Source organism: Gopherus flavomarginatus, chromosome 2 (assembly GCF_025201925.1).
Source record: "Gopherus flavomarginatus isolate rGopFla2 chromosome 2, rGopFla2.mat.asm, whole genome shotgun sequence".
Classification (NCBI taxonomy): domain Eukaryota; kingdom Metazoa; phylum Chordata; order Testudines; family Testudinidae; genus Gopherus; species Gopherus flavomarginatus.
Genome location: NC_066618.1, coordinates 222,640,614 through 222,897,119, shown reverse-complemented (window position 1 = coordinate 222,897,119; position 256,506 = coordinate 222,640,614). Strand labels below are relative to the sequence as shown.

At 42.3% G+C, this 256,506-nt stretch overlaps 2 protein-coding genes across 6 annotated transcripts; both read left to right on the top strand.

Moving 5' to 3' along the window:
• Window positions 1–46,924: 46,924 nt before the first annotated feature.
• Window positions 46,925–100,912, top strand: LOC127045678 (ras-related protein Rab-10-like). Of its 3 annotated transcripts, XR_007772792.1 has the most exons (7): window positions 46,925–47,166; window positions 58,363–58,423; window positions 59,838–59,976; window positions 74,266–74,355; window positions 83,872–83,973; window positions 98,574–98,864; window positions 100,680–100,912. XR_007772792.1 is itself a non-coding variant. In XM_050942071.1 (6 exons), the coding sequence occupies exons 1-6, from the start codon at window positions 47,010–47,012 to the stop codon at window positions 94,739–94,741; spliced, it is 627 nt and encodes a 208-aa protein (XP_050798028.1). In that variant the 5' UTR covers window positions 46,925–47,009; the 3' UTR covers window positions 94,742–95,808. The 3 variants fall into 3 exon arrangements, 2 of the variants coding, with proteins under 2 accessions (XP_050798028.1, XP_050798029.1); XM_050942071.1 differs by lacking the exons at window positions 98,574–98,864; window positions 100,680–100,912 and adding an exon at window positions 94,664–95,808; XM_050942072.1 differs by lacking the exons at window positions 98,574–98,864; window positions 100,680–100,912 and adding an exon at window positions 87,838–88,216.
• A 5,923-nt stretch (window positions 100,913–106,835) lies between these two features.
• GAREM1 (GRB2 associated regulator of MAPK1 subtype 1) lies at window positions 106,836–237,251 on the top strand. Of its 3 annotated transcripts, none has more exons than XM_050941951.1 (6): window positions 106,836–107,230; window positions 132,468–132,608; window positions 198,958–199,088; window positions 213,359–214,540; window positions 225,770–225,936; window positions 235,728–237,251. In XM_050941951.1, the coding sequence occupies exons 1-6, from the start codon at window positions 107,110–107,112 to the stop codon at window positions 236,635–236,637; spliced, it is 2,652 nt and encodes an 883-aa protein (XP_050797908.1). In that variant the 5' UTR covers window positions 106,836–107,109; the 3' UTR covers window positions 236,638–237,251. The 3 variants fall into 3 exon arrangements, with proteins under 3 accessions (XP_050797908.1, XP_050797907.1, XP_050797909.1); XM_050941950.1 differs by having other exon boundaries at window positions 235,725–237,251; XM_050941952.1 differs by lacking the exons at window positions 106,836–107,230; window positions 132,468–132,608; window positions 198,958–199,088 and adding an exon at window positions 201,543–201,629 and having other exon boundaries at window positions 235,725–237,251.
• The last annotated feature ends 19,255 nt before the right edge of the window (window positions 237,252–256,506 follow it).

Below are 256,506 nucleotides of genomic sequence, written 5' to 3'. Positions count from 1 at the left end.
AAATACATGTTGACGTTTCTTAAGGCAATTACAGCAGTAATTATCTGTAGTCCCCATAAGTAAAGCAAAAACCTGGAAAACCAGAAACTCCTTGATTCAAGAGGTAGTTGTTATTAAGCACTGTCAATGTATTCAGGATTGTGCAAATCTAGAGGTACTTTCACCAAGAAATTTCCCATGTAATCCATATCATCATTACAATTTACATAGAACAGTCTACATCAGATTGGTAATGGACAATGGAGCCTTTTGCTTCTAGGACACTGGTTCAAATTTCAGCCCAGCTGGTGGTGGTTATTGCAGTAGCACCTTAGGTCCCCAAACATAGGTTCTCGAACTATAGATGCTGGGGGCTGCAGCAGCACCCTCGGCTTGAAGTGGTTTCCATGTTATACAGGGTTTGCAGTTTTGTTCAATGGCTTTCAGCATCCCCACTGTACAAATTGTTCCAACACCCCTATCCCCAAACAGATTGGCAGTAGCAATGTTCTTATCTAGTAGCTGTTCGGTAGACAATGGACATTAAGTTTAGTGTTCTCCATTCAGTTTCCATGGGAGAGGTAGCCACCTCACAGACACCACCATCATTGCTAGTACTAATAATCAACCATCACAGCCAAGGTTTGAATGGGCATAGAGATGGATCACTCCCTTCTCCTCTAGAAGTGATTTCTTCTAAACAGTGCTGAGGAACACTGGTGATGCAGCATAGGGCAGCTCCAGCTGCCCATGTGTGCATATTCAGTGGACAACACAACTTCTCCTTCAGGGTGTCAATCCATTTCATTAGCACTAAATTCACAGCAAAAAAAAAACAAATATAATCTAGAATAAAAATACTGGAAGAATTGCACTCATGGCTCTCTTGCTTTGCATCTCATTCCTGTGTGTTTTATGCAGTGTCAGGGTTCCTTCCCCACTCTGAAGTTTAGGGTACAGATGTGGGGACCCATATGAAAGCCCCCCCTAAGCTTATTTACCAGCTTAGGTTAACAGTAAGCTGTCACCACCAAGCGTGTTCCAAATCTTAGGGGAGAGCCACTTGGAATGCTGCCTTCCCCCAAATGTTTCCCAAGTCCCTAACCCCTCCATTCCTGGGCAGATTTGAGACTAATATCCCAACCAATGGGTTACAAAGTGATCAAAGACCCAAAGCCCTGGATCTTTGGACAATGGAAAAATCAATCCGATTTTTTAAAAAATTCTATTAAAAGAAAAAGTAAAGTTCATCTCTGTAAAATCAGGATGGAAATAACTTTACAGAGTAATCAGATTCAAAGAGCCAAGAGGAACCCTCTCTAGCCTTAGGTTCAAAGTTACAGCAAACAGAGGTAAACCCTCTAGCAAAGGAACAATTACAAGTTGATAAAACTAACACGCCTTGCCTGGCTGTTACTTACAAGATGTGGAGAACATGGCTTGATCTCCAGTCCCTTTTAGTCCCAAGAGCAAACATGCACCAAAACAAAAAGCACAAACAAAAGCCTCCCCCCTCTTCAAGATTTGAAAGTATCTTGTCCCCTTGTTGGTCCTTTGGGTCAGGTGTCAGCCAGGATACCTGAGCTTCTTAACCCTTTACAGGTAAAAGGATTTTGGTGCCTCTGGCCAGGAGGGATTTTATAATATTGTGTACAGGAGGGTTGTTATCCTTCCCTTTATAGTTATAACATGCAGTTCTTCGAGTGCTTGCTCATATCCATTCCAATTAGGTGTGCGCGCGCCGCGTGCACGTTCTTCGGAAGATTTTTACCCTAGCAACACCCGGTAAGTCGGCGGGGTGCCCCCTGACCTGGCATCGCTATGGCACCGGATATATACCCCTGCCAACCCGTCCGCTCCTCAGTTCCTTCTTACCGCCCGTGTCGGTCATTGGACAATGGAGCGCGGCTTAGCTGATCTCCACTTCCCTAGCTATTCACCATTCTAGTACTTATTGTATATATAGTTGTATAGTTATAGTTGTAGTTTATACTTTATTAACCTTTATTAACGTAGTTAGTGTATATACTTAGAGGGTTGGGGATTAGCCCCTTCCCCTCTCCCGGTGCCCACGCCCATGCCTGGTTCACCGGGCTTCAAACCATGCTCGGCCTGCCGCTGGCCGATGCCAACGGGAGACCCCCACGACTCCTGCCTAAAGTGCCTGGGGGAATCCCATCTCACAGATAAGTGCAGGATTTGCAAATCATTTAAGCCGCAGACAAAAAAGGAGCGAGACTTTCGCCTTAAGCAGCTCCTAATGGAGGCGGCGCTCACTCCTCCAGCCTCAGCACCAAGTGCTGCACAGTCCGCGCCGGGGAGAAGTGCCTCGTCGGCACCGGAGAGCGCCGGCACCGCCAAGACACCCTGGCACCAGCCGGCACCGGCACAGAAGACAGCCCAGCACCGCTCCCTCTCCCCGCGTGCCAAGAAGGCCAAGGCTCCTGCGGCTCCAATACCCGTGCCGCAGTCAGAGCATCAGCCAAGACCAAGTCGCTCGGCACCAACAACTGCCACGGCATTGGCGATCTTGGCACCGTTGATTCCGGCCATGCAAGAGCCATCGAATCCGGTGCGTGACAGCTCGCCGGCACATGCCTCGGTAGAGCTTCTCGTTCCCACCACGCCAGACACCTTTTCAACAGCGAGGGAACTCATTGCTCTAACAGAGCCCACCCTCCCTCAACCCCCAGCACCGCCGGTGTGGGTTGTTGCATCAGCGGAGAAGCCGGCCCTGGTCAGGCCACCTTCCATCAATGCCGCAGGCAGGCACCACTCGAGGTCGAGGTCTTGCCAGCGTTCCCGATCTCGCCTCCGGTCCCGGTCCCGGTCCAGGTGCCACTCACAGTCCCAGTCCCAGGTCTGTCGTCCTCCTCATCACCAGACGAGGCAGTGGCTGGTACCACCTCATCGGGCCCGCCCCCGATTGACCTTCAAGCCCACCAGGACCTTCTAAGGCGAGTCACCTTAAATATCAACCTCCAGATGGAGGAGGCCCCGGAGGTGGAAGACCCGGTCATAGACATATTGTCGGCAGATGCGCCAACTCGCGTGGCTTTGCCATTCATCCGGTCTATCCAAGCCAAAGCAGACACCGTTTGGCAATCTCTGGCATCTATCCCTCCTACGGCCAGAGGCGTGGAAAGGAAGTACATGGTACCCTCTAAAGGGTACGAATATTTATATACCCATCCTCCGCCATGCTCTCCGGTCGTTCAGTCTGTGAATGAGAGAGAGCGCCATGGCCAGCAAGCTCCTGCCCCAAAATCACGGGAAGCTAGAAGGATGGATCTATTGGGGCGTAAAGTCTACTCCGCCGGAGGTCTCCAACTGCAAGTGGCCAACCAACAGGCCCTACTCAGCAGATACAGTTATAACACCTGGCAGTCGGTGGGTAAATTCGCTGAACTAGTCCCACAGGACTCCTGCCCAGAATTCCAAGCCCTTCTGGAGGAAGGGAAGAAAGTGGCACGGACTTCCCTGCAGGCCTCGCTCAATGCTGCTGATTCGGCGGCCAGAACAGTGGCCTCCGGCATTACAATGAGGAGAATATCGTGGTTGCAGGTCTCGGGTCTACCTCCCGAACTGCAACACACTATTCAGGACCTTCCGTTTGAGGGACAGGGCCTTTTCTCTCAGAAAACAGACCCTAGACTCCAGAGTCTCAAAGACAATCGAGTCATAATGCGTTCCCTCGGGATGCATACTCCGCAAACCCAAAGATGGTCCTTCCGTACCCAGCCTTAGTGCCCTTATCTCCTGCCCAGGCCACGACAAGACTTTAGCAGGAGGCGTGGTCGCGGGAACCGCAGGGGACAATCGGGTTCCCAAGGGGGCCAGAATAACGCTCCCACCAAACCATCAGCGGGACCAAAATCGAACTTTTGAAGGTGCGCCCGAGAGCAGAGCACCAGTTTTTTCCCAGGATCCTCTTCAGTTCTCCAACCGCCTTTCCTCCTTCCTCCCTGCGTGGGCCCAATTAACCTCAGACTGTTGGGTCCTACGCACGGTGGAATTTGGATACCATCTTCAATTTGTTTCGCCCCCTCCTTCCCACCTGCCCTCCCCATCCCTCTTCAGGGACCCCTCTCACGAGCAATTCCTCTGGCAGGAGATTCGCACGCTCCTCTCAATCGGAGCTGTAGAGTAGGTGCCGGAGGAGTTCAGGGGTAAGGGATTTTACTCCCAATATTTCCTAATTCCAAAAGCAAAAGGAGGTCTCCGTCCCATCCTAGACCTGCGCAGTCTCAACGCCTTTCTGAAGAAGTTGAAGTTCCGCATGGTGTCATTGGGGACCATCATCCCATCCTTGGATCCCGGAGACTGGTACGCTGCTCTCGACATGAAGGATGCATACTTTCACATCTCAATTTACCCTCTGCACAGACGGTACCTACGGTTTATGGTGCACCACCAGCATTTTCAATTTGCAGTCCTTCCGTTTGGCCTCCCCACCGCCCCTCGCGTGTTTACAAAGTGCATGTCGGTAGTGGCCGCCTTTCTCCGTCGTCGGCGCAAAAGCATCTTTCCTTACCCAGACGACTGGCTGGTCTGTGGGACATCCGAGGCCCAAGTCACCAGGGATATGGCCGCCATCACGAGCCTATTCGAGCAGTTGGGCCTGATGATCAATCTAGAGAAGTCTACTCTAGTGCCCACTCAAAGAATAGAATTCATTGGGGCCATTCTAGACTCCAAGCTCGCAACAGCCTTCCTTCCATTACCCCGGTTTTGGACGCTAGTCTCGGCCATAGAAAGCCTTCAAACTTTCCCGACGACCTCGGCCCGTACCTGCCTCAGCCTTCTCGGTCACATGGCTGTGTGCACTTTTGTAACCAAGCACGCCAAACTACGCCTGTGTCCCCTTCAAACCTGGCTCACCTCCGTTTACCGCCCAGGCAGGGACTCCATAGACATGGTCATCACCGTTTCTCAAGCCATCTTAGGCTCCCTCAACTGGTGGCTAACGCCTTTCCTGGTGTGCACAGGGATGCCGTTCCAACCGAGACAACCCTCAGTGTCCCTAACAATGGACACCTCGTCTCTTGGGTGGGGGGCACACCTAGGCCATCGCCGCACGCAAGGCCTCTTGTCAGCTCAAGAGCTGTCCTTGCACATAAACGTCCGGGAGCTGAAAGCAGTCCGCCTCAGCTGCCAGACGTTCCAACATCATCTACAGGGCCGTTGTGTTCTAGTGCTTACGGACAACACAACAGCAATGCACTACATCAACAAGCAGGGCGGAACTCGATCCTCCCCTCTTTGTCAGGAGGCAATCCAACTGTGGGAATTTTGTATAGCCCACTCTAAAGACCTTGTAGCGTCCTTCCTCCCAGGAGTCCGGAATACCCTGGCAGACCATCTCAGCAGATCCTTTCTCACCCACGAGTGGTCGCTTTGCCTGGACATTGTTCACTCCATCTTCCAGAAGTGGGGCTTTCCCCACATAGACCTGTTTGCTTCCCGCAACAACCGGAAGTGTCAGAGGTTCTGCTCCTTCCAGGGTCTCACCCCGGGCTCAATATCGGATGCCTTCCTAATCTCTTGGGTGAACAACCTGCTTTACGCCTTTCCACCCTTCCCGATGGTGCACAGGGTTCTCGTAAAGCTTCACAGGGACAGGGCTCGACTGATTTTGATAACCCCTGCGTGGCCCCGGCAACACTGGTACACCACGTTACTGGACCACTCGATAGCTGACCCAATCCCCCTGCCCCTCCATCAGGACCTGATAACGCAGGACCATGGCAGGCTTCTCCACCCAGACCTGCAATCCCTCCACTTGTCGGCGTGGCTCCTGCATGGTTAACCTGATCGGAATTACGCTGCTCTGCCCCAGTACAAGAGATACTCCTGGGTAGCAGGAAACCTTTTACTTGGTCTACTTACTTAGCCACGTGGAAACGGTTCTCTTGCTGGTGTCACACGCGGGATGTTGCACCTACAGAGGTTTCCATCCTCACTATCTTGGATTGTCTCTGGCATCTCAAACAACAGGGCCTCGCGATCTCATCCTTGCGAGTACACTTAGCAGCTATCTCTACTTTCCACCCTGGCGAAGGCGTTTACTCCATCTTCTCCCACCCTATGGTTTCAAGGTTCCTCAAAGGCCTGGAGCGTCTATTTCCTCTTGTGTAATGCCTGCCCCTTCCTGGGACCTCAATTTAGTTCTAACGAAACTTACGTCCCCCCCGTTCGAGCCATTGGCATTCTGCTTGCTCTTATATTTGTCATGGAAGACTGCCTTCCTGGTAGCCATTCATCGGCTAGGAGAGTCTCTGAACTTCGGGCTCTGATGGTGGACCCACCATACACGGTGTTCCACAAGGACAAGGTGCAGTTACGCCCACATCCGGCATTCCTCCCTAAAGTAGTCTCGGTCTTTCATCTCAACCAGGACATATTTCTCCCGGTCTTCTTCCCCAAACTGCATGCATCATGTACGGAGCAGAAGTTACATTCACTTGACGTCCGTAGGGCGCTCGCCTTCTATATTGACCGTACGAGGCCCTTCCGCAAAACGCCCCAATTCTTTGTTGCAGTGGCAGACCGGATGAAAGGCCAGGCCGTCTCTACCCAGAGGATTTCGTCCGGGGTAACAGCGTGCATCCAGGTGTGCTACGATCCAGCTCACGCCTCTCCGGGTCGTGTTACCGCACATTCAACCAGGGCTCAGGCCTCGTCGGCCACCTTCTTAGCTCAAGTGCCTATTCAGGAGATATGCCGAGCAACTACATGGTCTTCGGTACACACCTTTACCTTCCATTATGCCCTGGTCCAACAATCCAGAGACGATGCAGCCTTCGGCTTAGCAGTCTTGGATTCTGCAGTTTTTCACTCTGACCCCACCGCCTAGGTAAGGCTTGGGATTCACCTAACTGGAATGGATATGAGCAAGCACTCGAAGAAGAAAAGACAGTTACTCACCTTTGTAACTGTTGTTCTTCGAGATGTGTTGCTCATATCCATTCCAAAACCCACCCTCCTTCCCCACTGTCGGAGTAGCCAGCAAGAAAGAACCAAGGAGCGGACGAGTCGGCAGGGGTATATATCCGGTGCCATAGCAGCGCTACGCCAGGGGGCGCCCCGCTGACCTGCTGGGTGTTGCTAGGGTAAAAATCTTCCAATGAACATGCATGCGGCGTGCGCACACCTAATTGGAATGGATATGAGCAACACATCTCGAAGAACAACAGTTACAAAGGTGAGTAACCGTCTTTTTCTAGCGGTTTGCCATTTGCTTCAGTTTTCGTTGATATTTGTGCAAAGTAATTCCACAGAGTGCTTTTTCCAAAAAAACCTTTGTCCGATTAAGGATACTTCACATTAACTAAATAAATGTATACCAAACTTGTTCAGATTGTGAACATTGACTCCTTAGACTGCTGAGCTGTATCACTTGGCTCAAGGAACAAATTTTCTTGTTGCTTGTGATGTAATTATGTGTATCCAAATTTTCTATGTGTGTGTGCTTTCGTGCTATCCTACTATGGTTGCATACATCCCAAATAGAGACCTATTGGTGTATGAATAACCAAATGAAAATGCATAGAGCTTTATTTTGTATATATAAGGTTTGTAAGGTCACTGTTCCCACTTTTTTTCAATACTGTAAACTTATGGGTAATAGTGAAGCTCTTTGAAACTCTTTAAAAGAAATCACACCTCTAGCTTCTGAAGATCCTATTAGTCACAGCTGGGAGCATAACCACAAGGAGGCTGTATATAACCATAGTAGGAGAGCACATTACACTGCAGGTCGAAATCATGATAGAATGATTAGCTTAAGGGAAGAAGTAAATCCTCAGACTCAAGAGATTTAAAGTTCTTTATTTCCATCATATTTAGGTCTTCATATAACTTGCCCAGTCTAGAGCTGATTGGGACAGATATTTCAGCATTTTTCAATAAGTGATATATTCACTTCTTAATAGTCATGTCAGATTTCCCATCAAAGGTGAGGAATAAAGCTAAAATCCAGATATTCAGTATTCTCAAACCCGCAAACTTTACTTACGTCAATAGTGTTTACTTACACGAATAAGGATCAGGTCTGTTGTCAGAGAGTGACCGTTTTTTCAGTGGATGGGCATTTAGAAAAGACATCTTTCGTTTAAGCTCTTTTGCTTCTCTTACTAGGGTAAGATGAAGCACATTTGTGAATAGTTATGTCTGTCACAGTATTACCATCTCTGAAATGTGCCTGGGCATTCGCTTTTGCTTTGCCATCACATATTCCAGTGATTTCAAGAGCTACTGGATTGTGCCAATACCTGAAATGATAGGACAAATAAATGTCATGATTTTTGTCTTTTCATTTCAGGCATTGGCGCTATCCAGTATTATCTCTTGAATCTAATGCAGCTATTCCTGGTAGGAAGCACTATCCCTGGTAGTAAAGGTTTGCAGGCTGGGGCCCTCTGTATTATCAAGAGCTTGCAACATTCCAAAATAAATATTGAAAGAGGTCACATGTTGATTCTCCACCCATAGAAAAGCATTTTTAGAAAAGTTTGAAGAAGTCTGTCTTGCAGTTTGTGAAGTAGCCAAATGCAAAAAAAAAAAAAAAAAAAAAAAGTGGTTTGTACCTGTTAAAAAAAGACGTTCAAAGTTTTCAAAAATGTTTGTACTCCAATGACACTGAAATGTTTCATTTTAAAGGTTCTGGACCTGGCATATGAGCAGCTCAGCTCCCAGTGAGGAAATTCATGTTTTTTTACAGTATCAAAAAATTGGCTGGGAAATAATAATATATGTATTTGAAAACCATGTGCCCTCTTGCTTTTAACCATAGACCAAAATGTGGCTGTCCGGCTATAAACCATATTCCATGTATATAGATGAAGGGCCTGTTACACTAGTGGAAAAGATAATGGCACAAGGCATCCACAACCTTCCTTCTACATTAGTGCTAGCCTACCAGGGACCAGCACAGCCTACGAAGTGGAAAATGTTAGCCAGGAAGGATGCGTAGCCAGGAGATGTGCTGATTCTGCAGCCTTCCCTGGCACACCTCCCTATACAGCCCCCAGCAAAACCTTACACTGACCTCCAGGAGCACTGCTTGCCTCTCTAGGAGTGGAGCCGCTCAGGATATAGTGGGTCTCTGGCTCAGGGGTAAATCTGATCTATTATGTTAATATAGAGCATGATTCTGCACCATTGCTGTCAGAGGGAGTTTGCCCATTGACTTCAATGGGAGCTGGATCAGGCTCATACAGCTGTGTTATAGTTTCAGGGGGAATTAAAACTGAATTTCCTGTCTCTCAACCATAATGTATCAGTTTTTTCCATTTTCTACGTCGTGTTCTCATCATGTGGGGAATACCTTTGTTTGTGTTTCTCTTCCTTTGCAAAAACTGTGGGAGGTGGGCTTCATGCCCAGAAAAGGGAGGGATGAGAACCATTGGTTAATTACCACAGGTTTAATGAAGCTAGAGGCTGTGCAAGCTTTCTACACATCAGTGCCTCTGCAGCCCAGCATTCAATCGCAAAATTCTGCTATTGCAGCCTTTACCCTCTCTTGAGCAAAGAATGCCTGAAGTGTTGGCTGGGCATTTGGAAGTGGAGCTAAGGTGAACCTATGAGCTCCTTTTCTCTTGCAACCCAAAAGATTATGGTCCAGAAGTGTAAGGCTAATATGGTCCTAGGGTTCAAGGCCTGAAAGGGGGCTATGCAAAAATAAGTCATATATCACATTAACACAAAGCCTAGCCCCAAAGTGGTGAAGAATGACGTCTCAAACTAACATAGGTTCTCATCAACATAAACTGATAGTTCAGCTAATCCATTGAGGATGAGGGAATTCACAAGTGTTTTCTCTCATACCTTTCCAGAATTTTATTTATGATCAGTTTATGTTGTCAGTTCATTCCTGAATTCCACCTTGCATTTCGGAGCCTGGGTTTCAGATTTCACCGATGACAGTTTCATCATTTACTGCTGGCGGAGAGCTAAAGAATTTCAGCTTGACATCTGGAACTCATACTGAAAAAGAATCCTAATTTGGTCACCTTACTTGTTTGGGTCTAATTAGAGAATGAACTGTCCTCTGCTTTTCCCAGATAAGATTAATTTCTAATTGATTTATAAGGTGATTGGAGATTACCATAGTGATCAGTATTGTAACTGTCATTTTGAAGAAAGAAGACAAGCACTGATTAGGTGCAATCCGGGGCAGCCTGCAATCTTTGTCATGAGACCTATCAACAGGATACTTAATTTCACTTGCAGTGAGAGCTGTAACAGTGGGTAGAAACACACTGGGCCAAATTAATTACTGATGTAATTGTAAGGGAGTCACACTGCCCACAAAAAGGAAGGCCAGGCTATAGTCCTTCAGAAAATACAGAGTCATATATGGTAGGCCTTATTTTATCCTATGAATTTTGGGAGGGGGGGAAGGGGAGGGTGATCTCAACTCCACCTGGCCAAAGGCATGTGTGATGGGGTGTATAAATAGCCACTAAGGGATTGTGGGACAAAATAGCTGCCTCCCCAGCTACAGCTAATTGGTTGACCAGCAAGAGTTGGGATAAGAAGCTGCAGCCCAGGTAAGAAGGGGAGGCTGCCAGAGAGGTCCAGTAACACCCTGTATCAGCAGCAAGCTGCGCAAGGAGCAGGACTGAAAATTGACTAAGGTGAGATTGCTGGTGGGGGGAGAATCCTAAACAGGTTTCCCTTCTGCTCTCCATGAGCTAGAGCAAGACTGGACTCCATAGGATCCTTCTACCAAGCCTGTGAGGAATCTGACATAAGGTTTTGAGAACAGCAAGAGCTGAGGGAAAGGCTAAAAGAAGAAGTTCTTAAATGGCCAGTGTACTTCCAAGGGGCCTGACGCCAGGTGAAAGTGTTGAGATCCTCTCTCATGTGATACCAGAAACGAGAGTCTGCTTGGCTGTAGCACAGACCCATTGGCCTGAGAGGAGCTGGTGAGGACCCAAACATGGAGGAGTTTTTGTGACAACTAACCCAACAAGAGGCCACATCCTTAAAGCTACAGGCACCTGTTAGGGAACAGCAACAATGAATGCAAGACTTTTACCTGACAGCTGCTCCAGGCTCAGCAATGCCAGAGCCCCCTCACACTCTGGGTTTAAAAATGAGGTTCTAACATATTCTGTGTTTCTCCTGAGCATGGCCCTAGAGGTCAAGGCCTGAAAGAGGGCCATGCAAAAACAAGTCCTATATCACATACCTTTATTTCCTTACTGCATTTGAAGTGACCTCTTAAGTTGGATACTGTCTAGTCCAAGTGCATAAGTAAGGCAGGTACCAGTATGAGTAACTAGTGAAATTAAGCAATAAATCCTAACTTGCACATATCCTGGTCTGACTCTGCAGTCCTATTGCAAGAAATGGAAGTTTCCTTTGAGTAAGGACTGTAGGTCCTGATTGTTCATTAGGTGACCATAGAAAATGCAAATTCCATTATTACAATGCATGGTTTTTTTGTTCTTCTAATTATAGTGCATGTATATGTTACCAAACTGAATTCTGGTTTCCTCTTGCTCCAGTTAGTCTCCAACTTCAACATGACCTCTCAGTGAACTGGTGCCATTCCATGCAGGTTCAGGAACTGATTCAGGCTGTTAGGTTCCTTTTGGTTTAAGTTCCATCCATCCAAAGCTGACTGCTTTCACATGCAACTAAGCTGCACCCATTCCTGTTCTCTACAGGGCACCTTCCTGAAAGTTCACCAAGGGCTTGATCTTGCTCTGACTGAAATCTGTGAAAAAACTGTTGACTTTGATGGGCCCATTTTGAGACAAACTTCCTCACAAGTATCAGAGAGGTAGCCGTGTTAGTCTGGATCTGTAAAAAGCAACAAGTCCTGTGGCACAAGCTTTTGTGGGTGAATACCCACTTTGTCAGATGCACAAATAAATTCTCCATTCTGTAAGACGTGAAATGAGTATTTCTGATACATTCTGATACATAGCTGATAAATAACTGAACTGATAATGGGTGCAGATTGGCATTCCACATGCACTCAAAACTCCTGTTGACTGAAGTTGAGGGACTGGTGTGAGAGTGCAAACCAGTTTCTATCTGGCTCTTTTTTTTCTGCTTTATGAATCAGTGAAGGAATTTAGAAGGGGGATTAGATAGGCTGTGTATGAACTTGAAGGTGTTTGGGACAGACTTTGCTCTTTCCATAACTAATTCTAAAATATTTTTACTTTTGTTGTTGGTTGTTTGAGTATGGCTTCAGACTTTTTGGGAGTCTGTATGGTTAGAGGATGTATAAATATAAGGTAAGTACATTCAGGCAACAACTTCTCCAGTTCAAAATAGCACCTGAACAAAGGGAAGTACAGCTGATGGGTGAGCTAGGACCTGATGGTTATGGTTTCTTCACCTGTGTTTTCTTGCTGCTGTATAGCATGGCTTGTGTACCGTAGCATGGGGCCAGTTAGGTAGTAGTTCCTTTACAAGAATAAAAACAGAAATATAGTTTGCAAATAATAATGTACTCTTTAATATTCCAGAAAAATGCTTAGGGCCAGTTGCTTCCCTCTATTACCTGCCACCGCAGGAAGAAATTTACTATAGACAGCTACCACAATCCCTCTGAAGATGTGGCTCAGAAACCCCTGAGTGGCATACTCCTGTTGCTAAATATGAAATACGAGGCAGATATCACATCTAGTGCAGCCATGAGGTCCTGGACAGGGTGGAATTACCCCATATGAGACATGTTCCTCATGGAACTGCACAAGTTGAGGCTAGACTTTGAGTGCAAGTTAATGGTGATCAAATCAACATTCACTAGCACTGATCAGCCTGATCACCTGGAATCCTACAGGTCAAATCAATTCCAGAATCTTTTGTTCGGGATACACATATACCATGCTCTGCTGTCATCTATGTGACCAGATAATCTAGGACAGCAAGAGGCTTGGCAATTTGAGTGCATTTACTAGTTGAACACAAACCTCCTCTCTCCCCTCCCCACCCTGATGCATATTTTCCCAGATGGTGGTGGAATCTCCTTCCTTAGAGGTTTTTAAGGCCCATCTTGAAAAAGCCTTTGATGGGATAATTTAGTTTGGGAGTGGTCCTCCTTTCAGCAGGGTGTTGGATTAGATGACCTCCTGAGGTCCCTTCCAACCCTGATATTCTATGATAATACTCTGCACAGCGGGTCCTTCGATTAGTGGGTCTTTTGGCCATGCCTACTTCTCCCTCTGACAACTTATGAAGTGTGACTTTTCATAGGCAGGATGCAACACAATTTTTGTTTCTGAACCCTCGAGTCTATTTTGACATACCTCTTTCCCTTCACGCTGATTTATACAGACAGGTACAGTATAATGTCCAAGACTTCTTTTAACCAAATTAATTTTTAAAATATACAACTGTTGTACATTCAAAACAAATTTTTAACTACCACTTCTTGTTCCATTCTGTAAGTGTCTCCCCCCCCAAAAAAAAAAACTATTTTAGGGGAATGGCTAAAGGAGAATTGGAGGGAAGAAAGAACATGGTGACTTCAGGGAAAGAGTGAGTGATTCAGTGCAAAAAGGGTAAATTTCATCTTCACATTCTTAACTGTGAGGACATTCTGCACATCTCAGGAGTGCACTAAGTGGTGCGGTAAACCAGTAAATTAGAAGAATGTAAATTCTTTAGTAGGAATTGCATGCAAGGGGAAAATGCTTCCTTATGCTCATATTTGTTTTCATGAAAATAATGTACACTCTTCCTAAAATCATACTGGTACAAAGCTAAGTAAGACATCAAACCCTGTAATGGATATTACACTGGCCTGAGAAATGGCAGTGACACAACTGTTTTCTATGTATATGAAAATTCTTGTGATGACCATGAAAAATACCATATTCACAGCCTGGCTCTGTGTGTGTAGCTCTCTGTCTTATTTATCTCTCATTAAACTAAATTGCATTCTGATTGGCTGAGTGACCTCTGATATTTGATTAATAGAGTGCCTTTTGCAAGCTTCAAAGCACTTTACAGAATGAAAATATAGATATAGATATAGATATATATGATCACTTCACCCACTGCCTACAAGCAGTCAGTTCTGGGTTGGACATGGTGGCCATAAAATGCCACTGAAAACTCTCTTTAGGGTCAGAAAGTGATGAAGAATATTGTATCCAGTGTCTTCTAACAATCCTGCTAGCCAGGAGCTGTTCCATAACTGCCTTGAAATCAGACTGGAAGTATATAAACCATGTTTTTTAAAATGACTGAGTACAAATGTTGACTAAATTGAATGTAACCAAAAATAAACCACGTAAAAGAATATTTTGTGAATTCAATATACAAGACAGCTGTGAGTAAAGCTAAATTCTCTTCTTGGCCTTCTGATGTAAACCTCTTAAGCTTCACTCTTATCAAGATATCTGCATGTGTGTATATTGGCGGTTGGCAATCTATGGCACATGTGCCAAAGATGGCACGTGAGCCAATTTTTAATGGCACCCTGCTGCCTATTGGGGTTCAGACTGCTGGCCCCAAACAGCCCACTGCCGAACCCAGGCTGGCAGCGGGCTGGGCGGGGCCAGCAGCCAGGACCCTGACAGGCAGAAGCGTGCCATTAAAAATCTTGCTCTTCTCTGGCCCCCTGCCCACCACTTTCTCCTGCAGGGCTAGGGGACAGAAGCTTGGTCCTGCCGGTGCTGCTGCAGGGCAGTCTCCACCAGCAGCCAAGCTCCCTCCTCCCCCACCTCTTCCCCCAGCATGCTTGGTTCCTGTCCCTCCTCCTCTCCCTTCCGGTGGCCAAACAGCTGATGGCCCTGGAGAGGGAGGGGGAGAAGTGGAGCTGGAAGCGGAGCTGCAGTGTGCTCATTGCTCTGGAGAAGAGGCAGGGAAGGGGCCTTGGGGAAGAAGGGTGGAATCAGGGCATATCCCTTCCAGCCCTCTGCCATGAGCCACTCAGGGCAGGGGGCTGGGAACATCCCCACAACTCCAGCCCACACCCCCAGCCCTGACTCCGGCACCCCCCACACATACTCAGCTCCCCCACACCCCATGCCCTGACTCTTACATCCACATCCCCACCCTGAGCACCAAACAGAAGCTCCTGCACCTCCCACATTCCCACCTGCACCCCTCACACCAAATGGGAGCTGCCCAGGTAAGTGCTCCACACCCAAACCTCCTGCCCCAACCCTGAGCCCCCTCCCTCATTCTAGCTCCTGGCTAGACCCTAAACCCCAACCCTCAGCCTGCTTCTTCACCCCCAGCCCTGTGCTTAGTGCACTCCCACCCTCAGCTCAGTGCAGAGAGAGAGGAAGAGAATGGGCTAAAACCAGGGAGAAGGTAGGTACCCACTCTCTGTGGGCAGGGCCAGGACCCCGACCGGCAGCGGGCTGAGCGGGGCCAGCAGCCAGGACCCAGGCTGGCAGGAGCTGGCGGATGGAACCCCAGACCCACAGCGGGCTGAGCTGAAGCAGGCTGAGCCACTCAGCCCACTGCTGGTCTGGGGTCCTGGCTGCCAGCCCCGCTCAGCCTGCTGCCAGCCTAGGTGAATGGAACCCCAGACCAGCAGCGGGCTGAGTGGGCTGCCAGTGTAAGATCAGCATTTTAATTTAATTGAAGCTTCTTAAACATTTTGAAAACCTTGTTTACTTTACATACGACAATAGTTTAGTTATATAATATATAGACTTATAGAGAGACCTTCTAAAAAATGTTAAAATGTATTACTGGCACACGAAACATTAAATTAAAGTGACTAAATGAAGACTTGGCACACCACTTCTGAAAGGTTGCCGACCCCTGGTGTATAGCATTATCTCTAACATTTGAGTCATTGTCTAACTGTCTGGATACACAGGCATATTTTTAATCATGAAAGGTTTTTACCTGCAACATAGGTGCTGGAACTAAGGGTACTAGGGGTGCTGCCACACCCCCTGGCTTGAAGTGGTTTCCATCACCCACAAGGTTTACAGTTTGGTTCAATGGCTTGCTGCACTGTCACTATACAAATTGTTCTAGCACCCCAGACCTGTGTGCCCATGGCTATGTATGCACAGGTACACACAGGTACTGGCACAGGTAAATATTATTTGTGTATGTGACTACTGGATGTGTAGTGGTTTTTTGTGGCCGCTTTGGTCCCAAACCACAAGACACAAGGCAAGTGAGGTAATATCTTTTGTTCAATAAAAGATTCTCATCCACCTTGTCTCTACTTAATGTGTATTAAGACAAGTATTTGTGCGTCTGTAGATTTTGCAGGTGCAAATCAGCCTTGGGTTCTTGGGGAGCTGGCCCCTATGCTATATATTTCATACTGTGGCTCTGATTGTGCAGCCTGCCTAAGCTGTATTTGGCACAGGACCCTAGTGGGAGGAAAGGGAGTGCAAAGGCTGCTACCATCACACCTGCATTTCCCTAGTCCTTGGGGACTGCCAGGGACAAATTCAGTGCCCAGTGAAAGTCTGAGAATCTTTGGGCTTGTTAGGCCAGTCAGGAATAGTAAGAATGTCAGTGCTCCAACCACAACCCCTCTCCCAGGCACTTCCCCAACATGCTCCCTTGTCAAGGTTTTTTCCCCACTTTGAACTTTAGAGTACAAAAAGGGGGGACCTGCATGAACACTTCTAAGCTTAATTACTAGCTTAGATCTGGTACACTGCCACCAGCCAGAATTTAGTGTCTGGCACACTTTCTGTTCCCCCAAAACCTTCCCTGGGGAACACAGATCCAAACCCCTTGGATCTTAAAACAAGGAGAAATTAACCATCCCCTCTCTTTTCCCCCCACCAATCCCTGGTGAGTTCAGACCCAATCCCTTGGATCTTAAAACAAGGAAAAATCAATCAGGTTCTTAAAAAGAAAGCACTTAATTAAAGAAAGAAAAGGTAAAAATTATCTCTGTAAAATCAGGATGGAAAATGCTTTACAGGGTACTCAGATTCATATAGAGCAGAGGGACACCCCCCCACCTTAGCCTTAGATTCAAAGTTACAGCAAACAGAGGTAAAAATCCTTCCAGCAAAAGAAACATTTACAAGTTGAGAAAACAAACATAAGAATAATCCACCTTGCCTGGCTATTACTTACAATTTGGAAACATGAAAGACTGATTCAGAAAGATTTGGAGAGCCTGGAATGATGTCCTGTCCCTCTCAGTCCTGAGAGCAAACAACGAACAAAACAAAAAGCACAAACAAAGACTTCCCTCCACCAAGATTTGAAAGTATCTTGTCCCCCTATTGGTCCTCTGGTCAGATGTCAGCCAGGTTTACTGAGCTTCTTAACCCTTTACAGTAAAAGAGACATTAACCCTTAACCATCTGTTTACGACATCCCTATACCAGTGTTGTGCAGAACCAGCCACACCATCCAGGAATTCCTCAACACCAGGAAAATCCTCATGCGCTCAGTTCGGCGGCCTGTATGACTTCTTTGCACTACTCTGGTGGTGCAAAGGAACCACTGCATGGCTCATGATTAAGCTTCATTTTTCTTTTTTACCTTTACCTAAGAAAATTGTTTCTACTGTACAAATTTGGGAGAGTACATAAGACAAATAAGAGTCCTCACTAATAAAGGATATTGTGTAATGTACAATATTGCCTAACTCCTGAGGGGAAAGAGGTTTAAAATAGATTAAAATATACAAAGTAGGCAGCCATCAATGAACTTAAAAAAAATTGAGAAGCTTTGCTCCCCAAAACAGCTCGCATAGTCTCACCTGGCATGTGGCAGTTCAGCTGCCATGGCACAATGGGAGTCCTTCTTATATGATCCTTGTTCATATTATTTATAGAACATGAGACTAATTTAATATGACAACTTCAGAATTTGCAGTAAACATTTGTAATCTTTTTACACCAAATATAGATGAGATGTTCCATAATTTTCAGCATATTATACCTTGGTCTTCCTTTGAAACATTTGAATGCCTCTAATTTAAAAAAAAAGTCTTTCCTAAGGTACAAACATAGCAAAGAGTACCAGAAATATCTCTGCAAGATTAGATCATTAAAACTGCTTAGATTTGAGTGAAACATTGTCTATCTGGGATGGTTTTGAACCCTTCTCCATTAAAATGATCCTTGGATATGAAAATATGTACCCTTCTTCCAAAAAGAAAAATTAATTTCACTGGCTACATTAACAAGCAGGTCTGCACTCCTTTTATCTTTCAAGAATTCTATGCCTGATTGCATTTATGTTCTCATTTAGTATCTCAAAATGGGCACTTTCTTTCAAGAAGGGTTACTGCATGACTCACCCGCTTAATCTGACTAATTAGCATACTGTTGCCCATTAACAGCATTATAACAACTGTAGCTCTCACTACCTCACTATCTTGAAAACAGACCTTTTCGGATTTGCAAGGGCATGTGTTGCACCCTATCTTTTGTTAACTCTAAAGATATTTATCACACCAGCAGGATTTGCAGATAGCTGTGGAACAAATGGTATAATTCTTAATATCCTGCAAAAACCCTTAGTCCATAATCTTTTCAAGTGACTTAGTTTTAAAATAAATTTCTAATAAGTCCTTAAGTCTGCAAGAAACCTCCCTGGAATCCAGGCAGCTCTCATGCCTCTCCAAATTCTGTTGAAAGGCACCGAGAGTGGGGAATTACAGACGAGTTTTGTGTGTATATGCTAATTCATAAGAGGTAGATCAATATGAATATCATTGGTAGTTGAATTAACATTCATAACTTGACCCTATTGCCCACTAATATTTTGGTGCATATTGCTATTCACAGAGACGTACAGTCTAGAATTAATATAAGATTTGTGGATTCTTGGAAGTATAAATCTATCATGTAGGCATGAATTGCAAACTAGGAATATTCTTATTCATGAAGGTGATTCTGGGAACCACAGGTGCATAAAAGATTAGAATAGAAGGGCCAGCTAGTGCCTTTCAGAGCTATTTGGAATAATTGTGGAGAGGGGTGAGGCTTTAAGTGTTAAAACTTAGGTGCTTAAAATTAGGTACTTAAATCTACATTTTTGGCACCTTTAAAAAGGGTCTAATGTTCAAAGAACTACCATCTTCCCAGAGGGAAGACTGGCTTTCCTCCCACTGGGAACAACAGGAAATTGTGGTCATGTTGAAAAAGAGCACTTTAAGGCAGCATGTAGCTCCTTTCCACTGAGAACAATAGGAGATGGCAGCCATTTTGAAAGAGACAGTTCTTCATGGAATTCTCTGAAGAATATTAAGCCCTCCTCAGGAAAAATGAAAATGAGCAAATAAAGAAATCTACTGTGTCTTTAAAGATAAGTTTAATTTAATTTGGAACTAGATTGTGCATTATGTGCTAATCATAATTGTACACAGATATTTCACAGCATCAATACCAGTCAGAGTTAAGGTTGTTTGAGTGCCCTAACTGGGTATTTCCATATCTTATCTTGTTTGGATTTATTTTAAATTTAACCTTTTAAACTCTGAATTTTCTGGGTTTATAATGCTTATTTGGGGGATAATTACAACCTTCCTGTATTTTTACTCTTAAATTATTGATATGCACTCAACCATAACTCCACATTTGGTTTTTTTTTTTTAATCTGCGAATATATGCTCAGAATTTGGGGATACATATATTTTGTAAACTGAACTCAGATGTACAAGACCTCACCAGACAGATCCAAACAGCCAATCAGAACAAGTCTCTAGACAATCCACATTCAAAGCCATATTATGACATATGTTGTCTTGTTGAGCCTATACTCAGACTAAAAAAACAATAGGAGCAAGATAAGTGTGACTTTTCAATATGTATCTCAAAGTGCTGTTAGCTGGGAAGCCTAATTATGATCACTTAAATGCCAACATACTTAATCATTTCACTACTGACCACTGTACCAGAAACATCCATCTAATGTGCTGCTTCAGTGTCACCTGTATGTAAGTGAAACACTCTGGTGTCACACATTCACATGGGCACGCCAAAGGAATAAATCTGCAAAATCTGAATAGACAGATCATTAGACATGATATAGAAAAACATTATTTAGATAATCACAATCTTTGTGTTTTGTTCTTAGAAATCAGGGAAAACATTTTATTTGGATTGCTGGAACTAAAACTCTTAGACTTCAATGGTAGGTGAAATTCTGTGGAATACTGTTCATATCATGTTTACACTATGAAATTGTGCTGCTGCTGACAATGATATTCAGAATGGTTCCTCCTGCAACTGATCCTGAAAATTGTTAACCTCTAATGCAGATGGGGAGGGGGAAACCTACATAAAGTGTGAATGAGAATTGCTTCCATCAAGTCTGTAATGGTGTTGATAACATCATCTTATATACATTAATAGATAAACAATTTTCAATACCAGATGGAGGCAACCCATTGCATCAACAAACATCAATATTGGTTCAGTTTCCTACAATAAATAGGGCCTAAATGCTGGCAGAGGTGTGGAGGTAACCAGCTACAGAAGGCCTCATTTTGCTTAACCGCAACTCTTGACCTTGCCATTAGTATGTCTGTGATATGTGACCCCACTGGAGGGAAACTGCAGATCGGCAAATCTGAGTTTACTGCAGATTTTTGACAATTCTGGATGGAGTGTGCTGCTGATTGAGGCTCTGCTCCTCAATCCTTGATACGTGAATATTTTCTCAATAGCTAATGCGCCATGCTGATATATTCTAGAGGATAGTAAATTGACTATGTGGAAGACAGGAAATTTTGTTCCTCCTGCTGCACAGCAAGGATGGGAATATAGCAATTTTGATTGCAGTGAGGTCCCCAAATCAGCAAATCATTTTAAGCATGTGCTTAATTGTAAGTACCTGAATAAACCCATCCCTATTCAGCAAAGCACTAAAGCATATACTTCAGTGCTTTGCTGAATCTTGACTTAAATGTCTAATGTTACTAAATATCACCCTACAAAACCATGGGTAGCAGTAATTATAACACTGAAGAATGGCTACTACAGGTTACTTGGATGAAATAGCTCATTCAACATTATCATGCATGGTAAAGGATGAATCCCAGTCCAATTTGGCTTGCATAGGGAGCACAATTTGGGGGCATACAGTATGTCAGTTTCTGCGACACAGATTTTCCAAAATATGCAACAATGCATGACATATTGGATGGCAAAAATCAAGCCCCCAAAATGCATTTGGTTGTGTTTCAGTTTTGACTCTTCTGATTCCATTAATCATCTGCTTATTTTAGCAGGAGCCCATCTGAAAATACAGCTTTGAAAATTGTCATTTGATAGATAGATATAACCCCACACACACACACCCAGAAACTATGAAATTATTTTATTTTCACAAAATTAGGAAAGGCAAAAAATGAAAGAGGATTCTACTGACATATATATCCTGTAAAAAGTGTGTTTCAACTTAAAGCAGACACAGATTATGCAATTAAGTGGCATGAGGTGAAAGAAAATTCTGTTCTGGATTAGGCAATAGCTAAAAGACAGAGAACAAACAGGAATAATTCTCCTGCGGCCAATTCTCCACAGGACAAAAGATTAACAGTTGAGTCCTCTGAGGTTCTCTAGTTTAGAACCATGTCATGGACGTGGCAGTAGTAACTCCATAGTTAAGTTTGTTTGAAATTTACACTTGAAGCAGGACTAAAATCCCTGCTTTTCACACTTTAATGACTGAATTTAGTTTTACAGATTAGGTCTTCCTAGGACAAGTGAATTCTCTTTTTTCCAGTAACTGATTAACTTTGGCTGAAGAAACATCTAAAATGCTCCCTTTTTAAAAGTTTGGTTTGGGGAATCTCTTTTTTTAGCTAAATAACTGAACTCTAGGCTTCAAATAGTCTGATAATCTCTCTCAAGTAGGCCACTTTTCAAATTCTGATATAATTTAACAGAAATTATTTCCTTCATTTGGCATAAATTTATTCTAATATGCCAAGAGTAAGTGACAGCACTGTTGAGTTTCACAGGCTACTTCCATTTTCTAATACCACCTGACTGATCAACTGTGTGCTGCGTGTATTGTTGAAACAGAGCTGTGCCATTGGGAGGAAAGGAATGGGGCTGTGTTGAGGATTCAGAGGGAGATCCTGATTATTTGGATTTGAACATCTGTAGAGGTTCTGTGATAGAAGTGAAAGATCTGTTGTGGAGTTATAATGTCTGTGTGAGAGAGAGAGAGAGAGAGAGAGAGAGAGAAAGGGGAACAAATGAATCTTGCAGATTCTTGCATGCATGCTTGTCCCCAAATAGTCCTCGTTCCAAAAATATATTTGTGCAAATATTGATCTAGAAATCAATCTTTTCCACCATTTTTTGTTGTGGCTCTGGATGACATTTTGATTTGTTCTTAACTGTAATTCAAAGAAAATGTTCTTGATTTTAAAACTGAGCTTTGACTTGGGGAAGACAGGTCATCAAGATAATTAAATCCAGTTAGAACAGAACATTGATCATTTCTTACCTTCATTAGATGAATGTGTAACCCACTAAACTTTGATTACACAAGTACCCCCTACAATTCCATTTTACTGCAGGAATAGTGAGTGGGTTCAGTTTGTTTTGACAGCAGAACTCTCACCTCTGGATAACATAAGGTAAATATGCAAATTTGGACAGTCATGGATGCCCATTCTCTAAGTTGCTCCCATTTGGAATACAGACATCATAGTGTAGAAAAGCTGCTCAAACTAAAAAATATTTGAGAACAATTTGAGGGTTACCTAAGACTCCTCATAAGTCAATCTTATCACTACATCAGTACAGCAAATACTGTGGAAACAAACAAAACAAACATACAGATCTCTTCATATCAAAAGGCCACAGATCCTATGCATTTAAAACATGCACTGCCAATTTGACATTAATGTCACCACACCATCCTGGACTGAACAAACAGCAAATGCCCAGTTCTTTGAATAGGCTCGTATCTTTCTCCTTGTGGTTAGCTTCTTGTTGAAATTAGTAAAAGCAGACCTGTGGGCACCAGCTTTCAGGGCAGAGATCTTCATGTCCCTTCCCATAAAGCTGTCTCTCTCTGGGCCTGGCTGAACTAGCTGAAGAGTTTGGTGTCTTTTTTTCTATATTTTTGGGAAAAGAATTGGCCTCCTCGCTTGGAGATGCCAAGGCTCCAAGGGTTTTCCTTTGTTTCCCTGCTAGTCCCAGACTAGTTTGAGTCAGTGGACAGCTACTCCACTCTTCTGGCAAAAAAATAAAACACAACTGACTGTGATAGTTTAAAAGGAACCACAACAGAAGCATAGGTTAACAAATGCATTCCCTTGTTACTCCTCTGTTAAAATGGTACTAAACATCCCTTGTTAACAAAGATTTTATTATGTTTAGATAAAGGGTATGGACTTTTTAATCACATCTTGCCTTCAGAAACTAACATTATTTTGAGATGCGTGGAAGGGAAACACAATAGCTAATCCCAAAACCAAAACTATTCTGTACAGAAGTATTGTATTCATATAAAAATGCCACAAGTAATAAAAACAGGATAAGCCTTTAAAAATTCTTCAATGTTCAGCCATAAGTAAGTCCCATCATTCAGACACTTTTTTTTAATCCAGATTCTTAAGAAAGGAAAAATTTACAAATTCCCAGAGGGATTTAACCAGTCAACCAAATTCCCACATCCATCCAGCTCAAAGGCCCCAATCTCTTCCAGCCAATTGAAGGGAAAAAACCCTCTTGCTTCAGCCTCTGTGATGAACTCTCTGAGGAACAGCTCCGTGCTGAGCTCCCAAGGGAATAGATTCTGCCACCCATAAACTGAATAAAAACTTTGTTCCACAAAGAGTCCCACTAGACCAATGCACTCTGACTGCTTTGCCTTGCTCTGACAATGCCAACACAACCCCATCCCAGTCCTGGCTTTCTATGGGTTGCTCTGCAGCCCACAACAGCTGAAAAGCCTTATAACTGCATATGATACAGAGATTCCCTTCCTGTGCATGACGTTTCCCCTCCTGGTCCTGCCCCCTAGCATTCCCACTACTCCAGAGATTGTGATGAGGGCCTATGTAGAGCACTATATGACTGTCCCATGCAGTGTCTGCACCAAGGGACTCTATCACCATTTATCTGTTATTCCACACTTACTAGGGCTACTTCCCTTATACCAAGTGGACCTAGCTTCTCCCTCCATTTTCTGACTCAGAGGTAGCTATTGTAAATTGTTTCTCTAGTCTACATCTAAAAGCTTCTAGCTGTGTCAGAGAAAGTGCTGGCAGCTGAACTCTAGCCCAAATGAAAAGTTGTTGGTGTACTTGTGCACACACTGGATTCCTTTCTATCTTCTATCCAAGCCAGAATTGTGTACAGTATCTTTCCCCATTCAGGTACTTACCACCCCACAGCTTCCAGGCTGTGATTCCAATTGCGTGGAACCTAATTGACATCTTCACTGGTGCTCCAAGTGTGGCAACATTTTACCCAGGTACTATCAATTGCAGGATCAGAACCTAAAATCATGGTTGAGATGCCAAATACAGATTAATCATACATGATTACTATAACAGTTTGTAGCCACACCTGATATGATGGGTTGGGCACATTATTGCTGTAAGCCTCCATGCTGAAAGTCTACTTTAAAAAATGCAAACACTTGGCAAATTTAAGTAATTTCTGGAATAAATAAATTTACATACTGTGATGGGGTGCGAATCACAACTGTGGCACTGCCTGCTGGCTCTCCTGGAGATGAGCACTGTTCACCAGTGCACCCTCTTCTGGTGATGTCTTGCCACCATCATTTCTGCTCCTGGACCCAGGTCACTCTCAGGACTGCAGTGTCCTCTTCATGACATATCCCTCTGGCTGTGTCATACTCTGTGCTTCCCCCATTCTGGGGAAAAGGCAGCCCTCTGTCGAGCCACTTCCTCGGTGATGAGTGGGGGCAAAGGGGACCCGATCCCACCCACTACTCTGGGTTCCAGCCCAGGGACCCTGTAGATGGCAGCCATGTGCTGTGTCCCCTCCAACCCCTCAGTCTACTTCCCTGGGCCACTTCCCCACAGCCTCAGCACCTTCTCCACCCTTGTCTCAGGGCCTCAGCCTGTCAGCAGTCGTCTGGGAGCTCGCTCTCAATCCCCTGCCCCTGCCCAGCAGTGCTCTTTCCAAGGTACTAGCTTTCTTCCTCCTGCAAGGCAGCTAATTCTCCCTCCTTGAGCTCCAGGGAGCAACTGAAGTTGCTCTACTCCACAGCCCCTCTTTTATGGGCAAGCCCGGCCCAGATTAGCTGCCTCCTGCACAGCCTCCCTAGGGCTCTATTAATCCCTAACGGGCCAGTGTGGGGCAGATGCCCCATTACACATATCTATATTACAGCGGTGCTCCAACTTGGTTTGGGACCCCAGAGTGGATCGTGACCCTGTTTTAATGGGGTTGCCAGGGCTGGTGTTAGACTTGCTGGGGCTCGGGGTTGAAGCCAAAATCTGAGCCCCACCACCCAGGGCTGAAGCCCTCAAGCTTCGGTGCCCCTGGCAGAGCTTGGGCTTTGGCTCCCCCAACCTGGGTGGTGGGGCTTGGGCTTTGGTCCTCCAGCCTGGATGGTGGGGCTCAGGCTTCAGTCCCCCTTCCCAGCATTGTGTAGTAATTTTTGTGGTCAGGAGGGGATCACGATGAATGAAGTTTGAGAAACCCTGCTATATTAAATTACACACAAACTTGACAAAGATTAATAACTATTAACCCATTTAAATTTGCAATTCCAAAAAATTAGTTTAATATACATCTTGCGGAGAAATTGTCTGCAAACTTATTTGCAGTGTTTGCATAAATAAGAATGCTACAAGAATGATACCACAAATGCCTTCCTGCCAAACGTGTACAACACAAAGCTGCTCGTTATCACATACCATATGAATAGATCTTGCACGTCCATACTAACAAGATAGGATCACAGAAATTTTGTTGACCCAACTGGTACAGGCAGTAGTAACAGTTATCAGAAGTGGACGTAGTGGTGTGGAAACAGTGAGGGTAGTGTTTCCACAGGTCAGACCAGGTGGAAGGGGAGAAGGTATGTGGGGAATGGACAGGAGATTCCAAGGACAGGGAGTAAGACAGAGAGAGAGATTGGGGGGGTGGAGAGAGAGAGAGAACAGCAAAGGGAAAAAAGAGGGGAGTGGCAATAGGAACATACAATTTGTCCAACATTATGGCTTACATCTCAAGGATTGGTGTCTTGTGTTTTAAGAATCTATGTCCCACATTGCAGGTAGAATGGCTGTGAGGTCTAACTTGGTGGTCCAGCAGAAGAGTTAATACTGTCTTTCTGGCAAAATGTGATATTAATCTTAACAAAACTGTCAGATTCCTGAAATTCTCCTGTCTTAACAAAATATTTTTTTTCTGTTTTAGCTGAATCATGCAGCACAACTCCAATATGTCTTCTTGCTGTGGCTGCTTTTCGCAGCTTGTGTTATTTATGGGCCTTAGATTATGTTCTGGTGATTCATAGTACTTCAGCCACTGAAGAGCACTTTTTCAATTGGAAAATTCACTCAAAGTGAATGCATCATCAGCATGATTGTCCATGCATGAAAGAACTACAATCAAAACAATGAGTACCATTTTTTAAAACCTACGCTTAAGCCAAGAATAACAGTTATCATGAACTATTAAAAAACCTTATATTTCAGTTTCCAAGAAACTGTTATGGAGAACATGGGTTATCCTTGTCTCTGAGCCTCTTATTCTGAGAATCCTGAATTGCAAATGGAAAAAATTTAATGTACGTATTGTTTTAGAGTCATTAGCATGATACACTCGGCATAATGTAATTTATTTACAACAGATGTATCTACTACTGATTTCTGTGGCAATTTTTTCTAGGAAGAGACTTATAAGATTTAAGTATTGCATATTCCTTTATTTTCTTTTGTGCTTTCAGAATGCTTAAAAAAGGAAACTGCCTGTAAAATCTTTTAATGATAAATAAAATATCATTTTGTGAATGATAATCACATTAAAGATATCAGGGGCAAAGTCAGATAGTTGAATCAAAATGGGTGTCTGTATTTTTGGCAGTTAGTTAAAGAAAAACAAATGTTGGTGGATTTTTTTTTAGGTTTACTCATACTTTGTTCATGGCACTTTCCATACAGTTTAATCCATAATAGCACCAAACCCATCCTTCAGTTTTGCCCCATTGTATTGATTTATTAATTCACTTATTTAGATTTATATGATACATAAAAAAGGTCTATCTGGAGCTCTAAGTACCTGTGACATGAAGGAAAAATGCAGTCTCACTGGTGCAAACCAATGTGAAGCCAGCAACCTCCCTAAAACCACAAAAGAGCCAAAAATAAAATAAAAACCAGCTCTGCCCCCCTACAATAATTTATAGTACTTAACATAAACTCCTCATGAGCCTTTCAGTGCATGGAAGCCTAGAGCACCAAAGCATACCCAGAAATCCCAGCCCTCATCTCTTCCCTGCCTCCCTCCCAAGTAGCCTGTGATAACAGAGGGATTTTGCAAATTCAGGCTATTTCAGACTAGAGCAAGGAGGGGTACTTTCCCAAATTGGTGGCCTCTTAAGGAGAGCTGCCTGCCAGCATTGCAGATTACTAATGAGGTAGTATGGTATGGAAATAGAGGTGGTCTCTAGCAGGCAGTTCCCCAGCCTCTGATGTTGAGCATCATAGAAATGCCTACAGATACTTACATAAATCAGATTAATTCTGTAATACAGAATACCGCACTGTAAATGATTTTGATCATTTACCTTGATTGACACTTCTGTTAGTCACCCTATTTACTTAACATCTATCGTGATATGACTCACAAATGTCTTGGATCTAAGTACAGGAAAATATTTATATAATTTAGCTGCTTAGTAGAGGAAGAGCAAAAATTCAGTCACTACATGGGCACCTACACAAACAAAATCCAGATCTCTTTGAAGGGTTTGGTATCACTAAGCCAGGGAAGGGCAAACCATGGCCTGCAGGCTGGTTCCAGCCCATCAGGGGCAGCTCCAGGCACCAGCGCACCAAGTGTGTGTCTGAGGTGGCAAGCCACGGGGGGTAGCTGCCTTTGGCAGCACGCCTGCTGGAGGTCCACCAGTCCTGCAGCTTCGGTGGCAATTTCTCGGTGGGTCCGCCGAAGGTGCAGGACCGGTGGACCTCCCACAAGCGTGCTGCCAAAGGCTGCCTAACTGCTGTGCTTGGGGTGGCAAAATACATAGAGCTGCTCCTGCAGCTCGTCAGGGCTTTCAATCCGGCCCGTGACATTGCCAGCCCTGTGGCACAGTGGGGCTAAGGCAGGCTCCCTGCCTGCCCTGGACCTGCGCTGTACCACGTCCCTGTGGCCCAGGGTGGGGGGCAGAGGGCTCCGTGTGCTGTTCTCACCTGCAGGCACTGCCCCCTGCAGCTCCCATTGGCTGGAAATGGGGAACCGTGGTGAATGGGAGCTTTGGGGGTGGTACCCACCAGTTTTATGCCTGTGTAATCAATTACACTATTGTAATTGATGCAGCATAATGGAGAATCAGGCCAAAAATATTCCCTTAAATGGTCAACTGAATTCTTAATCCCTTTTTCATCAATTATAGTAGTAATGTTAAATCTGTTGATTCTCAGTATATTTTACTCCAAACTACAAGAAAAATTGTTTGCTTTTTACTTGAATTTAGTAACAGTTTAATTAGCAAGGGAATAACCTTTGAGGTGAGCATATAATCCTGGAAACTCATTTTTAAAAGTGCACTAAATGGCCATTTTAGCAATTCTCACTGGAAACACTATTTTCTCTTATGAAGCTGATTCATAGTGAATCTTTTAGGGATAAAATTAAAATCATTTAACTGTTCCTAACTGGATCCTAACTGGATCCTAGTCTCATCACCATATGGTTCCAGTTTTGTACTGAAGAGTCATAGAGTGCTCACTAGGCTATCCTTCACAAAATGCTTGAATTCTATCGGACATACAGAAGAGATTCCAAGACAAGTAAGGAACTGTCTAACCACCTGTTTCCGGGGAGCTCAGAGGCAACACAAGCTGACTTCTGAATAATAAAACACATACAAGTTTGAAAATTGTTATAACTATTGCATTATCCTTATTTCCAAGCACTTCTACGCAATAAGATTTCAAATTAACATGGAAATAAAATTTGGAGGCCAAGGTGGGTTTTCAAAAATTGGCTCCTGAAGCCATATTTAGGCATCCAAATAAATGATCATATTTTCAAAACTCTTGAGCATCTAACAGTCCCTTTTCAGCACTTTTGAAAAGCAGATCACTTATTTAGGTGCCTAAGTATGTATTTAGGAGCTTAATTTTAGATGCTTATTTTGAAAATCTTTGCCAGAGATAATTAGCTCATTAGCTGCAGAAGTAAAGTATTGTGCAATGTATGTATTGCTCCAAAAAAGGAGTTAAAGGAATTTGGGTGAATGCAGGATTATATATTATGATATTTGGGGCTCATTCCATTTGGAGTCTTCAGTGAGCAAGGATGTGGCTGATAGAAGTAGAATCGTAGAACTCATTAAGAACGCAGAATTGGTCAAGAGATATTGGTTTAAATCTATTGTGCGGTGATATTTTACATTATAGATTAAGCGGGCTCTAAGACAAGGACAAAAAATAAAAGTTGGGCTACGATGGTTCTCAGGGGACCCAGGACCATAAGTCAGCGTGTTACCACCTCACTTCCAATGAGAGGAAGTCTTTTGTGTGTGTGTGGTAGCAGGGTGTGAGCTTCCTGAGACTGCCAACTCTCTAGTACAACCTCTCAAGCACTCTCCTCTGGACTTATGCTGCCCTTTCTTCACAAAGCAGCTTAGCAATAGATGCACCCCAATCCCCAACTCTTCGTATCATTCTCATGTATTATCCAGCCCTTAACACTGGCTATTCACAGAATTTCCAGATTCTTTGCCTTAAACCACCACTTCTGTAAACGACACAGCAGTTGTGAGCACCTATAATAAAATGTTTATTTAAGAAAGAATAAAGAGTTAACTACAAACAAGAGAGACTGATGGAAACAAGTGGTTACAATACAAAACAAAATCATAAAACACAAACCTGTGTCAACAGTTACCATTCCTATCTAATAAAGTAGATTTCTCCCAAAGTTCAGTCTGTTGCAGAACTGACTGGTTTCTCAAGAACCAGGAACCAAATGTTCCTGAAGGGGCACCTGTCAAGGTTTTTTCCCCCACTTTGAACTTTAGGGTACAAATGTGGGGACCTGCATGCACACTTCTAAGCCTAATTACTAGCTTAGATCTGATAACACTGCCACCACCCAAAATTTTAGTGTCTGGGGCACTTTCTGTCCCCCAAAACTTTCCCCTCCCTGGGTTGCCTTGAGGGACTTCACCAATTCCTTGGTGAACACAGATCCAAACCCCTTGGATCTTAAAACAAGGAAAAATCAATCAGGTTCTTAAAAAGAAAGCGCTTAATTAAAGAAAGAAAAGGTAAAAATTATCTCTGTAAAATCAAGATGGATAATGCTTTACAGGTACTCAGATTCCTATAGACCAGAGGGTCTCCTTCCCCCACCCCCAGGCTTAAGTTCAAAGTTACAGCAAACAGAGGTAAAATCCTTCCAGCAAAAAGAAACATTTACAAGTTGAGAAAACAAACATAAGATTAACACACCTTGCCTGGCTAATTACTTACAAGTTTGAAACATGAGAGACTGATTCAGAAAGATTTGGAGAGCCTGGATTGATGTCCCATCCCTCTCAGTCCTGAGAGCAAACAATGAAGAAAACAAAAAGCACAAACAAAGACTTCCCTCCTCCAAGATTTGAAAGTATCTTGTCCCCCTATTGGTCCTCTGCTCAGGTGTCAACCAGGTTTACTGAGCTTCTTAACCCTTTACAGGTAAAAGAGACATTAACCCTTAATTATCTGTTTATGACATGCCCCCCAAATCTCAGACAGTGTGGAACCACACTGGTGGTGGCTTCTTCCTAGAACTTTAGAATAAACAGATTAATAAAACACATGCACCTTTACATATAATACTAATTATGTAAAACTACAAAACTTTTCACATTTCAAGGACAATTTTTAACCAGTTGATTCTGGGAAACTCTCACGGGAGAGCGCATCAGCTACTTTGTTAGAAGCTCCTGAAATGTGTTGAATTTCAAAATCAAAATCTTGGAGAGCTAATCTCCATCAAAGCAGTTTTCTGTTTCCCTTGGCAGTATGAAACCACTTTAGCGCAGCATGGTCGGTTTGTAGCTGGAAACGCCGTCCCCAAACGTATGGGCGTAGCTTTTCCAGGACATACACAATAGCGTAGCATTCTTTTTCACTGATTGACCAGTGGCTTTCCCTCTCAGACAGTTTCTTGCTGAGAAACATGACAGGATGGAAGTTTTGATCCGGTCCTTCCTGCATTAAAACTGCTCCTACACCACGCTCAGATGCATCTGTGGTTACTAAGAATAGTTTGTCAAAGTCTGGGGCCTTTAGCACAGGGTCAGACATGAGTGTTGCCTTAAGCTGGGTAAAGGCCTTCTGACACTCATGAGTCCACTTAACTGCATTCGGCTGGGTCTTTTTGGTCAGGTCTGTTAGTGGGGCAGCGATTTGGCTGTAGTGTGATACAAATCGCCTGTAGTACCCGGCCAAGCCTAAGAAAGATTGGACCTGTTTCTTTGACTTTGGGACAGGCCACTTTTGGATAGCATCCATCTTGGCCTGTAGGGGGTTTATGGTTCCTCGACCCACCTGGTGTCCCAGGTAAGTCACTCTGTTTTGGCCTATTTGACACTTTTTAGCCTTACCAGTTAGTCCTGCCTGCCTGATGTGCTCAAAGACTTTTTCCAGGTGTTCCAGGTGTTCTGCCCATGAATTAGAAAAAATGGCCACATCATCGAGGTAGGCAACTGCAGATTCTCCCAATCCTGCTAGGAGACCATCTACAGGTCTTTGGAAGGTGGCGGGTGCATTTCGCAGCCCGAAAGGAAGCATATTAAATTCATACACCCCTGCATGGGTGATGAAGGCTGACCTTTCTTTGGCGGGTTCATCTAGCAGTACTTTCCAGTACTCCTTGGTTAAGTCTATTGTAGAGATGAACTGGGCACGTCCTAATTTCTCCAATAGCTCATCAGTGTGTGGCATTGGATAGTTGTTGGGATGAGTTACAGCATTTAGCTTACAGTAGTCCACGCAAAAGCTTATTTCCCCATCTGGTTTGGGTACTAGAACCACTGGAGATGCCCATGCACTGTTAGAGGGGCGGATTATACCCATCTGTAGCATGCTTTGGATCTCCCGTTCTATAGCAGCTTGGGCATGAGGAGACACCCGGTAGGGTGGGGTTCTAATTAGGTGAGCATTACCTGTGTCAATGGAGTGGTGGCTGAGAACATTGGGGCAAAGCTAGCACACAGCTCCTTGATCTGTTGCCAATGCAGACGTTCCAGGGTTGTGGAGAGGTTCACCTCTTCCACGCCACCATCACTTTTTCCTTCGTAGTAGACACCTTCAGGCCACTCAGCGTCATCTCCTCCCTGGGCTGTAAACTGACAAACCTTTAAGTCTCTGGAATAAAAGGGCTTGAGAGAATTAACATGGTACACTTTAGGCTTTAGGGTTGACTTGGGGAAAACTATGAGATAGTTAACAGCTCCTAGGCGCTCTTGGACCGCGAATGGCCCTTCCCATGATGCTTCCATTTTATGGGCCTGTGGCGCCTTCAAGGTCCCCTACTTTGAAGGAACGCTCTCTGGTATGTTTATCATACCAGGCCTTTTACTCTTCCTGAGCATCCTTTAGGTTATCTTTAGCAAGGGCTAAAGAGTGTCGGAGGGTGCTTTGTAGGTTGCTTACAAAGTCTAGAATGTTAATTCTGGGAGAAGGCGTAAACCCCTCCCATTGCTGCTTCACCAACTGTAACGGCTCCTTAACCTCGTGGCCATACACAAGTTCGAATGGTGAAAACCCTAAACTGGGATGTGGTACAGCCCTGTAGGCAAAAAGCAACTGCTGCAACACTAGGTCCCAATCATTGGAGTGTTCATTTACGAATTTACATATCATGGCCCCCAAAGTTCCATTAAACCTCTCCACCAGGCCATTGGTTTGATGGTGGTAAGGGGTGGCAACCAACTGATTCACCCCATGAGCTTCCCACAGATTTTTCATGGTCCATGCCAGGAAATTAGTTCCCGAATCTGTAAGGATGTCAGAGGGCCAACCTACCCCGGCAAAAATGTCTGCTAAGGCCTGACACAAAGTCTTAGCCCTGGTGTTGCTTAGAGCTACTGCTTCTGGCCATCGGGTAGCAAAGTCCATGAAAGTAAGTATGTACTGCTTTCCTCTGGGGGTCTTTTTTGGGAAAGGACCCAGAATACCCACAGCTACTCGCTGAAATGGGACCTCAGTTATGGGGAGTGGCTGGAGAGGGGCTTTGACCTGGTCTTGGGGCTTTCCCACTCGTTGGCACACCTCACAAGACTGGACATAATTAGCAACGTCCTTGCCCATTCCCTCCAGTGGAAAGACTTCCCCAAATGGTCTTTGGTTCTATTCACCCCAGAATGACCACTGGGATGATTATGAGCTAAGCTCAAGAGCTTTACCCGGTATTTAGTTGGAACTACCAACTGTCTTTGAGGACGCCAGTCTTCCTGGTGTCCACCAGAAAGAGTCTCCTTGTATAAAAGTCTTTGTTCTACAACAAACCGGGATCGGTTAGAGGAGCTGAGAGGTGGTAGGGTGCTCCGTGCCACCGCCCAAGCTTTCTGAAGGCTGTCATCTGCTTCCTGCTCAGCCTGGAACTGTTCTCTTGAGGCTGAAGACACCAGTTCCTCCTTAGACTGTGGACTTGGGCTTGGTCCCTCCGGAAGCAAAGTAGGTGATGGGGTTGTTTTAGTTGATTGTGAACTGCTTTCCGCTGGTGCACTATGTGATATTTCAGACTCTGGCTGAGCCTCTGGGGTAGGGTTGTCTGCTGCTTCTGCCAGTCCAGGCCCGCTGGTGCCCTCTGGCATTGGAGTTGTAGATGGGTTTGCAAGCACTGGCGTCAGTGCTGGCAACGGTTCTGGTGCTGGTTGCTTTTCCAGTTCCGGTTCTGGGACTGGATGCACTATGGCTGTTGCAGTCGTTGGCAGGGGATCCGGTTCCACCACCTCTGTCTGAGTCTCTGGTAACACAGACAGGGCCCTGGTGGAAGGCTCAGGAACAGGGATGGGTGTGGAAGCTTGCTTGGCCTGGCTGCGTGTAACCATTCCCACCCTCTGGGCCAGCTTCACATGGTTGGCCAAGTCTTTCCCCAGTAGCATGGGGATGGGATAATTTTCATAGACGGCAAAAGTCCACATTCCTGAGCAGCCCTTGTACTGGACAGGCAATTCAGCTGTAGGCAAGTTTACAGATTTTGACATGAACGGATGAATTGTCACTTGGGCCTCTGGGTTGATGAATTTGGGGTTTACTAAGGATTGGTGGATAGCTGACACTTGTGCCCCGATGTCGCTCCAGGCGATAATCTTCTTTCTGCCCACTCTCAAGGTTTCTCTTCACTCCAGGGTATTTGAGAGGCATCTGGGCCTGGGGATCTGTGGGGTGATGGTGGTGTAATGAACTGTACTCGGTTGGGGTTCTTGGGGCAGTTGGCCTTTATATGTCCCGGTCATTACATTTAAAACATCGCCCAGCTGACTGGTCACTGGGTCGAGGTGGGTTGCTGGAGACTGGTGAGGTGGGACAATAGGGTGTCTGGGGCTTTCCTTGGGTTGTAGGTGGGGTCTTGGGTTGACCCCGGTGATAGGGTTTATTTTCAGTTTGCCCCCTCTGATATTCGCTCCCCTTGCTAGTAGTTTTTTTCTTTTCTGCCACTTCCACCCATCTGGCTCCAATCTCCCCCGCCTCGGTTACAGTTTTGGGTTTCCCATCTAGGAGGTACCTTTCTATTTCCTCAGGAACACCCTCTAAGAACTGCTCCATTTGCATTAGGAAGGACAGCTCTTCCAGAGATTTAACATTTGCTCCTGATATCTAGGCATCCCAATTCTTTCCAATGTGGTAGGCATGTCGGGTAAATGACACATTTGGTTTCCACCTTAGGGCTCTGAACCGCCGGCGGGCATGCTCACGTGTTAGCCCCATTCTGATTCTGGCCTTGGTTTGAAAAAGATCATAATCGTTCATGTGTTCCTTAGACATTTCAGCTGCCACCTCTGCTAAGGGTCCACTGAGCTGTGGCCTCACTTCTATCATGTACTGGTCTGCAGAGATGTTGTACCCAAGGCAGGCCCTTTCAAAAATTTCTAAGAAGGCCTCAGTATCATCACCTGCCTTGTAGGTGGGAAATTTTCTGGGATGGGAAACAGTACCTGGAGAAGGGTTGTTAGGGTTGGCTGGTACATCTGGCTTAGTCTTTGCTAAGTCCAGTTCATGCATTTTCTCTCTTTCCCTCTCTTCCATCTCTTTTTGCTTTATCTCCATAGCTCTCCTGTGGTCAGCCTCTTTGGCTTTATCTTCTGTGTCCAGCCTAGCCAGTTCCTGTTTAACTGCTTCCTTGGTATTCATTTTCCTGCTTTCTTGTGCTGGCCACACCCCCCTGCAGCTCACTGAAACTTGGGATGCACTCAGCAGGGCTGCTTGGTTAACAGAGACTTCCTAACTAGCTATACCAGAGAGGTAGAAAGAAAGAAAACAATTCAGCTTGTAAATTTCCTTTTGCTGGCTGCTTGCTCACAGCTTGAAGCCTCCTCTTAACAAAGACCCTTGTTAAAAAAACTTAACACCTCTGCCCTCAGCTTTCCAAGCAGCTAGAAAGGAGAAAAAAAATCCTACTGGCTTTTGGTTCCTAAAAATCCCACACGGCTGCTCACCATGTCAAGGTTTTTTCCCCCACTTTGAACTTTAGGGTACAAATATGGGGACCTGCATGGACACTTCTAAGCCTAATTACTAGCTTAGATCTGGTAACACTGCCACCACCCAGAATTTTAGTGTCTGGGGCACTTTCTGTCCCCCCAAAACTTTCCCCTCCCTGGGTTGCCTTGAGGAACTTCATCAATTCCTTGGTGAACCTAGATCCAAACCCCTTGGATCTTAAAACAAGGAGAAATTAACCATCCCCCTCCTTTCCCCCCACCAATCCCTGGTGAGTCCAGATCCAATCCCCTTGGAACTTAAAACAAGGAAAAATCAATCAGGTTCTTAATTTTTACCTTTTCTTTCTTTAATTAAAAGCTTTCTTTTTATCTCTGTAAAATCAGGTTGGAAAATGCTTTTCAGGGTACTCAGATTCCTATAGATCAAAGGGTCCCCCCACCTAGCCTTAGGTTCAAAGTTATAGCAAACAGAGGTAAAATCCTTTCAGCAAAAAGAAACATTTACAAGTTGAGAAAACAAACATAAGACTAACACACTTTGCCTGGCTAATTACTTACAAGTTTGAAATATGAGAGACTGATTCAAAAAGATTTGGAGAGCCTGGATTGATGTCCCATCCATCTCAGTCCTGAGAGCGAACAACAAACAAATTAAAAAACACAAACAAAGACTTCCCTCCACCAAGATTTGAAAGTATCTTATCGCCCTATTGGTCCTCTGGTCAGGTGTCAGCCAGGTTTACTGTGGGTATGGCTACACTTACAGTTGTACAGCGCTGGGAGTTACAGCTGTCTTCGTACAGCTGTGTAGGGAAAGCGCTGCAGTGTGGCCACACTGACAGCTACCAGCGCTGCAGTGTGGCCACATTTGCAGCATTTGCAGCGCTGTTGGGAGTGGTGCATTATGGGCAGCTATCCCAGCATTCAAGTGGCTGCAACGTGCTTTTCAAAAGAGGGGGGTGGGGTGGAGTGTGACAGGGAGGGTGGGGGAGACAGAGACAGTGGATTTTTGGAGGTGACACTGTGTCAGCTCCCTGCCTTGCAAGTTCTAAGTACTGGAAGATACACAGCACCAACCTGCAACCAATTTAAAAATTTCGAGCCCTTCCCCCACCCCTCTCTTATTCACTAAATGCAAATTATGCACTCCTAAATAGCCTTCAGAGCACATAAGCAGCTGCTAAACACGGATTCCCCCCTCCCCCTCTGCCGTGTGACTTCTCTCTTCAAGCAAACAGCTGTGAACCTTCCAAAGCAATTCCCCTGCCTGCCTCCGCTCGCTCCAGCAAACAGGAGCTGTTTGTTTTTTAGATAAGCAGCTCGAGGGAGCTCGGAGTTCAGCCATTCTTCCGGTTTGTTGTGAGCAGGCATTCTGGGATACCTCCTAATACCCTGGAGGCCAATAACAGCGCTTTTGGTGGCCACACTTGATGAGCAGCGCTGCATCACCAGCGCTGCAATCATTACACCCCAAGCAGACCAAGTGTACAGCCAGCGCTGCAGCCAGGGAGTTGCAGCGCTGGATGTGCCTTGCAGGTGTGAACAGTTACTAAGTTGCAGCACTGTAAACCCACTACCAGCGCTGCAACTCCCCTGAAAACAATCTTTTGCTTCTAGTCACAGACAGGACAAACTTACGTTTTGTGGTAGAGTTTCTTTTCTAGCTTTAAGTAGTTTTGATTGTTTTTGTCCTTGTTTCTGATGGTTTTCTATTGATTATTCTGGGAATATGGCAAGGGTAGACGAGTGCAATTACCTCACCATCTGACTATGGAGGGTGATGGCTCCTTCTTGCCTAAATGGATCATCATCGAGACTAATTTGTACTCCAAATCCATATAGCATAGTTTCAATATAAATACATTGTTCCTTGACTATTATCCGTACATACATCTCACAATGATTGAATCTTGACAAGTTATGAGCTATCTGTAGATACCTTATATGTTACTCTTTATGGATGAACAGCCTGTAAAATGTGTTTGATGTAGTGAATTTGTCAGGTCTGAGGTGAGATCTGTTTGCAAAGAACAGGAAACCTTTTGCCAAGGGATCTCAGTGTCACATGGGCCTCTGCCATAAAAGTTAATTTATTTGAGTGAACTTGAAGTACAAGTGAGAATTTTATTAAGTGCACAAAGGTCCGTTATTACATCCTTTTTAAATAACTGTTCCTTTTAATATCCTGGACCTAGAGAAACTGACAGATTCTAAGATGAGTTCTGGAAGACAGGATCATTTCTCAAATTGGAACAAATATCCTGTTTTTAAACAGAATCATGTTATTGGAATGATTCAAGCAAAGAAAGGAAAGAAACAATAGCAGTCTTCTGCTTTCATAGTGATGGTGTAATGGGATTACACTGGGGCCACTAATGTATGTTATATGCCTTTGTTTTATGATTTACATAGAATGTGTTGTGGAGGCTTACAAGCTCTTCTAATAACTCAGATCCATGACCTTAATAAAGCTGACTTTCAATTTCATTCTGAGAATTAAACAACTTTATTTCAATTTACAGGGATGTAGAATACGTTTACAGGGTGGGAGATATAAGCACAATCCAGTATGAACAAATAGGAGCACTTAAGTTACTGGGACTTGAAGCCTAATTTTTAAAACAAACTGAATTGGATAGAACTGTGTTTTCAGCATTTCATTACGTTGCATTTATCCACTGCTAATTTTTAAAGGAGTTGACCTTAAAACTATGTTGTAGCTGGTAATAACAGATGGAAAGACTGTCCTCTTGTGGATAGGAATGTGAGTAGAGTGGTGTGGGGAAAGAGGAAAGTGATATTGTAGCTTTAGCAATGGTGACACTGGCCACTTTAGGGTTTCACTGCAGAGTTCATTTGAGTTACAACTCAAGTGTTGCCCTTAACTTAAGTTCTGTCTAAACACAAAACCCATTAACCTGAGCACGGTAGTGCTTTTAACTGGAGTTGGTGGGCATGGCAGGAGGATAGTTTACAGCTCAATTAGGATAACTCATCAGTTGCTAAAACAATCACTGCAGAAACTTTTGTGCAGCTTGAGCATTCTTTCGCAGTGTAGCTGCTCTCATTCAGGCTAGGCTAACTTGAGACCAGCGAACTTGAGTGTAGATGACTTAACCCTTCAGTGATGACATAGCCTTAGTTAGACCAGAACTCTGTTGGAATGTGAGCTGATAACATATCACAGCAGAGAAAAGTAAATTATCAGAATCCATTTTCTGTGCCTTATATAATGCCAGGAAGTTGATATAAAATAAACTGTAAATGACTGGTTCCTATGCTCCTCCCAGGTTTGTAGTATGGGCACTGTTGAAGCTCTGTCTCCTCATCTGTGATGAAACAAAGTAAAAAGAGGGGGAGAAGGTCCTTGCAGATTTCTCTAATCCTAAAATGGAGAGAGAGTTGACATGCAGCCTCTGGCTCAAGTCCAAATGTGATCCCACCCAGAACCAAGCTCAACACTGCAGTAGGCATTTTTACACATACAGCTAAATTCAAGACATAGCCACCAAGTGAGTTCGGGACAAGAAGTAGAAGGGTGGACAAGCACAATCAATATGATGCATGCGTAACACAGACAGAGTAGCAGCAGAAGCTCTGAGACGGTTATAGGCCAGAGTTTCAGTTGTCAATGACTTCATTGCTCCATGCCAAACAATTTGCCTACTGTTTTTAAGTAATTATAGAAATTATATCCTCTAGTACATAACCATCCCAGTAATTTCTACAGTACATTTTGTGTAGTCTAGTGATGGCTCTTGGAATCTGGCATAAAATAAGTGACCCTATGTAATTTTAAGCCAAATTGCAAAAAGATACAGATTCGTTATTATTTGAAACTATTTTTAAAAGCCCACCTCAAGATTCCAACACTGTAATTCTTCTGAAAAAGAACACCACATAAAATACATTGAGTCAAGACCAATTTGAATTATAAATCACTGCCTCTTACTAATCAGAACCCAGTATTTCCCAGTGGCCTGAATTACACTGACTGTTCCATATTTCAGAATGGTGAGGATTATCAACTGGCTAGTGAGGATGCTAGTCTTTATCCCAGTGGGATGTCCAGCTATAATAGGCCTGTTATCTCTAAAAATATATCCATACAGTATATTATCCTCATTTCACAGGAGGAGAAACTGATTCAGAAGTTAAGTGATTTGGCCAAGGGCAGATTAAAAAATCAGTAACAGAAGCAGGACTGGAGCTCTTGAGCTCCTGGATTTTCTGATATAGTTGGTGTTCAGAACGCTAAGCTGTACTTCACACATGAGACATCTAAGGTGCTTAATTACTTTCATTCTTCAGGGTTATATACTTTGTTTGTTTCACTATATTTGAGTTAAGTGTAAGTGGGGGAATGGTCCCGCTATTGTGGGGAACTTTCCTGGCTTCTGCACTACCCCGGTGAAGTGGGCTAGTGAAAGGATCTGAGTCCTCACTCCCACTTCCTTTACCCAGAGGCCTCCCTGCCCTTGAGGACTCTTTTTCCACTCTCCTGTCTGGCAGAGTCCTCGTAACCTCAACAAGGCTGGGACCAGGATTCCTGGGGGGATCAACCCCCAACCCTGCTGTGGTCACCCAGGACAGGGGCTAGGGTCTCCCCACTCCAGGGTACTCTCTTTGCACTGCACATCTCCCTGACCCACTGATCACATCATACAATTTAAAGCAAATGCAAGTTATTTAATTAACAATTAATTTTAAAAAAGAATAAGGAAAAATGGGAAAGGTTAAAGGAAAACACATCACCCCGCTCTGTGGCAGGGACTATCACAAACAGTGTCTCTGGACATCAGGGCACTTCACAGTCTGTTCCTTGTAGGTCCCAGGCCTCCTTCTCAGGCCCTGGCTGTGCTGCAGAGATGCTGCAGGTCAGACAGTTGCTCTGGCAGTGGCCACACACTCTCAGGCTCTGGGTGGCAGGGACCCTTCTCCCCAGTGTCACCCCTGCTCTGTCAGGGTTATGATCCCCCCCCAACTCTGGCCTGCAAAGACTCTTGGCTGAGGCATCTCCCTGTGCTGGTCCCACTGCCCAGGGTCCCCCTTGCTCTCCCCAGCTGCTCACCGCACCCAGCTCCGGACTGCTCCAGCCCCAGCTCCACACTGCCCCAGCATGGCGGCTGCTGCTGCTGCTGCTCTGCCTTCAGCTCTCTGGGCTGCTTCTCTGGCCTCCCTGGCTCCAGTTGCTACAGCTCTGCTCCCAGGGCAGGTCTGCTCTGCAGGCTGCTTCTGTGACGCTCTCTCAGCTCTCACCTGCTTCCTAGGCTGCCTGTCTGGCCCCTCCAGCTCTGGTTGCTGCAGCTCTCCTCCCAGGGCAGGTCTCTCTCTCTCTGGGCTGTGCTCTGGCTTTTTGGGCTGCAGCTCTGCTCCCAGCAGCTTACCTGGGGCCTCTACTCTCGCCTTAGCTCGGCCCACTCTGTCTGACCCAGGCAATTCCAGCTCACACGGAAGACGGGGCCCACCCTGGCCTTCTGCCTCTTTGATTAGCCTGCCCGCCCTGTCAATCAGGCTGACCTGGAGCATTGGCCTCTTGCCATTGTTCCTGGGGACTGTCAGTCTCAGGGTCCTGATTTGCCATCCATCCCTCCCCTTTTATGCTGGGAGCTCACCTGGTTGGCCAAGCCTTCCCCCAGTAGCATGGGGATAGGATAATTGTCATAGACTGCAAAAATCCACATTCCTGACCAGCCTTTGTACTGGACAGGCAGTTCAGCTGTAGGAAAGTCTACAGCTTGTGACATGAAGGGGTAAATTGTGACTTGGGCCTTTGGGTTGATGAATTTGGGGTCTACGAAGGATTGGTGGATAGCTGACACTTGTGCCCCCGTGTCTTTCCACGCACTAATCTTCTTTCCGCCCACTCTTAAATTTTTCCTTCGCTTCAAGGGTATTTGAGAGGCATTTGGGCCTGGGGATTTTTTGGGTGATGGTGGTGTAATGAACTGCACTCGGTTGGCGGTCTTTGGGCAGTTGGCTTTTATATGTCCCAGGTCATTACACTTAAAGCATATTTCATATGATGGGTCACTAGGTCGAGGTGAGTTACTGGAGACTGGTGAGGTGGAAGAATAGGGCGTCTGTGGCTTTACTTGGGTTGTATGTGGGGTCTTTGGCTGTCCTCGGTTGTAGGGTTTATGGTCGGTGTGCTCCCTGGGGTATTCATTCCCCTTGACAGTAGCTTTCTTGCTTTCTGCTACTTCCATCCATCTGGCTCCAATTTTCCCCGCCTCGGTGAGATTTTTGGGTTTTCCATCTTGTACGTACCGTGTTATGTCCTCAGGAACACCACCCAAGAACTGCTCCATTTGTATGAGTAGGTGCAGTTCTTCCAAGGATTTAACATTGTGTCCTGATATTCAGGCCTCATAATTTTTCCCAACGTAGTAGGCGTGTTTGGGAAATGACACATCTGGTTTCCACTTTTGGGTTCTGAAACGCCGACGAGCATGATCCGGGGTTATTCCCATTCTGTATCTGGCCTTGATTTGAAAAAGTTTATAGTCGTTTATGTTCTCCTTAGGCATTTCAGCTGCCACCTCTGCTAAAGGTCCACTGAGCTGTGGCCTCAATTCTACCATGTACTAGTCTTCAGGGATGCTGTACCCAAGACAGGCTCTTTCAAAAATTTTTAAGAAGGCCTTAGTGTCATCACCTGCCTTGTAGGTGGGAAATTTCCTGTGCTGTGGAACAAGTACTGGCGAAGGGTTGTTAGGATTGGCTGGGTGTTGTTGCTTAGCCTTTTCTAATTCCATGGCCTGTCGGTGGGCTTCCCTTTGGAGTTCCCACTCTTTCTCTTTTAATTCCAGCTGTTTTTGGTGGTCTGCATCTTTGGCTGCTTGCTCTCCTTTGTAGGCTGCCTCTCTGTCTTCTTGTTCTCTTCTGTGGGCCGCCTCTCTTTCTCTTTCTCTTAGTTCCATCTCTTTTTGTTTTATTTCTAGTTCCTGTATTTTTTTCCCATCTCTCGCCTGTGCTTGTTGTCTTTGATTTGTTCTTTGGCCTCCATTTTTGTCTTGTTAGGCATGGTTCCTCTTTGCTTGTGTTGGGGTGCCCTCCGGTGTTTATCTTCTGAACTGCAGGTTCTCTGTTGCCTCCTGGGGTTTGCCTAGCAACAGTGCCTTTTTCCCTTTCTTCCTCTAGCTAATTTTTTAAATGTAAAGTAAACCAGAAAAACCACTTTATTTGCATGTGTATAGTGCTGGTATTTGACTCCTAATGGGAGTGCTATTGTGTGACAAAAGACCCGTAATAGTTCCTTAATGGTTCCTTGCTTAATATGCAAGCCAGAAACTGCAAGAGAGAGCAGAGAAAAAAAAATCTCTCTGGTTCCTTTTAAAACCAAACTGTTTCTCTCTGCTTAAAAGCCCTAGCAGAGAAAAAGAAAATAATATTTCTACTGGCTTCTGGATTCTATCTATCCCACCACTGCCACCATGTCATAACCTATTCCCAGATTTGGACCTTAGCGTCCAAAATATGGGGGTTAGCATGAAAACCTCCAAGCTTAGTTACCAGCTTGGACCTGGTAAAGCTGCCACCACCCAAAAAATTAGAGTGTTTTGGGGCACTCTGGTGCCCCCAAAAACCTTCCCTGGGGACCCCAAGACCCAAATTCCTTGAGTCTCACAACAAAGGGAAATAAACCATTTCCCTTCCCTTCTCCCTTCCAGGTGTTCCCTCCCTGGGTTCCTGGAGAGATACGTGAATCTAAACAGAGGGACGCCACCCTCCCTGTTTCCAGTCCTGGAAACACAAGTACTTCCCTCTTCACCCAGAGGGAATGCAAAGTCAGGCTAGTAAATCTAACACACACAGATTTTCCCCTGACTTCTTCCTCCCACCAATTCCCTGGTGAGCTACAGACTCAATTCCCTGGAGTTCCCCACCAAAGAAAAACTCCAATAGGTCTTAAAAGAAAGCTTTATGTAAAAAGAAAGAAAAATACATAAAAATGGTCTCTCTGTATTAAGGTGACAAATACAGGGTCAATTGCTTAAAAGAAATATGAATAAACAGCCTTATTCAAAAGAATACAATTTAACACATTCCAGCAAGTACACACATGTAAATACAAAATAAAAACCCTATAAAGCACTATTTTATCTTTTGTACTTACAACTGGGAAACAGAAGATTAGAAAAGCAGGCGGCAGAAAAAAATCCTCTCATAGCCGAGAGAGTACAGGCAGAAGACAAGAACAAAGGACTCACACACAAACTTCCCTCCACCCAGATTTGAAAAAGTCTTGTTTCCTGATTGGTCCTCTGGTCAGGTGTTTCAGGTTACTCCTTTCCAGGTAAAAGAACATTAACCCTTAGCTATCTGTTTATGACAGCTCTGCTCCCAGCAGCTTACCTGGGGCCCCTACTCTCACCTTTAGCTCGGCCCACTCTGTCTGACCCAGGCAATTCCAGCTCACATGGAAGACGGGGCCCACCCTGGCCTTCTGTCTCTTTGATTAGCCTGCCCGCCCTGTCAATCAGGCTGACCTGGAGCATTGGCCTCTTGCCATTGTTCCTGGGGACTGTCAGTCTCAGGGTCCTGATTTGCCATCCATCCTTCCCCTTTTAGTGCTGGGAGCTACCAACCAAAACACCCCCACTGAATGTTAGTAAGGGGATAACAGTCACTGTACATAAGCAGCAAAAGGGGAAGATCAGCAGATCATCTTGCTCTGACGCTGTTTATAAGGAGCAAAGAATCCTGTGGCACCTTATAGACTAACAGACATTTTGGAGCATGAGCTTTCGTGGGTGAATACCCACTTCGTCAGATGTATGTAGTGGAAATTTCCAGGGGCAAGTATATATATATGCAGGCAAGCTAGAGATAATGAGGTAGTTCAATCAGGGAGGATCCTCCCTGATTGAACTACCTCATTATCTCTCTCTATATATATACATGCCCCTGGAAATTTCCACTACATGCATCTGACGAAGTGGGTATTCACCCGCGAAAGCTTATGCTCCAAAACGTCTGTTAGTCTATAAGGTGCCACAGGATTCTTTGCTGCTTTTACAGATCCAGACTAACACGGCTACCCCTCTGATGCTGTTTATAAGGATAGATATGTCAGAAGGGAATGCACCGTGGATGAGGTTTGGCTAGTGTATACAGGATGTTCTTGTATATACAGGATGTTCTTTTACTCCCCTTAATGTTGTTTTTGTTTTGCTGCTGTAGTAAGCAGTACCGGAAAAGACAAAATTGAATCTATAGCAGTGGTTCTCAAACTTTTGTACTAGTGACCCCTTTAATGTAGCAAGCCTCTGAGTGCGACACCCCCCCCAATAAATTAAAAACACTTTATATATATATATATATTTAACACCATTATAAATGCTGGAGGCAAAGCACGGTTTGGGGTGGAGGCTGACAGTTCACGACACCCCAGGTAATAGCCTTGTGAACCCCTGAGGGGTCCTGACCCACAATTTGAGAACCCCTGCTCTATAGCATATGAACTCTGCATTAAAATGTATTGTGCCCTGTTGAGAAAGAAGAAATGAGCTGAGCGGGTGTCTTAATCGACTTTCTGAGCCAAGTTCCTGTTAGGCTTTCACCACAGAACCTTCATCTCTTGAAACTGCCCTCAGATGATCAACCCTTTACTTCCCCTCTAGAAATAAGCATTACAAATTACTCTCCAAACAATTAACCCTTTGTTTGGCCCAATTACTTTTCCATCTGACCTTTACACAAAAGCCAGCTGGATTTGTGTGACATACTGACATTATATACTAGGCACTTGAAGGGTGGTGCAGGCTTCATACTGCTCATTTCTGAGCGTGAGGATGGAAACACTTCTGCGCTTATTGTGTAGAACCTCCTAGTGCAGGGACTGGGGCTCAGCACCAGAATTTGCCAAGGAGAAGAAAAGTCAGATAGGGGCTAATGGAGGAGGCACAGACAGAGCCCCACGGGAGCTAAGACAGAGCCCTCCTGCCCCCAGAGCTCGCTTGGAGGCAGGCAGCCAGGCACAGGCCCACCTCCAGATGCTCACACAGACAGATACAGCCCCACCACCCACAGATGGTCACACAGACAGACAGAGCCCCACCACCCTCAGACATGCTCAGAGACAGACACACACAGCCCCACCACCCCAGACGCTCACACACACGCAGGCAGACACACACAGCCCCATCACCCCCAGACACTCACACACAGAGGCAGACACACAGAGCCCCACCATCCCCAGACGCTCACACACACAGGCAGACACACAGACACAGCCCCACCACCCCCAGACGCTCATACACACAGGCAGACACACAGACACAGCCCCACCACCCCCAGACGCTCACACAGACACAGCCCCACCAACCCCAGACGCTCACACACACAGGCAGACAGACACACAGTCCCACTACCCACAGACGCTCACACAGACACAGTCCCACCACCCCCAGACGCTCACACGCACAGGCAGACACACACACAGCTCCACCACCCCCAGACGCTCACACACACAGGCAGACAGACACAAACAGCCCCACCATCCCCAGCCCACACAGACACAGCCCCACCACCCTTAGATGCTCACACACACACAGGCAGACACACAGACACAGCCCCACCACCCCCAGACGCTCACATGCACAGGCAGACAGACACACACAGCCCCACCACCCCCAGACGCTCACACAGACACAGCCCCACCACCCCCAGACGCTCACACGCACAGGCAGACAGACACACACAGCCCCACCACCCCCAGACGCTCACACGCACAGGCAGACAGACACACACAGCCCCACCACCCCCAGACGCTCACACGCACAGGCAGACAGACACACACAGTCCCACCACCCCCAGACGCTCACACAGACACAGCCCCACCACCCCCAGACGCTCACACGCACAGGCAGACAGACACACACAGCCCCACCACCCCCAGACGCTCACACAGACACAGCCCCACCACCCCCAGACGCTCACACGCACAGGCAGACAGACACACACAGCCCCACCACCCCCAGACGCTCACACAGACACGCACAGATAGACACACGCAGCCGGGCGGGGGGAAGCGGCTGGCGCGGGGGAGCGCCAGCAGCTGTTTTGCAAGGCCGGAGAGTCCCGGGGCAGCTGGAGCCACAAGCGGCGAGGGCGGGTCCCTCCGGCCAGTCCTTGAGGCTCGAAGACCCGCCCCCTTCTCCGCGCGGTAGCCCTGGGCCCGGCCGGTTTCGGTTCTGCGCAGGCCGGGTGTTCTCGCCGCTCGCCCCTTTCTGGGACCACAGGACGTGGCTCCCGGACGGGACATGGCTGGGCCGGGGCACTGCTCCGCGGGGAAGCCGCTGCTGGTGAAAATAGTGATGGCCGGGGAGTCCTGCGTGGGGAAAACCTCCATCGTGAGGAGGTACACGGAGCCCAGCCCGGCCGGGCCGCCCCGCGCCGCCTCCTACATCGCCACCGTCGGTGAGTGACACGGAGCCAGCGCCCGGGCCCCGGCAATCTACACTGATATCCCCCCCCCACACACACACACACACGCATTCACACCCTCACAGGATAACACTCCCACGTTCACACATTGACATACACCCCCACATTCAAACCCTCACAAACTGACACACACCCGCATTCACACCTGACACACACATTCACACATTGATATTCCCCCCACACACACACATTCACACCCTCACAGGCTGACACACACCCAGGGCTGGCGCTACCATTTAGGCAGCCTAGGCAATCGCCTAGGGCGCCAGAAGAATTGGTGGGCGCTGTTTTGCCGGAGGGGACGGCAGGCAGCTCCGGTGGAGCTGCCGCGGTGGTGCCTGCAGAGGGTCCGCTGGTCCATGGCTCCGGTGGACCCTCCGCAGGCATGACTGCGGCAGCTCCACCGGAGCCGTGGGACCAGCGCACGGGGCGGCGAAATTGCCATGCGTCTAAGGCGCTCAAACCCTTAGCGCCGGTCCTGCACAAACCCGCATTCACACCCTTACAGACTGACACACCCACATTCACACACTGACATACACCCCCACATTCAAACCCTCACAAACTGACACACACCCGCATTCACACCTCGACACTCATTCACACACTGACATTCCCCCCGCATTCACACCCTCACAGACTGACACACACCCACATGCACACCTCGACACACACATTCACACACTGATATACACCCTACATTCACACCCTCACAGACTGACACTCCTACATTCACACACTGACATACCCCCCCGCATTGACAGTATGACAGACTGACACACACCTGCATCCACACCCTGACATGCACACATTCACACCTTGGCATACGCTCACTTTCACACTAAACAAATATTTATTTATATCTTCAAGACCTACTTTTATTCTGAAACACATTTCCAGTCTTTGCTATATTAGACATTTAAACACTGATGGTGAGGACCTAAATAGGGAGAAATGCATGGTCCTGTCTTTCCATCTTCAAATCTTCCTCTTACCAGCTGTCATGTGTTGGCATTAATTAATATTATATCTGTGACAGCCTCCTGTTGGTCTTAAAATTATTATTTATTTAAAAAATGTATTGCAGTAGTGCCTAGAGAATTTAACTAAGAACTTGTCTATACTTACCAGGGTATCCATGAGCTGTGATCGGTGCAATGGCAGTCAATTTAGCAGATCTAGTAAAGACCTGCAAAATCAACTGCAGATCGCTGTCTCATCAACTCTGTACTCTACCAGCTCGAAAAGAGTAGAGGGAGTCCGCGGGAGAGACATAAGTAGATCTAAGCTATTCATGTAACTCAAATTATGTAGCTTAGATCGAATTTCCCCTGTAGTATAGACAAGGCCTAAGTCAAGGCCCCATTGTGCTAGGTACTGTACACACACACACACAGAAAATTATACTGCCTGCTCCAAAGAATTTACAATCTAAATTAAAATGCCTAATTCCTTCATCTTCAATGATAGGTACAAAGTTAAAATCCTTTCCATCTATTTTACTGACCTTCGTAGATAATGATTTGTCAGACATAGTATCTCCAAGCGAATCTCTTCTTCTTCCATATATGTGGATGGCTGCGTTTGTAATTGCCTTGTTTCATGTGCTGTTTAGTGGAAGCTTATAGAAAAATTGTGCAGAGAAACCTGCATGTTCCAGCAGTTTTGCATATGCCCTAGACCAGGGGTCAGCAACCTCTGGCACGTGGCTTGCCAGGGTAAGCACCCTAGCGGGCCGGGCCAGTTTATTTACCTGCTGTGTTGGCAGGTACGGCCGATAGCGGCCCCCACTGGCCGGGTTCACCGTCCCAGGTCAATGGGGGCTGCGAGAAGTGGCGCAGGTGGGGGATGTGCTTCCCACCACCCCCATTGGCCTGGGATGGCGAACTGCGGCCAGTGGGAGTCGCGATCGGCCGAACCTACCGACACGGCAGGTAAACAAACTGGCCCGGCCCACCGGGGTGCTTACCCTGACAAGCTGCGTCCCAGAGGTTGCCAGCCTCTGCCCTAGACCAGCAGTTCTCAAACTTTAGCAACTCAAGGACCCCTATTTTCATTTAAAAATTTTCAGGGACCTCCAAGCCCCCCCGGCTCAGCCCTATGCCCCGTCACCACTCCATCCCTTTCTCTGAGGCTACACCCCCACCTCTTTCTGCCCCCAATCCACCTCTGCCCCTCCTCTTCCCCCCCACCCAAGCGTGCTTTGTCCCCGCTCCTCTCCCTCCCTCCCAGCGCCTCCTGCACACCCCTGAACAGCTGTTCCCCAGCATGCAGGAGGCACTGGGAGGGAGGGGGAGGAGTTGATCAGCAAGGCCGGAAGCCTCAAACATGATTCCACCCCCTTCCCTGAGCACCTCCTCCCCCTACCTTCTAGCACCTCCTGCATGCTGCTGAACAGGTGTTCCCCGGCATGCAGGAGGCACTGGGAGGGAGGGGAAGGAGTTGAGGGAGGGAGGGGGAGGAGGTGATCAGTAGGGCCAGTGGACCCCCTGGGGTATCCTTGGTCTGTGGACCTCAGTTTGAGAAATGCTGCCCTAGACTATCCCTGACCAGTGTTCTTATTGAAAACCTCATACAATTTATTACTCTTATCGTTAGAAATGTTGACTAATGCCTTTCTCCTCAATTGATATTGATTTAAATATGAATACTTAAGGTAAGTGAGGATGTCAGAATCTGGCCCTATGAGAACTGGATGAATTTGGCCCAGTTTTTAACTCCCTTACTTAAGTTGAGTAGTATTCTACTCTGCAAGTCATTCCATTGAAACCTATATGAATAAGGATATCAGAGCCTATCAGAAAGGGAGGTGTTGGTTAGTGAAATTGATCTTCGAAACCTGTAATAATGTACCTCATCCCTGTGGAATACCTGTGAGAGTGAATGTCTGCTTTCATGATGATACCTAATATTGGAAGTGAACTCATGCTCCTGAGACTTTTTTCTCAAACAGATAGAATTTCTGATACTCTACCTCTGTTCACTCAAGAATCAGAAGCTCCTGTGTATTACAAAACTGGTCATATTAGGAGTGAATTTTCAAAAGGCAAGTCTTAATGTGGTTTTCAGAAACTTCTAAGAAAGTTTTTGTCCCATCCATGCTGTAAGCAAATTATCCAAATCTGACTAACGATTATTTGCATCTGGTTTCAAAATCCCAAACAGGTCAATTTTGTAGTATACATTGGCCGTAGATTTTTAAAATAAATGGGTTGTGCTGGTGATAAGTGCCAGACTAACAGTACTGACAGTAGGAAGCCTCCTGTCCAGAAAAGTACAATGCAGGAAGCAACAGTTTAAATTTCTGCAGAAGCTTCCCAATGGGCCTCAGCTGTATCCTGGAGGGACAGTTTCCAATGATGATAGAACAGTTCAGACTTTATGTCCATCTAATCTTCTGTTTCTTTACTAAGTCTACCAGCAAGAGTAGCAGTTTTGATTTGGACATGTGTCTGATACAATCTTGACTGAGAGCTTTTCTTTCTTGCAGCCCATTGCACACTCATCTGAAGGTTATGAATGACTATTAATCATTACCTATCCGGCTGGAATTTCAACTGGAAATGAAGTAAAAGGCCTTTACCGGTACTCTGAGATATTTAGTTCCCTAGGAATCTGAGTTTTTGGTGGGGTGGTGTGTCATCAACTTACCTTTATTCAGAGATAAAGATAGCAGTCATAGAAGAAAAAAGATTGGAGGGGAACTGTTGAGGATCTCTTTTTGTGTCATGGCAACTAGGCATTCCATGTTGCTACAAGCCTGGTAAGACTACAACAAATAATGTCTTGGAGCTGTTAATAGACTCTACTTGCTGAAATTTTCTAAAATTATATATTTTAGAAAATGAAAACGTGCATTCACAGTAAATTTTCATTGAAAGCATTTTATGCAGCACTTAAGCTCTCAGGGATGGTTGCCCTTCCTCCTCTTCAATTATACAGTTTGGGTGAATTATAAGCAGTTTTCTAATTAAACTTACATGGATCATAAGGCAGATGAATCATATTGAGAATAGCAGACTATAAAGAATAACTTTTTATTTAAACAATGGCACAGGATAGAAAGCCATAGAGAGAGCCTGTGAACAAAAAAATCTTGTGTACAAGTGAACATGAAGCTTCTGCACAGTACTTTATTTGTTTTATTTATTATAGGTATGAAATAAGTTGTTATCCTATTGTCTTCTTGACAGTGCCATGTGCTTCTATGTGGGGAAAATATTTGTGGAGATCTTGGTTCTAAAAGGTGAAGCTTTCATTTAATTGGGGAAGGGAAAGAACAGAAGGGAAGGAACAGAGAAATGTATTTTGAATTTCTGTTGAAAGGGATGCATTCAAGTTCCACTTTTTTGTGGGAAGGGAAGTAGCAGACCATTGACTACATCCCTTTGAAAAGAAATTCAATACACAAGTTCCACTTGTATTTTGAATTTCTGTTCAAAGAGACACATTCATGAGTGTGGGTGTATGTAACATTTTTTGTCTTTGGTTTGTTATAGGTAAATTACAGAAACCTAAAACTGAAATCGCCTTTCAGACAAAGGTTTCTTTTTCTCTAGATTTGCAAATTGATCTGTACCATATTGTAGGTAAATGAACTAATTCTAGACGTCTGCATGGACTCCCTGACATTAATTTTATAAAAGAAGAGTGTAGGCTTGAATCGTTGATACATATGGTACTGTATGTAAGTATGGGCTATAAAATCTAATGGACTGTATGTACTGAGAATGCTAATAGTAATCTACATGTTTCCTGTTTTTTTGAACAGCGCCAGATTCTGTTGCTCTTATTTATATTGAGGAGTACTTTTCTCCACAAGTAGTCTAATTTGCAATCTGTTATTTAACAATACATGCGATTACTCACAGAGTGAGGTACTACTTGATATGAGTGAGAAGGACAGCATGTTAAATATGTAGCATAAGTGTATAACCACACTCTCATTCTGTTTAAGAGCTATTTGGGCCCAAATTAAATTGGCCTCCATCCCTACTATGTTCTGGCCCACTTGCCAGGAAGCTATCTAGAATCAATTACCCTGACCAGTTTCCCCTACACAGACCAATCCCCATGAGGATAGGTTTATCTCTATATATTGTATTTCTGTAGCCCTCGTTCCCTTAGTATCTAAATGGCTCACTGTTTCCCCTGCCTCTCTAAGGTATGGAAGTACTATAACCCCCATTTTACAGAAAGCACAGAAAGGCCAAGTGGCTAGCCCAAGATCTGATAGAGCAGGGACTTGAACCCAGGTCTTAAAGTTCTAAGCTAGTTTCTTAGCCATTGGATCATTCTGCTTCCTGAGGCTTAGGATGCTCTCCTTTTTTCCTCTCTGCCCTCATTAGAAGCAGTAGTGGAAGATTTCAGGAAGTAGATTTTTCAAGTCCTGCTGTACGCTTTTGAAGGGTAGGTTTCCTCTCCCTATAGTAGCTGATACATTTAAGACTTCCCTACAAATGGATTTGTTGCTAATTAACTCCATGGAAACTTATTCAGAAAGACAAGAGCCTTATCCGTGTTTAGGTTAATTCTAAATCTGTAAAATCTCAGGTCACAGATTTGTTTTGGGTGGTTAAACCACTGTCTTGGCTTGATAGCTGATCTGATTCCCTCCCATTGTGAAGAGATTGCTTGTTATTGGGATCGCAGTAGGGATGAGCCGTCTGCTTCTGTGGTGGCAGTGCAAGGTCTTGAGGGAACAAGAGCCTCATCTTTTCTGCTGGAGTTTCAGTCAGTGATGCATTCTGAGGTACTCAGTGTATTAAGAGAACTTCATCCCAGAACCTGTGCTTTGGATCCATGTCCTTCCTGGCTGTTGAAGGCCACTGGTGAAGTACTGACTCCCTTGCTTGTGGAGATCAACACCTCTCTTAGAGAGTGCAAGCTGTCTATTGGTTTGAAGGAAGCAATAATGCAACCTTTGCTCAAGAAGATGTTGCTTGATGCTAATGCTCTTGCTAATTGTCGATCAATAACACATTTTTCACTTTTTGGGTAAGACTGTGGAGAAGATTGTAGTGGGACAACTCTCATTATCTAGATGCCACTAACCTCCATGACCTATGTCAATCTGGGTATATAGACCTGACTTTGTCACAGAGTCAGTGATCTCCTCCTGGCAGTAGATGATGATGAGGTGTCCATGCTGGTATTATTAGATCTATCAGCTGCCTTCAATACCATTGATCATGGTATGTTGGTGACTCATCTGCATAATCTGACAGGAGTGGATAGGGCTGCTCCTCAGGGGCTTTGCTCTTTTCTTTCAGAGAGATCTTAGCAGATAATTATGGGCTATTGCTTCTCCTCTCAAAGAGCTCTCAAATGTGAGGTCTCGCAGGATGCCATTCTGTCATCTCTCCTTTTCATATCTGGGTCAGTTAGGAGGGTCAGTAAGTAGGCAGGGGGTGCAGTGTCGTCAGTATGGTTTAGATTAACTGTAGGTCTGTCTAGTCTGATCTGGACAGTACAGTTCAGTGCCTTAACCAATGTCTAGTTGAGATGAAGGCACGAGTGAGAGCAAGCTAGCTGAAGCTCACCCAGGTGAGAGAGATGATGGGCTGGGAAAAGCCTCTGGAAGAGATGGCAGAGGTAATATCACCACCCTTTGATTAAAGGAATACATCTGCCATTAGTTATTAGTGTTGCAACTTAGGGGTGACTTTAGAGTCCCAGCTGTTGTTTCACAATCATATTACAGCAGTGACCCAGTAAACTTTTTGGCCAGGAAGTTACCTTTTCTTTCAAATGCAGAGTCACCACTGTTATCCGTGCTTTTGTTACCTGAGGATTAGCGTATTGCAATGTGATGCTTGAGACTACACCTTAAATTTAAAACCATTTGAAGACTAAGGCTTGTGCAGAATGCCTCTGATTGCTTATTGGGTGGCACACTGCTTGCCCATTGGTCTCTAGCTACGGCCTATGAAGCCCTTAATAGCCTTGGACCTGGCTACCTAAGGGATTGCCTCTCCGCATGCCATACTGCCACAGCCATGGCCAGTAGAGGTGTTCAGGCTGGATCCCCCTCTTAATAAGAGAGCAAGATAGTTGGCAGGGCATTCTCTGTGAAGATTCTAAGATTCTGGAACTTGCTTCCTGTCTTGACCTGAAATAACCTGAATTTGGTGACTTTCTGGGCATGCTGTAAAAGGCACCTAATTGAGAGGGGTTTTGGAAAGGACTGAGAGTATGCTTCCTAGATGCTGAGGGGGGTGCATGGTGGTTGGCTGGCTGAGTTTCTGTGGAACTGATTATTGTAAAGCTGATGAATTTTAATTTAGTTGTATTTATTGTTACATACTTAATTATGTTAGTTCTCCTGGAACCTTGAATAGGCATTTTTATTATTTAAATATAAAGAGAGAATGAATCATAAATATCCTGTGGCTGTAATAGTTTAGAAATCACACTTAGAAGTTGGTCTGGTTTATATCACATTCTGGTTTTATGTGAAGAATCCAAAGAAGAAAATACAAGCTCCTGTATTCAAATAACTTTTATCTCTGGGATGATGATCAATGTTAGTTTTGTTATGTTGATCATATTATATAACACATTGGCCTCAAACCATCTGAAATCTGTGAGCTGTCTTTGGCACTATATTTTTCATTTTTCTTTCTTGTCTTTTCAATTTGCTAAGTTTGATTGAAACTTCATATAAAGACATGAACAATTCATGCATGCAGTACATATTGACTTCTGTTTTTCACTAACATTCATTGACCTTTTTAGGTCAATGCATTTAAGTTAACTTAAGTCAATATGCCTTATTTTAATTTAGATTACATTTTGGTCTGATTCAGCAGTCTCTAGTTCCTTTTTTATACAGAAAAAAGTCATGTCAATTTATTATTAAAATTTATGTCAAATAAGAACTCTTTTCCTGTAGGGCTGGAATTGCCTCGCTGGGTTATAATTTTTTTAAGTATTCCCAACTCAGCCATTTGAAAGTGACCTTCCAAACCTCCACCACATATCATGTTCCTATCGAGTGCTGTAACATCTGCTGTAGAAAGCTGAACAAACAGTTAAACCAAATTCTATAAGTGGTTCTTCGAAATGCAAGAAGGAATATTTTTCTTCAAATTTGTAGGTTGCCTGATATGAGCATATAAACATGTTTTGGTAAAACTATATTTCCAGCCACCTTTACTAATTTCTTCAAGAAAGTTTAACATAATATTTATTACAGCTGCCAATTGCATTATTTCATTTTTCCCTTCCATTAAAGTTTCAGTGAGAATTTTCAGCAGCTAAAGGGCACGATCCATATAATAATTTAAACCTCTCCATCCAAACAGCACCCCCACACCAACTTTTAATACTAAGTAGAATCTTGCACCTGAAGGCTGATCCCCCAAAGTCTACTATAAGATGCATTTGGAAGTTAAAAGAAGGGAGATTTTCTGGTATTTTGCCATTTTATTGCACTCTTCTGAATACTTGCCTTTGACAGAGGAGTTAGGCAGCGAGGTTCAAGTAGGAATCAAAATGATGATTCTAACATCAAATTGTTCATTTTCTGAGAACTTGCATTGGAACATTTAGATTTAATGTAAAGCACAGAAGCAGAAGAATGATGGTTCTTTATCTCTACACAGGCAAATATGGTTTTAACCAAATAACATAAGAAAAAAACCAAAAGCTCCCTAACATTGTTAATCTTTCTAAACTATAAAATGAAAGTTCCTTTCTGATATATCATCCCTTTGTTAGAGTGGGTTATTTTTTTATCCTCTTGCTGCACAGTAAACTTGATAACAGAATCATCAAACATTAATCTGAAAGGAAGGGCTTTTGAAAAAAAAAGTCTTTGTGTTTGTCAGGCAATAATTGAAATTCAGCAATCTTTCCATTGCTAGGGATGTGGCTAGCATTCTCTTATAAATCTCCTCTCTACAGGGGACCAGATTGCGGAAGCAGGGGGGAATGTGATGGTACTCTTCCATGCTCTGCCCATAAAATAAGCTCCACATACATAACATGCTGCTCACAATAGAGTGTGCAGATGTTCAAATATAACCATGGAGTGGAGTCTGATTGCTCCCATGGGCTCTGCTGGGCTCGGCTTCCCCTCAATGGAGCTCTTGTGTCCTGCTGAGCTTGATATTGGCTCTGCCTGGGGCAGGCTCATGTAGCAGGGAGCTCTGCAGTGTTTCTTTAGCTTGGCTTCTTGATTTGGGGAGGGAGGTTGGGTAGTAGTGTCTCCCAATCCCACTTACAGGTGGTGTCAAACTGAGCCGTCACTCATAGTAGATAGTGTATATCTTAAGAATGTGATCTTTTCTCACCTTTCTTTTATGGTTTAGTGAGCAGTGAGTTAACAGCATTGACTTAAAGTATTGTCATTGATATCTGTGTTAGTACCCATTGAGATGAATGGTACGGAACACATCTCTCGGAGCTATGGTTGCAGGTTCTGCAAATGTGGGTAGATGTCACTGCATCATTTACACTTGGGTCATATTTTTGAAGTTACCTTAGCAACCATAACAGCTAGAGGCTTATTTATGTTTTTAAATGAAAGCTTAAAGCTTGTCTACGTGAACATTCAGTATATGAGCAGTCGCATACACTAAGGAACTGTTAATGCGCAGCAGCAAGATCCACATGGACAGTTAGTGCACCACAGGCTAGTCCAGGGTAGATTCACACTCAAGCTTGCCATGTACTAAATATGCGCATAAAGAAGCTCTTAGATTATAGAAAACAAAAAGCAACCTGAAGGAGGTGCAGGTACCATTGTTTGTGTGCTGAATCTAAGCTCTGCCCCTCTGTCTAAAACACAGACTTCACCAGAACTGAAACCACAAACCTGATGTTTTTCATGTTCCTTTTCTATCAGAGGAGAGTTATTTTAGGAGCATTACAAAGGACAGTTTTGTTCTATTTTGGAATCGTTGAAGTTAAGAGAGATTTCTAGAATTATGGCTATTAGCCCACAGCTAAGGGATAAGAAGAAATTTACAAATTGAAGACTATAGAAGATAGACTATTAGGGCTATTCTTCTGAGACAGTCTAAAGATGCTGCTGATTTTACTTCTGAAAAATAAGCAGCTGTGGTACAACAGTTCAAGAATATAGTAGGTATAGACCTCTGAGTACTGTAGGTTCTGATAGCTTGAGGCTTGACTCATGAGCATTACTTAAGAAAACTTGCAGTTGAAGGTGTCCTCTAGGGTTTGAAATGTAGTATCTCTCTTCATAAGCTTATCCTTTTGTGGTGTAAGGTATTTATTTATCTGTAACATGGTAGCATCAAAACCAGAATTGCACTCTGGTTTCCAACTTCAGTGATGTCCATTACAACATCTCTTTATTACACTTTAACACAATATAGACTTTTCTTGACATGCAAAAAGGGTGTACTTTTTCAGTTGTGTTAGCCCAGTCAAATTAGTTTAAACACTGCTTTACCCGGACACTGCTTTACCGCATTATATCCGAATCTGTGTTATATCGGGTCACGTTGTATCGAGGTAGAGGTGTAGTAGGTCCAGAATAAGTTTCAGTACCAAAACATTTTGGAGTTTGAGGCATAAACATATAAATGGAAGGGTAGTATAGAGGTATGGTCTTTACTTGAACACGTGGCCACTTATTTTTGTATCTAATTAATTCAGTTAATTCATCTAGTCCTGTTGATGTAATCCTGGACACTTCTTTTCAGTAATGTTGCAGTAAAGGCTAAAGAATGGCATAGGGTGAGCAAATGCCATGTTAGCATTTGTCACTAAACCTCCATGCAGAACTACAGCACTGTTATTATGGGACTGATTCCCTTAGCAGAAATTGCCAATATTGTGACAGTTTTGTGCATGGGCCATCAAACAGCTGTCATGTCACTTGCCAGCTAATGCTGGTTTGTAGCTATAGTTTCCGAGTTGACCATGCACAATGAGTGACTGAGTATAGAACTTTGACCAGTCTGCTAGTTAATTTCAGTAAATTACTGATGTATATCAAAAATAACTCTTATAGTTCTTTTTTCCCTATCTCAGTTTTGTATATATACAATTAGTGGTTTATTATGATTTTTGGTTGATGTTGGTTGGTGTGCTTCCATTTCTCTACATCCCCAAAATAACTTTTATTTACAAACAGTCTCCATAAGAAATAAATGTTATTTCAAGACATGTAACATATTTTCTTGTTTCTTTTAGGCATTGATTTTAAAGTAAAAACAATAACCTTTAATGATACAACAGTGAAACTTCAAATATGGTGAGTTATAATTTGTTCCACAGATGAAAGCCAGCTAAATTATAGAACTGTACACTGTGCAAAATTTTGTCTAGCTTTGATTATTTGTCCTCCTACAGTGTAGTGATCATATTAAAGCTTGCAGTAGTGTGAGGACACCATGTTTAGAACAACTAGTACATGTTTTTTAAAAAACAGTTATCTTAGAAACATTTAACATTGAGTTATTGTAACATATGGATAAAATGTAAACCTATATTCCGTACCAAATATAAGCAACTTTATTAAAATGATCAACTTAAAAGAAAAAGCTAGGAGATTTGGATTTAAATATTTCATTAGCCTACAAACATATGTTCATAGGATCAGGTTTAGGATCTTGGATGAAGACTAGCAAGGTGATTCTTTGGGCACCATAATCTTATTTTTAAATAAAAGGGGGTGTTTTGGGGCTGCAGCTTGGTGGGTTCTGTATATATTTGCCAATTTTTGAGTTTCCAGCCACTAGATCTCCAGTGGCTAGAGGGTTTGGATGCATTCTGGTGAGTTTTTTTTAGTCCTTGTCTACATTTAGGGTAAGATTCTTTGCTTATCTAAATTGCAAGCACAGAACTCACAGCCCAATAGGAGGAGGGGCTTTGGTGGCTTTTGAGCTACTTACGCATTTACTTGATCCTGGGCTGTCTTGTAATCTCTAACATAATCTAGACAGCTCTGGAAGCCTGTCTAAATTACAGCCACCTCCCCAGGATGCTATAAGGGCCATAGTGCTGCCTGGAATCTCTGCAGCCTGCATATCACTCCAGCCTGCCCCCAACATTCTCCCTTTGCCAGGTCTTACAAAGGGATGCTTAGAAAACTACATTACACCTGTGCTGGGGAAATCATCCCCTAGCCTGATCCAATCATTTTAGAGCAGCTTTACACCACTTTACCCAGTGCAAAGAGGCAAGAGCAAGAGTGAAAACCTCACCTGTAGGGTTTTAGCTATTGGTGTAGCTATCCTAATCTAGCCATACTAATGCTGAAATGCTGCTCTTCTGCAGCTTACCCCAAAGTATGCTTCTGTAGTAGAAGTCATAGTTTATTCCAGTGCAAACATTCTGTACTAAGGGTTGTGCAAATGCAGTTACATAAGTTCAATTACACTGTGGTTAAAAATTTAATGTAGACAAAACCTATTTTTGTCTTTCTTTCAATTATTCAAGTATAGGCTCTAGAATAGTCAACAATATTAACATAAATGCCCAAAATAGTTTGCCAGCTCTTTCCCTGCAGAATGGCATGTATTCTACCACCTCTACCGTAGTTTCCCCACCTCTCTCAGAAAACAGCTCAAAATTGGGGCTGTATTCTTTAAGTTGCACTGAAAAAACCATATCCATACTCTTTCAATGTATGCAGTACCAAGTGACTCCTTTCTGCTGTATTTCAGGGATACTGCTGGTCAGGAACAATTCCATACAATTAGTACTAGTTATTTTCGTGGAGCACGTGGCTTTGTTCTGGTCTATGACATAACAAACTCAGACAGTTTTCAGGGTATAACAAGCTGGATGAAAGATATACATGAGGTAAGAACCTAATTGCAGTTGATATTTTGCTCATTAAACATCTTTATTTCCTGAGTTACTGTACTTAATATGTGTTAATAAATACACGAAAATTGTTGTTACAGCTCCAGTTAAATACCTCTTGCCTGAGCTTATTCCATTCTGGCCTTGCTTGCAGTATACCATTGTTGTAATAGATTCATAATACTTAGAGATGAAAAAACCAACTAGGACATCCAGACCATCTGTTTATTAATGCCAAATTGTTTTCTGCAGTTATTTCCCTCCATCTTTTGTCAAGTCTAGTTTTAAATATTTCAAGTTATGGGGCTTCCATCACTAAAGGGAAGTCACCGTGATCTAATTAGCTTTGTATCAGGAAGACCACCCCATTGTTCCTAGTTACCTCATCCCAGGTATCAAACTAAACAGTTCCTCTCCATTTTTGTGATAATGTCTTTGTGTGTGTGTGTGTGTGTGTGTGTGTGTGTGTGTGTGTGTGCGTGTGTGTGTGTGCTGTTGTGTTCCCTTTGGATGCTTATTCAGACAATTCATATTTATCTTGTTTAATCTTTCCTCATAAAGTTCTAGCTCCTTACATTAGATTGATAGTGAAAAACAAAAATATTCTTTTAAAATATTTTCTAGGAATATGAACAGGGTAATCGTTGTTGCAGATCAGCCTAGAAACAACCAATTAGTGAGTCTTATAATTGAAGAACAGGAATAATAAACACTTAATCGAACTCTAGTATGCTATCAATTTATGGAGTGTCTTGGGTAAAATATATTGGGTCATTCATTGTAAAATATGTGTTTTTAAGCAATAACTGTTAAAACACAGGGCATTTTGTGAGAATTAATTACTGACTGGGAGAAGAGGTCCCTCCTGTGCCAGGGCTGTAGCCCAAATGAGTCATTAATCCCCAGTAAATGCTTAGTGCCAAGGTGGTTGTTGCTACTGTAAGTTAAAAATGTGCAGGAGTGTGCAGGTAAAACCAAAGTGCAGATTTCATTAAATGTGTAATGCAATTTCACTTGGTAAGTACAGGGCATTGGCCTGCTAAACCCCAGGTTGTGAGTTCAGTCCTTGAGGGGGCCACTTAGAAATCTGGGGCAAAAATCAGTACTTGGTCCTACTAGTGAAGGCAGGGGGCTGGACTCAATGACCTTTCGGGGTCCCTTCCAGTTCTGTGAGATAGGATAGGTATTGTTAGAGAACTCCTGTGTTGCATGTTAGTCAGTCAAATCAGAGTGTTGAGACAATTAAAACATCCATCTTACAATTTTATTTATTTATTTTCTTTATATTCACATAATACAGATTCTAAAAGCACCTATTCATTGCTGTATGCCCTTTTTACAAATATTAAAAATCACAATCCATGTAAATTACCATATTCAGTAACTTGGCCTCAATCAAAACTAACTAATCAGTATATTAATATATCACACTGTAAGTGATTTTGTGTTTGTACTCCACTTATACTAACAGCGTACTAAGTAGGTATTGTCTTTAGTACCGAATTTATTATTACTGTTCAAGTGAGTTCACGATGTACAAGAACTTTAATATTTAGACTATTTTAACATTCAGATCTAAAGGTAACGTAATACTCTGACAGTACATGCAAAGCTGAATAGAGAGATTCTCAAGGAAGACTACCAAAAGTTTAATTTACAAAGTCACTGCATATTCAGTACAGATGGGGCTACACCAGAACTGTAGAGCACCTATTAACAGCATATTTATTGCAGGAAAATGACTTCAAAAACTGAAATCTTTTTTTAGAAGTTGCATAGAATTGCAGACAAAAGTGAATTTAGTACAATATTCCTTTCTTCTGTTGATTTGGAAGATAATTTACAGGCTTCAGAGATTGTGTGTAGCTCTTCAGAAAGACTGAGAATTCCCTATACCTATATATATTATATGAAAAGTAATAACTATGCCCAAAATCCACTTGAGGAAACTTACCCACTACCTTTACCTACCTAAATGCCTTGAACAGGATTCACAGTGGATACCCCAAATGGAATCTGAACCAGCATAACCTCTGTACATGGACACAGTGGCCCAGAGACTCACCTGTGTTAGGATTGCTTTGTATCAGGCTAGTGTCAGAAAGTGGCTCTGAAAACAGCATAACCAACCATGAAAGATGATCTCAGTTTAGGGGGATTCTGTGGTGGCATAAGAGTTGTCATAATGGCTCCTATGACATCCACCTTCTCTGCAGTCATTGTAAAGAAAATGACTTGGAGAAAAGGCTGTGGTCAGAGCTTCCCCAAGCCGTAGTGATCTTAGATTTTTGCAGTAGTCCCTTGGGGTCGTTAGCAGGGGTCCCAAATTACATCAGCATTTAGGCTACACTAATTTACACCAGAAGCATGACCCTGCACCTAGCAGAATATGGAACGTAATAGGTACAACTAATGGGAGAGAGAGGCTCCTACGAATGGGATCCACAAAAGCCAGAATGATAAAGGCAGGGACCCGCCTAATCTAGTCAATAGAAGATGCCACCTTTCTCATGGAGTTTGGCACCTAAGGGCAGGTCTACACTACCGCATAAGTCAATCTAATTTAAGTCTCTCAGGGGTGTGAAAAAGCTCCCCCCCCACCAAGCATTGCAAGTTTCGCACTCTCCACATTGCTTTGTCAGTGGGTGATGCTCTTCCGCCAGCATGACCTCCACTTCTTGTTGAGGTATAGTAATTATGCCGATGGAAGAGCGCTGTCCCCTCCGCATAGCGTGTCTTCACCAGATGCACTGTAGCAGTGCCGCTGCATCAGTGTGCTGATGTAGTGCTGTAGTGTAGACTTGTCCAGAGTCTATGCTGCAGGGAGGTGCTTGTTTCTCTTTGCAATCCACAACCAGGAACCCCCTCTTCTGGAACCAGGTGGTTTAGGTGCCGACTCATACTTGCAAGAATGAATTAGGCACCTGCCTAACTCCACACAAAGTGGCTGCCGAGAGGAAAAGAAAGAGAAGCAGGACCTCTCACACAGCATTTTTCCAAATGGTAAGGGTACTCACCTGGATTGCGCGAGTCCTCCAGTTTGAGTACTTCACACTCTGATGGGGTGAAGGGATTTGAAGAGGGATCTGCTGCCTCTCGGTGGAGTGTCCTAACCACTGTCCTCTTAAGTGATTGTCACTCTTTTTCTCGCCTGATTATGATTTAATTTTTCAATGTTTAATTATAGTGGCCTGAGATTTTGAAGGCTCAGTGAGGTGATTCTTTGAAACATCCAGGCTTAACTGATTGATTTTATATAAGAAAAGGAGATGTTTGTGTCCTGCTGCTGATGAGATGGAGCTCATGCAGACACGGGCAAACTACGGCCCGTGGGACCATCCTGCCCAGCCCCTGAGCTCCCAGCTGGGGAGCCTAGTCCCTGGCCCCTCCCCCACAGCCATGCCGCCGCGTGGGCTGTGCTCTGGCTCACCGCTCCCACTGGTAAGGAGGTGAGGAGCAGGAGGGTTGGGTAAGGGAGTGGGGGGTCCTTGGGGGCAGTCAAGGAGGAGGGAGTGGTTGGATGGGGAGGAGGTTCTGGGGGGGCAGTCAGGAGAAGGGAGTGGGAGTCCCAGGGGGCCTGTCGGGGGGTGAGGATGTGGATAGGAGTCGGGAGGGCAATCGGGACAGGGAGCAGGGGGGGTTGAATAAGGGGGTGGAATCCCGGGGGGCAGTTAGGGCGGGGGGGTCCTGGGCAGAGGTGGTCCGGGGACAAGAAGCAGGTGTGGTTGGATAGGGGTGAGAGTCCCGGGGGGGCTGTCAGGGAGCAGGGGTGTAGCTAGGAGTTGGGGCAGTTGGGACAGGGAGCAGGGGGGTTAGATAGGGGGCAGGGGTCCCGGGAGGGGGTGGTCAGGGGACAAGGAGCAGGGAGGGTTGGATAGGTTGGAGGTTCTGAGGCGGACAGTCAGGGGGCAGGTAGTGAGAGGGGGTGGATAGAGGAAGGGGGCCAGGCTGTTTGGGGAGGCACAGCCTTCCCTACCCAGCCCTCCATACAGTTGTGCAACATCGATGTGGTCCTTGGGCCAAAAAGTTTGCCCACCCCTGTACATACCATTTAAAAAAAAGTCAGGGGAAGTTCTTGAAATAACTTGGAAGTAATGCAGCTATTCGACCCTGCTCCACTAAAAGGTTGCGTGCATTAGTTAGTTAGTTTTAGCATGTGTACAGCTCTTATAAACAGTAATTAAGGCTACATCTATCCTGTGAGCTAGGGGTATGCTTCCCCTGCTCGTGCACACATACTTGTGCTAGTTCTCATAGAGCTTGCCCACGTATAAACAGCTGTGTAGCTGTGGTAACGCAGGCACCAGCAGTAGAGGCATGGCTGAGCCATGCCAAGCACATGCCCCTGGTTTCAGGCAAGTTTGTATTTGGCACAGCTCAGCCATGCCTCCGCTGCCGTTACTGGTGGCGTCATGGCTAGTCTGCTACCTATACTTGTGCTAACGCAATGAGAGCTAATGCGAGTATGTGTACGCGAGCAGGGCAATCACACTACTAGCTTATATTGTAAACATAGCCTAATTGTCCCAACACCCCTGTGATGTAATGTCTCTGTAAAATGCTTACTTTGGTGCATAGTCTTATCTCCTAGACCTCCCTGATTTGTGTTACCGAGCTGCTCTCCTTTATGGTTATATTGTAATGACTGCGGAACTGATGAGCTGGCTCCTAAGGAAATTGTGCGTAGAGTTGTTTGGGGATTTTTCAACAAACCTTTTCTTGCCAAAAAATGCCCATTTGTTGAAACTGAAACTGTTCTCAAACCAAGGTTGGTTTCAGTGAATCTCCTGACTTGAATTATGCTTGGATAAAAGAAAGTTCTGAAATTGTTGTGACATTTTTAACAGAAAGTTTTACTTCCTAGAGTCAAAACAACTTTGATTTTGAATTTTTAGTTAATTTAGATTAAAGAAAAGTTTTTAAAAGGTTTTAAAAAAGAAAAAAAGTTCAAAATCTAAATGAAGTGTTCTTCAAGTAGTGTGCATACAGGTGCTGCTCCACTCTAGGTGTATGAATGCCTCTCTGTGCCTTTGATTGGAGATTTCTCATAGCTGTGTCTGTTTAGCCTGCACATGCATGTTAGTCAGTTCTACAGCATTATGTGGGCAAACCGCCATCAGTTCCTTCTCAATTGCCTCAGCCTGAGATGGAGCTCTGACAGTAGTCCTTGAAAGAATGTGCCCGTGACTTGCCAGATAGAGAACCTCTCTCTAAAACATTGAGGTCATTGGTATCTTGAGCTTCACCAGCTCTTCAGTCAGGTACTTCTGAGGCTGCTGGTTCCTCAGGTGCCAGGGGCACAGCTAGATCTCAAGGCGGCAAAGCCATGGGCCTGGAGAGACCATCAGTACTGTTACCAGACTGGGGTGGCAAGAAGAGCTCTTCCTCTGTACCAAAAAAGCCCACTCGGGTACTGACCGTGCTTCCCTTGGAGCACACAAGAGCTTTGGTACCGTCAGTGACTGTGCTTGCCTCCGAGTGCCCAAAGCCTACATACTGATAACCCACATGGTACCGCAGGAGTTCCAGTTTCCCAAGGACATGGCTATATTTGAGACACTCAATTCTCCGCTACTCAGCTCTGAGATGCTGTCAGTACCGAGAACATCCAGATCGCCTGAACTTCGCCTGGTACCAGGCACTCCACCATTCCTGAGTGAACTTGAGGAAGAAGATTCTCATGAAGACCTCGCCTCGGTCTCTTACGTGTCAGTTCAGGGTTCTCCTCTTCACTCCTACGGCAGTCCCTTCCCAGAAGCCTCTGTTGGAGTTGCAACTGTTTGCACCCATGATTACCACCAACGCCTCACTCATATGAACGTCCTTGGGTGCTGCCTCCTATGCCTTATGTACCTCCTTCCATGCCATGTTGGAACCCCTGGGCAGCTTATCACCAATAGTTTTCCAGAGTGTCAAGTGTCACCCGCCATAGAGAGAAGCAACCTTTATCACCTACAGGAGGCTAGAGTTGTTGAAGGGATGTCTCCTATGACTAATATCTCCTCTTCCCCTCAGGTTGAAGCAGTCATGCCTCCTTCTCTATCCCTGGGGGATGATTTTAAATATTTCCAGGACCTGGTCTAGAGACTCTCAGACTCCCTACAGATTCCCCTCAAAGAGGTGACAGAGCCTTATCTTAAGCTGTTCAGCATCTTCCACTCAGTGTCATCAGCCCCCATAGCTTTGCCTGTTGATGAAGCTCTGCTGGACCCAGTGAAGATCATCTGGCACACTGCAACATCTATTCTGTCCGTATGCGAAAGAGTGGATAAGAAGCATTACACCCTTGCAAAGATCTCAGAATTTTTATTTTCCCATCCCTCACCTAACTTCTTGGTAGTTGACACAGTGAATGAACATGGTAGGCAGCACCATGCTAAAACCATGCCTCATGAGAGAGACCACAAGGGTCTGGATCTACTGGGGAGGAAGTCTTATTCCTCAGCCTCCCTACAGTTTAGAATTGCCGATTATCAGGCATTGATGGCAAAGTACAACTGGATGAATTATATCAAGCTAAAGTCTTTCATGAAACTTTTGCCGACAGAACACAGGGAACCATTCCAGGCAATTATTGTAGAGGGTCAACTATTTGCCAGGACAACCCAAAAGCCTCCCTTGACACTGCTGCTACCGCCTCCTGTTCAATCGCTATGTTGGTGGTAATTAGAAGAGTTTCCTGGCTCCAACTCTCTAAATTCCCAAAAGAGGTTCAGAGTACAGTAGAGAACTTTGGTTTTGATGGGTCTAAGTTGTTCACAGATAGCACGGACGAGTCTCTGTGAACAATGAAGGCCTCTAGCGCTACCTTGCGTTCTCTTGGTATTTATATTATGTGACATGATCAGGCTAGATGTCTACAGGAGAGTGTTAGAAGGCAGATGTATTAGTCCCAGATAAAGTAGATCCCTTTTTCCCTGGGTAAAGTAACAAGGGCAGTTCCAGAACAAGCAGGAACTTGCTGGAACCAATTAAGGCAGGCAGGCTAATTAGGACACCTGGAGCCAATTAAGAAGAAACTGCTAGAATCAACTAGGACAGACTGGCTAATCAAGGCACCTGAATTTAAAAAGGACCTCACTTCAGTTTGTGGTGTGCATGCAAGGAGCTGGGAGCAAGAGGCACTGGGAGCTGAGAGTGAGAAGGTGTACTGCTGGAGGACTGAGGAGTACAAGCATTATCGGACACCAGGAGAAAGGTCCTATGGTGAGGATAAAGAAGGTGTTGGGAGGAGGCCATGGGGAAGTAGCCCAGGGAGTTGTAGCTGTCACGCAGCTGTTCCAGGAAGCATTCTAGACAACTGCAGTCCACAGGAGGAGTTGACCTGAACCGTGGGTTCCACTAGAGGGGAAGGTCTCTGGGCTGTTCCCCGACCCACATGTTGGATCAGCAGAGACTGTGGGGATTGTTCTCCTTCCTTTTCCCCACGCTAGCCGGTGATGAGGTTATCTGAGTAAAACAGCAGATTTGACCCATGAAAGTGGCCAAACTGAGGGCTTCCATGAATCTCTTAGGCAAGTGAATCTGCCAATAAGCACAGAACCCACCAAGGTAGAGGAGGAACTTTGTCACAACACCCACCTAGAAGAGAAAACTCAGCAGGTCTCAGAGAGCCTGCCATGTCCAGTTCCTTTACCTCCCAGAGAGCCTGAGTCAAACCAAAAGAGGCAGAGATCTCAGAGAAGGAAACCGTCCTCTTCTCAGCCTCCTTCCTCGCACTCGTCCACCTCCAAGCAGCCATTTTGACAGGTTGGTTAAGGGCCTGAATTACCATCCTCGTCCTCTTCAGTTGCCCCTATTCACCAGCCTTCCTCTCTTCGGCGGCTGCTTTCACCACTTTAGGTGAGCCTGGGAATCGATCACTACAGACAAATGGGCTTTGGAGATCATCTTCACAAACTACATGATCCACTTTACTTTACTCCCACCAACGAACCCCCCCTTGTCCATCCCTTTTCAGGGTCCCTTCTCACAAGAGCATGCTTTGTCAAGAAATAGACGCTCTTACATTTAGGAGCTATAGAACCGGTCCCCATGCAGCACAGAGGAAAGGGGTTTTATTCAAGATACTTCCTGGTACCAGTGAAGAGTGGAGGTTAGAGACCCACCCTAGACCTGAAACTACTCCACACCTGTGTGAAGGCACAGACATTCAAAATGGTGACACTTGCAGCGATAATTCCATCACTAGAACAAGGGAACTGGTTCTCAGCCCTCGACCTTCAGGATGCATAGCTCCACGTCACTGTCCACCCATCCCACAAACAATTCCTGTTTCATGGTTGGCCATGACTATTTTCAATACCAAATGCTCCCCTTTGGCCTGTCATATGCCCTAATGGTCTTCTTGAAGGTCAAATTGGTAATAGCTGCACAGCTCCGCAGGAAAGGTATCTTAGTATTCCCTTGCCTGGATGACTGGTTGCTGAAAGGCCACTTCTTGGAACTGGTGTCTCGGGAAACTTCTGAAGCCATAGATTTCTTCTTCGAATTGGGCCTGCAATTAAACATACAAAAATCCACCTTGATCCCTGTGCAAAACTTAGAATTCATAAGAACACATTTTGATTCAGTAACAGCAAGCACCTAACTTCCTCTCCACAGATTTGTGGCTCTTTCCAATATAGCATACAATTCAGCTCAGCCCCCAAATCACAGTCAAGAACTGTGTTCAGTTACTACGACACATGGCAGCCACCACCTTCATTACAGAATATGCCAGACTTCGAATATGCTACCTTAAAGGGTGGCTCAGAATTGTCTGTTCACCAACCAGACACAATTTAAATCTGCTTCTTTCCGTACCTACCTCTGTAAAACAATCCCTCAACTGGTGGAAAGACCATCACAATGTATGCACAAGAGTCCTATTTCCCCCAATGATGGTCATAACAATGGACACCTCTCTGCTAGGGTGAGAAGCTCATCTAGACACTTACACAATCCAAGGCAAGTGGACGTCAAGCTCCTGGATGCTAGACATCAAGCTCTTGGAACTCAGAGTGGTCAGATATGCCTGTCTCCAATTCCCACTGCTAATCAGGGGCAAACACCTAAAGATGATGACAGACAATATGTCATTCATGTTGTACATCAATCGCCAAAGGGGCACAGGATCCCCCTCCCTTTGCAGCAAGGCTGTCAGGCTTTGTAATTGGTACATATGCAACCAGTTCGCCCACACAGCAGTCTGTCTCCCAGGGGTTCAGAGCATGACTGCAGGTGCACTCAGCAGACTCTTCTCCCAAGACCACAATTGGGAAAGTAGACCTTCACATATTTTGTTAATGAGGCACCCCTCAAGTAGACTTGTTCACCACAGAGTCAAACAAGAAATGTAACCACCCTCCTTGAGGGGTGGATTGGATCACCAGTCCATAGGGCATGCTTTTCACCTTCAGTGGTCATCAGCCCTACTGTAAGCATTCCCAGCGTCTCCTCTGATAGCCAAAGTTATGCTCAAAATAAAGGAAGACAGAGCCAGAGTCATCCTAATAGTTCTGGACCTGGCCCAAACAAACATGTCTTTCTTACCAGTTACAGCTGGCTGTTTGCTGTCCGATAACTCTTCACACAGCTCTCCATCTTCTCTCCCAGGAGGGTGGGAAGATTTTTTCATCCCAAACTCACGGTTCTTCATCTCAAAGTGTGGTTGGTTGATGGCTCTCAGGATTAGAGACAGCCTGCTCAGGAGATGTAAAAAGAGAACTATTACACAACAAACAAGAAACAGTCTATTTGGTACACATAGTCTCAAAAATGGACACAGTTTGCCAGCTGGCGTGGCTGCAGACAGTTTCCGCCAATGACCACATCACTTTTGGATATACTGAAATACACACTAACTCTGAAAACCTCTGGTCTATCGATGAGTTCCATAGGGGTCCACCTGGCAGCCGTCACAGGTCTCTGGGTTATTCCATCTTTGCCCACCTGACCACAATGAGATTTCTCAGAGGGCTAGGAAACCTCTATTCACCAGTCCAACCTACTTCAGAATGGGACCTCAACCTGGTCCTTAAATGCCTCACAAGATAGCCAGAGGTTTGAAGGGCGATCTGCTCACTGCTATATTTGTCAATGAAGATGGGATTCCTGATAGCATCTCATCAGCACGACGGGTTGGAGAAATAGGAGCCCTGATGGCATACTCCCCCTTCACTGGTGTTCTTTAAAGACAAAGTCATACTGTGGCCACACCCCAAATTCTTACCTAAGATTTCTTCTGAGTTCCATCTCAATCAGCCCATTCACCTGCCTATCTTCCACCCCAAACTGGATCCATATTGCTAGGAAGCACTTCTGCACACCCGGGATGTTAGGAGAGCCCTGGCCTTCTATCTAGTAGACAGAACAAAGCCCTTCAGAAAGATCTACAAGTTATTTGTCTCACTATCAGATAGGTCAAAAGGATCAGCTGTCTCTAGACATAGGCTTTCTAAGTGGTTATCAGGCTGCATTAACTCTTGTCACCAGTCTTGCAATATTCAGCCACTTTCGGATATATGCACTGATTCTACAAGATCCATCACGTCTTTTACTGCCTTCCTCAAGAACATTTTGATTATCGAAATCTTATAAAGCCACTTCTTGGACATCTGTACATTCATTCACCGAACACTATGTGACAATACATGATTCCGCCTCTACTACTGTGTTTGGCTCAGCTGTACTTTCCTCCGTACAGGACTCGACTCTGAAGCCCGCTCTACCTTAGAAGGTACTGTTTGGTAGTCACCTAGAGTGGGGCCCCACAGAGACACTACTTGATGAAGAAGAAACGGTTACTCACCCTGTGCAGAAACTGTGGTTCTTCGAGATGTGTGTCCCTATGGGTGCTTCACTATCTGAGCTCCTTACCCTCTGCTTTGGAGTTCTTTGCCATAGAGCTTCGTAGTAGAGAAAGAACTCTACCACAGTTTGCCCACACTGTGCTATATAACAACGACGTGGGGCAAGAGACTGACTAAAACTCATGCATGGGTGAAACAGACACTGCCATAAGAAATCTGCATTCATAGTCACAGGAGAATTCTAGCTCACCTGGAGTGGAGCACTTGTAGGGACACACATCTTGAAGAACCGCCGTTACCGCACAGGGTAAATAACTTCTTTCGATTGACCCAAACTGAATTTTTTGGTTGGTTGGTTCATTAACATTTTCATGGTCCTGATTTGGGGTGGGAAACATTTTCAAAAAAATTTTTAAAAAAAATTCAGAATGCACAAACTACTTTCTGCCCAGCCTTACTTGTGGCTGCAGTAGCTTCATCGGTGGCCACTTCGGAAGTAGCACAGTCACAGCTGCTAATTAGTTAGGGGTCCATTTCCCTCACTCTCTTTTCCCCTCCCCACCTCATCTCCCAAAAGGTAGGGACTTCTGGCTATGGGTTTTTCAGTCCAAAGAGATATTCCTGGGTAACTGTTGGAAAGCCCATGAATATCCTGCATTTTAGGAAAAATCCAAGGGCCATAGTCTGTGCAGGAGTAAATCAGCATAGCACTACTGATGCTGATTTTCACTAGCTAAGGATCTGGCTACAGAGTCAGATTTCAGCCTTAGAAATTCGTTAGTTTTGGAAATGAAAATCACTATCATCTATATAACTAACTTAAAAAAAAAAAAAAAGGTAGAAATTCAGCTTAACATTTAGTTTCCGAAAATGAAGGTATGGCCAGTGACTATCATCAGCTTTTTCAAACTTAAAAAAACAGCTATAATATTTGCAAAACACTTTGAGAGCATTGGTAGAAAGATGCTATAAAAATGTAAACTTATTAAATTAGCATACAAATAATAGATTTCTGAAAGAGCCATTGTCTTAAGCCTTTTTAGTTGTTACTTACGATTTGAATCTGTTTTGAAAGAACATTCCTATGGCAAGAATATTTATACTTTTTGTATGTACAGAAATTAATTCATTTAAATCATGACTACCATATTTTACACAGTAAGTATTAATATTTCCTTTTGACCTTTTACTTCAAAGTAAAGTCAAATGTCATTAAAAATTTTAGATACATAAAATCTCTCAAATAAAATAATCAACTTATGTGATATGTTTAAATTGTCTATTTATTATATCCTATTTTAGGGACTGATGTATGTAATTTTGTGTAGAAGAACCATTGACCTTAATGAGTAAAGCTTCAGTGCATTCTGAAACAGCCAGCATTTTGGTCTATTAATCCAGATTAGATTGATTCATTATTTTAGATCTGTACTTTGTACTCTTATGATGAGCTTACTTCATTTTAATACGTCATCTGCAGTTATGAAATGAGATGAGCTGACTCTAAAATGAGAGTGGATTAAAAAAATGAAATAGTGTACCCTCGTAATAAATAATTGTGCCTCATGCCATACTTTTCAAATGAAGCAACTTTGTTGTAAAAAGTGCAAGTAGACTAAAAATAATGATTCTATGATCTTTTAATGAATAAACATTCTTTTTTGCATTTCTCTGAAAGGTGTGTGTGTGTGTGTTTGTGTGTGTGTGAGAGAGAGAGGAAGGGGTTGGATTTATATTCCTTTTGGGAATTGTACACACTAGCACTCACTTCGATATAACTTAAGTCGCACAAAGGTGTGAGAAAGCCACCCCTCTGAGCAATGTAAGTTACACCACCCTAAGCACCATTGTGGACAGTGCTGTGTCGGCAGGAGAGATCTGGGAGATGGTGTAATTACGCTGATGGCAGAGCTCTCTCCCATCAGCATAGAGTGTCTGCACTAGCAGCGCTACAGCGGCACAGCTACATCGGTCCAGCTGTGCTGCTGTAGCGATTCTAGTGTAGACTAGTCCTTAGATTTGTCGAAGGTCTCAGGAGTGATGGGTCTACAATAGACTGAAGTTTCTGTTTATCTATATATGTTAATCGTATTGGCTGCAGCAAAGCAAACTTCCCTAATTTTGACCTACTTGGGCCACCTCTGGAGATGGAAGGGCAACTCATTCTCCATGCCCATTCATTCCCTGGCCTCTTTTGATACTGACAAGCATTATACTCAGTTGCAGTTATGATGGTGGTGTTTTGTAATCTGGATGCTGGTGAACTAGGAGCTGGACTGAAGCCATCAATTCTCTTCATTCAAGCCACAAAAAGTGGTTTAAAATGTCTATAAATATTACTTATTTCAGAACATGTGACAGTTGGCAAGTTCCAGGTTCTGTCACTGAACTTCTCACTTCCCTTTTTACTGTTTCAGACATGCACAGTTATGATGGCCTGGCCTAAAATAATATATAAGGTAACAAAGTATGTAACTTTGCTGGATTAGCTGGAAAACTGATGTAGACAAAGGATAGTAGACTTGATCTTGCTCCTTTTGTGGTTGATGAGGTTTTGCTATTTACATCAGTAAGAGTAGGATGAGATTATAGTTTCTTTTCGTAGAAGGTTTTGGAATAATCTAACTTTTATCATGGTGAGGTTGGACATTCTGGGCACAGTGCTACCATCTGATGTTGAAGAATAGAAGGTAGAGAGGGTACCAGGTGCCTCTTGTCTCACCCTGTGCACTCAGGCAGTATGACAGCTCTTTCCATAGTACACAAGAGTGCTAAAAGGTAGACCTAAATAATGTGCCAGCCCATGCATCACATTCCTCTAAGGAAGCATTTCTCAAACTTGGGATGCCACTTGTTTAGGGAAAGCCCCTGGCTGACCAGGCCAGTTTGTTTACCTTCTGCATCCACAAGTTTGCCTGATCGTGGCTTCCACTGGCTGCAGTTCGCTGCTCCAGGCCAATGAGGGACATACTGGCTGCCACTTTCAGCAGCTCCCATTGGCCTGGAGCAGCGAACCACGGCCAATGGGAGCCGCGATCGGCTGGACTTGTGGACATGGCAGGTAAACAGACTGGCCCAGCTCGCCAGGGACTTTCCCTAAACAAACGGTGTCCCAAGTTTGGGAAACACTGCTCAAAGGGGACTTGATCTGGGAGTTGGGGGCATTTCCTGCCTCCCAAATCATCAGCATCAAGCATTCATCAGAAGTTGGAGGCTATATACCTTGTATCTTTTCAAAGGATAAGCAAATTGTACTCTACTCCATCACATTCTGCCACTCTGCATTACTCTACATTAAGATGTCCTGTCCCAGTCAGTGGGATCCTTGTAGCTCTCTAGGTAGCATCTCTATCCTTGAAAAGATCAGGGAAAAGATTAACACTTTATTTCAGAGAAATAAAATGCTGAAGGTTAGAATGAAAAAAAGGGTGTGTATTTTGTTTTTTAAACTTCATGATAAATGTTAATATTTTTTCTCTTCTTTTGTCATTAGAAAGCAGATGACGAGGTGGATATAGTACTGTTGGGTAACAAGTGTGATAAGGAGACAGAACGTGTAATTCCAAAGCATAGAGGAGAAAAGGTAGGCATAGATCACTATTGTTTTTTCTCCTAGCCTTGCAGAGTATTTTGGTATTTGAATGTGAACTCTGACCTTAAAAACTAAAATGTTCCTGAGTCCAAATATTTTGTTATGAATTGCTGCAAAAGAATACTTCTTTAATATGTGAGCAGAATATGGCAAATAACTTTACTAGTTGCTATCTTTGGAACACTAATTACTATAAAAGTTTAACTTTAAAGCACTTTTATTGTATACTTTCTAGCATAACACCTGAAACTCTTTTATTTCAGAGTTAGACTTCAAAAATATTTTGGAGTCTGCATTTTCAGATTTTGTTTTTAGGTGGGATGTTAAAATACAGTATTTATTTCATTCCACAGCATTTTTCTAAAACATTATATATCAGTAATCTTCATCAACAGTATCTATGACTCTTGCATTGCTGTCTTTAAGGCATGATTTTCATTGTCTTGTTCACAAGACCACAAGCAACAGAAAGTCTGGAGTTGCATTACTCTATTGTACCCCTTTGAGTCTATGAAATAAAAATATCACTTCCTTAACAATATCGCTTACTATCAATCAGTGAGAGGAAAAATAGGCCCAGCGACTGCAAATTTGGGTACGCAGAGGTCTTTTAGAGGGTACATCAACTCATCCACATATAAGCCCATTTTTACAACAGGCTGCATAAAAAGCACTAGCGAAGTCAGTACAAAATAAAATTTCATATAGATAATGACTTGTATATACTGCTCTATATACTATACACTGAAATGTAAGTACAATATTTGTATTCCAATTGATTTATTTTATAATGATATGGTAAAAATGAGAAAGTAAGCAAACTTTTTCAGTAACAGTGTGCTCGTGACACTTACTATATTTTTCTGTTTGATTTTGTAAACAAGTAGATTTGAAGTGAGATGAAACTTGGGGGTATGCAAGACAAATCATACTCCTGAAAAGGGCACAGTAATCTGAAAAGGTTGAAAGCCACTGCTATATGTAGGGCCCTACCAAATTCATGGCCATGAAAAATGCATCACGGATTGTGAAATCTGGTCTCCCACCATGAAATCTGGTCTTTTGTGTGCTTTTACCCTATACTATCCAGATTTCATGGGGGAGACCAGCATTTCTCAGACTGGGGGTCCTGACCTAAAAGGAGTTGGGGGGGGGGTTGCAAGGTTATTTTAGGGGGGCCACAGTATTCCCACCCTTACTTCTGGTTGCCTACAGAGCTGGGTGGCTGGAGAGTGGTGGCTGGGCACCCTGCTCTGATGGCGGTGCCTCACCAGCAGCAGTGCAGAAGTAAGAGTGGCAATACCATACCATGCCACCCTTACTTCTGCACTGCTGCCTTCAGAGCTGGGAAGCTAGAGAGTGGCAGTGCTGGCTGAGGGTCATGTCATTCTTACTTTTGTGCTGCTGCTGGTGGTGGCTCTGCCTGCAGAGCTGGTCTTCAGGACAGCAGCCTCCGCTCTCCAGTTGCCCAGCTCTGAGGGCAGCACGGCCGCCAGCAGCAGCGCAGAAGAAGGGTTGCAGTACTGCAACTCCCCATAAAATAACCTTGCAACCCTCCCACACACAGCTCCTTTATGGGTCAGGAACCCTACAATTACAGCACTGTGAAATTTCAGATATAAATAGCTGAAATCATGAAATTTACAGTTTTAAAAATCCCATGACCATGAAATTGACCAAAATGGACCATGAATTTGGTAGGGCCCTTGCAATAGACCAAGGAATCTCTCTGGCACCCCTGCTGCTGTTTCCATATGTCAGAGGCAGCCACTTAACATGCTACTCTCTCTCATTGAGTATGCAGTGCTGCCTACATAAGAGGTCGAGTTTGAAGAGAGCAAGATGCAGGGTCTTTTCCATTGAGGGCTCCTGCTGTTGCATCTCTCTTCCTCCATTTGTTCACTGTAGCTTATCTTTGGTATCCTTCACAGTGGGACTGAATTCTCTTTTTATTGTTGTGGTTTTATCTTATATTTGGGGTTCCATTGTTCTTTGCACTTTTGGGAGTTGGACTGAGGAAGGTTCTAATTTGTAAATAAATAGCACTCCAGCTATAATCAGCAGTATGTTTATTCTGTGGCCATGGAATTTGCTGCATGTTGAATTTTGTTTCCAAATCTAAGTTTTTTTTTTCTGTACTTTTTAAAGTTATTTCTAGTCTTAATCTTTTTGTGAAAATGTGAATGGAAATGTTGTCTTCCTAACTGTGCAGACAGCCTGCAGCAATAACCCTAAGACATGTACTAGCTGTTCCATTCATATCAATTGATTTTAACAATGAATTATAAATAGGGTGACCAGATGTCCTGTTTTTATAGGGACAGTCCTGTTTTTTGGGACTTTTTCTTATATAGGCGCCTATTACCTCCCACCCCGTCCCATTTTTTCACAGTTGCTATCTGGTCACCCTAATTGTAAAGAAAATGTGCCAGATCCTCAGGTAGTGTAACAGGACAAAGTTCCACTGAAGTCCATGGACCTACGCAGATTTGTGTTAACTGAGGATATGGCCGGAGAGTTTTAAATTTCAGCATTGTTAACCCTTTTGCTGCCAAACATATTCTCAGACATATCCAGGTAAAGTACTTATCCCACATTACCCAGATCACCTTCCGTGCCTTCTTATGTAGAGCTGATACACAAAAATATGGCCTTTTGACCAAAAGGAGAATTTCCATGGAAAATTTTTGTTTTGTTGAATTTCTGGGCCTTTTTTAAATGAAGAAACAGAACATTTGGGGTTTTCAAAAAGTGAGACTGGAGGGTGGTTTTATTTTTCTCATCTTTTTCTTCCATTTTTTATTTTCATCTTATGTTTCTAGTACAGATTCTGAGAAATTTCAAACATGAACGTTTTGATGGTTTTTTAGAAAATGTTCATGAAATATAAATAGCATTTTTTTGACTGGCGTTGTTCTCAGATGCCCAAAGCCCCAGCTGCCAATACCTGCAGCTTCTCCCTAACCATTTCTGCAATGTGCCAACATACAAATCTGGAAGCATGTGGAAAACTGAAAATGTGAGAACTATGTAAAATGTATTGAAAATCAAATTGAATATCGCAGTCAGTACAGTAGTCCCTGTATTAATTTTTTTATTTGCTTTCACACTTAAATTAAAAAACACGTTTTGTTTATCTAAGTGGAGCTGCCTCAAAATGTCCATATTGATGTACTACTGTACCTCAAATCAAAGGGCTATGCTTCAAAGTACACAAGTCCTTGGGTGTAGTTAAGATTGCATAATCATTTATCTTATAACCTCTGGGTGCAACTTGTTAGAAAGGGAGTAAGAATAGTGGAGCTCTGTGGGGGGGCACATAGGGAGAAGTATACTGTACCTTTTAAAGAGCCGTAGCAAATTACTCTCTCAGAACCCACTGGGAGATCAGGGAGGCACATTCTGATATTGTGGCTATAACTCTCAGCATACACTGGCTTTTGCTGCTGAAAATTATATGCATGCATAAGGTTTGTAATCAGCCTTTATCTCATTCATAAGGTGGACACTCCATCAGGCAGGGTGAGCACCTTATATGAGACAGGGTGTTTTGTTAGCATTTAACCAATTTTTTTCAGATTATGAAATTCTAAAGTAATAATAGTAATAAATAATAATGTCACCCTGTGAACAGTATTGCAAGCTGTATCTTTTAAAGTGCACAGTTCCCTTATTCATTATATACCTTGAATTTGAGGATTTTCATGGACTTTGTCTAGCCTGCACAGAGTAGTACAAGATGTGCTGTGTGTGTTTACATACCATTTTAAACAAAGTGATCATGTAACTGGAGTTTATTATAATGCATATACACAAGGGGGCAGTGTTAAGGTTTCACAGACTGTTAAATATGGTATTTTCTGACTTCTGAATGCTTAACCCTGCAACCATATATTTCTTTTAACACTTTATTTTTTAACAAATCATTACCTCTTCACCAGCCAGTCTGCTCCCTAGATTTCTCCTGTGTTTTGAAGCCCTCTTTAGTTATACTAACTGTTGCTTTTTCTAATATGATTTCAAAGCTCTAGAGAATCCTGAATGAGTCAGTTGGTGAAAGGTTCCATAAGCAAGGAAATAGCTGACACTGTCCACTCACTCCACTGTCACTGTCCACTTCTTTTAAAAAGAAATTAAAAGAAAATCTTAGAATACCAACTCTGCCAATGAGTGATTCAAATTCATCTATTTTATACTACACTCAGAACTGCAAGCCACAAGAATTATTCCTTTGCAGAATCCCGCAGGGAGGATTTATGAATCCTGCAAGATTCTCCTGTATGTTGGCTCTTCCTGAAGTACCTCAAAATTCTGGACACATTATCCCATTTTGTAGTAGAAAAACCCAATTTCATTGAGAGAATTTCTTATGAAACCATTTGATTTTGTAATTCTCTCACTTCTGCCACTCGGAAGATGACATTATGTCGGACAATTTAATCTTGACAGTATGAAGTAGTTTATATTACAAGTAAGTTTCTTTTTTTGTGGTCATTCATTTTGACAGAAATTTTACCTTTTTAAGAAGCAAAACTAGTAACATTATTTCTCTTTCTCAAGAGTAAATAAATTCTTTCCCCTGAATCAGTGATTCTCAACCAGGGGACTATACAGGTTTCCAGGAGGAACAACAGCTCATCTAAATATTTGCCTAGTTTTACAACAGGCTCTAGAGCCCTGCAGCGGGACGGGGCTCCTGCAGGTCCTGCAGAACCCACTGCCATAATAACAGGAGCAGAATAAAATTTCAACAAACAATGTGGGAGCGAGTGCGAGTGGGTATTGCAGGACGGGAGCAGGATTAAAAAAATAGTCCTCCAGCACCATAAACAATATGAACTCCCCAGCCAGCAGCCACCACTCTTTGGGAGCTCTGAAGATGAAAGCGCCAGCAGCAGCACAGAGTATAGGTGGCAATACTATACCATTCCATCCTTACTTCTGTGTGGGTGCTGGTGGAGGTGTTGACTTCAGAGCTGGGTGGCTGGCCAGCAGCCGCTGAATGACAAGGTTCACAAGTGAAAAACAGGCTCAAGTATCACACTGAAATGTAAGTACAGTATTTACATTCCAGTCAATTTATTTTATAATTATATGGTAAAAATGAAAAGTAAGCAATTTTTCAGAAACAGTGTGCTTTGACACTTCTGGATTTTTATGTCTGATTTTGTAAGCAAGTCATTTTTAAGTGAGATGAAACTTGGGATACGCAAGACAGATCAGACTCTTGAAAGACGTAGAATAGTCTGGAAAGGTTGAGAACCACTGCTCTAAATTGTTGTTTTTTTATTGTCTTCAATATCCTTATAACTCATTGACCATAACTTTTTACACCAGTCCAAGCACAACATACAGCCTAATGCCTTCTGGCATTTTCAAGTGTGACTTTTGAATTTTGAGGGAAGATGAGCAGATTAGCATTGTTGCTTCCTGCACCCCAAAACATAATTTATTTTGTTTATTTTTAAAAGGAATGTAATCTGAGTTGTAACTAGAACTGGTTGAAAAGCATACATAATTGCCAACAGTTGACATTTTTTTTCCAATGGAGAATCTTCCAAATGAGCTTGAGGTCTGGGAGCTACTAAAGGTATGGCTACACTGCAATTAGACACCTGTGGCTGACCCGTGCCAGCTGATTTGGGCTAAGGGACTCGGGCTAAGCGGTTGCTTAATTGTGATGTAGACGTTCAGGCTCAGGCTGCAGCCCAAGCTCTGGGACCCTCCCACTTTGCAGGATCCTAGAGCCCAGTGTCCAGTTTGAGCCCGAACATCTACACCACAGTAAACAGCCCCTTAGCCTGAGCCCCAGGAGCCCAAGTCAGCTGGCACGGATCAGCCACAGGTTTTTAATTGCAGTGTAGTCATACCCTGAGCCTCACAGGATTTTGTGTACACTGTAAACTTCATTGTTCTCTGTGAGTGGGATCCTGTCCCTCAGTTCCATGCATAGAAGGGAAGTCTGCACATGGACCTCTCTTTACTGCATGGAAGGGAATGGGAATAGACTTTTTTTGACTGCACTGTTCTTGCAGAGATTCCACTCCAATCCCTCATTGGCTTCCTCCAGTGGGAGCAAATGATCCAGCCCTTTGTTATCTTCTCCAAATTTCCAACTGTATAAACTAGCATAACCAGCAAGCCGAGGTCCTCAAGATAGCTGTGAACTCCGTCTTTTCCTCACACTAACAGCGATAGAAGACATGTGTCAGGGAAACACACTGGAACAAAGGAGCATAAATAAGTTAAATCAAATTCATTAACCTAAAAACTACACTGTCTTTTCCTTCTTTCATTTTTTTAACCATTTATTTTTCTTTTCTCACATCTCCAACTCATTCCATCTATCTCCATACTACTTTTTCCACATAAATGTTTGCTATGTAGTCTCATATTATCTGTTCCTTTTCTTTCCATGGAAAGGAGCATCTCCTTTCCTCTTATTTTGTCTTATCTCATTACTACTTGTCCCATTCTCTATTACTCACTGCCGCAAGGTGACTGGCCTCTTGAAGAGGAGTGGAGCCAGCCCCACCCTAGCATAATTAATTAGCTACTTCCCAGCCTGAGAGGGTGGAACTAGGGGGTTAGGTAATAGTTTAACAGACACCAAGGCCTCATAAGAAGACTGAGAGAGATTTGTGGAGCGTGGAGCCATGGGGAGTGTGCAAATTCCTGTGGAAGTCCCTGAGCCAGGGTCTGCAGGAGGCTGGGTATTCCAGGGAAACAAAGTGCTCTGTACCAGAGCAAGGAAGGATGCAAGAAATAGAGCCCAGCATGGGCTAAGAATATTACTCCAAGGGAGCCAGCCTGGAGACTGTGTGCTCTATACCAGAGCCAGAAAGCCCAGGGGCTGGGAACAGCGCTCACAGGAAGGGCTGAGGAGAAGCCCCGGAAGAGCAGAATGACATTTTTGTTTATTGGGACTTTTTAGTTTTTGTTTTGTTTTCCTGGAAGGGTTTAAGGTTGTTTGTGACTTGACTGGAGGGCTGAGCCACATCACAGCACTGACTGGTGTGCAGAGAGCTGAGAAGACTCATCTCTGGGTTAGGAAACTGAGACTGGGAGTGCCTGTAGTACTATGCTTGGACAGCAGGGACTGCTACACTCTGACACTCACCATCTTTCTCTCTCTAGTGTTAAAATGTCTGTGTCCCTTTACGCCCCTTCTTGTGTCTTTTTGTATTCTGTTGTCCCACCATGGTTCTTCGCATCTTTTTCTCATCCCTCTGAAATTCTTCCCCATAATGGTTCCTTTCCCCCTCTCCCTTTCGTGGTTTCATCCTTTTCCTACCTCCAAGTGGGGCTTTTGCTTCTAGTTTGAGGACTTACAACCCTTTCCTCTTTATTACTTTTTATTTCTTCTCTCCCTAAAGGACTTCCTGCTGTTGAGGTGGAAGTTAGATTCTCTCTTCTTCTGCCCTCCATGGACCAACTGTCTACAGGTCGTCTTCTATGAACTACACCTCCCTCTGGGGAGAGGCTACCCTGGCAACTTGAAGTAGGCACTGGCTTTGCTGCAGGTGATGGGAATGGATGGGAGCCTGCAGGGACCATAGCATTTGTAGTCTAAAACTTAGGAGCATGGTTATAGAAGAGGACTGTAAATAGTTGATGATTTTAAAGAAAAACTATGGTTCTGTAACTGGTTTATATGTTGAAGGGTTGCTCCCTGATGGAAAATGCTAAAAACTTGTGTTTTAAATTAAGAAAACTGTAATCACTTGAAAAACTCCAGCTTCCTGAGTCAAGTGGAGGTGTTGGGCTCCCAGACCCACAAAATTAATATTATATTTTTATCACATCACAGATCTCAAATTGATTGTAGCATGCCAAGACCCATATACCCAGCACAACCCTTAAAAAACCACCACTGGCAGCGCATATTACGCTCTTAAACATGCTCCTCTGGATTTCAGGCCATGCCTGATACAACAAAAGATTCTATTCAGAATGTTTTGGGAATCACAGAAGTTGTGCAAGTTGTGGAGGCCTTGTCCTTTGTTTGTTGGTGCTGTAATAAAGAAGGAGGAAACCTGATGCATGTTCTATGGGACTGTCCATCAGTCAGGCAGCTATGGAAAAAGGTATGCACATGAGTGAGATTAGGGCTTGGCCTCAGCAATCAAACCTAAACTGAAAATGATTTCCTAGGTTATGTACCTCCTGCGCTGGATTTAACTCCACCACAAAGACTTTGGTTCTTGAGGGCCACAATAATTACCAAGTGCATGAATTTTTAAAAATGGAGGAGTAGGGTTATGGCCAGAATAAAACAGTAATATTCAGACCTGTCTGAGTTAGCAGCAAAAGAAAGGATAGGTTTTTGATGTAGAGAGCAGTTAAATGAATTTGAAGAAATTTGGACCCCATTTCTTGATACATTTGGATAAAGAATGTTGAGATAGCTCAAATAATTCCAGACTTCCATTCCACTTGACCTCTCCACTTTTACCCTCTCAATGGCTGCCACTTCCCCCATACCCAGCTTCCCTTTTTCCTATTTGTATCTTTTTTATTATTATTGTTACCTCCATCCTAACATGTTATGCCTGTGTAATATTGTCTGATTGTGTTTTTGTCTGGTTTTGTAGCTTTGACAAGTTGTAAAGTTGCATAATTGTAAAATTGTATTGAATAGCCTGTGAATTGTGCTGTATTTGTTAACATAAAAGTGTAAGTCGTTTACCTTTTTGTATTTTTATTGATTTTTTTATGAAAATTAATTTAAAAATGAATCTTAAAAATGGGAGAAAACTGAGATTATGCAATACACTAAATGGCTCTCCAAAATTAGGGATATACGAAGTTCAGGTGCTTCATATAACCCAGCTCTGTTCAATTTATGCTCCGTGTGTCTGATCCGGTGGGATTTAGCTCAGGGTCCATATCCCTATGCTGCAAATACAGACAAAAATAATTTTTAAAAAATTCCACAAGACATAAACATATTATCCATTAACCTCAATGTTATTCTTTTTGGAATTGTATTACCATTTAGACTGTAGTGTCTATCTTTTTATATTGAATCATTTATTTCTGTAATCTAGAACTGGGCTCATTTTTACATCCTCATTTTCATATCTATAGATTTTTGCCAGATTTGAAACTGTACATTTTGCAGTCCAAATCTTCCTTCTCTATATTTTAAAAAGTTTCATTCAAACACAGTTGTATATAATCCATTCTCCATATCAATGAACAATTAGAGGCCCATTACCCTTTTATCTTTTAATTTGTGTATGAAGACAAATGTCAGAAAAAGCATCACTGCCCGTGCAAAATGTATTAGTATGTTTTAAGAATTCCTGAGATTAGTAAATTGAGGATGCATATGAAATTCTATGAAATCGCATTCACTAAAGTTATGAATGCATGCTTTATTATTTATTATTAATTCAGTCTGTTTACTTGTATTGAAAAGTTGCTTTATCAAATATTTTGTTTTTATAAATAGTATTGTACATATGGATATAAGTCATTCCTTTACCTTTATTTGTTTTTCAGCTTGCATGGGAATATGGTATACCTTTTTTTGAAACCAGTGCTACAGATAACATAAATATTGAAGATGCCTTTTCAGTATTGGTCAAAGAAATATTGGACAAGGTAGGTTCCTTTTTGGGGGGAGGAGGCAATGCAATAAAACTTTTTTGGGACAAATCCTGTGGACAGAGTAAGTGCTGCGGAAGACCTTTAACACAGCAGAACCAGTTTGGTGAGCCTCTCTACAGGGGAATATATACCAGCTGTGTATCATGGAGCTGTGCTCTGTGGATGTGCCTTGTACTGTAGCACACAAAAAATTTGGGTTTGGGGAAGAGGTGGGGCTGGTGGATGTGCAGCTTTGCGGATTCACCAGCCACAGGCGCTTCTCCCGTGACTTGGGCTGGGAGTATAGCAGCTGTGGAAGAAGTTAGCCGTTTATTTTCAATTAGCGAATGTATAATCCACAATTTATAACACACGTGTGCAAATTATTTACATTGGTATTGCTAAATAAAGAGGAAAATAAATTCCTCTTTTGAAATTGCTAGGACTTAAAGGATTTCTGAGTTAATTAGCAATGGATTGCTGCTGTCAGAATCAGTCTCTCAGCCTGAAGGGTGTGGCAGTGTAAAGGTACTTACTACTGCATGATGGAGTCTGAGTGTCTAGAGCAATATTACAAAACACTGAATTATTAATTAGCTAAGACAATATTTTCCATCAAGGGATTTATTTTTAGATTGCAGAATATTGCTTTAGATATTAATGGATATTCTTCTTAAATATATTATCATTCATCACCAACATTAGTTATACAAAATTAACCTTCAGTTCAGAATAGTGTTGAAGTCATAATGAAGATAAATGAACAAAATTACTGACAAAGTTGAAAATTCCAGTGTTTCGATTTAAATGGCCATACAGGGTGGTGTTTTATTAATTCAGCTGGACTATATGGGCCCAAAGGTTCAAAGTTGTTAACATAACCCAAGTCAGTGTCCAACATTACACAATTTCAGAAAGTTTGAGGCTTGATATACAGAGACCTCAGCCTGCTTAGTACCATGGTGTAAACAGCATTAAAAATCCTTTCAACTGTTTATTAAAAATACAAAAAAGAGGGAAAAACAACATCCCTTGTTCCCTTTCCCTTTAGCTGGAAATAATAGTTGGACAGTCTCTTGGGTGATATTAAAGATGGTAATAATTATCCTTTGGGGAAAAGAAAAGAAGTTAGTAGAGATGGGCTGGAGCTGCTGCTGCTGCTTCCTTTAAAGTCTCATTTCTAGAAGACAAAACAGGACAAACACACACAAAAGGAGAGAGAAAAGAACAGCAAAGATAAAAAATGACAGTTCTGTCTCTGGTATTGACTTTCACTTGCAACCGTACTGCTGGAAATACATAGTGTACCAGAGTATGCAGTCTTGGCTGGCTAAGCCAGACTCTTATTAAACAGAAGGCAAAAGGAGAGAACTTGGAAAGAGAAGAAATCAGGTGGGGAAGGAAAGGAACACATGTTGTGGGGGTGGGGGAAGAGAGAGAGAAAATCTCACATCCCAGGTGGTGCGTGGGATTCAGCTGCAGCTGGTAGAGATGGAAAAATCATCTGGGTTCCTTTCTCTGGCCCAGTCTGGACAGAACATTTCTTGGGATCAGGGGAACCAAGGCTGGGGGTCCCAGGAGATGGTGGTGGTGGCAGTCACGATGGTGAAGTTTGCTGCAGTAGCCAGAGTTCCTCCCAAAGTCTCTTTTTCTTTTTTTCTTTTTTTTAAGGATCCGGAAAGGGAGTGATAGATGGAATAGCTCATCTGTTCATAATTTTGTCTACCAATTAGGTCTAATTTCTGAAACACCAATTTTAGTTCATTTATTTCCATTCTCCTTCTGTTTACCAGTCACAATCTTAATACAGTCCTTGAATTATCAGTAGGACTTTTTGTTTGTACTAACTCAATCTTTCTGTCTTACTTTTGCACCTTTAGTCAGCATTTGTTGTTGTAGATTATGACATTCCATGAACTTTCACTCACTTTTTACAGTTGCGCTCACAAGTAGGGTAATTCATAGACCTAATTATCACAGTAGTGGTGAAACTGATCAGCGCAGAGTGAAACTGCTTCTAAATCAAGGACCAGTACTATCATACAACAGTACTAAGCTTATTACTGTCAAAAAAATCATTCACATCAGAAGAACTAACAGTAGGCCTCTTAAGATTTGGTAGAGTGTCTCAAATAGGTTTACTTTTATTTCTTTTGTAACCAAGGAATTTACTGCATGTACTTGAAACACAAAAGGATATTGGTTTAATGCTGTGGTTCCCAAACTTTAACAACCTGTGAACCCCTTTCACGAAAATGTCAAGTCTCGTGAACCCCCTCTTAAAAATGAATATTTCCAGGGATTTTCTCCTTTACCTGAGTATAAATTATAAAAACAGTAATCTTGGAAATATTGAATTTATTTTTGTGACATGTTTATTACACACTATGTATTCATTATTATTTATCAGTACAGTATTTTATTGCATTATGAAAATGGCAACACTCTTCCAAGATCTCACTTTCGTAGCTTGTATCACTTTGAATAAGCCTGTTATAAGACCAGGCTCCTGTGTTTCATCAAGGAGTATCAGATGTGAAACAGCATGAAGGTATTTAAGAAGCCAATTCAAAGAGTTCCTCCTACACAACAATTCAGGTCTTGAGCACTCCAGGCAAACAACGCACATGACAACAAAGCTTAAACTTGTTCTTCATAATAATTTTAAAAACAATACTAGCTGCCCATTTAATTTTAAAAACAACAAAAAATATCCACTTCCCTTTCCTTGTAAGGAGTCTTGAAGGTTAAGTCTCCTCAGTGTCCCATCCTGCTCACCTGCTCAGGGTCCTAGGGACAGCTCTGTCCGCCATTAGGGAATTTTTCCCCGAGAATCCCATGTAATATTTCGTGAACCCAACCTCTGTTTGGGAAATGCTGTTTTAATGTAATAGACATGTTTGCTGTTGCTGAGACATCTGAAGTTCAAATTACAGGTAAGCAATAACAGTTGTGAAGATTCACTAGCAAATTTATATATCAATATTAAACATTGAGGATTAAGGGGAACAGTTTTTTAATTCTAAAAACATTTATTCAAATGCATCTTTGGTTATAAATGAAATGATTTTGATTGTCTCAGTCAGATTAATCGAGGACTCTTGTCTTTGCTGCAAAAGAAACACATACATTAGCTAAATTAGTCATTAGCTTTAAAAGAAGCACAAATCCAGCATGGAAAAGGGTAGGGAAACTGAGGTGAATTTGCGGAGTTGTTAGAAGAAGATGGCTCATCTTCTGTTCATAGTTTACCTATCATCATGCTACTTTACTTTCATTAGCACTTAAATATATTCCAACATTATTAATTTTGTGTGTAATTAAATCAAACAATGATGGTAATTTCAAGCCCAGGAGATAAAAAGATTTGGATATTGATACAGTGGGCCAATGCCTTTGTTATTTATGTTACAAAGGCATGATACTGGCTAGTCTCCCCCATGTTCTCCAGCATGAGGTGTACAGCTTTTGTACTTTGCTTTCAACTGTGCAGCATACAGAAAAAGCCTTGTGTATTTTCTTTGTTGGCAAGGGGAGAGACCTTTAGGCTTTACTCAAGCACCCAAATGACTTTAAGAGCATGAAAGCATGATCATATTATGTGAACATGCTATAGTGTCACTGACAGAAGGGGGATGAAACATAAAGATCCTGTTTGAGTAGTCAGTATCTTTTATGAATAAAGAATAATAAGGTATGTTAGAATAACAGTGTCTCTGGAATTTTCTTTAAAGTAAGCAGAAAAACTACAAAATAATTAATAACTATTAATACAACTAGCTGCAAAGACAAATATATATTAAGCTCATATTTCTAAGGTGACCAGATGTCCCAATTTTATAGGGACAGTCCTGATTCTGGGGGCTTTTTCTTATACAGGCTCTTATACCGCCCACCCCGTTCCTGATTTTTCACACTTGCTGTCTAGTCACCCTGCGTATTTCTACATAATGTGTATTGTGTAGGACCTGAGAGACTTGGCTGCAGTCTATAAGGTGCCACAGGATTCTTTGCTGCTTTTACAGATCCAGACTAACACGGCTACCCCTCTGATACTTGGCTGCAATGTGTGACATTCAACTGTAAGGTTACTTGCATTCATGTTATTCTAAGTATGAGTTTAATATATTCACTTATCTTAGAAGATGCTCATTTTCTATAGTATAGACATGCTGACAGAGGTCTTAGCATGTTGAGAAAGCTATATGTCAACCATCTGTTTGACTAGAAGTGTGTAAACTTATTAATTTCCACTTGGTGTGTGTATGTTTGTGCAAAATGTTTTAATGAGAATTTGCAAATTTGCCAGTAGTAAAATTTCTTCTTTTCTGGAGATTTCTGAAATCCCTGATGGGTTAGCAGGTGCTTCTGTAACATTATTTTGGTCAGTGGTTTACCATCTTCCAGTGAAATTTGTTTTGTTGATTCAAATGAGGTTCTTCCTCACCTCAGTTTTATTTAGTTTTCCCATTTGACTGGTAAGGCAGAGTTTACAATAAAAACCTGCCTTCTGGTTTTACCAAAATTTTCAGGTACAACAAAATAATTTGCTTGTTCACAAAACAGTGAAACCTGGATGTACTGCTTGAATTGTAACCTCCCTAACTCTATGCTGGAGAAGTGAATGTAGTCAGCAATGTGACCAGTAACTGTGTAAAATGGTGCCATGCTGTAATCGACACATCAGGGACAGTAGTACATCTGTTTTATAATAATAAAACATTTATTTACCCATCATAAAATAAGGTAAAGCCCCACACAATGTTCTGGTCCAAAATCGTTTCTCGAGGCACAGGTCTCTGAGTTCCCTTCCCTTTGGCCAATTGTCTCTATGGCATTGATCCTCCTATCCCAGGATACCCACAGGAGAAGGGGGTGAAGACTAGATGCACCCCTGCTGGATATAGATAGGCCAGGGAAAGCATATTATCTCACACTAATTCCACAAAGGAAATCCCTTTTAAGAAGTTCCCTGGGGAAGCCATTAGGGCCAGGTTGCCAGGAAGCAGGTGAGTTATGTGAAGAGCTGATGTTAAAAGCTGCAGAGACAAATATATTTGCAGGTTCACAGCAACAACTTTTATTGGTCCTACAAAACCCAGGATTTCTGCTAAATATTCTTGAGCTCCATCTGCTGGCACTTTAGTAACTGACTATATAGTCTCTTCCTGCAACCGGAATGCTGCTATAATTTGTGCCAGATTCAGGGCTTTCTGGAGCTCTAAAATTAGAGCAGTTTGTGGTTTGAAGGACTCTCAAGTTGGAGGAAACATTGAAATGTGTTAAAACACATAGAACATTTGGGCCTCATACCATGGCAGCAAGTTACCTTATGTCAAAGTCTGCTACATCTTCCCTTGTGTTGTATTTTTATAGTGGGCTTGAGGCATATATTTTGTGCTCACTGGTATCAGATACTTGAAACAACATTATATAGACTTTTAAGTTGTGCGCCAGTTGTGAAAATCATTTTACAGTAAGGTCTCAGTCTTGCAGCTCTCACATAAATTGTCTCAAAGTTAACTGATCACCTGAACTCATTACAACTACTCACCTGAGTAACAGAGGCAGGCCATAATTTTGAGAGTGGCTAATACATGGTTTTTTGTTCAATCCAAACAGCTATTATTAAATGACTTTATATTATTGAAAAAATCTTTAGTGTGAATTAATGTTTCTGACATTATTATTTGGGCTTATCAGGTATTCTGAAAGTTTGCAGAGGCATGTTTACAAATAACAGTATTTTATTTATTCAGAATTCTTAAGAGTCTGGATTCAGATTTGCCTAAACCTGCTCATTAGACAATGACAGCTGTTTAATATCACTGCTCATGGTTACCAAGTGACCCATCTTGCAATCATGAGTTACGCTTTAAACAAAAACAGAAAAAAATACAGTTAGCATTTAGATTTATGCATACTGTCATATGTTGCTGAGTTTAATGGCTGAAGATCAGTCGTCATCCCAAATAGCTTTTGACAAGAAAATTATAGTCTCTGTACTTAAGTCTGGTCTTTGTGGATTCTTGGTTATGACATCATATTAACTGGGGGGGAGGAGGAAAGAAGCTATGTTTAAGCTCCCCTTCCCCCCCAAATCAGCAAAATAAATACCAGAAGCAATTGCCATTCTCTGAAGAATACAACAAAACTGTAAACAATGTTCTTCACTCCCCAAAAATACAATTAACCATCAAAACAAGTTTCTGTATTTAATAAACATGTATTTACTGAGCAAAAGAACTATCCAAACCGAGCACAATGCTTCTATCCCGTGTTTTCCTCTATTGAAGGTGAGAGTAACATATAAAGCTAATGATTGGATACTATTTGGATGAAAAGGTATCACTGTATGAACAGTACCTGCTGCAACCGTTTCATAATGGTTCTTTTATATTGATTAGGGATGTTTTAGATAATGAAACCTGAAAGATTATCTATTCAATTAATTTAATCTGTACTATATTTAATTAAATGCCCAAAGATATGTTAAAACAATGCATTATGATACAGTTTTTAGTTACATGACCACATAGTATTTCCTTATTCTGTGAACAGGACAGACTATACTCTGGGAGTGAATCAGGGTTGAGTAGTGAATGAAGCTGTTGTCTGTGTGGCCCATGCCTCAATTGTTGCACAAGAATAGCATGTGGTAAATGAGGAAGGGAACTGAAGAGAAAGGAGAGTCTTGTTGTTAAGGCAGTTGCATGCCATTCTGGAGAACTGGATTCTATCTCTGGCTCTGTCACAGAGTTCCTGTGCGGTGCTGGGCAAGTCACATAAAAATTTTTACAGTTGAGCAGTGTGTGTTCCTCACTGGGTTCCTCTGGGTACACAGCTTGAGCCACCTGGTCTGATTGTAGATATGCAGTGTGTGCTCACAACTGCAGATGTGGTCATTGGGAGCTCTGCTGTGAACATACGTAGAGTGCTATTAAATGCCATGTACTCTGAAAAAGCAGACCCTGGGCTTCTCAAATTTTCAAACACTCTGTTGCAAATTTGATCATTTTTGCTTTAATCGTTGTACATCAGTTCCCTATGTGTCAAATGGGGATAATAATATCCCCTCAAAGTGGTATTGTGAGGATTAATGAATTTGTGTTTGTAAAGATCTCAGATACTACAATGACAGCATCTAGAAAAGCCCATGAAGAAATTAATAATTCTGCCTCCAGTACAGGATTTGAATGGTGTATGAAATACCTAATTCATGGGTCTACATATTACGTGATTGATTATAAAAAGAAAAGTCAACTGGTGCTCATTCAGTGAGTGCTGCCCTGTACACTGGATGTGGCCAAAGGTCTGATGGAAAAACTAGTATGTGATCCTAGAAATCTGTTGGCCACGGAAAAATGCAGAATTTGCATTTTTACAGAGAATCCTTAGTTTTTACATTTTGTGGGAAAAAAAACCCAACAATAATAGAACCCTGTTTATCCAAGCCCCCATTATCTGGGTCTCCACGATAACAAAAAAAGGGCTGAACTCCACCGCTCAACATAAAAGTATTGGGCATATGTAAGAAATACAAATTGCAGTTCTATTAATTATATTTTATTATAATGATTGATGGCACTGGTGGGCTTCAAACTTGCTTAAAAAGTGTAGATATATCAAAACATTGTGTTCAACAATCCCTATATAGTGGCTAGGGAAACTAAAATTGCATTTTAAACATGAAAGAACACCAATTTTTATGGGGGGTTTTAATCAGAGAATTTTGGGCCTTTTATCATGGAAAACTAGGATCCCTGGTGATCATGTAGCTAAAGACCATCATAATGCATGCATACATACAGGGGAGCAGAATAAAGGTTGCAAAGACAGCCTTCATTCTGGTATTTCCTAATTATTGAGTTCTTGACTTTGCAATCTTAACATTCTTTTAATGTTGGGAGTTTTATGTAATTTCCTATGTTTTTAAAGAAAAACTTAAACATTGAAAAAACAAAATTTCCATCATGTGAATCCATATTGACCTTGCATATTGGTCTTCAGCAGAGTTGGGGTGCTTACATACGACAGAGTCCTACCAGCTGTCCCTTGAGTTAACTGAGTAACTGGTAGCAGTAGAAGGCTGTTATCTTCTATGAGGACCTGCCCCAGAAAGAGATAAAGACACACTTTGTGGGTTTTACAGCTGTTTATGGTGAATAGAATGTTGAGACTCAGAAATAATGGATTCAGTTCCAGGTTCTGTAGCGGAATGTTTTCTAGTAGTTATAAACACTTGTTCCCCCTTTCCCTATCCATTTCTACTCCTAACCCATTCCCCTGCTGCCATATTCAGCTCCTGCTGATTCCAACTCCAGTCCCACCCTGCTGAACCATTTTAGCTGAAACTTTAAAAAACTCCAAACCATAAGGCAAATATCCAACACTTAATTTCTTATGTCCTTTGAAATCTAAGTTCATAATCTGTATAGTCTCCCAGACATGCCTATCAGTTGTTCTGCATTTTGCAGGACGTTTTTCAGTCATTTTCTGGCCCAGGTCCATGCTTTGAGTTCCATGATGCTTATTCCCTCAAAGAGGTAAAGAGAGATCCCTTTCAACAACTGGCCTCTGTAGCAAGAAACATGTAAGTATTGCTGCTGGCAGTGGTTCTCAACTAGCGGTACGTAGAGGTCTTCCAGAGGTACATCAACTCATCTAGATATTTGTCTAGTTTTACAGCAAGCTACATAAAAAGTACTAGCGAAGTCAGTACAAAGTAAAATTTCATGTGGACAATGACTTGTTTATACTGTTCTATATACTACACACTGAAAAGTAAATACAGTATTTATATTCCAATTGATTTATTTTATAATTATATGGTAAAAATGAGAAAGCAAGCAATTTTTCAGTAGTAGTGTGTTGTGACACTTTTTTTATTTTTGTTTGATTTTGTAAGCAAGTAGTTTTTAAGTGAGGTGAAACTTGGGGTACATAAGACACATCAGACTCCTGAAAGGGGAACAGTAGTCTGGAAAGGTTGAGAGCCACTGGCTGCTGGATTCAAAGAGAAAGTGGGGGACTCCTCTTGGATGCATGCATGTCTCTGTGTATCATTGCTTTCTTGGTAAACAAGCGAAGCAGAAAAGGAAAGAATAGTAAGTAAAGAAATTGGAAACCATTTTTTCTTTATCTGCATAACAAAAGGTCCCATGTTTTTATCCCCTCATTCTGGGATTCAGTGTCCCACCTCTCAGGGACTTAAGATGTTTGCTACAAGTACACTGCATAACTGGTTTTGATTGTTTTTCTTGTCAGTATTAATTGCCCAATTTAATATATCTCATCACTTACAGGAAGGGCCTTAGGCCAAAACCTTGCGCTGGGATTATTATCTTCTCTTAATGTTAGTAAATAAATGTTTTACTATTGTACAATGCTGTTTTGATGGTTTTACTTCTATTAAGCCTGAGTTAATTAAATGCTGGGAGTTGCTTGGATTAAAAAAACAATTGGCTAGCAAAACTACTGAACTATAATGTATATGCCAAGATAAGTTAACTTCCTTCATAACAATAAAGGGTCTGATTCATTTTTTTTTAAAGGATGCTGAACACCTGCAACTCCCATTGACTTCAACTGGATTTGTTGGTGCTCAGCTCTCTGCAAAGCAGGCCCTAAACAAGTCCATTTCATTTACTGAAATATGAGTTTAGGACCTTTGATCTCCTGGGCTCAAGTCACCACAGCTGGACAGAAAGGAGCAATTGTTAATCCTGGCTCCAGAAAGGCCCTTGTTTCTCCAGGAGAGTTATCATTGAGGAAGGGTGGGCATGTTTCACATTACTTGTCTCTTGTGGGGTTCTGCTAGTTTAAGTTATTGTTTGAATTCCTGAGCAGCTGAGGATGCATTGAATTGGCACATCCCTGCCTGGAACTGCAGAGCCCCCCTCCATCCCAGTAGGAGTTGTGTGTGTGCCTTGTGCTGCTGGATCCCTTCCTTTGAGCTGACTTTCCACCAATGAGAGGGATGAGATGAAACAAATCCAATTTCTCAGAGCTGAGGGAGTTTATAATGCTTCCTATTACTGTACAGTAAATTAGGAAAAAATTGGCAAAATAGGTCAATTCATCAGTAGCACTGTACAGGATCTCTGAAGATTGGGGTTTTAGAGCATAAAATCCATTTCTACTTTTAAATTAAATGTGAAAATGAGTACCGATATTTGTGCACATCACAAAACTACCATACCGTTTGTCATAGCAAAATCTGATGCTTATTTAAAGTCCTAGATGACACTAGGGCTAAATTGCTCACGAGGGAAAGCTCTAACTTATACATGCAGTCAGTAGCACTACCTACATGAGCAAGTACCACTCCATGAGTAGAGATTTACAGGATAAGCTCATGACTTGTGATATCTTCTCAGAAGACCATACATGCCCACCTCTAGGATCTTTCAGGACTCAGAAAAGAGGCTAGAGTCAAGTATAGTATGAGAATGTCCTATCAGCCTGTCACTTCCATGGGCACTAGACTCATCCAATTTATTAGAAAACTCCCTAAAATATCCAGCCTTTCATTTGACTCTTCAGAGCTAGAAATATATTTAGTAACACACTAAAATGTTTTATAAAGCTAAAATATGTGATGGGCTGCCATGAGTCCACTCATGGAGAAGAATATTCAAGCATCTGTTAATGTAGTGCAGCTGCATTCATCTTAATGCTATGTTCATTTTAATTTGTTTTGCAGAATTCCTGCATATTGTGTGACTTAGATGTGGTTGATCTAAATGAAAGTAAGAAAAAGAGAACTTGCTGCCAATTGTGAAATGTCACCTGCACTTCTGTCTTACTTCAGGAAGTGTTAACGATTTCATAGGAATACACAAAGGTGTTAAAATGAATTTGATTATTTAGGCAATTTGTGTATGTTACAGAAATCTTGCTGCTGTAAGTATTGACATTTACAATGCTACAGTACTGTATATACATGAATGTTCTATTTCCTAGTTTTTAAAAGTGAAGTTAAATCAATTATTTGCATTTAGGACCTTTATGACCAGCACAGTGGGACTATTCATAAATGCCAGTGTTTTCAGGAATGGGACCTAAATGTACAATCCTTCTCTTGTTGAAGTTAATAACTGCCTTAATTTTTTTTCTTTGTCTGTCTCTTCACATAGTGAACCCTACAACAAAGGGCCCCTCAGACATGCAACCCTCAGATCTAAATGACCAATTTAAAATATTCCCAAAGTTTCCAATACAGTCTGAATTAAGTTTAAATTAGAGACATTATCAATTAAATTAGAGACCATAACTGAGATTCTGCCGTGTCCTTGGGTGGTCGCTTAACATACATTTCTGGATAGTTTTGGGGTGGGTTTTTTTTTGAGGTGGCAGGGGGTGGGAATTGGTTGTTTGGTTTTTGTTTGTTTTTTTTCCAGTGTAAAGAGTTTGTATTGTTTTGTAATACCAGTGCAAAACAAGGTGTAACAGGACCAAAAGAGAAAAGAAAAACTTATCTAATGTACATACATTATACAGACAGACTTTAGAATGAAGAAAAAAACAGAAGTTGATAAATACATGTATTTACACTAATGTAATGTTACACACTGTGTGTAGAACACCAAATCAATTATTATTATTTATTGGGATTCTCAATGCTAAGAAAGACTTCATCATGTTACACATGGATGTATGCATCCTCTTAATTTGTACATCAGAACAATGGAATGTTTCCAGTGGTCAATAGATTGCTGATAAGAAGTTTATAGCCTTGTAAAATAATAGTAGTGGAATATTTTCAGGATGTTAAAGTTTTCTAATGTTATCAATTTGTTCCTTTATACTAGATGATCTGAGTATTAATAAAAGTATATTCAGTGGTAATTAAGTTTTTGTGGCCTTTTAATCTATACACTATCACTTTCTCCCAGTATAAATACATTGAAAATCTGATTCCTGCTCTAAGTAGAACCCATTTTTGTACTGATATTATAGCACTGACTTCAGTGGAGTAACTCCTGATGTATACAAGTATAAGAAGAACAGAATCAGATCCTGTGTGTTCTTTTTTTATTAAGAACAACCACTTCACACACACACAAATCAAATAAAGAATATTAAGCTGAGGGAGTGCTGTTGATTTGTTTTGATTTGGTTAATTATAATTTTTGGCATGGGAGTTATGTATCCCCAGTTGATTGTTAATGTAGTTGGTTCTAGCATGTCTTTATGAATGAATGTTTTGCCAAATTCTGCTGTCAGTTACAGCAGTAAAAATCCAGAGTGATTCAGTTGATTTGTTGTTCTGGGTTATCACTGGTCTAAGTTGTCATAACTTAGTCCCAGATTTGGACCTTAGCGTCCAAAATATGGGGGTTAGCATGAAAACCTCCAAGCTTAGTTACCAGCTTGGACCTGGTACTGCTGCCACCACCCAAAAAATTAGAGTGTTTTGGGGCACTCTGGTCCCCCCGAAAACCTTCCCTGGGGACCCCAAGACCCAAACCCTTGAGTCTCACAACAAAGGGGAATAAACCTTTTCCCTCCCCCCCCTCCAGGTGCTCCTGGAGAGATACACAGAAGCAACCTCCGTGAATCTAAGCAGAGGGAGTCCACCCTCCCCGTTTCCAGCCTGGAGAACAGAATTACTTCCCTCTTCACCCAGAGGGAATGCAAAGTCAGACTAGTAAATCTAACACACCCAGATCTCCCTCTGACTTCTTCCTCCCACCAATTCCCTGGTGAGATGCAGACCCAATTCCCTGGAGTTTCTCACTAAAGAAAAACTCCAACAGGTCTTAAAAGAAAGCTTTATATAAAAAGAAAGAACAATTCATACAAATGGTCTCTCTGTATTAAGGTGACAAATACAGGGTCAATTGCTTAAAAGAAATATTGAATAAACAGCCTTATTCAAAAAGAATACAATTTAAAGCACTCCAGCAACTATAGACATGTAAATACAAAAGAACATAAAAATCCCCTATCTGATCTTTGGTACTTACAACTGGGAAACAGAAGATTAGAAAGCAGGAAATAGAAAAATCCTCCTCATAGCTGAGAGAGATTCAGGCAAACAGAAGACAAAGAACTCAGACACCAACTTCCCTCCACCCAGAGTTGAAAAAATCCGGTTTCCTGATTGGTCCTCTGGTCAGGTGCTTCAGGTGAAAGAGACATTAACCCTTAGCTATCTGTTTATGACATAAGTGAGAACAGAATTGGACAAGAAATTGTAAACAAAGAAATGGGGCCAAAATCTGCTCTGGTTACACCAATGACAGTGGATCTGCACAGATGTAACTGAGGGCCAAATTTGGTCCATACCAAATGCAGGTAACATTTCTATATCTTAATCAAGATTTAGAACATGGGTACTTTCTTTTACTGGTTACACCAGATCATTTTATCCTCTGTTATAAGAGGGTGGCAGTCACTGTCCACATTAGGGAGAAACAGTTCTTTCCTTAGTTCCCCAGTACACAGTAGGAATCTGCCCACTGCTCCATCCTTTTTAGATAGTGCAGTCTCCTCCACCTGGGTTACTGGCCAGCTCAACACTATGGTATGGAAGGGGTGTGCATTCTTTCTGCTTCTTCGGGATGATTTTTTTCATCTGCTGATAGGATGGAGCAATCCGTCCTCTTAGGTAAGTACTGTTGCAGCCCTGATAAAGCTCCCCCTGCTGGACACTCACTTGGCTGCTCTGCTTGGGTCCCACCATGATGGACCCTTGTGTTTTTATGCTTCGCTTGGTCTGAGAAGGATGCAACATGGTTTCTTTGACCTCTGTTAGAAAAGGAACTTTGAGGTTCAGCTGTCCTAGGTGCCCAGGACCAGTGCTGTTCCCCACAAGACACCCCTGTAGCTTAAGCACATTTGTTCCCAGAGCTCCAATCTGTAAATACTTTGGTTTACAGTTTACCTCTCCAGGCACATGATAGTTGGAGCACATAACACATAGACTTTGGAAAGATTTCTAACACAACAGCTCTTTATTTTAGATAGCACAAGAGAAAAGAAGTTTGTCTGATCAAAACAATAAAACAGATGTATGCGTTTTTCTACCACAGTTTCCTCACCACCGTTGAACATTCTTTGGGATTTGGAGAGAGTTCTCTGGGATGTCCAGGATCATCCTTCCTGTACATGGCTTCTTGCTCATGGAGTCAGTCATTCTCACTCACTATGCTATCTCTTCTCACCTCCTCTAGCCAGCCCAGCTTCTTTTGGAAGGAAAAGGTCCCCTCTGCTACAAAACTGGACCCCTTTGTTCCTTTCTTTTGTCTCAAGCCTCATTAGTCTTTTTAAAGTCCTGCTCTGTCACTTTTTTCTCCTGCTTGGGGATTTTACATTCTCCACTCCCCTCCCAGATAAACTTGACTGAACAGGTTTTCCAGCTCAGACACCCTCCTTAGCATATCCATTGTTCAGCCAGAATCCAGATGTTAAGACTAATGATTTCTTTTGTTCTATTGCTTCTTGATAGGATGGGTGAAACATGTTAGGGACCCTGTCAGCCCATAGTTGCCTCACTACACATTGAAGCATTCATTCAATGATATAGCAATTACAAATTCTGGTTAATTTTATGAAAGTTGTACCTGAACTGATTCCCCGGATTATCACAGACACTATGATTGTTTCAGGACCATGTACAAAGAAATGATGCACCAAGGGAAGAAGGCTCCCATACTCAAGTCTTCCAACTCCAATACCATCCAAAGACCAGGGGCAATTCAAACCTCTTCATTGGACACACTTTATTCTTTGCACTGTTATTAGATATAACAAGACAAAAAGGAAGACATGGTCCTGCTGGGATTGTCATCTAAACAGAAATCATAGAACTGGCACAAGAATTACTCAGTGACTCAAAGGACGATATTTTGGAGTATATCTTTATTTGCTTTTAAATTATGTTTTCCTTCAGAGGTTGGGTGAGTGACAGTATCATTGATGCAAATTAGCATTGGTGGGGTTTGTGGAATAAATTAGATTTAAGGAGGGATTTGAATGGAGAAGGGGGTGTCAGACACTGTCTTAGGTTGTTCAAAGCATAAAGGACAACATGGAAGAAGGCCAGGTGTGCCCACATTATTCCCACAGAGCCCTCTATGGCAGTGTGTCAAGGTTTTCCCCAGTTTGAACTTTAGAGTACAAAAAGTGGGGACCTGCATGAACACTTCTAAGCTTAATTACTAGCTTAGATCTGGTACACTGCCACCAGCCAGAATTTAGTGTCTGGCACACTTTCTGTTCCCCCAAAACCTTCCCTGGGGAACACAGATCCAAACCCCTTGGATCTTAAAACAAGGAGGAATTAACCATCCCCCCTCCTTTCCCCCCCACCAATCCCTGGTCAGTTCAGACCCAATCCCTTGGATCTTAAAACAAGGAAAAATCAATCAGGTTCTTAAAAAGAAAGTTTTTAATTAAAGAAAGAAAAAAGTAAAAATTAGCTCTGTAAAATCAGGATGGAAAATGTTTTACAGGGTACTCAGATTCATATAGACCAGAGGGGGACCCCCCCCCCAGCCTTAGATTCAAAGTTACAGCAAAGAGAGGTAAAAATCCTTCCAGCAAAAAGAAACATTTACAAGTTGAGAAAACAAAAACAAGACTAATCCGCCTTGCCTGGCTATTACTTACAATTTTGAAACATGAAAAACTGATTCAGAAAGATTTGGAGAGCCTGGGTGTATGTCTGGTCCCTCTTAGTCCCAAGAGCGAACAACGAACAAAACAAAAAGCACAAACAAAGACTTCCCTACACCAAGATTTGAAAGTATCTTGTCCCCCTATTGGTCCTCTGGTCAGGTATCAGCCAGGTTTACTGAGCTTCTTAACCCTTTACAGGTAAAAGAGACATTAACCCTTAACCATCTGTTTATGACACAGTGGTTCTCAACTTTTATAGGCTCAGGATTCATTTGTAAATGTTTATTGTTGCAACCCAGGAAACAGTCTTGGGGCAGAGACCCTGTCATGATTTTGATTGCATCTTGCTTGGCACTCACCCCACAGTGGTGGCTCCTGTAGCTCCTCTGCTGTTGGGCTGACTGGGCTTGGCTCTCTGCTGCAAGAATTGCAACCTCCAGGATTGCAGTGCCACTCAGGTTTGGTCCCGCCCTCCTGACTGGACCAAATTTGTGGTAGTGGAGTTGTGACCCAACTCATGGGGTTGCAGTGCCACTCACTCAAATTTGGCCTACTCGGACTCCTGTCATCAAGATGACTGGACCAAACCTGAGTGGCACTGGGACCCTAGAAGTTGCAGTGCCTGGAGCAGGAAAGTAAGCCCAACCAGCCCCATGGGACAGGAGCTGCCATGCGACCCTTTGAAACATTCTGTCAAATTGATTTTGGGTCCTGATCTATAGATTGAGAAATCCTGCTCTATGGCACCTTGTATGAGCAAAGGTTACAATCCTGAGGTGGAGCCAGGCTATCATTCAGATTAATTTTACTAAGAAGATAAGAAAAGTATTCTCTTTCAAAGCACCAGAACTACCAGATATCACATAGACCCAGAACTTTAATGTACAATTTCAGGCCCATTTCATTTGTGTATGGCCCCACAGACAAGTTTTAGCCACAAAAGGATCAAGCACTTCATTAAAATCCCCAGAAATTACAATAGAGATATTAGGTTCTCCATGTAATTTAGTAAAGCCTATGAAGGTTTCGAGATCGAATGTTAGGTCCATACATATTACAATGATTAGTTCAGATACATTTGTGTTTACTTTCAGGATTAAAAATCTGCCCTGATTATCTGAAATTGACTCAGAGAATGTTACTGCCAGTGCTTTATAGAAGATTATGGCTACCCCTCTAGATGTGAATGACAAGCAGCAAGACACTGTTTCTTCTACCCAGTCATGTTCTACATTAACAGTCCTATCTGTGGTCAACTGTGTCTCCAGCAAAAGCACTACATCTGCCTTTGTTCTCTTTAGTGATGAGTACACTTGTTTTATTTTAATTGGAGTGTTGAGTCTCTTTACATTCCAAGAAATAAAATTGAAATTCATGACCAACATTTTTCTCATATGTGATCTTACAAATGAGGGGAATTGAATATTTGTGTCATTTGCTGTATTGCATCCCATCCTGCTCCGTTCACGCAATCCCATGAGAGCAGGGATACAGATTTTGGATTACCTTGCCAGATGCTCGGCACTTATCAGATTGCTACCAAATAAGGTAGGTGCAGGAGACTTGGGGGAAGGCATCAACATTAGATGCAGCCACCTAGTGAGGCTTGCTGTAAATCAGTCATGTCATTTTTCTGACTATGAAGATCAGGAAAAAGGAAAGGGGAAGAAAGATGGGTTGGGCAAGATAATGGGAACAGGACACACAAGAACTAAATAGAATATAACAAAAAGGAAAAAATAAAATAATTTACAGGAATGTATGAACATTCATGTACTTGGCAACGCATGTTGAAAGAACATCTCTAACTATGCATAGCTAAACTCTTTTCATACTCCAGGGGGAAAGGTGTAGGTAGCCTTTCACTACTCTTAGGGGTCCAAAAATTGTTATAAATAACAACCCCACATGGGAAATATCCCCAACAAAGGGGATGTATGGGGAATATTTGAAGTCCATAAAGTAGCAAGTTTCCCAAAGGTGGTTATAGCCATCTCTGAGATTGTGTAGGACGCATAGGCTCAGAAGGTTTTTGGATAAGGGACTCTGTGTTTAATTACAAGCAGCAGATTCTTGTAGTCAGAGTTCCCTTGTGGTGGTAATTTTCTGCTGGAGTTGCCATTCCCTATATTTCAAACCATTTACAACCACTAAACAATCAAACAACTGTTACCCCAACCTTAAGTGCAAGCAGCTAAACCAGTGTCCCCAGACACACAGTCTTGCAGCAATATAAGGAAGTAAGCTAGCATGATTGTAGGTAGCTTCCCTTACTAGAGTCTCTAGGTCCATGCTGCAGGTATCCACCAGCAATGGCATGGCACGGTCCAAATCAGAGGAGACCACCTTCTGTTCTCAGGGTTCTCAACAATGTGCAAATACCCTGACTCACTCCTGCCTGCCTACCTCAAGAGAGGCTGGCCTTCCCTGCATCCAGGGCCAGCTCCAGGCACCAGTGCAGCAAGCAGGTGCTTGGGGTGGCCAATGGGAAGGGGCGGCATGTCCAGGTCTTCGGTGGCAATTTGAAGCGAGTCCCTGAGGAAGTGCTGCTGATCATGGCTGTTTCCCCCCCACACCCTCTCCCGCTTGGGGCAGCAAAATCCTTGGAGCCAGCCCTGCCTGCATCGAGCCACCTGATGCTTGCTAAGAAAGGGTTCAGAATGAATTTGTTGTAGTTCACCAATGTGGGGTTGGGGAGTGAGGGGGCCATGTTTTATGTTTCTACTGCCTCAGCATCAGACAGCTCATTAAAGCAATCACAGACACAATTCACAGTTAGCAGGGTGTTACATTACATATTCATACATAGCATTACATATTCATCAGTAGGACAGTCCATGCATGTCCGTGCCATATTGTCATAATTCAAAACGCCCTGTAGAAAACACACAACCTATATATGGGTCCCACTTCACCACATCCAGCTATGAGCAAAGGTGGTGAGTTGTCAGTATAATGGGAGTAAGTTAGGCCTGCAAGAATGCCAAGGCAAACAAAACACCAGCAGTTGGTGTAACCAGGAACAAAACACACCAAAAGTCATTTCTAAGTTATTTATGAAGCTCTCTGGCTCCTGAGGTTTTCGGAATGAACGGGTCACATTTCCAGCTATTACATGAAACAATGCAGGAAACCTCATATAGGCCTTTTTGTTTTACCAGTGCCCTTGACCTGACAAAAGCTGCCCTCTGCTCCACAACTTCCCTTGCAAAATTCTGAAAAATGGTAATTTTAGATGGGGGATTGTCCCAGCCAAGCTTTCTTTTTCTGTTACCATGCCTAGGACAGATTCTTTGGTTGTGAACCTGAGAAATCTGATTATCAGGGCTCTGAGGTTAGCCTCAGGGGCAGGCCAGAGACCTGTGGGCTCTTTCAATATACAGTAGAATATCAGAGTTATGAACACCTGAGGAATGCAGGTTGTTTGTAACTCTGAAATGTTCATAATTCTGAACAAAACATTATGGTTGTTCTTTCAAAAATTTACAACTGAACATTGACTAAATACAGCTTTGATACTGTACTATGCAGAAGAAAAATGCTGCTTTCCCTTTATTTTTTTAGCCGTTTACCTTTAACACAATACTGTACTGTATTTGTTTTTTTGTTTGTCTCTGCTGCTGCCTGATTGCATACTTCCAGTTCCAAATAAGGTGTGTGGTTGTATGATCAGTTTGTAACTCTGAGGTACTATTGTAAAGTATAAAGTCTGCAGGCAGATTGAGAATTTCTGTTTCAAGTCTGGGGATAAATTCCAGAGGTTTCCCTCATTCTCCCTAAGGGACTCCTGTGATTATAAGATTGTTTCTGTATAATCTGCCTTCCAGCTCAGTCAATTTAGCTTTAATTAATTTTATATCCCTGAAGTATATCTCAATTTGGGCAGCCCTTCTACTGGTGACTGTAGCTTTAATTGCCAAAGTGTCTGCAGTCACTTTTTGAGTCAGCACATTCTCACTGTCCTTAGTGGTGGACATCTGGGATGGGATGGGATGGGGTGGGGGGGTGTCTCACTTCTTTGGGATTTGCAGATCGAAGAGGAGCTTGCCATTGCTACTTGAGCTGATCTCATGGGTACCAGCACAGGTTCAGGTATACAGTTTTTGGTTTCTGGAGGGGAAAAGGATGGCGTCCAGCAGTAGACGGGGGTGGATGCTGGTAGATAGCCTCAGCACACTCGGGAGTTCACTCTGCCATGTTCCATGACCCCCTTGAAGTGCAACATAGAGATTTTTAAAACTGACTGAATTTTTGAATCCAGGATGTCTATTTGCCCAGCACTAGGTAAACCAATTTTAGTCAGTATGTAGGTATTGCCTTCTAAAAAATCAAACGTACATCCTGTGAAAATTGAGCAATAACAATAGATTAGGATTTCAGGAGGTAGAAGATAGGCAAATCCACTAGTGGGAGAGAAAATGGAATTTGGAAATGTCTGACATTAAAAAATTGTTTGAAGCACACCTATGTAAATAAAGAGGATCTGAATACAGCTTTCTGCTTTGTGTTTGCTCAAAATCTTCAGAGAAATTAGCAATAACTATCTCCAGGTGAGGCAGAAAGACACATTTCTCCCAGTACAGCAACACATGACTTGCATGAGGTTTGAGGGAGGCAAGCTTTAAACCATATTCTGAGGCAAATCTACACTGGAATTCAAACATGTTAGCCAGCGCCAAGTTTAAAAACAGTTTTTGCTAGAAAGGTGCTTCGGGGTCCAGTGAACAGAGTGTCTTAACCATGGTCTTGTGAATTATTTTAGAATAATTTATATTTTATAGGCTACATTCACTGAGTTTGTTACACCAGTGGCAAGTTCAAACCATTCTTTTGCTTTCCAAGTTAGAATAATGTTTTTAGCTAATCTAACATCACTTTCCATTTCAACAGTTCTTTTCACAAGGATTTCCAAGCACTTTTCAAACATTAATTTATTAAGGGGACACAAATTAAAAATCACACTTGTGTCTGAATATATTTTAATGCTTACTATTGTTACAAGTAACACCTGAAAGTACCATAATTGAGAACAAAGAAAGAAGGTTTTCCACCATCAGAGCTCTGAAGAAACTGAGTCAGATCGAACAATTGAGGCACAGGCTCAAACCGCACTGTCCTATGGGAAGCAAACAATCTAACCTACGTTTGTCTGTTGCACAGTAGGTCTCAAAACTGCTGCTTTTAGGATTGTGCAGTTTGTACTTCCTTCTGCAGCTGACACATCTTGCTGTTCAGAGCAAGTGGAGGGGGTAAATCTATGGATGGTCCTTCCTCCTCCCCACCCATGTGAGTTTGCTTGCTGTCCAGGGAGCACTAGCAGAGATTGCAAATCTGGCCCCTTTGTGGGATGTTTGAAGGGCTACAAGGAGGGAGAAGGCTCCTTGCCATATTACCTTTTTTGTGCACTAGCAGAAGGATCAGCCACAGTCTGGGTCAATTGTAATGCAATCCACCCAACCTAATTAATAAAATCAGAGTTCTGACAACAAAGTGAACACAGTAAACTCATCACAATACAATATAATGGCTTAGAGTTAGTTCCTCCATTAATTTATTTATGGATTTAAAACAGTTCTCCATTGCCTAGCAATCTGTGCATCCTACACTCATTGTAAAGAATCACAATGTTACATAAAATACGGGTTCTCCAAAATAAAGACTTCATAACAAAATCCCTTCTGAAAAGAAGTCTGATGGTTGGTTTAAAAACATAATTGAACAGATATTTCATGCCATGATAACCAAACATATGTTTACTATTCCCATATGTAATAATCATAAATCAAAATTCCTGATTTAATCATCTTCAAGCCCTAAATATGCAAACATTATCACAAGTGAAAACTGAAAAACTGATCTATGGCTTAATTGGATGTCTTTCCTAATGTGATGTGAATTGGCAAAATCTCCAACACTGAATTAAATGGTGAAGAGATTTAATGCAAACTCCTATAAATCCAAATTGCTGTGATAAGAGGAGTAAGATTGCTGAATATTTGTCTACCTGTGTTTGTACAGCATGTAGCACAAGGGGGTCCTGGTCCCTGACTAGGGTTCTTAGTCACTACAGTAATACAAATAATAATAAAAAATAATACTTAGTTTAAACACAAAAGTATATTCAAAGGGATCTGTTCTCTTCCCTCCATGCACAGGGAAATAACACATGGAAACCTCATATCTGTGAAAAGAAGAGAGCCCAGAGAGTTGTTTTGCTTAAAATACACACAATTTATGTTAAAGGAAATTACATATTGTATATACTTTACTTGTGTCATTCTGTGTTCTTTTTCCTGCTTAAAAGGTTTTGCTAACAAAAATTCTGGGAACTCACTGCCGGATAGCATTCTGAACAATTTTTAAAGCTCAAACACTTTGTAAAATTAGAAGCATTATCCTTCCAGATGTGGAATTTGCTTTTGAAATTATGCAAACCTATTTGCACATTTTACTGGTATAAAAGAAGACAAAGTGTCCTTTAAGACTTCACTGTTCTACAGGAGAATCATAAGTTTGGAGGGTTTTTGTAGCGTGTCTTTTTTGAAGTTTATGGTTTAACATTTTATAAAGTACCATCTCTAGAGATTAGATATAGATGTTTGCACATGGCTGATGAAATACAGGTTATGCAAACAAACCTCAAAGCCTGGAGCAGACTCAGAGGCGGAGTTTAGGTGCTCAAGCAGTGATCAATAAGGCAAACCACTTTATCCCACTGGGAAAAAGAACTATGTAACTGCGTGGGACAGCAACCCTTTATTTGGCAGTTTAGGGCCACAACGGCTCCTGCTGCTGTGTAAACAGTAGGTATGACTCCTGACCCAGGGCTCTCTAAGAGCTTTACAGCGGTTATCCCATTTCACAGCTGGGAACGGGAGATGCAGAGCGCGTCAAAGCAAGTCAGTGGCCTAGCGGGGCATTGACCCCTGGGCAGTACTGTAGGGCAAATGTACGCCCTGCTCTATTCATGTCTCTCAGGAGCTGCGCCCGCCGAGCCCTGGCCCTCCCGCAGCCCGGGGGCTGCCTGCTAGGGGCTCTGCGCAGCGGCTGCAGGTTGCCGGAGCGATCAGAGGGGGGAGCGAGCGGGACAGACTTTGCACGGAGCTGCAGTGCCAGAGCCTCCCCCGTTCAGGGAAAACAGAAGGGAGCCAGCCAGCCAGCCCGGCACTTTCCTTTTGGGAGCGGGGAGGAGCAGCAGCTGCGCAGGCGTCTCTCGCACCCTGTTGATTAGTCAGTGCTGGGATGGCGCTTCCTGGGCCAGTCGCAGCTGCGAGCCGAGCGGGGAGCAGCCCCGGGGGGCTGGAGGAGCAGCCGCAGCCGCTGGGCGGGTGTCACCTTGCGCTTCGCCAAGCCTAGCATGTCCTGGGGAAGCGGAGGTGGAGGCGGCGGCAGCAGCAGCAGCTGCAGCAGTCGCCGCTGAGCAAGGCGAGCTCCGTCCTGTTGGCTGCAGCACCCCGGCGCGCAGGAGCCGCAGCTGCCTGCCAGCCTGACTCCCCCTCCCCGGGCCCGGAGGCGGAAGGAAAGATGGACCCGGGCCCCTCGCTGGGATCCTGTCTCAAGGATGTGAAGTGGAGCGCGGTGTCCGTCCCATTGGACCAGCTGGTTAGCACCTACCGGCTGCCCCAGCTCGTGCGGCTGGACAGCGGTGAGTAAAGCCCCGGGCCGGGGGGGCAGGGCTGGGAACAGCAGCCGCCTATTAACTTCTGCAGACTCTTCGGCCGGGAATGGTTTCTCCTGCGCATCCCGCGTCTGCAAGGCAGGGGGAGACTCCCCGGAGCGCGCGGCGCGGCCCCCTGCACAGCCAGGGGGCTGCCCGACTTGGGGCACAGGCGCGAAGTCACTTGCCCGGGGACCCCCAGCTTGCCACGGGCAGAGCTGCGGACAGAACCTACTCGTAGCCCGCTGCCCTTTGGACCAGCGCTTCTCCAGCTGTTCCATCTTCGCAAGTCCAGGGGTCCTCTTAGGACTTGGGTCCCAGCACGTTTCCTTGCGGCCTGCTCTCATCTCTGGGGCCACAAACCTCTGCCAGGGCTGGATTGTGACAGGGGTGTGTGAAATCCCTCTGTTTCAGTTAGCCTTGATTTGCAAAAAAAAAATCTTGAATGCTTTCTGGCAGGAACTGCATGTGGGTCTGGGTCTGCTTCATTTATTGGGGTGCAAGTAATCTATCGTGAACTGTGGAAAATACAGAAGTCAGGAGATGTTTATAAGGTTAAGGATTAGCTCCAAGTGTTTCTAGCTTGGAAAAATGTTACCCCCATAAAATTAAGATTCTGAGGGTCCGAAGAACTGCAGAACGCTGCAACATACTAAAACTGCATTCGTTTTGCACTCTTAAACCAGACATCTCTGCTTATTAGATGTTACAGTAAAGTTTTTGCTTTTTCACTATTTTCTTTCTGTAGTCTACTGATTTAAACAAATTGGATCGTGCTCCTTTGTGTGCATGAGTTTGGGGAAGCTCAGTGAGTCCAATGTCAGTTGGGAGTCTTTGAGAGTAAAAAAATACATGATTAAAATACAGGAAGACATTTGCAACACCTAAGGCTCAATCCTGTGATTACATGTTGTAGAACCTACATCAAAGCTGAAGTAAAAGGAATATTAAATAAACCAGGTAGTCTAAGCCATAAATGTTCATCATGTTAATGTTGATTGAAAGGGCAACAGACTCTTTTTTTGTTTGTTTTTTTAAAAACACAACATGAGAAGTCTGTGAATCTCAAAGAAAAGGAACTTTTTATTACTATTTACTTGTATGCTAACCTACAGTCTCTAGGTCAGCATATTATTTTCTATTAAAATCTGGAAATTAGAGGTTATGCCCCTGACAGAATGGCTAGTAGAGCAACATTCTGCTACATGAGATGAGAAGTTGGGAATGATATTTGGTATTGCTTTTCCTTGAAGGTTTGGAGTGTCATGGAAATAATCATAGATTTTCAGAGACCAGCAACTGGTGGTCTTAAAAGTATTATTATGCCAGTCACAGACAGAGAGTTCAGGAAGTAGAACTTGGGTGAGAGGGATCAGTCCAGAGAGAGCAGTTCAGGAGGTACAAAAGCAGTGGCTTCTTCTTGGCCCAATACAAATGTAGGAGTGATTGGTTTTCCCTTGATGTATAGGAAGACAGCTCATGTTTGGGTGCCTGTTGCAGCAGTTATGGTACTTTCAACCTGTCATCTATGAAGTGACATGGAGGGTTGTATGACTTGGTAAAATAATTTGTGTACCAAGTTTTTTGCATTTGACTTAAAAGTTGTCCTTTTTATGGCTTTTAGACTGGGCCAACATGCTTAAGTAATATCTCATCTTACTTCATCTGCTCATCCACACTGCAATCAGCCTATTGCTTACCTGTCCTTATTACAATCCTTAGGTGATAGGAGCCAGAGCTTTTTGTAACTCTGCCCCTTGATTATGCAGTGTCTTTCCTATATTGCTTTGTAGTGCTTATGTCCTGATGGTCAGAAGTAGGGTGAAGAAAAGATTTTCCACCTTAACTGCTGATTAGTTTTATAGTGTTGCATCACAGGGCGCTGCAATATTTACGTGAAAGCTGCTATGTTAATGTAACTTGTATTGTAGTCACCTTCTGTGACTTGAAGCAGCTAAGATGGCCTCCGACAGTTGTGCTTAAGACTATCAGGTTGCTGGAAGCAATTCCAGATGTAGTATGTCTGTTGATAAATCTTAGAATTCTCTCCCAGGCTTATGTGGTGTATGCTGCTTCTTCATCTTTGTTGACTTGCCATCATTGTTGATGTGACCTTTTTTGACTACCAAATTCACAGTCCATTTTGGTCAATTTCACAGTCATAGGATTAACAAAAAGTGTAGATTTCAGCTATTTAAATTTGAAATTTCACTGTGTTGTAATTGTAGGGGTCCTGACTAAAAAAGGAGTTGGGAGGGGGGTTGCGGTACTGCTGCCCTTACTGGGCTGATCTAAAGACAGTGCTGAGTATCCACAAATCCCATTGTAGTCAATGGGGAGCTGCATGTGCTCTGCCCCCTTTGGAATTCAAGCCAGTTTTAGTTAGGTGCCTATATTCAGGTGCCCTAGGTTTAAAATGTTGGCTATTTGAATCTCCTCAACCAGCTGCTTTTCCCTTTGTTAAATTTTGTTGAAAGTAAACTCTCTTTGGAGGGGAGGTAGGAGGCGGAGTAGGAAGAGGGATTGAGGAGCTGGAGATTTTTTTTCATACATCAGTGTTCGTAAGACTTCATTTTTCTTGTCTTTGAACAGTTGCTTTCTTGACGCTTTCTAGCGATGTGTAGATTATTGTAATGTTGTCTTCTCATCTCTTTTGTGATTTAGGTCTTAGGAAAAATGAAATTATTAAATTGTTTGAGTCCAAGAACTTCACTACTCCGTTGTCAGGGGCTGTCTACGCTGTGAGGAGAACCAGGGTGATGCGAATTGCAGAGTGCACCAAAGTGTTGTGGTCTAACACCCCCCACCCCTGGGTACAGCTGGAATGAGCTAAAAGCATCCTCTTTGAGACAAGACACTGTCAATGCAAGCTAAGTACATTTTTAGTTTGCACCAACAGCATCCACACAGGGCATTGAAAGTACAACACTTAGGTGCGCTCTGCAGTTTATGCCCCTGTAGTCTGTGCTGTGGCGCAGTATAGACATAGCTTTAGTATCATCATGTCTGATGACTTCAAACTGTGAATAAAATGAAAATGAATGAATGAAGTCACATTTCTTGTGCCAGAATCAGCTATAACTTAGAATGCAGATATGAACATCCTGGGAGAATGTCCTCTCCAAATAGTTCTGCTTGCTCTGTAAGCACAGTTACATACACAGGAAATGATAAAAATACAGCTGATATGAAACAGAAACATTTATTGTCCAGAATCAAGATCTGAAATATTTACCTAAACTAAAGCTACTTTTGGGTTAGGGAGAGTGGGTTTTTGGGGTTTCCTTGGGGAGGGGAGGAGTGAGGGGAAAAAGAAATCTGCCTAGTTATATATAAACTGCACATGTTAGTAGTTAGGCTGTGACATCTCACCTCAAACTGAAATTAAAAGATATATATTCATAGCTTCTGATGAAAACTGGGATAGTTCAAGGTGATAGGAATATTTAGTTCCAATTTCTAAATAGCTTGCACTTGCTAATTCATCATAATGCCGCTAAAGTTGTTAGTCCTCTGAAATACAGAATGGTCCTTAGAGTATTTACCATCTTTATTTCAGATGCTGTTGGTTTTGTGTTTTTATTAAATGCCTATTGCCATAGCAATTGCCAGTATTTTTTTTTTAAAAAGCTCCATTGTCACCTTCACAAGTGACAGTACTTGGACTGCTATTACCATGCATGTTGCCAGTATGTCTTAACAGGCTAAATATTAATAGAAAACCCAAGGTAACCAAATGCAAACACAACTAACAGACATTATACCCAATGAATAAGCATTACATCCTGTCTTAGGGCTCACTAAATTGGCTCTGTCAGACCAAGGAGAACAAGTTTCAAAGACAGTGAGAACTGGATGACAGAGTCCTGCCCCCACCCCCTGAATTATGCTCCAGGAGATGGAATCCTGGCCTCACTGAAGTCAGTGGGAGTTTTGCCATTAACTTCCAAGGGGAAAGGATTGCACCCCAGGATCCAACAGCAAAAATACCTTTATATGACCTTTACTCACACTGCAGGGTATTAGGCGAGAGCAGGTCTCTGAGGTAATGGTGTCTCAGCCCATTCAGGGATTATAAATAGACAACAAAATACTTAACTTTAGACCTTTCTGGTGAGTTATAATACTACCTTCTTTATCTGCTAAATGAGTCAAAGCTCCATGTAGAGCTTATCCTTATTTTCTCAAGTTTTTGACATTTCTGGTGGCACTGGTGTAGTCTAAGGATAATCTCAGAAGCTGGAAGAAAAATGCTATTAAGACTAAGAAGTGGAAAATTATGCTTTGGTTAAAGAGTTAAACTGCATGGCTTTTTGGCAGCAAATGGTGAACTCCGTGTCTGGCATTCAAATCCAGCTTTTGTTTTTAAATAGGAAAATTCAATGTCCTACTGTTGTCTTATTTATTAGGACCCCTGTCATCCTAGCACTATTGTTAATTTTTGACAGTTTACTATTGTTTGTTTTTTATCCCCAAGGAGGGACCTGGGACCACATTCCCTCTCAATTCCAGAAACTGGTCTCTCTAGCGATGAGATCACTATCACTGCAGTCTGCATGCACTCATCCTCTGGATAAAAATATTTCCCAGTGTCGTCAGTTATTTAACAATCATCACTTCAGAAAAAATATTTAAAACGAATGATACTAGTGTTTTTAAAATCAAACATCCTGGCACTAGTCTGGCTGGGTAGATAGCCCAGCTTAAGGCACCACTGTTTAGAAGTCCTTTTTTGGCTGTTTGCTGAGCCTAACTGAGAACACCCCTCTGAATTCTTCTGGAGATATAGTGACCTATCAACACTAAGTTATTAAGACTCAGAGGGAAATAATTTCTTTTGACCCAAAGCATAAATGCAATATTTGTGGTTGCTTTAAGGCAGACTGACTGAATTATGAAGTTGATTTCAAGGAGGGAAAGCCTATGAAAAGTAGGGGTTGTGTAAAATGTCTTATGAACCCTGATTAAACTGTCTCTTAAATAACTGTACTGGGAGATACTTTACTCGATGCCTGATCTGGCTGAGCTTGAGGTTGCCATGTTGCTTCTTGGGAGGAACAGGCTTTATTTATTACATTGTAAATCCTGTCCTCAATGAGGTACCACACCAGAGGTAACCTATTTTTAAAAAGATGTTTAGAATCATAATAAGCAATTAGAAATGGAAAAGACCTCTATCTACTCCATTCCCCTGTTAATGCAAGATTGTTCCCTACAGCATGTGAAGTGTTTAGTCTAGTTCTAAATGATAAGATAGTGTTGTTTGGTTTCGAGAGAGAACATCACACTAAATAGAACAGTTTGACTATGTACATAGTGAACAATTCACATTGCATCCTTTTACAAACTCAGGGATATCCTTGAAATTGAACAATGGTTTTATACTAAGAATTTCACTCCTCCTGAGGTTTGAGTGTGGTATTGTTTATTGTGGATAGTCTTCTTTCAAGAAACTATTGCAAAGTGCTTCAGTGGACTGTAGTATTTGGAGGAGGTGGTAAGAACCAGTTTGGAAAAAGTAAAGTAGATCAAAAAGACGTGAGCCCCTTGGAATATACTTGATCCAAACACCCATGCTGTGTGAGGCAAGCTATTGTACAGTGTGCAGGTAGGTGATGGTTCAGTGGGTAGGTAAAGCCTCCAGTTAGGAGAAGGCTAAAAAACAGGATGTACTTTGGAACTAGTGAAAGCTTACCTGTGGCCTGACTTTTTCCCATAAGCTTTGAGCAGCTCTTAAAAATCAGACCATTAATGTTTGAATTGCACGTACGTCAATGCTCACAATTAATATAATCTTCCACCCTCTGCCCCACATACATACTTTCCCTCGTGGTCTGCTGATTCCATCATGACAATTGAGTGAAAAAGCAGATGGCTGCCTGCCCCTAACCAGTGCTTGCTGTATTTTCCTTTCCAACAGGCAGAAACATGTTCCAGAAACACTTTAGTGAAAAAGCTTTTAAATTGTTTTAAGTCCACTCTACCTTAGGGCATCTATGAAAATGATAGTGCCCTCCTGGAGTTGGAGTCCAAGTAACTTGGCAACGCCTATTCTCAAGTGTAGAACAATCTTCCAGATGAGGTGGACATGAGTTGACTAATGTATCTCTGAATTTTAAAGCTAAAAACCCTTGTTGTTTGAGCCTCTTATTCAGTAACAACTTCAGATACAATAGTGTGTACTGTATGTTCTTGAATCAATATGCTACTTCTGTTATTGTGGGCTCTTGATAATGCTCTGCTATGGTAGTCAAGGATTCAAAACAGTTTGTTCTGAACTGCTATTTTCATGTGCTCATAAGTGCTCAGATATCACAGGGAATGGTACCTAGATAAAGGCACAAAATAGATCTTCTGGGCTGAAATTTCGCACTCTTGACCTGTACACAAAGATTACCTTTTTAAAATAAAATATTTAAGGAACATCTCTCCAGCAAATTCTTTAGTTCAAGAGTAAAAGAAAAAATACTTTTTTTTTTAAATGATGGCTCCTTTTTAAAATTATTTTTATTAAAAGAAATTTGACCAAGTCTTCTGGGAGATTTAGTGCATTGGCTTGGTTTAATCTTTTAAAATATCACTTAGGGCTGTGGTTCTCACCTTTTTTCATTTGCAAACCCCTTTGGAAATTTCGAATGTGGACCCCTTTGGAAATCTATTGCATGTGTGTATATAGTTGAATTGTGTTCAATTAGTTTTCAGTCCTTTAGAGCAGGGATTCTCAAACTTCATTTCACCGTGACTCTCAACAACAAAAATTAATACATGACCCAGGAGTTGGGACCGTAACCTGAGCCCACCTAAGCCCCATTGCTTGGGGGAGGAGGGGAAAACCCGAGTGGGGGTAGGTCAAAGCCAAAGCGCTTCAGCCTCAGGCAGGGGGCCTGTAACCTGAGCCCCACTGCCCAGGGCTGAAGCCCTCAAGTTTTGGCTTCTGCCCTGCCTTGTGGGGCTCTGGAGTTGCTAGTTGTCCGATTTTTTGACTGGAACACCCCATCAAAAAGGGATGCTGGTGGCTCAGGTCAGCACTGCTGACCAGGCCATTAATGGTCTGGCCAGTGATGCAGTGGGTCTAAGGCAAGCTCCCTGTCTGCCATGGCTCTGTGAGGCTCCTGGAAGCAGCGGCATGTTCCTGCCCCCCCCTCCCCGCCACCTCTTAGCTCCTATGCATAGGGGCAGTCAGGGGGCTCTGTGCTGCCCCCGCCTCAGGCGCTAGCTCCGTAGTTCCCATTGGCTGAATTGCAGCCAATGGGAGCTGCGGTGGCTGTGCCTGTGGATGGGGCAGCGCTCAGAGCTGCCTGGCCATGCCTCTGCATAGGAGCCGGGAGGGGGGAGGGAATGTGCTGTTGCTTCCAGGAGCTGCTTTAGGTAATCTCCAGTCTGCATCTCTGACCCCCTCCTTTTGCCCCAACCCACTACTACAGTCCTGATGCCCCTTCCACCTTCTGAACCCCTCAATCCCAGCCTGGAGCCCCCTTTTGCACCCCAGACCCTTCATTCCCAGCTGGAGCCTGCACCCCAACCCCCTGGCCCAGCCCTAATGCCCCTCCCACCCTTTAAACCCTTCAGCCTCAGCCTGGAGCACCCTCCTACACCCCTAGCTGGAGCCTTCACCCCCCCCACGCACACACTTCAACCCTCTGCCCCAGTCTGGAGCCCCTCCTCCCCACACTCGGAATCCCTCAGCCCTAGCCCATAGCCACCTTCTGTACCTCAAATTCCTCATCCCTGGGCCTGCACCCCCCAGCTGGAGCCCTCATCCAGCCTACACCCCAACCACCTGCCCCAGCCTGCAGCCCCCTACTGCACCCTGAACCTCTCATTTCTGGTCCCACCTCAGAACCTGCACCCTGAGCCCCCTCCCACACTCCGAAACCCAGACCAGAGCCCCCTCCTACACTCCAGAGCCTTAACCCCCAGCTGGAGCCCTCACCCCCTCCTGCACCCCGACTCCCTGAGCCAGCGTGATGAAAATGAGTGAGTGAGGGTGGGGAGAGTGAGCGAGAAGGTGGGGAGATGGAATGAGAGAGGGGTGGGGCCTCGGAGATGGGGCAGGGCAAGAGCGTTCGGTTTTGTGCAAGTAAAAAGTTGGCAACACTATGGGGCTCAGGCTTCAGCCTCCGTCTGGCCCCAGCAAGTCTAAGCCAGCCCCGGTGACCCCCTTAAATGGGCTCATGACCCACTTTGAAGTCCTGACCCGCAGTTTGAGAACTGCTGCGTTAGACATAGTCCAGGGACCCCAGGATCTGCGGACCACAAGTTGAGAACCACTGACTTAAGGACACAAATTTAGGGTAAACTCAATCAGAAACTAAGATAGGATGCCCAAGTAAGTAGGATAGTTCTTAAGAAACTAAAAAAAATGTTGTGCAATGGTTCATGTATTGTTGTTTCAAATTGTTGTAATAAAGCATGACACAAGGGGCTAGCGTTAAAACTGACATAGGAAAGAAGTTAATATATTTAATACCTTTATGGGTATTCATCACTCTTGAACTAGTCCAGTGAACTTAAGGGAACATGCTGAAAAGAAATGCTACAGAATATGGGACAACATGGTATAGCAGTTAATTTCAGTAACAGGGGCTATGTTTCAGGAATTCCACCTGTGGTTTGACTGCAGCACGAATATTGGTATTTTGGCATAGTGAATAACTAGCTGTCAAGATCTGAGAATCTTACAGGAAAATACTCATCATATTAATAACACACATATTGCATATGACTCAAAAAACAAACTTCATAAAACACTGTGTGCCAGATTCCTTAAATCTCTTGCATTTTATATTTATGGTGCTTTCTGTTAGTTTAACTATGCTATTTACATGTTGTTCTTACTTGTACAGCCTGCATTTTCCATACTATATATAGCTCTGTAGCTAGTCATGGTACTTTTTATAAGCAAATGTACAATAAAGACAGTGTTTCTGCTCTGAGAGCTTTGTACTGTAATTTAGACTTAAAATACAACACAATGATGAACGACCATGGTGTGTGAGAAGGTAGGGAAGTATGTTCACGTTGAGCGGATCAAATGTTCCCTAGACTGTTTTGGAAAACTAGCAAATCAACTGCATGTTTTGTAGGGAAAAATCATCCACTCCCATTCATGGAGTGGTGTGAATAACTGGAAGTCACAGAGCTCCAGTAACTCCTCACTTAATGTTGTAGTTATGTTCCTGAAAAATGCGACTTTAAGCGAAATGATGTTAAGCTAATCCAATTTCCCCATAAGAATTAATGTAAATGAGGGGATTAGGTTCCAGGGAATCTTTTTTCACCAGACAAAAGACTTATACACACACTCAATATAAGTTTTAAACAAACAGTTTAATACTGGTATACAGTAGTGATGATTGTGAAGATTGGTGGAGGTGGAGGAGTCCGAGAGTGGGATATTTCCCAGGGAATGCTTTACTGCTAAATGAACTAGCAATTGACTGAGCCCTCAAGGATTAATTCTCACAACACTCTACAAGGCAGCAAGAACGGACGGAGGGCAGACAGAGAGACACACACTGTGTGTGAGAGAAAAAATGTGCATTTTCCCTTAAAGTAGCTGACTCCAGGCTTAAGGACACTACCTTGTTAACTAAATCAGCTTGCTGAGACCCACAGCTATTGCCTAGACACCCCCTCTGTTGGTTGTGTGTCCTGCCTGCTCTGTGGAAGATGGGGTAAGCTGGGTGCAGGAGCAGGGGGAGGAGGAGACACCCTGACATTAGCTCCCCTCTTCCACCATCCCCCTGTACAGCAAGCAGGAGTCTCTGGGAGCAGCTCCAAGGCAGAGGGCAGGAGCAGCACATGGCAGTAGGGGGAGGGAGAGCTGCTGTGCAGGGAACTTAGGGGGGCTGTTGGTCCACCTTGGTTCCAACCACTCACCAGCTAGCTGCAATGGGCTGCTCTTCCTGCAAGCAGTGCACAAAACAGGCAGCTGCCAAACGACTGTTTGACGGGAGCATTTCACAACTTTAAACGAGCATGTTCCCTAATTGATCAGCAACTTAACATCAAAACAGTGTTAACCAGGACAACTTTAAGTGAGGAGTTTCTGTAATTACATTTAAATTGATTTACAGCCTTACGTCTTTGTTCTGGAAGAACACTTTCAGAAGTCATAAATTACTCTTGAGTATCAGTATAAAATTATTGAAAATGCAAACTTCTATTTGCTGAAAAGACCCAAATCTCTCTCTTCCCATCCCCCCGCTGAAGGTTATAGCCACATCACACATTTTACATCTGATCATAAAACATTCACTTTTGAAACTGTGCCCATGTAACTGTATTATGGTCATACTTGTCTGTTCTCAAATTTGAAACTTGTTCATATTTGTTCTGGGAAAAAATGTCAAGCCTCTGTGGATGGTGAGTAGGAAAGATGAGGCTCATTGAGAACGTACCTCCCTCAGATCATAATATAAGATGACTAGCTATGTATGTGTATGGTACCACACAGTGTTCAGAGAGTGGGTGTGGCTAGCACCAAGCCGCAAAACTACAGCAAGTACCGTTCCAGTGTAGGTGAAAGACAGTATATAGGAAAGGGAACACTTTAATTAAAAAAACAAAAACTATAGTGCTCAGTAGTAAAAGTGCTTTGTGAATTGTGAGTATTATTCTCCCTCTGCCCTCTTAGAGATAAGGAAGTTGGCCATGGAGATTTTTTTCTCAGTATTGTGTGCTGCTTGACAAAAGTGGAATCTTTTCTCCTTTCCACATTTTTTTAAAAATTGTTACTGTAGAAAAGTTTAAAAAGAAGAGAGTGGTTTTTTTTACCCTTAGCATGCCCCTCTCTCCTGCCAAGCGTGTCCTGTGTCTTGCTTTGTGATTCCCTCAAGTTTATATGTCGTGCCATATAGATCTTTTGTTCTGTTGCTGGGGATTGTCCACTTTCCCTCTCTGTAGAGAAGTAGGAGGAACTAGCTTCCCAAATGTTTCCACTTGAGTGGGTAATCCTTTAAGATCTAACAGCCAACCATGGTTCCTGGTTTGGTAGGCATGTGTTGTTGCCCTTTTCAACAAATGATGGAATACCTCGATGTGGCCTCTAAGATTCAACAATTTCTCAACATAGACATGTTCCCCAAATCATCACACGAGGAGTAATGTAAATGATTTTACGAAAACGAGCTACCCTAACCATAATGTGCTTTGTTACACTGGAGGCTCTGTGTAACTTTCTGTTTTTGTTTGTTGCTGTGAATGGGGTTTCCTGTGAACAAGAGACCTCCTTAAGCATAAGTGAAATTGCAAACCCTTCTGGCCTCTTTTTCTCAGTATATGCAGGCTTTGACTTGTGCAGAAAGTCCATATGAAGTTTTGTCTGTCAGTTATTAGTGTACAGTAACATTTCTTCTATTCTAATGCAAACTGATTTTGAGTCTTTGTACCCACTTCCAGAATGAACTAAAAGCATGTGCAAGATATAAAAAACAGTCTAGCTAGAGAGTAATGATAACTTCTTCCTTTGGCCTGCAAAGCTTTACCTGAACGCTGCCTACCTCGGTTAATTTTTGTTTGTTTGGGGAGTCTGTCCAAGATACTGTCAAGTTCAAACATTGGTCCTGGTAATCTGCGAACAGGGATCAATGCTTCACAACGATAGACTCCCTTGAGAAGTGAGCATGACGTCTTTGTTCCCAGCACCATTAGCCCAGAAAGCAAGTGGCCTTGTTATATAATATGCTCAGAGAACATATTCCTGCAAATGGCATTTTAAAATATAAATAGTTGACAGTAAGACAGATTAAAACAATTCTTCAGCTTGCTTGCCTTGCTCAGGAAAAGCCTAAATGAATAGATGGGGCTTACAGTAACAAAGTTAGGCTTAATTGGCCCGTCAGAGGAAGCACATCCTATATTATTTTAAGTTTTAGATGCTAACATGTTCATAATATGGGCTTCCTGCGTCTAAGGAGAGCTAGTAAGTTTCCTAACTGATCTTTGTTTCCAGTCAGCTTCTCCATGCTTGATCCCATTAAGGCAAGTCAAACCATTTTTTTTTAAATGTTTAGTATTACTAGCCCTAGTCAGCCAAAAATCATGGTACTTCAAAAAGGATAAGTTTGGGGTTCTCTGCCTTTCTTTTATTTTAAGCTTTTTTTAGTTTTCACACTTTCAAGCTTTTCGCAATAGTGAAGGCTATAAACTTTTAAAAACGATAGCTGAAATTAACATGTAATCATAACTTGAAAGATGACCCTTCTTAAACCCTAAATGTCCGGAGACTTGGATAAAATAGAGTGGGAAATGCTGTTTACTTCCAAACATGCTGCTAAGTATTAAGTCAGCTGTTTAATTAAAGGATTTGTTAAGACTCCCCACAGTAATGCATGAGAAACCATGCTAATGGTTCTGTTCTTGGATCAGGATTGTAGCTAAATGTTATGCACATACAGTATAGCAAAGTTTGATTGGCCTCCTATGATGAGTAACATTAAGGAATAGAGTGGTGGCTTAGTACACTTTCTGTTGCCATCCTGTGTTTTGGAATACAAGCGGTAACGCTGGGACGTTATTGCAGAGAAAAACTTTTCTGTGTGGTGATGGTGGGAGGGTTGCTGTCATAAACAGATAGTTAAGGGTTAATAGAACAGAAGTACTTCATGTCTCTTAACTGTAAAGGGTTAACAAGTTCAGTGAGCCTGGCTGTCATCTGACCAGAGGACCAATCAGGGGACAGGATTCTTTCAAATCTTGAGGGAGGGAAGTTTTTGTGTGTGCTGTTAGTTTTTGGTGGTGGTTCTCTCTGGCTTCTGAGAGTGACCAGACGTGCAACCAGGTTTCTCTCCAATCTCTCTGATACAGTCTCTTATATGTCCAGAATAGTAAGTGCTAGGTAGATAAAGCGAGTTAGGCTTATGTTTGTTTTCTTTATTTGCAAATGTGTATTTGGCTGAAAAGGATTTTAATTTGTATTTGTATATTTAGGCTGGGAGGGTATTCCCAGTGTCTATAGCTGAAAGACCCTGTAACATTTTCCATCTTAAATTTACAAAGATAATTTTTACTGTTTTTTCTTTCTTTAATTAAAAGCTTTTCTTGTTTAAGAACCTGATTGTTTTTTTATTCTGGTGAGACCCCAGGGGACTGGGTCTGGATTCACCAGGGAATTTTTGGGAAGGAGGAAAGGGGGAGAGAGAGGTTAATTTTCTCTCTGTGTTAGGATTACTTTCTCTCTCAGGGAGAGTCTGGGAGGGGGAGAGAGAAGGAGGGGGGAAGGTGCATTTTCCTCTGTTTAAGATTCAAGGAGTTTGAATCACAGTGATCTTCCAGGGTAACCCAGGGAGGGGAAGCCTGGGAGAGGCAACAGTGAGGGAAAGGGTTTACTTTCCTTGTGTTAAGATCCAGAGGGTCTGGGTCTTGGGGGTCCCCGTGCAAGGTCTTGGGGGGACCAGAGTGTACCAGGCACTGGAATTCCTGGTTGGTGGCAGCGCTACAGGTACTAAGCTGGTAATTGAGCTTAGAGGAATTCATGCTGGTACCCCATCTTCTGGATGCTAAGGTTCAGAGTGGGAAATTATACCATGACAGTTGCGTGTGTTGAAAAATTTGCTCCATGTCAATTGGCTTGTGTTCATAAAAAGGAAACACTTCTGATTCTCTGGGATATTTCTTCAAAAGATTTAAAACAAACACAAACAAAACCTTAATGAAGCCTAGATTGTTACTCTTGGCTTTTTGTTTGGTGGGTCATAAACGCAAACTGAATCAAAACACCAAGGGAGAAATCCTGGCCTCATTGAGAACAATGGGAGATTTGTAATTGATTTCAGTGGGGCCAGAATTCACCCCAAGTGTCTTGTTAGCCAGAAATCTGAATACTTAAAATATTTTTTACTTATATTAAGTAGTGGTTTGAACAGAACTTATGGGTTTTTGAAACCCAGGCCTGAAGCTGGAGAAAAGTTTCCATTGGAACAAGCTGGGGTTTTCAATGGTGGTGTGACACAGTAGGAAAAATCAGGCTTCATGTTTATTCACTGGGACTGCTGTAGAACTCTGATCTTAAAGAAACAAAACTTCCCTGTCTCTGCTGGCCGGTGTGAGAGGAGTAGGGGGTAGGTAGTGCAGTGGGTGCCAGTGTGAGATATGCTTGTGTTTTGTCTAATGAATTGTATCCAGCATTTGCAGGAGAGTTGGGGACTGAGGGGGTGAAAGCTTGATTTCTAAACTGGTTAACAACACTGTGTGACCATATGCAAGGGTGGATCAGGCCCTTAAATAGGAGACCTCAAAGTAACTTATTGGTGCTGCAAGAAGTGTTGTTAGTGATTCTGTAGATGAATACTGAACTGCAGGGGGTTGGGAGTATTATGGCATTGGGAGTATTATGGCATTTGATGTCCTGTCTCTTAGATGTGATTTTAATATTTTGTTTCATCTTGACTAGTAGTGCCTACTGAAGATGCTGTTGAGCATGCTGTCTCTCTAAAAATATAGGGTTAGCTGTTCTATCTGGATGCTGCATTTCCCACTACCAGTTGTGTAGTGCTGCTTTCTCATTTAGCCTAGCAGTGCTTGTATTTGAGGGGCTGGTAAAGTGGGGTAGTTTAGAACTTAGAAAAGGGGAGGGGAATCCCATTTGGGTTCTATTCCCAGCTCTGCCATAGGTTCAACTACAACAAAGTTGCATACGTAGATTCATTCTGTCAATTTGGGCAAGTCACTTAGTACTTTAATTTTGACACACCAATGATGTTGCATGCTGGGAACAGCATTGTACTCTAAGGATTTGTGCAACCTTCTTCGCAGGATATGCTTCCTTGTGTAGGCTCTGTAGCTTTCTTTTCCTGCAAGTTAGTTGCTGTAATTGACATCTCCTCCTCTTAATCAACTGAAGCTGCAGGGTGTCTTTCCAATATGCAAATACAATACTTGAGCTACAGTGCCATTTGGAGTTGTACAAGATCTTTCAAATGTTGGGGCTCTTGTACACTCTTTTCCTTTACTCTCCTTATTTGGTAAAGGCCAGTGTATACAACCTTCTGATGTGTTTAAACTTTTATCATTGGCTTTTGTAAGTTAGCAAAGGTTTCTCTCTACAATATTTCACAACTTTTGTAAGGTGCTCTGTCAGCAAAAAAATTGTCAGTAATGGACCTTGGCCTTGCAAAACAATTGTTCATTGTCAATTGCATATCTCAGCTTGGCTTGGTTGTTGGTTGGATGATGGCATCATGATGTGTGTCTGTGTAACCATTCCTGTATGGGCTTCAACATTCTACTTGCAACATTAGTACTTATGATGCAACCAAATACATGTAATGGATTCCCAAGGCACAACATTAAGAGTACTGATAATCTGGGGTTTCTTGTGATTAGAAGAACACCATCAATTTAAAAACTACACTTTGTACTTGTTATAAGTTACACTAAAGATTAGAGGGAATCCAGAAAAGATTTTTCTCCCAGTTTGCTTGCTGTGTGTATTTGACATGACTTTCCTCATTGTTTACCCTTCCCCTTTTCTTTTGTTTTTTTGCCAGAAGAACCGACAAGACGCACCTTTCCTTTTAAAAAACACAAATGTGATTGTAAAACCTCAAACCCATAGGGGAATTTAGGGATGGAGGAGCAGATTGTTGTACCTGAAACTACTCATAAGAAGTTTGTGTGCGTGTGTGTGTATTTGACTAGACTGCAAGTTGATGGTGTCAATTTTAAAGAAAGCATTGGGGCTGTGAGCCAACCACCACTCCTGATTGTCTCTGTTAATAAGAACCAAGTATCTTTATAGAAAATGCCTGAGTGTTAATACATTTGAAATACAGTGCAGTCAGAATGATAGCTTTAAATATTTGTGGATTCTACAGAAAATTTATTGGAAAGACATTAAAGGTTTGAACAATACTGCCAGAAAGCTTAGTTAGAAACAAGTCTAAGATGTACCCACAATTTACATCCCATTCTCTTTGGACCTCTGTCTCAGAAGGTCTTGGTATCCTGAGGATGAGCAGGGAACTATTTTAACTAATGTTACCATGTGATTCCTTCATCCACTTCTTTCTTCTGACACTGAAAACCAAGTCAGATGATGATTCTGTCACACTCTATCCTAATTAGTTCATTTTAAATAAAAAATTAGAATAACTAATACAAAGAGATTTTTCCTATGTGTTACAAATTGCTCCTGGAATTTAATACCTTCATTCTTTTTAACTGTTCCAGGGTAGACTTGGATTTTAAATGTTGAAAAACTGAAATGTACATCTAAGTGTGATGCCTTGCAAAAAAGCTTCTGTGTACAACTACATTTCTTTATTTGCCCTGTTTTCAATTTGAAATAAGAAAATGATAGAAATAGAGAGGGAAACTAAAATCATAGCCTGTCAAACTTGTTCAATTTGTGTTTTCTATGCTGAGAGAACTGTTCCCTAAAACGTTCCCATCTGCTCCCTTACACAGCTGTCCTATTAGGTGCTGTAATGTCTCTGGGCAAAAATAAATTCTGATGTGGTCAAGGAACTGAAAACTACAGTGATTTGAAATCCAATAAATGAGTAACAAAACAGCACTGCTGCTCTGAGCAACCAGTAGCAGTTTTAAAGACCGCTATCTTGTGAGCTACTAGAACCAGAAATGACACACCACTGGAGAACTGTGAATCCTGGCTCTGGAGGTTCAGAATCTCTTGAAACTTTAAAATCATCTTATAAAACCTAGTAAAGCTAATACCTCTACTTCAACTCCCCTCTTCCAGCAAAGCCTGAGAGGCTGCTTAGTCTCGGACTGCTGCTGTGCATACAGTGATTGCTTATGGCACTCAAAAGGAGCTATGGCACAGAACAGCTGCTATTAACAGTGCACCAGGAACTACTTATTACAGCAACAGTTTCGGTCTTGTGTGTGTGAGAGAGAGAGAGAGAGTGTCACAGATACTTCATTTTTGTGAAATTATTGTAAATGTTTCTGTTAACAGTCAGTGAAATAGCAAAAACACTGAAGGGGTGAGAAGGAATCTTAACAAATTAGGTGAACCCCCCCCTCCCCAGTAATGCTCCATATTTATGATTTCTCAGTGCTAGAAATGCTTGTTGTACCATTACACATACTTCCAAACACTTGTTCAGTACCAGTGACCAGAAGGCAAAGTTTACAATCCTTGTAGTCTCGAATGTATTGGAGTTTTTTTTTCCAGATTGTAGTAGGTATTGTTTTTCACAACACCAAATGTTTTAATTCCCTCCTCACATTCAAATACTTGTCAAAATGATATAATTCAATCAAATGCTTATCACAACTTACAGTTGGACCATTCATCAATTTTTCTCCTAAACTCTTTTTTGTCCTCATTATAAATCTCTGGAATATGTTTGTATGGAAGAAATAGGATGTGCAGCCAGTCAGTGGTGTTCAGATTAGATCCATGGGGTACTGGATTAAGCAAATAACAACCCCCCTCCACCATGGTTCTATAAAATTAAATACTGAATGAAATGTTAATGGATGGTACTCCCTTCTTACCCGTCATGGGGGCTGGCCCAGGCCCTGCCTTGCTCCCTTGAATGTTTCACCATGCCCCCTATAGTTTGGGGAACACTGATCTATGGTCTAAGTTGTTAGCAAACTGTAGTGATGACTTTTTTTAGTTCAGATTTTGATCTTATCAGAATTAAGCAGGAGAGCAGCTTGCATGTTCGCACTGATATTAAGAGAAATCCTATCCTCTTAATTTTAATACTCCGACTTTACAAGGAAGTACATTTCTTCTCTCCCTTCCCCCCTCCCCAAATCTAAGTTTTTAGAAGTGGAATTACTCCACTTTTTAACTAAATCTGAAAGAAAAAAATTATCTGAAGGAATAAAGAGGCACCTGTTCTACAAGGGAGAAGTTGCTATGGTACTTCAGTATAACCATACCATAGAAATAAAACATGATACATTGGTAACATTCTCCTAGGTCATGAGCTGGATGGGAAATAAACATTGATTAGCCTTTGGCTAGAAAAGATTGTCATGCTGTTCTCATTTGTGTGTGCTCTTTCCCAGCTGTTAAACCAAAGGTGGGCAGTTTTTCTGTTTGAAACATAGTAACTATCGTTTTAATTATAGCTGGAGTTGATATTTAAATGGAAAAGACTATTTTTTATGAGAAATATTGAACTGCTTCCAAATGGCTACATGCTACTGTGCATAGTAGAGATTTTGACTGTTCTACAGTACTCTGCAATTTCATGGTAAACCTACCACCAGAATATCATGCTTTCTACATTATTTCTATCCCTTATTGTAAATAAGGTCAGAAAAGAGCATGTCCTCCAGTCTTACCCTTAATTTTGCATGAGAATTCACAGTATCACTTAAATTAACATTTGAGAGTCTAATATATTGGCAAGTTGACCATCTCCTTCGGGATTCTATTCCACTGCTCAGTTGTTTTGTACTAAGGATTTTTTTTAAACTTTCCTACCATTGCTAACACCAACGCAATGTTTTTAAAACACTAGCAAATCTCCTATGGCTGTCAACACCAGTTTACTCTTGTTTGGTGTAAGCAACAGTGAGAAATCTTTGCAAAAAAGTCTTGTTTTAGACAAGGCCTGTGAAGAATTTTTTTTTCCCTGTTTATAGCTATAGGCCGTTTGTCCTGAGACTGTAAGTTGCCTTCACTTGAACAGGTACTGATCATCATGTGCCCCCTCCCCCTTTTCTTAGACTCTAACGTCCGCTCCCCAGAATTCATTTTATTGAAATAAATCATACTTATTATGTTTTTGTTACCCTTTCTGTACTTTTCTCAACCTTTTTTTACAAAAAGCTAATTGGATTGCTTAGGGGATTGGTAATGGGATATAGTGCCTTTCAGGTTGGTCAGCTGAAGTTCTAGAACCAAGTGACCAAAATCTGCCCATAGACATGTACATACAGCTCTTGTTGACCAATAGGAATTGCACTTCCATATTTAAGGGCAGATTTTGGCCCACTGAACGAAGATGGAGGCTATCTTGCCACCACAGGATTGCACTTTAGAGCAGCTCTGTCAGTCAGTATTGGCTCAAGAGTTGCTTGAGGTATGAGAATTGACTATTTCAAAAGAAATACCTATTTGTGGTTAAAAAAAAAAATAGTAATACGTGTTGCTGATTTGTAAAGATCGGTCTGAACTTGGATCCAGAGTTTGCAGCTTGAGTCTCTTGCTGATCATTAATTGGTAAATTCACAGCTACACACTTTTCTTGGGTATCAAGTGATCAGAGGAATAACAAATTAAGTAGGAACCCTAATGCTAGAGGCTGGTCAAACACTGACTGACATGTGGACCCACCAATGAAAGGAGGTATGGATTTTGGGTTTGGCATAATCTAAGGCTGTATCTAATTCTGTTGCTCTGGGACTGGAATACCATGGTACCAAGTATGGTATAAATACCTAGCTATGGCATGAAGTCTGCCCAGAGGAGACTGAAGCCATCCAATAGGGCTCACAATTTATTCTTTACCAAGAGGCATATAGTCAGCTTCTACAGTGCTGTCAGTTACTAGGGTTCACAATTTAGGGATGATTTTAGACCATGAGCTGCTGTTTCAGCTTTCTTGTGAGAAAGTAAAAAATGATTCTTCATTGTAGGAAGAGAAACATTTACAAGTTTCAGTGTCTTCAAAAGAAGAATAAGGGATAGTTCTAGGCTCAGTTTCATCTTGGAATGAAGACAAAGAAGTGCTTCCTTCAGAATCTTTCTGCTGGAAATATGGTATCTAGTCAATCTGGTTTATTTAAATGGTATCTGTTACCTTTCTCCTTTTTCCCAAACTCTACCTCCTTTTTAAATGTCTCCAGAGTAAAAAAAATAAAATAAAATAAAATAAAAAAATTAATGTTTAAGGGGTGGATATAAACTTTTAACCAAGATGACCAAATGTGGCATTTTAAAATGTTTAGATTCTTGTAGCTCTGTATTTTATTTTCAACAGCATATTTTTGTAAGTGAATGAGTCATGTTGATCTTCATATTTTGTAAGTAACTTGAATGTCAGTTTACCAGTGCTTGTTGGAATTGAAAAGTGGTCACCTACAATGTGTGTAATGGGCAAGAATGCTGTTTTATGAAACTTAATGGACCAAAATTTAATTGCTAAACTAGAACAACCCCATTCACTGACTTTTAAGAGTAGAATGTGATTTTTAACTACTGCAGCAGACATGTAGATGGTATTTACTAAACACGCTCAGTTAAAGAAAAGCATCTGCTCTTGCACAGTAAAATAGTGCATTCCTGTAAAATACTTTCACTGTTTGCCTTTTTGGTAGGATGCATGAAGCCATATAACTCTACATAAACACATGTCTGCCCACTGACCCCCAAATCCTTAGTATGAAAGAACGGAGTTCATACTGAATATATTCTACCCCGAAAGCTTTAGTTTACAGTTAAAATTGTTGGAGGCCATTTCCTAACACAATCACTTAAAATCGAGGAAATTCAGTTCAGGTACTGAGCTCATCCACACCAACTTCCAAAGACATGACTGGCCACTGAAACATCCTAATACCCAAACTCTCACTTCTTTCAGTTCCAGCATATGACCAACCACGGTGCTCTCATCCAATTCTGAACAATTGCACTCAAACTTAAAACTTGATCTTGGTGTGAGATCCTACTGGTAGTGGAGCTTTTCTCTTTTAACAAAAGCTGACAGAAATTTCCAGGTTTATGGATCTTGGGTAGCAGATAGAATACCCCTGGTCGGGGCTTTAGGGGTATGTCTGTGTAGATTTGTTCCTGTGCTATAGCAGGGCGTTTCTTGAGCAGATGGTGTAGTTTCTTTCCTGGAAAACGATTTCTCTCTCTCTGACCTTGGGAGGCAGGCCAGTCTTTGCTTATAGACAGCCCCCAACCTGAAGCAAATACCAGCAACTACACACCACACCATAGAAACACTGACCCAGGAACCAATCCCTGTAACAAACCTCGTTGCCTATTCTGTCCCCATATCTACTCTAGCGACACTTTCGAAGGACCCAACCACATGAGCCACAGCATCAGGGACTCACTTGCCTGCACATCCACTAATGTGATATATGCCATCATGTGCCAGCACTGCCCCTCTGCCATATTGCAGTGGCCAAACTGGGCAGTATCTATGTAAAAGAAAAAATGGACATAAATCAGACATCAGGAATGGTAACATACAAAAACCAGTAGGAGACCACTTCAGTCTTCCTGGACATTCAATAACAGATTTAAAAGTAGCCATCCTTCAACAAAAAAACTTCAAAAACAGTCTTCAAAGAGAAACTGCAGAGCTACAATTCATTTGCAAACGTAACACCATTAATTTGGGAGTGGCTGGCTCACTACAAAAGCAATTTTCCCTCTCTTGGTATTGACACTTCCTCATCAATTATTGGGAGTGGACTACGTCCACCCTGACTGAATTGGCCTTGTCAACACTGGTTCTCCACTTGTAAGGTAACTCCCTTCTCTTCATGTGTCAATATATTTATGCCTGTATCTGTAACTTTAACTCCATGCATCTGAAGAAGTGGGGTTTTTTTCCCCATGAAAGCTTATGCCCAAATAAATCTGTTTAGTCATTAAGGTGCCACCAGACTCCTCATTGTTTTTGTGGATACAGACAAACACGGCTATCCCTCTGATACTCTACACTCCTAGTCCCCACCCAGTTTTAATTAATACAGTAAACATTGACAAATCACTTCATGAGAACCATAAAAGAAACAATTCTTGTGTGTCTGTCTGTGTGCTTTGCTGAGTATATCTTTTTTCATACTGTACAAGGATGACCTCTGAAATTCCTGATCATTACACTCAAGCTTTTTATTTGTGTATTGTTTTGAAATTATAACTTTGAACTCTCAGTGACAGAAGAAGATGTGCAAGGTATGCTTTGTACTGCCTTCAAACATCATGCACTGTAACCAGTGAAACTAGTAAAATACAAGTTCATTCCATATGGTCATGATCATTATATTTACTGTAGGACAAAGTAATTGCTTGTTGCCAATTACTATAAAAAGCATGAATGTAACCATATGAACTGTAAGTCTGCCTTAACCAGATTTTGAATCTGTTATTGGATGTCTTCCTGTAAAATCTTCTCTTTTTTCAAACACACCAATACTAATTTGCTGTGTGACACAAATATTTGAAGAAAAGTTTTGTATATTAGCAGTTAGCTTGTGATCAGAGTAGGCAAGATACCAGAGGGCGAAGATTCTAGAAAGGCTGTATGTGTGTGCATGTGCACCTGAGGTTCTTATGCCAATTACCTGGCGTTACTTCAAAATCATGGTGAGACTTGAAGCCATTCCACTACAGTGAAGCAAGTTTGCCATTTCCTCCCTAGACTCCCTCTCACCCCCCTCACTTGCTCAGGAACAACCGTGCTGCAGGAATGGGTGTTATAATGAAAGTAGAAGAAATTTATATTAACTAAACAGACTCCATCCATTCATTGGAATATCAAGGAATGTGATAAATGTACCACTTAAAATTCAGTTCTGAATACTAATTCTTATGTTGAAGCCACCTTTTCTCTCTAGACTACAAATGGTGAGGACATTCTGGAATAAAGTAGCAGGTGCTAAAGGACTATTTAATCTAGTGGGGAAGGACATAACAGGAACTGTAAATTGAAGCCAGACAAATTTAAATGAGAAATGAGGCACACATTTTAACCGTGACAAATCAGAACAAACTACCAAGGGAGGTAGTGGATTCTCCATGTCCTGAAATCTTCAAGACTGGATGTTTTTCTGGAAGATGTTGATTAGTCAAATGCAAGCTATTGCGTTTAATACAAGAGTAAGTTGATTAAATTCTTTGACTTGTTTTATACACGAGGTCAAACTAGATTACCTAATGTCCTCTTCTGGTCTTAAATCTATGAATTCACACAGAACATGTCTTTAAAATGTGTAGGTGGGTGGTACTTTGATGGAATGGGAGCATGAAATGCGGCAGGATTAGAACAGGTGGTGACCATTGCAAATGGAGTATTAGAAGTTTCCTGTTACTTGACTTTACTTAGTCCTGTTTGCCTATATCTCCTTTGTGGGGGGTCTCAGCAGGGAAAATAAAAACAGTTCAAGATGGTGAAGGTATGAGAAATTCTGCGCTAATTATCTGCATGGAAGAACTAGAAGGATCCCAGTTCCAGAAGTGGAGAAGGTATATGAGCTTCTGTAGTAGTTGACGGGAATATGCATTTCCAGACTTGATAGCAAGGTTGAAAGAGGACTTGCTTTATGAAAGATTTTTGGCCATGATTGGTGGGGAACGGGGAAAATAAAACCTAAAATTGTTGGCATTTTTGCCCCACTACTCCTGGCCTGTGTTGGTTACACATCAGTCTCTGATTTTAAAGGCATTGTAATAGACAGCATGAATTTGCCTTAAGGCTCTTCCCTATGCGTTCAGTAGAAAGACTGAATGTGATTGAAGACAGGTAAGAGCAACATGCTATGGAGGAGACAGAGTATGGCACATGGACTGTCAGATACACTGTAATGTAAATGCTGTGGCCCCAGAACCCAGTGTGTGAGGTATTGTAACGACGATATCTTATCTATGGCCCCCTTTTTTTAACACATTATGGGGTCCATTGCTCTTTGGAAGTTGTTTTGCACCTTCTCGTCTGCCAGTTTGAATGGCCATGTGACATGACTCTCACAGGCACTGTGCATGCCAAACACTTCTGTCCTGACCAGGAATAGTGAGTGGCATGTGCATCTGAAATTCGACAGGGACAAAGGAGCTGTAGAGGATAGACAGTTATGGGGCAAATGAACTGGGAGTGTTTGGGATGGGCATGATAGCTGCCAATGGATGAAGGAAGGGCATCCGCCAAAACAAAGTAAGCAAAGGTCGTCTTTACATATCTTGCTCACCTTGAATTTTCATTTACTTCAGCATTATAAAACTTTAGCATAAAGACTGCAGGATTGAGCCTCAAATAACAGGAATTGCCAACTGGGTAGTGAGTGGGAAGAGAGTAGAATAACTAAACTGAAATAACTTTCCACCCCCAGGAGTATATCCAGTGACCTATTCACCATAACTGATATGGCTGTAAATTCTTGTAGAACAGTCTAGAGCACCAAATGGAAGTCCTCCTCTGAATGGACTGAACCTGTGGGAGGAAATATGCTAACTTCAGATGTTAAATGTTGTAAACTCAAAATATCTTTGCATATAGGAATAACTGACTTGTTACTGCCTGTAAACTTGTGAAAATTATTTGGTATCCTCTTATCTAGGACACTTATAACAGTGCAGTATATTTTGTGTGTAACTTGTTATACATCTGTCTATGATGCCTGTTTAAAATGCTTTACTAAATAGGATTAAAGCAAGCATTAGTGCTACAAAAGTGTTGATCTGAATACATTCTTTAATGTAAATGACAGGTGATGCTTACCAACTACATCTATATGTATGTAAAACTGAGATCTAAGTTTAGATTTCTGTGTGACTGCACCATATCATGGCAATCTATCCTCAGAGGTGTTTTGTTCCTCTGCTATCTTTTTGATCAGAACATGGATCCACTGCAGTACAATAGGAGATACTTGATCAGTCTTATAAGTGCTTCTGCTCTTCAGTGTGCAGAATTGTGCTTTCTTGTATTTTATGATTGAGCATATAATTGCAAAGGTGGATGATGAAATGGACCTTTTGTTTAGAAACAAAATACCTTGGTTGTGTAACTCCATAATTCTCAATAACAATTAATGTTGATTTTGTACAGACAATTCCAGTGTGTTCTTTAATAAGGCTCATCATTGTATTTGGAGTGGGGAAGTCTTCCTTTGTTCTGTTCCCTCTCACCACTTGCTGCAAAACCACCAGTAAAGTATGAGTAAGCAAACTGGTTATCTCTGTATTTTGAACCTTAAAATGTCATGTGCTTCTCATTAAGAGAACTAAATAAAAATAAATGGAGGCCAAAAAATCTGCTCATTCTAGCTTTCTTCATAAGAACCCTAGAGTTGCTACTGAATAACTGAATTATATTTTTCTAGTATTCATATGCTAATATTTAATTTTATTTTCTCAAGTTGTAAGAGTAAATTGCTAAATGAAAATGTATAAGATTGTAGCCTGTCATCAGAAACTTTTGATATTTAAGTTGGGTAAAATACTTAATCACTACAGTAAATAGTAATGCAGAATAAATGGCTTTAAATTGTGTAATACAGAGTTTAGTAATATTTCTTTATGCAGTGAATCTGATGTAATTTTATATCTGTTTTGCAGGAGACGCTGTTGAAAGCCTTCGAGAGAATGATTACCTTGTGATTCATTCATGCCGGCAGTGGACAACAATTACAGCTCATAGTCTGGAGGAGGGTCATTATGTCATAGGGCCAAAAATAGAAATCCCTGTACATTATGCAGGTAAAGCTATAGTTGATTTTAAAATCAACTAATCAAAGAAAATGAATTGCCTATCAATTACATTGATCACTTTGCTTGGCAGAGAGAAGCTAAATATCTGATGTTAGAGTGATCGTGTCTGAACCTTGTAACAGAGAGCGTAAGAGGTACTGAAGCCACATCCAGGGCTACTGCATTAGTTTGAATGCATTTGTATTTATTTAGGCAACATACTGTTAAATCACATAATTATTTACGAGGGTTATCAAACGATGAAAAAAATCACAATTATGAGATTGAAAAAATAGTCCTGATTTAATCACAGTTTTAATTGCATTGTTAAAAAATAACAGAATACCAATTTAAATTCAGCATGGAAGCATATCCTCTGGAATGGTGGTCGAAGGATGAGGGGCATACGATCTGGCATGCAAATACCTTGCAACATCGGCTACAACCGTGCCTGTTCTCACTTTCAGGTGACATTTTACATAAGAAGGCAGCATTGTCTCCCATAAATGTAAACAAACTTGATTGGCTGAACCAGGATTAGGATTGAGTGGATTTGTAGGCCCTAAAATTTTACATTGTTTTGTTTCGAGTGTAGTTATATAAAAAATAATAATTCTACATTTGTAAGTTGCACTTTCATGATAGAGATTGCACTTACAGTACTCATATTCGGTGAATTGAAAATACTATTTCTTTTTTTACAGTTCAAATATTTGTAAAAAGTGAGCATTGTACACTTTGTATTCTATATTGTAATTGAAATTAATATATTTGAAAATGTAGAAAAACATCAAAAATATGTATAATTTAAATTGGTATTCTATTAACACTGCAATTAAAACTGCGATTAATCTCAACTAGTTTTTAATCTAGTTAATTTGTTTTACGTTAATTACTTGAGTTAACTGCGATTGACAGCCCTACTATTTAGTAAAAGAGGATATAATTTTGGAGTATAATTAGCTGCCAGTAATTTTCATATGAACTCATTAACAGTATTTCATAGTATTTTTGAGTACCTTTTTAGTAGTAGCACAAGTGAAATAGGACAGAGATGGAATAAATTTGACACTTAGCTGCATATTTTCATGGTAGGGGTTTACAGTAGTACCACAATAAGAGCCAGAGAGTGATATAAAATCAGCATAGAATCATTAAGGTTGGAAGGGACCTCAAGAGATCATCTAGTCCAACCCCCTGCTCAAAGCAGGACCAATCCCCACTTCCCTAAATGGTCCCCTCAAGGATTGAGCTCACAACCCTGGGTTTAGCAGGCCAATGCTGAAACCACTGAGCTATCCCTCACCCCATAATTCTAACTCAACTTCAATATCTTCCTGCTACAGACTGCACAAAATAGACTTTTTTTATTGTTACACATAAATCGGTATAATTAATTAATATCACTTCCAAATTATTTTCTTTGTGGCAAAAACTGCTTTAGTACTATTTTGTATCACCTAAGAACTTACTGTATTTTTTTCCCCAAATTGGCCCGGATAAACATGTTTAGCATTTAAATGCTATCTACCATAGGAAGATACATCAACTCCTCTCCATGGGGGGGAAAAACTAGGTGGGGAGGATGGAAAGTGGAATGGACAGCTTGAGTTATAAACACTAATAAAATGTAAGAAACAAAATTGGGGCCACATTTTCCTTTTCTTTCCTATATTGTGTTGACTAGATTACTGTCCTTTTTGTTAACATGGTTGTTTTGGTTCCTTCTAATACATAACTAATGTAATAAAAGTATACTTAGTGTGGAAGAGCTCGCTGGCATTAAAGCAAAAAGTTTTGGATATGAAAGACTTGCAGCAGTGATATGCTATATTTCAATGATGGGACTTACTCTAGTTTTTTCCCCATTTCTGTTTCTCCTTGGAGTTTGGAAACTTAATTTTAAAAGTCTCATTTATATTCTTCAGAGTGAAGGCACATACAGTATATCATAACACATGTGGCATTAAACTTGTTTAGTATAAACAGTTTTTAATTTATGCATAGTAGCAACAATCTCAAAGACCCCCACACTGCTTGAGCTGTAATGCTTTGGTCAAATAAACACTTAGCTTTCTACATACTGAATGGTGTGTTTTGGAATCTTCAGTGTACTCTTGGAAGATGGGGAACATAAAATTAAAATAATTATGGCACAAAAGAGTGCTGGCATCTTAAGGAGTTTATTGATGCATGATTGTTACTAATGTCTTTTTGCAGCAGTTAACTTATTTTACTGTTTTTCCTTGAAATATTGGTTTGATTAATTCTGAATTTGAGATTAGGGTTAGATCCTAATCTGTTAGACTGGTATGAATCCAGAATCACGCCACCCTATGTAGTAACTCCAGATTTACATAGATGTGTCCGAGGTAAAAATCTGGAATAATTAGGCTATACTCCCAAGATCCCACAGAAGTCTAGTTTTGCATAAGGACTCTATCAGTATAGGATGTGGTTAATACCACCAAAAATGTGTCTTTTTAATATGCATAATACACTTTGCTTAGCAGTAAAGAAACCATCACTGGAAAAATAAAACACTTACTAGAAAAGTAAAACCAACTTTCCCTCTACTTATGTGTAATTCATTATATTGTAAACTAAACATTAAAATGCCTTCCATGGGTATAGAAAAGTTCTGGTCAAAAACTAAATATCAACTTCTGAATTTTGCCTTAACTAATGAAGAATTTCAGAGCTTACTCTATATGAGGTGAACATACACACTTGCTGGGTTCTGACACTATCCTGGAAAGGCTTCAGACATTAGTTAGAAATTATTTTGAAAATATGCAATGTTACAGGTGATGTAGTACTGGGAAAGAAGAACTTGTGTTAGTGTGTGTAGCCTTTTCTCAGAGAAGTTTTTGTAATCTACTGTTTGGATGGTGCTTCTCCACATTAACACACTCAACTGCCTTCCCTGATCCAAGTGTTGCTAAAGGGTATGGTCTTCAGCTGTAGTTGGGGTTGATATGTGCTGAAGGTATATTTAGCTACTAGCCAATTTATATAAAAAATTCTGTTTTGTATTTGAAAAATGCCCATCACTTGGCAGGTTGTTTGGTGTGGATTTACCCCATTTAGAGTTGTCTTAATGGCCACTCTAGAGCTAACCTCTGAAGGATTTAAAATGTCTATTGGTGCTTTTTGTTATCATGGGGTGCTAAATGTTGTACCTCTATAAATCTTGGCCATCTAATGCTTTGCTGACTACCGTTCTTTTAATGAATGCTGTAACTTTAAGCTCCTATGAATTGGGAACATGCAGTGTGAATACCACGCTAGCATTTTGATATTGGTTATTGTTAAAATTTTCTACAAGACCTATAGAATTCCTGTGGGTGTTATAAAAGTAATGGGTGGGTTTTTTTAGGATGAAGTAGCTTTCTTCTGTCAAAATTATAGTAAAATAGCTTCCGTCATGATTTTTGAGTGCAACTACTGAACGAGAAGGGGAAGTTGAAACTAATTTTATTCTCCTGGATTATAGGTTTAATTACCACGGGACTCTCATTCGTATACATAGCTGCTAGTATTGAGCAAGCATTATTTTTGCTACCCCTCAAAATGAGGTACAAAGACTGTTTAGAAAGTTAAATATTAATGTTTATTTCACTCAAAGCTTTTTTAGCAGGATAGAAATGAATTATTGAATGATGAATCCTGAGCTTAGCTCTACTGTCCTGCTGACCATCACTTCCAGGGTTTTTCCACTGCTTCAGTGTAAATATTCTACTCTGGATGGTGGCAGGTTTAGATTCTTGTTGCAGAGGAACAGTTAATTATGACACAGCTGTAAGTCTGTGAGTGTTCCCTTTTGAATACTGTTTCCAGTCTGCTTCCCTTTAGAGTAAAAGCTAAAGTTAATGTAGCATCTAGTTCAATTTTCATATAATTAAAACAAAATGGCTAATGTGATCTGGCTCCTGAAACAAAAGATAAAAGTCTTCACATGCATGTTAAATGAAGGGTGGGTCAAAATTAACATTTTGATTGTGAGTCGTATCTTAATGTGTATGAATAGAATCTGGCTTCATGAGAGTTTAAAGACATTACGTTACTTGGTATTGGCGTTAATTTGCTGTCTAGTGTGTCTGTCCTTTCCCAGGGTAATTGGTACCCACCGTCTTATTTCATAAATGAAACCTATCAAGGAGGCACCCTGTTGTAAAATAGCTTTATAAATGTTTAAAATACACCTAGTCCTAGATGCACACACTGAACAATGGACATCTGTCTCTATAGCATCTTCAACTGATTGTGTGAATTATGCATGAGCCAGGTTGGAAAAATTAATAACATCAGCTCAGGCAATGGTCTGTAGCTTTCCGGATGTTAGTAAAAAATAGTCCGTCGTGGGGGAGGGGGCGGGGGAGCGGTCATATTATCTTGGGGCACAGGACTGAAGGACTTCAGTGATACACTTTCCTTTTAAACAAAAGGGACTTTGGAAATGGAAAGCACGCAGAAGCAGACTGCAGTATACTGCTTCTTATCAACATCGATTGCCTACCTCATCCCCATCCATGGTAGTCCCCTTGGAGTCAGTCGGAAAGGTGAATTTCCTTGTTTAATGAATGGTGACTCCATAAACAGACACTTTGACCCTCAATTTGATTTGACCTCAGTGTGCTATAGACTGGCACTTTACATAGGCTTGAAAGGGAGTATGTAATACACTGGCTGCTGCATGTGCTCATGTGTCACTGCACCGGCAATTCAGGCTTCTAATATCTTGAACCTCCATTAGATTTCTTTTTGCTCAAGAAGTAGAGGCTTTTTGATGCTGAGGGTCCCAGGTTCAGTCATTGCTGGTGACCATAATTATGTGTGTGTGGTTATAGTTCATTACACCTGCATGTCCTTTCTTTGAAAGTCCCTAGAAGTGGACACATTACTCAGACTTGTCATTCTGCAGGCATTACATGTGGAGCAAGGACTTCAATAATTCTAAAAATTGACAGAACCATTTGATTTTTTTTTAAACTAACAAAACTTTACAGAACAACAAAGATGCTGTGGGTAAGTATAATACAATATAATACATGAAGGGTGTCGAGAAAACTAATAAGGAAGTGTTATTTACCCCTTCACATAACACAAGAACTAGGTTCACCCACCTAATGACATTAATAGACAGCAGGTTTAAAACAAACATAAGGAAGTATTTCTTCACACAAAGCACAGTCAACCTGTGGAACTCGTTGCCGGGGGTGTTGTGAAAGCCAAAAGTATAATTGAGTTTAAAAAAGAATTAGATAAATTCATGGGAGATAAGTCCATCAATGGCTATTAGTTAAGATGGTCAGTGATGCAACCCCATTCTCTGGGTGTTTCTGGCTGACTGCTGGAAGCTGGGACTAGATGACAGGTATTGGATCACTCAGTAAATTAACCTGTTCTGTTTATTCCCTCTTAAGCATCTGGTACTGGCCACTGTCAGATGACCGGATACTGTGCTAAATAGACGATTGATCTCCCCCGGTGTGGCCATTCTTATAAAGGGAAAAAAAGCGGGGGGGGGGGGGGGGGGGGGGGAGGGGAAAGAGCAAGGCAGAGAAGAGAAACTTATATTGAAGATAAACAAGTTTGATGCAACTGGAGGGTCATTTAACCAATAATATCTCTGCCCCCGCCCCTCTATTGTGACTTCCCCATTCAACCTTGCAGAACTGGAACTGTAGGATTTAAAAAAAGTTGTATGTAAAATGTAATATAGGGTCTAAAATCTGCTGTACCTAGGTGGCACCTTGCTTGCCTCATTTGTTCTTCTGACTGCCATGTTTGACGAGTTTCCTCAGAGCAAGAACACTCCTGAAGAGAAATGTAAAGCAACACGTTTTAAAAACTAAACTTAAAAAAAATTTTTTTTCTCATTGCTTGGTGGGGGGGGAATACCTCCTTCCATATATGAACACACAGATGACAGCTATGATGTAACTAGTAAAGAAGAAAACACTTCCTAATTTTTTAAAATAAAAGAACATCATATTCCAGGGTGTGTTACACTGTCATGTATTTTGGGTGTTGTAAACATTCTGCCTTTGACCTCATGCCTCACAGCATAGTGGAGATGTGCAATTATTGTGCTATAATAACACATGCCCTGTCCTGTTGCTTACCTACATGTTTTGATAGCTATCAGAGTGTCTCTTTTAAACAAAGCAATGATTGAAAAATTTAAAACTGTGTCATGTGAGCCTTTGACAGGTGAGGCAACTGGGATGAATAAGTCAGAAATCTCTTTGCTGGTTTGGTAGGATGTTATTGTATGATAGCTCTAAAGCTTTTAATACTAGTTAGACTTGTTAATCATGGCCAAATGCCACATAGGGTTGTGTTGCTCATTTGTTTCCTGCTAATGAGGAGGATGATACTGGCTAAAGGCCCTCTCATAAGTGAACTTGCCTCTTCAGTTGTGGAGCTGGAGAGCGCTAAGAATACGTCTACACTGTGTTTTAAAACTGAGGGCTGCAAATCTCAGAGCCTGGGTCTAGTGGTATGTGGAGGAACTCCGGGGGGGGAAAGGCGCAGCAGGGCTGGGACCAGCCCCCCACAGGGGGCGGAGAGGGAGCCCCACCCAGCCCCTCTCCTCCCCCAGCTCTGCTTGGGCCCCGCTCCCAGCTGCATCCCCCTCATCCGGCCCCACACCTGGCTCTGTCTCGAGCCTCTGCGTGGCTCATTCCCACCCCCAGTTGCAGCACCAACCTCTTCCTCCTTACCCCTGTTCATGTCACTCCCACCCCTCCTCCCGCAGTAGAGGCCCCACTTCTGGCCCACCTCTTGGGGGGGTGGGGGGAGGGGCAGAGCGCAGATGGGGTAAGGGTGTGTGAGAGACCCTCAAAAGTTTGGGGACCACTGATCTATAGACTCAGGCTTGTGGGGCTTGCCCTATGGTGTTAAAAACAGCTATTCAGTTGTTTGGGCTGTGGCTCTTGTGGGTTTCAGATGCTAGGCTCCTGCCTGACTCCGAATGTCTACACAGTTGTTTTTAGCATCATAGCACAAGCCTGAGTCTTGCTCTTGTGATTTTTAAAATGCAGTGTAGATAGACCCTAAAACTCCTGTGATCTGTGGCTTTGGATGCTGCTCCTATTTCTAAAGGTTCTCTTGCCTCTTGGACTCCAATTTGTGATTCGAACAGCCCTTCTGCCGTATGCTGTATGGATCCTTGGGAATTATAAGGAAGGCACATGTCTTCATACTGTGGCACTTGCACACCAGTCTAGCTACTTTTCTTAAAACATTTGACAAAGAATTATTAAATAGCCATGCTAAGGCTGTGGCTTGTCCAAGGTCACAAGGAGCTTGGAATAGAGCTGTGACCTTATTTGCCCCTCAGGACTATGCCAACCCTATTAGACCTCCACTACATACTAAGTATGCTCAGTGTCTCCCGGACGCCTGTAGAGGAAGGAGAGGACACTGAGTTCTTCCTTGGCTGACAGTCTGAAGGTCTTCACTGCCAAAATTCAGCCATTAAAAAGGGGACCTTGCTGGGACAACTCTTCGCTTAAGCTTCCCACTCTGAATCCACAGTTGAGGGAAGCACCCCTTTCCCTATGTTCCAAATATTTAGTAAAGTACAGGGGCCTCTAGTGTCTAGTTGTCTGTACAATTGGAAAGAAAAGCAGGTAGTGTATATTTGGCTTCCTCTGATACCAAACATTTTTCTTTCTGCCAGTGGAACTGTATAGTCCTAGGTCGTAGTGACTCCTCCTTAAGAGGTTCCAATAAAAGAGGATGAGACCTAGAACAGGGAGTATCATTGCTATTGGGTGGGGAGTTTATTCACATGAATTCTTCCTTACATGCAGCTGTACCACTCCCTGCCATGAAGCAGGGTGTTTTGCTTCTTAATTTTACTTTGTACTGTGCCTGAGATAGTGTAACCTGACACCCAAATAGCACATGGCTCTCTTGGGGCTAATGTGCCCTAAACGGCTGCATAACTTTCAGAAAGAACAGTGCCTAAATGCAGTATTTTTAATACTTTTTTTTTTGTACACTTCATGTAAGTAAATGTGTGCCACTTCCAAAAGACATTTATGCATCTGATGGCCCAGTAGCTAATGCTGTTGTATGGAAGGCTACCTGTGATGTTGATCCCTGCTGGTTTTAGTGCGATTATGAAGACATCCAGTTGCTAATGTCTTTCTTGCAATTAGTGCTGATAAAAGTACAGTCACTGACATGTGGTCATACATAACTGTTAGAGAAACATCCAGTTATAATAGTGCTTTTTTAGCTTTTTATCTCAAAGATTTGGTTAGTTGCATAAAGGTCCATGAAAATCATTCATCTGTTCCTCCCCAGAAACAAAGTGTAAAAGGTACAGATTTGGGGTGGGGTTTTTCAGTTGTTTCTGTAATTGAAGAATCAAAGAGCCCCCATTTTTCTTAGTAGTGGTTGGCCCTTATTTAAATATTTCTGTAACTTGAGACTTCTTTTCTTGATGCTCTTTGGGGTTCTCTCTTTCCCTGTCCTTCAGCAGACTGCAGCATTCTTGTATCTTCTCTTGGGAACAAGTGTCCTGTACCCACATCTTTTTAATAGACTGATCAGATAGGTATGTAGCATGATTGTAGCCTTAATACCTTATATTAAAGTCAGAGATTGATTATTTTTTCTATTTGAAAGCCTGGATTCCCAGCTGGATTTTAAAAATAGCCCTCTATGGAAAGCGATTAACTGTCCTAATGAAAGCCTTCAGCTCCTCCAAAATCTAAACGTTCATTTGAGGCAGATGGGAAGAGACACAACTAAATTTCTAGCCTTTCTAATTGGAGAAGATAACTGGCCAAACATGGAGTTTGTGTCCAATACAGCATCTTCCTCCTGATTCTTCAGGCAGCAGCTCTGTGCTTCTGCTGTTGCTCTAGCTTTGTGAACTTGCAGCTGGATGAAAGCTTACCAGGGTCTTGTCAGTCTTCATTGGGATTTTTTCAGATTCCTTTGGGCGGCAATAAAACTGATGAAAACTTGGTTCAGTTTCACTCTGCTGCTGCTTAGGAAGGAACAGCAAGGCATATATTGAGGATGACGATTTAAAAATAATGGTCAAGGAAAGGGTAGAGTAGCAGCCCATCTCAGCAGCCAAGGGGCTGGGGGAAGGGTTAGAGAGGAGTGGGAAGCATTCTCTTTCCCTCACGCCAGTCTCAAAGGGCATGGTTACTGGTTTTGGTGAAGCTGGTAAAAATGGTAGGTTTCACTTTCTCCACAAAACGAGAATCCATGGTCTCCTTTTATAGTAGGCAGACAACCTGTTCCTCTGTTAAAAAATTTTGCTATGTCTTCCTTCCTTACAGACACATGTTATGGACTGAAGATGCATATTGGTAATGAAGGTCTAGGTGAACTAGTCATAGCTGAAGACAGTATGTGTGTTTGTGGGGGGTAGGAAAGAAAGCAAACACTGCTGCAAATGAAGCTCTTGCAAAGAATGCTGTAGTAACTGGTAGGGTTCTGATTTTAATTCAAATACAGGATCATGTAATCCTTATTTTGCTAGATCCATACTATAGAACTGTGATGCAGAATTCTTGCAAGTACAAATATTTAAAAGATTATTTTGGGGGTGACTGCTTTATTATGTGGATTCACTTGCACATTCCTTCTTTCGTCTTCCACCCTCCCTCCTCTTTTTGTGCATTTTGCCTCCCTTTCACATTCATCTCCTTACTCCCTTTCCTGGATTTTGGTCTCCTCTTCTAGGTCCAAATCTATTTTTGAAAAAAATGATATAGTTTTCCTGTCACAGATGTAGGAAATAGTATGTAAAACCCACATTTCAGACTAGCCTTGATTAACTTCCCAAAATTAGAGAAGGAGCTGTTGTAACTAAACTAAAATGGCAAGTAAATAGTGCAAAAACAACGAATATTAATTTTGTTGCTTAAAATACAACACACTGGATAGAAGTCTACAGGCAGACTTTGGGGATGGAGTTTGGAGGAGAGCAGGAAGCTTATAGTAGAGGATGATGTGATCTTGTAAATGTCTGCTCAGGCATCCAAAAGTTTCTTCTCAGAGTCAGTGTGTGCTGCTTGAACTGCTGATGGGAAGTCTGGTAGGACTACTTCATTCCTTCTCCTGAAAACCAGAAGACATTATGCCTGGGAACCAAAGCAGTCACAACTGTCTCCTATTAAAGAAACTGACATCACAGGTTTCTTAAGCTATGACTGAACTGCTGTATAAAGCAGTGCCAGTAGCAAAATGGAAACACACTGCTAAGCCAAATATAAATTTGTTGGTTATGTGGAGAGTTTCAAGTAGAGTTTAAATTTTAGCCAGTGATCCAGGACTGTAATTTTGTAGGGGGAGATACTTCCTTAAAATATGAACAGTGACCAGGTTTGTGCTTACTTTTTTTTTAAAAAAAAGTAATCCTTAAGCCAGGTGTGGGCAAACTTTTTTGGCCTGAGGGCTGCATCGGGTTTTGTAAATTGTATGGAGGGCTGGTGAGGGGAGGGGGTTATGGCCCAGTCCCCACCTCCTATCTGTGCCCCCCACCGGGATTCCTGCCCCATCCAATCACCCCTGTTCCCTGATTGCCCCCCTTGGGACACTTGCCCCATCCACACACCCATGCTCCCTGTCCCCTGACCGCCTCCGGAGCCCTGCCACCCCATCTAACCCCTCCTCTCATTCCTGCTGGGCCCCCAGAACCCCTGCCTCATCCAACCACCCTTTGTCCCTGCCACCCCATCCAATGCCCCTGATTGTTCCCCTGGGGCCCCTGCCCCCATTCAACCCCCTGTTCCCCCCTTGACCTCATCCACACCCCCGCCTCCAAGCACCACCCCAAACTCCCCTGCCCTCTATCCATCTCCCCCCTCCTCGCTCCGTGCCCCCTTAGCGCACTGCCTGGAGCACTGGTGGCTGGCAGTGCTACAACCACGCCACCGCGCAGCACAGAGCACTAGGTCGAGTCAGGCTCAGCTCTGCAGCTGCGCTGCCCAGAGCATTGACAGCTGTGTTACTAAAAGGTGCGTAGTATAGACATAGCCGAAGAGTAGAACAGGTGGCAATGGAAGGCTGGGGTACACCATGAACTCTGAGGATTTAGCTTTATTCTGTAGGACCTAGGCTCTGAAGAAACACTACCAAAGCCTACAGCATTATTTTGGTTCAAGCTGTGTGTACATAATTTTTCTGTATTTTTTCCCACTCAGCTTTTTTTTATTAAGTACAAGAATACTGCTCCTGTTATTGGGTAAACTGTAAAACACACTTTTTTTGTTTTGTTTTGTTTTTTTTTTGAACCCAAGGGCAGAGCAGGTAACGTGAAGGGAAAATGCAGCATGCCTGGGTTTGTCACATGTAGGCTCCCATGCAGGCTTGGTTGGTGGGCCACCTGGCAGACAAGCTAAGACTTTAACAGAGACTCTGTTCTGGATGATTGATGGACTTCAGAGGATAAGGAAGAAATTTAAAACTAAACCACTGAGTAAGTTACATTTTGGGAAGCGGAATCGTGACAGTGGTCCCCTTCAATATTCCTTATGTCAGTGGTTCAGAGGCCACTATGCAGTGACACTGACCCACAGTTAAAAGAGAAGATGTTTTGGGATGGCCCTCTCATGTAGCCTTGAAGAAGGAGATCCCTTTCCTTGGATATGTCAATAATCTTCAATTTTAGAACCCGTCCTGTATGGAACAGCTCATTGCATTGTATCTTAATTGATCACTAGCGTCAGCTCTGCCAAAATTAAATCTATTAATCTCTCATGAGAAACTAGAGAATGAAATAATAATACAGAACTGGCAGCGTACTTCCTTAGGATTTACATTCATTTTGGTGAGGTAAAGAAAAATGACCTCCTGAAAAGTACAAATATCTCTAACAGAGTGGACTAGATTGCTGGAAATCAGGGATGAAACTCTTGTGTAGGAAAAATGCTGTGGTTTCTTAAACTTAAGTCTGACAGGCTCAAAATACAATCTACTTTAATCTCAGTTGTTTTTTTTAACTGTTTATGGAGAGCAATGCTAAAATCCAAACTTTATGGTTCTAGTGCATTTAAATGTCTTTCCTGCATTCCCTTCCCACCCCCCAGGCAGAACTGCTTATATGAAGAGTCTACGGTGTATTCTTGAGTAGTTTTGTTTTTTGTCCTCCGCCTCCCCAATCCTGCATAAACCTTCTGCTAGTTAGCTGCCCATGGCTTTGGTCAAGGACCATACTGCAGAAGGATATGCAGCACCAGACACACAGTGCCACTAAATGAAGTACCTTACCTATGAAATGCATTAGAACTACATCTGGAAGCAGGGCCTGGCCAGTGTTTGGATGGGAGACCTCTGAGGAAAACAGTGGACTACAATATATATTGATAGCGCTTTGGTGGGTGGCACTCTGAGTCAGAACAGAACCAATGTTCTGGCACAGTGCTGGATGGGGATCAGAGCTGAACTCAGTGCTGCTGGAGGTGTTTCATATCAACTGTGAATAAATAAATCTTGACCTCTGTGGTTGTTAAAGATCTGGAGGAGTGTCTCTCTCTCTCTCTCTCTGAGACTGAGTGCTGCGGGGGCTTGCTGTCTCTCCCAGCACAGGAGAAGGGATGACTAGGCTGAATGGAACTTACTGAAAACTTCTGAGGAAGGACTGAAGTTTGGTAAGATTTATGCAGGTCAGTCTCTTTTGTTTTAACCCATTTCTTTAAACACAGTGTTCGGCTCACTGCTAAATACTGTAGTATTGTGTTTTGAAAAGGCTGAGCTGTCACTGTGTATGGAGCTCCCGAGAGAGAGACTCCTGCAGTGACCCAAGCCAAATGGGCCCTGCAAAAGGAGCCACAGTGAGAAACAGATGCTGAAGCTGAGGGACCCAATCTAAGAGTGGGAGAGTTGTGGAACTTCCTTCAGGCCCTCCATCACTAGGAAGGGTGCACTCACAAGAGACTGCAGGGCGCAGCGTGCCCAGTGATCCATGACAGGAAGCATTTAGGATGAGAAGTAGGGTTGCTGTGTGGTATTAAACAGTTCTAACTTTCTCCAGACATTGCTGTGGTGTTTGGTGGTGAAGTGATCCCTATTGCATGGTATCAAATTTCTTTGTAAAGCACTTTGGTTTCCTTCAGGAGGAAGGTTGCTATAGAAATGGGAGCTTTATATTTATAGAGAACTATGAAAGTAGAATGCACAAAGATAGTTTGACTTCAGAACTGGTGGACTAAAGGGAGATAATGTCTTGTATCAGGGTGTGAATAATAAACATACTGGCCTGATACCAATCAGATGGTGTATCTGTCAGTGTCTGCCTGAAAATACCCTTTTTTATATATAAAAAAGAAGGCTTAATGATATGCTTCAGGTTGCAAAAGCAGGGCTTATATCTGTGAGCAGGTCCCTGTACCTATGCAACTCACTTATTTCAGTGGGACCCCATCCAGGCATAAGGTTCTGTTCATGCGGATAGAATTTCAGGATCAGGGCCATAATCTTTAACCTGTAACAGTCTCCGTTTATTTCATGACACTGAATACTGTGATTTGATTTAAGTTTTGTGATGTGCTTTTGAACACAGTTGTTTGTTAAGCTGTATTTATGGATAAAACTGCAAAGACTGAAATTTAGTTTCTTCTAGAAAAAAAAGACATATGGCAAGCAAATGGCCCTTTGTAAATGAGCCTCCCACTCAGCAGTTGGCTGCTCATCCAATTTGTGTGTGGTGTAGAGCTAAAAAAGTCTCTTACTGCCAGAATATTCTTATGACCTTTCAGGTTTAGGAAAAAATAGACTAAGATGTAACAGTATTATAAAGGTACACATCTGCCGATGTTGGAGAAGCTAAACCAATGCTGTAAAACTTAGTTTGGGGAACGGGTAAGTGTCACTTTCTTTCTCTCGATGGTGGCAAGGTACCTACAGTTGTTATGAAGTACCTTTGCAGCCTGGCTGCTTTTATTAAAGTTCCTAAAAATAAATAACACAACATTCCACAAGTATTTCCAAGGTTCTGAAAGTATCATGTGGAAGTTAAAGATGTCTTAAAATGTTTCAGAAGCTGAACAACTTTTGCACAGAGTATTAAATTCCTGTTGACCAAATACTGCTCTTGTTCACAGTTGTGCTACTCTGTTTTAGGTGATGGATTTGCATTGCTATAATCTAGGGTTGCCAACCCTCCTGGATTGGCTGGGAGTCTCCTGGAATCAGGCTCGATCTCCTGGAAACTGCTGAAGCCAATCCGGGAGATTTTAGGCCACTAAAAGTCCAGCGGGGCTAAGGCAGGCTCCCCATCGGCCCTGGCTCCGCATCGCTGCCGGAAGCAGCGTCATGTCTGGCAGCGGCTCCTAGGAGGAGGCATGGTCAGGGGGTCTCTGCGCTCTGCCCCCACCCCAAGTCCTGACTCCACAGCTCCCGTTGGCCAGGAATGGGGAACTGCAACCAATGGGAGCTACAGGGGCAGCACGCAGAGCCGCCTAGAGGTCACTGCCGGACATGCCACCACTAGTTGGAGCCACCCAAAGTAAGCACGGCTGGAGCCTGCATCCCAAACCCCCTCCTGCACCCCAACCCTCTGCCCCAGCCTTGAACCCCCTCCTACACCCAGACTTCCTCCTGGAGCCTGAACCCTCCTGCACCCCAGCCCTGAGCCCCCTCCCACACCCAAACTCCCTCTTGGAGCCTAAACCCCCTGCCCCAAGTTGAAACCCCCTCCCACACCCAGATTCCCTCCTGGAGCCTGCGCTCCAAACCCCCCTCCTGTACCCTGAGCCCACTCCTGCACCCAGACTCCCTTCCAGAGCCTGTACCCCAAACCCCCTGCCCCAAGTACAGAATCCCCTCCTGTACCCCAAATCCCTGCCTCAGCCCAGTGAAAGTGAGTGAGGGTGGAGGAAAGGGAGCGATGGAGGGAGCGGGGATGGAGTGAGCAGAGGGGGTGGGTCTTCTGAGAAAGGACAGGGCAAGGGTGTTTGGGGTTGTGTGATTAGACTGTTGGCAACCCTAGTGCAATCAAAAGCAAAAAAATGGCCCTGTTTACAGACACATTTTCTCACTACAACTTTGGGAGCCCAAATAAATGTGTGGAGAAATTAAACTGTTGTCCTGTCCTGATGAAGGAACTCCTGTGCTACACAAATGATTCTAATATTGGGATCTGACTCAATACTTAATATCCCTCCATTGTGATAGCCTTGCTTAGACAAATGCAGAGTACCATGCTATCTCTCCTCACGCTGCTCTGTATTTTTGGAAGTCTAGTGTTGATGGTAAGGGCTGGTGTAGCAGCTGCAGTGGTGCAGTTTTGTCTTTCCAGTTGCAGGGGTGGCTTTAGGTATTTTGCCACCCCAAGCACGGCAGGCAGGCTGCCTTCGGCGGCTTGCCTGCAGGAGGTCTCCGGCCCGCGGATTCAGCGGCACGTCTGCGGGAGGTCCACCGAAGCCGCGGGACCAGCAGACCCTCCACAGGCATGCCACTGAAGGCAGCCTGCCTGCCACCCTTGCAGCGACCAGCCCCCCCCCCCCCCGTGGCTTGCCGCCCAAAGCATGCGCTTGGCGTGCTGGTGCCTGGAGCCGCCCCTGCCAGTTGTAATCCAACAATGCTTCTCACAATCCAGTGACCGCTTTGGAACCCGAGAGCACTTTGTCACCTACCAAGCCATTTGTAAGTTGGCATACAGACCTGAGAGCAGTAGAGGGAGGAAATACTCGTCTTGGTAACTTGCACTGCCACCCAAAGGTGTTTATGATCATCTTAATAATGACAGAAGTTCTGACTCTGGAGTCTGTCTGGCAACTGCTGGGAAGGTTGTTGACATTTTTTCCACCATGGCATCTGTAGTGAGGGTATAGGAGGTGCCCGCATGTGCCTTCATGCATCACAGAACCAGTCAAAGAATCACTGATGCGCAAAAAAATATCTCAGCAGGTGCAAATATGTCTAAGACAATAGCTGTTATGAAACTGTGCAAGACATTCAGGGAAAAGTACAACAACGTTTGCAAGGAAAGCTATATATGGGCACATCATCCTCTGTGTCCCTGAAACAGGATGGCTAGTGTACACTGCTGCAAATAGAACTGGTTAAATAATATCTGTGCAATTCTCAGTGTGTCTTTGTTCCTGCATTGAAGCTCTCTTAATGGAGGAGGGTGGGTAAAAGAGTTAAATAGGTTTAGTAGCAAACTGTTGTAGGAGACACACAGGGACGTGTGTGGGGGCTCATTGAGGACTAAAACATCGGGAAATTGCAAAGTAACATCAGATAACACAGAAGTATTTACAGAAGCTATAGTGAAACTAGAACATCTTTCTAGCATCTGAGTTATTCTAGCTGAGTTCTTACAGCTCTTTCAATATAGGAGAGGGAACCGTGAGCAAAAACGGCTTATCTGTATACAGCCTATTAAATTAAATTGCAATAACTAATTCAAATCTCATACTTCTGCCTTTTGCTAAATCTAATTCAATGTCACTACACAAAGTATATCTCATCAGCAATGTGGTAGTCATGTAAACAAACTGGGATGTGGTTAAGGCTGTATTTTCTCTTAGCCTCTTCAGAATTTTAGATCTATCAGCTGACAAACGCCTGATCTCTTCATAAATTGGAGCTTTTCATACAACAGCTCAGGTTTCTTCTTGCAAACCATTGCATTGCAGTTTGTAATAGGGGGTAGGAGAGTGTGTGTGTGTGTGAGAGAGAGATGGCTGACTTTTGCATGTTGTGAATTTCTCCATCCGGCCCCTGCTCCACCTCTTCCAAAGCCCCCACCTCCATGACTTTCTCCTCTCCCTCCTCCCCCCATTGCTCGGTGCATCATCTCAAGGAGCCTGTCTGCAAGTAGGAGATGGCCCCGTCTGAGCAGGAGCTGGTGTGGGTTAATGACCTGGCACCTCCCCCAGCCCTGTGATTACTGAACTTTTGGTTTGGTTGCCATTTAGGGTTACTAGGCTTCCTTTTTGACTGGACTTTCCAATCGAAAACCAGGCACCTGGCAACCCTGAATGGTACCCCACTCACCTCCTATACATCCTCTCCAGAGTCCAGGCAACCTATGACTGCGCTCCTACGTGGCTCCACTAATTAGGTGTGCAGCTCCTGATGCCCTCTTTTGTGGCCGTGCAGGTGCGCACCTGAGAGGGAATGCAGGTGGCAACCCTATGTTAAAATGGTGATAAGATGGACATGAAAACAAGAAAGGTAAAGGTGGCTCAACCTGGGGACACAGAAGCAGCCTGTATGGGGTCTTTCCGGTCTCTTAACAGCTGCTATGGCTGTGTCTTCAGTGACAAAAAAGGCAAGCGTTTTGCAGCAGGATAACTAATATGGGTTAACTGTGCTGCTGTAAAAATATAGTGGAGACAAGGCATCCATAGTTTTACTGCAGGGTAAGCTAGATGAGATGAACTGTGGGTGGGGTATAGTCACATTGACTTCCAGTTAACTGGAAACTACAGTGGTGAACAATATTTTCCTAGCAGGGAAATTAAACTAGATCGTTTATTAGATTATTGCCATCGCCTTAGTCTGTCTTGTAAAGAGCTATGTAAATTTACTACACTATATAAATAAGTAACTTTTAGCAGTTTTCTATGGCTAAGTTGTCTAATGACTAACTGATAGCATGCCATAAAAGGAGATTTCTGTATGTTTATTACTATAGCTCTTCCAGTGTTTTATGTGAGCTGAATGAAATGCTGAAATATGTTAACATACCAGACGTCCAAAAGGGGCAGAATAGAAGTTATGCTTCCAGGAACACTTTAAATAGTATGGCTGAGGGGAAAAGGAGGTTTCTGATACTGTGACTCTTCATTATGATAAACTATTGCAGCTTATTGCACTGGAATATTATAATTGAGGATAGATAGCACTTCCCTTAGAAAATCTTAGGCCTGGCCTATACTACAAGGTTAGGTTGCTGTATGTTGCCTTGCATCAACCTAGCTGTGGAAATGTCTTCGCTTAAGTTTGGCTCCTGTCGACATAAATGTGCTTCTGCACCAGTTCAGTAACCCCACCTTCCTGAGCAGCATAGAGCAATGGTCAATGTAAATAGGTTGACACAGTGTCAGTGTCTACACTGCCTTGACTGTTACTGGCTTTCAGGAGCCGTCCCATGATGCCCCACAGTGACAATACATTTGATACAAGCGGTCCTTGTGAGGACGCATGGTGCTGATGCAAGGAGCAAAGTGCATGCACGCACAAGCAATGTAGTAACTGCGGTGGCTGTATGCCAACATAAGTTAGGTCAACATAATTGTGTAGTGTGGGTATAACTACTACCTACTTGGTGTGATGTTCTATACCCCTCTAGTGGCACCTAGACTATCTGGAGCAGGGGCGGGCAAACTGTTTTTGGCCTGAGGGCCATGTCGGGTTTCAGAAATTGTATGGAGGGCTGGTTAGGGGAGGCTGTGCCTCCCCAAACAGCCAGGCGTGGCCCGCCCCCATCCGACCCCCCCCGCTTCTCACCCCCTGACAGCACCTCCCCCCAGGACTCCTGCTCCATCCAACTCCTCCCCCCATTCTCTGATGGGTCCCCCCTGGGAGCCCTGCCCTATCCACCTCCTTCTCCCTGTCCTCTGACTGCCCCTGGAACCCCTGCCCCTGATTGCACCCCGCCACCCCATCCAACCACCCCTTCTCCCTGCCCCTGACTGCCCCCTGCTGCCCCATCCAACCTCTCCTCTCCTTCCTGACTGCCCCCCCCCCCCCGGGACCCTTGTCCCCATTCAACCCCCTGTTCCCTGCCCTCTGACTGCCCCCGCCCTCTGACCACCACCCCGAACTACCTTGCCGTCTATTCAACTCCCCTGCTCCCTGCCCCCTTACCATGCTGCCTGGAGCACCCGTGGCTGTTAGCACTATGGCCGTGCTGCCCAGCTGGACACAGCCATACACCACGCAGCAGAGAGCACTGGGTCAGGCTGGGCTTTGCAGCTGCGCTGTCCCAGGAGCTTGCAGCCCCCCCCACTCAGAGCATTGTGCCAGTAGCAGAGTGAGCTGAGGCTGTAGGGGAGGGGCCAGGGGCAAGCCGGCTGGGCAGGAGGGTCCCACAGGCCAGATGTGGCCTGTGGGCTGTAGTTTGCCCACCTCTGACCTAGAGATTCATGAGTCTGCTACAGCCTTAGATAAGAGCCCATGTGGCTTTTAGCTCATGCAGTAGAGGCTCATACACTAAACCTCAGAGGTTTCAGGTTCACTCCTGCCTGCTGACAACTGGAGCCTGTCTGCATTATATAGACATAGCTTTACTTTGCAGGGGCTTGTAACTTGTCTTCTTGCACTTCCAAAATATAGTAAATAAGGGGTTTTTGGTCCTAGGCTGGTATCTTTTTGTCACAGTAAAACATTTTTAAACTATTGACTCCTTCTGTTCCCCTCCTGCCAGTTTCCAAAGCTCTATTCATGACTCTGTTCACTTTGCCAAAGGATTATTTAGTAATAAGCAGGAATTACATTGGTTGATTGGGCCACTGTGTGTACTGAGGTGTTTTCTCGTGGGGAGAGATTAATCTTCTAAATCCTTGCAAGGTGTACAGTTACTGTGATGATAGGGAATGGGACACACATGTACCTGCCCTAGACAGCTGGCTTGAGGGGCTTTTTAGTTAAGGGAGTTGTGTTGACTGAATTAGCTAGGTACGTACTTAGTCCCATCTTGGTAACAGCCTAGTAAATCTTGCCCTTCAAAATTAGAAGTCACTTCAGCTATAGTAAGGCCTGGTCTACACTGGGGAGCGGGGGGGGGGGGGGGGGATTGATCTAAGACATACCCTAAGTTCTGAAAGAAAGCATTTTCATCAGAAATACCTGGCTATCTTCATTATGACCTATGAATTAACTAGGGCATTTTATTTTAAACAGACTTTCTGCCAGCTGGTGAAACTTAGTGGCTTAAAAATCTTCCCCTACGTATAACCAATCAGGAAGCAGAAATTTAATATCTGATTGGTTATCATTGCACCAGGCTTCAGTATTGACAGCTTCTACAGAGGTCAACAAAACAAATGTCTTGGGTTGTTTTTGGCCTGTCAAGAATTTTTTTTTTAGAATGTAATTTTTATTCAGTGCTTTAAGTCTAGTAAGATGTAATATAGCATCATTCCATTTAAAATCAGTACAAACACATGCCTTTACATTAAGCCTTGGATTGTTTCTCTGAGCCTTTTGATTTAGAAAGTAGCCTTTGAGGTGTAGATTTCTTATACTTTCTCTTGGACTTTATTTTTATTTAACTTATGCAGCTATAATTCTGTACTCATATATGGTGAAGCAGATGCCATTCCTAGAGAGCACAACATTGGTCCAGACACACAATAAGCATTTATTAAATGTAAATACTTAAACATGACTTTCAGAGTTGTTCGTGTAGCTAAGCCAAAGACTCATACTTCTAGTGCTTTTGGTCTCAGTATGGTGTTTTTCTGAAGAAAGAAACATTTTCCTTCTTTACCATAGTATGAGAGTGCTGATTTCATTAAAGCAGATGGTAATAGCAAGATTTTAAGTTCAGTGTTTGGTGGAGTAGAATCACTAAACTTTTGTTGTCAGGTGACATTGCAAAACTGAAACATTTCTCAAAGGGCTTCTGAGTTTATCAAACTCTGCCTTTAGAAATGCACATATTACTACTTTATGGAAATAAAGTAACTCTTACTGCAGTATCCTGAACTGGAGTCATGAGCATTCATTCAAACTTCTATTTTGAAACAAATGGCAGAAATCCCTTTGACTTCAGTGGAAGCAGAGCTAGACTAGTGCTGAGTGTTCCAGAAAATCCCACCTTTAAAAAGCTGCTTTCTCATTCTGAGCATTTGACAGTACTCTTTTTCCACCTTTTCAGGCTTTCTGTTGATATTGCTTTTGGATGAGACTTAGGTGAATAATTAAGGATGGATTTAAAATGTGAATTTGAGGAAGTGGTTGATGTGTTTGTGGAAAGTTTGTTTAATTTGTTTGGACACACTGGCCAGGACTTGGGGCTCATGTCCAAGGTGCATAATGGAAGTCATTTCTGAATATGACTCTCTGAAGTATTTTTAATTTTTAATCAAACATAATTAAAATCAATATGTGGTCCTACTCTGAAAATGTAGGGCTTATCTAAACATAATATATTGTATGGTTTAAATAGATCTACCTAGAAACAGATTATAGGAGGTGCACTAATTTTATTAGTATGGACACAGTTATACTGCTAAAAAGGAGCTTATATCTGGAATCAGCTATGCATGTTGGATGTAGTGAGTTTCAAAATCAATCAAACAAACCACAAATCCTGCAAACTCACACTGGATTCTCTACCTACAGGTGCCTCATCACTGGTTATAAGGGTTCTAAACTAGACCCTCACTTACAACTATCAGCAGCAATGCGTTTATAGGTGTAGCTGATTGGAACATAGAAGTCCCTCAAACTAAGATCTTGTCTTCGCTGCAGTGTTAGCTCGAGACGTAGTCTGAATGTTGCCCTTACCCCAACTTCCTGTCTGTGTACACACATTTCTAGCTCAAGTTAAGTCATGCTTTAAACTGGAGCTGGTTGGCCTGTCAGGGAGAGTGGGTGGAAGCATAAGTGCCGCTGATGCAGTTATACCTGTATCCAGTATTGTGTTAGAAGATACCATGTAGAAATAAGTCAACAGAACTCTCCTTTTGTGTAGTTAGTCACATCTACCTGCTTTAGTGACAAACATAGGTTTATACAGTACTACTTTTTCATTATATGTTGAGTTACATCTATTGTGGAAATCATTAAGTAAATGTGGAATCCTATAATACTACTACTACAGATGCATATCAGGCTAAAGCCATATTTTTTGGAGTTCAGTCTTCCTTTATATATCCTTATTTTGCAATTGCAAAGTAGTACACATGCAATTTTTCAGTCATAACTATTTTTAGATACAATCTGCTAGAGAGAGAAGCTCCCATTGTTGTTTGCAGTGTTATTGTGGTGTTATTCCCAGGATATTGGAGAGACAAGGTGAGTGAGATATATTTGACTGGACCATTCCAGCTTTTGAGCTTACACAGAGCTCTTCTTCAGGTCTGGGAAAGATAGTCAGAATGTCACAGCTAAATACAAGGTAGAACAGATTGTTTAGCATCAGTAAACAACATTTTAAGAGACCTTTCAAGGTGAAGTGGCCAGTTAAAATGTCTGCAGTCATAGGACAGAAAAAGGGGTGTTAGTGGGTTACAGATTGTTGTAATAAGCCATAGATCCAGTGTCTTTATTAAATCCATTATTTTTAGTGTCTAGAAAAGTTGTGAATTTAAGCTCCCAGGCTTGTCTTTTGAAGGTGTTGTGCTGGTTAACTGACCACATCACCTTGAATGGTCCCTTGCAACGTGTGTTAACTACCTATGCTAAACAATCTGTTCCACATTGTATTTAGCTGTGACGCTCCAAGTATGTTTCCCGGACCTGAAGAAGAGCTCTGTATAAGCTCAAAAGCTTGTCTCTCTCACCAACAAAAGTTGGTCCAATACAAGGTATTACCTTCCCCTGTCTTGTCTCTCTAGCGAGTTAATGGCATTCATGCCTCAAAATCATTGTCTGTGCAAAAAGGAGGCAAAGTTGAGATAAAGACAGTAATCAAGTCTGAAGTGTCAACATTGGGGTCCCTTCATACAGCAGTTATCTTTTTTTACGTAATTTAAAGGAGCAGATTATTTTTAGCTGTGATTACAAGCCCACCAAAAAATATCCCTACATTGACATAGTAATACAACACTTCCCCTCTGGCTGTAAAGTTGAAATGAAAGGTATTACTTTGTCAGTGGAGGCAGTTTGGCAATATGCCACATATTGTTATGTTGTTGCTTGTTCTCTTGACCATGAGTGTGGTCACCTTTCAGAAATGAAAACTGGTATTTCTTTTGCGCATGATTGATTTCTTATAGGATTTCCCCTCTTGTCAGGTTGACTTCTCAACAGATATTGGTGACTGACCCAAGTTATGTTCGTGGAGTTGACATCTGTTGTTATATTGACTGTGCTGTTCCTAAATACAGCAGTCACTTTTAGATATGGTCATTTGCTCCCCCCCCCTTTTTTTTTAAATTATTTAGTGCTGTGAACGCTTAGTCATCATACTTACGTGACAGAGCTCAAAATGCTAAATTCTGAAAGAAGGGTATTTTTTTTTTTTTTAAAGATTTACAAGAACCACAACTTCCATTATGCTTTTTATATACATCTTTGTGTGATATCTATTTGACCTGCAGTAGTTATTGGTGCACTTCAAATAGCTGCTGAATTTTAGGAAGATTACTAGGCTATTTTAACCTTAAGTTAGAGTTACCTTTCCATCATATAACTTGTACACAGTCATATAAAGAAACAAGATTAATATAGTGTATTATTCAGATGGGAAATGGTGACTGAATCAGTTTACTTAAGAGGTTGTCTATTGGCTTAAAGATTGCTCTATATTAGAGTAAAGTCAACTTCAAAACCTAATCAGGCCAATGACGTAATGCATGTAAGTTCTAGATTTTGTTCATTTTTTACAAAAAAGTTTTCTAAGAGACCAACATTCTGAGTTGCTGTTTCTCATTATTGCAAGTAGCCCCACACTCTAGAGGTTGCTAGACTTTTGGCATCCACAAGAACCCCTCCTCCTGGGATCCCTCTGTTCCCTCGTGGTGAGATAAGAACTTCTGTGGCAGGCTCCTACAAGAATGGTGGAAGCGGAGTGTTTGCAGTGGCGTGCTTGGTGCAGCAGTATTTGCAAAGAGGATGTGTTCTCTTGTGTCAAGGCCAATGGGACCTAAAATTTAGGGTATGCCTATACTGCAGCTGGGAGCTCAAATCCAGGGGGTCAGGTGGGTTTGAGCTTGGATGGTTAGCCTGTGCCTCTGCTGATGCCACAGTGTCCATACTGCTATTTCTAGTGTGCTAGTGTAACCCACACACCGGTGGGTGTCTGTCAGTGTTATGCTAGCTTGAGCCAAGGATGGTACCATGAGTCTGTCTACCTGGGCTGAGTGGCTTGCTCCCAGCTGCAGTGTACGCATAGGCTTAATCTCCTCCAAGAGTGAGGAAGAGATCTCTCAAGATATAGCCTCTCACTCTAAGCACGTGGCCCGCCCTGTGGGGAGACACCAATCTTGTACATCAGTTGTGCAGACAAAGGTGTGTGTGTCAGGGTTGGGGTGGGGTGTCTTAACTCAGCTCTGAACCTAGCCACTGCAGCGTACCTGACTGTCATTTTGTGATTGTAACCTTAGCTGTAACCTTTGCTTTGCATTGTAACCTTCCTGTTTTTGATTGAGATACCCAAGTGGTGTTGAAAACTTGTCTCATCTGACAAGGACAGTCTGTTCTGGAACTGTGCTCATAGTTGGGGCTGGGACACCTCAGAGGGCTAACAGAGAGAGCTATCAAGGGCCATCAGCGCTTTCACTTGGCTGTCAGCACCAAGGTCCTCTCTACAAGAAGGCTGGCTAAAGGAAGGGACTGCAGCTCTGCAGCCTGGACACATGGCAAAAGGGGTCAGAGTATAGCCTTGAAATGCTGACCAAACCCAGGACTTGTAGGAGGTATAAGGTGAGACATGGGGGGGAAACACTGGAGGGGGGGGTGGGGGAGAGTGCTGCTTTCAGGGCTGTTTGTTTTTCAAATATCTTTAACTCTGTAGTACTTGCTTTAATTCTTGAAACTATGGTTAAGAAATTTCTTTGCTAAGCTTGTGTCCCTTGCTTTACTGCCATGTTGTCCCTGAAGGATTTCACTAGAAAACCAGAGTTCCCACAACCAGATGGACTCGGGGGGAATGTGTCTAAACAACTCGGGGGTTAGGAGGGCCAAGGCACAGGTCCCAAGATGTAGGGAGCCAGGTTGTCTGCTCCTATGCCCAGAAGGGTGTTAGACATAGTCTGCATGCAGGATTGTGTCTCAGACCCCGCCCCCCCTCACGCGACTAGCAATAGTGACCAGTAACTACCCAGAGCCAGAGGACCTTATAAGCACGTGTGTCTGTCCAGAAAAGACCAGGTTGTCACAGTTTGACACTTAAGCTCCAGGGTGCACTCTTGTGGGAGCCAAAGTTAAGAGAACACTATGTAGTATTGTCTCAAAAGATCCATCTTGCCCTTCATGTTATCAACACCACAAAAACTTTGAACAGAAGTTTGATTTTTGTTGTTGCATTGGGGATTGCTGAGTACAATTAAGCTACAGTTAAAACTGAGTTTTGTCAGTAACTGTATCTCTCAAAGCAATGTGGAACCTTATTACAAGAAAATTTTCATTTTGTTATCTCTGGTAAACAATGTTTTGTAAATCATAAGAACATAAAAATGGCAATACTGGGTCAGACCAGTGGTCCGTCTAGCCCAGTTACCCTGTCTTCTGACAGTAGTTGGTAGTAGATGCTTCAGAGGAAATGACTAGAACAGGACAATTACTGAGTGATCCACCCCCTATCATCCACTCCCAGCTTCTAGCAAAATCACTACACCAAGCAACAAAGAAAATAATTTACAACCTTAACTTCATTATATAATCAGGGCACTTAGAGAATTGGAATACTATAGTCAAGATTGCAAAACTAATTCTATTATAGCATCTGCTTTTCAGGCACTTTTTCTTTAATTATTCTTCTGGATTGGAATTTCCCATTTGTTTTGTTTCAGCCCATAAGTGAAATGTAGATGTGTGGAACATTTTGGGCTCTTTCAGCAGTTTTGAGTTCTTGGAAGTTTCCGGTCTCAAAGTAACATTTGGGCATTTCATCACTGCCTATTGACCCAATAATACTAAAATTGATATGAGTCAAGTTTATATGGCTTTCTTATTTCAAAAAGACAACTAATCTGGGTAGCCAATTTCCTCTAGAACAGGGGTCTCAAACTTCATTGCACCGCAACCCCCTTCTGACAAGAAAAATTACTACACAACTCCACAAGGGGGACCGAAGTCTGAGCCTGCCCCAGGTGGGGGCAAAGCCAAAGCCCAAGCCTAAGACCTTCAGCCCCAGGTGGAGGGCCTGTAACCTGAACCCTGCCAGCCAAGGCTGAAGCCTTTGGGCTTTGGCCCTGGGTTGTGGGGCTCAAACTTTGGCCCCAGACTCCAGCAAGTCTAACACCAGCCCTGGTGATCCCATTAAAATGGTCCTTTGGGGTCCTGACCTGCAGTTTGAGAACCGCTGCTTTAGAAATTCTTAATCCCAAATGCGTTTCACTGAAGCTGGCAGGTGCAGGCCTTTCATTAACGAGTTTTGTATAGTACTCTTCAGACCTCTTGTAAACCAATGTGGATATTTTGCATAGTGCTCAGTCATAGTTAAATATGTGTGCAATATGTGTAACATGAATTTTAAGGTACTATGAACTCTCGTTTATTACAATTTTATACAGAAATTAAATGGTTGAAATGTAAAAATTCAAAATTGTCAGATGTAGTTGCTCCTAGATATTAATGATCACTTATCAATTAGTTCATTGACTAGTTCATTGACTGTCTAAGCTTTATCAACAGAAATCAGGGAAAAATAAAATGTAGCTCATCTCAAAACTGACTCCAGGAGTGGGTAGAACCCAGAAATAACTTTAAAAAAATTTTTTTAAAGTTTAACTTAAACATTTTTTTCCACTATGTTATAGAACATGAGAAGAACCTAAAAAAATCTTAATTATGCAGCTGGAAAATACATGTAGCATTAGCTTTTACCCCCACCCTAAATTGACTGCAACTAATTTTAAGCTGCACTAGGGTAGTATTTTCATTTGGAAGTAAACGTTGTGTTAGTTTTAAACTAACTTGCTGAAACCTGGGATAAACTAAAGTTGTTGTGAAAAGTAATATGACAGTGGAACTATGAAGCCATTTTTATTAAAGAAATTAGATTTAAGTAAACGGCCATCATGTAGAATCAAATTCAGACCTGATATAAGTGTTTGCAACACTCTTGTGTGGAATTCCACCTACTGACAACAAAGTGAGTGAAACACACACAGTGAGTAATGTGATATGTGACTAAAGTCAGCAGGTCACAGCTCATTTATTTAATGGACTAAAAAACTTGCATTGACTTTGTTGAGGGGGTATGTCTCTGCACCACTTCTTAGCATAAGGGTGTGATTAATTTTGAATCCAGTTTATTCAGAGAGTCTATTTTTTATTATTTGTATTTCAGTAGCAGCCATGATATCTTGGGCACTACTGAAATGCACAGGAAGGCACAGCAGCTACCCCAAAAAGTTGTCAGTCTAATAAAGACAAGCAACATACAAAGGGAGGGAGGAGTAGGATGTAATCAAAAGAGACACACAAAGTATGTGGATGATATACTTTTTTTGGTGTCACACTGATCTTTTATTGAAACCAGTGTTCCTTTTTTTTTTTCCCTCCCGCTGGCAGCCTCTTCTCTTGACTGAGTGATGCTTCCTGTCTTCCATTCTTGGTAGAGAATCTATGTGTTCTGCCAGAATGCAGCTGTCATTTGAAACAATCTGTTCTGTGCTTTGGTGTAGGCTGGGTGTTCAAAGGAGAGCTCTGTTGATTCTTACACATTTAAGAGATTAGAGTGTGACTTCAACCCCTGTTATAAAGGCTTAAAGACCAGCTGCAGAAGGAAGTATTAGGAGACCATTTCACTAGCCTGGGCTTTCTACAGTGAAGTGGTTTGGGGTATGGTCTGTGTGGATTGGGAGGAGGGGCATGCTACTGTTTCTATCAAACAGCCCCTCAGTTTTTAAAATGTAATTAAAAATAAATCCACAAACAGCAGTGCTATATAAAATTCCTAAAAGGGTTTCTTTACAGTATCCATACAGTACCGTATTCTGCTGTGCACCCCCCCACCCCAGGCAGAAGACCTTTTCCTTATGCTAGCATGAAACTTAGTCAAATAATTGTTTGCTAAAACACTTGCTTAGACTCACTCACTCCTTTTTCCAAAAATATCTATGAAACCCTGAATGTACAGAAATGGCAGTGAGTGTGGAGAGCCTGTGGCAATTTTGTTTTATTTTTGTGAGAGCAGTTGAGAACCTGTTTGTCTGATTTCTTTTTATGAAGAAAAGAAAAAAATAAATGTAGCTGATTAGATTTACCTAGCTTCCTTAGCACTAATTGCTGAAGGAAAAAACGTTTATATTGGACAAATGAGTCTGGAAGGTAATTGCTGCCAGAATCACATGATAGTGTGCAGTAGTAAGGAGCTTGCTCACAGTTACAAAGGGTGCTTGTAGATGAGTTAATTGTCTAAAATAAGCCTCCCTTAATAATTGGCACGTACCCTGAGTTTTGCCCCCAGTAGGTGTACCGGGTATTCTGTTCAAAGTTTTTCTTCTAAAGACTATTTTGGGAGACCAATTAATATTTAGCCTATTTATGTTTGTTTGTGTGTAAGGTGGATACTTTCTATTTCAGTGATACCAGCATACACCACTATTCCAGTAGTAATACTGCTTGTTGGGAATATTAATTAAATTAAGTTGAACCTAAAGACAACTCACCTTGACTGTAAGGAAAAAAACTAATTACTCTCTGGCTTCATTTGTATTCACAAAGCTAGAAATTACTGCCTTTATCTCCCAGTAGTGTTTTATTTGAAGCTGAAGGAAGAAAAACTTCTATTAGTATTCATATAATCTTTAAGCACCTTGAGATTCATGCTGTTAATGCACTTGATTGTGGGGATGGAGGAAAATTTTAAGTCTCTCTGAATAAAGGTTTTTTACATTATATGCAGTGAGAATGTAGTTTGAGCATGCAAGTTGAAGTAGACCAAAAGCTATTGAAGAATGTTTCATAAACCTCATGTTAAACTTAAAAAAATATATATTTTAGTTAGTATAATGATCTTTTTTCCCTGATACGTAGAAGTGTCATTTTTTTGAAATTTGACTCACACCAATGGAAAATGTAAGTTCCATTAGAAAAACAATTACACCATACTCAAATGGTAATTCCTGAAGGTAAAAAACTTCCCCAAAAGATGTGTTCGACTTAATCAAAAAATGGGATCAGTTTTATTCTGTTTATTACAGAAAACTACTTACCTTCCCAAGTTCTAAGTGAATATTAATTTTTTTTAATTACTTAATGTACTTCATCTATGGCTGTAAAATTCAAGTTCTATCAGAAAAGTTCAAAAGCTCTCCACAAGCTCGCCAGACAGTCAATGAATATTTCAGCTGTTCAGTTTTAGAGAATCATAAGATCACATCTTTTTTTTCCTCCTCCTCTCTCTCCAGTCTGCAAAGACTGGTCTGTTTGTACAGTTTCTTGGAACAAAATCCAGTGACAGTCTGCGCAGTAGATTTATTAAGCAAATACAGTAGCTCCTTCTGTAGCTTCCTTTCCTGTATCATGTCTGTAACCTCTGGCCCCCTTCCAGGATGTCAAGCCAAGCAAGATAGCTGGATACATTAATTGTGCTTATGAGGAGTTGAGGGGCTTAGACTTATTTCATCCACTGCTGTTTTTTTTTTTTAACCTTGTCTAGCTAACTAATTCCTCAAGATATTTAGTTTTAAAGCAAATGTTGGCCTGTCAACCACTTGTTAGTGGTCTGTGGAGAGGTAGCTGGCTGGTGAAACGGAACTGGCTATGTTCCTTGTTTCCAGCTGCTAAATACACTAAAAGAAGCTAAAAATGTATTTTTGTTTCATTTCAGTAGTTGTTGTTGCTACTATAAGGATGTTAAGTGGTTGTGAATGGAAAGATGGTCTACAGGACAGTATCTCCTTAAGATATGTTCCCACCCCATAAAACCATTCGAGAACTAATGGCTTAAAGGACTACATTCTTAATACTCTGTGGCACTATCTTCTCTGTAGTTAATGTGATTGCTTTGTTTGGTTTGTAGACAGTAGAATCCTATTAATTTGGACACCCTGCTTTCCAGTGGATGGCCTTTCTTCCCTACTGAGGAAAAACATATTTTGTTAATCAGGCAATCTCAATCTTGTTGGTGCCACCAGGGATCTGTACAGCTTCAGAAAGCCCATTGTGTTATTAGACAGGCCTACAGAGTGAGAAGGCACTATCCACAGTGTGGGTGGGGGGGGGGGGAGACTGCTAACTGCCTGGTGTCAGGGTTGCCTAGTGTGTGTAGTTTGTGAAAAGGAATTCATGCCCTTTCACTGCTCACCTTTTCCCTTTGAATTCCTTTTGGTGCATACTCTTTAGAAAGGGAGTTTTGTGTGACGAGTTTAGAAGAAACATGGTAGATAAACAAAAGTGTACATAAGATAAAAGTGGTGGGTTACACGTCAGTAATTAAAAATATATATGAGACAAGTAAATGTTAATTCTTTCCAGTAAAACTGTTGTTGCCAACCCATTATTAAATCAAAACAAACAAGACCTGAGTTGCACTGTCCTTGTGCTTTCCACAACAGTTGTCTGTTCATTGTGTGAACTACAAGTTTAATTGAGATTTTTTGATACAGTCCAACAAAAGATCAAAAGTCTAATATCAAGAGTGACTGTATGCAATTGTGAGAAAAGAAAACACGGGCATGGTGGATGTAGGATGGTATTGCAACTATTAAATGTCTTAGCTTCTCCCAGGCTCTCTGGCAACCTGATTGTTTTTAGGGTTCTGTGAGTCTGTGGGCTTTTTTTGTTAAGGTGTACTAAACTTTATTTAAAATTCAAAAACTAAAAGCTCAAATGATTGATAAATTTACCAATAAATTATAGTTTTTAAAATCACTTCCTCCTTCACTTACTTACCAAGACCGGTGTTCAGGCCCTCTGGGGTCTGTATTTTTCTCATGCTGTAGTTGGTGCCTATGGGCTTTACAGTTAGAGCTGGAGATGTAATTTCCAGCTTGAGGAGACATAGGCACACTAGGGGGTTGTCTACATTGCGACATTGTCGACAAAACTTTTGTCTTTCATGGGTACTTTAAAAAGCACCCCCGCGAAAGACAAAAGTTTTGCTGATGCCAGTGGCATTGTGAATGCGGCTTTGTCGGCAGCAACGCTCTCTTGCTGACAAAGCTAACGCCGCTTTTGGGGCTGGAAGTATTTTGTCAGCAAAAGTGCCGACAAAATACCGATAGAGAGCATTCACACACGCTGACTTTTAGTGACAAGGCTGTATTGACAAAGCTTTGTTGCTAAAAGCTGCGTAGTGTAGACAAGCCCTAAGTGTGCTCGCTCAGTGGAAGCTAGTGCACCTACGTCTCTCTGAGCTGGAAATTACATCTCCTGCTCTAACTGTAGAGCCTATAGGCATCAGCTGTAGCATGAGGAAAAATACAAAACCCAGAGGGCCTGAACACGCTCTGCAGTCATAGGTTACAAATTGTTGTAATGAGCAATAAAGCTAGTGTCTCCATGGAAACCATGATTTTTAGAATCTAGCAGAGTTATGAATTTAACTTCCAAGCTCGTCTTTTGAAAGAGTTGTGCAGGTTTCTTTTGAGGATGGGGACTGATGGATCAGATATGGAGTGATCACTTTTTGAAAACTGTTCACCCGCAGGTGGTAGGATGGAAGAAAAGGGAAGGAAGGAAAGACGGTTACTCACCTTTGTAACTGTTGTTCTTTGAGATGTGTTGCTCATATCCATTCCAAACCTGCCCTCCTTCCCCATTGTCGGAGTAGCCGGCAAGAAGGAACTGAGGCTACCAGGTCCTCGGTCCACACCTTTGCTTCGCATTATGCTCTGGCTCAACAGTCTAGAGATGATGCAGCCTTTGGCTCAGCAGTTTTGCATTCTGCCACGTCTCACTCTGACCCCACCGCCTAGGTAAGGCTTGGGAATCACCTAACTGGAATCGATGTGAGCAATCACTCGAAGAAGAAAAGACGGTTACTCACCTTTGTAACTGTTGTTCTTTGAGATGTGTTGCTCATATCCATTCCAAACCTGCCCTCCTTCCCCATTGTCGGAGTAGCCGGCAAGAAGGAACTGAGGGGTGGTTGGGTCGGCAGTGGTATATATCCGGTGCCATGGCGGCGCCACTCCGGGGGGTGCCCAGCCGACCCCACCGAGTGTTGCTGGGGTAGAAGTCTTCCGACAAACGTGCACGCGGCGCTCGCACACCTAACTGGAATGGATATGAGCAACACATCTCAAAGAACAACAGTTACAAAGGTGAGTAACTGTCTTTTCCTTCCTAAGTGGAGTACTTTGTATTGTCCTTATTGAATTTCATCCTGTATGTTTCGGACCATTTTTCTAGTTTGTCCAGATCATTTTGAATTTTAATCCTATCCTCCGAAGCACTTACAACCCCTCCCAGCTTTGTATCATCTGCAGATTTTATAAGTGTACTCTGTATGCTGTTATCGAAATCACTTAGAAGATATTGAACAAAACTGGATGCAGGACCGATCCCTGTGGAACCCTACTAATATGCCTTTCCAACTTGACTGTGAACTGCTGATAACTACTCTCTGGGAACAGTTTTCCAACCAGTTACGCTCCCACTTTTATAGTAGTTCCATCTAGGTTGTATTTCCCTAGTATGTTTATGAGAAGGTCATATGAGAATGTCAAAAGCCTTACTAAAGTCAAGGTATAACACATCTGCCACTTCCCCTCCATCCACAAGGTTTATTATGCTGTCAAGGAAAGCTATTAGGTTGTTTGATGTGATTTGTTCTTGACAAATCCATGTTGACTGTTACTTATCCCATTTATCTTCTAGGCATTTGCAGATTGATTGCTTGATTAGTTGCTCCATTATCTTTCCAGATACTGAAGTTCAGCTGACTGGTCTATAATTCCCCAGGTTGTGCTTATCCCTCTTTTTGTAGATTGGCACTATATTTGCCCACTTCCAGTCTTCTAGAATCCCTCCCGTCTTCTATGAGACTTCGAAGATAGTTACTTTTCCCTATTTTAGCCTTTGATCCTACCACAGTTTCCCTGGCGTTCCCTGTGTTAGGTGTCTGATGATCACTAACCTTTTCGGTGAAACCTGAAACAAAAAGGGCATTTAGCACTTATGCTTTTTCCACATTTTCTGTTATTGTCTCTTTCCCTCATGAACACTTTCCACAAAACAGTACCCCCATCTCAACTCTGCCAATCTTCCCAGTACGGTTTCCTAAAAATGTTGACACCTTGAATGACTTCTCCCAGACAGAAAGAAAAGAAATAAGATGGTGGTGTGGGGGAGGAAGAAATGGGAGTGGGCACAGAGCTCCTGGCATGAGGGGAAGTGAGGGACCGGTCATGGAAGGGCAAGAGTGAGGGAAATCCGGAGCACTTGCCATGGTGGGAAAGGGGAGAATGAAGGGGCACACAGAGCCAATGTTATGAGGGACACATAGAGGCCCTGGCATGAGGGAAGAGGTGGAAGATGCTGCAGGAAGTCCTTTAAATAGAGAGGGCTGGGAGGGCAGCACACAGGGAGCTGTGGGGAGTGGGGGAGGGGGAAGAATGGAGGAATTCAAGGAGTCCCTGGTGCATGCAGTGTGGTTGGCCTATGAAACAACAGTTTGCAACCCTCTAGTTCTAGTGTTAATACCGAATAAGCTTTTACACTTTAAAACTGCTGTTCAGTTTGTCTTGTAACTTCTTTACCTTCTCACTGGTTATTGAAGTTATAGTCCAATGACAGGATGAGCCTCGTTTGACCCCACTCTGCACCAGTGTTGTTTCTATATGAGGCAACTGGGGATACAACTCTTAGGCCAGATTACTTTTACAAAGGCATTGGGGAATGAGTAGGGGATTGCAGTCCTGTGGCATGTATAAGAATATGCAAAACAATCCTTTAGTGTCCACCAGTTTCCTTGTTTTGGTTGGATTCTTGCATCAGCAGGAAACAACTGTGAATGTGTTTAAAGGGATGAACCTCTGAGTACACAGTATCTTCACAATCTGCTCATATAAATATAGTGCATTACAATATCACTGTACCACAGTGTCACTTAACCATCAAACTGGATATACCCTTCTGACTTTTAATCTTCACCAGTCTTACCATAAAGAGTCTTCTCTTGAGGAGGGGTGAGGGGGTCACGGACTGAAGATCTAGTAATTAAACTGTAGAGTAAACCAGGTGTAAGTTAATTGAAATAAGAATGAAGTAGGATAAAAAGCATTTTGGTTTGCTGCCGCCCACTCTAAAGTATCTGTTTACCAGCCATCAGCAAAAGAATAGGTCAGAGATTGATCTGGGCACTTGAACTAATACTGCACACATTCACCATCTGTTGAATCTGGATTAAATGAGGCACACATGCAAGGATTTAATTGTCACTTTTATTCTAATCACGTGAAAGACTTTAGTGTATTCCAACAGATCTGAACTAAAGCTTAGCATGGAAAATGGTTGATCTTCTAATAATGCTCTTGCTCACTAGAGTACATCTGTATAAAACCAGAACCAATAATCTAGCTCATGTAATCATCAGTAATTATATGCATTCCCTCCCTATTGATCTTCTGGACACTTAGTGAAAAATAAGTATATAAAGATGACTCGCAAGACAGTTTCTGACTATATTAATGTAAAGGCAGTCAGTGACTAATAATCACAAATGCACTTATTCCAGTAAGCCAGTGTATTATCTGTTTAGTTTTTCCATATGTTGTCGTCATCCTTTTGTCACTTGTTAAGCCTGGGTATATTCTAAGAAAACAGCTTTTCAGGATGAGCCAGATGCTTCTGGAAGAAATAAGTTTTTAAAAAATCACTTGGTTTAAAAGAATATAAACTTGTCAGCTATAAATATTTATGCAGTGGTGTTGTAGCTGTGTCAGTCCCAGGATATTAGAGAGACAAGGTGGGTGAGGTAATATTTACTGGACCAACTTTTCTTGGTGAAAGAGACAGGTTTACGCACAGCTCTTCAGAGCTATGCGTAAGCTTGGATGCGTGTCTCTCTCACCAAGAGAAGTTGGTCAAATGAAAGATATTGCCTCACCCACATTGTGTGTCATAAATATTTATAACTTTCAAAGCATTCCTGTTTTATATGCTGTTACCAATCAGAACTGCTGTTAAGATAATTGTTGAATTTCAGTGAAATATTATTCTTGCAAGTCTTGACGCTTACGAATGAATAACACTGCACTTTTCTAAAACTGTGATGTAAATTCTCTGTCAACGTCCGATAACTTTCATATTGTAACTGCAAAAAGGGAGCACAAAAGAAAAATTGGAAGATTGTGCTTTAGTTGCAAAACCACATTTGTGGTTTTTCTCCAAAGACAAATAATTAAAGAAGAACACGGTTAATGCTCCTTGAGAACAAAATCCATTCTCTTCTGTTGGTCTGATGTAAGAAAAAATATTTATTTTTGAATAAAGCTTTAATGGTATTTGTGTTTCAAAGGTGCAAAAAAAATGGTTGTCTGCTTTGAATGTTGTAGTGAAATATTGTATATTAAGATTATAGAATTAAACTTATCTTAAACACTGAGTGGACTGACACATCTTTTTAATAGATTTGGCCTCCCAGAAGAAGGTAGAGTAGAATTATACTTGGGAATATTTTAGGGCAGACTTAAAAAAAGAGGTTTTCTCAGGCCGGATCTATACTACAGACTCCTGTTGGCATAGCTGTGTCAGTAATGGGTGCAATTAGGTGTGATGTCTGACCGATGTAGATGTGCTCGCAAAAGTCCCTAGTGTGGACACCATTATGCTGGCAAAACTGTGCTTTTACTGACATAATTTGTTTCGGATGGCAGGGAGGGTTACTATCTATACTGGTAAAAAAGCAGAGCTTTGCTGGTATAGCTGCATACATGCTAGGAGCTTACTGCAGATATAATATACTGGTAAAGTGCTCCTAGTATAAATGTAGCCTAAGAATCATAGAATATCAGGGTTGGAAGGGACCTCAGGAGGTCATCTAGTCCAACACCCTGCTCAGAGCAGGACCAACACCAACTAAATTATCCCAGCCAGGGCTTTGTTAAGCTGGGCCTTAAAAACCTCGACGGATGGAGATGGACTCTGTTTATAAATGTAGTGCTTTACATGGGAAACATAGAAATTGGCTACTGAATCAAACCTGCATGAAGAAGTGTAAACGGTTTTTGAGAAATCAATCTGTAGATTTTTCTTTTCCTCCACAGGAAGCAAGATCTGGCAAGGCATATAGCAACTGCCACAAATGTATAAGCCGGAGAAAATATATGTAATAAATTGGAGACACGGTTGTCATGTTATGTTTTATAGTTCTTAGGTTTTTTGGTTCACTTCTATCCTTTCCAGTATAACTTCATTTTTTATTTTTGTAAATTTCTATATATTCCTTTACTTCTTGCAGCTCTTTTTGAGAAAAAGGATGTTTGTCCAACACCTTTTGAAAGGAGAGTGTTCATCAGAAGTTCACTTGTTTCTCAATATCTTATATTAATTTACATATTGAGAGGAATTTAAGTCATGTGGCACAGCTTTAAGCAAATCTTTGGAGGTGAAGGGTAAAGATATTAAGTCTCATACTCTAGGCAACGGATTCCTGAATTGACTATTAACCTCCTGCCCACCAGTTCATGAACTTACTTTGTGCTGCTTACTCAAAGTGTGTGCCCCTGGCTGTATTATTCAAAATCTGTAGGAGTGTAGGAACTTGCAAGGGGCGGAGGGGAAGAGGGCTGTTAAAAATAATTATTCTACTTTAAACATCATATTTTTTTAAAAGCTTCCTTGTACTCTTCCTACATACCAAGGTCCAAAAAGTTAATTCCTTTCCTCTACCTCAAGCAGGCAACTGCCCCATTTTGAAATCTAGTTAAACCTATTGCAACAGTATCAGTTCAAAATTTTACAATTCATTTTGTACCATATGTTTTACGTTCATTGTGGTTTCTAATGAGTCCTTCATAAACATTTCTGAATCAATGGTAACATCTCTGGGATAAAAACAATTGTCACTTTTGCATATGACAGGGGTGCCTAAACTCACTGACCCTCTAATGCACATACAACAATCTTCAGACATTCAAGAGGTGAGATGCACCTGCCAGTGATCGGGGCTTCAGCCCTGTGGGAAGGAGAGTTTTGGGGCTTCAGAAGGTGGCTGCTGGGGCTCTGCACTCCAGCCCAGCTCCTGCTGAAGCCCTAAACCCCAGCAGACACGCCCAGCACTGCTGAAGCCCCAAGACCCCTCTCCCTGCTGAGCAGAAGCCCTGAACTCTTCCCCTCCACATACATACCACATGTGGTAGGTGGAGAAGGGGAGGGAATGAGGGCACAGGGGCTTCATGAGCCACACTTTAACTGTAAAAAAGCGGCATGCAGCTCGCGAGCTGCAGTTTGGCCACCCTGGTATATGAGGAGAAGAAGAGAATTTTACTACTGAAAAGCTAGACTTGCAAGGAAGAGGAAGGGTGAAAGCCTTTTTAAAATTTATGGAAAGGGTGTCTTTCTGCATTCAAAAAATTAGGGAACTTTGAGACTTGGAGGTCAATAATCTGTTTCTGTAACTGGATTTGCATGGTTTGACTGTATACTAGCACAAAGTCAAAAATCAGGGCATTACAATTCCAACTGTAGCCTATTCTTTTCAGTGATGGTTACAGATTACTCTTTACATCAGTGAATGTACAGTTCTCTAAGCCGTTCTGACTCACTGAAATTTAAAGGATAGATCAAAGTAAGAATAACATTTCTACCAGAAAATTTATTGCGTTCTGCTGCACAATGTGACACCCAAGATTAGTATAACTGAAAGAGATTGGGGGAAAAGGTATTTTCCTCTTTCCATTTTATTTCTTTTGTACCTGTCCTCTCTTGATTTTTTTTATTTTCAGAGTGGGTTTTCCGTATCCAGATAGACTAAGTTGTTTATGCTGAGTTAGTGTTTCAGTGTAAGGGTGATGCTAAAGCACCATCCCACTCTTTCTTTCATAGAGAACATTGAAATCAAAACAAGCGATATTGTGCAGGCATAGGTTCTGCCTGGATGCTGTATAATCTGCTGTATATTAACATTGTCTTGTTTGAGGCTGTATGTAGGTTGGCAGTCCTAGTTACTAACGTTTACAGTTTGAAAACTATGTACAGCTTAAGGGGAACCCACTTCAGAATGAGAAAGTGGAATAAGGTAAAAAGACATGCCTCAAACAAAATGATGGCAGTAGATATCGAAGACCAAAAGCATAAATTTAGGGAAGACTTGGTGTGGACATAAACCTTGAACTAAGCTGGGGTCTTAAAGGAATAAGTACACAAAAGGAGCAGGTTTTAAAATGTAGTGATAACTTATTCCTTTCTATTCTCAGCTCCCACGTCCTCTCTTGGCAGAAGTTTGCTTTTCCCCTTATCTAATGGGAATGCAATCAAATTGCCTGTTCCATGGCTGACTTCAGCTGAAATTCCATTGTCACTTAACAGTTGGGACTGTGTAAAACTGATTTATATGGGTTTAGTACTGTACTTCAGAGCAAATTTTGTGTTTGAAGTTCAGAGGCAAGTGGTAGTTCCAAGCTTACTTCAATGAACCTTCCTAAATGTAAGACTAAAATGGTTAAACTACTATTTCCTTCACCGCCCCCAGGTCAGACGTGCATATGCAGGCACTGCAAATAATGAAAGGGACCATTCATCACTTTGGTGGGCTTGCCAATTCCATATTGCCTAAAGTAGGAAGGTTTAGTTTTGAAGCACCCTGAGTCTTTGGGTGGAAAATGATTCAACAGTTTTTATTCCACATATTTAAGCTTTGAATCTGAAGCTGTTTGACTCACTGCAGCCAAAGTAAATGAGTCCCTGTGGAAATGCTGAAAGTGAAACTCTTCTTCTTCAGCGCTTAGCCAGACAGTTGGCCATAGCCATCATTCACGATTTGGTCTGTTCCTGCGCAGCCACTAAGGCTTGACAGCCTCAGAGTCCAATACTGGAACAGCCTTGATGAACCCATGTAATAGGGGGTCTGCCTCTGAGCTACCTCCACCCCTCAGTTGGTGGACTTCTATCCCAGATGTTACAAGCCATCTGGAGAATAGCGTTTGCTGGAACATCTTGTGGCATCCTTGCAACATTTCCGAAAAGTGTAAGGGGCTGCCTGCGGACAATGGCTCCAGTAGTCTGTGTACCTGAATGACCATAAACATCTGCATTACAGATGAAGTCATTCCACTTTATGCCCAATATACAACATTGACATTTTGTGTGGAAAGCCTCCAGCTTTGTCCAGTCTGCGCAGAGTAATGTTCATGTTTCGCAGCTATAGAACGGTATGGGAAGGATACAGCTCGAATAAATCCTGAACTTGGTTGTCATACTAAGATGATGTTGATTCCATATCTGTTGTACATGGCCCCTGGCAGATGCTGCGATGTCAATTCAATGGAGAACCTCCCTGTGAGAACTGGAATTGCTGGTAAGTATAGAACCCAGATAGCAAAAGCTGGAAAAGTTGTTCAAAGAGATTGGAGTCGCAAGTGGACCTGGTCCTAGATTTTGAAGTTTTGTCTTTGGTCTCCATGTTTCATGATCAATCTCAGCTGACTCCTCCTTGATATGCTGGAGTACCTCACGGAACCTGTTGGGGCTCTGTACTAAAAGAACAATGTCATCAGTGCTGTCAAGGTCTGTGAGCGAGAGATCATCAGTCTCAATGTCTGTGGACCTGATAGAATGCTGCATTATGAAATCCATTGCCTGACAAAAGAGTGCAGGGGCCAGAATGCAACCCTGCCTAGCACCAGATACTGATTTAAAAGGTGTTGATCTCTAGTTCCCCAGAAGAACACAGGCAGTGGTTCCAATATAAAGTTCTCTAATCCAGTCCAGCAGAGTGGTAGGGACACCTACACCCTTTAAGGCCTTCCATAACACAATATGGTCTACTGAATCAAATGCAGCCTTAAGATCAACATACGCTATGTGTAGGGGCTTCCTGAACTTGCGATGTATCTCTGACAGCAAATGAAGGGCCAAAATGGCCTCTAATGTGGACCTGTTCCTTGTAAAGCATGACTGTTGGGGATGACGCTTCTGATGTAGCAAAGCCTCCAGGCATGCCAGCAAAACATGTGCAAACACCTTTCCTGGAACGGAGAGCAAGGTGATCGGCTTGTAGCTCTTAAATTCACTGCATGGTCCCTTGCCCTTATAGAGCGAGATCACAATACCGTCCTTCCAGGCAGTTGGCAGGGTTCCAGTTCTCGACACCAGATGAAAGATAGCCAGAAGTAATTCTGCTATCGGTTCAATAGCTCATTTTAGCAGCTCTGAGGGGATGCCATCAGCACCAGCTGCACGTCCGTTTTTCAGTTTAGAGATGGCACACTTCACTTCCTCCAACGTTGGTGCATCAGTATAAATGTCTGGATCTGGAACCACAGTGACAGCCAGATCATCCAGCTTTAAACAAGTGGCCACTGGAGGATGGTTCAAGACACGTGATGATGTTCTGACCAGCTGGAGAGAATGTCATCATCCGATTTACATGGACGGCCTTGGCTGTCATTCAGGATGCCGTTTGTAGTGACTACCACTTGACCGCTGAGGTTGTGAATGGTGCGGAATGCTGGCTTCAATCGCCGCTGGCTAAGCCAAATTTGACGACATCCGCCACTTGGTTATAATGTGCCTTGCGATCGCAGAGTGGCAGAGTGTTTAAATTTTTGCTTCAGCTGATTGAGTGTGCTTATCACCACACTGGCGGGCTGCAGCCTTCAGTTTAATTATCTGGAAGGCCTTCTCTGATAGCCATGGTTGACGTGCTGGATGCCTGCAGCCAATCATCTGCTCAGCAGATTGGTTGAGGGTAGAAGTGAACAGGGACCAGGCCACCTTTACATCATCTGGCAGATTGACTAGAGCTGAGAATCTGTTGTTGATGTCAATAGAAAACCTGTTGGCTAAACCTGGCACATGGAGTATGTCGATGTCATACTTCTTCATCACAGAGGGCTTGCCTGCTCATTGGAGCATCAACATCGTACAAGCAGCCACTAGAAGGTGATCTGTGTTTGCCCCACATTCCACAATACGATATACTCTACAGGAAGCAAAAAGATGCCTATCGTGTGTAGTGATATCGTCCAACTCCTTCTGAGTGACGCCATGAAAGATCCATTGCACTGGTGTGTGTGTGTGTGTGTGTGTGTGTGTGTGTGTGTGTGTGTGTGTTGCCTCTTGAACCATGACCCAAGAATGGAAAGATTCTGTGAGGCACAGAATGTGAGTAATTGGAGAAAGTTATCCTTGGGTTTGCCTGAACCATAATGACCAATGATCTGTTGAAACCCAGTTTGCAGGGAGCCAGTAACTGCATTTAGGTCACTCAGGATCACGAGATTATCATGTGGAGGGACTGTGCATACAAGATGTTCCAATTGATCGTGGAAATGATTTTTAACTGAGTCAACAGATTCCTCTGTCAGCGCATAGGCTACTGTGACAGTGAGGTAACCGTGTTGATGTTTAAGAAAGTGAAATTGACGGAACATAATTGTTCCTTGCAGAGATCAGACTACTCTAATCTGTCTGGAGTTCCTCTCCTCCAGTTCCCGTCTGGCTTCCACCCCATGCACTCCAGTGAAACCATTTTCACCAGAGACTCTAACTTCTTCCCAGCTAAAGCTTAGCACTACTACTTCATCTTCTCGTCCTTGACCTGTCTTCTTTTACATTATTGACCTTTTTGTTTTCTTTAATCTTGTCCTCCCTTGGCTTTTGTGACTGTCCTCTCCTGGTTCTCCCTCTCTAATTGCTTCTTCAAGCATGTATTTTGAAGGATCCTCCTCCTCTTTCCCTCAGCTTTCTGAAAAGAGTTCCACAGGGCTCTCTCCTTGGTTTCTTCTCCCTCTGTTACCCTCTGGATAATCTTATCTGCAAACACAAATTCAACTACTTATGCATCTCTATGCTAACAACTCTCAAATCTACTTCTAATCTAATCCAGACCTGGCTCTTTCTCTCCATACTAAAATCTCTGCCTCCCACACACACTTCCCCGCCCCCCCCCTCAGTTTTCTAACTTTTATTTGTATAATATGAGAAGTCAACCCTGTTTCTGTTTTACATATCGGGAAAGCAAGCAAAAAAGTATCTGGTTTGATGAAACTGATAACTGAACTTGGTGTCATAGTCTTAGAAGTAGTGATGAGACAAAATTCAAAAGGTTCTGAAGTTAGGATGGGACAATTGCCCCAAAGTTCAGGTGTCAGAGACTCTCCCTTTCCATCAGGCTCTGTCTCCCTGTACTAATGATATTAATGTCTTTTTTTCCCCCCTTTTACTGTCCAGTTTCACCTTTGCCGGGAAGGTGGGAAATGAGCAGTCCCCTCCCCACGCTGTGGCAAGAGAGAGTCCCACTGCTCTACTACTTTAAAAGACACTCTGGAATATCGTTCTGAGCATACTACAATATTAAAGTTTTTGATTAGTTAAGAGGGACCAGAAGAAAGCTAATATTGGCCTAATATTTTAAAAGGATAAATTGGATGTCCTATGTAATTACAGGCCTGTCAGCCTGACATCGATCCCAGGCAAAGTAATGGAACAGATGATAGGGGATGTGGATAATGAAGAATTAAAGAAGGATAATTAGAATTGATGCCAGTCAATATAGGTTTATAGAAAATAGTTCTTGTCGAACTTGCTTTATCTTTTTTGGTGAGATTACAAGTAGGATTGATAAAGGAATAGTGTTCATGTAATATACATAAAGTTCTGTAAGGCGTTTTACTTGTATCACTCAACATTTGGGTTAAGAAACTAGAACTATACAAAAATTTACATCATACTGTACATGTTAAGTGGATTTTAAATGGCTGATAAGTCTGAAAATGAAATTCTAAATGGGAAATCAAGTGGGTATGTTTTTAGTAGACTCCCTCAGGGATTGGTTCTTTGCTCTAAAGCTTTTTATCAATGACCTGGAAGAAAACAAAATCATTGTTGATAAAGCTTGCAGACACCACAAACATTCAGGGAGTGGTAAGTAATGAAGAAGACCGGTTACAGATACAGAGCAATCTGGATGGCTTGATAAGCTGGGCACAAGCAAACAACTTGTTTTAATACAGCCAAATGTTTATATCTATGAACAAAGAGTGTAGGTCATCTTTACAGAATGGGGGACTCTATCCTGGGAATCACTGAATCTGGAAAAAAAAATGGAAGTCATAGTGAGGTGACCAAAGGGAGTGGAGGGGATATGAAAGGCCAGAATCTGAATCAGTTGGTAAGATGGGTGCAAGTGAACAATGAGTTTGAATATGGCCAATTGTAAAGCTGTCCACGTAGGAACAAAGAGTGTAGACCGTATTTACAGGATGAGGAACTTGGGAGTCCTGGCAGATAATCATCTGAACATGAGCTCCCAGCACAATGCTGTGGCCGATGTATTAACAAGGGAATATAGAGCAGAAGTACAGAAAGGTTGTTACTTTTGCATTGACACTGGTGCAACCTCTGCTAGAATACTGTGTTCAGTTCCGATATCAACAATTCAAGAAGGATGTTGACAAATTGGAGAGGTTTCAGAGACGAGCCAAGGGCAATTTAAATTTAAAAAAGGTCTGCACCCAGAACTGTTTGTTCTCATGCCAAAAGAGCAACCAGGAGACTTTTGAATCTTTTTCATGGAATCTGAAGCCTAGAGTTCTACCCATAAGGGTATCAGCGTATGAGATGCTGGTAGGCTGAGATGAAAGGATTGGAAAACAGGCCTTTATAATGAGAGACCAAAGAGCTCAATTTATTTAGCTCAACAAGGAGAAAAGTGAAGGAGTGACTTATCTCAGTCCCTGAGAACCTACATGGGGAACAGAAACTTGGTGATAGAGAGCTCTTCAGTCTAGCAGACAAACATATAGCAAGATCCAATGCCAGGACATTGAAGCTAGCCAAATTCAGGTTAGAAATAAGGAACAAATATTTAACAGGGAGGGTAATTAAACATTGGAAGAGCAGCTGTGGTGGATTCTCGATCACTGGAAATTTTTAAATCAAGATTGGATGGTTTTTTTAAAAGATGCGGTTCCTTCTGGCCTTATAATTTATGACTCTGTGTGAGAAAGATCCCTCACTATGCGTTCTTGTGGAAATAGAGGCAGAGATCTCCCAAGACTTGGAATTTCACAATACCATGGTGCCCACTGAAACAAGATTCCACAGTCTGAGTGTCTTTTGCAACTTTTAAAGTGGCAGAGTGGGGAAATTTAGCTTGTTTCAGTGGATCGGAGTGTGGAGTGGACTGCTGAGACACCTCCAAATGCTTTATTGTCAATGCTTGTGATTTTATTTTGTCTCAAGATTTGTGTTTGTGGTGGTTTATTATAATTATTATTTATTTATTAAATCCCCAGCTCCTAGAGTTACAAGACTCTCAATGTTTTGTTGGTGGAAAAATGCTGGAAAATATTATTGGAGGGCACCCTAGTGGGAAAGTGAAGAAACAGAATCAATCTCTTTTTTTTAACTTCATGATTTGAAGCTAATCTTGTGATTTTTCTGAGGGGTGGGGCTCAACTCACAATTTCAGTATTTGCCAATCCAATTTCACTATTTTGAGGGCTTGGGAAACTGTGAGAGCCAACAACATAGTGGCAAGAGGGAGGCAGGCGCTGTCAAGGGGAAAGAGGGTCACTAGCATCTGAACTTAAATCACTCACTTATCCTCACCAAACTTTCGGCTCGCCTGTGTTTTGGCCACTGCTACTTTAAATAAGAACCTGTATGCTTCTCTGGCCTTGTCTACACTGACGGCGGCATGTAGAGTACGTGTCGCTACCCACCACAGTGAAAAGTCCAAGGTTCTAGCATGTCTTTACTGACCTAAACTGGGCCTCACCTTCTTCACTACTATTTATAAAGGGGCATGCAGTGTATGTACTCTACACATTGCCATACAAGTAGACGTAGCGTCTGTATCAGTTCTCTCCTTCTGTAAAATGTGTATTATTCCTCTCTTGTTCTTGGTTAAGTGCTAAGTGTGTAGCTTTGAAGTGTTAGGACTAAGAATAAAACTGTCCTTCAACTATAACAGCTAGTCACAAGATGAGGAAAATAATTAACCTGAGGCATGAATGAACCTAATAATGAGCACCTTCAGTACACACTAGTGGGACTTTCCCAGTCTTGCTGCAGTCTAAGAGTGGATTGCTCTGGAAGATGAGACCAAATGCTATAGTGGAGTCAGCAGGCTGCCAGATTTCTTACCTTTCTGTCCCTTCCTTGGATTATGTTAAAAGGGTTTCAGTGTGTGTTTGGATTTGCATTCTCTGTTTCCCCCACCCCCCTTTACCAATCCCCTCTTCTCACAGTAGCCAATGCCGGCCCTAGGTGTTTTGTTGCCCAGGATGGAAAACATTTACAGAGCCCATGAGCAGCTGAGTATATTAAAAAAAAAAAAAGCCTGAGCAATGTGCTCCTTTCCCTCCCACTAGGCTGTTAATTTGGCACCCTGGTCGACTGCCATGATCACCTGCCCTTAAGTCTTGTCCTGACTGTAACTCTGTCATTTTTGGAAGTGTAGAAAAATTCAATCTGAGTGCTGAGGGAAGGTTTGGCATATGTGTATGTAATTGGACTCGCTCACTCATCCCTAATGAAGAGCACAGTTTCTTGTTTTGCAATGTGTTGTACAGTTTATTTTATAAATAACTTGTGACTGTCTGAGTAATTGGTTATAGCCGATGGTAAGGCTATTTCAGATTTTTAGTAATTTTCATTGATTTAAGGAATGCTCCTACTTAGCTGCTGATGGCTTTTGGAAGCCTGCTTTAATGTTTGAACTAGTGATGAACAAATCTCGAAGGTTCACAGTGGAGCTTCACTTTGAATAAACTTCTGAAAGTTTGAGGCCTGAATTTTTTAAAAACTTTCAAGCCCTAAATAAGTTTTGGTTTTTTTCCCCTTCCTTTCTTCCCCCGCATCCCCCCACGCAAGAGGGGCTGAGCATACCCAACTCCCATTGGGGTCAACTTCTGAAAATTCAGATCATGCTTTCTTTAGGTTCTTGAGTTTGAAAATTTGGACTTGGCTGTTTATCTGAAAAGCCTTCATAATGTCCAGTGCCCTCTTCCCTGTTCAGCAGCCCCCCTGTCCATCCACATCTTCTCAGTAGATTCTAACTCTCAACCTTCCCCCATGTTCTCTCCTGGAGGAGTCTAGCATCAGGCTGCCACCTTCGGGGGGTGACCAATAACTTCCCCCCCAATCCTGGGTTGTCAAACAACCTTCTACTTTTCTCACTTTCTCCCCTCCCACTCCCCAAACTCCTGCAAAAAAAAATCCACTCAGGTCTCCTCTTGGGAGGGTGGATGGGCTTGCCTGTTCTGGGACCTAGCAACTCCTTTACTTCCCCTAATGAACAAATAATTTCAGATTCCTAGTGGAGATCACCCTTCCAACTGTGAAGTAGATTTTACAATAGCATAAAAACTTTCCTTCCATATCTGCATGATTGGGGTTTCATGAAGGAATGGAAGAAGAGGGATTAGCAGTTATTGCAGGAATGGATGCTAGTAATGGAAATAAATTTGGCCACTTTCGGGATCATACTCCCCCACCCCACCCCTCCCTGCTGCCACTGCCTTCATTTAAGGTATTTTAGATGAACTCCTGTTTGCTCACTAAGTAACATTCTTCTGCTCCTATACTGCCACCCCCAACTAAAGGGTACGTTGTTTCTATGCCTAAGCATGCAGGTTTTTCAGTTTGTGTAAATGTATGGCTTTGTTAGAACCAACCATTTTTATTCCTGCTCTTCCTCTTTTCCGCTGTCTCTTTCTAGATTCCTTTGTAATAGCACCAGTAATGTCAATAGCTGACTGAGTTGACAAAATGCTCAGTGCAGGGTTTCCCACAGTGACGGCTGCATTGATGACCTCTATCTCATAATTTGGCATATGCCGAGAAGAATAAGGTTAATCACACATCCTCTCCAGAGGTATTTGTTCAAAAAGCTGGCGCCATGCCTCTGGCACTTTAAGATCCTGAAGCTTAAAGCTTGCAAGTGTAGCGTCTAAAATGACAAACCTCATGGAAACGAAATCCTAGTGTTCTTGAGAAGTTCACAGCACATGATTTCTAGCATGTTTGAACAGCTCTTCACTGCGTCACCCCTGATTTTCACACAGTAGCCTTGCTTTATAATACATGTGGAAATTCTGACATCCTGAACTTTGCTTTACAAAACAATAGTTTCCACCCTGTTTAGTGATGTCTGAATTGAGAGCTCATGCAGGCTTAGATCTTCATTTCTTGGAGTTGGTTAAGTAATCTTTTCTCTTTATATTTAGTTTATGGTATAATATTTGAAAGCATTCTTCATCAGTGAACCAGCAATCTAGCCCTTCCAGTGTCCTATACCAGTTAGAAGTGCTCTGGGCTGTTTAAAATTAACCCAGCCATTTTATACTAAAAGTGCTAGCTCAAAACAACTTTTTCAGACATTGCTTTACGCAGCAAAGCCATGGAAACACATTTTTTTCTACTCTGCTGGAGGCAAATACTTAGTTCCCTGTCCCACTGAAACTGGAATGGAGTTGAGCAATGCAAATTAATTCTGTGTGGGTTCTTGACTGTTTAACTACAGTGACTCCTATCCCTCCCCACCCCGCCTTAACTGGAACTAGGAAAATTCCTTTTTCGTTTGTAAATTAGGTTTGTGTTTGTTGGCTCTTGAGTAATAGTCTGTTTATTAGAACTTTATCTAAATGCAACACATTTAGTATAAAGAAGTACTCTTTGATACTATAATTTAAGAATATTATAGCCTTTCATTAATGTGTAATTTAATATTTCACTAGTTTTAAAAGGATTCTGCTTTTAAATCATGAGCAGTAATGGGTCTTAATTAACTGCATGTGGAAAAATTATTATTTGATACTGGACCCTGGTGATAACAAGGATTTGAGGCCATACAAAAGTCTCTAAAAATCTATCCTTTGATTTTTGTTGTTGTAAAAATGTTCTCCTTCTACATCCTATGCACAATTTGATGTCCAGTTATTACACTGATATCAATGTGAGAAGTTGTAGGGCATCAAAAAAATTATTCTCTCCAAAAGCCATCTCTGCTACACAATCTGTCAATCCTGAACTGAAATCCAGGAGCAAAAACAGCTCAGCTATGTAGGGACCTAAGAAATATGTTGTCCCATACCAAAGACATAAGCCCTTTTTTAATATGAATAATTATTTTGCTGCTTCAAAACTGCCTATCTAGTATTTTGGATATAATCCATGAGCTTTGTAAAATACTTTCACTATTTTTTTTTTTTTGCCACTTAAGGCTTCTGTTACAGAGGTTATATATTATTGAAGGGGACTAATATGGTCCTAACTAGAATTCACACCTTGAATTGTTAACAGGCAAGCAACCTGACTAAATAAAAATGAAAGAGATTTAGTAGATTTGAGTGTTTGCCAACTATTTGCAAATAAAGATCTCAAGACCTTTAATCTCCAGCAATTGCAGCTATCTCTTTAATCTAATATTTATAATCCTTAATCTATGTTCAACTCAGACCATCTGTTTCTTCAGTTTTGTTGCAGGAAGGTGAGGGCTTCAGCACCACTAGTTTTCCCTTCCAGTTCCCTTCCAATTTAGAATTATAGTCCTGTAGGTTTAGAAATTTTATCAACAGCAGAAAGAACCTTGTCAGAGGTCAGTCTGCTTTTTTCACTAGACAGGTTTGCAATCTTCTCTGAAATCTCAACCTGCCGGCATCTAATACCCTGTGGGTAGAACTCTAGGCTTCAGATTCCATGAAAAAGGCACTTCAAGCTAAAAAGGATAGTTTCAAAAGTCTCCTGGTTGCTCTTTTGGCAGTTTTGAGAAATAGCAGTTCTGGGCGAAGGCCTCAGGCCAAGAGCAACTTAAAAAAAAAAAAGAGAGAGAGAGCTTGAACCAGGTCTTTGGAAGTAGAGGAGATAAAAGTATTGCCAGCTGATCAGTGTCAAAATATATGAACATGTTTCTTTTATAGCTAATATGGTATTAGTGCAGAAATAAAGAAAACTCAGCACCAGAATCTGAGCTCTTGAACTAGACTCTGACAAGCGGGACGACGACTTTGTATCACACCACTGTCATGCTTTCACCATAAATCTTGTTTATGTAAGTCAGGAAAGTTTGTCCCTGTGCAAGTGTGATCTTTCAGTGGTATAGAGACAATGTAGGAGGTCGTATGCCACACGCAGTCAGTGTGGCAGGTGTAGCAATGAAAAGGGGGCGTGGTTGGGACGCCTTTATTCCACACAGATTCTGGGCTATATTTTCAATTCTTTGTGTTTCTAGGGTAAGTTGGAGTAGTCCTCGGGTGCTCTGACACCCAGTACAGTGGGCCTTGTATGTGCAGAGCAGTGTAAAGAAAATCTATAGAACACCTTTGCATGGTCCCCTGATTTACTCTTGCAGCTGACAGGAAATATTCCTTGTTGGGGGCTGTTAAGGCATTGATGTTTGTAAACCCTTTACCTCAAGGATAAGGACAGATAGAGAACATTGTCCCTAGCAGACTGCTGCTAGAGGAGAAAAGAAAGTTTTAGAGGCCTGATTCTATGTCCACGTTGCAATTGAAGTTGTGATTTCAGCTCATGTAGGTAAGATGTGCTAGCTTTAATTTAGTAACATGGCTAGAAATGGTGAAGATGCTGCGGCACGGGCTTCAGCCCAAGCTGGTAATGTGAGTACATAGATACCTGGGGTCCTAGGTGGGCTTGCACCGCTCGTTTTGATGCCTGTGCCACCACAACTTCAGTGCTGTTCTTAGCTGTGGTTGCTAAATTAAAGCTAGCATGGATAAGTTTACCTGAGCTGCAATCACACCTGCAATTGCAGATCAACTGCAGTGGAGCCCGAGGCTAAGGCCTAAAGAAGCCCTGTGGCACATTTTGATATGTAGCACACATGCAGCCTTCAGCCCCAAGTGCACAGGGATTGCCTTTAGCAAGGTCAGCTGTGCTGATCCCCCTAAGAAGTGAACCAAGCAACAGCACCAGTTTAAGGTAGTGTTACCAGTCCTTTCTGTCTGAAGTACAGGACAGCTCATACTCGGGAGCAGAGATGCCTCCTGAGGGGTTCAGAAGCCCCTTGGTAGGACTACTTTTTGAACTCCAGTAGCCTCTAGGGCAGTAGCTCAGACTCACAAGATAAGGAGAGGTGCAGGGTAGAGAACAGACACTGGCTTAGCCCTTCCACTCCCTTGGACAAAGACGTGACCTCTGCACTGAGGAGAGGCAATGAGCCGATGAAGAGCAGATGAATCCTAAGAATGACACACATGTGCTCCTGGCTACTCTCAGCTTTGCTGGGTATTACAAATCAGTACAGTGTCTGAAAGCCCAGGGAGTTGTTTTTCGTGCATTATCTTGTAAACAGCCTGGTGATGAGAGAATCTATTCTGGTTTAAGAATGACTTTTTACCGTTGATGATGAATGAAGCTGAAATAAAGCAGTTTAATTTTTATAAAACTGTTGACCCTGCAAGGTGTAGGTAATTATTTTAATTACTGTAATGAGCAAACTACTTGGAAATTATTAAGAGGATGTGGCTACAGGTCTTGTTAAACTGTTTCACTTGTACTGAGGTAACTTTTCTTTAACCAAAGGGACACTGATAATTTTTTCTCTCCTACTTTAACAGCAAGACTTGCAGGAGTTCATTGTTACTTTACATTGCATTTCTTTCTCTGGGGTTGCAGTCCTCCCCAGCCATGTTCAGTCTATCAATATAATATGCTGATGCACATTGCCAATGAACATCAGAATGATCTTCCATAGTTACTGTGTGCAGGACTATTAGTGCAGGCAAGATTAATATGTAGTGTGTGAAGGTTGTCAGAAAGTTGGACTCAGTTTGTCAGACCACTCTGTTTTATTAGCACAGTGCTCTGCTAATAACACCCAGATAATGTGAGCACCATGCAAGACACAAACTATCTTATTTATACAGATAAAAGGGCGAGCACTTAACAAGATAACAAAGGAAGCAGAATCTGATAAGTTTACCTGGGCTAGGCATGCATATCTTATTTCCTTACCAACTATTACCGATCTTCTGTTAACGTTTCGCCATTAGCACCCTTGTTTATGCCTAATGTTTCTTTTCCTGGCACCTGTATTTCAACTTTTATTTCTGCTTAAAGGTACATACAACATTTCTTTAATCCATTCTTATTTTTACAATATAATTCATTCTACTTTCACAAGGTGTAGCTGGCGACTCCCATACAGTAAATCAAGAAGCATTTTAAGTTGTTTTGGTGCTCTAGTTTTTTGGTAGGTAACACACATACACATTTTGGTAGCACATAATAAAATATAGGTGGGGTGTACGCATATGTTCGTCTAGCATGAAGACACTAATGATGCTGGTTGAACATGGAAAAAAAGTAAGAACAAAATGGTATCTAGAAAATAAAATAAATTTCTTACCAATATGATTTTCCACTGGAAAAAACTTTGGTACAACTGAACTAATCTGGATATGCCATACAAAAACTCATGATAGGTAGTTATCTGAAATAGACTTTTGTTTTTTTAATTGGTCAACTGATAGCTGGTCATGAGGCTGAAACATGAGTTTCTTTAGGAAAGCTATTGTCACAGGTAGCTGGCGTCTGATTTCCAACCTCTCTACACTGCAGGCTTGTACATTTGTACTACCCTCCAAGAATTTACAGTTAAACACATCAAAATGATAGAGGAATTACTTAATAGGGTAAACGGGGTCAGCTTTAGGCACTAGAGTCCCAAGCCTGGGGTGGCACTTTTCATGGGGCGGCATTCCAGCCCTTTCTTGGTTGGGGCCGGCCCTGAGGGTACAGGGGTTATTATTGAGTAATGAAATAATACTAAGAAAAGACGACTTAGGCTAACTATCAGGAAAAATATTCTGGATTACAACATCTATTAGATTGCGGAACAGTCTCTGGAGAGAAATGGTAGAAGCTCATTCATTTAAGATACGTAAAACTAGACAGGGCAAAACATTAAAATATACTATAGGGACAGATCTTGCCAGAGCAAGAAGATAAACTAGAATCATGTCACCTGACCTTTTCTTTTTTTCTGATTTGTAGAAACACTTTCAATTCCTAGGAGACTAAAAAGGGATAAAAACATAGTTCAGATAAATGGCACTGTTTTTTAGACAGATCTTGTGCGTCGAAAGTGGAAGTATGTAGGGTAATTTTACTTAATATATACATGTGGTTTGTTTACTTACTAGACACTAACTGAAAAATCTGACCTTTCTGGATAGAGCTTTTCGGTGCTGCATGCTGTAATCTTGCAATAAGGCATAAAAAGCACAGTATGTATGTTGTTAATTGATATTAAACTTCTAATATCAAGGATTTATTTCAGTTTAATATGTTCCCTTATTACTGTCTGTATTTCTCTGTCTTTAAAGGATCATATTTTAACCTGTTCATTGATATACTCACCTCTACTGTACGGAAGAAAGGAAAACTTCTCTTATTTTTTTCCCCTTTCAATAAAAACACCAAACTCAATCCCATTTTTGAATAATGGAGGGAGAAGGGTTAATCTCTACCTTTACCTTTAATTTATGATTCTGTGAATTTGGGTAATCCATGGCTTCTGGCTGTATAGCTTTGGAAGTACTGCTTCTGGAGAGGGGTCACAGGAGAGATTCTTAGTGATGCAGTGAGTCCTTTGCTGGGTAGCTTTTTATATTCTGTCCTAGATTGCTCTGCAGAGAGAAACAACCCTACCGTGCGGGATTGGCATGCACAAAAAATTAATAGGAAAAACAAGCTTTCATAGGATAAGACCAGAAGGGACGAGTGTGATCCACTCAGACCATCTGTATGATACAGGCCATAGAATTTCATCCAGTTAGCCCTGAAAGTCAGGGTTTGAGTTTATCCTCCTATGTAAAGTGAACAAAACAAATAACTTGCATAAAGTAGACAAGTTATTGTGATTGCCTTTCCTCTTACTGTATTGCAGATTTTCCTGTCTCATTGCATTGTTCATAGAAAACATCCGACTTGATTCCAACACGAATCTGCTGAGATGTAGATTTAATACTTCTCTGACCCCTTTCCAAGAAATGAGTGAGTTCAAATGTCAACTGGAAGTGAGCTCACTGATAGGGATCTTACCTTGCTTTGTCCCAAATCTCAGGACACCTGCTGCAGCTAGAAGTTGAGAGTCAGGCAGAGGTAAAATAGCAGCAGGATATGGTGCGGGGGACAGCCTGCAAATGGAAGAGATGAGGCAACCCTTGTGCATAGATCACAGGAGGTCAGTTCATAAGGGCCTCCAATGATACCACAGATGAGACTGAATTCTGGCCAGGTTAACCCTATGTTATGTAACTGTCTTCTGGTACTTGCATGGCCCCCATTCCCATAGCATCTAGGCAACTCAGACTACCAGAAGCTGTGAGTAGGAGACTGGTAGATCACTCATCACTCCATAATTGCCCTGTTCTGTACACACCCCCTGAAGCTCTGGTACAGGCGACTGTCAAAGACATGATACTGGACAACACTGACCATGGTCTGATCCAGTATGGCTGTTCTTATGTTATCCGTCTCACAAAAAGCACTGTATACTACTAAGGACTGTGACTGCTGACTCAGTCATTTTCTGGTTTTTAAAGTTCCTCCCATTCGGTTAATTAAAAAACCTGTTCCTGCACATAAAACAAAAGCACTTTTTATATGAAATTGATCTATGGACATTTTCAAAATTGCTTCTGTCTGAATGCACTTTTTCTTTAGCTTTGTTTAGCCTATCAAAAACTTCTGCCAGAAACAGCACTGTCCTTGTCAAATGGAATATTTTACTATACACACCATCCTACACTTGCACCACAGCCTGTTTAACATGGAACAAGGTCAAAACCTGAAAGGCACAAAAGAATGCTCAACAAGCAAGGTTGCAATGAATGAAGCAAAAGCTGTGCTATTGAAAAGGAGGCACTGATGTGGGAGCAGCAAAGCCAGGAAGTCTTGTCAGCAAAAGAATAAAAAGAAGGGGGGAGAAGGGGAGTTTTGTGCCCAGAAGAAAAAGTTGAGCATGCTGTTTCTAGCATGGTACTAATGTGCTAACTGTTTGGCAGCGTGAACTCTGAAACTTCTTTTAGAGTGAAAGCTATTATGCACTGCAGAGAAATTAATCATTTAGTTTAGCATTTACTAGGCTCATCTGACTTTTGACTAAAAAGACTTGTCAAGAGCTAAACAATGTGGTTAAGCCTGAATGGAAAGGCCAGTCTCATTGCACTGAATCTGTATTTTGAAGTGGTTACCAAATCTGAACACATGCTGTTTAACTGTCTCTAGCGTAAACCAACAAATCCTTTTTATTTTCAGAAGCACAAAAATCTCTTCTTTTCCATTTACTTTCTATACCATCTCTCTTCTCTAGTATAGGAGCTGTTCGTTGTTATTTAGTCAACCAAAGTGATAGAAGTTAGAACAGGTCTAACACAACTAAATATTGTAGTTAATGAACTGCAAAACTCTCATTGACTTCATTAGGATAACGATTTGGCCCCTAGAGTGAATAATCTGCATTCTAAATTCAAGTCTTCAATCTAAAGGCAACATTTCATTTAAGTCAAGAGGAGTTTTGCTGTTGACCTCAGCTGGACAGGAATTTGTCCTTTGATGCTGCTTAGTGTATATCAGAAGTCTGTATATCAGACTTAGCACCTACTTACCGGTTGCACTGAATAAGCTCAGTTAGGATTCTCACTTAGCTTATTCAGTGCAACCAGTAAGTAGGTGCTAAGTTTGATTCACTTTTACATCTACATTCGTTGAAATTTTAAATAAGCCTTCATCAGACAATTGATAATATCCTATCAATACTATGTTTACCACTACAAAGCTTCTATTCCCCTTCTTCAGTGAACATAGACTCTGTAAATAGTAAATCTATGAGCAAATAAAATGACATTTAGCACATTTTGAAATATTCTGCTCCTAGCAAAAAATAAAGCTTTAACTTTAGTGCTCATGCAACATGCCAACTTGACAGCACTAGAACTCCACCGTTGCATTTATGGTGGTGGTGCAGGGGAGGAGAGGGGTGTAGCAGTCCAGACTTCCCTATGGTGACCCTCTAATAATCGTATTGTGAAAAGATAACTTCTAGAGGTGAGGGATAATGGATATCTATGCCCATTCAGTCCTTTGGAATAATTTGCAGCTTCAGATGTGAACCAGTAGTAAGGTTGCCAGGTGTCTGTGTTTTGACCAGAACGCCCAGTCCAAAAGGGACCCTGGTGGCTCTGGTCAGCACTGCTGACCGGGCCAGTAAAAGTTGTTATATGATATATGATTTATTATTATTATTATTTATTATGATAAAATCGTGAAAAAATCGCATTTGCACCTCAACCCTAAACTATAATAGGCTGCTATTCTAATCCTGGGTGTCTCAGTCAGTCTGCCTGAAACTGTGGTGGTTTTGTGTAATTGACAAATGTCCACCAAGAAGTTGGTTGAGATTATCAAAACTAACTTTTTCTTGTGACTGAATTAAATTTTAGACAGCCCCCAGCTCTTTTTAGTTTTTTGAACTGTCCCCTGAAACCATTGTATACTGCTTATAGTTGGTCACAGGATGAACAATTAGGAATAGGTCTGAAGGCAGATTACAGCTGATTCAGTAGTGTGTGCACTACCTTTTTTTGCTGCTGAGCTGTTTTAATTTAATATCCCACACAGAAATATGCAGCAGAAAATCAGCTATTGGAGAACAAATACTGAAAATAATCTCAGCTTGGTTATGGTTTGGAAAACACCCATGTAAAAACATCTTTTTGGTCTTTGTTCTCCGTTTGATATAACTTCTGTATCAAATTTGCTCTGTTTTCTAATCCAAATTAGATTTTGTCTCAGTGCTCGCACTGCAGGCTCAACCCCAATGCTAGCAATCAAACTTTTTTTTTCCTCAGTAAAACAGCACCAGCAGGAAGGGGTTTGGATTCTGAACTTGCTGTTGCAGCAGCCTAGATGCACAAGGCATAATTGCTCTTGTTTATAAATATTCTAGAACTGTCAGCTCTCTGGGGCAGACAGTAGTAGTAACTTGCATCAGTCAGTAGATTAAGCAGTTTATTGACACTTAGTTCCATCTTTTTACCAAGGCACTTCTCTAATTGTAACTACATTTATAAGCAGCTGCATTCTTCCCACTCCAAGGACTCATATTTTGGTGGGTTTTAAGCTTTGAATCAGGGAGCTAGTTAGTATGCTAACAGAAATAGTATCCAGGTTCATTAGGTAAATTCTGAAATTTTAAAAGCATTGTCATCTTTCCCTTTGCCTCCCTGCCACTCTCATCTCAGCCTTTCATGTGCTGTCCAATATATTTTGACAGAGGTTCGAGCCAAATGAGGAACATATTGGCAATGCCTCCTCCAAAATCCCCCCTCCCTCCCAGTGGCAGGACACAGATTGCAGGGAGCCTCCCCAGGATCCCTAATACTAGTGGAGTGGATCTGGTGACCACAAGCCACTGGTGATCTCTCCTCTCTTTAGTATTGCCAGAGACTGAGGAGGCCTCCAGCAAGTCTCTCTTCTTTCGTGTCCCTTCTCCATAGGAAAAAAGCTGGTGCATGAGCCGCCCAAGTGTAGCTTCTTTATCTTTGCTGTTATCCGATTTCGAACCTTGTTTGGTGTGAGCTTCTAGGGTACTTCTCTTGCATTTTCTTTAACATGTCCCTCTCCTTGTGTGATGCTACAGTGTGGTGGATTTTACTATCATCCTGTAGGTTCCACTATTAATGTGGGTATGTATTTGTAAACTTGCTGCTCAACAGTTTGACACGGGCTATGGCTAATCAAGAAAGTCAGATATTACAACAGATTCACTTAATGGCTGCCCATTGTTACAACATGTGAACTGATACTTAGGAAACTGAGAACTGCTTATGTAATGTTCTTAATACCCTTCGGCAACACACAAGAAACATGAAATGGTGGTGTTAATTATAAATGAGGTTGTTAATATCTAGGAAGATGAGTTAAACTTAAAGTTGTTGTACATTGAAAAGTTGCAAAAGCATAGGCCTACACTGGCGCTTTACAGCGCTGCAACTTTCTCGCTCAGGGGTATGAAAAAAACACCCCCCTGAGCGCTGCAAGATACAGCACTGTAAAGCGCCAGTGTAAACAGTGCCGCAGCGCTGGGAGCGCGGCTCCCAGCACTGCAAGCTAAACCCCATGAGGATGTGGAGTATGTGCAGCGCTGAGAGAGCTCTCTCCCAGCGCTGGCGCTGCGACCACAGTTGCACTTCAAAGTGCTGCCGCGGCAGCGCTTTGAAGTTTCAAGTGTAGCCATACCCATAGTTACGTCTCGCGGGATGTGAAAAATCCATGTGTCTGAGAGAGATAGTTAAGCCAACCTAACTGCCAGTGTAGACAGCACTAGGTCAATGGAACAGTTTTTCCATCAACCTAGCTTCTGCCCTTAGGGGAGGTGGATTACTGACAGTGACAGGAGAACTCCCCCACCCCATTGCTGTGGTATGTGTCTACACTGAAGTGTGATAGCTATGCAGCAACATTTTAAACATAGACATGCCCGTAGTTAATATTTAATGCCCTTGCCGTATACTGTGGTTAGTCATGTGGTTTCTGTAAATCATATATATAATTTATTTATTGTGATAACCTAGTAGTTGTGACTCTAACCTATAAAACAAAGGGTGAAGATATTTGTTTTGGTTTGCCATTTTAAATCATCTGTAACTTAATACACCTACATATTCAGTGTCTTGGGTTAAATCTAGGTGAAATGTGATTAAAGTGCCATTGGCACTCTTGTACTGATTGGTGTTATGGTGCCAGTATCTACATGTTTAGAATAATAGAGTCTGCTACATCTTTTCTATCTAGCCCCCTTTTCTTTGCCAATGCTTAATTATAGATTGTGATTAAAAGTCCAGAGCAATGCAGGTAGTCTTTGATTGTATTGCCATGTGGAAGACCCTGTTTTGATTCCCTTTCCTGATCTCTTCAACACTATAATGTAAAGGTGTTGTCCTAGCAGTGTGCCAACCATTCACTATGACATCTCCAACTGAATGATGATGCATCTCTCAGTCTTTTTTTTCTTGGCTGAATGGATGACAGCAAAGCAGGACTCCTATCAGTGATATAACGCAGAAATAAATTGTGATGATTGAAACCCCCAAAACTTTAATAATCCTTCCAAGAAGTAAAACTATTCCTATTCCTTTCTGCCAGCCACTTCCCTTCCATTGTGCATAGGGTACTATGCAATCAATTATTATGTTATTGAATGTGCTATTGTGCCTTGCCCTGTTTTGTTTTACAGTACCATAAATTCAGCTCAAGTGCGCATCACAGGTTCTAATTACAATTTTATGTTTACTTAAACATGCTTTTTTTTTCCCAGTTAATTTTCATTCTGTTCCCAAAATTGCTAAAAGTGTGCATGTGTTTTTCTATGTGCATGTTGGGGGGATTCTTTAAAAATGAATGTGATGAACACATATATAACAATGCAATATTTTACTGGTTTGCAGAGCTGTTGAGGATTTAATAATGTTTGTACAGTCCATACAAAATGTGCCCCATAAATGCACCTGGAATTCCTTCCTTTACTGTGTCTACTATATTTTCACTCTCTCCTTCTAAAGACAGATTCCAAGAAGTCTCTTGTTTCAAAATGACTGTAACTCCTAGTGCCCTCTAATCTTTCTGCAAAAAACTGTAAACCAATGAATAAATGACTGAAAAAATACACTCAAAATTTCAGTAAACTGAAAAAAGAGAAGCAAACAAGAGAGCAGACATGTAGTTTCCCGTTTATTGTTACTACTGCTGCATGTCCCCCAAATACTTCCTTTGCAGGCTGATTGTCTAGATTGTAAACTTTTGGAGGCAGGTATCAAACTTATTCATAAAGTACCTAGCATGCTACTGGAACTATTCAAATTACACCTGCATCAGGACTTATGATTGTTGGGGAGTTTCCCCTAAAAAAGATGCTTTGGGTATATGTAATTGCAGAAGATTATCACCTTAATACTTCATAAAATGAAATACAATACTTGAGCATAATTGTACATAATTCTACAAAAGGAAGATAAATTACCTGCATGTCAGTATGGGTTATGATTATATCCAGGTTATTTTAATACAGTATTTTGTCTGGCTTCCAATTTCCCCCTCAACTCTCTGCTATGTCTGTGGTGTAAGATAGCTCCACTCTATGAACTAGCTGACAGAGTGAAGATTGATCAAAATAAGCTGAGACTTCCCTGGGTGAGACAAATCTACCTCCATGTCAAACAATGGGGTTACTCTCCTGTCCTTGTGTGCACATGCAACACTAATGGGAGTTATGTGCACATGTCAACAGAAGCATGTACAATATCCCCATCCATAAGAGAAGCAGAAGTTATGAGGTGGCTTTTCAAATTGAAATATTGCATCTATTGCACTGCTAATAATCTGTTCTTCCTTCTCTACCTCCTCCTCCTCTTTCCCAAGCCACTTCAGTTTGAAATTCATTATTTTGGTCATTCACATCTTTCTTACTCCTTTGACTCTGTCTTTTAAAATCTCTGCTCAATTCTAGTTAAAGTCATTCTGCTCAAAAAGAAAAGCAAAAGTGTTCCCAGAGTCCACTGGCACTTGAGTTCTTATGGGGAATGTTGGCAAAATCAACAGTCTTTCCCAAAATGGTGGAATTTTGTCAAACAGATAAAGAGTCTAAACATTGTAGGCCATGACTGTGGTTCTGGAAAATGCTGAGTATGTTGTCAACGCTCATCATAGTGTGAAATATAAACCTCTGCTTCTCACTCTTGCTATCCCAATGTATTGTCTATTAGTTCCTGAACAGCACTGTGTCCTGCAGATGGAATAACTCACTTGGAGATTTTACTAAATAATCAAAACTTCTGAAAGGCAATACAACTTTTTCTTTAGAGAAGGGTTTGACAAGTAACACATCTGAACAGATGTTTCTGCAGCCTCCACCCTTTCTGTATGGTGGCACAAAAACACTTTACACAGAATGGTCTGTTACAGAATTTCTGTACTGATTTAACAAATTGATTTCACATCTCCTTTTGTGTTTGTGTTAACTCTTACATTGTCTCTGGGAATATGTATTTAATCAATTTTTGTATTCGAACAGGGATTTTAAAAAGTAAAGTACAGTAAAACAGTAATTATATAGTAAGTGGAAAGAATTATTACAGTAAAAAGCAAAATCAGTAGTCTCATTGCACCTTGTTCTTCTGTTCTGGGTTTTGTTAGGGACTGTTTAAGAGGGACTGGACTGGACTTTTTTCTACAAGAAATGGATCCCATAATTTTTAGAGGAAAATGCTGATCTTCTATGTCAATTATTGCTTTCATCTTTGTAGCTGGAGATCTACAGATTATCCAAATACTAGCAGATCTGGCACTTTCCAAGGGAAGAGCTGTCTGCTCTAGGCTTTATTTTTCCCCTTGTTTCATGTTTCCATGCTCATCTTTTTGATCTCTGTTGCATTTACCATTTTCATTGCAAGTGCCTTTGCATGAAAATAATCTCATTTCTCCATCTATTTAGGTGGTATCCTAAAAGTGCAATACTGCCTTAATACACTGTCTTTCTTTCCCTGCATCAGAGACCATGTTCTGGTTGTATTGGTGTGTACTGGTTTCATTGCATTGGTTAACAAGAAAAACCCTTTATTAGGCTTTTACAATTTGATTGTGCTAATATAAAATGTCCCATGATATGAGAGTTGCATGTGCACGCCTCTGAAAGCATTTTATTTTTCATTCCTGACAATACTTCATTATCAAATACCTAAATAAAATGAAGATAAGTCATGTTGTGATTGTGGTTCAAGCTTCTGTTAATTTTATAAAGTTTTCTGGTTAAATTGACCTTCTCTCAACAGTAGTAGTGTTTTACTACACTCTGCATGCAGTATTGTTTGATTGTTAGTTTTAAAACAAAACGAAAGTCTTGTCTTTAGGAGATGAATAACTTACAGGTACATTTGTTCCAAAATGCCCAGAGTATGTATTCATTTTGTGTGTCTGTGTTTAGAAGAACATCATTAAGGTTGCAAAGTCAAACACTCCCAAGAAATTCCAGAATTCATGTTGCCTGCACAAGCATAATTCTGCCCCCTTGTGCATATGTGTTTAATAGTCTTTAGTTACACGAACACACACTACTTCCCCCACAGGCCCTTGCCTTATTCAATGCACAGTATACAATGCTCGCTTAATGAGCAGCTATTCAATATTTTGTTTTCTCCTTGTTCAGCATGCGGCCTCGGGCTTTACTGCATGCAGTTCAAACTCTGCTCTGAAGACAGAATTATTAATTTCCTCATGGACTTTTCTGCGGTTCTCATCACTATATTATCCGAGTGCTTCATAAACATTAATTTATCTTCACACAGCCCCTGTGAGATGAGTGGGTATTATTGTTCCCATTTTACAACAGGAAGCTGAGGAACAGAGAGATTAAGATCAAAAGCAGCTATTTATTTAGCGGAAGCTAACCCCGCCCAGGGAGCCCCCTCTCCCATCTGTGGCAGCTAACCCCACCTGGGGAGACCCCTGCCACAGCAGCTAACCCCACCTGGGCAGCCTGCCCCAGCTCACCTCAATTCCGCCTCCTCGGCGCTGCTCTAATTCTCCTCCCTTCCCAGGCTTGTGACGCCAATTGAAGGAGAGTTAGAGCGGGGGCTGTGTGTTCAGCGGAGGAGGCACAGTGGAGGTGATCTGGGACGGGGAGCGGTTCCCCTGTGCGCCCCTCCCCCCCCCCCCCCCGCCGTTTCTGCAGGCGGGCCACCTAGTTTGCCTAAGTGGTTGCACCAGCCCTGCCCATTTGGGACAGGTAGGACCTGATGATTTTGTGGTTTGTTTGTTTTTTTTTTTTTTTCAGCGTATGTAGCATTATACAGCACTTGGTATGTTCAAAGCACAGCTCCCACTGACTTGATTTGCAGCCAGGAGTGCTCAGCATTACTGCAAATCAGACTCTCGGTCTCAAGTGGGGCACACAGAAAAGGAGAAACCAAACTTTGCACAGGTTACTCACCATCACATAGGAACTTTGTGCCAGAGGCAGGGATAGAATCCAATTCTCTAGAGCAGCATTCAAGTGCCTTAATTCTGAAAAGTTGGTCCAATAAGAGATATTACCTCACTCACTTTTTCTCTCTAACTCTGAGACCTCATTCACTATACACCTTCCAACTTCTGCAACATATGAACCAGGGGTCCCACAGAAAAGTATCCCTCACTACAAAAGACTGATTGATCCCCAGAACTAGTTCATTCTATACACTAGAATGGCAAGGGTCTTGTGGGAAAAAATGTAGCAGTGCAAGGGAGCTCAAGAAGTCACCTAGTCCAGTCCCCTACATGGAGGCAGGACAAGTATACCTAGTAGAGCTGTTGGTTAATTCACAGAATTAACTCAAAAAATGAATCACAATGAAAAAATTAATCGCCGTTTTAATTGCACTGTTTCAATACCAGTTGAAATTTATTAAATATTTTTGAATGTTTTTCTACATTTTCAAATATATTGATTTCAATTACAACGTAGAATACCAAGGGTATAGTGCTCACTTTATTATTTTTTATTACAAAATAAATAGTATTTTTCAGTTCACCTCATACAAGTACCATAGTGAAATCTCTTTATTGCGAAAGCGCAACTTACAAATGTCAATTTCTTTTTTGTTACATAACTGCACTCAAAAACAAAACAGTGTAAAATTTTAGAGCCTACGGGTATGTCTATACTACCCTCTGATGCAGCAGGTAGTAATCGATCTATTGAGGATCGATTATCGTGTCTCATCTAGACGCGATAAATTAATTCGCAAATTGACGCCCGTACTCCACCTCGGCAGGAGGAGTAAGCAGTGTGTATGGGGGAGCCGCGGCAGTCAACTCACTGCTGTGAGGACAGCCAGGTAAGTTGAACTAAGATACTTTGACTTCATAACTGAAGGTGTGTATCTTAGATCGATTTCCCCCCCGCCCCCCAGTGTAGACCAGCCCTACAAGTCCACTTAGTCCTACTTCTTGTTCAGCCAATTGCTAAGAGAAACAAGTTTGTTTACATTTATAGATGATAATGCTGCCCGCTTCTTATTTGCAGTGTCACCTGAAAGTGAGAACAGTCGTTCACATGGCACTTTTGTAGCCAGCATTGCAGGGTGTTTATATGCCAGATATGCTAAACATTCATATGCCTCTTCCTTCTTCAGCCACCTTCCTGAGGACATGCTTCCATGCTGATGATATTCGTTAATTAAATCTGTGACTGAACTCCTTGGGGAGAGAATTGCTCTGTTTTACCTGTATTCTGCCATATATTTCATATTATAGTAGTTTCAGATGATGACCCAGCACATGTTGTTCATTTTAAGAACACTTTCACTGCAAATCTGACAAAACGCAAAGATACCAATGTGAGATTTCTAAGGCTAGATACAGCACTCGACTCAAGGTTTAGGAATCTGCAGTGCCTTCCAAAATCTGAGAGGGATGAGGTGTGGAGCAAGCTCTCAGAAGTCTTAAAAGAGCAACACTTTGATGTGAAAACTACAGAACCCGAACTACCAAAAAAGAAAGTCAGCCTTCTGCTGGTGGCATCTGACTCAGATGATGAAAAGAACGTGCATTGGTCTTGGTCTGCACTGCTTTGGATCATTCTCCAGAGGAACTCGTCATCAGCATGGACACACGTCCTCTGGAATGGTGGTTTAAGAATGAAGGAACATATGAATCTTTTGCACATCTGGCATGTAAATATCTTGTGACCAGCTACAACAATGCCATGCAAATGCCTGTTCTCACTTTCAGGTGATATTGTAAACAAGAAGTGGGCAGCATTATCTCCTGCAAATGTAAATAAGCTTGTTTGTCTGAGCATTTGACTGACTGAGAAGTAGGACTGAGTGGACTGTAGGCTCTAAAGTTTTACGTTTGTTTGTTTGTTTGTTTGTTTTTAAATGCAGGGAGGTTTTTTGTACATATGTCTACATTTGTGAGTTGCACTCTTATGAAAAAGAGATTGCATTACAGTACTTGTATTAGGTGAATTGAAAAATAATCTTTTGATTTTTACAGTGTAAATATTTGTAATCAAACATACTATAAAGTGAGCACTGTACACTTTGTATTCTGTGTTGTAATTGAAATAATTATATTTGAAAAAGTAGAAAACATCAAAAAATATTTAAATAAATTGTATTCTATTAACAGTGCGATTAATTGAGATTAACTTTTTTTAATCCCTTGACAGCCCTAATACCTAGTATGCAAAAAGAGCATATGATCATGTAATTAAAGACCTATTGTAGTGCATATGTGTAAGGAGCTGAATTAAGGTTGCTCAGGCAAGGGAAGCATTGAGAACACAGGAGTGACAGTCGCTCAACTTTTAGTTTCAGTCCCTGGATCCAGACCTGGCCTGGCCCACAGCGGCCTAAAGCTGCAGTTGTAGGTAAAATCTTGCTCAGTCCTTTGCAGCCCTGGGCTGGAGCATGCTCAGTGAGGAGAGTCTCTGTTAAGCTCTAGCAAGTCTCTACTGATCATGTGGGAACTGTGACTCTTCAAAGGCTTATATCTTGGCCCTGCTCCAAAATAATGGGTGGGGGAGGGCTTGAGTTTCTCAAATAAAAGGTTGCCAGAATTTTTTAGCATAGGCAAAACAACTTATTTGTCCCTTTCCTCATTCTTGAAAACAGCTGGACTGTTTTGGTTGAAATTTTCCCAACAACCATTATGGAAAATTTCAGCCCAAATGGTTAAAGTTTGGCAAAGCTTTATAAGCAACTGAAAACAGGGTATTATTGTGGGAAATGTCAGGGAACTTTAAGAGGCAATGCTACTAACCCTGCCTATCATACTTTAAAACTACCATGGAATCTGTACAAGAAGGGCAAACTCCTACCTTATGAGTTCACCCGAAGTCCACCCCTTAAACACTGCTGTTCTACTCTGATTAGAAGATTAGACTCCATTTGTCAGTAGGGGCTTGTAGTCAGATGGGACACTTGGAGTGGATCCTCCTGGTTATAAAAGAGAGGGGGGCTGCTGTCAGGGCTCCTGGACTGTGAGATTTGCTTCCCCCGCCCCACTTGGTTCAAAGCAGTCAAAATTTGGGGAGCTTCTGCCATGCCCCAAAAGATGTCTGCCTAATAAGGTTTCTGAAGAGGGCAGAAGGTATGTTCCCTAGATGAAGGGGCAGGAGACATGTTTTTAGGTGGTTTGCCGGCTGAGTTCCTGTTGAATTGATGATAATTTTGATGCTTCGGCGATCAAATTGTATTTGTTAATGGTGTGTTAGGGTGCCTGGAGCCTTGGATAGGTACCTTTTTAGCTATTTAAAATCTAAACAAATTAAACCACCAGTTTTTCTGTCTGGAGTCATTACTTGCAACACATTTCATTGTACTGTGTTGTTGATGGAGAATATCCTGTAGGATACTAATATCTGTATTTTTCAAAACTGGGGGGGATCACTCCACTGATTAAATGAATCTCACCAATATACTAAGCATGTATGTAGTGTCTATCCCAGCTTTAGCTACTGCTCTTTAGAACAAAAGTTTACTTTCAAATTGTATGTTCATATTGCATAAAAAGAAATGTGGTAAATGAGGTGACTATTCAGGATCGTATAAACATTCCTTCTAAAATCCTGAATGTGACCACAGTATTAGGGTCTGGGCAGAGATTTGTCTTCTGAGACATTTAGAAAAGTAATAAAATTAAAATGTCTGTTGTGGTGTGGGATTAAGTTAGCAGGGAACACTTATTTCCAACATTTCATAATTTATTTACTTTAGAAGGGGAATACGTTATCTTCCACAGAGTTTGAAATAGAGGTGTGTGTGTGTGTGTGTGTGTGTGCGCGCGCGCGTGTGTGCGCATGTGTGTGTTTAAAGGTACACGTTTTTAATGATGGATTAAATGGAGCTAGCTCTAACAAGTAATTTGAAAAATTGTTTCTGATTGTAAACTGTCATGTGGAAAGCATTCAGCCAGTACACTACTGTTACCAAAATATGGTGTAAGGAAATTTGGTTTAAATTTAACCCCTTTACTTCAGTCTAATGACACTTTTAAAAATTTCAGCACTATTTTTGGTTTCTTTGTGGCACAAGGTTTTTTTGTGTTTTCTATAAATCAAGGTATTCTAAGAGATTTCTACACAGACGCTGTAAGGTATAAGTGTACACAGGTAGAAGCACTAGTAGTTACTTGCCAGTTCTAGAGAGCATCTGATAAGATACCTTTTTAATTTGACTTCACCTCCCACACATTCTTGTAATTCTGGGTTAGTGAAACTTGGTCGCTTTTCATTTGAAAGCTTATGAAGACTCTTTTGCAATCTCTTCTGTTGTTGCTTAACTATTAATAATCAGACAAAACTGACCAAGCATCATAGTGAAGGAGTGAGCAAGCAGTTGCCACAGTGACAGCTGTCCAATGTAAATATCTTACCACTCTTCTGTTTATCATCTGTTTTCAGGGCAGTTTAAGCTGCTGGAACAAGACCGAGATATTAAGGAGCCAGTGCAGTATTTTAACAGTGTGGAGGAGGTGGCTAAAGCATTTCCTGAACGAGTTTACGTCATGGAGGAAATAACATTCAACGTTAAGGTAGCCCCTGAATAAATATTTGTCTCCATCTAAATGATTAACTGGTACAATCTTTATATACATGGCAAATGAGCAACTGTGTTATGTGGTTAAAAGTGACTTTAAGACAGATGAGTCCTTAGTCATATATTCGTAGGCAGTGATCTTCAGTATAATTTTTTTGTAGTATTAAAACGGTGTGTTCTTCAAGGGCCCTTTTGATCCTACAGCCCAGCAGCGAAGCACCCCCAATAATCCATCTAGCTAACTCAAGTGCTGTTGCCAGATTCTAGACAAAGTGTCTTTTGTTTCACCCCCCAAAAGGAGTCTGGATTTTACTCCCTGCTAAGCAACAGCTGCTCCACTCGGTCTCCAGAAAGCCTCATTTCCAGACAGTGTGTAGGGTACTGTGATGGAGTTACTTGTCTCTAATCAGATGGCAGACTACTGCAGTTAAATAGCATTGTATATAAAGCAAAACAACAAAAAGACCCACTTGCTTTTCTTGTGTACATCTTGAGTCTGTGAGAGGATCAGAGATTCACAGTGGGATAGGGTTTCCTGTGGCCACACGAGCACTCAGACTGAAACTGCATTAAATAGGACAGTGTCTGAATCTATCCACACGCATTCTCACCTGTAGTTTCAGTAGGATACAGTGCAAGCCAGTTCAGTGCCCAACACGGGTCACAGCAGTCTCAAGGCTGATGTAATTTGTGCCAGTTGGAACACCGACGAGGGTTGTTACATAATTCCTTGGAGCTGGAGCACGTAGGAGCTAACCATACCTCTTTCACTGGTGTGGGAGCGAGCTGGTTATGCTGGCTTTACACCGCCAGCGAGTCCTCTGCCCAAGAGGAATTCCTAGCTAGCTCCTTCATCTCTCTTGCGCTGCTGCAGCAGAGGACCAGAGTTTCGCCCGTAGTTCCTACACACGTGAAGCATGATGTTTGAAAGGGTGTTATATAAATGTGAAATATGATTTAACTCATGCATTCATTTTGTCACTACATCTTTCAAAACAGCATATTGTTTTCATATAGACTCTCTTGATTAACCTGAATGTGTATAACTGGGCCCTTGATGACTTAACACTGATGTGAAATTACAGAGCAATTCTGCATTCGAAGGACAAAGCTATACATACATAAGATTAAATACATTCTTATAGTGGGACTCATAGCTCTGTGCAACACTGTACAAATGTACTGGCATTATTTAACTGATCAATGGAAAAATTAAAATGCAGTCACTGAAATGCACAGCTATGATTTTATAGGGTGAGGAGTATACAGCTATAAGCTTGTTAAATGTAAAATGTTCCCACATAAGCTGGATAGAATTTTTAAAAAATACTTTGCCAATTCAGTATACCTAAAGTTAAATGCAGCATGCTGTTTTGATATCAATACTGTATTCAGAAAATTGCTCTATACAGTAATATGCTTCAGTTTAAAAAAATTCTGTGTTTAATAGTGGGTTAAACAGGTGCCTTAGCCTTTTTTCCCCCTGAAACTGTTTCAAATTATTGATATCTGTCCAGACCAGGGGTGGCCAACCTGAGCCTGAGAAGGAGCCAGCATTTACCCATGTACATTGTCAAAGAGCCACAGTAATACGTCAGCAGCCCCCCAGTAGCTCCCCCACCACGCTGCTCCCAGTGCCTCCCACCCACCGGCAGCCCTGCCAGTCATTGCCTCTCCCTCCCCGCACCTCCTGATCAGCTGTTTCCTGGTGTGCAGGAGACTCGGGGGTGGGGGGGGAGGAGTGAGGGCACAGCAGGCTCAGGGGAGGGCATGGGAAGGGATGGAGTGGGGGCAGGGCCCATGGCAGAGCCAGGGGTTGAGCAGCAAACACACACCGGCACATTGGAAAGTTGGTGCCTGTTGCTCCAGCCCTGGAGTCGCTGCCTACAAAAGGCGCCACATATTAACTTCTCAAGAGCCGCATGTGGCTCCAGAGCCACAGGTTGGCCACCCCTGGTCCAGACCAAACCTGTTTACGTCCAAAAATAAAAACAAAAGTGAAGTAATGTAACAGGATTGGCTAACAGTTTAAGTGCTAACTTTTTATAAGACTGTAACAAAATAAATATTGTACAATATAAATGCCATATGTGTAAGAGCCTATGAAATTGACATAAGCACTGGAGACGACTAAAGTTTATCATGTCTATATACAGTGAATCATTCCAGTTTTATATGTTGTAAAATAATACAGCATTATTCAGTATTCAAATACAAGAAGGAAAGAAAAAGGCTAATGTAACATAGTTGTTGCATCCAAGTGTATGCAGCATTGACATGGAAGCTCACGAGAAGTTCTTGGAATCTGCACTAAGGGTTCTTCAACTTAAGAGTTGTGATTTCTTCTCCCTCCACCACTCTTCCCATAGGCAGGGTTCTGGCTAGATCCCAGCTGGATGGAAGGGGGGTGCTGGCATGGGAGAAGGTTGAGAATCACTGATCTATCCAGTAGAGACCTCTGCCTAGGAAATCTTGTAACCAAAGGTGTGGTGTCAGTATTCTGATAACAGAAAACACTTAAATCAAGAATTAGAAGGTGAGCCTATTTGTTGTTGTTGTTGTTTGTTGTTAATATGACTTATATTAAAAGGAAACCCAAATGCTGTACTAGGCTTGATAGGCAAGCCAGGAGAATCTCCTGCCACTGTGACAGGGTTTTGTAAAATATCTGCCCAGTTACTATAGTTCCATGCACATACATCATGTTAGTATTGTTGCATGCACAGCAAAGCAATTTTACTTCAGTCCTATTCTATCAATTAACATCGTAGTGCAATAAAATATAGGCAGTATTATAAAAATCAATTTTCTTTTACTCTTAAACTTCTTCTCTCACGGGGCAGTGCAGAGTTTGCTTCCTGTTTTGAATCCCTCTCCGTCCACTCCTTTGTTGTGTTTCATACCCGTTTGCTTTTCCTGCCACAGTTTGTTCTCCAAACTTGCACTCCTAGCTTTCCCTCACCTTTATTATGTTTCCAGGTGCAAAAAATAGAGGTCTGGTGGTTAGGATTTCTCACTAACAGGTAACTTTCAAAGGAAAAACTCCTGTCTTCTCTGATGCACCAGGGTAACAGCTATATTGCTCCCCATCCCTGCACATTGAACCGGCCATAAATATGCACCTGCTGCGCCTGTTATGGCTGGTCCAGTGTGATCCTTGCTTCTCCATCTAAATGCCTGTGGTGGGGCAGGATTTACAGTCAGCACTGTAAAGAGGAGAAAACCTGGCTTTTGATGTAGCTATGGATGTTGTGAATTTGAATCTTGCTTTTTGTGGGATAAAAGGTTATTTTATTTTACTATGCTTTGTGGGGAAAATGACTCCTTTTTCCTTAATAACTGACATCTAGGTGCAGGGGGAATCTTTTCGCTTCTTCCCCTTATATCTGTGGCAGGCAGACATGGCGCAAAATCTGCTGGGTCATCTGTGAGATAGAAGAGGCAGTGCACGTGGCTGGAATACAGTTCTGTGTAACAGTAGGCAGAAATGGGAATTGAAGATTTATTATAGAATTATTAACAATTTATGAGTCCTATATCAACATTAAGTTTACCTAATGGGTAAAGAGCCCATAGGTCTGCGCTCTGTATGTGTGTGTGAGAGAGAGAGAGAGAAAATTTAGAATATTCTGGATATAGACTTTCTTAGATTCATATTTAATCTACACTGAAATGAGAACTGGAAAATTTTAAAGAGATTAAGATTTTGTGGTTTACATATGTAGTTTCTACAAGTACCTGTCCTTTGCTGAAATGCTATTTGGTAACCTCTTCGGTGTAATACTTGGTAAATCACCACAGAGATCTTTGTTTATATAGCACCATTACACTAGTGAAGATGGCTTTTCTTGATTCTCCACAGGTGGAGGGAAAGCACTAGAGAAAAGCAGAGCTGCATCAGGGAATAGCTTTTTCTACGCTAATAGCAATAGGTTGTCAAGGATAGGTAGTTGGATGTTGCAGGAAGAGAGTCCATATAAGTAACTAGGTAGCTGGTCAGATTGATTAGAACAAAAGAATAACCCCCCTCTCACATCGTATTGGACATGTAACTTGGTAAAGCTTCCATAAAGAAAGGCAATGTTGTCCTGGTGGATAGAGTATAGGCCTGGGAGCTGAGAATTCCTGAGTTCCAAAGACTGCCACTGACTCTTTGTCCAGGATCACTTTTTTCCAAAATGTGTTAACACAAGGGTTGCTGCTTACCTGCGTCCAAGAGAGAGTCTGAGAATTATTGTTTGTAGAGCATTTAAAAGATGCACATGTGCTATAATTCCTAAGTAATTTTTGCTTTCTTACTGAAGAAATCATTTGGCTGGTGGGAACCTTTTTGGTCTCTGAAAAGTAATGTGTTTAAGTAAGCCTCTTGTCATAGTGGTTTACTGTGCTAGTCCCTACAGCTGTGGTTCACAAACTTTTCCAGTCGCACCCCCCCACACACACCATTAACAGAATCTGTTTGTCCCCTCCCCCCCTTACTGCACAGCCAAGGCTTCCTCAGCAGAGGAGCTTGGGCTGAAGGTGAAGCTGGCGGTGGAACTGGGGATTGGGGAGGAGCTGGGTCTAGAGGCAGAACTGATCTGGGGGTGGAGAGAGGATAAGGGCTGGGGCTGGGGCTGGAGGGAAGCTGAGGTTGGGGGCGGAGTGGGACTGATGGTGGATCTGGCCTGGAGGTGGAGCTGGGCCTGGAGGCTGAACAGGGGTGGGGGCAGAGCGGGGCTGGAAGTGTGGCATTCCCTCCCCAACCCCCAGTGAGGGCTGGCCTGGACCCTGCCACATGCTGCCCTGAATGTTCCTCTATGCCCTCTAGGGGAACACGCCCCACAGTTTGGGGACCACTGCCCTACAGAGTGCATTTTTTCTCAGAAATAAAAACAAGAGCTTTTATTTGCTTGAGAAATGATCAGTTTTCTAAGCCTTAAAAATGTTATGCAACTGAATGAATAAATTGCTGATTTACTGGCAGAGTTGCATTGCAGCTTGTCAGTCCTAATAAGCTTGTCTTTTGTTTCAAAAAAAAAAAAAATCTCTTTAGATGCCTGTAACCAATGTGGTATTTTAAAATGCCGCAGTAGTGATTGCTAGAATCAGTCCATCTTCAGTTTTAAATTTAAATTGTAGCCCAGGTCCCCTCATTGTTACCTGGCCTAATACAGTACTAAGATTGTGCTTTATATTGAACCTTTCAGTTTATAGGCAGTATTGAGATACTGCCTTAACTCCTGGAACCAAGGAAAGCCTGCTTCAGGTGATGGAAATAAACACATGCATACTATTGACATGAATGGCGCTGCTCATCAAATTTAGGAGCCTTTCAGTCTCTGATCATGTAGGCAACTGCTTACTCTTCCAGTTTATCCATCCCTCTTAAGAACATTGTGTTTTTATGTAGCCTAACACTCCTTAGACAAATAAAAACAGAACTGTTTATTTTTTAACTTTTTTTTGCTATCTGCGAATAACTAACTTGGGTTTGTAAAGTAGTTTAAATACTCAAAAGTATTGTTGCAGAGGTGACTATAAAGCTTTGTAGTTAAAGGATTTTTAGTTAGCACTGATGCTAAGCCACCTTTACTGTAGAAGCAGCAAAGAGTCCTGTGGCACTTTATAGACGTATTGGAGCATGAGCTTTCATGGGTGAATACCCACTTCGTCGGATGCATGCACCCACGAAAGTTCATGCTCCAATATGTCTGTTAGTCTATAAGGTGCCACAGGACTCTTTGCTGCTTTTACAGATCCAGACTAATACGGCTACCCCTCTGATACTTTACTGTGGAATAACTGCTGCACTCCCTCATAATAAGATGCAGCAGATGTAAAAAGCTATAATAAAGCAACTAAATAAAAAGTTTTTTATATAAGCCTTTATATACTTTTTAATCAAATGATAACAGATTAGAACTATTAGGACTTGAAAACCTATTGCATCAGCTATTAGTGCAAAATAATAGATTCTGCCAGCTTGTGAGAGGCAATATGTTAAACTTCCCAGTACGAAATTTTTGTTAGGTAATCATTTTTTATCTACCTGATGTCTGTCTTCTGCAACAAATGTCACTTTAGTCACTCTAAATTGCCACTGAATTGCAGGAGACAGAGTTTAAAAGATTACGGTGACGTAATTCAGAACTGTTTTGTAGTACATTTGATAAAATGTTTTGTAGGAAGCCAGTGAGTGAGGTCAAAATGCTGGCATCAGTGCGGAACTGCTGACATGGGTTGATAACTGGCAGAGAGAGAACAGAGAGCAACTAATATATGGAAGAGGATCCTTCTGGTAGAAAATAAGTCCCAAACCTACTTTTTAGTATAGGGAGTTGTTCAGTTTAAATGTCTGCTAGTGGTTTAGAAATGGCTTTGAAACGTCTAAATACTCTAATTTTAAGTGGAAGGGGAAAAAACTTTCAGAAAAATGTAAAACTTGCAGTGCTGTCACACTGCTGGGAGGTGAATTGTTTAAACACAACTTGCTCACTGAACTCATCCTTTCACAGCCCATCACCTGGTTTTACATTCCTACAAATCAGCAGGGCTCTTGTTCCAAGACTAATGTGTTTCAAAACCAGTATTACCAACTCTCATGATTTTACCCCAACTCAAGAGATTCTGGGTATGGTTTTACCTGTCTCATGCAAAAACGGTCAAAGGCACCAACTTGCCAATTTTCCTTTATTCAAAATAACCACTATCTCCTGTTACTGTCACTGAGGCAGACGCCAGCAAGATGGCTCCCATTTCCTTGCAATCTATCTGCATGTGGACGTGGGGCTGTCCTTAATAAAATTTGCTGCCACCTATCATTGTTCTCAGTAAGATTGAAGCCAGGCCCCCTGTCAAAATGGCTGCCACTTTCATTCAGGGGAACGTTGAGTGGTGGGATGTTGGTGCCTGTGGAAGAGCTCTCACAATGACATGAGAAGTTCCTGTGATGAATGACTTTTCAGGGCTGGGTATGTGGGCAGAGCTCTGTGCAAGAGCTTTGGGGCGAAGGACGCAGACATGCCCTGCCTTCATGTATGGCCCTGTAGCTGGGAGAGGGGCCCCGGAGGCATGAGGTAGGGGAAAGAGGTGTTGGAGAAGTGGCGCTGCTAGGTCCCAGGCAGAGAAATGTACCTGCTGTGTCAAGATAGTAATAAGAAATGAATGGCAGTTACCTTTTCCTCACCCTAAGTTAGGGAAGTGTAGTTTCCACCTGAGCAGGCGGGGAGAGACATGCATTTTTGGTTGCATTAAAGGGTCATTGAAAGTTTATTTTTCTACCTGAAATCATCACACAGAGGAGTAGAAGGAAGTTAAAATAAAGCCAAAAGATGGACTAAAACCATAGTTTGTTGTTTTTTCATTCCCCCAGAAGATCAGCCTTTTTTTAAAAAATCATAATTTTTGATCACTTGAGGTTGGCAATACTGAATTAGGAGGGAGGAGCGAGGAATATCCTAATGAGAACACATATGAGTTAATCTGGGGGCAATAGCCTTGCTGACATGTAGGCATGGAAATAAGGAGAGAAATGAGTCACAGTGGGACCCTGAGTCCAGACTGAGACCTCTATGAGCTACCAAAACACTAATGCTATCAGTAATGGATGTTTAAGCATTGCAGTATGTAGTTGGTTATTGATTGTACTTTGATTATCAGTGCTTCTACTCTTAAGATTATTCCTTCTGTCATATCCTGAGGGTTACAACTTTTAATAGAATCCTAAAGAGTCTTTTTAATAGTGTGTCAAACCTCAGGGGACTCTTCAGTTAGTTGTGTCTTCACTGGTGAGTACTCTGAGCTATCTAGATTCTGCCTCCATGGAGATGCCAGTCTACTGTCTTCTCCTGTTCACAGGCAGAGTATAGAAAAAAACATCTTCTGTAACTTGTTTCATACATAGGTCTCTAATATTAAGTGTGCTGCTTTTTTCATCATACTAGCTTTGCTCATTTTGTAGTGATCTTAGTATTTATCATTTTCTGTGCCATCTTAGTATTTATCTTTGTATATGGAGGCTGTCATAAACAGATAGCTAAGGGTTAATGTCTCTTTCACCTGAAGCACCTGACCAGAGGACCAATCAGGAAACCGGATTTTTTCAACTTTGGGTGGAGGGATTTGAGTGTCTGAGTCTTTTGTCTTTTGTCTGCCTGCCTGCTTTCTCTGAGCTTTGGAGAAGTAGTTTCTACTTTCTAGTCTTCTGTTTCTAAGTGTAAGGACAAAGAGATCAGATAGTAAGTTATATGGTTTCTTTTCTTTGGTATTTGCATGAATATAAGTGCTGGAGTGCTTTGATTTGTATTCTTTTGGAATAAGGCTGTTTATTCAATATTCTTTTAAGCAATTGACCCTGTGTTGTATCATCTTAATACAGAGAGAACATTTGTACTTATTTTTCTTTCTTTTTATATAAAGCTTTCTTTTAAGACCTGTTGGAGTTTTTCTTTACTTCAGGGAAATTGAGTCTGTACTCACCAGGGAATTGGTGGGAGGAAGGAATCGGGGAGATCTGTGTGTTGGATTGCTAGCCTGATTTTTGCATTCCCTCTGGGGGAATAGGAAAGTACTTTTTGTTTCCAGGATTGGGAACAGAGAGGGAGATTCACTCTGTTTGGGTTCACAGAGCTTGTGTCTGTGTATCTCTCCAGGAGCACCTGGAGGGGGGAAGGGAAAAAGGATTATTTCCCTTTGTTGTGAGACTCAAGGGATTTGGGTCTTGGGGTCCCCAGGGAAGGTTTTTCAGGGGGACCAGAGTGCCCCAAAACACTCTAATTTTTTGGGTGGTGGCAGCAAGTACCAGGTCCAAGCTGGTAACTAAGCTTGGAGGTTTCCAAGCTTAGTTACCAGCTTGGACCTGGTACAGAGGCAAGCTAGCTTTGTGTCTAATAACACTTAGATAACTAGCTCCACCATGGACTCCTGAGGGATTAATTCTGTAAGGTGCTGAGCACCTTCGTTGAGGAAATGGGTGCCCTCAGCCCCAACAGGATTGGGTCTGTAAGTATGAGAAGTGATCACTGAAATTGTGCTATTTGTATTGTATATGACAATAAAGTGAGCCAAAGAGCAGCACAGACACAGTAGGATTAAGGTTAGGGCATTCTAGTTTTGTGGTTATTGATAATGTGAAATTATTATGAGCAATGAGTTAGTGAGAGTTTTAAATTTCTCAGGACATTACTACAGGGGCAGAATCACAGTAGTTTAGGTGCCAGGTTTGAGAAATGTAACCTTAAGGATGTCATCTTAATTTTTTGGTTGTGTTTTAACACTGTTAGTTTAACATGATTGTAAATTATAGTGTAAATAGGACACACATACATTTCTGCTTTGTGTCCTGGAACAAATATTTACATCATCTACACTAGAATGTACAGATATATTAACTAACAGGTTAATGTGTTAAAATAGACTAAAAAATCAAACCCAGGAAAAGGAGAGTTAGGGTTTCCTTAACTCTCTTTCCAGAATGTTGGAATTAATATGCACTCAACCCACTGAGATCTGTCTTCAACTTTAACTTCACCTTAATAAGGATTTTTAGGTGGGAGCTAAATCTGTTGTGCAATCTTTCAACTGCTGGTTTTCCTTTCCTTTTTAAAGATAATCATTTTTGTGGTTATCTTTTATGATGGTTTCAGACAACAGCTGATCTGTACTGAATTTGCCATTCAGAGTGAAGTTTGCAGAGTTGTATTTTATTCAAGCCAGGACCAGACTGGATCCCTGGCAAGACTTTTCTATTGTTTTAACACTTATGTCATTAGTAAAATGTTGCTTTATTTCCTAAATCATCACCAGGTAAATTTATGCAGTAAAGTTATAGAACTCTCTGCTAAGAGGCTGGGTTGAAAACCAAATTAAATTTGACTTGTCCAATTTATTAATCAGTTCGCTATTATTTATTTTAAATGCTGCTTTTCTTTTTCTATAAGAAAAGAATCTGTCATCACTAATAACTAGCATTCGCCTCAGCAGACCCATGAACTGCACTCTTCATTGTGAAGCCAGAGTGTTCATCTCATAGACTCATAGACTCATAGGTCAGAAGGGACCAATCTGATCATCTAGTCTGACCTCCTGCACAAGGCAGGCCACAGAACCCCACCCATCCAATTTTATAACAACCCCTATCCCAGGACCGAGTTATTGAAATCCTCAAAAATGGTTTGAAGACCTCAAGCTGCAGAGACACCACCAGCAAGCGACCCGTGCCCCACGCTGCAGGGGAAGGCGAAAAACCTCCAGGGCACCTGCCAATCCGCCCTGGAGGAAAATTCCTTCCCGACCCCAAATATGGCGATCAGCTAAACCCTGAGCATGTGGGCAAGAGTCACCAGCTAGCACCCAAGAAGGAATTCTCCGCAGCAACTCAGTACCCATCGCATGCAACATCTCCCCGCAGACCATTGAGCAGACCTGTCTGGTGGTAATTCAAGATCAATTGCCCAAATTAACGATCCTATCATAACATCCCCTCCATATACTTATCAAGCTTTGTCTTAAAGCCAGGAAAGTCTTTTGCCCCTACTACTTCCCTCGGAAGGCTATTCCAGAACTTCACTCCCCTAATGGTCAGAAACCTTCGTCTAATTTCAAGTCTAAACTTCCTAATATCCAGTTTATACCCATTCGTCCTCGTGCCTACATTAGTACTAAACTTAAATAATTCCTCTCCCTCCCTAACGTTAACCCCCTTGATATATTTATATAAGGCGAGCATATCCCCCCTCAGCCTTCTTTTGGCCAGGCTAAACAAGCCAAGCTCTTTGAGTCTCCTTTCATAAGGCAGTTTTTCCATTCCTCGGATCATCCTCGTAGCCCGTCTCTGAACCTGTTCCAGTTTGAATTCATCCTTCTTGAACATGGGACACCAGAACTGCACACAGTATTCCAGATGGGGTCTCACCAACGCCGTATACAACGGTACTAACACATCCTTATCCTTGCAGGAAATACCCCGCCTGATGCATCCCAAAATCGCATTTGCTTTTTTAACAGCCGTATCACATTGGCGACTCATAGTCATCCTGCTATCAACCAGTACCCCAAGGTCCTTCTCTTCCTCCGTCGCTTCCAACTGATGCGCCCCCAACGTATATCCAAAATTCTTATTATTAATTCCTAAATGCATGACCTTGCACTTTTCACTATTGTATTTCATCCTATTTCTATTACTCCAGTTTACAAGGTGGTTCAGATCTTCCTGAATAGTATCCCTGTCCTTCTCCGTGTTAGCAATACCCCCCAGCTTCGTGTCATCCGCAAACTTTATTAGCACATTCCCGCTCTTTGTGCCAAGGTCAGTAATAAAAAGGTTAAATAAGATCGGTCCCAAAACCGATCCTTGAGGGACTCCACTGGTGACCTCCTTCCAGTCCGACAGTTCACCTTTCAATACGACCCTCTGGAGTCTCCCCTTTAACCAGTTCCTTATCCACCTTACAACTTTCATATTCACTCCCAGCTTTTCCAATTTAACTAACAGCTCCGTGTGCGGAACCGTGTCGAACGCCTTACTGAAATCTAGGTAAATTATATCTACCGCATTTCCTTTATCTAAGTAATCCGTCACCTTCTCAAAGAAGGAGATCAGATTGGTTTGGCACGATCTACCTTTAGTAAATCCGTGTTGCAATTCGTCACAATTCCCATTGACCTCTATGTCCTTAACTACTTTCTCCCTTAAAATTTTTTCGAAGACCTTACATACTACAGACGTCAAGCTAACAGGCCTATAATTACCCGGATCACTCTTATTCCCTTTCTTAAAAATAGGAACTACATTAGCAATCCTCCAGTCATACGGCACAACCCCCGAGTTTATCGATTGCTTAAAAATTCTCGCTAACGGGCTCGCAATTTCATGCGCCAGTTCCTTTAATATCCTCGGGTGGAGATTGTCCGGGCCCTCCGACTTTGTCCCATTGAGCTGTTCAAGTACGGCCTCTACCTCAGTTGCAGTAATATCCACTTCCATATCCACATTCCCGTTTATCATCCCTCCATCATCGCAAGGTTCCTCACTAGTCTTATTAAAAACCGAGGCAAAGTACTTGTTTAGATGTTGGGCCATGCCTAGGTTATCCTTAACCTCCATTCCATCCTCAGTGTATAGCGGCCCCACTTCTTCTTTCTTTGTTTTCTTCTTATTTATGTGGCTGTAGAACCTTTTACTATTGGTTTTGATTCCCTTTGCAAGTTCCAGTTCAATGTGGCTTTTAGCCTTCCTCACTTTATCCCTACATGTTCTGACCTCAGCAAGGTAGCTTTTCTTTACATCACCTCAGAAGCTTAATATCTGGCTAAACGTTTCCTTCTGTTCTGGATTGTTGCAGCTTTCTAGGGAACTACAAGTTGTCAAAGCAGCAACTCAGCAATCATAGATTTTATAACACCTCTCTTGCTCTTCCCTTTACTCCCTCTGATGCCCTTTAAAAAAAAAAAGTGCAGTAAGAAAATACAGCCATTCTCAAGTCTTGAATTTCTTATTATGTGCCCTACCTCTTCAAAACAATACACATACCTTGCACTTCCATGGAAGTGAACGTTCTTGCAGAAGATGACTCTTTAAGAAAGTCGGTGTGGTATGCACAATGTGTGTTGAGTTTCCTCAACTCCCACCAATTCCACTGAAGTCAAAATGACATCCAGTAACCAAATCCTGAATGTAACTTCCTGTGCACTGGTCTTGAAGAGCAAATGGAATGAGCTTGATGAAAAAGTTATCAGCAGAAGGCTCAATGTTTTCCTTTTGTGTGTGTGTGTGTGTGTTTCTGAATGTTGCCTGACCTCTAGCGTAAGTTGTGAATGGGTGTTATGTACAATAAAACCTTGGTAGTTTCCTGGATTAGTCTGATTAGCGTTGTTTAGATAATGCAGAACTTGAATAACTTCCTCTCAGGAAACATTGAAGCTGAAATGCTAAGCAGACATGCTGAACATACCAAAGCACTTGTTCATACTTGCTGTGAAAGACTCTCAGAAGTCAATCACATTTTCACAAATACGGACAAATTGCAGATCACAACTTCAATGGGGAAGGGGAATTGCTTACAGCATTTCTCATTTATTTAACAGACTGAGACAACAAAATTGGTTAGTAAGCTGTCTTAATAATTTATGTGGTGGCTATTTGCTAACAGTGTCAATTTTGAAGCATGGAATTAGGGCTTTACTCTGCACATAAACAGGATGTTCTGTGGATGGAGAAAACAATTTTTACGTAGTTTAAAAAAATCTGCAAATGAAATCCCTATTCAACATGCCCAGCCACTAATACTCTGTACTACAATGTACAGCAGGTGCCTGTAACAGGATGGCAGGATCTGCCTGAAACATCTTACTCTGCATACAGGTATTGATACTGCTGAGAAAAGACAAGCTGGGTTCTGTTACTTAACTGGGGAAGGTGTTTTTTACGACACCCAAATGTAAGGCAGATAGGGGTGGCTGTCTAGAGAGAGAGGATCTAGAGTTCAGTAGTCTTGAGGTAATAACCGTAGAACAACCAAGCCTGGGCATCTTTTTACCTTCTAGTACAATTTCCATAGTAGGAAATATGACCATACGTATGTTATATAAACTCTCAAATCACAATCTAGGTAAAACCAAGGGGGAAGCCTAGGGTCTGGTAGGGAGAGGTGGGCAGAGGTGACAGAACCAATATTCTTGATGGGGGTTCATTGCCTTGAGGGCCTGGGAAGGGGTTATGCCAAGAAGGTATATTTACTCCTGGATCATGCGGGAGAGGCACAATAAAGGGGCCATCTCTGCTCCTCAAGGAAGGAAGCTGGAGAGGGAGAGAAACTTTTCTCCCTTTTCCTCCGAGACCTCTGCAGAGAAGTGCCATAAAGTAGCAAACAGAAGAGAGAATGGATGCCAAATAACTAGGGATACCAGTATCTCCCAAATATGCTTTACTGCTTTTGGATGGCTGCTATTGAAAAGTGCAGAATATTTTATTTGTCCTTCACTAAAAACTAGTCTTTTGTAGTCACACTCTTTCTAGCAACTATGTCGGCTCCAGATGACCCTACTTTTTTCTCAAGCAAAAACCATAGTAATGTGTGGTGCATATTAGAAATTTAACTTGTGCAGATTTCCATGATAAAATTCTTGTGTTTGACTCTATTAAAGTTATTAAAATTAATTTACAGTTTCTTGTGAGATGTAATCTCCCATCCTACTATCCAATCTCACCTAAATAGACTTGGTATGAATTCAATTGCTATCTTCACTGTGCAGGGAGAAATATTTTTATTTATATTTGTATTGCAGGTGGCTTCGGGTGAATGCAATGAAGACACAGAGGTTTATAATATCACCCTCAGCACTGGGGATGAGCTCACCTTAATGGGACAAGCGGAAATCCTTTACGCAAAAACGTCCAAGGAAAAGTCACGACTCAACACTATCTTCAAGAAAATTGGGAAGCTTAATTCCATCAGCAAGCTAGGCAGAGGCAAAATGCCGTGTCTCATCTGCATGAACCATAGGACCAATGAAAGCATTAGCCTTCCTTTCCAGTGCAAGGGCAGATTTAGCACCCGCAGTCCACTGGAGCTACAAATGCAAGAAGGTGAGCACACAATTCGCAATATAGTAGAAAAAACAAGGTTGCCTGTTAATGTAACTGTGCCAAGCCCCACACCAAGAAACCCTTATGACCTGCATTTTATCCGTGAAGGGCATAGATACAAGTTTGTCAATATTCAAACCAAGACTGTGGTGGTTTGTTGTGTGCTGCGTGGTAACAAAGTTATTCCAATGCATTTTCCCTTGCACTTGACTCTTCCAAAGTTTAGCCTCCCAGAGAGCCTTGTAAAGGGTGAGCTGTGGCATGAAACCATGGTCCAGCACTGGTTTAATATCTGCCAGGAACAGTTTGACATAGATGAATATTCCCGGGCTGTGCGAGATGTGAAAACTGACTGGAATGAAGATTGTAAGAGCCCTAAGAAAAGTCGATGCACTGGGCACAATCATATGCCCAATTCTCTCAGCTATGCCCGGGATGAACTAACACAGTCCTTTCACCGGCTCTCAGTTTGCGTTTATGGAAACAACTTGCATGGAAACAGTGAAGTGAACCTTCATGGGTGCAGAGATTTGTGTAGCGAGTGGGCCCTGTTTTCTCATGATGCTCTTCAGTACCAGGACACTGGTGACAGTAGCAGTGACTACCTTTTTCCTGAAGTTAGTGAAGAATCCATGTTTCTACCTGCGAAACCAGAACTCCCTTATGAAGAACTATGGCTGGACCAAGAATCTGGGAAGCCCCACAATCAGCCTCTTACGCGCTCACTAAGTGAAAAAAACAAATGTGATAATTACAGAAGTTCTTTCCGGTCAAAGGGTGGTACTGCATCTCTTCCTATACCTGGAACTCTAGCAGCAGCAACGAAACCTTCAGATGTTTCCCTACCTCCACCACCTCCGGTGCCTCCAAAATCAGAAGCTGTAAGTCAGTGTTATTTATTTTTATTTATTTTTAAATGAGTGTGCACTTGGGGAATCATTAGGGCAAGACTCAGACTTGAGATAGGGAAAGGAGAAATGTATATTGTAATCTAATCCTTGCCACATGGAAATCATAACATAGGATTGATTTTAAAACAAATTAACAACTAACATTTAATCCCTACACTTTGGGATGTATATTGCCTTGGTTACTGCTCTTACAAATAAGGATTCACAGATCCTAAATGAGCCCTTCACTTTTCCAATTATATCTCCCCTTCAATGCATCACATTTTGCTCAAGCTTTTTGTTGTTGAAGTATGTTGGTCATGGACCCATTCAGAATACCTTCACATCATCCTCGATTCAGCCACAGAGGTTGCTGCACAGTGATACTTCAGTATTTTCAATGTGTATCTTCAGTTAATAGTTTGTCACATTGCACAATTCACTTAAATTTGAAAATGATCATAGATTCCTTTTTCCTCCATTATAAACCTGACTGTATTTTGGAGTATGCTTAAAACCACCCCACTCAATCCCAGACTTTACCAAACCAAAACCAATCTTATCCCTGGGTAAATTCCACCTCTCTCCCTGAGGAAAGTCTGAGGCAAACTGGACAAGGTATTTGTGAGATAGAAGAGTTCAAAAGTCAAGGAGTCCTTTGCTTTTGAGACATTTTTCCTAACTTGGTTTGATCAAAAGTCGCATTTCCTAAAACAACTGGCCTAGAAATTCAAAATTTTGCAGTAGTAGATTGGTCTTGGTAAAGACAGGTGCCTTGAGCTAATGCTGGATTTTTTAGGGAGAAAGTGTTGATTGTGAAAAGGAGCTTACGTTTCAAGTTGGAACCCTGCAGAGTTCTTAGCTCATAAGCCTTGATTATTACTTTTTTACACAGTTTGTTTTTTCTCTGCCAGAGTTCATAATACAAATTCTGTAGTAGTTATTCCCCCTCCTAATGCTACCCTAGAATTTGTTTAAAGATACCTCTGCCTCTGGGCCTCACACTTAGGGGCTCCCCCAATCTCCTTAAATAGGCTTGGGTGGAGATTATAACCTTGCCTGGGTTGCTGTTACTGAGACTTTCTTAAACATTTTTAAAATCAAAGAAACCCTTAGCCAAAAGACTCTGATTAGGAATTATTATGAAGTTTGAATCACCTATCCTGGGTGATTCCTGACCTCCTTTCAAGTTTAACTAATGAAGAAAATTTTACGGAGTCTAAACACCCTCATTAAAACAAAAAGAACTGAACCCTCTCCCTCTCAGCCTTCTCCCAACTATTATTAACCCTTTGCACATACACATCTGCAAATGATGATACATTAGCAACTGTGGAGGCAATGACAGTGCTGGATAAGTACACATACAGAACTGGAGACCTAGGATGAGGCCCTCCTGAAAATCAGTACCCATTCCACAAGCTGGAACTGCAGCATTATGTAAACATAACTCCAGGAGCTGTGCTGACCAACAGTTGGAGATGCACAATTACAATGTTTTGACAATGCTATGTATATTGTCAAAACAAGTGCCCATGTTAACTTCAGCTGCATTAAAATGGAAGACAAATGAGCTTCCTGGAAAGAACAGAAGTCCATGGAAGCACGGTAGATTGCGACTTCATCTGCTTATTGAACAGTATATACAATTACTCTCAACTTGGTAGTTTATAATGCTAAATAAAAGCATATAAAATACAGAAACCTTAGTTCAATATTGTTCTGAGTTAGTAGGACTGAGTTCGGTGAATAGATATTTCCATGAACGATGCTTTTTAAAGTCATCTTGAAAGTATGTTTTGGTGGTGTGTGTTGCTTGTCAAGGCGTGCGTAATATTTGGCTGAGCAACTTCAGCAATTTTAGTATATTTCTTGCCATGAAATTGAACCAATTTCTGCTAAAGTTATTAATATACATTTTCAGACAGGGTTGGGTATTTATCTGATGTATGGAATGAATCAGAATCAGTGTTGTGCCTTCCTGGAACAGCTCCAGAAAGAACATCAGCCACCTACTGACTTCATCAGTGGGCTAGGGTTAAAAAAATGTTTGTTCGGTTTCCATGTGAAGTATTTATAGAGCAAGTAGAGCTCAGTAGCTGCTAGTGAACATATGGTTTTATCATCACTCCCTTAAAATGATATTTCATAGTATGTCTCCATCAAACTTGGCTAATGCTTGTACTTCTGCATACAAAACATCTAAAATATACTATAATATAGCATGGCCAGAGGGCAGCAGGAGAATGATAGATGGGAGCTATGTAAGCCCCAGGATGATGAGAGCCGTATTCCCTGTAGAGGGAAGAGAGGCTGCTACAGATTAATTAGAGCACCTGAAGCCTGTCACCTGATTAAAAAACCCCTGCTTCAACTCCTCCAACTGTCTGATTGAAGCAGAGTGGTTTGGTGTTGGAGCAGAAAGCAGTTTGGAGAAGTGCTGTGGCGGGCCAGAGGACCAAGACCCTAGGTCAGGGGTCGGCAACCTTTCGGAAGTGGTGTGCCAAGTTTTCCTTTATTCACTCTAATTTAAGTTTCCGCGTGCCAGTAATACATTTAAATGTTTTTAGAAGGTCTCTTTATTTAAGTCTATAATATATAACTAAACTATTGTTGTATGTAAAGTAAATAAGGTTTTTAAAATGTTTAAGAAGCTTAATTTAAAATTAAATTAAAGTGAAGAGCCCCCGGGACTGGTGGTCAGGATGTGGGCAGTGTGAGTGCCACTGAAAATCAGCTTGCGTGCCGCCTTCAGCACACGTGTCATAGGTTGCCTATCCCTGCCCCAGGTAAAGGGAAACCCGGCTTGTGCAGAGCAGAGGGACTCTACAGACACAAGAGGTTGGGAAAAACTTGGCCCAAGTGGAGAGAGGGCAGGAAGCCCCCCACAAGCTGAAGGGCCGGAGAGGGAAGTAGCCCAGGGGAAGAAATTGCTAGTTCAAGTGGTTTACCGCTATCCCTAGGGCCCCTGGGCAGGGACCCAGAGTAGAAGGCGGTCCTGGCTCCTTCTCTCTCCACTCCCCTTTCCTGGGACATTTGATACCCCAGTTCAGGGGTGAGAAACGGAGCCCTGAACCCCTCACAAGAGGAGAAAGCGCAGAACGCATCATAATAGTGCCGCAATTTGCCATGATACTTTAAAAAGGGGGAAAAAATGGTTTGTGGGACACTTAACTATTTTAGAAGTTTGACCTTTTTTTTCCTCGTCTACAAGATTATCAAAAGTTTTTAATCTTATGTGAAAAAAATATAATGTATTCTGTAAACATTGTATTAGAAAAAGTTTAATAGTGAAAATAAATAGGAAGTCAAGTCACTGCTAAGAGACTTCATGCTGGGTGGATTGGTGTGTTTATTTTTTTAAGCACGTGCAGCAAGGGGTATACTGGAAGAGTCAAGTTCATGTAAACAAAAAACATTGAAAAAATATATTTAGGAAAAGCTGAGGTTTTAAGTGGAGAACTCTGTTTATTTGATTGTTAGCCATGAATTTTTTTCTACTTTTAAAACTGTAGGCGAGATGTATTCTGTATCATGGACACATTTTTCAGAAGCTCCTGTCACTTAGCTGCTTCTGAAAAGTTTACCCCACGTGGTTACAATGGCTGAAGGCTGTGACTCTGGCAGACCAGGTGCCAAGGCCCTAAGTCTCACCTGAACAATGACACACATAGCTGGAACCAGTCTGGCTCACCCGTGCCTTAGTATTGTGAAAATAGATACTAGAATTAAAAACTGTGTTTAGACTTTGTGGAATGCATGTAAGTTGCTGCGTGTGTTAATCTCACTTATAATTTCCGTATCCGATGTTATAAGGTAATACCACAGCAAAACGACCAAAATGATCAAGTATTATTACTTTATCAACTACAATTGGTTAATATAATAAAAGCATCCTTATTCAGGAATCATCAATGGACTCCAAAATGTCTGCAGCATGGAGCCTGGAGTGTAGAGAGTGGAGGATCTGAAATAGTGGAGTATGGGATTCCCAGAGACTCTTCAAGAACTGATTTTAAACAAGCTATTTTTTTCTAACCCTGGCAAAGCAAACATATGCAACTAACTAATTTGACCAGTTCTGTTGAGCAATAGTTAAAAGATCATCCATTTTTAGAAATGAAAGAATAAAAAAATGGTTACCTACCTCTAACTGTTGTTCTTCTAGATATGATGCAGACATGTACTCCAGGCACCGGAACTGGAGAACTTTGCCTAGCAGGGCCCATAGGGGCAACCGCACTCATGCTTTGAGGCCTTAGCCCCTTCCTTGGTCATATAAAGGTGCCACTGTTCTGACCCCTTCAGTTACTTCACACCATATGTCAGAAGTTCAGACTCTGATACAGACAGGATGACGGGTGTTAGTGGAATGCATGTCTGCATCGCGTCTTGAACAGCAGCAGTTACAGGTGGTTAACCGTTTTTCTTCTTCGAGTAGATATAGCCACGTGTTTTATGTAGGTGACTTGAAAGCAGCATTTGCAGGCGGTGTCTATTTTAGGAAGGACTGCAGTGTTGCCTTCCCAAAGTTTGCTTCTGATCTGGACACAATGCTGTAATGACACAATGGTTTTCAGAAGTATGCTCAAAGGATCAACTGGCTTCCCTGCAAATGTCCAATATAGAAGTGTCATTTAGATGTGCCATTGACATTGCCTGAGCTCTTGTGGAATGAGCTCGTACCACTTGTGGACTACTTCATATCTATCATGATACAGGAAGTTTTCCCACCTGGAGATTGACTGTGGAGAAACTGCTTCATTAAGTCCTCATATAAAACAAACAGATGCAGTGAAGAACAGAAAGGTTTAGTTCTGTCCAGATAAAATACTGGACATTGCCTGACTTACAAAATGTGGAGACGGTGCTCCTCTGGGGTTGAATGCATCTTAGGGAAAAACACCGGTAAATATATAATTTGGTTCAAATGAAACTGAGAAACTACCTTAAATAAAAATTAAATGACCCTGCGGCTGCACCCTATCTTTGGAAAATCACATGTAAGGAGGCTCTACCATCAAAGCCTGCAACTCGCACGCTCTCCTGGCAGATATCGCCACAAGGAAGCCCATTTGCTGACATAGAAGGGAGAAAGAAGAAGTTGCCAAAGGCTTGAACACAGATCCCATAAGAACTGCTAAAACAGTTTTAAGGCCCCACAAAGTAACCAGCCCTGTAACCGATGAGTGGAGATGAATGACTCCTTTCAAGAACCTCACTCCCATGGGGTTCGAAAGCACCCACTTCCCATGGATAGGTGGATGAAATGTGAAATTGCTGCTAGGTAGACTTTCACTGAACTCAGCATGAGGCCAGAAGATTGGAGGTGTATTAGATACTCCAAGATGTCCTGGATACAAGCCCATGTTGGTTGCACTCCCCCAGCTATTGCCCATATTGTGAACTGCTTCCACTTGGCCACATAGGCTACCCTGGTGGAGGGCTTCCTACTGTTAAGCAAGACTTGCCAGGTCGCCTCTTCCTCATCTAACCATGCAGCGTCCACACTGTGAGATGCAGGGATGTTGGGAGCAAAACCTGACTGTGATGTGAATCAGGAGGTCAGGGTGAAGAGGAAGGAATATAGGAGGCCAGATTGGTAGTGTGAGGAGGTCAGAAAACCAACGTTCTCTCAGCCACATTGGAGCAATAAACATGACACAGTCCATGATTGGAATAGGAGAAAAGGCATACAAGAGTGCTGTTTTCCAGCTCAGCTGAAAAGCGGTGGCCAAGGAGGCTAGACTGAGACCCGCAACAGTTAGCATTTCTTTTTTTGCTCATAGCACACAGGGTTCCCCAAACTGAAAAGATGGACCACAGGATGCTGGACTTAAGAAAGGAGAAATTCCTGCCAAGGTGATCCAGCAGGTGACTGTAGATCCCATGCAAGTGATCAGCCATGGGGGAAAGGTTCCCCTAATGCAAAGCTGCCAGAACCTAATTGCCTCCTGACAAAGCATGTTAGAGTATGCTTCCCCTGCCTGTTCACATAATACATCACAGTGATATTGTTGGTGAGTATCAGAACTGCTGAGGATTTGATGTGATCTTGAACGGTCTGAAAAGCATTTGTAGATGGCACAAAGCTCCAGGACACTCATCGGTAGAGAAGCTTCCTGTTCTGACCACAGGCCTTCAACCTTCTGTGACTCCAGATGCACTGCCCAACCTATTAAGGAGACATCAATGACTATAATTCTGGTCAGTGGAGACTGAGCAGAGGGATTGCCCTGGCACACATTGTCCTGAACCATCCAGCTCTGTAAGAAATTCAGGATTGGCAGAGGAAGACAAACCAATCTGTCCAGGGGATGATGGTGCAGACAACAGAGCGATGTCAGCCACATTTGAAGAGGACAAAGGTGCAGCCTGGCATATTGGCTGCATGCATACAAGTAATCCATGTGACCTAAAAACCTCAGGCACACCCAGTCTGTGCTTGAGTGTTGGGACTTCAGCTCCAGACATACACAGCAAATCTCCTGAATCGTTCAGTTTTCAGAAATGCATTTGAATTTGTAGAGCGGAATTTGCAAGCAGTATTGTTGTTGTGGCTGCTGACCACTTATAGGGACTTCTTCACATGGCTGAAATATATATACTCCCAAAGTACGTGAAGTCTTTAAACAATTGCATGGTTTCTTTGTTCTTTTCTGAAAACAAAACCCAGCCATCAAATGTTAAATCCTCAGTAGTCTGTTGCACATGGGATGCAATGCCTGAGTTCTGTAGCCATAAGACCCTCTTGATGGTTGCAGCCTATGCCATAATCCTGGCTGAGGCATCCACTATGTCCAGGATTGCCTGCAATGAAGTTTTGGCCACCAAACAGCCTGCTGAAATGAATGCTTTGAATTCTTCCCTGGACGCTTCTGGCAACTTGTCCATGAATTTAGACATTACCATCAATTAACAAAGTCATGTTTCGAGAGCAATGCTTTCAGGTTTGTGATGCACATCTGCAGGGAAGAGACAGTATAAATCTTTCTCCCCATCAAGTTTGTCCTCTTGGACTCTGTCTTTGGTTGTAGAGAGATACCTGCCAGGCTGAGCCCTGTCATTTGCATTAGTCTCCAGCTGAGAGTAAGGGGCCAGGTGGAAACAGAAACAATCAAACTCTTGTGTGGGAATGAATATCATTTCTCCAAATGCTTTGCTGTAGAGGAAACAAATTAGGAGTCTGTCAGAAGGCCTTTTCAGGCTCCAGGAGAGCCTTATCTATTGAGAGGGCTACTCTCCCTGGAGCTGATACTTGGAGACTATCCAGGAGCTTATGCATATTCTCCTGGAGGAATTCTGATCCAATGTAGCAGCCATGCGCTTCAGGAGGTCCTCATATACCTTAATGTCCGCAGGCACCAAGGGAGATTCCAGCAAGATACAAGGAGGCAGTTTGCTGTGTCAACAAGGGATCTTGTTTTTGTTTCACAGGATCTGGACAGAAGAGCCTCATAGGAGCACAGGGAACATACTGGTGATCTTGCTCTGAAACTGGTCAAAGAGCAGGACCTCAGGGACCAAGGAGCATCCCACGAATTCCAAGGAGGCCACAGGACACAGAGATAGGGCATTGGTGGCCAGTAGGCCCTGGTCCCAGCGCCTCTGTCCTGACTGCAGGACAGATGCTGATCTCAGCACTGATAGTGATCTGAGGGTGATCTTTGGCAAGGAAGGACAGGATGTCCCCAGTCTGGATCTTGAAGAATCCCAAAGGTTCTGTGGTGATAGTGAAGGGAGCCAGACCTAATAGAACAAACTGTTTCCCTGCACAAAATTCTCTGTTACACGCGCGCGCACACACACTCTGTCTCTCTGTCTCTCTCTCTGTCTCTCTGTCTCTCTCTCTCTCTGGCACTCACCTTTACCCAGTTCCTAGGGCTCAGGCATAACCCTGTCAGTTTAAGTACCTGCACTTACCCAATTCCTAGGGCTTACGGCATAATTTTCTATGGGTTTGCAGGACCTTTTACCAGTGGAAGAGCCTTACAAGGTAATACTCTTATCCTCTGTTTACTGACCATGACCAAGCAGAATACACATGCTAAGCCTGTTACAATGCTGTGCTCACCAATCCTGATCAAGCAGGTGAACTTTCCCTGTTGGCTAGGCAAGGTCAGTCTCATCTGGATTCTGGTCACGGTCATGCAGAGGATTTTTAACTGCTCTGATCTTAGGCTGTGTCTTGGAGGTGAGTTCTTCCAGGTCTTTCTTTCTTATTATTCTTCTGTTCCTTCTCTGCTGGTCTCCTTCTTGGACCCCATTTATAAAGTGAAACTTGAGTCCTGCTTAGCTATACCATAACCAATTATTTTCCTAAAATGTCACTAACCAATCCTAACAAAATTCTCTAACCAATTATACCTCACCAGCTTAATTAATTACACCTAGCAAAATTATTTAACAGACGGAAACAATCAAAAAAACCAGACAGAGATTATACCGACAAACAATAGGGGAGTGGGGACCATAATGACAAAACAGTAAAGAAATGAGGATTTCACAATCACAACTATTGATAAGTAATTTGTTGCCAGACAGGATGTTATCAAACTAAGTTTTCTTTAACCATCTTAAGGTCTGTTTCTTTATCTGATGATGGTGGGTGCTATTAGAACGGGGTCTCGGTCTTAACAGCCTGATATTATATTGTTTTAATGTAATTGAGATGGAATGTGAGGATGTGACTTCCTGTGGCCTTATCCTGAATTAAACACAGGAGGACAAGGTGATAGGTAGTAAGTGTAATTAATTGTGCCAATATCTCTTATTCTTTCAAGTAAAAAAATAATAATAATAATTCCTTGCCTGCTCCATGCATACAATGAGCTGCCCTGAACAGTCTCTCTCTGACCCTAAGGGCATGTTACAGAGCACGCCATATTCACTTTGCTTAGTCTGGCTTCATTTTTTTAAGTCCCTAGGCATTCTTGGGGGGCACAGTACTAAAATGGTTCCAGAATTTTATGCCTGAATTCAATAACAAACATATGTAAAGTTGATTCCAGTCTTTTAGCGAGAGAGCAAATAGGAGCCCTTAGAGCCACATTTATTTCAGCATTTTATGCTGTTGGGCATTTCCTGTAATTTTAACTTGTTCTGATTTGAGAAAAGAATGTACTGAAATGTCCCAATCCCTGATTTCCTTTTTAACGTAAGTATTAAATGGGTTATTGCATTTGGGGAAGCAATGAAGTAAGTTGCAAAAGTTTCCACATTTATTTTTTTAATCAATTAGATCACTTTAAATGCTAATTGCATGTTGCAGTGTTGCCAAGCTGTTAGTTCTGCAGTGTTCTTAAATTTAAACATACAATTTCCACCTAAAATGAGAATTTCCTTTGCTCCATTACATGTTTAACATAAGACTGGATGCGGTATATGAAGGGCCTGCTTTTGACCTGTGGTGTGGTCCTTACAAATATATGTATGAGTAACTTTTACTCTGAATAAATTTATTCAGTGCAACTAGTCATGTGAGTAAAATTACGCTCCTTCAAAAGGGTTTGAGTCGGGTCCTTAGCCCATTGGTCCATTCTATGAGGAATGTTCTTCTAACTAGAAATGGGCCCGAACTGAAACTTTGATAAAGGAAGAATAATTACAATAATGCACCAGTAGTCAGGTATGATGAAAACTGCTCTGATTATGACAATTGGGCCACTGCCGTGACTGTAGCTGTGATATAAGTGTAAGCTGGAAACATGGTGGGAGATGAAGATATTTCTTTTGCTCAAAATCCAACCTAACAGAATGAGTTTGTATTTTATCAGGTTCCTTTGCCCTCATGCTTTAACCCATTGGTGTTGCATATGTTGCTGGTGGTCTTGCTCGCTGAATTTTTTTCTCTCTCTTCTCACCCCCTCCTCCTCATAAACAATTGGAGTATATCTAACTCCCTTTTTGAGCTTGGAGACTTGAGTCCATTTTTACTTTACACCACAAATAGAAGGAAAAATAATTAAGGCTATTTGCTAATTTACATGTAACGTGGTGTAATGGGTCACTTTTAGAGGTTACACTAATTCTTTCAGTGCTTGGCTTCTAAAGTACATCTGGATTTGCGCAGAGCTGAGATCATAGAACTCACTGTCAGACCTAACCTATAATATACCTGTAAAGATGTGTATTGTTTGATAAACCTAAACCCTCTTTCAGCAGAATTAATGAAGACTGAGAACAAAGGTGTATTCAGTTCAGTTGCATTGTCAATTCCCCTGAGCTTCTGCAGCAGATCTGGTAGTAGAAGTAGAAACAGACTTCCTAAATTGTAAGTTAGCCTAACTGAAGGTGTTTGTACTTTAGTGGTTAAGGATGGCAGGGAAGATAGGACTGGTTACAATGCTCCCTCTGCTGGCTGGCACACAGAACTTACACATATTTTCCATCAAAACCACAAGAGCAAGAATGCAAGACAGCAGCAAAAAGTGAAAATGGCAACCAGAATAAAGAGTCAGATATCCCAACTAGTCTATTTCAGTTCTGCAGTGCTACTGCATCTGCTCTGGAGTGTTATCAAATGTATCCTATAGTACATATGGCGTACATTAGCAGTAGCAGCAAAGATTCCTGTGGCACCTTATAGACTAACAGACATATTGGAGCACGAGCTTTCGTGGGTGCATGCATCCAACGAAGTGGGTATTCACCCACAAAAGCTCGTGCTCCAATACGTCTGTTAGTCTATAAGGTGCCACAGGACTCTGCTGCTTTTACAGATCCAGACTAACATGGCTACCCCTCTGATACTATTTAGATATTGTCACTTCCTGTCTTAGGAGGGATCACTACAACTAACTAAACTCCATTAGCAAACAGATTTGTTCAAATATGTCATTCCCCTACAGCACATACAGTACCTGAAATGTTCAGTCTAACCTTCTACACCACTTAGTTTCCTTTAAACAATTCCAATCTTCATTCTTTTGAATGAACAGATGTAAAACTAGTGGAATAAAAGTACATAAAAATATACACTAGTAACTTTACTTTGCAAGTAATAAGACCTCCTGGTTGCAAACTTTTTGTAAGCTTTTGTCTCCTCTAGCGGGTACTTAAGACAGACACATATTTGGTGATAAAGTACTGTTTACCACTAGCATTTTCTTCTTCCTTTTTATTATTTCCTTCCAAGGTAGAAACCTGAACTTACATCTGGTGCAGAATGTTGTTACTTGGGTTCTCAAGCTATTTGCTAAATCTTCTTTTCTAACATAGGTAAGAGAGGAATGCAGGCTCCTCAATGCTCCGCCTGTTCCACCACGAAGTTCAAAGCCCTTGTCCACCAGTCCTTCCATTCCTCCTCGCACAATCAAACCAGCACGGCAACAGACTCGTTCTCCTAGCCCTACGCTGTCTTACTATTCTTCAGGATTGCACAACATGTATGTATTTGAGCTATGAAATCCAAATATTTCCCTCTATAGGGAAATACTGTTTGTCTATGAATGTGTACATTTTTAACTATTCTGAAAATTGCCTGATGAATGTTTTTTTTAAAGTTTTCTGTTAACATATGATGCAGGTTGGTGTCACTGCTTCCTGTTAGGGGTTAACTTGGGACTTGGCTACACTCGAAACTCCAAATCACTGCTGCGGGAGCACTCCCGTGGCAGCGCTTTAAAGTGCAAGTGTGGTCACGGCACCAGCGCTGCAGGTACTCAACCTCCCTGTGGGGATTAGCTTGCAGTGCCGGGAGCTGCCACTGTTTACACTGGCGCTTTACAGCGCTGTAACTTGCTGCGCTCAGGGGGGTGTTTTTTCACATCCCTGAGCAAAAAAGTTGCAGCGCTGTAAAGCGCCAGTGTAGCCAAGGCCTTGGTGAAGTAGCTCTTTTTTAAAATACTCAAGGCAAAGCAAACTCACATAAGCAGAAGCTGTTAATTTATTATACAATACATGAAAATTATTACTTAATACTTACATATTTTACCATAGGTGTGCAAGATATGAGATAGAAAATCTATCCTAAATTTCAAGGGGAATCATATACAATTCTGTATAACACTTAATTTTAAAACAAAATCTATGAAGAGAATGTTAACACCGGGGGGTAAACATGCAAGTCCCAAAATACTAAAGTTAGCTTGTATGTGCAAACTTAACTCTGTGCAAAATCTTATTAAATATCCTAGCAACATTTTTGTTCACCCATGCTTTATACATTGCTCTTAAACATTTTCATTGAAATATATTTATTTAGATGCAAGTATCAAGTATTGGGAGTAGCGGGGTTAGTCTTTATCTACAAAAACAACAAGGAGTCAGTGGCACCTTAGACTAACAGATTTATTTGGGCATAAGCTTTTGTGGGTAAAAAAACCACTTTTTTTTTTTTTTTTTTTACCCACAAAAGCTTTGCCCAAATCATAGAATATCAGGGTTGGAAGGGACCTCAGGAGGTCATCTAGTCCCACCCCTGCTCAAAGCAGGACCAATTCCCAGCTAAATCATCCCAGCCAGGGCTTTGTCAAACCTGACCTTAAAAACCTCTAAAGAAGGAGATTCCACCACCCCCTAGGTAACCATTCCATTGCTTCACCACCCTCCTAGTGAAAACGTGTTTCCTAATATCCAACCTAAACCTCCCCCATTGCAACTTGAGACCATTACTCCTTGTTCTGTCATCTGCTACCACTGAGAACAGTCTAGATCTATCCTCTTTGGAACCCCCTTTCAGCAGTTGAAGGCAGCTATCAAATCCCCCCTCATTCTTCTCTTCTGCAGACTAAACAATCCCAGTTCCCTCAGCCTCTCCTCATCAGTCATGTGTTCCATCCGCCTAATCATTTTTTCTGCCCTCCGCTGGACTCTTTCCAATTTTTCCACAGCCTTCTTGTAGTGTGGGGCCCAAAACTGGACACAGTACTCCAGATGAGGCCTCACCAATGTCGAATAGAGGGGAATGATCACGTCCCTCGATCTACTGGCAGTGCCCCTACTTATACAGCCCAAAATGCCGTTAGCCTTCTTGGCAACAAGAGCGCACTGTTGACTCATATCCAGCTTCTCGTCCACTGTAACTCCTAGGTCCTTTTCTGCAGAACTGCTTCCTAGCCATTTGGTCCCTAGTTTGTAACAGTGAATGGGATTCTTCCGTCCTAAGTGCAGGACTCTGCACTTGTCCTTGATGAACCTCATCAGGTTTCTTTTCTGTATCCTATCCCTACCCTCCAGCATATCTACCACTCCTCCCAGTTTAGTGTAATCTGCAAACTTGCCGAGGGTGCAGTCTACGCCTTCCTCGAGATCTTTATTGAAGATATGGAATAAAACTAGCCCAGGATCGACCCTTGGGGCACTCTGCTTGACACCAGCTGCCAACTAGACATGGAGCCATTGATCACTACCCATTGAGCCCGACGATCTAGCCAGCTTTCTGTCTACTTTATAGTCCATTCATCCAGCCCATCTACTTTAACTTTCCGGCAAGAATACTGTGAGAGACGGTATCAAAAGCTTTGCTAAAGTCAAGGATTAACACATCCACTGCTTTCCCCTCATCCACAGACCTAGTTATCCCCTCATAGAAGGCATTTAGGTTAGTCAGGCATGACTTGCCCTTGGTGAATCGATGCTGACTGTTCCTGATCACTTTCCTCTCCTCCAAGTGCTTCAAAATTGATTCCTTGAGGACCTGCTCCATGATTTTTCCAGGGACTGAGGTGAGGCTGACTGGCCTGTAGTTTCCCGCATCCTCCTCCTTTCCTTTTTTAAAGATGGGCACTGCATTAGCTTTTTTCCAATCCTCCAGAACCTCCCTCGATGGCCAGGAGTTTTCAAAGACAATGGCCAATGGCTCTGCAATCACATTCTCTAACTCCTTTAGCACTCTCAGATGCAGCGCATCCGGCCCCATGGACTTATGTTTGTCCAGTTTTTCTAAATAGTCCCGAGCCACTTCTTTCTCCACAGAGGGCTAATCACCTCCTCCCCATACTGTGCTGCCCAGTGTGGCAGTCTGGGAGCTGACCTTGTTCGTGAAGACAGATCTGTTAGTCTTTAAGGTGCCACCAGACTCCTTAGATGCCGGCAGTAAACTATGAAGCTAATTTATGTTGGAATTACCGTGCTAACTCAGACCAGTGGGGTAGTCCCACAGTTGGGAAGTGTGTAGTAGGTAGATTATGGAATAGCTTGCCTATTGGTTTCCTAGACTTCCCTTGTTAGAGGTCAGCATATGCCTTTAAGCATGAAGGTTTATGTACCCCGTTCAACGTAACTGAACGTTCTCACTGTTCATATAAACGTCTGGTGATCGCTTCCTAAGCCCTACTAGATCCCTGCCTCCTTTGAGTCCTGCAGCACTGAGTTCCAGTAGGGTTGTTTGTGGCGGATGAGAGAGGGTGTCAATAAACATCTTCAAAAGTATTTCCTTTTATTGATCTTTATCATTTACATTTTTTAAAATATCATTAAATATTTCCTTGTTCTTGTGTTGTGGCAGAAGATAAACAGGAGCAACCAATTTATTTTCTCTATCATGTTCATTTTGTACACCCCTATGATGTCCTCTCTTACTAACTATCCTCGTAAACTAGATGGGCCTCGAGCTGGATTCTCTAGTCTGCCAAGGCCACTTTGCGCAGTCTAAGTGGCCGCAAATGCCCGTGAAGTAGGAGATGAACAGTAGAGAATGACCTTCATGTGCAGGGGTGCTCTCTTCTGTCATAAACCTGCCACCTACACTAACTGCCTCCCCCTTATGCATAGTGCACAGAGAAGGGTGGTGGAGGGTGTTGGAGGCAGAATAGAGAGAGGGAGGAGGTGCATTGGGGAGGAGCTCTTCTTTCTGATCCTCCACTGGTGTAAGTTAGGCTGCCCCTGTGCGGCTATAACGTGTGCTGGGGTGGCGTGGTTCTGAATCAGTGAGCACAGCTGGCTGGCTGCAGCCCCTCTCCGCACTCAGCACCATTGTAGAATACCATAGTATTTGCACAGTTTTCCATCTCATGCCTTATACTGACTAACTTTTCTTTTTTCTTTTTGACCACTGCTACACACTGAGCAGAGGTTTCCATTGAGCTGTCACACAGAGATGCCCAAGTATCTTTCCTGTGTTATCCATTGTTGGATTGTTAAGCTTTGTCTACACAGAATTCCCCTGCCTGTGCACACATACTCATGCTAGCTCTCATCAAGCTGAGCCCAATGGGTATGTACTCGGCCATGCCTCAGCTGCCGCTACCCTTGCTATCATGGCTACGTTGCTATTTATGCTCGCACTAACTCGATGAGAGTTAGGGCGAGTCTGTGCACGAGCAGGGGAATCACACCCCTAGCTTGCAATTTAGAGACAGCCTAAGGGCATGGCTACACTTGCAGATGAAGAGCGCTGGGAGTTAAACCAGCCCTCGGAGACTACAGCAGGGAAAGCGCTGCAGTGTGTTCACACTGTCAGCTGCAAGCGCACTGGTGTGACCACGTTTGCAGCACTTGCAGTGGCATTAGGAGCGGTGCATTATCGGCAGCTATCTCTTTTCATTCTGGCACTGTGACTCGTGGGAAGGGGGAGGGAGGGTGCGGGGCATTCTGGGTTCTATCCCAATGCCCTATGATGAATCACTTCACATCCCCACAATCCCTGTGCTTCCATCCACATTTGGCACCATTTTCCAACCTTTTTGGTACTGCACAGTCTGTCTTCCCTTTCGATCGGTGGGAATGGATCCTGAACTGCTGAGGAATATGTTGATGGGTCTCGCCAGCACATCATGAATTGCAGTTGAGTTACTCCTTAAGCTACAAACTGAGGAGTCTGAGGATGATGTCGACTCACATAACGCATACAATGCGAGATTGCTTGTGGCATTCACGGACATGCTAACCACCATGCAACATCGTTTTTGGGCTCGGGAAACAAGCAATGAGTGGTGGGATCACATCGTCATGCAAGTCTGGGCTGATGAGCAGTGGCTGCAGAACTTTCGGATAAGAAAAGCCACTTTCATGGCACTGTGTGATGAGCTTGCCCCCACCCTGTGGCGCAAGCACACGAGATTGAGAGCTGCCCTGCCAGTGGAGAAGCGAGTGGCTATTGCAATCTGGAAGCCAACAACTTCAGACAGCTACCGATTGGTCGCGAACCAGTTTGGAGTGGGAAAGTCGACCGCTGGAATTGTGTTGATGCAAGTTTACAGGACCATTAATCGCATCCTGCTCAGAAGAACTGTGACTCTGGGTAACGTGCATGACATTGTGGCTGGCTTTGCACCAATGGATTTCCCTAACTGTGGAAGGGCTATAGATGGGACACATATTTCAATTTTGGCACCAGCCCACCTGGCCTCCAAGTATGTTAATCGGAAGGGGTATTTCTCTGTGATTCTCCACGTGCTTGGGGATCATCCTAGGCTTTTCATTGACATTAACGCAGGCTGGTCCAGAAAGGTGCATGAGTCATGCATCTTTTGGAACACAGGCCTGTTCAGAAAGCTGCAAGCCAGCACTTTCTTCCCAGACTAGATCACCGTAGGGGAAGTCGAAATGCCTATTGCAATCCTTGGAGACCCTGCTTACCCTTTAATGCCATGGCTCTTGAAACCCTACACAGGGAGCCTTGACAGCAGCAAGGAGCGGTTCAACAACAGTCTGAGTCAGTGCAGAATGACTGTGGAGTGTGCTTTTGGCTGTTTAAAGGGCCACTGGTGCTGTCTGCTTGGAAAGCTGGACTTGGCTGATGACCACGTCCCCACGGTTATATCCGTGTGCTGTACCCTCCATAACATTTGTGAAGGGAAGGGTGAAAGATTCACTCAGGCATGGACCTCAGAGGTTCAACACCTGGAGGCTGAACACTGTCCCCACATTTTCCACAGGAGTTTGTCCTGGAAGAAATCTCGCTGCTTGGGGTGACCTGGGAAGCAAGGGAGTAGGTTTCTACTACAATGTGGCTTCTGCCTTGGCCCATATGCAGTGTGCCTGTGTGCAGCAATGGTTCCCCCACCCATCACGGCACAGTCATGCGGACATGTTAGCCTTACTGGAACAAGGAGCACAGTAGCTCTGCCACGGAACCTGCGCAAGTGGATTTCCCAGCTTCTGCATGAGACCTTTGAAGAGATCACTGAGGCCGATTACCATGATGTGAGAGAGCACATCAACGCCCTATTCAGCACCTAGGCATGCATGCAGCCCTAACCCTCCTCACCTCAAGAGCCCACACCAAACAACTTCATTCCCAAAATAAAAGCCGCTTACCGGGCACCTCTGGTGTTTGTCCTTCCCCAAGCACCGTCTGCTGCGAGTGACTACCTTCCTCCTGGCTTGAAAACCGCTCCTGGCTGCATGCATCTGGGGATGCTGGGTTGTCTCTCTCCTCCTCAGCATCCTCGCTCCCGCTTTCCTCCTCCTCCTCCTCCTGCCTTGTTGAACTGGGTTCTGAAGTGTCCATGGTGGTTTTTGGAGTGGAGGTCGCCCCCAAGTATCATGTCCAGTTTTTTGTAGAAATGGCAGGTCGTGGGGGCAGCACCAGATCAGCTGTTTGCGTCGCACGGTTTGCGATAGGCATTCCGCAGCTCTTTCACTTTAACCCTGCAATGAGGGCAGGGCAATAGAGTTCCAAGTGATGATCAGAGTGACAAGAACAGGCATTGTGGGACACTTCTGGAGGCCGATCAGAGTACATTAATAGACCAGGGTGTCCACACTGGCGCCGCGGTGCTCCAGCAGGGCGCAGCAAGCGTTATGCTTCTCATGGAGGTGGATTACCAGGAGCGCTCCAGCTTCAGAGTCCAGGAGCTCTACATGCCTTGCCAGTGTGGACGCCTCATGAATTAGGGGCTGCTTTAATATGCTGTAACTCACAAGTGTAGTCAAGCCCTAAATTAAAATGTAGGCTTGGCAGAATTCAATTTTTATTTTTTTTATAATTTCAGCAGATAATACTGATTATTTTTAAGCCTTTTTTTCAGTTTTAATCAACTTAAATTTCCACAGTTGAAGGAAATTATTAGGGGGAAGGGTACTGCACAATAATTATTCAATGACAGTAGATGGTGGGATGCAAAGAGGTAGAGGTTTATAACTAAGTCCCTACGTCGTTCGCAATATTATGGAAATCGCAATTCCTGAAATATTAGGCTTCTACCACCATTTTTATTTTAATTATCTTACTTTGCACAGTCACCAACTTTGTGTACATTTTGAGTGTGCAATTAGTACTGCACTAACATTCAATGCCTACAGCAATTGTGTTAAGACTTTTAGTCTTCACTCTTTTTTTGAATGAATGTTATATAGTTGCCGCAAAATGTCTGGTTATAAAAAAAAAAAAAAAAAATTAGCAGTCATAACATAATACTGGAGTATTGTATCATTCCAGCAAATTTTTCTTAAATTTTCTTGGCTTTTTCAAATTACAGCTATTAATAAAGATCCGTTATCACTTTTCCACTATTTTCTGTGTCTTGTCTACAACTCAGCCATAATTGAAGATTATTCAAGTAGGGCCATATTTATAACCATTAAAACACAAATTGTCAACATTACATATTAAAATATATAAAGTAAATATGCTTAAATAAACCCCTTAAGTTCTCAAGTATCAAAATTGATGGATAGTTAAAGAAAAATGCTTATTATTGGTGGAAATAATTTTTCGTGTGTGTATGGTGAAAATGACATTTACTCACATTTTCTGATTAAAAATCCAGTCCTTCCAAGCCTAGTTAAGTGTATGAAAAATTCAAATGACTTTTTCCACCACTGTGCTTGTTTCTCTGCTATACATGGAGGTATTTTGTAAATAATTGTGTTCATTTTAACTTTTCCAGTTTCCTTACTACTGAAGGAAGGTTTACTGGTCTGTCACTCCTAGGATTACCCCAAGCACTTAAAAAAAATAATAATAATAGTAATTAAAAAAAAGCAGCAAAGAGTCCTGTGGCACCTTATAGACTAACAGATGTTTTGGAGCATGAGCTTTTGTGGGTGAATACCCACTTCGTCTACATGCATCCGACGAAGTGGGTATTCACCCACGAAAGCTCATGCTCCAAAACGTCTGTTAGTCTATAAGGTGCCACAAGATTCTTTGCTGCTTTTACAGATCCAGACTAACACGGCTACTCCTCTGATGATGATAAAAAAAAAATAGATAAAACATTTACTACTCTTGTCCTCTGTCATATACCTGATTTTAATAGGAGATTGCAAAGTTTAGTAGGCAACTTTACTCCTTAATTCTTAAATCCCTCCAGCACCCTTGGATATAAATTATCTGATCCTGAGCTTAATTGACTAATTAGGACTATTCTTCCGAAAGTGCCCTTGAAAAGAAGAGGCAGTGACATCATAGCTAACTTACTTGCACATTTAAATAAGTTATACATAGCAGCAAACTTTTATTATTGCTATTGTTTTACTTGATCTGTATTATGTTGTATAAGTATGGTTGGGTGTGTACTTCTCACAGAAGTGACTTTCACAAATCCTGTCCAGTGCTTAATTTGTAATGAAAGAGGTGCTGGGGCTCAAGCAATTAGGTGGCAGGACTGAAGCAATTGTTTTTCTTTCATAACTGCCAGCAAGTTAAAGTGGTATGGGCTGGATGAGTGGACTTTTCAAGGGCATTTTAGGAAGGATAGTCCTAATTAGTCAAGTAAGCTCAGGATCAGATAATTTATGTGGATAGAAAGCTGGCTAGATCGTCAGGCTCAACAGGTAGTGATCAGTGGCTCCAGAGAATCATAGAATATCAGGGTTGGAAGGGACCTCAGGAGGTCATCTAATCCAACCCCCTGCTCAGAGCAGGACCAATCTCCAGACAGATTTTTGCCCCAGATCCCTAAATGGCCCTGTCAAGGATTGAACTCATAACCCTGGGTTTAGCAGGCCAATGCTCAAACCACTGAGCTATCCCTCCCCCCAGAAATGGATTCTGAAGTTTTGGGGGGACAGGTTTCCTCTGCTGGACCAGGAACTTGAACCCTGGGCCCTCAGATTAAAAGTCTGATGCTCTGCTAACTGAGCTAGCCAAGCTCCATGTCTAATTGGCAGCCGGTATCAAGTGGAGTGCCCCAAGGGTCGGTCCTTGGGCGAGTTTTGTTTAATGTCTTCATTAATGATTTAGAGGATGGTGTGAACTGCATTCTCAGCAAGTTTGAAGATGATACTAAACTGGGAGGAATGGTAGATATGCTGAAGGGTAGGAATAAGATATAGAGGGACCTAGGCAAATTGGAGGATTGGTCCAAAAGAAATCTGATGCAGTTCAACAAGGACAAGTGCAGAGTCCTGCACTTAGGACAGAAAAATCCCATGCACTTCTACAGACTAGGAACCGAACGGCTAAGCAGCAGTTCTGCAGAAAAAGACCTGGGGTTACAGTGGACGAGAAGCTGGATATGAGTCAACAATGTGCCCTTGTTGCCAAGAAGGCTAATGGCATTTTGGGCTGTATAAGTAGGGGCATTGCCAGCAGATTGAGGAACGTGATCATTCCTCTCTATTCAACATTGGTGAGGCGTCATCTGGAGTTCTGTGTCCAGTTTTGGGCCCCACACTACAAGAAGGCTGTGGAAAAATTGGAAAGAGTCCAGCAGAGGGGATGGAGCACAAGACTTGTGAGAAGAGGCTGAGGGGACTGAGATTGTTTAGTCTGCAGAAGAGAAGAATGAGGGGGGATTTGATAGTTGCTTTCAACTACCTGAAAGGAGATTCCAAAGAGGATGGATTTAGACTGTTCTCAGTGGTAGCAGATGACAGAACAAGGAGCAATGGTCTCAAGTTGCAGTGGGAGAGATTTAGGTTGGATGTTAGGAAGAACTTTTTCACTAGGAGGGTGGTGAAGCACTGGAATGGGTTACCTAGGGAGGTGGTGGAATCTCCTTCCGTAGAGGTTTTTAAGGTCAGGCTTGACAAAGCTCTGTCTAGGATGATCTGGCTTGGTCTTGCTAGTGAAGGCAGGGGGCTGGATTCGATGACCTTTCGGAGTCCCTTCCAGTTCTGTGAGCTAGGTATATCTCCATATATTTATTATTATTTATTATTTAGTTGGGGATTGATCCTGCTTTGAGCAAGGGGTTGGACTAGATGACCTCTTGAGGTCCCTTCCACTCCTGATATTCTATGATTCTATAGTCTGATCTCCTAATTTATATGGTTAAATATCAACATTGCTTATACACTAACCATTCTTCATACTAACTATCTTTTTGCTTTGTTTTTTAAGCAGCATCACAGAAGGTGACAAGACAAATCCACCAGAGAGTGCCCCTGTTTCTTGCTACCCTTGCAACATGATGGAAACCGAATCAAAAAAGCCTGACAGCAAGCTGCCTTTTGGAAGCCCCTCAGCTGAAGCTCTGCCTTCTAGGTTGTCCTGGCCAAACCATTTTTCTGGAGCTGCCGAAGGCTTAAACAGGAACGATTTTCTGCTGGATCCAAGCAGGAGTTATAGTTATCCAAGACAGAAGACTCCAGGCACACCAAAGAGAAACTGTCCAGCCTCTTTTACTTTTGACTTTGATGGATGTGAACTCCCTGCTGTGTACACACAGTTGACCACAACAGAGTTCAGCAACACCATTTGCAGTTGTCCAAAGTCAGCAAGCTACTCTTTAGAATGCACTGATGAGAAAAATCTGGCAGTCAGCAATGCAAAGCAGAGTCATTCGTGCCCTGCCTTACCTCCTCGTGCGCCAAAATTGAACGATGAGAAGCCAGTTCTAGACACTTGTCCTCTGCCTCTGAAAATAGACGGTGCAGAGGAAGAATCTCAGACTGGTTCACCAGACCTCTCAGAAGATCAATATCCTGTTAAAAAGGGCATGCAGAACGTTTTCTCTGTTTCTTACCCATTTTCATCTCCCCTTCACCTTCAGTTAGCACCAAGGTCTTGTGGCGATGGCTCTCCTTGGCAACCACCTACAGACCTTTCTGGGCTCTCAATAGAGGAAGTATCTAAATCTCTGAGATTTATTGGTTTATCAGAAGATGTCATATCATTCTTTGTTACAGAGAAGATTGATGGCAATTTACTCGTTCAGCTTACAGAAGAGATCCTTTCTGAGGACTTTAAGCTAAGCAAATTGCAGGTTAAGAAAATACTGCAGTTCATTAATGGCTGGCGGCCGAAGATGTAGTTCAGTGATTCTGACTGATGTTTAATGAAACTGTGTGAGAGATGTGCTAGAAATGCTGGGGCAAGTACATCATTTCCTGTTTTTGCACTAAAAGCCCTTTCTGTAAATAATAGTGGAAGAAATTCTTACTATGCAGATAAAGTTTTAGAGTGGTGAACAGATTTTTATATGTCAATAAAAATGTAGAGAACCCATAGAGGTGTGCCGTGTGCATCACTGAACATTCAGCAGCTGCTAAAAACTGGACGTTAAGGGAATTAATTTTTACTCATGTAGTCTGTCAAGACATAGTATTTATTACTGAACAATTAATATGAAAGACCACACACAACTCCAGTTTACAGTTTTGTGTTAACAGCAAAAAATGCATTTCTTCTGAGGTTACTTCTATTCAGATTATTGGCAACATGCCATGACTTAGTTTTTTCTTTTCTACTGTTGATAAAGGATATGATCAAACCTATAAAACACCATTTTTAACATTGTATCTGAACTTTTTAAAGAGTTTTAAAACATCCTTTGAAATGCCACTGAAACAGTATATTTTGCAAGATAATTTTACCAAAATATCTTCATGACTACCTAGATAAATTTGCCATGTTACTGCTTCTGAATAAAACACTTATATATGAAATAAATAAATAAAGCTTAGTGTTCCTGAAAATAAAGAGCCTGCTTATCTGGTTGACCATGGGGGAAAAAATGTTTGCTATTCTGAACCATTCTTTTCTTGCCATAAACCAATGAAAAGTTCATGAGCCGTAGATTTCAAAAGGTACTTTGTTATCAAGTGAGTCACTTCTTAGTATGACATCAGGTCATGCCGTTTTCTTGTGGGAAAGGCAGCTTACTTCACCAAATCAGTTCACATGTTTCTTTGGCAGACCCCGATGTGGCATGTTGCAAGTTGAGCCTTTTGTTAATTCACCCATTCCATGTCCCCATCACTAGGAGAAAGAAACCCAATTTGATTGATCTTACTGTTCTGATGAGCTCCATGAACCCATCCGGACTCTGCAATGAGATATATGCAGGCAGATAGTTGCACTTGTATAGAGTCCCCTTGAACTAAATCATTGCTGAAGTACAAAAGCACACTAACTCCCTGTAACAGTGCAGAAACTGAAATGTAGAGAGAGGATTACATACGCTGGGTGAGAGTCTGTGCTCTCTCTCTAAGGCCTTGTCTACACTAATGCTGTAAGTCGATGTAAGTTACACTAGTTAAATTACGTAAGTTACGCAACTTACATCAACTTAATGTTGTGTATATACCATGCTATATCAGTGGGAAACGCTCTCCTGTCAACACAGTGTCCACCTCCAGTTGAGGTGGATTAAGTCAACAGGAGAGCGCTCTCCCATCGACTTATTGTGTCTTCACCAGACCCACTAAATCGATGCAGCAGCGCTGATTTAGCCTGTAGTGAAAACAAGACCTAAGACCCAGCACAGAACTAGGAGAATCAGGGGAGGACAAGCTGACTTACAACCACATTTTCAGCCCTTCCAATTCTGGGCTTCTTGGGGGGGCAGAGTGAACCTGGCCAGTAACTTGGGCAGCCCTTAGCAGCTTGTCGCTGTCTGCCTATGGGCAGCAGAGCTGTTTCTGCCCTGCGTGGCCCACACCTGCCTGCCTTGTTATACCCTGCTTTGGCACACCCTTAAGCCAGGATTTACAAGGAGATCCTCAAAGACAGCCTGTAGCTAGCCTCCTCAATTCCTGCACTGGGGGGTTCACCCATGGCCAGACCCAAAGACATTAGTGCCTTAACATCATTCTGGCTCCTTCCCCTGGGGTACAGCAGCCTGAGCAGGGGGTGAGAATATTTTTGGCACACAGAAAATTAACTTTTGCCATTGGTGGGAGTATAGTGGAAGCACTGATACTAGGCAGAGAGCAGACAAAAGTTTGAGAGACTGATTTAATATGTCTTCTCAACCACTCTGAGGCACAAAAAGGGGGATACCTACAAACCATCAAAATGTTTCCTGTGCCCTGGACAAATCTCAGGTCATGCCTTAGTGCAAAAGGCAGATTTATTCTTTTATTGCAGTAGCATGCAGAAGTCCCAGTGGGGAACAAAGGCCCTATTTTGGTGGGTGCTAAACATCCATCTAACCAAAAATATATAGACATTCCTTGCCCTAAGGAGAGTTTATAATTGTAACATTTGACAAATGGCAGACTGATACGACAAATCAATGACTTTCCCTAGCTGCTTTTTGTTGCTTCTGTTCACTGGAGTTTTAAAATATTTATTCAACATTTACATTTACTAATTATATTTTTAAAGTGCAAGTAAGGCTAAATTGGATAAACTCCAATACTGTTCAGAGTTAAATGCTAGTCTGTCCGTAGGGCTGTGTAGGATGTAATTACTATTTGTTAGCCCTAACTAAATCACATGGACATATTCAACACTGGAATATCATATTCAACACTTTACATTTACTTAAGTGTGTGTTTTTTTGATACACGGGTTACTCTTGGAAAAGACTGAATGGGTTGCAGTCTTGATAACATTCAGTCATCTGAGATGGGTTTCAGGTCATTTAAAAAGCACACAGCAATTGGGCTTCTTTGAGTACAAGCTTGATGCATATTGCTGTGTCTCTGCCTCACCAGTTGGTCTGTTTTTGCTGACGATAGCATACTGGAATTTGAAGGCTGGATTCTGATGCATCAATACCACACCACCCTAGTCTCTAATGGAACAGGCCACTAGGATGTAAGCCCAGGGTTAGTAGAACTCGAGCTAGCAGACCCTGGGTTTGTTAACCTAGGGCTTGAGCATCTACATTCATTTGTACCCCAGGTTAAGAATTGTTGAACTCTGGGTCCCAACCTGGGGCTCCAGTGTCTACGCGCATTATGCTGGCCAAGATCCAATCCCCCATGTCCCAGACTTTGTAGTGCCCTCCAAAAAGGTGGCCTCTCTAGCCTGTTGGTGGTGGTGTGGTGTGAGGAAAAACTTGACTGTCACCAAACTTCACTGTCCAGGGGACAAATAAAGCCTATCTGTGGAATTGCGCGATACTTTCAGCAGCGTCCCAGAACACGAATCCAGTGAAGGTGTCTTGACTCAGATTCAGCCCATCCAGCCCTGTTGGTTGGTGCAATGTGTGCATAGACAGAAGGGGAGTTAGGCTTTAACCTGAGTTCGAACCCTGGGCTTACATTGCTGTGTAGACACACACACTCTCATTAAGAACAGAGGAATATAATCATGTTTGCAGATGCAGGTTCTAAGTACAAAGTCCCAGCTGAAACACAATTGCAGGCCAATCAGATTTCTGCTGTGCTCCTTGAAATGGCTTGTTCTGCCTGGGGATTTCTTAGATATCTTTATGCATAGTTCATTAGTGTGCAACATTTCCTCCCAGTCTTTCAAAAAGTAGTTCACAGGCTTAATTTTCCATTTCTTTATTAGATTTCTATATACTAATAACTGTCAAAAGGGGACTTTTCCAGGCCTGAATAGCTTAAGAAAGCTGCCTGCTTGACCTGTGGACCTGGCTTTTTAAAGGTATTTAGGCATTGCAAGGCCTAAGTCACCTTTAAAAGAGGGATTTCGCCAAGTCACTTTGGCCCAGATTTTTAAGGCTGTTTAGGTGTTGCTGCACTCAGCATTGCAACAACTAATTTTCAGAAGGGATTTTAGGCACTTAGAGCATGTCTACACTAAAAACTTAAGTCAACCTATATTAGTAGGAAGCCAGGAGCCTTGCTGCATCCAGGCTTCCAATGTGGAGCCAGGACCCTGGGAGCAGCCCAGCACTGAACAGGGAGCCCAGGCATCAGGTAGCAGCCTGGCTGGGAACAGGGAGGACTAATCTTGTCAATTTTATGGCTCCAGTATGGAGACGTGAAATTAACAAGACTGACAGCTAACAGCCCATGTAAGTCATGCAGTGTCTATGTGAACATTGCTTCTCCCTGACCACTCCAACATAAGCCCCAGGCCTCTCATGGATGTGGAGTTACATTGGTGTAGTAGGGCACTTACATTGGCAGAAGCAAGGCTGTAGCATGTACACTAACATAGGTGCCATTAGCTGCCTTACATCAACTTAACTGTGTAGTGAAGACCAGGGCTTAGTCTAAATTCCATCGACTGCCAACGAGATTCAGACCCCTACATGCCATTTGGGTTCCTAAATCAGGCTTTGCAAAGCTGAGCACATCATTGCTTAAAAAATCTGGGCCTTAGGAGCTTAAATCTAAAAAAAGCATAGCATTTTATAACTAACATTTCAAAGCTGAGCATCTCCTAGGATGGGGGTTCTCAAACTGGGGGGTCGGGACCCCTCAGGGGGGTCATGAGGTTATTACATGGGGGGTTGTGAGCAGTCAGCCTCCACCCAAACCCCGCTTTGCTTCCAGTATTTATAACGATGTTAAATATGTAAAGAAGTGTTTTTCATTTAAAAGGAGGGTTGCACACAGAGGCTTTCAATGTAAAAGGGGTCACCAGCACAAAAGTTTGAGAACTACTGTACTAGGAGGTGCTGAGTGTCCTCCAAATCCTTTGAAGTCAATGGGAGGTGATGGCACTCAGTTCTTCATAGGATTGGGCTCCTCTATGAATATGTAACTTTATCACACTGAATAATTTTTAGCACTTTCTTCTTACCTGAAACACACTATTCTGTGTTTCCAGGCATTTTTTACAACTTGACAGCTGGATTACATTTACAATTGAAATACATTGACAAATTTAGAGCTTTTGGGTGTTTTATTCTGAGTGAGGCACTTTGACAAGCGTTTTGCCTACAAGCAAATTCTTAAATTCCGCATGGAAAACCAGACTTTATTCTTGTCAGTCTCAAGTTTTATGGTCTTTGCTATGGATTTGGACTAGCTTGTGTTTTTCCTTCTAAAGCTAACTGTATCTCTTGAGTTCAGTTCAGAGATCCAGCACCTCCAAGACTGGGTGCTAAAATCACATGCTTATCAGAGACCCCCTTCTCCCTACAGCAGAATTCTATCCCTGATTTTGGATTTCCTTGCTTGTGAAAATTGGACCAATGATAATTATTGGTATTTGCAGTAATTTTTTTTCTTTTAAAAGTGCAAATTGTGGAACACTATCCTGAATTGAATCCTTTTTATCCTTTTCTGTGGCTTGTAGTGCACTGCCCCACTATGTCAATGCGAACGGAACTAGGTACCTTTTAGTTTGTGCCAACAGGATCTACATGGGTAGTTAGAGCACTATACAGAGCACATCCCTCTAATGTGCTTTGCCAGACTGTATAGACAAGTCCTAACAGAGGGGACTTGCCTACTTTTGTAAGGGGGCAGCAACAAAATTATTTTTTTCAGAGCAGGGGACTTAGGAGAAGCTTAGGTTCTCTTTAAATACTTGTATATCACTGCCTGTCTGACTAACCAAAGTCTTACTAAAATCAGTTCATTGTATATCTTTGTAGTCGGATAGCTTTTCCTTACTTTTGCCGTATTAAAACTAATAGCGCTACAAAATTGGAGGCTGAAGACACTTGATCCATCCAATACAAGAAGGAAAATGTCTTTTTAAAAGCTTTCTTTGCAGCTAAGAATCAGTGGGTTAAAGCACTTAGTATTTTGTATCCTTTTTGTCAGTATCGCCATTTTAATTATCTTCTTTAATTGATTTTATGTCATGACACTATGTTTAACAGCTCATTGTGTGAATGGATGCAACATTTTAAAAACCTTTATTTTAAATCTGTTGTTAAGTACTTGAAGTGTTTTCTGCTGCAGCTTCCTCTTGAGACAAATTCTTGACTCCCGACTAATTAAAATCTGTTAATACAAGTTATTTACATTTTAGGTATCTTTCATGGGCAGTGAGCTGGATGTTGGAGGGAAAGATGTAGTGGCTGAAGGCAAGCATGTGTGGAGCTGAGGTAGGCATATGACGTCTTTGGGGACCACAGGAGGAGCATACTTAGAAGCAGTACTGACTATACCATTCAAAAAGGGGAGCACACTAGCTTCCAGGTGCTAGCAGGTGTGTGAAGGAGAAAAAACCTGGCCACAGACCTAACTCACCGAGTAGTTGCCTTTGAGGGTATGTCTACACAGCAAAGAAAAACACCCAGCTGGCCCATGCCAGCCAACTCAAGCTCACCGGGCTTGGGCTGTTTCATTGCTAGGTAGACTTCCAGGCTTGGGTGGGAGCCTGAGCTTTGGGACCGTCCCACCTCGCTGAGTTCTAGATGAGTTGAGAAGTCTACACAGCAATGAAACATCCCCACGAGCCCTAGTTGGCTAGCCTGGGCCGATTGCAGGTGTCTAATTGCTGTGTAGATATGGCCTGTGTGCGAGTAGTGTTGCAATGCTCAAAGTGCAAACTAGAGGTTACTAATGAAATCTGAGGTGGCGGGAATGTGAGTTCTTTGGTTAGATGCAGCTGTGTATTGCATGTGTGTATGCATGCCCAGCGCACCAGAGATGGATAACTTCACCTAGAAGTACCCATAGAGGCAGTGCTCAAACCCTGCATCTGTAGCCCCTCCCTAGGCTGTATAAGGATAGTGCCACCCCAATCCCCTCCGTTCCTTCTTACCACTGGTGGCTAGAATCAAGGCCTTGTTTGGTGTCTTCACCTCACACTTTTGCTCTTGGTTTTCTGAGAACTTTTCTTGTACATAATAGTCAGGGCCGGCTCCAGGCACCAGCTGAGAAAGCTTGTGCTTGGGGTGGCAGATTCTAAGGGGCAGCATTCCGGCTAGTCCTAGGGTGGCACGGCTGCCCTATTTGTTTGTTTGTTTGTTTGTTTTGCCTCCGGGTCCAGCCACCCTGCACCCAGCGTTTTTGATTTTTGTTTTTTTTTTGTTTTTTTTTTGCTTTGCCTCCGGGTCCGGTCACCCTGCACCCTGGGATTTTTTGTGGTTTTTTTGGCTTTGCCTCCGGGTCCAGCCACCCTACACCCTGTTTGTTTGGTTGTTTTGGTTGGTTGGTTGTTTGATTTTTGCTTGGGGCAGCAAAAAAGTCAGAGCTGGCCCTGGTAGTAGTACATTAGGCTTAGTTTAAATCTTAGCTATAACTGCTGGTGTCCTTCCCCAAGCCATGTGCAACCCCAGAGGAGCAGTGTCTTCATCCTGTGGATGTCAGGTGATGTCTAGCATTTTATCAGAGTAGAACTAAACCTTTCTGTTCCTTACCTTGTCTGTCTGTCTGTCTCATCTGTGGGCCGAATGAAGGCTCGAGCAGTCTCTCCACAGACAGTCTCCAGGTGGAAAACTTCCTGTATCGTGACAGCATATGGAGTACCCCAGGCTACGCCTCCTCAAGGGGTCCAAGCTCGTTCCACGAGAGCTCAGGCGATGTCAGTGGCATATCTAAATGACATTCCTATATTGTGTGCAGTGTTGCTGTAGCAAGGTGGGTGAGATCATACCTTTTATTGGACCAATTTCTGTTGGTGAGAGAGACAAATCTTTCGAGCTTCTACAGAGCTCTTCTTCAGGTCTATATTGGACATTTGCAAGGCGGCCACTTGGTCCTCTGTGCATGTATTTGCAAACCACTCTGCCATTATGGGTAGGCAGGCCTGCAGTCCTCTTTTAAGTAGATGCCAGGCACTATCTGCAGGTACTGCATGCGAGTCACCCACCTGGAATACACAGCTGCATCTACTCAAAGAAAAGTCAGTTACTTACCTGCACCTGTTGCTCTCTGAGTTGTGATGCAGACTTGCATTCCTCAGCCCAACCCCTGTCCCCTCTGCATCGGAGTCTGTACTTTAGACATTCAGTGTGGGGAACTGAGAGGGGTCTGAGCAATGCCACCCTTGTACAGCAGGGTGTGAGCACCACCCCTACGGGTACTGCTAGGCAAAGTTCTCCAGCCCCATCGTGCAGGGTACGCACACCCACATGGAATCCACGTCAGCATCGCATCTTAAAGAACAACAGTTGCAAGTAGGTCACCGGTTTGCTTGTATTGTCACTAATATGGTGTGATAGCTAGGTAATAAGTCAGTTCAGAGGCCTTGCTGCAAGTTAGGGGAAAGTACCTTTCCATTAATGATGTCTTCAACTCGTAATAATCTAAGAACTGTTCATATTTGACCATCTATGTTCATAATGGCCAGATTGAAAATCTCGAGTATGATTCTTCTTGATTCTGGCAGTCTTCTGTGTATTTTTATCTACAACCGGAATAACTTCTAGCTTTAGCTGTTTAAATGTGCCTTGTATAGTCAAAAAGGTAATGTGACGGGATCCCCAGGGTGCAATCGGGGACCGTGAGACCACTGTACCCTCTTAACTCTCCAGTCTGGGTGCTCTCTTACAATGCCTTGCAAGTGACCAGCAAACCCCTCCAGGTGCTGTTATCACTCAGCACAACTGCATGTGGAGCCCCACAGCCAGCTAGATTGCATGAATGCCCCCAAAGCCACTCATGAATCAGAGCCAAACCTCCTCAGCTCCAAGCACTGTACCTCAGGAATATACTGTCTTGCACTGCTCAAGATGAGCAGTGCAAATTTATTAATTGGTTCACCACTTCATCAATGGAAAGTGGACATACACCAGCCTTTGCAAACCTGAGCAAATTTGCCACACACTTCAGGCAAACTTGCTGGTAAAAAGAACAGGAGTACTTGTGGCACCTCAGGGACTAACAAATTTGAGCATAAGCTTTCGTGGGCAAGAAAGAACATGAGATATATATATCTACAGAGAACATGAAACAGTGGGTGTTACCATACACACTCTCTAACGAGAGTGTCCTATCTCACTGGTAAAGATAAACAGTTAAACAAATATATTGACTACAAAAGATAAATTTTAAGTGATTATAATGATAGGCAGAAAGTCAGAGTTTGTTGCCAGAATAAAATAAAATATAAGCATGCGGTCTAAATTCTCAACCCTATTAGACTGGGAAACATCTAGATGAAGCAGTTTTTCTCACCCCACAGGATATTGCAGTTTGTAGTTTCACCCTTGACACCTGGGCCAGCCTCCTCTGTTGAAGTCTTTGGTGGTCTGAGTGTCTCTGTGGCTTGCAGCATAGGTGGGGGCAGGAAAAAGGGGAAGCATGGGCCTGTTGTGTTCTGTTTTATATCCTGAGTCCCATGTGCTTGGAAAATACAAGTCCAGGCATGTCTGGTGGGCATTGCTGAGTGCCCAGGCAAGGCTGAGCAAGTCCCTTGGTGTGGCCTCATTCAGGTGAGTCATTGCTGGACAATGGCTGTTGACGATTGTTTTGACACCTTCCCAGGCATTGGTTACTTTCCTTATTTCCCTATATCTTAGGGCTAGTCTACACTGGCAACACTAAAGCGCTGCTGCGGCAGTGCTTTAACGTGGCTTGTAGTTGTGGCAGAGTCGTGACTCTAAAAAAAATCCCACCTCCACAAGGGGCGTTGCTCCCAGCGCTGGTAGCGCAGCTCCCACCAGTGGTGCACTGTCTACACTGGCTTTTTACAGCACTGAAACTTGCTGTGCTCAGGAGGTTGTTTTTTCACACCCCCAAGCAAGAAAGTTGCAGTGCTGTAAAGTGCCAGTGTAGACAAGCCCTCTGCTTATATCTAATCTGATTCCCAAACTAACGGCATGTTTTAGTGACAACCATACAACACAATTTCATAACTTCATATGTACTAAAGATATATATATTTAGATAGAACAGTGGGTTTCAGCAGATCATAACCTCTCCCCGATCCCTCCCATGGCATGCTTATATACAATATCACAATTATATATAGATGAGGAATATGGGGGTTACAGGGCACACCCCCAAGGTATAGTATGTCACAGATAACATTTGAAAACAAACGCAAAAATCCAAATCCTTTGGCTTAGCACACTTCTGATATAAAAAGAAAGTGTTGGAGTTTGGGGTTTTTTGTGGAATTCTGTGCTGGCTTAGGCTTCTCTGTAAAAGGCTGAAGGCAGATGATTTAAATCAGTTGCAAATAAATATCCCTTTAATATAGATAAACAAATGTCAATTGTGTATTGTAAGTATATAAACTGTATATTAAAGATACTATTTTCATGATATTTTGAATGTGTTTGCAGTTTGTTGAAATAGTGGATGGGTCACATGTAGAGAATAAAATGTTTAGCATTTTAGGTTTAGGAACCTCAATGATTGACACCTCACTAATATCTGTGTAAATCAAATGTAAGCAGTGTTGCATTTCCACTACTTCAATGGAAAATGACTCTTCTCGGTTACACTAGTCAGGCCCCTTTGTTCTCCATTCTAGAAATACTATACGTTGTGCAGTCTTTCAGTTGCACTGTATTGACATCTTCAGAAGACTGAGGGCTAGGAAAGAATTTATAACTAGCAAGTTATTCTTTGCCCGTGGACATCTACTTACACCACTGCTTTCCTGAGCTCTAGATCTTCTAGCATGCTTTTAGAGAAACGTATTCAGTTAAAATGTTGAGAACAATCTTTAGTGAAGAACCATGAATAAATACTGTCACAATTCAGGGTAACTGCAGCTGTATTCCTCATCCCTGATCTAGCAAGGGAACCCATTCATAGGCGTCCAGCTCCCCATCTGTCTCATTTCTTGGGGTCACCATCCAGACTGGGGTATTTCCAGGCTACACATTTCCCTGCCTGTGAATTTCCCAGCAGGTCAGACTGCCTAAGCAGTCCTGCTTTGCTTTCTCCTCAGGGGCTATAAACAGTGTAATTCCCCATAGTTACGTTACCACGCTGCTCTTTCTGAACAAGCACATTCAAGGTGAAAGCATTACAGAGAAAACATATGAAAAACAGTGAAAATCTACATGCATGCTAATAAGCTTACCAGAGATCACCCCAACTCAAACTTTGGCCAGTGAACCGTCCTCCAAACTCCCACAGGTGTTTTTTTCTGTGGTGGTGCCTTTTTGGAGGTATTACAGCCTGAATAAATTTGCCTAATTAGCCCCCAGTTGTTGTTCCGATCCCCCATTGTATTGTATTCAATTCCTGGCCCACAATGACACACAGATTTAATAAGGTTTAACTTCATTCAATAAGATTTGTCCCGGATATTGCAGGAAATTTCCATATCTATCACAAATCATCCTGCAAAACATGGAAAGTATCTGGTGCAAAACTTCAGTTTACACAAAACGATCTGTCCTTGGTCGCTTGTTCTCTTTCCATGCAGTCATTGGTGTGGGTGGAATATCCATTGTTCTGCTACTCACATCTTACAGAAACATGCTGCCATTCACCAAATTCCTCTTTGGCATAAATTCTGATGCCAGGCCAAAAAAAAAGAAGCGTACTCTAGCATTGTGAAATTGCATCATAACGGTAGTCATGGAGGTCTCACGGAGCTGCTGCCTGGTAACATTCATTACAAGATGTAACTTGAAAACATAATGGCCCCAAATCCAGCTTGCAAATAGCAGTGAAATGCAGGAGGTGGATTTCCACAGCCTCAACTGTAAACATTTGGAATTGGCTAGAATTTAGAGGGAGGCAGGTATGGCTTTCAAAAGCAGAGATCCAGTGGGAATTAAAACCCCTTTCACTTCTCAGAAGGAGCCATTTAGGCAGGGCTTCATGCCATGGAGGCACTGTGTGGGGGTGGGCATACACAGATGAAACCTGGAGAGAGGGAACATTGTGCTGATATATAATAGTCAAACGCATACCTAGTTTTTCCAGTGAAATTGACGGAGTTACACAAGGGATAGACATGTCCAACTGTCAAATGTTCTAGAGCAGTGTTTCTCAACCTTTTTGATACCAGTGACCGGCTTGCTGCCTTCCTAAACTGTGTTAGGGAGATCTCAGGGACCAGCAAGGAGACTGCCGCGGACCGGAGCCAGTCCATGGGCCAGTCATTGAGAAATACTGTGCTAAAGAATAATTCCAACTGAAAAACACAAGATATTTCCAAAAGCTGTGAAACAGTTTGATTTTTATGCACTTTAATTAGGAAGGATGTACCTGGCTGAATTCCAAGCGCTTGAGAGAGATCATTTGATACATGGAGGGGAAGGGAAAGGCAGTAGCATATTGTAAAACAAAACATAAGTTTCCTTTTAAGGAAAATATCATTCCCACTAGACACATTAAAACATCTCAAATGTGTATGCGTATTTTGATACAGTGATTGGCATGTAACATCTGAAACACATCTCCTGTCCATAATTTTAATAGTCACAACTATTTTTATATAGGGAATATCAATAGCAGATGTTTCTTAAACAAAATCTAATTTTTAAGTGACAGTTTGCTGGGGCTGTGTGTACTGCTACCTTCTAACGGGTATAATCCATGTCCAAAACTGTTTTAGACCTGTCGCTGAATTTCTTGTCTTGAAGTTGAGGGGCTAAGATATATAACCTAATGAAAGATCATTCGTATTCCAGCTGAGATTCTGGTGTCAAATCACTCCAGTGCTTTGTTGCTGTTGCATATGATAGCGCTAGAATCGCATCCATATGGAAGGGTGTATGAAGTACTGACAGATCAGTTTTAATCTGTCACATTCCCTTCCCACTGAGCCTTATACTTTCACTACTGAAAATATTTAAGGTAAGCCCTTTTTTATTTTATATTTTATTTTATTTTTTTAAGGAGCAAGTAGGGAAGCAAGGATAATAGAAAATAAACCTGCAAGAACCTTGTCTCATTTGTTGCTTAGCAAAAATGAGAAATGCTCAGGTGCATTCCTCTCCTGGGAAGGGACAGTAGTCCCCTATCAAACTTCCCTTTGATTAAACAGCAGCAGTGAGCGGCTCTAAAGACCATCCCTGGGATAAGAGGCCTGAGGAAGGAGAATAGAGCAAGAGGAAATGGAGCAATCTTCAGGGCTCTGCAAAGAGATTTGGAAGATACCTCCTATTTTACATTAATGATGGGGATAACAACGAAGTGGCAAAACCAACATAATGTCATTCTCTGAAGTCCTGTTGACCTGAGTAGTTGGTTAGCCATTGTAGTACCATGATGTGCCACACAGTGTCAGACTCGCATACAGCTATGAAAGGAAAACTGGCTCAAATACTTCATACATTGCTCAAAGAGTTGGCGTCGGGAATCTCATTAGGACTCATGACTCACTATCTAGTCGTTGCCAATCTTTTTAAAAGCTCTGCTATGGTTAAGATGCATCTTAATCATTCTGCAGCAATTTCATTATATAAACAGTTCTTAATTAGTATGGGTCAATGGGCCAGCTCTACTGCACTGTGTTTTAATGTATTAGCACAAAGAGGAAACAAAGAAGAAAACTGCCTCATGGGATGATTTATTAGAGGACCTACAAAGATCTCATTAAATTCCAAAGGACTATGCTTCCTAGTGATTATAACTTTATCTATCCTGTTTGCTTAATTACAGTTCTGCAAGTGTGAGAAATAGGTGGCTGCAAAGGATTTTCAAAAACAATGATAAACCCCATTGATATTGAATTGGATCATCTGGGCTCATGATTTATGAGCTTGTCATGCCCCTGCTGGTGCAAAAGTAAGTACAAACTACATCAGTAACCAGCTCCAGGACTTTCGCCTTAGCACCAATTACAGTGCTATCCCTTAAAAAGACAGTGCTAGTCATAATAACGGACTATTATTCATCCCAGATGTAACTCCATGTCTGCCAAAGTCAAGGATGAATTTGGCCCAATATGTCCTATTAGCTTTGCCTATATTTGTAGCGAATCATACTAATTTACTATTCTGTCTGCTTGTGATGAGCTGTAAGTGACAAATTACTTTTGTCTGTGAATACGCACAATCTGGACAAATTACTTTTGTCCAGAAAACGCACTGCTTTCAAATGGTCTTCCCTTTCCCTCCCTCTCTGGATTTAGTTTTAAAAATAGCTGGAGTCCTGCCTCAAACATCCCCCAACCCTCCAAATATGTGACTGAAAATCTAGTAAATAATTAGTCTCCAATTTAAATGGCATGTAGTAAGAAACAACTGACAGATTCTCAAGATGAAAATCAATAGTGTTTTCAGACCTTGAGTAAAATGAAATATTGCCAAGCATTTCTAGAAAGTATGATATCTGTAACTAAGCTGTTACCCCTTTGCTGACAAAACTTTATATATAAATATATTCTCCTGTGATTGGCTCCTACTAAAACACTGGATCCGAAGAGCTCTGGAATCTGTGGAAGTGTAGATTCTACTCCATATCTGAACTTCTTGTCTGGTGGTTCTCTCTCTCTGATGGGCCAGACTAAATCTCAGCTGTTCAAATATAAGAGTGATGGGCTCAGAGTTTAAAACAAAAAAACCAAACCACCCACTGGGGACCCTATGCAATATTATTAAACTGGTGCCCCTATGGCCGTTGTCAGCCCAGGCTCATGTATTTTATATAAGGGTGGTCTTTTGAAGGATTTATTTAAAAAACTGTATGTCTGAAGATCCAAGCATTTCAGGCTAAAGATGAATACTCAGATTGTGCATCTAAAAATCTATGCAAGGATTTTTTTTAGAGATGTGATTTTATAATCTTCAGCAACAGACTAATGAAATATTTTAAAGCAAATTTTAAGATTCTGAGGTCCTGTAGACTGACATGTTCCAAGTCAGTATTACAGTAATGCACAACTGTTTTTGTCAGTAAATTCAGAAACAGTATATACTTGGGGGTTGGCAAATACCCGTTAAATGGCTTCCTTACCCCTTGAATGGCTCTTCAACAGTGTCAGTGTTGTGCTAATAGGTCTGGCAGGCTGGAAGGCTTTTTCACTTTTAAGCACTAGATCCCCTCCAGAGGAAGACTGACCAAGCTGCAGCAGCCAGCTGTGGTGAGAGCCTGCAGGAAGGTTCAGATTAGAACAGGGATCGGAAGAGGCAGGAAGGTGGATACTAAGGCCCAGGGGTGCCCAAAATTTTCGGGTGCCCTACGCAGCCCTATATGCTGCATATGCCTATAGCCGGCCTTGCCCACCTAGATAATCTAAATAACCTCAGGTTTTGAAGTAATTCAAATTCAGACTTGTGTGGCTTAGGCCATGTCTACATCTAAAATTTTGCAGCGCTGGTTGTTACAGCTGTATTAGTACAGCTGTATAGGGCCAGCGCTGCAGAGTGGCCACACTTACAGCAACCAGCGCTGCAAGTGGTGTTAGATGTGGCCACACTGCAGCGCTGTTGGGCGGCTTCAAGGGAGGTTCGGGGAACGCGAGAGCAAACCGCGGCGAAGCTGGTCTCCTTTCCCGGTTTGCTCTCTCGTTCCCCGAACCCCCGAACAAGCAGGTCTCCTTCCCTGCGGTTTGCTGGGTGGTTCGGGGAACGCGAGAGCAAACCCGGGAAAGGAGACCAGCTTCGCCGCGGTTTGCTCTCGCGTTCCCCGAACAAGCAGGTCTCCTTCCCTGCGGTTTGCAGGGTGGTTCCGGGAAACGCGAGAGCAAACCGCGGCGAAGCTGGTCTCCTTTCCCGGTTTGCTCTCGCGTTCCCGGAACCACCCAGCAAACCTCAGGGAAGGAGACCTGCTTGCTCGGGGTTCGGGGAACGCGAGAGCAAACCGGGGAAGGAGACCAGCTTGATTACCAGAGGCTTCCTCAGGTATGCTGGGATACCTGCTTATTCCACGGAGGTCAAGAAAAGCGCTGGTAAGTGTCTATATTTGATTACCAGCGCTGGATCACCAGCGCTGGATCCTCTACACCCGAGACCAAACGGGAGTACGGCCAGCGCTGCAAACAGGGAGTTGCAGCGCTGGTGGTGCCCTGCAGATGTGTACACCTCCTAAGTTGCAGCGCTGTAACTCCCTCACCAGCGCTGCAACTTTCTGATGTAGACAAGCCCTTAGTAAGTCAACTATTTATCTACTAACCTATGTAACTTATGAGAAATTGGACACATCACAATGGAACTTGTGTGCAAATCCTGTCTGGCAATCTGCATAGTGCAAGTGGGCTTCTTCCAGCCACGATGGTTGAACAGTAACATTGCCTTTCCTTCCTAGTGCCTGTTCACGTCTGTGGTGGCACCACCAGGCTGGCACACGGCTAGCCTCTGAAATCCCATGTGCTTTCCGGTGAGGAATAGTGTTTGATGGCTATATCGCTAACACAGCTTGTGTTGAGGGGCAGGGGCAGCTGTGTTTCCTTGGAGAACTGAGTGTCAATAAGTTTTTTTATATTTAATATTACAAAATATATTGTCGATATTAACAAAAAGACATGTAGAGAAAACAGGCAAGAGACTCCTTTTGTTTTTCTCCAGCTTTAATTTTACAGCCTGAAAGCATCATCCCCAGCTGTCCACACTACCCCTAAAATACTCCAGCTGGAATCTTCTGACCCCTTAAACAACATGTTTCCAGTGCAAAGCTTCCCTGCCTAACTGCTGATGCTTTCTGAATGCCCAAAGCACCAGGCCCGGGTCAGAAGACCCTCTCCCCTTGTCACTTGCCAATATTATCCTGTTGGGCCCCATAAATTAGATTCTTAGCTCCTACTGTTGCTTGCTTCCTAACTCAATAGCAACGAATAGATCATCTAGGAGGCATGTGAGTGCCTACTGCCCCTCCCTGAGGTCTTTGGAGCCCATTGGTGTTCTGATCTACTACTGATTCTTCAGATATATTTAGGAGAAGCACTAGCAGCCCTCTCCTCTCCTGACGCTCTTTAGAGAAGCCATCCTGGAGGTTCTTTGAGGAACCTAATTACAGATAGACTCCAAGCTAAGTCTCCCCAAGGCAACTAGGAACATCCTGAACATTTTCTGTAGAGTTTCTGATACGCTTGATCATGTCCAGAGGCCAGCACAGGGTTCATGGAGTAGTCCAGTTTTCCTCCCCCATCAGTGAGGTTTCTGGCTACCACAAGTCTGGCTACTCGTCTTCCTCCAGAGCAGCTGAATTTCTAGTATTCTAAAACTTCTCAAGTAACAGGAGGGACAGCAAAGAGCTCAGATGTTCACAAGTGTGTACTTGTCCATTTAGGGTGACCAGATGTCCCGATTTTATAGGGACAGTCCCGATTTTTGGGTCTCTTTCTTATATAGACTCTTATTACCCCCCACCCCAGTCCTGATTTTTCACACTTGTTGTCAGGTCACCCTATGTCCATTGTGCACCTTTGTATGTTTTGTTTTGAATTCTTTAGTGTGCTGGAGTCTCAAAAAAATAAAATAACTAGAGGGAGGGGAGGGGAGCCATTAAAGTAATTAGGACATAAAAAAGTGGCATAAAGAACTAGTTTCTTACTTTGTGAAGCAGGTAAAAGTTGTGGCCTCGATACTGACAGTGTGTCTTTAAATAACTTATAGGGTATTTATTCATAATTGAAACTAGCAAAAGTATATCTTAAAGTCAATTATTAGAACACTTTATGCCTAATTTGTAACTCATATAACCAATTTACCTTTTATAATATGCTGTAAGAACATTGCATTCACCAAAGACTGCAGCACAGAAATATACAGTTCAGCTTAACTTTATATCAGAGCTCAGCATTTGCATCCTTCTATGCATCTGCCAAGAAAAAATAAACACATCCTCTCTGCTTCCTACTTATGTTCAATATTCTTCTAATGCCTAATGAACAGCTTGCAGAAGGGCACATGCAAATACAAATTGTACATGTGATTTACTTCAGCAGTAGGCTGAATGCTGAATGCCCACAGAGCTCTGCTCCAGTGACATACTTTATGTATTACCAGCAAAGAGTCCTGTGGCACCTTATAGACTAACAGACGTATTGGAGCATGAGCTTTCGTGGGTGAATACCCACGTGGTTGGATGCATGCACCCACGAAAGCTCATGCTCCAATACGTCTGTTAGTCTATAAGGTGCCTCAGGACTCTTTGCTGCTTTTACAGATCCAGACTAACATGGCTACCCCTCTGATACTTGATACTTTATGTATTATCCCTTATTTATTGTTCTGTGTTAACCCTTGCAAGTTGAGTTCTTAAACACGTTTCTAGTTATAGTAATGAAATTATTTGACATTTTTTTAGGGTTGGTTACAACTCAACTCATCCTCTTTTAAAATACATTGTAAATATTTGGAAGGTATTTATACGTAGCTGTATTCTAGAATTAGACAGCTTTACTATACATGTAATGTTTAAAACTGATCATTGCATGTTTTAAATGAATGTGAAGGAGTACTCTGTAAAATTGACACGTTATTAAAGGAGTGCTGAAAAGATGGCTAGGCCCACCTATTTTGATTTTGTTAAATAAGATTTTACAAGATTGAGCACAAATAAAAATATTATCCTTTGCCTCTTTTTAAAAATCAATATACAGGGTTAATAGGATTTAAACATTTATCCTGCAATAGTGAAAACATTAACATAATAGTGTGCTCCTATGTGGTGATAGGAAAATGAAACTGACCTATAAACAGGAAGTGAAACTGGTTAATGTATATACTCTGTCCAAGCAGAGTGAAATGGACAAGGTAAACAAATGTGAAAAGTAGCCTAGATTTAAATGGTAAGGGTTTCTTTAACATCAAAATCTAGTTGCACAGGTGGGGATTTCTTGAATGCAATTGTTTTAACTTAAATTTACTTAGGTTTAATTCTGTTTAGTAAGATAAATCCTGTTAAAGCTCAATTTATTTTCTCTATTTTCATATATAAAAATAGAGGGTGACTGGCTAGCCGCTAGAGACCTGGGTTCAAATACAATTTTCCTAGGAGTGAAATGAATTTGGGTTTAGTTTTGTTTTCTTGTGGTCTGCTACAACAAGAAGTCGTCCTCATAAAGTTAAGCTGCTGCTGTTGAGGAAATGGAAGAGGTATGTTTAGTTGCTCTGTGTTAAGAAGACTGTGTAGTTTCTGTCCCTGTACCAATGTGTTTTGCTTTAGCCAGTGCCACCAAAAAGGTTTTCAGGATTTTAAAGTAAGATTACTGTAGCAGCTTTCCCTGGTTTAATTATTTTATATTGCAGCTAGTTGGTTGATGCATTTGGTAAGCTGATTGCTCGCTGAAAAGCATTACGAGATTTTGTTTCCATTGATGCAACCTATTCCAAAAAGTCCAAAGAGTTCAGTGATGGATTGGGAGGAAGCTTTGGAGCAAATCATGTCTCTCCTCGTACCCTGTCAGTGCATTTCCTTGGTAGCTCGGTCTGCGTGGAGGGAATTGTGATCAAATTTTGAACTTTTATGTAATTTTGTCTAGGCTTTTATTTCCCTGCCTGCTTGAAAGGGGTGTATATATAAAAACAGAGCCCTCTCCTCCCATCCTTTCTGTGTCACTTGTCATCTTAGGTCCTGATTCTATAATCACACCTACATAGGCAGGTCCCTGTACTTGTGTGAAACCCCACTGACTTGAGTGGGGCTCAGTGCTACTGTAGGAGTCTACCAGCATGGTTCTGATTGCAGAGTTGGAATTCTTGACTGTAAGCTCATGTGGAAATGGGTGTGTTTGTGGAGTACCCAGCACTTAGCTTTGTGGGGGTGGGGATGGGAGGGAATGAATCCAGTCTTGTATACATGTGGCTGGTGTAACCTTAGTTCTTATTCAAATAACTTGGCAAAGTGATTCTCGTCCTAGTTGTACCATTATGTGTGTAAGCAGAGTCAGGATAAGCTCTACACTGACATCTGGTGGAAAGAATTTCAGAGAGTGTATTTGCATAGGCACGCCTACCCTATCCCAGACTCCCAAGCTGTGGGACTGCTTGGTGACAAATTGCTCACCCTCAGTTGGGTGGTACTGGCTAGACATGGGACATGGGTTTCAAAACCCAGAGAATTGAGAGAGGCTGGGGACAGGTATTTGTGCCTGGTGGTGCAGTCTCCTTGTGGAGCCAGAAGCACCAGTTCTTCTTCGAGTGATTGCTCACATTCATTCCAGTTAGGTGTGCGCGCCGCGCGTGCACGTTCGTCGGAAACTTTTTACCCTAGCAACTCCAGTGGGCCGGCAGGTCGCCCCCTGGAGTGGCGCCGCCATGGCGCCCAATATATAT

Excerpts from the sequence above, each read along its gene's own strand:
- GAREM1 (XM_050941950.1), top strand. The coding sequence starts at position 107,110 with ATGGACCCGGGCCCCTCGCTGGGATCCTGTCTCAAGGATGTGAAGTGG. Across the intron at positions 214,541-225,769 it reads TGCCTCCAAAATCAGAAGCT|GTAAGAGAGGAATGCAGGCT; the intron begins GTAAGTCAGTGT and ends TTTCTAACATAG. Across the intron at positions 225,937-235,724 it reads TCTTCAGGATTGCACAACAT|CAGCATCACAGAAGGTGACA; the intron begins GTATGTATTTGA and ends TTGTTTTTTAAG.
- LOC127045678 (XM_050942071.1), top strand. The coding sequence starts at position 47,010 with ATGGCTGGGCCGGGGCACTGCTCCGCGGGGAAGCCGCTGCTGGTGAAA. Across the intron at positions 74,356-83,871 it reads CAAAGCATAGAGGAGAAAAG|CTTGCATGGGAATATGGTAT; the intron begins GTAGGCATAGAT and ends TTTGTTTTTCAG. Across the intron at positions 83,974-94,663 it reads TCAAAGAAATATTGGACAAG|AATTCCTGCATATTGTGTGA; the intron begins GTAGGTTCCTTT and ends TTTGTTTTGCAG.